This window comes from Marmota monax, unplaced genomic scaffold, assembly GCF_021218885.2.
Source record: "Marmota monax isolate L192 unplaced genomic scaffold, Marmota_monax_Labrador192_F-V1.1 WCK01_AAM20220418_F8-fsc00115, whole genome shotgun sequence".
Taxonomy (NCBI): Eukaryota; Metazoa; Chordata; class Mammalia; order Rodentia; family Sciuridae; genus Marmota; species Marmota monax.
The window spans coordinates 2927221-3215578 of NW_026694419.1; the positions used below are offsets into that span (position 1 = coordinate 2927221).

At 37.9% G+C, this 288358-nt stretch overlaps 2 protein-coding genes, 1 long non-coding RNA gene, 1 other non-coding gene and 1 pseudogene across 14 annotated transcripts; 3 read left to right on the forward strand and 2 right to left on the reverse strand.

The window, feature by feature from the left end:
- Positions 1-19869: 19869 nt before the first annotated feature.
- On the forward strand, positions 19870-127556 carry Tpd52 (tumor protein D52). 11 transcript variants are annotated; one of them, XM_058570711.1, is made up of 9 exons: positions 19870-20037; positions 21334-21363; positions 98292-98407; positions 109076-109224; positions 112472-112573; positions 113655-113681; positions 120408-120449; positions 121912-121972; positions 124263-127556. In XM_058570711.1, the coding sequence occupies exons 1-9, from the start codon at positions 20019-20021 to the stop codon at positions 124380-124382; spliced, it is 666 nt and encodes a 221-aa protein (XP_058426694.1). In that variant the 5' UTR covers positions 19870-20018; the 3' UTR covers positions 124383-127556. The 11 variants fall into 11 exon arrangements, with proteins under 11 accessions (XP_058426694.1, XP_058426696.1, XP_058426695.1 ...); XM_058570713.1 differs by lacking the exon at positions 21334-21363; XM_058570712.1 differs by lacking the exons at positions 19870-20037; positions 21334-21363 and adding an exon at positions 60796-60841.
- On the forward strand, positions 49686-49792 carry LOC124109585 (U6 spliceosomal RNA). The gene has a single exon (XR_006857027.1). It is a non-coding gene; the product is annotated as a U6 spliceosomal RNA (small nuclear RNA).
- On the reverse strand, positions 82602-84560 carry LOC124109558 (uncharacterized). The gene is made up of 2 exons (XR_006857016.2): positions 84408-84560; positions 82602-83092 (listed from the first exon to the last, which is right to left on the reverse strand). It is a non-coding gene; the product is annotated as an uncharacterized LOC124109558 (long non-coding RNA).
- A 2874-nt stretch (positions 127557-130430) lies between the features above and the next one.
- Mrps28 (mitochondrial ribosomal protein S28) lies at positions 130431-242891 on the forward strand. The gene is made up of 3 exons (XM_046468229.2): positions 130431-130675; positions 156504-156685; positions 242616-242891. Exons 1-3 carry the CDS (start codon positions 130466-130468, stop codon positions 242761-242763), a joined length of 540 nt encoding a protein of 179 aa, XP_046324185.1. The 5' UTR covers positions 130431-130465; the 3' UTR covers positions 242764-242891.
- On the reverse strand, positions 157266-191862 carry LOC124109577 (small ribosomal subunit protein eS8-like; annotated as a pseudogene).
- Positions 242892-288358: the final 45467 nt, after the last annotated feature.

A 288358-nucleotide genomic window follows, 5' to 3' on the forward strand; every position in this document is an offset into this window, starting at 1 on the left:
AGGTGGCTGAACCACAATTGACCTTAAATCTACCAGACTTCCCTTAGTCAGGCTTCCATGTAGGGAGTGTAAAAATCAGACCAGTATGGAGTTCCCATTTGGAAATAGATAGGAACAGCCTGCCCAGGAGTGATCATTGTGGGACTCTGGATTTTCTAAAAAGGTTTAGACAACCGATCCTCTGCCTCTTTATTCCTAATCATCACCCAAGTAGTGGCTGAAGGAAGGTGGTCTCTTTCTGGGAATAGCCACATTCATTGACCAGACTGATTTACTGATGTACACAGCCTATAAAAAAAATGAAAGAAGTAGACATTGTGCCCATGATCGACAATTCTAGATGACTGTGGATGGTAAGGGAGAGTGGACGATCCATCAAATACTCTCAGTCTGCTGTTGAGTGGCTTTTATAATAAGCAGTGCACCATTATCAGACTACAAATCATCTAGAAAGCCAAACACAGACTACTTGCAAGGGCCATAATAGTGTTCCTAGATCAGCAACATCATAAGTGAAAATAAAAATAAAAAGTCAACAGTAGTAAGGTACAACTGATAGTCCCAAGAGGGCATAAAATTTCTGAACCAGTTAGTCTGCCAAGGGAGGGAACATCAGACCCTGTACCATGTGGACTTTCCTAATGAATTCTAATGAGCTGAGGAAAGTTCCCTAACTGAGGTAAGACAATCATGAGGTTCCCTTTCTGCTAGGCCAGATTCAGGGTGTTGCCACAGTGAGTGCAGAGTAACAGAATATCATAAAAAGTTAATTGGCTGGGCAAATGTGTTCTATGTTTCTAGTCAGTAGAAATACCTGTTTTGCATGAAGAGATAGGAAATCAAGTAGGGAGCCTAGAACTAGTTCAACAGGAGCATTGACAAGTTTTGCAGTGGCAGCTATTGCCCTAAAATAAGCAGGATGGGCCTTTGCAATTAGATCATTGAAGAGGCTATCATCAACAAAGTTGTTTTGTTTGTTTTAGTACTAGGGATTAAACCCAGGAGAGCTTTACTATGGAACCACATCCCCATCCCTTTTTGAAACAGGGTCTCACTACATTGCTTAGAGCCACATTTAATTGCTGAGACTAACCTTGAACTTGCCATCCTCTTGCCTCAACCTCCTGAGTCGCTGGGGTTAGATGTGTGTGCCACTGTGCCCAGCAGCAGTGGGTTTTTGATGGTTCTCGTGAAACTGACTTAAAACCCCAAGGATTTGTCCAGATTGCTCATGCCAATCTTATATTGTCACCTTCTTTAATTCCTAAATGTTGGAAGGTATTTGGTACATTATTCTAAAATAATCTTTGTTGGCATATTTGAGTTAGGGTTCACTTGGGTTCCTATGGGAAGTGTCTCAGGTGTGGCTATTGGAGACTTTGCCCAGATTTGGGGCGGGGGGCATTTGATCCTTGGATTAACTATGGAAAGAAGTATCCAGATTGGAGTCTTTGCCCAGCTTTGGGAGCCATTTTTGGTCCTTGGATTAACTATGGAAAGAGGAATCCTCTAGATACTATTCTGGGTCAATCCAATCAGCCTTTGCTACGGTGGATTCAGCATCCGAGTTTCTGATTAACATGTGTATGATTTGATCTTGTTCAGAGAACCCTGGGCTCATATGCACCAAGGTCACATGCATAATAATTTTGAATTCATCTATGAATAATTGTTGTATTGCCCGGGCTTAGGTAAATCCTTAATTATAGCTCTTGATTCAGCTCAGATCCAAGGTTTAAATTTTACTATTCACAGCATAATGGTTCCAGGGCCAGATTGGTTGGTAGAGGGCATTGATATCCTAGGTCTCAGGAGAACTGTTGGAAAGGCAGGGGGTTTGGATGAAGAAAAAAGAAGCCTAGATGTAGAAATAGAGAGGTCAGAAGGATAAATGATAAGAGAGAGGGCTGGATGAAGAGAATCAGCTGGGAACAGGAGCAGGGAAATGAATCTAGTTTATTATTGACTGAGTTTATCAAATTGTTCATTAGCTTTGGGCAAATAGTTTTTTTTTTTTTAGTGAAGCAATTATTGAATTTAAATTTTGTCTGGAGGTCTCTGCATAAAAAAAAGAAGAAGGAGAAAGAAAGAAAAAGAAAAAGAAAAAATACTGCACATAGGACCTAAGATTCCTCTCACATGAACATATTGCTCATGTCAAATGTCTTCCCAGCGTAGTCATTGAGGGTCCAAGTCAGCCTTGGTGAGTAATGCCTCAGAAAGAAGTCACAAGAACTAGGACTGTAATCAAAGTACTAGTGAGAATTTTTGGGGGGCTGGGGATGTGGCTCAAGCGCGCTCGCCTGGCATGCGTGCAGCCCAGGTTCGATCCTCAGCACCACATACAAACAAAGATGTTGTGTCCACCGAAAACTAAAAAATAAATATTAAAAAAATTCTCTCTCTCTCTCTCTCTCTCTCTCTCTCTCTCTCTCTCTCTTTCTCTCAAGTATGTAAAGTATTTAAAACAACTAAATAACCTGTTAATAAAAATACAAAAGTTTGACTTCTTTAAAAAAAAAAAAAAGAAAGTACTAGTGAGAAATTTTTCCTGGAGGAGGAGAGGATTTAGACTAAGCTGAACCCATGAGAGCTGGCAATGATCGGTTGAAAGTGATACGCATTTTGTGTCTCAGATCCCAACCTGACAATTGGCCACCTCAGAATGTGATTATCACTAGTAAATAGAAGAGCAGAGAGAACATTCTCTCTGGGTCAAAACCAAGATCCCAGGACCATTCTTCCACCAAAACCAAAATCAAGACAGAAGAATGTAATCCAATTTTATTGGTGACCCACATCAAAGTTTGTTTGAATGAATGGCTACTGGTTTGGTGAGAATCATCTATTTAATAAGCATATGATACTGACTAAAAGAAAAAGCCAATAATAGATCCAAAATGATTTTACAAGAAAAGTGACAGAGATAGGAGGCAGGAGGATCACAAGTTCAAGGCCTGCCCTATCCACTTACCAAGACCCTGTCTCTTCCTTCAGTACTTTCTGGTTGGAACCACTGTTGACATTCCAGCTGACTTCTATCATTTATGAATTCTGAACAAGCAAAGGAAAAGAACTATTGTGGAAGAACTGCTGACAGATCATCAGTTCAGAAGATATAACCAAAGGAATGACCCAGAGATCATGGCTGGTGAGGTATGATGGTGCATGCCTATAATCCTAGTAATTTGGGAGGCTGAGACAGGAGGATTGAAAGTCCAAGGCTAGCCTCAACAACTTAGTGAGACTCTGTCTTAAAATTAAAACAACAACAACAAAAAAACTAAAGGGCCAAGGTACCTGGACTAAATCCCTGGTACCTCAAAACAAAAGCATGGCTAAAAAACCGCAATGCAGCAAGAAGAAATTTTGCAATTAAGATTCACCAAGAAAATCACAATGTTTTACCTCTTGCCTTCATTTATTTACTAAAGATGTTTTGAAAACTAATGCCATCACATAAATAAATTTAACTTTAAAAATAGGTTAATGAGGTCTGTGCCTATGTTCTACTTTTTCCCTATGGAAAACAGCACTTTCAGGCAGTATAACACAAATTAAAAGCACAAAAAAACAAAAAGGATGAAAAGATATAGCTTAATTCAACAAAGGATGCCAAACAAATGGAAACTAATAAATAACCTGGGTATCAAACAGAAGAAATAGTCATGGAAGCTGGGCGCAGGGGTGTACAACTGTAATCCCAATGACTTGGGAAGCTGAGGCAGGAGGATCACAAGTTCAAGGCCAGCCCTATCCACTTAGCAAGACCCTGTCTCAAAATAAAAATTGAAAAGGACTAGAGATGTAGCTAGTGGTGAAGCACCCTTGGGTTCAATCCCCAGTACTTTGGGTGGAGATGGGGGTGGGGGAAGAATCATGGAACTCAATGTAAAGAGGCAGAGTTTCGACTAGGTGCTGACTTACTATGACAAAGTGGATTTAAAAGCCACAGGTAGTGGGACCTGAGGGGTCTTGGAGGTGCTATACTAGGTAAAACACTGTAGTCTGCAGCAACAGGCAGTGCAGATCATGTATCATGGAAGTCCCAGAAAAATTGTGGAAATAAGCAAAGACCACCCAAGTGCAAACAAACAGAGGCTACACATTCAGAGATTGCCATGGCAAAGGAATGAGCCACTATCATTTGAGTTTGGCAAAGACTCAAAGGCAGGCAGGCAAGTGGGATTTACAGAGAGGAAAAAGAAGACTTCCCGGTATGTGTTGATTGGAGCTGTTGGCATGGGGAGGCTGGAGGCAGGCCAGCCAGCAGCAGGCATCTATAGGACTGGTTTGCAGAGCATACTTGGCTTTTTCTGGTTGGTTCTGGGTTGGGAGGGGCAGGCAAAGATAGGGATGTTGACAGTTAATGACCTGACCATGTTCTCACCATTCTGTGCCATTGCTGTAGAGGCTGTGATTTGCTTTTCTGGATTAGTGCTCACAGATTGTGGATAAGAATTCTATTGTTATATGTGTTCTGGCCATTGTCCATTTGTTTTTTTGTTTGTTTGGCACTGGAGATCAATAACTGAAGGATTCTACCTCTAAACTAATCCAGAGCCCCTTTTACTTTCTTTGTTTGTTTTAGCTGGGGAGAGCCTGGGGATTGAACCTAGGGGCACACTACCACTGAGCTACACTCCCAACCCCTTTAAATTTTTTTTTTTTAATTTTGAGACAAGGTCTCACTAAGTTATCAGGCTAGCCTTGAACTTAACAATCCTCCTGCCTTAGTTTCCCAAGTAGCTGAAGCAATGGTCCATTTGTATATTGAATCTTTTATTTTAATTTATTTTTTTAAGTCAATCTTACCCAAGTAGAAGTATAGACTCAATGGTTTTTTTAAAATATTTTTTAGTTGTTGATAGATCTTTATTTATTTATTTATTTATTTATTTATTTAATATGTGGTGCTGAGAATCGAACCCAGTGCCTCGCACATACCAGGCACGTGCACTACCACTGAGCCACAGTCACAGCCTCTGTATATTGAATCTTTCATCAGGAATCTGATACTTCTTAACTGTACTATATAGTCTGATGTCCCCTTCACCTAGTAGGAGAATGTCCCTCGCTTGGGCTGCCTGAAACATTAGCAACATCAGTTTAGAATGGTCTGGCTGTTGCTTACACCTCAACTGGGAATTCATTCTGCTGGCCTAATTCATTTCAGGGAGTAGAAGCCTGGATTCTGGTTGTCCCTTCATTAATAATGATAAGCCCTGGACACTTTTATTGATCCTCTTTGGTACTCAACTGCTATTGTAATAAAACAGGCTTAAAGATAAAGGTATTTCCCCAAAGACAAAAGATCAAACCAGATGTTCACTTGCAGTAATTTCTAGCCCCAAGTTACATGAGAGTTCTAGGATTTTTTTTTTTTTTTTTTTTAATTCTAGGCTAGTCCCTGGGATAGGCACCAGGCAGCTGGGATAAGTGGGAAATGCTCACTTGTGGTTGTTTGTTTTCCTAACTTGAGCTATGACAATGCACTAATTCATCCTTAAGCTGTTTTGCTACAGTGGTGTAGTAAGAAGAGCTCTGAATTTGAAAGGAGCTCTCTGGTGAGTTAGAGTTCTGATGTTTAAAAAGTATGTGATTTTCAGTAAGTTTTTAAACATCTCTGTGCCTTACTCTCTTCATTTGCAAGATGTCATGCTGCCACTTCGAGGTTGTAAAGAGAGTCAGTACGTATTCTCCTGTTGATCTTTGGCTTTGTTAAAATTATGGTATTGAATAAAATCAAGTGTGAATTGAAGAAAAATAATTCAATGTGTTTTTCTGGCAGAATTTAAAACCTTAAAGAAAATGCTGAGAACCACAGGAAGTATTTTATAGACAGTTTATCCATAGACTCATAGGTGAGGTTCTATATGCCCCTTGACTGACAGGGAGACCACTGTTTTTTTGGTGAAGGAAAAAGAGAAAATTTCTTTCTTGTGTCAGGAGTAGCTTTCTGGAAGACAATCTCATGTCTGCATCTAGTCGATTCTTTGGAAACCTCATTCTTATTTGGCATTTTCCCTGGGGAGAAAGCAAGAGAGAATATAAGAAAATAAGATAAAATTTATCATTTTCCTCAGGAGGCTGAGGCAGGAGGATCACAAGTTCCAGACCAGCCTCTGTAACATAGCAACACCCTGTCTCAAAACAAAAAATAAAAAGGACTGGGGTTGTAGTTCAATGATAAAGTCCCCCTGGGTTCAGTCCCCAGTACCAAACAAAACAAAACAAACATTTTAACAATTTTAAGTACACCATTCAGTACACATTCAGTACATTTATATCCTTTGCAATCTTCACTGCTGTCCATCTCCAGAACCTTTCTATCATTCCACTGGAACTCTTGTACTTTTTTTCTTTTCTCTTTCCCTCCCTCTCTCTCCTCCCTCCCTCCTTCTCTCCCCTCCCTCCCTCCCCCCTTCCTTCCTTCCTTCCTTCCTTCCTTCCTTCCTTCCTTCCTTCCTTCCTTTCTTGTGCTAAGTATTGAATCTAGGGCTTTACACATTCTAGGCAAACACTCTACCACTGAGCTACATCCCAAGCTCTTGTGGATTACTCTTGATGCAATCGTGGTTGTACATAATAGTGGTGTTCCTTTAGACTCCTTGATAAATATATATAGCATAGTTTCCTACATTTCGATTATCAGTACCTTTCTCTTCCTTCCACTTCTTCCTCTTCCTGATCCCTTTCCTCTACTCTTTTGGTCCTCCATATATTTATTTATTTTTAATGGTTTTATTGTAGTTATGCATAAAATTGGAATATGTTGTGGTATATTCATTCATGCACAATTTGGTCAACTTTATTCCCCAGTTCTTCCCCTTTGCCTCCCATTCTCCCTCCACCATATTCCCCTGGTTTTATTCTACTGCTCTTCTTTCTATTTTCACGGTATCTCCTTTCTCTCCCCACCCCTTTTTTTTCTCTCTCGAGCTTCCACCTATGAAAGAAAAATATTACCCTTGACTTTCTGAGTCTGGCTTATTTCACTTAGCATGATGTTCTGCTCATTTTCCATCTAATGCCATAATGTCATTCTTCTTTAAGGCTGAATAGAGCTCCATTGTGTATAATACCCTACATTTTCTTTATCTATCCATCTACTGATGGTCCCCTAGGCTGGGATTCCATAACTTGGCAACTGTGAATTGTGATTCTATAATCATTGGTAAGCATGTATCACTAGAGTGTGCTGATTTTGCTCTTTTGGATAAATACCAACCAGTGGGATAGTTGGGTCATATGGTGGTTCCATTTCTAGTCTTTTAAGCAGTCTTCATACTGCTTTCAAAAGTGGTTGTACTAACTTTCAATTCCAACAACAATATATAAGTGTACCTTTTCCCCTACCTCCTCATCAGCAGTTATTGATATTGGTATTCTTTTTATTTTTTTAAGAGAGAGAGAGAGAGAGATAATTTTTTAATATTTATTTTTTAGTTTTCGGTGGACACAACATCTTTATGTGGTCCTGAGGATCCAACCCAGCACACCGCGCATGCCAGGCGAGCACGTTACCACTTGAGCCACATCCCCAGCCCGATATTGGTATTCTTGATGATTGCCATTTTGACTGAAGTGAGATGAAATCTCAGTATAGTTCAGGTATGCATTTCCTTGATTACTAAGGATGTTGGATATTTTTTCATATATTTGTTGGCCATTTGTACTTCTTTTTAAAAAAGATTTTTTTTAGTTATACATGGACACAATATCTTTTTTTGTTTGTTTATTTTTATGTGGTGCTGAGGATCAAACCCAGTGCTTCATATGGGTGAGGTAAATGCTCTGCCACTGAGCCACAACCCCAACCCACCATTTGTATTTCTTTTGAGAAATACCTCTTACAAGATGAGAAGACTCCCCTTTGGATCATTCACCCATTTATTGATTGGGTTATTAGGTTTTTTTTTTTAGTTCTTTATATATTCTGGTTATTAATCCTCTGTCAGAAGAGTATCTGGCAAATATTTTCTCCATTGTGTAGGCTCTCTTCATGATCTTAATTGTTTCCTTTGTTGTGCAGAAGCTTTTTAATTTAGTGAAATCCCATTTATTGATTTTTTGGTTTCATTTCTTGAGCTTTAGGAATCGTATTAAGGAAGTTAGTGCCCTTGCCAATGTGTCAAGAGTGTCGATCCTATGTTTTCTTCTATCAGTGTCAGTGTTTCTGGTCTAGTTCCTAAGTCTTTGATCCACTTTGAGTTGATTTTTATGCAGAGTGAGAGACAGGAATCTAGTTTCATTCTTCTACCTGTTTATCCACTTTTTTCCAGCACCATTTGTTAGAAAAGCTACATTTTCTCCAACTTATGCTTTTGACACCTTTGTCAAGGATTAGATGACTATGTATCTATGTGGATTTGTCTCTGTGTCTTTTTGTCTATTCCATTGGTCTTTGTATCCATTTTTATGCCAATATCATGCTGTTATGTGACTATAGTCCTGTAGTATAATTTGAGAGTATATTGTGGTGACTCCAGCCTCATTCTTGATGCTCAGGAATGCTTTGGCTATTCTGGATCTTTTATTCTTCTACATAAATTTTAGGACTGTGTTTTTTTTTTTTTTTTTTCTAGTTCTGGAAAGAATGTCATTGGTATTTAATGAAATTTGCATTAAATCTGTAGATTGCTTTTGGTAACAGCCCATTTTGGTGATATTATCTCTACCTATCCATAAATAGGGGAGTCTTCTCATCTTGTAAGGTCTTCTTCCATTTCTTTCTTCAGTGTTTTATAATTTTCTTTGCAGAAGTCTTTCACCTCCTTAGATTTATTCTCAAGTATTTTTATTTTGAGACTATCATAAATGGAATCATGTTCATGGTTTATTTCTCAGCAGATTTATTATTAGGGTATAGGAGAGCTATTGATTTTCATATGTTGATCTTCATATCTTACAACTTTGCTGAATTTGTTTATTGATCCAGGAGTCTTTTGGAGGAAATTTTTTTTTGGGGGGAGGGTGTCTTCGAGGTATAGGATAATGTTGTGAGCAAACAGAAAATTTTACTTCATTTCCTATGTGTATCACTTTCATTTCCTTCTCCAGACTGATAGCTCTGGCTAATATTTTTAAGAACTATGTTGAATAGGATTGAATACCACCATTTCTTTATCCATTCATCCATGCATGGGTGATTCCATATCTTAGCTACTGTGAATGATGATGCAATAAACACAAGAGTACAGCTATCTCTTTGACATAGTAGTTCTTTTCCTTTAGATGTATACCCAATATTAGAATTGCTGAATCATATGGCACTTCTGGTTTTTTTTTTTTTTTTTTTTTTAAGGAATCTTCATACTGTTTTGCATCATGACTGTACTAATTTATATTAGAGCAACAGTGTAGGAGAGTCCCCTTTCTCTACATATCTGCCAGCATTTATTTATTTATTTTTGTCTTTTTGATAATAGCCAGTCTAATGGCGGCAAAATAATATCTTATCATGACTTGAATATGCATTTAGCAGTGCTGGGAATGGAAATCAGGGCCTAAGTGCTAGGCAAGCATTCTACCACCGAGTTACATCTTCAGCCCTGAGCAGATTTTTGTAAACTTCTTGGTCATTTGTCATTTGTATACTTTTCTTTAGAGAGGAACCTATTCAGATCATTTGCCTATTTTTCTGTTGTTTGAATTCTTCATATATTTAAATGTTTGGGATATTAATCTGAAAGATTAATAGTTTACAAATATTTTCTCTCATTCTGTAGATTACTTTTTAACTTAGTCGATTGTTTCCTTTGGTCTGTAGAATGCTTTCTTACTTTTAGTAACTAGCATATGTTGCTATTTCTTCTGGTTTTAGGCATATTCACCAGTTTGTCCACCAAGAATGATGAGGGAGGATTCAACCCTCCTGTTCATCCCTCACTATTCCCCACCTTAACTTTTCTGTTTGCTCCTTATTCTGTCCGTGCAGTACAAGGGAGCCATAAGAGAGGATCACTTTTCTTCGGCAAATTAATGGCAAGTCTCCATTGTCTTTTACTCTTGTTTAAAAGTTCAGTGCTCTTATTATTCCTTCTACTTTCATTATGACCTTTTCCCCTTCATCTCTAGAACTTGTAGTTACTTGTCTCCAGTGTTCTGAATTTCATAAATATGTGCCTTACTCTAGGATCTCAGGGAGCCCTTTCAATGTGGAAATCAAGTCTGAATTATTTCACTGATGATTTCCGTTTTTTTCTCTCCTCCATCTTACTCTCTTGAACGCTTTTGTGGAATGTTGGACCTCTGGGATCAGTCTTCTAATTTTCTTTTTTTTAGTCTACTCAGGGAAATTTACTTAATGAAGTAAGTTGAAATAACACAAATGTATCATCTTATAATTCTGAGGCTCAGAAATCTATCAAGAGTTGCACTGGAATAAACAAGTTGGCTGGAGGACTACACTTTTTCTGGAGACTTGGGAAAAATATGTTTCTTGCTTATTCATGCTGTTGGCAGAACTCAGTTTTATGTGATTGTAAGAATGAAACCCTGCTCTCTGGATAGCTGTCAGCAAAGGGCTCTTTTAGCTTCTGTATCTACCCACAGTTCTTAGCTCATGCCTCTTCCTCTATCTTTAAGCCAGTAACAATGGGTCAAGTTCTTCTCATGCCTTCTAATCTCTCTTGCTTCTTTGTCTGCTGCAGTATCTCCCAACCTCCGGCCACTAGATTCTCATATTTTAAGACCTCATGCAATTAGATTGGGCCCACCCAATAATCCAGGAGAGTTCCCCCATCTCAAGATCTCAAACCTTAGAGTCTATAAAGTCTTTTTTTTTTTTTTTTTTTGCCATAGGCTCTGAGGATTAGGACACAGTCTCTACCTACTGCAGGAGTTGTTTTTTTTAAAAATTTATTTATTTATTCTAATTTGATATGCAAGATATGCATTTCAATTCATAGTACACATATGGAACACAATTTTTCACTCCTCTGGTTGTACACAAAGTAGAGACACCATTCGTGTCTTCATGCATGCACCTAGGGTAATGATGTTCATCTCATTCCACTATCTTTCCTACCCCCATGTCCTCTCCTTTGCCCTCCCTCCCGTTTGCCCTATCCAAAGTTCCTCCATTCCTCGCATTATGGATCAGCATCCACTCATCAGAGAAAGCATTCGGCATTTGGTTTTTTGGGATTGGCTTACTTCACTTAGCACAATATTCTCCAACTCCATCCATTTACCTGCAAATGTCATGATTTTATTCTCTTTTTAATGCTGAGTAATATTCCATTGTGTATATATACCACAGCTTATTTATCCATTCATCTATTGAGGGGCATCTAGATTGGTTCCACAATTTAGCTATTGTGAGTTGTGCTGCTATAAACATTGATATGGCTGGGTCACTGGAGTATGCTGTTTTTAAGTCCTTTAGGTATAAACCGAGGAGTGGGATAGCTGGGTCAAATGGCGATTCCATTCCAAGTTTTCCAAGGAATCTCCATACTGCTTTCCAGATTGGATACTGTAGGAGTTTTAATGTCTATTATAATCTATTGAATTTTGAAGAACTTTTTGTTCTCTAAATGTTCCCTTTTTCATATAGCAAATTATTTTTGTTTCATGCTTGGAATATTTGCTTTTTAATTTTTTTCTTTTTAGTGCTAGGAGTTGAACCGTGGCCCTGTGCATGTGGAGTGTGCACTGTACCACTGGACTACATCCTCAGTCATAGGATGTCTTCACTTATCTCTCTGAATATATAATGAGAGCTTTTATTTCTTTTCTTTTTTTTTTTTTTTTAACAATCCTAATTGGCTTCATTTTTAATTTTAAAATCAGGTAACACTTCATTCCATAAAAGAGAATCAGTTTTCCTATGACCCAAGCACTCATCAAAAATAATTTGATGAGTTAACATCAGATTATTTATTTTGCTTACATAAAATAAGGACAAGGGAACTTCACTATTTCGCCAGTTGAGAATGGCTGTTTTCCCTCCAATCCAGATTTCTCTTGGAGGACCAGATGTGTCAGCTTGGTTTGATTGAATCTATGTTGTTTTTTCCCCCCCCCTGGAATATTGTCTCTGTTGAAAAACTGGCTTCACAAAGGAAGTGGCAGCAGGAAAATTTCAAAATCCAAAGCTTAAAAATAAGTTTTGGGCAGTGTGGTGTTATTTTCTGACTCTGGGAGGGATCATCCGGTGTCTGAGGCCTGGAGACAGAGGCAAAGTCCCCAGCCGCCCATCCAGGAGATGTCACTCTCAGTAGCGTCTGGTGTCCTGACCTTTGGTCGCCCAGGATGACAGTGGGTAAGGAGCAGCAGGTCACAGGGGCCCCCTGACCCTCTGGGAGACAGAGCTCTCCCTGGGCAGACCCTGGGGCTGAGGGTCAACAGTCAGGGGAGAATCATGTCAACAACTCCCCGCCTGTGGTCCCTGAGGTCCTGGGGCAGGGATGCAGGAGGCAGCTAGTGTCATAAGACGTCCCGTCCCCAGCAAGGCTGGGCGCCTGGTTAAATGAGGAGAAAGACAGTATCCCTCCTCAGGGCCTGGCCCCTGCTCCTGGTCTCACTTCCTCCCCAGCACCGCCTGGAAAGGGAGGAAGTGACACCCAGGGGAAGGCCAGGAAGTGAGGCCACCATCACATTCAAGTTCAGGGTGTGACAGCTCAGTCTACCCCCCAACAGGCCCCATACTCAGCTCCCCTTCATGGGCCACGTCCCTTCTGAGAGTCACGCCTTGCCCTTTATAGGCACAAGGACCCAGAAGTTCCAGGGACACGTCCATGTTTAGGCCTCCGGATCCGGAAGTTCCTCAGACATCCATGTTTAGGCCCCCGGATCCGGATCCAGAAGTTTCAAAGGTGCACGTCCATGTTTAGGCACCCAGATCCGGAAGTTCCTCAGGTGTCCATATTTAGGCCCATGGATCCGGAGGTTCCTCAGGTGCATGTCCATGTTTAAGCCCCCAGGTCCGGAAGTTCCTCAGCATCCATGTTTAGACCCTAGGATCTGGAAGTGCCTCAGGCGTCCATGTTTAGCCCCCCCCCCCCAATCCGGAAGTTCCTGAGGTGCACATCCATGTTTAAGCCCCTGGGTCCGGAAGTGCCTCAGGCGTCCATGTTTAGGCCCTCGATGCGGAAGTTCCTCAGGCGCATGTCCATGTTTAGGCCCCCGGATCCGGAAGTTGCTCAGACATCCATGTTTACACCCCCAGATCTGGATCCAGAAGTTTCAAAGGTGCACGTCCATGTTTAGGCGCCCAGATCCGGAAGTTCCTCGGGCACACATCCATGGTTAGGGCGTAGCATCCAGAAGTGCCTCAGGTGCACATCCAAGTTTAGGCTCTAGGATCCGGAAGTTCCTCAGGCGTCCATTTTAGGCCCCAGGATCTGGAATGCCTCAGGCATCCATGTTTAGGCCCCCAGATCTGGAAGTTCCTCAGGTGCACATCCATCTTTGGGCCCTCGGATCTGGAAGTGCATCAGGAGTCCATGTTTAGGCCCCAGGATCTTAATGAGAGCTTTTAAAGTCCATTTTCTCCTCTTTGTAAAATTTATTTCATGTAAGTTACCTTTTTATTGTGATAAGTTTGGTCTCTATTTTCCAACTGCTTGCCCTAGGCATTAAGCACCTGATTGGTTCTGCTGGGTACCTGGGAAAGACTTGTGGACCACGAGTTTGAAGATAAAGTGACCTGGCTTGTCCAATATGAATCTTTTTAGTTCTTTTCTCATGGGTTAGTCGAATCTATGAGAGATGGATCTTTCAACATCCTGCTTTCAGGGTGTGGTGCTGGCTGTTTGCATTCTGGGAAACAAGGAGAGGGAAGTTGGGGATCTCACCATTCATAATGTGCCTGCTAATGGATTTCTCATCTTCCAGTAGGAAATCCTTACCATCAAATGTACTTACTAACTGTCCTCTTATCAGGAGATTATTCAATTCCCTTCTTCAAAAAAATCATTTTGGTTTTCTTTGCAGAGGAGGGGAGGAACCCTGGGACTTAACTCCTTCTTAAGTGGACATTCAAACCATCCTCCTGTTTTGAGTCTTTCTTTCTGTAGCAAAGATACCTGATGCCAAGTCCCAAAGCTTTCTGGAAGTTCTGTGGTGTAAATTAGAATGGTCTTGGCTTTTTCCTCTGCCAGCTTAGCATTTTTTTTTTTTTTCAGTTCTGAAAGATCAATGATCACTGTGTATCCTCTCATATTCTCTTTGTCCTTGTAGGTTTGTCCCCTTACTGTGATTTTGTGGCTATGGGAGGAGGTAAAAATGAATCTATGTCATGAATACACTAAAAATCAACGAATTATATACTTCAGAAGGGTGAATTTTATAGTGTGTGAATTATATCCTAATAAAATAAATTGAAAAAAATTAATGGAATATGTGTAATATAGCATTTTAAACCCAAGATATAGCTTCAGGTTTTAGAAATGAGGATGGTGAATCAGAGAAGGCTATGTGAGAAGCCCAGGACTGGGATGGTTTAAGTGATGACGTGTGTGTGTGTGTGTGTGTGTGTGTCTGTTTGTGTGTTGCTGGTATGACTTTTAAGTGGTGATTCAGCTGAACCTGTTCTCATGTTGAGTTGTATCTGGTTTTGCAGTGTTGTGTTTTAGTGACACTAACACACACATGTATTCCTCAGCCTTCACCCTGGGTTCTTGCTATTTGAACCTACACCATTTCTTCAAGAGGATCACTGTTATGCTGGAAAACTACTCACACTTGCAGGATGAAATGATCTGTAAGACACTAAGTCCGAACGGACATCAGTTAAAAATTTTAGAATATAGGGCTGGGGTTGTAGCTCAGTGGTAGAGCTCTTGCCTTGCACACGTGAGACCCTAGGTTCCATCCCCAGCACCACATAAAAATAAACAAATAAAAATATTTATATTGTGTCCATCTACAACTAAATTTTTTTTTAAATTTAGAATATTATTAATTGTTTAGTTGTTGAATCGATATACAAGTAATTTATACCCTGGGTCATTTAAAGGATGGTTGAAAATATAAAAACGCTTGATAACAGTAATAGCAGAGACCACAGAGGAAAAGGGGTCACATCTCTCCCCGTGTTTCCCTCCCCACCCAGCTCTCATAACACAATTTGATAAATACACAGAATTCAAAGTGGCTCAAAAACATACAAGGAAGATTAAGTGGTCTATGGCTTTTCTTAACATAGCCAAAATCAATAATGTGAGATTGCTTCCTGTTAATGTTTAGGAATTTATGTGTCCAACTTGTATTAGTGTTAAGTACTCTTTCCTGCCAATACCCATTTCTACACATTTTTTTAGTTGTTTATCTCATATCCACAAGAAGATGGCTCTCCTGTTTTCTTGATCAATTAAATGTTAATTACCTGACATTAAACTGATTTTTCTCCAAAATTTGTTCTTAATATCTTGGATCTTCTGATCCTCACCCTCTCATTTACTTTCATGGCTTAAGCAGTTACAGTCTGCCCTTCTCCTGAATGATAACTTTCAAAATTGTGGTATCATCTGCCTTTGCTTGTTGGATGAATCAGTGAGTCCTACTGTCCTTAGATACACGGTTGTCAGATTTAGCAAATAAAAACATATGATGCCTAAGACTTTTGAATAAATAAGGAATAATTTTTTTTCAGTATAAGCAAGTTACAAATACTTTGGGGATAGATATATTTAATCTAAAAAATTACTTGTTATTTATCCGAAATTCAAATTGAATGACACATCCTTTATCTTAGGGGGCAACCCTAGATCTAGGCTCCTGGGAACCCATGTATGGGCCCCGAGCTTTAAAGACTGCCTACCAGTGCATCTCTTCAAGGAGGAGAGTCCTTGGCACCAAACAACATCTCCATTCATACCTGCACACTTTTTATAGATCACGCACCAGGTACCTGAAACTCTGAAATCTCCTTCCTACACTGACCCGCATAGGCTGTCAGAGCCTCCAAACTTTTCCCCAAGACAATCTTTTTGGAGGCCACTCTAGGCTGGCAGTATGGCCAAGAGGCAGCTGATGGAAGAGGGTGGATAGATATGGGATATGTTGTAAGGTGTCTGTATCCAGAGGAGGGGCCGGGCTCACACTGATGTAGGACAGGGAAAAATGGAAAACAGAAGAGAAAGTCAGGGCTCTATTTGTACTCTTGCCCCCAGTATGAGGGTGGGCCTGAAGAAAACATCCTAATATCCACACATTTTGTGTGATTTCTGCTGGTTACCATTTTGAGGGATGTGTGTAAGGAAGACAGAGTGTAGAAGTTTCTATTTATATAACCTCTATTTATTTATTTATTTATGCCAGAGATCAAACCCAGGGCTTTTCGTATGTTAAGTGCATGATCTAAGTGCATGATCACTGAACTTTGAATTACATTCCCAGCCTCTAAATTCTGTCTGTCCTCTTTAATACTTTTACTTGCTTCAATCCATCTGTTTTGGGAGAAGTCTACAGTTTCTTGTAGAAATTTCATCAATGAGTGAGCGTTTTGAAAATAAATAAATAAATAAATAAATAAATCCATGTCACCCACCAATAACAATAGTAACACAACAAAGTAAATTTTAGCATCTCTCTCTTGTTCTGAACCTTTTAAGTGTGGCACAGCTAACTGCACCCAGGTCCTTTGTTTAAGTGCTAACCATTCTCCAGAGATTCCTCAGAAGGCTATTAGCTCTGTTCATTTTAGAAGAAACAGAGTTGTAAGTGAAGGGTCTGGTTGTCAGGGGGGGAAATTAATTAGAAGACAAAAGAGAAAAGCAAGCTTTTGTGGAAATATTATGTGTTAGGTTGTTCATAGAACAAAAAGAACTTATTTAACCTTACAGCGAAAATTAAGGTACTATTTGCCTAAGGCTCAGGATTGCATCAACCCATCTTTGTGGGTATATGCCAGAAGGGGATTTAAAATATCCCCTCTTTATCAGGATTGCTTTCAGCTCCATGTAACAGGACTCCAACCAACTACAGTGGCTTAAAAGAGTGGAATATTTGTTTTTCTCCTGTAGGAACCAAATCTGTGATGCCATTAAATACCCATTTATTTATTTATTTTTGCCTTTCCACTCTGCCTGCCATCTTTACCTTGTGGCTTTCTTCTTCATATTTGCAAGATGGCAGCTGCTGGTCCTCCATGCAGGAAGGGCAAAGGGGAAAATAATATTGTGGAGTCTGTTTTCATTATAAATATTTACTTGAAGATTCATTTTTTTTAAAAAATATTTTTTTGTTGTAGATTGATATAATACCTTCATTTTATCTATTTTTTTTTTTTTAATGTGGCACTGAGGATTGAACCCAGTGCCTCACACGTGCTATGCAAATGCTCTACCACTGAACCACAACCCCAGCTCTTGCAGATTCCTACTGGCAAACTTTGCTTATATCTCATTGGTTATTAATGACTTAGAGAGCTACCTCTAGCAGTAAGGGAGTCTGAAGTGTTCAGTGTGTCAGCTGGGTACATTGCTTTCCCAAACAATATTTGGATTCTTTCAGGAAGGAAAATGAGAAAGCTGCCATGTGTGAACAAGTACATAAACTCTTCAAAATATAACATTTTTGCCTTTCAACATTCATATAAATCAAATCCATCACTACATAGTGAATTGAACAGTGTTTTAGCCAATACTCATTTTCAAGTGTCATTCATTTCTACACAAATTAGTTCATAGCCTGAGAGATTGTCTTTCCAGATGTTTATCTCTGTGAAATAGATGGAGCAGTAGCTAAATCAAGGATTCTTTTTTTGTGTGTGTGGTGCTGGGGATTGAACCCAGGGCTTTGCATGTGCTAAGTAAGTGTCCCCTCTCTGAGCTATGCCCCAGCTCCATCTAGTCAAAATTCTTTAACACATTATAGAATTTCCTTCCAATGCCAAAATTTATTTTAAAATATATTTATTTTAACAATATTTACGGATTTATTTATTTTAGTACCAGGAATTTTACCCAGGGGTGCTTAACCACTGAGCCATGTGCCCAGCCCTTTTATTTTTTATTTTGAGACAAGTTCTCGCTAAGTTGCTAAGGGACTCCCTAAGTTGCTGAGGCTGGTTTTGAACCTGAGATCCTCCTGCCTCAGCTTTCTGAGCTGTTGGAATTATAGGTCAGCAACACTGTGATCACAAAAATATATTTTTTAAAAGCATACCACTTCACCTCTTTGTTACAAACATTGGATTGGTAGCAGATACAATATACCTTGTTATACAATATACCTTACCCTGAAAGCTAAAATTACAACACTTATTGTGTGTGTGTGTGTGTGTGTGTGTGTGTGTGTTTCTGTCACTACAACCAAAATGTCTGAGATAATCAACTTATAGAGAAAAGGTTTATTTTGGTCCACAGTTTGTGGAGGTTCAGTCCATGATCAGTTGACTCTGTTGTTTGGGTCTGGCAAGGTACCACTATCATGGAGGGAGCTCACAACAACATCACTGTCAAGAAGAAAAAGAGAAGAAGGAGCTAAGGTCCTACTATCCCCTTCAGGGGCATGTCCACCCCCATCTAATGACCTCCTAATATGGCCCACTTTCTAAAGGTTCTAACATTTCCCGATAGCAGTACCATGGGACCAAGCGTTGAACACATGGTCTTTGGGAGACATTCAAGATCCAGATTATAACAAATGTGTGTAATTACAGGGATGCAAAGATGACCAAAATGAACCTTGTCCTCTGGAACTTGTAACGTAGTTGAATTGTGAAACAGATAAAACTGTGACAGGCTGGAGCCAGTGACAGCCATCAGGATTAAGTGCTAGAAGAGACAAGCAGGTGCAGTGAGAGGAGTCAATACCATACTGAGTTGGGGTAAACAGAATACACTTCAACAAAGAGAAGACTTTGAGGAGATTCTGACCAGAAGCAGCTACACTTTACATACAGTGCAATAGTCTATATAGAGAAAGCAAGGAGCCACTTTCTGTAACTAGGAGTAATTTAAAAATATACTAATAAAAGCTTAGTGTCTGTGGAGTACTATACAACGCTCAGAGCTGAAGGTCAAGAGCCCCAGAGTCTCCACTGGTAACACAAAGGCACGCCCCTGCACTCGCATCTCAGATGGCTAATGAAATTGAGGTACCATCTTAGCACCTATATAATCAAAATGCCTGGAAGAGGAGTAACCTGTGAAACACCTTGAAAACAGAGTGCCAATGCTGATAATTGAAAGTATTGTCATAGGAACTTCAAACAGACGTTTGATCAATGAACATGAAGCCTAAAAATGCATGTCTCAAAGATCTCTGCTGATATTTTCTGCCCAGTGGTTGATAATTTCATTTAATTCACTTGAGTGTTGTCTCCAGTCCTGCTACTCAAAACACTCACATTCTTATGACATGAAATTCTTCCTAATTGGTCACCTAAAAAATCCGTAGATTCTATGAAAAGAAAGGACCATTATTTTTCAAGAGATCCTTTGTAATGTTCGCCTCTGCTGTTTTTTGACCTAGTTAGTGAAGATATCACAGGGTATTGAGAATATGGAGACTAAAAGGGAAAAATGAGCCACTGGCATTTCCAAATACCCTTCCTGTGGTTTCTACTCTACAAGTGCATGAGAACAGGTGCTCCCAGAGGCGGAGAAAGGGCACCTGCAAAGCCCCGGAGGAAACTTTTGATTTTTATAAATAACTTGGTGGAGGCACACGAACGCCATCTCGGTTCCCAAGCCCTCTCCACGCGGCCTCCATGGTGAGCCTCTCCTCGCGGCCGTCCTCCTCCCTTCTCCCGGCTGATTTCCTGCCCGAGCCCCAGCCGCGACGCGCCCGCCTCGCCGGGCACCGCCCGCCCGCGCCGACGTGGCGGAGCGCACAGGTCGCGGGTCAGGTGGTCGGGTGACGCCCCGGGTAAGCGCTCCCGCCCCGGGCGGGCGGTGCCGCCGCGCCCGACGCCTCAGGGGGTGGGGACTTCGCAGGAGTCGCGGCGGAGGCGAGGAGGAGCTCCGGGCGCGGCGCGGCACGGCGCGGCTGGCAGGGGCGGAGGCGGACGGGCTGCGGGCGGCAGAGGCGTAGAGGACGCGAGGCGGCCGGCGGGAGACATGGACCGCAGCGAGCAAGGTGAGCGCGCGGCCGCGGCGGGCTCCGCGGCTCCCAGGGCGGGGGCGTTCGGCGGGCGCGGGTTCGGCGCCGGGCTGCGGGCGGCCGGGCAGGTGCTGAGCCTCTCCGGCCCGAGCCGCAAGTTGCTTCTCCCGGATCCAGATCCGGTATCCTGGGGTGGCTGAGCTGGAGGGAGCTGCCCTGGCGGGCGGAATCGGTACTTGGGTGTGTGTGTGTGTGTGTGTGTGTGTGTGTGTGTGTGTGTCTGTGTGTTGGGGAGAAATGGAGAGAGAGGGGAAGGACCTATAGGAAAGAGGGAGAGGGAGAGAAGATTCTGGGATGCAGAGGAGGTGCTGGCCAAGCACCCAACGCTTTGGGCGTACAGTACAGCTAGAGCTGGCAAGTGATGGGAACCAGGAACTGGGGGGCTGTGGGTCGGTTTTTTTTTTTTTTTTGTCCCTCAATAAGGACCTCAGAATGGGTACCTGACTTGTTGAGACTTTTTGCCTACTTGGAGTTTAGGTGCTTGGTTAAGATTTTTAGTGGTCTTTGATCCTGTGGCAATGGTTTTGGAAGTAAGGTATTTGACATACCAGGTGTTTCCAAATTGTGGAGTGGTGTCTGTGGGTTTAATTTGGGGGTGGGGTGGGGTGCGGGAGGGAGCTTTTTATATTGAGGGTTTTCTTTTTTCCATCAAGGTGAAATCCCACAGGACAGAACCCTTAATTTACTGTAGCTCTATTTTTTAAGATGGTAACTTAAGTGAAATTGCCTTCAAGAGAATCCTTGTATGATGTGTGGTAATATTAGGGCATAATTTTTAGATTTAAATATTGCTTCATCCTAGAGATCTCTCTGCTGATAATAAACCAGACTAACGTAGATATGCATGGCAGGCCTTTAAAAAGATACACAAATGCTAAGAAAAGATAACAAGGTAACATTTGGGAAGTAGGAATAGGAATCATTCCTGTTTTGAGCCCAGACACAACACTTAACCATTTTTGCTTATTTTCTTGCAGTATTTACCTTCATTATGAGTTTTTATGTAAATAAAACCATATTCCACATATACTGTTTTGTCTTTTACTTCTGATAGCTTGTAAGATAGAATCTGTGGGATCCTCTGACACTTGTTTTCCTCCCAACCCCTCAAATTAATTTCACACTTACCATGTGAGTGCTTATAAATCTTATGTACAATATGTTTTATACATACACATGTTATTCATTATATATGTATCTATATGATCTATATGCATGCATACATTATCTGCTAGATTTTCAGCTTTCTTTTTTGTTGTTGTTTTATGCTAGGGGTGGAACCCAGGGTCTCAGGAATGCTAGGTAAGTTGTATACCACTGAGCCACATTCTCAGCCTGTTTTTAGCTTCTTAAGGTCAGAACATTCCATCTTTGATCATGTGTGGTTGGTTGGGCAGCATGGTGACTTGTACATAGTAGACCCTCAAATGAGTGAAGAAATCTCAACATAGGTTTTATATGTATTGTTAGAAGACTTGGGGGCCACCGTGGAAACCAGCCTTACTCTGGATTTTAATGTGGGTGATGGCAGAGGTAAACATGTACATGGATATTTGTATACTCATTTGTTTTTAACATAAAATTGCTTTTAACATAAATGAAGTTTTTAGAGTAACTGAGCTTGGTACATGCCAAAGTAGTTTAAGCAGCTGTTTGATAAAGGTAACTGGACTGATTAGTTTTAATATGTTGTGTGTTCTGCTTTGCGTGGTAACAATTGCAGTACTATTGCCATATTCTAACTTTCTGTGATTTTATAGAATTTTTTTTTTAAGTTTCTAATTCTAAGAAAGTTTAATTAATCCTTTGGCTTAAGGTAAGTCTATAATATTCAGATGGTGTCTTTGGTTGGTTGAGATATTCATTAGTTAAGTTAGTCCTTGTTTTTAATTGTCCATCCTGGAGGGCTAGGGAAATCCACCTTTTTAAAGTGATGGACAATGTGGTAGGCTCTAATGATAAAGAGGAGTTCCCTGCTTTGGGAAGGTCTGTTGGCTTACTCCTATGCTTTGCCATGCTAGATTTATATGGCCTTTTCTTAAACTTTTGCTTCTGTCTGCCTGTCATTTCATCTGTATGTTCTCATGGCACACAGTCAGGGCTCAGCAGTGTGTTGACTGGCTAAAGTGTGAGGGAAAGGTATCCAAGAGCAGGTTCCAGTAACTGGAACCTCTGTCTCTCTCCAAATTGATCTCTTGTTTCCCACTGCCTCATGTCCCTTTTTCCCTATTTCTCAAGAAGCAGAACTCTGAGGTTGGGAAAAAAAGTTGCTGATAAGGCTGTGTTGGGCTTAGTGCATAAGCTTACTTCGAAGGCCTTTGAACTGGTAGTGCAGAGGGATCTGTCTTAAATGAATCTGTATCAAGATGTCTGGCTTAAAGTGAACAAGGTGGAATGTTTGAGTTTGATGTTCATTAGCAAACTGTGTTGACTGAGATAAGATTTATAAAACTTTGTGATTGTCTCTTGAATTGTGATGATTTTTTTTGCAAATTATTTCAAACCAAATCATAAATTTTTTTATGATTTCTTTATTTCTTATGTGCATGAAGTTTTCTTAAATTTGTCCCTTAAAAATCAAAACTCTCATTACAAAGTTAAATGCCCTCTTTTCTTACATGCATTCTTTATTGAAAATGTCCTGCTTAAACCTTATAAGATCTCAAAATTTGTCCGTTGCTGGGAATTTTATTAACAGCTGCAAAGTTTAAAAAAGGAACTCTTTTCGTTGTGTTTTCAGCCATATATTCTAATGTTGTGTTGTAGGAAGACCAGAATATTTTCTACTTTCTTCTATACCCAGTCCTTATATACAATACTCTGCTTACAGTGAGAGTTCAAAAAACATTCAGTGATTTGAAATACCTTAAACTGCATAATGTCTTTCAATAATTTCTAAGCATTAAGCTAACCACAATGCATTTAATGTGTAAGGCATTTCCCAGTGTGACTGGCTAACTAGAGCATACCTTATGTGGAAACGAAACAAAACTAACAACAACTCCTCCCCCCTCCCCAACTCCTGCCTCCTTTTATAGGCTGGATAAATATTTATATGCAAGTATTCTCTTATGTAAGTTTAGTTTAGCATTATTTTATTGAAGCAGAGATAGTCACCTAGCCACTAAGAATTTTAATAGTTAGAATTAAAGGGGAAAAAGCCAACTTTATTACTTTCAGAGGATAGGGGAAGATTTCTGAGGCCAAAAACCCACAGAGGGGAGGCTGCAAGATAATTGCCACTATCATTTCCTCATTGTAATTATGCCTTAGGTATAACACAAATGTGGCATGTCATTTATTTAAAAGCAAAGCATTTATAGAGAAGAAAGGACACCATTGTGAGGGTCTGCTCACAGTCTCTAGCTGTGATCTACCTAGGCTATTAATTTCTTTGGTCAACACTCTCGATTTCCATATGGTGCTAATGTCTTTGTTAGCCCTCCTTCACTTCCTGCATTTATTTTTATGCAACAGCTTGCCTAGTCTCTGGAGGAAAAGCTGAGTGGTGGGAGGGGTTGTGATCTCTTAGCAAGATCTCAAAACAGAATAATCTATGCCTGCAGTAAAAACAAATATTATACATGCACAGTTTAGAACACAAAAGAATACCTCAATCCCCCAAACTTAAAGCTACTGAGCCTTTTGTTGCAGGCTAAGCTTATTTTATTTTCCTGTTGGGGTTAATTATTGCTGCTTTAGTTGTTGACTGTTGTAAAATAGTAAATTGTAAATTGTCTCTCCTCTGAGACATTCCCAAATTTATTTAAACTGAGTGGTTACCAGCTGTGCTGAAACCATAATTTTAGCATGTCTTTTTATCTAAGACAAAAAGGTAAAAATGATAAAGATATTTAAATAAAAGTTCATAAAGAAAATGTTTGAATGTAAAATTACTTTGTTTTTTGTTATCAAGAATAGTTGTCCATTTTAGAAAAATCAATAGTATAGATTTAGAAAAAGAAAATGAAATCACTTGTAATCCTATTCTGGAAAATTATAGTTAACATATTGGTTTGTTTTCATCCGTATAGTTATTTAAAATAAATCACAAAGCAGTCTTATTGAATACTCTACATTTAAACTTTAAAAAAAATAAACTTGATGTATTTTAAAAATATACTTCAACATCATTTGTCTAGTATTCTCAAGTAATTAATGCACCTGATACAAAACTCAAAATGACTGAAAGGGTGTAAAATTTAAATCTCTTTGTCATTCTCATCTCCTTGGCTATTATTTCTCTTAGATAACAATGCTGTCATCTTTACTAGTTTCTCTGTTCATCCTGAGAGAGTCTATGTATGTTTGTATAGATGTACACATATACTTAAGCACGTATGTGTGGCTTATATAAACTAGCATATAAATTGTTAAGGACCCAACTTTCTTCATTAAATATAGTATTTGTTTTACTGATCGCTCAACACAATATTATTATATGGAACAGCTTTTTGTTGTGGTGGTTGTTATGCTGGGGACAGAATCCAGAGCCTTGTATATGTTAAGCAGGCACTCTACCAGTGAGCTATAGCCCAACTTACAACAGCTTTATTAAAAAAAATATTTTTAGTTGTAGATGGACACTATATTTATCTATCTATTTTTATGTGGTACTGAGGATCAAACCCAGTGAGTGCCTCGCATGCTCCAAGCAAGCGCTCTACCATTGAGCTACAGCCCTAGCCCCTAGAACAGCTTCATTTTTAATGGCCATTTGTACATGTCTGTTATATATATACTATTTTGTGTCTGCATTAGGCAATTTTTAACCCGTTTTGTTGTATCTTCCCAGACGTGAAACACCTATAAAAACTTATATTGAGCAACGAATGATGTCACTTATAGTAACTCTGAAATAATATTTACATATTTATTATGTTTGCAGAATTGAAAGCTTGGGATTCAGTAAGTTAGCTTGTTCCATGCTGATGGGTGTTTTAAGTGTGGCTTTATAGGGGAAGGGAAATTTCTTCTCTAGTTTCTCAGAGTTTTCTAATGGGCTAATGTATAAAGTCAAATCAACAGAAGAAAAATACACTCATCATATGATTCAAATGTATGATATTTCAAGATCATTGTACTGTCATGTGTAACTAATTAAAACAAATGAAATAAATTTAAAAAAAAGAAAAAATATACTCATTTATAAAAGTATGCAAATTTATTTAGTTTACCTGTACAGGGGGGCCACTCACAAGAAAATTGAAGACCCAAATAAGTGACTAAGTTCTAGGATTGGCAATTGTGAAAAAGTAACTAAGACAAAGATTAGTTTAACAAGATTTGTTGGTATAGATTTCTCTTTGTCTTCTATGTTTGCTGTAAGAATGTTTCTTTTTTCCTGTGTAGGAAGGACATTGTTCATATGCAAGTTTCATCTGATTGCAGGAAGATAAAGGATGTCAGAATGCCCTGCTATTATTCAGGGTCATTTAGCTCAAAATAATCATTAAGCCAAAATGGAATGTTTTGGTGATGGTGTGTGTTGAAAAGCTTTAGCAGATATATACCTATATATGTATATAGATCTATACGCATATATATGCATCATTTTGCAAAAATGCCAATATGTCTGTAGGAAGAATTCTTAGAAGAATGTGACTGTTCAGTTTTGATTGTGCCAAATTCTGCTCCATAAAAGTGGTGCCAATTATACTTCTACCAGCAGTGTGACCGTCTGCTTTCCTGTACCACGTGGCCAGGCTGTTCTCACACTTTTTCAGCTTTGCTTATCTCACAGAAGAAAAGTGGCTTCTCAGTGTGTGTCTCATCATATATCCTTAATATGAAGGCAGTTGTACTTCTGATATGTTTTAGATCTAGATTTCATTTTTTGTGAAGTTTCTGGTTGTAGTAACCTTTGCCAGCTTATCTATTATGTGTTTTTTCTCTTTGTTTTGTAATGTGTAGGTCTTTGATCATAATGTGAGTTTTTAATACACATTTTTCCTAGTTTGTCATTTCTTTTTTTTTGATTTTAGTGATTTTTTCCCCCCAACCAGAAATACTATTTGATGGCTTCATCTGTGGATTCTAACTTTTGAATCATTCCTAAAAAAGCCTTCCTCACTTTGAATTTATGTTTTTATGATTTTATTTTTTACATCTAAATCTTTCATCCATCTGGAGTTTATTTTGGCTGGGCGTGGTGGTGCAAGCTTGTAATCTCAGACTCTGGAAGCTGAGACAGAAGGATTCCAAGTTTGAGGCCAGCCTCAGCAATTTAGCAAAGGCCCTCAACAATTTGGTGAGTTCCTGTCTCAAAAAAAGACTGGGAAAGCAAATCTGGGTTAAATCCTTAGTACCCTCCACCCCAAAACAAAGTGACTGGAGTTTATTTTGATTGAAGTAAATTATGACTTTTAATACCTTACCCCTCTCCCCTCTTTTGGCTACCCATTTGCTTAACACAATTCATCACCCGATGGATTTTTCCTCTACTGATTTGAAATGCTACAGTTATCATATACTATTCTTTTTTGTTGTTATTGTTATGCTGGGGATTAAACCCAGGGCCTTGTGCTTGTGAGGTAAGCGCTGTACCAACTGAGCTATATCCCCAGCTGTAAATTCTTAGCTTATTTTTCCCCCTTGATATATATGTTCATTGCCAACAACTAAACTGTGTAAATTATTGTAGTTTCATAAAATGTAAAAATGCCTGGAAGGGGATCACTTCCTTGATTACTCCCCTAATTACTCTCTCTCCCTTTTTTTTGGTGATTAGATTTTTCATGCCAGATTTTATTTTCAAATGAATATTACAGTCGACTTATATAGGTGAAAATTCAACAGAAATGGTGTTAGCCTAGCTGTTTGTCTTCTGTCCCCTTTCTCTCTCTTTTTCAGAAATTGGTCTGTTTCTTTATTGAACACCCCAATAATATGTCCATCAGGTTCATATTATATGTTTTTTTAATCTTAATGTTTAGGGTACTATTAGATAATAAGACTTTGCCATAGCATTATAAATGTTTCCTAAACCTGTAATATTTTATGGTTTCACCCTTCCACCATTTGAATATTCATTTAAATGTTTCTCTGTTAGAGTATAGATTGTGTTCCATTTCAGCTACTACAAATAATGCTTTAAGAGAAATTATTTTAAGATGGAATTCCTGAGACATCAAGGAGGTGAAATGTTTCCAGCTTTAAATATGTGATATCTTAACAATTTTTAAGTTTAACATACAGTAGTGTTAACGATATGTACTTTATTTATCTCTGGAACTTTTTCCTATTGCAAAACTGAATCTAAACCCATTGAACAACAATTCCTTCTTTCCTTCTCCCCTGTCGTGGTAACTGTCATTCCTGAATTTACTGTTTGACAAACCTCATGAAGGAGGAATCACTTAGTATTTGTCTTTTTGAGATTGACTTATTGTGCTTAGTATAAAGTCCTCAAGCTTCATCCAGGTTGTAGCACGTGGCAGTTCTTCTTTCTTTTGGGAGATGAATAGTGTTGTATGCATACCCTGCATTTTCTTTATCATTCATCTCTCAGTGGACATTTATGTTGCTTCTATCTTTTGGCTGCTATGAGTAATGTTGCAGTAAACATGGACATGCACATCTCTTTGAAATACTGTTTTCACTTCTGTTAGAGATGTCTCTAGAAGTGAGATTGTTGGATGGTAGGGCTTTTCTACTTTTAGTTTTTAGAGGAACCTCAATATTTCCTCACATGTCTATACCAGTACATATTCCCACCAGCAGTGCCCAAGGATTATCCCAGTTTATCCACATCTTTGCCAACACTTCTTCTTTCCTTTTTACCTCTTCTTCCCTCTCCTTTTCCCTGTCCCTCTTTCCTCCCTCCCCTTCTGCCATCCTAATGGGTGCAAGGTAGTGTTTCATTTTGGTTTTGATTTGCATTTCTCAAATGGTAAGTAATGTGTGTTTTTGAATATATTTGTTGGCTTTTTGTGTATCTTCTTGGGGGAAATGTTCAAGCTCTTTGACTTTTTTTTTTTTCCAGTCAGTTTACTTATTATTGAGTTGTGGGAGTTCTTTATTCTAGATACTAATTTAAGAGTAAATGTTTTATAGATGACATTTTTGGATACATTGCTTGGCTCTTGAGTGACTTTTTAATACTTCCCTCTATCTTCTCTCTTTAGATACTTCTGTAACCAGTACTAAAAAGAGTGGTTTCAGAGAAGCTATTAATTTATATACTTTAGTATATAAACTGTATTTCATATTAACAGCTATATTCATATTGCAAAACTGAATCTAAACCCATTGAACAACAGTTATAATTCATAATAATTCATAAGCTTTAAATAACAATATTGTATATTGCTATAATTTTGTTATTATTGTAATCTCTGTTGTAAATTGCAAATTTTTATTTTCCAAAGGGTTTGGGATAGAGTCCTCTATCAATACTTTTTTTTAAAAAAAATTTATTTTTTAGTTGTAGTTGGACACAATACCTTTATTTTACTTATTTGTTTATATATGGTGCTGAGGATTGAACCCAGGGCTTCACAGGTACTAGGCATGTGCCAGACACCTCTATCAATACTTTTAATAACACATTTTCTATACTGTTCTATCAAAGTTAGTTACTTGCTTTTAATGTGTCCTGATCTTAGGACACATGGGTGGTCTCAATATATTTTAGAAGTAGTTTCTTTGAAACTAAATTTCTAAAAGAGTGGTGTCAGAGAAGCTATTAACTTCATACCTTAGCTTATAACATAGTATATTTCATGTATAGCATAGCACCTATGCTATATTCTTTTTTTTAAGAGAGAGAGAGAGAGAATTTTAATATTTATTTTTTAGTTTTCGGCGGACACAACATCTTTTGTTTGTGGTGCTGAGGATCGAACCCTGGGCCTCACGCATGCCAGACGAGCACGCTACCACTTGAGCCACATCCCCAGCCCACCTATGCTATATTTCTTAACTGCAAAACTGAATCTAAACCCATTGACTAATGGTGTGGAATATATAATTCATGAACAATTCCTTTATAATAATTCATAAGCTTTAAATAACTTTAAATATTGTACATTGCTATAATTATTCTTTTTTAATTAGTTATTCTTAGCTACTTGGGAGGCTGAGGCAAGAAGATTGAAAGTTTGCCATCCTGGGCAAGTTAGTGATATCCTGTCTAACAATATAAGAAAAAGGGCTGAGATATAGCTCTGAAGTAGGTAAATGCCGGTTTCAAAAAATGACATAATATAATTTTTGAATATAATCATACTGTACCTTGATAAAGTTTTGGACTATGAATTTATGAGGATTAAATTAGGGTTTATTGGAACTATTGTGGTATGGAAATGAAGCTTGTGGTTCAATCAGGAGGGCTGAAGGAATAAAGATAAATAGTTTACCCAACTTGTTGGAAAATGTACTTGGCTAGAAATAAAGTGTCGCTAGAATATTTTCTCAGCACTCAGTTCAAGGGTGTGTGTAGTAGGTACTCCATAAATATTTGTTATATCACACTCACATCAGCTGGAAGGACTTCTAGCATAAATAGAGTCAGATGGGAGTAGACAGAAAAGGCTAAGAATTAGTGAAAGAAAAAGGTTTGGCAGGGAGATAGGAGTATGTGTTCCAAATGTGCTTAAGGTTTTATATATAACTACTGAAAATCTGATCTGTAAATAGAGGAGAAATTGGAACTCTGCTTTGGAATTCTACATGTAAAAATGTGCATGTATACATAGAAGAGCTAATGTTGGCTAAATTTTTATTCTTCAAAGGGTGTGGGATATAGTGCTCTATCAATCTATCAATACTTTTAATAACACACTTTCTATGCTGTTCTGTCAAAGTTATTTACTTGCTTTTAATGTGTCCTGACGTTAGAAGACATGTGTAGTCATAATACATTTTAGAAGTAGTTTCTTTGAATGTCACTGAGAAGGGTGTGTTAACAGTAGTGAAAAATGCTTACTACTAGGAAAAGAGAACAAATACTCAATAAAGAAAAAATGCAGCCAGGTGTGGTGACACCTGCCTGTAATCCCAGCTAGATGAGGGGTTGAGGCAGGAAAATTGAAAGTTTGAGCCATTCTGGGCAAGTCATCGATATCCTGTCTCTAAATAGAAAAAGGGCTGGGATATGGCTCTAAGATAGGTAAACAAAACAAAGCAAAAAACAAACAAAAATGCAAAATTTGCCTGTCTGGGACATTTGCAAAGGAAAGACCCTCCTACAGAGGGTCTCTCTTATCCATGGAGATTAGATACATCCTAGGGCCCATAGAGGATGCCTGAAACTGTGGATCATACCCAATCCTGTATGTACTTTGTTTTATCCTGTGTGTGTGTGTGTGTGTGTGTGTGTATGTCCCTGAGAGTGTTTAATTTGCAAATTAGACATAGTAAGAGATTAACAATAATAACTAATAAAAATAGAATAATTAAAACATTGTACTATATTAGAAGTTATTTAAAGCTTATGAATTATTTACTTCTGGAATTTTCCATTGAATACTTTCATACTGTGTTGAAGCAGAGTAATTGAAACCACAGAAAATGAAACCTGAATAGGGAGATTCTCTGTATTACCGTCCTAGGTGATGGTGCCACGTGGTCTTTCAGAGCTCCTATTAACTTTCCTACCTCTTACCTCCTCAGTGGTGTAGGAGCTAGGACTGGCAGATGGGGAAGCAATCTGAATGACTACGGCTTCCCCAGACTTACTCTTCTGGATGTGGAGAGCTGTACAAAAACTTCATCCCAAACCTCTTGTCTATAACAAAATAATCTGGGTTCCAAGAAAAACTTAATTTAAGTTTGCTGCCCAGTTTGGAGGGATAGGAACGTGTCCTAACTCTTTAGAAGTGTTTTCCTGACAAGTAATTTAAGCAAAATTAAAATCTGGAGGGACACAGCTTCAGTCCTGTGTTTTATTTGCTAAAGTTTTCCAGCTGAGGTTTAGGGAGTGTTTTAGTAATACTACTATTACCAGTAGCTGCAATGTTTATTGAATATTTTCTGTATGTCAGTTTCTGTTCTAAATGCTGTTCTGGTTTAAGTTTTTAAAATCTTGACAACAAGCAGGGAGCAGGTGTTGATAGTGTCCCTGCTTTACAAAGGAAACAACCAGGCGTGAAGGGATGGAGTAATAATAACTTCAGGGACACAGAGCTTGGCACAGTTGGAGAGCTTGGCACAGAGCTTGCACTTTTGATCTGTGATGCCTTGATAAAGAGTACATGACGTCCTTACCTATTATACTGCCTCAAAGTTATACAGCCTCTTTTGTTTCCAAAGGTGGTGTTCAAGAGTAGCATAGCTATGGCAGAAGCTACTAATGGCAGCTCTAAGAAGCAGATGACCTGCATGTCTGTCTTTGTGCTTCAGAGCTAACTGTATATGTTCGGGCAGAGTGCAGAATGTGAAGCATCACCTGGGTTCAGAATTTGACTTCATCATTTTCTGTTTATGAGACATTGGATACGTTGCTAAACCTCTATTGAGATTGTCGGTACTTTAAATATTTGTGAAAATTAAGTAAAAAATCTGTTGAGTAGCACTGGTGCTCCATAGATACCAGTTCTGAAATTGAGTGGCACGTATTTCTGGGGAATGCTGACTCTGTGGTTCCAAATACAAATTATCAACATATTATTTATTTAGAGACAAATAGGATAGAATGACTGTCCCCAGACTCATTGGCCAGTCTGGAGGAAACAAACATGCAACTGGGCCGCTGTGGGGAAATGAATGTTGTGAGAGCCACACAACCCTGCCAAGGAGGAAGTGAGCAGTTTCTGCTGGGGTCATCAGAAAAGAACCCAAAGATGACCTTTGAACTTGGACTTGAAGGTTGCTATGGACTGAATGTTTGAATTCCTCCCTAAATTCACGTGCGGGAGTCTTAATCTCTAATGTGATATTTGGAGTGAAGTCTTTTGGGAGCGCGCAGGAGTGGGATTAGTGCCGTTTATAAGAAGAGAAAATCGAGAGGTGTACTGCGTCTACCCTGTGTGGATTCAGCAAGAAGCAGCCATCCGCAAACTGGAAAGAGCGCTTTCACCAGGAATTGAATCTGTGGTGCCTGGATCTTGGACTCTAGTCCAGAACTGTGAGAAGCCAGTGTCTTGTTGAAGTCCCTCAGCCTGTAGTATTTTGTTATAGTAGCCTAAGCTGACAAAAGATGAAGTAGGACTCTCCTAAGTGCAGAGATAAAGGGGCAAGGAAGGAAATTTACCATGAAGATTGAGCATGTGCAAAGGTGCAGAGGCATAAAACCACAAACAACACAAATGAAAAAGTAGGCGAGGAGACAAGGAGAGTGAGGTGCTTGATTCCTGAGACTTCTGGGATAGAATAGGTCAGATGGCAGAGGGTAGGGTAAGAAGGGAAGAAGAGAGAAAAGCTTTCAGATTGAATGAAGGAGAAACTGGAATAGTGAATACAGAAGGAAGAGCAGATACCAGGAGGGAGATAAGGAATTTGTTTTGGGGGTACATTATATTTGATGTCTGTCCCAAGTTCCAGAGCTGCATAACAAACCTATCCAACATTTATTGTGGCACAGACCTGTGATTGGAGAAGGGCCTCTGAGGACAGCTATTCTCATTCAGCCTCAGCTGTAAGGATTTGAAGACAGAGGCTGGGGTCTTCTAAAACCTCACATGAGGGATGATTGGTATCAGGAAGATTTGAATAACTGTGTTCCTTGGACAGCTGTCTCTATTAACCTGGTCTTGTGCAGCCCCCAGGTGCCCAGACTTACTGGATGTTAGCTCAATGCTTCCCAGGAGGGACCCTGAAGGAGGCAGGGACAAGCTATATGGCATTTGATGACCTGGCCTTGGAAGTCAGGAGGCCTCACTTCTGCATCATTTGAGTGGTTAGAAATGTGTCCCCAGCACCAACTTACGTTCAGAGGGGAATTAGACTTCACCTTTAGGTGGGAAGAGTCAGTGAATGTGTTCATGCTTTATGATCACCAGGTCTTTGTGAAATTTCCAAGTGGATAGGTTCAGGAGCAGAAAACATAGATCTCCACACTAACAAGTTGGGCAGGATTAGATCACAGTTGTGGAGATGGCCTGGGAGAAAAAGTAGAGCTGAAAGAAAAGAGAACCTCAATCGTGGGCCTTTCAGATGGGGGAGGGGAATGTGTGAATTAAGAAATAGAGTTAGACTTCCAAAGGCTGTGGAGTTGTAGGTCAAGGTGGGCAGGTATAATTATTCCAGGCTTATGAATAGTGAAACAGAGGCATCCAAAAAGGGAACTCTGCTCTTTGGATAAGTCAAGGGGTGTTTTGAAGGGAAATTTGGAGTAGGAGGTGATGACACTTTGTTTGTCTGCCTTTTTTTGGGGGGTGGGGTATTGGGGTTTGAACCCAGGGGCACTGTACCACTGAGCTACATCCCCAGCCCTTTTTACTTTTTCTTTTGAGACACTGTCTTGCTAAGTTGCCCAGGCTGGACTCCAAGGCTCCAAAGTTGCTGGGATTGTAGGCATGCACCACTTCACTCAGTGCTTGCCTATGTGGAGTGTTGTTATTTACTTTGGAAATGGAGAGGATAAGTCCTTTGACATTTGTGAGTTGTTTGTAAAATGAAAGAGAAACCGGAGGGCAAGGGAGGAAAAGTGAGTTTGCTATTTCTACATATACCAATGGTTTTAGTTAAGATGCTTTTAATGCGAAATGTATTTTATTTTATTTTTGGGGGTAGTGGAGATTGAACTTAGAGGCACTCTGAACCACATCCCCAGCCCTATTTTGTATTTTATGTAGAGACAGAGTTTTACTGAGTGCTTAGCACCTCACTTTATGCTGAGGTTGGCTTTGAACTCGAAATTCTCCTGTCTAGCCTCCTAAGCCACTGGGATTACAGGCATGCACCACCATGCCCAGCTGCAAAATGTACTTTAATAGTGATATTATCGGGTCTGACCTTCAGGGAGCTCAAGTCTGTAAGCAATAATTCACTTCAATGTGTAAGAGTGTTGCGGAGAATAAGCACTTATTAACTATTTCCTTGGTGAAAGTTTTATACTTTCCTTGGGTGGTCTGATCACCAGAGAAGCAATTTAGCCTAGAGGTGACGTTACAGCAAAATTGTACTGCTGTTATTTTAAAAAAATTTAACCAGCGGTTTCAAAGGGCAAACTGAAGTTGTGAGTACTTGCTTTCCTCATGGAGGGTCTTGGCGATGGGATTGATTTGTGTGGTGTCTGGATTTATCAAATAGTCTTGCTCATGTTTTTTTGAGAAATAATTTTCATTATTTTTCCCCTTCCCCTCAATTCCTCTTGTATATAATATAAGGGGGACAAACGAATGTCAGTAGAGGGGGCAGAGAGAGAAGAGGGGAGGGGAGGGGAGGGGGATAGTAGAGGATAGGAAAGGCAGCAGAATACAACAGACACTAGTATGGCAATATGTAAATCAATGGATGTGTAACTGATGTGATTCTGCAATCTGTATGTGGGGTAAAAATGGGAGCTCATAACCCACTTGAATCAAATTGTGAAATATGATATATCAAGAACTATGTAATGTTTTGAACAGCCAACAATAAAAAATTAAAAAAAAAAAAATAAACCAAACACACACACACACACACACAAAAAATTTTCATTCTGCAGTGCCAGTTCCCTAACTCGGGTGAAAGTCAGCTCTTTCCTTCAGGTCATCTTTGGAAGATAAACCTGTTTGCCCTGTCTGCCTTGCCTGGTGATTTTAAATGGATTGTTACTGATCATTGCTTCAGGGATTCAGTGAAAATTTGACTCATAGTAAAGATAACATGACAGATTTTTCTTGTTTAGGATCTTTAGAATTCCTTCCCAAACTTTCTTCCTTTTTATTGTTTTAAATTCCTCAAGAGGGGACTCCGATTGGGCTCTGGCCAGGGCTGTGGTCTCTGCAGAGCACATTCTCCTGGTGCAATTATTCCACTCATAATCAAAGCAGGTAAGTCTGTTGAGATAGCCAACTTCTCAAGGTGCTCCAGATAACTTTGCTCATTTTCTCCAACGTCTAGGGAAGTGCAAACCTCGTCAGTGTGTCCACTTTCTTGTTTTCCTCTCTGCAGGTACCTTTCTTTCAGGGCTTCTACCTCCCATTCTTACTTTCCTATCCTTTTTCTTCACCAATTCCCTTCTTTCTCTTTTTATCCTTTCCCATTTGGAGCCATTAAAATGGAACTCAAGTGTTTTAGGAATTTCATGAACTCATTCAATGTGCTTTATGTATCCTATTAATTTATTTTTGTGTGCAGGAATAAGAGAAAAATAACTTCTGAAAATGGATTTCACTTACTGTGTTCATTTATTATTCATTTCATTGCTTTTTCAAAGCTGATTTAGTGTGGGTGGGAGAAATGCTTCAAGGTTTAAAAGAAACATTTCAAATTGTTAATTGATGATTTAAGAAAATCATATTTTATTGGTTAGCTTAACTTTTTGGGTTTCTCTGGGCCAGCAGAGAAATAGAGGCCACAATAGCTTTCCCTTAATGTTATTGTCATTTTAACTTATTAGAAGATGAACAGGAAATTTTGAATTTTTCTTTCTCAAATAAAGGTTTTGAGGGAAAGTGGTGAGTCAGTTGTTGATTCTAATCTGGCTTCATCCTAGGACCTGGACTTCTGTGGTATTTATTGTCTTCGTCCCCATGGACACTGGCCAGTGCTCAGAGCTCCTGCTCCTGCGGTGCTAGAATTCAGGAGAGGATGCAGGTTGGGCCTGTGTCTTTCTGACTCTCCTGCCTCTCTTGACCAGAACACCGGCCTGCCCAGTCACTTTTTTGCTTTTGACAGTAACATACACTTTTTTAGGTGTGTTCATTTTCCTAAAGTTAGAATATGTTAAATCTCTTATCTTTGCACAGTGAACAAAGGAAAAATGTCATTGTGCTCTTCATAGTGTGGCAGTTCTACTCATCTCTTTTTTAAAGGTTGGAAAAGGTGAATGAGAGAATGCAGAGGGTGAGATGGTTGGTCTGGGCTGAAGAATTTGGAGTTTTTAGTTCTTTTCAACTAGTACTGTATGGAAAAGAAGCAATTCCGTTTGGTGGTGATACTAACTTGTATCATGCGCTTCCTAGGTCCTGGCTGCAGCCCTACATTTATGGGCGAGTGCCTTAATTGATCCTCACCTCAGCCCTGACAGCTGATGTACTTTTCCTTTTCCTGTTTACTGATGTGGGAGTTTAAAGCTCATGAGGATTAAGAAACTACCCCAAATCACTGAGTTTATCTGTAGTCTTACTACCTGTTTCTGATGTAGAAAGACCTTATTTTAAATGAATTTGTTATAGATATTAATTTGCCAAAATGTAGTTGATTTATTTAATAATACCAAATCTCAAATAAGGGATGGAATTTTGGCTGAGAATTATTGAGTTAATCATGGGTGGAATGTTATGGTACCTGGAGAGCAAAATCTTTGGTTTTGCTGTAGGCCATTTTGGAGAGAAAAGCCCCTATGATGCAGGAGAGGGGAGAAGGCAGTGGTAAGCTGTGGAAAGTGCTGAGGAAGTGTTCTGCTCACCCCTGCCCAGCCTGCCCAGGGGAGTTGTAACTGCCTTTGAAGAAGTAACTGTTCTATGGAGGCTGTACACCTCTATTGTTTCCAGCAGAAGCCTGGGCAGGCCACTGTGCAGCCCTGTGTTCTTGGAGACAGCTGTGGTCACCTTCAGTTTCCTTCAATTTCTGGGCTTTGTGAAGTCAAATCAGCTGTATTTAATGTATTCAGTATTTTTCTATGTTTTCAAGTAATTACCTTTTTTTTTTTCTTTTGAATCAGGGATTGAAACCAGGGATGCTTAACCATTGAGCCACATCCCTAACCCTTTTTTATTTTGAGACAGGATCTCACTAAGTTGCTTAGAGCCTTGCTAAGTTCCTGAGGCTGGCTTTGAACTCATGATCCTCCTATCTCAGCCTCCAGAGTTGCTGGGATTACAGTTGTGCTTCATCATACCTGACATAATTATCACTTTTTTTCTTTCCTAAGTTACACATAACTTTAGTGAAGAAATGTATAGGAGAGCATAGCAATGAGACATTTTAATAAAACTAGACTTTCATTAATTTATTTATGTTTATATGTAAATAAATTAATTATTAGAACCTAATACAGTCTTAAGCACTCTTCTACATTGACTTGTTTGTGTCTTAAGAGTCGATGTTTCTTTGAATATACACGTAAATTAAGGGGCAAATATGCTAATAGGAACATAAGCACTTCTAATAAGAGCGGAACTCAAGCAAGACCTCATTTTCTTTATTCACTAGCAGTGGTCGGCCCTCCCTGCACACACCCCGTCAAGCCACCCTTCAGGTTCTCAATCACAGGCCTTTACTTGAAGCACAGACTGCTTTTGTTGGCAGCCCTTCAAACTATCAGGTTTCCTTGGTTCAAAGGGAACCCAAGACCTGCTTGTGCCTGCCTTTTTTCGTGTAAGAGATCGTGTTTAGAGCTGGATTTGCCAGTCTCAGTTTGGATTTAAATGTAGTGGGTGTTTTTTGGTGGGGTGGGTGCAGAGAAGGAAAAATGTTTTCCCAGCATCATTTCATGCCCGTCTTGGCGCCCCAGGTGGGGTTTCCTTGTGTCAGCGTGGGCCTGTCAATTTCTTGTGGACGGGCCTGGCTCCTACATGCTTCTCAGCTTCCCCATCAGTTCTCTACCTCTGGATGGGGAAAAATGTCCAGGACTCAACTTGTTGCTGAAATGGGGGCCCGAGGGCAGGTAATGTCAATTCTGGCCTTCCTCCTTTCTTGAGTTGTTGCAGGCTATTCAGACAAGTCTGTTTCAGAATAAGTCTTCAAAGCCCAAGCCCCAAGAAGAAAGAAAGGTACAGGGCTCTTGTTACATGGAAAGCTGCTGATCAGGAAGTGCTGAGGCCTCTTCTGACAAATATTGACATAAAGGCAATTATATCTGATGTCTTGCTTTTAACTTGTTTCCTGACTCATGTAGGAATGGATGTATTCCAGAATGTTCATGTACTGTGTCTTATACCTGTCAAAAGACAGAATGACAACAAATTTAGTTACAGATCAAATTGAGTTTTATTTGAGATTCATTTAGAATGAGAACTCCCAGTGGGAATGATGGAACAGCGGGCTTTGTAAGGTGGGAACAAGAAAATGGAACAATAGGGAAAAAAAAAAAGATTGATTGACATCAGGTTACTTTTTTTTCCCCAAGGTTTAAAGCAGAGGGGACTTCCTTTGTTAAGCTGACTCGGGTAGACTGGAATCTTGTGTTTTCAGAAAAAAAGCTAGACTTTTTTGGGAATCTGCCTGTTCAAGTTTCAGTTTGATTCTGTGACACTTAGCAAAAGTTGACTCCATTTTTCTTTGATCTGCTTTCTTGGGCTTTAGTATAGCTGATTCTCAAACAAATGGCCTCTAATATTTTTTTTTTAACATGTCTTAAAAACGATTTATGCTGCTTTTCTCAAGTATTAAACATTTTCCCTTTAGAGGTAAAGTATATCTCACACAGTAGCAGATCCTTTTCCTTTTTGGATAATTGGTTATCCCTGTTTTATGAGACTATAACAACAACACTTTTTGTATTATCTTCTGGGGTAAAGACTAAGTTTCTTAAATGGATACAACTAAAAATCTGATCTTGTTAAAGGAATCAAAAGATAGACTGACTAGTGGGAGATGAGAAGAGTCGTATTTGCTTTCAGGTTAAAAAAGGAAATATTTTTTTTCTATACAATGGAAAATCATTGCTCCAAAAGTCGAACAGCACAAAGCTGTTTCTTTGTAGTTCTGCAGTCCCTTCTAGCATGGGGTCTCAGCAAATGTGAGGATGACAGAGGGGGCTGGGAGCTGCAGTGGATGTATAGTGCTAAAGACTCAAAAAAAAAAAAAAAAAAAAAAACAACAAAAAAACCCCCAGGACAACAAAAGACCTTATAAACATAGAGCTTTGCCAAAACAAGGTCTGCATTGTTCAGTCTTTTTCATCCTGTGGCTGCTAGCTGTCCTCCTTACTAGACTTGGCCACTTGTCATGTACTCTCTCCATGGAAGGTCCCAGTAAGACCAGCTCTTGAGGGTTTGAGTGAAATCTCTACTGGATGTGTTTTTGTGCCCTTTGTGATCTCCACTGTTGAGCCTCTCCTAAGGACCCTCATTCTGTTTCACTAGCTTTATCTCTCCCATTCTTGCATAGTTAGCCATTTCACTAATCCCCCCATCCCAGCACCTGTAGTATCTCAAGTTGCTTTTAATTTATAGAAGCAATGCACAAATACACTCTTCTTGTTTAAAAGTAAGTGAAAGAGAATACAGATAAAGCTCAGGGGTCTCAGTTGGTATAATTCTCTCTTAGTGATCTCTATGCCTGCTAGTGTAGACTAGGGGCTCTCAAACTGTAGGGGCATCCAAGGGCTTGTTAAAATATAAATACACATCCATCCACAGAATCCTAATTCAGTAGGTCTGAGATCAGGCCCAAGAATTAGCATTTTTAGCAAGTTCCTGGTAGTGCTGATGCTGTTGGTTCAGGGATCACATTTTTTTTCCCATAGTGTTTTATTGATGCAGTATAATTATTCATAATAGTGGGATTTATTATTAAATATTCACAGGCGCCACATTTAGTAACACTACATAGAACTGGTTTTTGTGTGTGTGCCTTTTTTTTTCTTGGTTTTGCAATGCAGGTGATCAAACTTAGTGACTCATGCATGCTAGACAAGAGCACAACTGCTGTGCTACACTTCACACCCTTGTGTGCCTTTATAAAAAGCAAATGCTAACACACTATTCTTGTTTTTATCAGCTTTGTGTCATAGAGACCTTTCTGTGCAAGTACACATTGGGCATTTCATTCTTTTTAACTGCTGTATAGTGTTCCACAGTATAAATATTCCTTAATTCAGCTTCTACTAATGGACATTTCCAGTATTTTTATTATTATGAAAAATGCTGCATTGCACCTCTTTGTATATTCCTCTTCTATGCAAGCATGCTTACCTAGGGTAATATGGAGCAGTGGAATTGCTCAGCATGCATACACATGTTTAATTTCATTTTGGGGCTAATAAATAATGGCCCCCTGACTTTTTGATTCTTATCACATTAATGCACAGTTCTAGGTAATTTGTTTTTTTCCTCTTACCAATTTGGGATTTCCTCAGAGTTGATAAAAAAATCATAAAATATGTGCTGGCTGGACCCTTTAAAAATTCAACGTGCATTGGGTTTTGAGCTGTTGACTAATTGAATTTTTTAAATAGAATTTCTAAAGCAGTGACATTCAGCGTCTGCCTACCAATACACCGAGGGATGAGAATTGCCCTCAGCAGCGACTCACTTGGATCCACTTCTAGGGGGTACTGATCTAAATATATTTTTTTTCGTGGGGTTGGTGCTTGGCCTTCCCAGGGGATCTCTCACCTGGTGTCAGACTCGACGTGTGTGTAACCAAGTGCAGCATTTTTGTGCCCTCCTCCTTCCAAACCAGTTCTTCCTCTTTTTCTTCTTGGACCTGAGCAGTAATGGGTGTTAAGTGAGTTGGGTGGTTTTGGAGAGGCCTGCTGTCATAGGTGAGTTCGAGCAGGTTGAGTGGGCGTTAATCCTGCTACTACCAATCCTTATTTTTTGGATTTCATGAAATGATGAAATCAGGGATAAAGAGAGCTCACACTGGATTTTCAACTCCTTCTTTTGCCAAGTCATTAAAACCAACCAACAAAAAGCCGCCTTCTTTTTATAAATATGAGATTTTTTTACCATCCCCCCCCCCAATCTGGAAGAACATTATCTCAGAATAAAAGGCATTACTTCTATGTTTAGTGTCAGGAAAATTGGTTTTTCATTTCTCCTTTTGCCTCATACAAGTGGAAATGTTGATGTGGTATAGAATTGTCCTGGTTTTTCAAGGAACTCAGTCATTTCTTGAATAGGTTTGATGGCTGGTTCAGGCTGGACTGGATGGTCATGTTGTGATTGTTCTCTGCCTTAGAGGCTGCTGGGCATTCGGTGGGCCTGGAGTCTGTGGTGTCCTGAAGGAAGCAGCATTCTTGTGATTCTTAGAGTTCCCATCCTTTGAGCACCTGCTGTGTTCCTGCACTGAACTAGGCCTGGAGAAGGAATGGTGTCCCTGCAGGACAGCAGCTCCTGAATACAGCTTCTTCAATAGTGTACAATCTGCTGTCCTGTGAAACCTTCTGTGCTGATAACTTGCCATGCCTGCTCAGATATCACTTGCCATCAGAATCGACATAGATCTGTCACTTCTGGACACTGCTGGGCTTGAAGATCTCTGCTGTATCTGAGAGTGTTTTGGGAGGCATTGCTACTCACTTAGCTGCAGGCAGGGTGGGGTCAGGCAATGGCAGCCCTTTATTGCTAGGAAGTCTTCATATCTGTTCCCAACTTCTGTGCTTCTGCTTTGGGATGTGAAAATAACCCTAATACGTGACAACAAAATTTGCACTAACGTTAACATCCAGGCTCCCTAGATATGGAATGGCCCTCCAGGAAGGCTTCTGCTGAGTCTAAGGTAGCTGTTAATTTTAAACCTCATGTGGTATGTGGAAACAAATTAAAAAATAACCCACAGAATAACTCTTTGCAATTATAATTCTTTCCAAACAATGAAGATATAAAGGGCTTATTAGGTTTTAAATAGATACTGTATGTTTTTAGTTTTTTTGTCATTGTTGTTCTTACATACTGGATGAGGTGCTAAGGGGATTGAGATGACCTGAAAACTTTGAAAAACATTTCAAAATGGACACAGAATGCCATGCAAGAAATGGAAAAGGAGTCGTGTTGGGCTGGGATGTTACTCAGTGGCAGAGTGCTTGCTGAGCAGAGGCCCTTGCTTTGATCCCAGCATAACTAACACATACATACACACACACACACACACACACACACACACGACATCACAAAATATAGAAGGGACAATCCAATACCTTCCCACCCCAAGTAATCAGTTTTGGACAGTCTCTTTCTGGGTTTCAGTGAATCTGAAGGAAGAGGTGTCCTTGAAGGACAGATGGTACGCTCTAAGCTGTGTGTGCCTCCCATGAACTTCTCCAAGAAGCCCCCTGTTCTGAAGCCTAATAATGTTTAATGTAAGAGGAGGCATCTGAAGGGCTTGCTGCAATTGCTATAGAGAGGCCGTGTTGGCCTCAGCTGTGAGACACAGGCAGGCCTTTTAGCAACCAGAGCAAGAGCAAAAGGTCATTTAATCTCCGCTCGAAGTGCCCTCTTGGTTCTGGTGAGCATTGAGCATTCTCCATGGTCTCCCATATTGTAATGTGTCTAACATTTTTAACTGTTCATGATTTTTTAAAGTACTGTTTTATTTGAATTAGAATTTTATTTGGACTAGTTCCAGTTGCAGAATCTTATTAGCCTTGTATGTTGGTAAAATTACAAATATAATTTCCTTGCCAATTGTTTGTAACATCGTACAATTCTTCACAGTAGGTTAAAAGAACAAAATATTATAATATTTATAATAATTATAAAATATTAAAAAATTCTTGCCTGACAAAGATTGCTTTCATTTGAAGAAGCATAAATGCTCTTGATTGATTGAGTATACCTAGAATTTTAAAAAACTTATTATAAAATTTGTCTTATTTTGTCACGTAATTTAAATTTTGGAATCTTTTACATGAATTTCATTTTATGGATTAACCAACAAATGGAGTGTGATTTTAGTGATTGTTTAAAAAGCTAATCTTTATATTTCATGAATATTATATGAGAATGTTTCATAAATAACATTTAAAAATATTTTTAGTTGTAGATGGACACAATGCCTTTATTTTATTTAGTTTTATGTGGTGCTGGGGATCGAACCCAGGGCCTCACACATGCTAGGCAAGTACTCTACCACTGAGCTGCAACCCCAGCCCCATAAATAACATTTTTGGGAAAACATTTTTGCTTCTTTTTGTCTGCTTTGGTGCCTAATATGGTGGAATGTATTAGGAACTTTTTTTTTTTTTTTTCTCCTTGTGCTGGGGATGGAACCTAGAGTCTCACACATGCCAGGCAGACACTGCACCACTGACTACATCTCCAGCCCAGAATGTTCTAGAATCTAATAACCATTTAACAAATGTGCTTCACGTTGAAAATGAAACTATCCAATTCTTAGTAGGTTCAGTGTTTCTACTTTCTTAGTCTTCTGAGTGAGGTTATATGATCCTTGGTAAGTTCTGGAAATATTAATTTTTGGTTGACTACTCAGTTAGTTGTCTATAAAGTAATGGATACTATGCTAAACTATGATACTTTTAGAAATAAAAGGAGAGAAGGAAAGGCATCCTTGGCTTCTGTACCTAAGTAAGGTATAGATAGGTGGGGGAGGCCAGGATGTGTTATTTAGAGTGGTACTCTGTATAATTATTAGTTCAGAATAAGCTTATGGGTGGCCTCCTGTTAAGTTTTAAAAAGTTCTGATTAATATATGTTTTAAGGGAGCCAAACTTTTAGTTGGGGCCACCCTTATGAATTCAAGGATGGTAGAGCCTCTTGGGATTTGTGGCAACAAAAGCAAATAGGAATGACTTTGGGTCTTCAGGTTGCTGCTTATACCTTCCTATTCTGGGCACAACTTCTCAAAGGCCCAGAGAGGGGAAGGGAGTGAATGATTTGACAAGCTTTGTTCTGGGTGTTTTGTTAACTTCTAGATGGGTGTCATTTTCTCTCTTCAATAGCTGTCTCAGTCATTTATAGGTGATCCAAGGGTCCAAGAAGTGGATACTTCTTCCTTGCTCATGATCCATAGTGGAGTCAAGATGGAAACCTGAGTTGATTGGATTCTTAATTGTGTGATCTATGGCCACTACTGTCAACCGTCAGCTGTGGGAAGATCTGGGTAGATGTCTTGGTGGGTGGTGTTCTGTTGCCTCCTGACCTACCTGCCTTAACCTCACTTCCCCTGTGAACATGTGCACCCATGGGTACGTGTGAACACATAACTGAACATGTGTACAGAGGCCTTAGCTCTTTCTGTATTTTGGGCACATCATCATCATCATCAAGATGATGTTTCTGTGAACTATTTCTCCTTCCCCACTGCTTCTGGTAGCAATATAAGAGAGGGGAGGGGTAAGAAAGGTAAGCAAAGATTGAGTTCTGGGTAGGATCTCTCTGAGTGTGCTTTTTTCTTTCCTCTTTCTTTGACCCTCCATGTTTTTTCTCATGTGGTCCCTGATTAGAGAAGGTCTCTCCATGGTTAATCAAGTCTTTTTATCATTGGGAAAAAGCCCAATCCTAGTGTAACATCCAGCAATGTCACTTCCCAGTTTTTTCTGTACGCAGGAGTGGGGTAGGTGTGAGTCCCTAACATGACCAGGCCAAACTGCTCTCGGTGAGAAGAGATAGGCTGCATCCATGTCTTAATGTAGGGTGGGATGCAGGGCCATGAGCCTTAAAGCAGAGTGACATCAATGTTAAAGACTGAGCCATGCAATTTGAGTGAAGAGAAAGGAGTAAATCCTGAGAGTGAGATTGCAAAGTATTGTCATAAATGATAAACCACTTTCCTTGGATCACAGTGTTGAGAATTTTGGCAGGTCATCCTAGGGAAGAACATTCCAGATAAAGGGGCTATGGAGCTTGTCTTAGTGTCTGTTGCTGCAAAACATACTATTCCCTTCCAAAACAGAACACAACCTAGAACATTGTTACCTCTCGCGGTCCCTGCAGCTCCGGAGCTTGGTGTGAGCTAGCTGAGTGGTTCTGGCTCAGTGTTTTCCTGGAGGATCCAGTAAAGCTGTTGGTTGGGGCTCCAACGATCCCAAGGCTCAGTGGGACTGGAGGATCTACCTCCAAGCTCACATGGGTAGGAGGTGTCAGTTCCTTGCTCCTGAGTCTCTCTGTAAGGCTGTGTAGGACAGGGCTTCTCTCAGGGTCAGTGATCTAAGAGAGAACCCAAGAACTGTTTTAGTCTGTTGGTTGCACAGATCAACCCTGGTACCATGTGCAAAAGGCCTACACAGTGTGTATATCTCAGTGATCTTGGGGCCATAGAGATGATGGTCCAGGTGTGCGATGTATGTGGGGAAAAGGCACACCTACTTTAGCTGGGACCTAGGGGCTCAGGAGTGATGTCTGGAAGGTAAAATTGATGTTGATGAGTGGTTGAGTTTTGTGGGGTGTGGAACATGTGGAATTGACCTTCAAGTAGCCTAGTCTAGTTGGGTGTTAGCATTTTTTGTTTAACTGTAATCCAAGTAGGAAATTAATACACATGCAGAGGTATGGGTTGTAAGGATGAGAGTTTGGAGGTCACTGGGAGCTGAGGGAGTAGAGCAGAGCCAGGTTTGTGTGGATGGGGTTTGGTCCAAGTGTGGCTCACCTTGGGTTTTTATGCCATGGACTGCTGTGATTGTGCACATGTACACACACACACACACACACACACACACTTGTCATTGAAAGAGCCTCTGTTTGTGTGTTTTCTTGCTAGGATGATGGAACTTGTAGAATGCTAGTGTAGAATCAAGTTAAGTGGTTACTCTAGTTGGTTTGGGAGTGTTGACCCCTCTAACTTTTCTGGTTTTAAGTGGTGCAGAAGTTGGAGCTGGTAGGAAATATGTAATTTTCTAGATTGCACTTCTACTAAACCTTTTAATTTATGTTGTATTGTTTAGAGTTTGTTACCACATGTGACCAATTCACTTAAAAATAGATGACATGAGGGAATTGTGTTTGTCCAGGTCATTGTTAATTTTAAGAGACATGTCCTGCACCCTGGGAGGTCTTAACCATTGTTACTTATGTGGATTACTTTTCAGTAGTTAGTTAATCTCTTTAGGTCATTAACAGCTTAGAGATTAATACACAAACCCACAAAATACTACTTTGTGCTTGAAAAAAGAGTTAATGTTCCTGGAAAAAGCAAGCTGCTTTTTCTAGCTAACAAGGTAAAGCCGGTGTTCCCAGTGGGTCAGGTTATAAGACTCGATGAGTCAGGAGTGATGTCATTCTGGGGGACAACTATAGAGTAGATTAGAATTTTGCCTCAATTTAATTAAAAGATTCTAACTTTAATCTACCTTCCCATCTGAGGGACACATATGTACTTTAGGTTCTGTTCCTGATTTTCCATGTAATCTGGGGAGAACTCCGGACTTTGACATTGGGGAGGGCTCTCATTCTTGCCACCAAACAAAGGGAAAGCATTTATACGGGACATTGGACCAGTGTCTGTGTGTCACAGGCTGGCCAGTGCCGAGAAAATCTCCAGGGCTTAGCATAAAACAAAGGCATGCTTTGTTGTGTTGAGAGCATAAATAGCTTGCTCTTATTTTCCTTTTTTTGAGTCAGATATGTGGTTGGAATTGCTTAACTGTAACACGGTGTCTGCTCAGTGAGCCGGTTTGTTCACTTTTCCTACACAGGCAGAAGAGCTGGTCTGGGGGTTCAGCCTGGGTGACTTTGGAGCCAGGTGTCACCCTTGAGTGACAGGCTCTCCACTTACAACTATCCTGTGTACCTACCAAGATGGTTGGAAGAATTGAAAAATAGCCACTGTTTTTTAAAATTTGATTTTGTGTTAAGACCATTTTCCATGAGACCTACACTCCTAATAAATTTTTAAATGTATAATATAGTATTGCTAGCTGTGGTATTTGAGTGCATTTTGTAAGTTGTCCAAGCACAGACACATTTATTGTTGCATATTATTTTTTTAGTTGTAGTTGGACATAATACCTTTATTTTATTTATTTATTTTTATGTAGTGATGAGGATCGAACCCAGCGCCTTGCACGTGCTGGGTGAGCATTCTACTGCTGAGCCACAACCCCAGCCCTGTTGCATATTATTTTAATAGTTATGCTGATTTTTTTCCCCCCAGGGGAAACCTTACCTCTGCTCTTTAAGTTGCATATGCTCAATAGTGGGTAATTATTAACTGTACCAATCTAGATCACATACAGTACAGTCTTTGGATAACATGAATAGTTTATAAGTTTAAATGTTCTTAAAGTTTGTACATATGAAACTCTGAAAAAAAATCTTTTTTTTTTTTTTTTTTTTTTGTCATAAGATCACTGTCCTGGACTGCTGATGGGTACAAGTTTCTCTTTGGGGTAATGAAATGTTCCTAAAATTAGATCCGGGTGACGGTTGCACAACTATGAATAAACCCTTTATAACCACTGAATCGTACTCTTTACGGAGGGTGAATTTTACAGCGTGTGGATTATGTCTCGGTAAAACTGCTGTTAAGAAACAAAACACGTCCCTAAATGTTACTACAAAAATCCCCTCATTTCTGGCCTCTCAGTGTCTAAGACACAGTAAGCTATTCAGCACATACAGGTATCTGAATGTTGAACAGTATTTTAGTCCATTTTCTGCTGCTGTAATGAAATATCTGAAACGAGGTAATTTCTAGTGAACACAGATTTCATTCAGCTCGTGTTCCTGGGAGCTGGGATGTCCATGGTGCAAGGACCTTTGTGCTGCCTCGTCCCATGGAGTAACGTGGAAGGGTGAGAGAGAAGCCAGAGAGTGCTGAACTTGCTCTTATGACAGATCCACACTTGCAGTGACAGATCACCCTCTTCTCTGATAATAAAATCCATTCATGATTGCAGATCTCTTGTGACCTAATGACCTCTGATGAGTCCTCACTTCCCAACACTGTTGCATTGGGGATTAAGTTTCTAACACATGAATTTTGAGAGACACATTCAAACCCTAGCAGATAATGCAGTTGAAGTAATCCAAATGGCACAAATAGGTCAGAGTGGGTGTAGGGGCTGTAAGAGTGGGAGTAAAACTCCCAGGGGAGAGGAAGGTCCCAAGGGTGGCAGGGATGTTGGCTCAGAAGGAAGACATGCCTCATCCAGATGGGAAGACTGTAGTTGAGTCTGGATGCAGGTTGGACACAAGTCCTGTGTTTGAAAGTTGGATAGTATTTTATGATTCCAGTCCTGGTTACTGGGGTCTTCTACATCAGGGTGGGCTTGAGGCTAGAGAAAGCTGCATTTTGTGGAAGTTGGGGAGGTGAGGATGGGGTGAGCCGTAAGTTCTTCATTTGCTATGTCTGGGTCCTGGCATTGCAAGGTGATAGATAGCCAAGGGATGAGGGGAGGTAAGAAGTGGAGCCACACCTGGGACTGGGCAGTTGTTGAAGGGCCGACTGTCTGCTTTGGGAGTTTGGGAGCTACTTTTGGGGTCAGTTTTAGTTTTTTCCTTTGTGTATTTTTATTTTTGATAACTCTCCATAAAGGAGTACCTTTTCAGTTCCCTTGGTGCTGATAGCCCTGTACTGGGGTGTAATGTAGCTAGTGCCTTTTCAGATTTCCAGTTGCAAAGCTTAAGAGTTTCATTTGAGCACCTGCAGAAGCAGATGACTAAGATTTAGGAAGCCACACTTCCCCTCCTCAGAGGGCATTCAAATTCTCTTCCTGTTGGGTTTTATGCAGTAAGCTTTCAGATGGAAGATTCTGTCACTTGGCATTTTATTGTCAAAGACAGATCTTTTAAATGTACTCTTTTACTGAGGAATGTTTAAATTCTGAAGCACCCTCTTTCAAAGGACCGAATCGATGAGCACCATAAGGAACTTGGGATTACTGTGTGAGTCCTACTTCTGAGGCTTCCACCCAACTTGTTTTTGTGTTTATGAAAAATAATACGTGCTCAAGGCAAATAAATTCAAGTAGTATAAAGTGGCGTGCAGTTAAAAGCCAAACTCTCTTTACCTGGACCCATTTCCTGCAGATAACAACTGTCATGATTGGCCTTTTGGGTGTCTCACCAGAAATGTCCAGGCATGTAATGTGGTCAGCCACCTGCTTGTCCCACACATTGTCTTGTACTTTGCTTGTAACTTCCTTGAATCTTGACCATTTTTCCTTATTTGGCATGTAAAGATTTTTAAAAAAAATAATCCTATTGAGGTATAATTTGCCATAAATAACTACCGTATAATTTACCTTAAAATTTGCTTTTTAATGAGGAATTCATTGATATTTAGTAAACTTAGCATTGTGCAGCTGTCACCATAGTCCTTTTAGAACCTTTCTGTTGCTCTGTGCCTGTTTACAGTCCTGCACGTTCCTACCCCCAGGCAACCCCTAATCTACTTTCTGTCTCTGCAGATTGATTTTACTCTTTTAAACAGAGGCTGCTGGTCCATTTTGTGGAAGTACAAAAATGCACGTAACTGGTCTCTTTCCAAGCAGATTTAGTTTTTTTGCTGATGTATTATTCTAAAGCTTTCCTACTTCCTCCTAAAAATGTTTTGACAAGATGGAAATTTTGCCTTTGAGCCACACTTTGTAAGATTGATAAAGGAATTTTAGCTGAAATTGTTTATGGGTTTTCCAGTCATTAACTGTAGGACTAGGAGAATTTTAGGGCCTGGATAATTATCTGCATTTGAATAGAAACTGCCTGAGGTTGTTCTTGATTAGGTAGAATTCCATGCATTTAATGTGTATTTTATGGATGTGGATGAAGTGGAACTAAATATTTGCACATGATTGAGGCTGAAGGGAATTTATTATTTGGGTTTTCACTTTCATCTCTAAGTAGGAGGATTTCAGGAGCTGTGGAATGTTCAGGCATATAATTAAGAATATATTTTTCTAACTGTGTATTGGGACCTATTACTGGGTGATGACTTTTGACCAATTGTTTTTTAAGAAACAAAGTAGAGTGCTCCCTTTGGCAGCACATATACTAAAATTGGAACTATACAGAGAAGATTAGCATGGCCCCTGCGCAAGGATGACACGCAGATTCTAGAAGCATTCCATATTTTTTTAAAGGAGAATAAAATCATGGCATTTGCAGGTAAATGGATGGAGTTGGAGAATATAATACTGAGTAAAGTAAGCTAGTCTTCCAAAACCAAATGCCGAATGTTTTCTCATATATAAGGATGCTGCTTCATAATGGGGATGGGGGGGGGCATGGGAGGAATGGAGAAACTTTAGATAGGGCAAAGGGGAGGCAGGGGAAGGGAGGGGGCATGGGGGTAGGAAAGACAGTGGAATGAGATGGACATCATTACCCCTGAGTACATGTATGAAGACACGAATGGTGAATGGTGTGACTCTGCTTTGTGTACAATCAGAGACATGAAAAGCTGTGCTATATATGTGTAATGAGTTGAATCGCATTCTGTTGTCATGTATAACAAATTAGAATAAAAAAAGGAATAGAACAGTATAATAGTAAAATATTTTACATGTTGTGATGATGAGCCTTGTTCTCTGAAACTTGAGATTTAGTTGTGTGTGTGTTTGTGTGTGTGTGTTAGATAAATATCAGAATCAAGGGATCTAACAGGTTATATTCAGGATTCCTCCACATCTGAGCTTCTGGGTGTTGGTATGGTAGGGTGAGAAGACTAGGATCCAATGGCTAGTGTTTTGTTTTTTTTTTTTTGAGAGGGAAGGGTACTGGGGATTGAACTCAGAGGTGCTGTGCCACTGAGCTACATCCAGAGCCCTTTTAATTTTTTATTTTGAGGCAGGGTCCCACTGGGTTGCCCAGACTGGCCTCCAATTTGTGATCCTCCTTCCTCAACCTCCCAGATCACTAGAATTACAGATATTTGTCACCGTGCCTAGAAAGTGGTTACTTGATTGAGATAAAAATGTGTTGGGGTTAGCTAGGGAAGTCAGTTAGTTAATTGTGGGAACTGAGAGGTGAAAATGACACTTCCTGTGTAACCACTTTTCTTTACCAAAATAATGAATCATTTCAAATGTTCTTGACAGGAGGCTTTGAGTGATTTCTGTTTATCAACTAATCGCTTCTGGAATTTTTGAAAACATTATATACAGCTAGATTAGGAAAGATTTTAGAAAAATTAAATTCATTGGATCTTGTGGTTGAAAGTAATGTGAATGGCCCATCCTGTGCAGGTTTCTATCTGAGGAATGCATCCTTCTAACATATCTGTTTGATATTTCTACATACCGTATTTGTATATATCAGTCAAAAGAGAAGTCATTAATTCCAGGGATCCCAGTTCTTTAGTTTCTTCATGTTGAAGATTAGGCTTCATATGTCTCAGTTTTCTGGATTGGGTAACTGTATTACTTATCACTGTTTAATAGATTATCTCAAAATTTAGTGGCTTAGGCATCAAATATTATCTCAGGAATAAGTTGGGAATCTTGGATTGAATTATCTGGATGGTCTGGCTGAGGGTTTCTTATAAGACTGCAATCAAGTTGACAGGGCTGCATTCAATGGAAGGTTGCATGGGCAAGAGGATCCTCTTTTAAGATGGCTCACTTACATAGCTGTTGGCAGGAGACCTGTGTTCCTCACTGTGTAGCTTTCTGCATGGAGTTGCTTGAGTGTTTGCATGACACACTCTCACATCAAGAGTGAGGAAGAAGGGCTGTGGATATAGCTCAGTTGGTAGAGTGCTTGCCTGGCATGCATAAGGCCCTGGGTTCAATCTCTAGCACCACACACACACACACACACACAAAAAGAAGAGGTAAGAATAGAATGTCTTTTATGATTTTACTTTGAAATATGTATAATATACTAAGTGTATTATATATAATCACGTATATAATCACTTCTGTATTTTATTGGTCACACAGACCAACCCTGATACAGTGTGGGAGGGTGTACCCAAGAGTGTGAGTACCAGCAGGTGGGATCGCTGGGGCCATCATGGAGACTGGTCACCATAGCAGCTGACTAGATGATGGCTATGGTAATGTTTCAGGGGATGTTGGTGGGATCTTGTGGTCTTCCTGAGCACAGTTCAACTTAACTGTCGATGATGAGTTGAGTTTGGCTGTGCTGAGTTTAATATACAGTTGTGTGTTGCTTAATAGGGGTATGTTTTGCAAAAGATGTCTTTAGGTGATTTTTGTTGGCCTAATACCATGGAGTGTGCTTGCACAAATATAGATGGCATAGCCTATGGCATACCTTGACTAAATGGTGTGGCATGTTGCTCCTAGGCTGCATCGTACAAGAGAAACTTAAATGCTTAAAAATTATTCTTCCTTGGTGTGTATTGACTGTTCTCTTCCTCTTTACCCGGCTTCCTCAAGATGTACCAGCAGTTCTTTTCCTTTTTAATGTTAGTGATACCAGCAGTTTCTGGACTCCAGATTGAAGAATGGAGACAGGGTCTGCAGCAATCCATTAGAATAGAGGTGGTGGTGTGATCTAGGCCTGTGGTAGGAGGAATGGAAAGAAACAAAGCCGAAGGATTTGGTTGTGCACTAGCTGAATTAGTGGATGGGACCAGGAAGTAAAAAGTATAAATAGGGTGACTGCAGAGAGTGCTCTGTGTGTGTGTGTGTGTGTGTGTGTGTGTGTGTGTGTCTGGGACTTGAATCCAAGGGCATTCATCACTGTGCTACATCCCCAGTCCATTTTATTTATTTATTTTGGAGACAGGGTAATTCTAAATTGCTGAGAGTCTTGCTAAATTGCTGAGGCTGACCTCAAACTTGCGGATCTTCCTGCCTCAGCCTCCCTAGTTGCTGGGATTAGAGGCACGTGCCACCATGTGATTATGTTATTAAGAAACCAGAAAGAACAGAAAGGAAAAGAGAAAAGAATATCTGGTTTTGGAGGGAGAGAAGTAAAATTCAGTTTAGATTTTAAATTGAAGGGAATGGGTGTTATCTACCAGATGGTTTTACTGGAGATTATGACCCCAGATGGCTATAATGTTCCTTGATGTTACTCTTTGAACCTCTTGCAAATCAGAGGGTATAAAGTTCTTATAGGTAACATCTTGAGTTGGTCCAGAAAAAGGGATTTGTGGTTTATGGAAGAAAGGTAGAGAATAATTTTTCCCCCCAGTACTGGAGGTTAAACACAGGGAATCTTTACCACTGAGTTACATCCCCATCCCTTTTTATTTTACTTTGAGACAGGGTCTTGCTAATTTGCTTTGGTGAACTTGTACTCCTTCTGCCTCAACTTCCTGGGTAGCTGGGATTATAGGCATGAACTACTATGTCTAGTAGAAAAAACATTTTTTAAGCACTAAGAATTGTTACTTTTGAGTGTCATACTTATTCTTCATAGCAATTATAAAAAGTATGTTGGTTACCCTAGTTTTAAAAATATAGGAAAAATGGGACTGCAGTTACCAGCGGACCTGTTCAAGGTCACAGAGCTAGTAGATGTGGGAGCTAAGATTTGCATTCTGCACTCAGTTTTTATCAGTAAATCAATCTTCTTTTTATATCAGCATCAAAGGATGTTATGGCTAGTTGAGTTGCTAGAATCAGAACATTACAAAGGATACGCTCAGAAATGGCATGTGGACCCCAGGAACAAATCTCCTGTCATCTTTTGCCCTTCATTTCTTTAGCCACTAGAGGATGTCTTCATGTGGTACTCTTATGTCCCAAAGGGCACTGTTCCCTCCTGCTATTGAGGCTGGAGACTGTATTTCCTTTTGTTAATCAGTAAGAGGTAGCATCGAAAAGCAAATGGAGGTCTGGCTTCAAATCCTATCCTTAAAAGCCTCTGGCACCGTTCACTCCTCTTCCCTCTTGGTCCTCTCCAGCCTCACCCTGATATACTGTAAAACCAGAAGGGACAGTTCTGTGTGGCTCCCATCATTGATTGTATTATGTCAGTGTGGAAGAGGGAGGGTTGGTTGGCAGATAGATTTTCCCACAGGATCCTAAATCCTCTCTCGCAAATAATATCAATCACAATTTCCAATAAGTAATTCTGGAACATTTACCATATATGGAAAGATTTGTGGACACAGAAAGAGTTAATCCTTTATAGTAACTGAATTAGATTTAAAAAAATTTTTTTTTAGTTGTAGATGGACACAGTACCTTTATTTTATTTATTTAGTTTTATGTGGTGCTGAGGATCGAACCCAGGGCCTCACATGTGTTGGTGAGCACTCTACCACTGCCATAACCCAAGCCCCTGAGATTTTTATTGTCCCACTTTTTTTTTTTTTTAAGTTGTCAATGGACCTTTATTTTACTTATTTATATGTGGTGCTGAGATTCAAACCCAGGGCCTCACTTATGCCAGGCAAGCGCTCTACTGCTGAGCCACACAATTCTAGCCCTATTGTCCCACTTTTATTGAAGAAGTTGGTTTCACCAATTTATACATATAGTAAGTAGTAGATATTTAGCAGCATTTGCATCCCTGGGGTTTAAGATTTTGATGTTCTGTGCTAGGATGCTGAGTTGTCTCTTCACATGAAACCTCTTCCAAACAAAAGCCATTTCATCCATAGCTAGTCTTAAGCCATTTGGTTTTGATGGCTGCTACGTGGAGGAGCCATAAGGGGATATATGGCTGAGACAGCCAGTGGTTCTCCTCTCTTAAGAAGGAATCTTCTTGTAGGTATTGCTGTAGGGTTCTGAGTTCTAAGGAAGACTAAACGTGGCCACATCTCAACAATGTTGGGTGAGGGCGGAGGAAGTGAACTGCTTAATAGTGGCCCAGGGACTCTATGAAAGCTACCTGATAAATGTACCACTATACCTGGGAAGTTGTGCTGAAGTCTTGCCTAAGAGGAGTGAAGGGCTTAGGAGACATACTGATCTTTTGAAGACACCAGGATATTAGATGAGATTAGCATTTAAAAGGGAGTCTCAATTATTCAGTGTACCAATTAATACTTGAGGGTGTTCATGTGCCAGATATTTTGCCATGAAGAAATGTGTTTACTGTGATTAATAAAGCAGGTTTATCAGTATAATAATTTATTAGTTCCAGAGGAATATACCTGACAAGCAAATGGAGTCATTGGTGAGTTTGCTTCCCTTCTGTAGGTGGCCAGTTTTTACTGGCCTCCTCATCTTAACACCAGGCTTTGTTCTTGACCCTTCTCTCAATTTTCTGTCCACACTGGTCTTGTAGGTGATCTTACTTAGTACCAGGGCTTTGAATACCATCGAGACACTGACTCTCCAAGCCAAAACTTCACCCCCTCCCAACCCCCCTGTTCCCAGGATTCACTGTTGTGGGTGGGAAGAAAAAATAATTCCCAGGATTTGGGAGAAGACTGGTTAAACTACTTTCCCCCTCCATTACCCTCTTTTTAAAAATGTTATTTTAAGTATGGTTAAAATTGTTCCTCTTCATTAACAGAAGCATGAAATCAGATATTTTATTTCCCAGCCCTTAGGCAATACTTAGTGTGTTGATGACTCTTACTGGGTAGAAAATGTCAGGATTTATCTTTTTTGTGGGTTGGATTAAGGGTGAGCTCTAATGTTGAGGGCAGGTGAGGTTGGTTTCTATAAACAGTTCATCCTGGAGCTGTGCATCTTAATGTTTAAGTCATTCCAAACAATGTTTCTTCAAGCTATAAATGTGAAAAAAATTTGGCTAGTGTATTGCTGGTGATTTCTGGTCTCCATCTTGTCCATCTCAATTTAAGAAGTAGCTAAAGCTCCCTACTGTGGGCAAGAGAAGTGTCCTGGATGGAGGGCAGTGTGTATCATGTCCTGAAGGTTTCATAGCTCTTTGTAATACTGCTCAGTGACCAGGATGGTGTAGTGTAGTAGGTGGACTGCAATGGGGTTGGTAACAGAGGCCTAAGAGTCTTGTGTGCCTCATTAAAGAAGTAAATTTGGTCCTAAGGGCCATGGAAGGTCTTTGTTTATAACCAGGTACTACAAAGTGAGTTAGAAGTTGGTTTTGTTTTTAATAGAACTGGGGATTAAACCCAGGGATGCTTTGCTACTGAGCTACATTCCCTTTGAAAAATTTGAGACAATCTCAGTAAGTTGACCAGGCTGATCTCAAAGTTATGATTCTCCTGCCTCAGCCTCCCTAGTAGCTGGGCTTACAGACATGTGCCACTGCGCTCGGAGAGCCAGTTTTTTAAACATAGTGGTGCACGCCTATAATCCTACCATCTTGGGAGGATTGCAAGTTCAAAGCCAGCCTCAGCAAAAGCAAAGCCCTAAGCAACTCAGTGACACCCTATCTCTAAATAAAATACAAAATAGGGCTGGGAATGTGGCTCAGTGGTTTAGTGCCCCTGGATTCAATCCTCAGTACCCCGCCCCCCCAAAAAAAGATTTTCCAGCCTATGATATCAATGTCCTATGCTTTTATAGGTTGAGTATCCTTTGTTTGAAATGCTTGGGTTGCTGCCCTCCCCTTCTCTTCCTCTTGTTAACGTACGTGAAATCAGCTGTGCAAACTGTGGCACATAGGTGGTGGTTCTTTAGTGGTAAATAAAAAACAATAACGAAACGTGCAGATAGAATACAAGAGCAGAGAAAACCTACGAGCACTTGGGTGTGACGCAGCTGACAGATCTTGGCGTTGGTGTTTGTGTCACGTAAGACTGGTTGTTATTTTTACAATAATAACAACTATTTAAAATTTGTTATTTTAAAAAAGTCTTTGTGTTTGGAACCAGGCAGATATAATAGTGGGGAACAACCATGAATATCTTCATTATTCATAAACTCGTATGCCTAATATATATAGATGAGAAGGAGGAAATGTCAGAATGGACTCCTGCTTATACATTAAGTTCTTGAAAATAAGTGAGGATTATACTACAACATTGACCTTCAAGTTACAAGTCAAACACACTTTCCAAAGGCCCTCGGTGCCTCTCTAGTATTATCTAATGTGTCGCTTTCTTTCTTCTGTTCAGTTCTCCAAAGAGGTCTGCTCTGTCTTCCCTTCCTTACTTTCAGCTCTGGTCATTAGACTTCTCCCTTCCGTGACTTTCCTGACTGCTGTTGTCCGCATCCCGTCTCCTCCTGCTTGCCACTGGTTCGGCCTTCCTTATCTTACTGGACATTTCTGTTGCGTAGGGGTGCTGTTGCCCCATTCTTCTTCTTGAACCTCTATTCCCAAATCTTTCTGGTTGAACTTGTACAGTGTTGCTCGTACTTCTTGGATCAGTTCTTCAAGATGACATTCTCTGTCCGTCCTTTAAAGTTCATGGTTCTCTGTCTCCCTGGGTGCATTCTGTCAGAGCTTAGGCCTTTCTCACAGTTTTAGCTTCAGTTTTATGCTCATGATTTAGAAACATGTTCTTTGGCTGTTCCTCAGCATCCCAGTCTTATTTCCAACTGCTCATGTAGTATATCTACTTGGATATTCCTTGAACTTGATCAAATGAAATTCAGTTTTCTTTAAACCTTCTTAACCTTTTGCATTCTTTTTTGTTTGGTGACACCACTTTCTAACCAGTCTTTTGAGAGTCATTCTTTTCTCTTTTTTTTTTTTTTTTTTTTTAGCTTCTGTGTGCAGTAGTTTAGTGTGTAAATTTTATCTTTTGAGTCTTTCTCAGCATTCACTTTACTCCTATCATAAGCCACCAAGGATCCCCCCACCAAAACCGCACCCATCATGGAAACGCGAGAGCTCTCCTAGCTGGTCTCTGTCTCTGGGTTTGGTCTCACCTGATCCTCCAGTCACCAGAGGCACTCACCTAAGTGGCTGATCCCAGTGTGTCACCTCTCTGGCTTCTGGTCTCCAACATATAGGTACTTTCCTTGCTCCCATCTCCACTGCCCTTTGTCCGGAGCCTCCTGGTACCCTGTGTTTGCCTTCCCTCTGCTCCTGTGCCCCACTGCTCTGGCCCAGGCTTGCATTTTCTGCCCTTGGGTAAAGCTCAGCACTCTCAGCCTGGCAGGGAAGGTTCTCCAGACCTTACTTTCTAACGTAGATAATTTATTCCTGTTCTTAGAATGGACCTGTCTTTGTGTGTTGTTGTCTATTCAGCCCAAATGCTGCTTCTTATTCAAATGCTGTGCACTCCAACCTGGCTTAATCATATTTTTTTCTGTTTTGTTTTGAGATGCAGTGTATTGCAACAGATTTGAAAGCCCTCCTCAGGGTGTAAGACTTGATACCTGGTTCTCATGAGAGGACTCCCCTGTGATTTTAGCTAAATTAAATGAATGGTTTGATCTACAGTGTTCTCATGGATAAAATGGCAGTGATGGTATAACAACATTGCCTCAGAATTTTTTTTTGAAGCTATGAGTATATTGAAAACAAAAGAGGACTCTATAAGGTAGAAATAATAAACTGATAAACATAATCCTATAGTACTTATTATGTAACTAATAATAATGGAAAAGGAAACTTTCACCTATGTCTTATTACTCATAGCTCTAGGACCTCTGCCATAAAGAAAAAGGACAAATTCAGGGCTGGGGTTGTAGCTCAGTGGTGAAGAGCTTGCCTGGCATGTGTGAGGCACTGGGTTCCATTCTCAGCACCACATAAAAATAAATAAAGGTATTAAAAAAGAAAAGAAAAAGAAAAAGGACACAGTCAGACTGGATCCCTGGTGGTACCTCAGGCTGAGAGTATGAAGGGAGACAAAGGTGGCCGGCAGTGCAGGCTAGGGTCATAAAGGCTGGGTTAGGTCTGGGATTGGATTGTTTTGGAGTTAATTACAGGTATTCGAATAAGAATGTAATCTCAGTTAGAATTTCTTGTAGCAAATGTACAGAGTTTAGGGGGAGATAATTATAAGATATTTCTCGAGTGCCTTTTGAGGTTTCATAGGATTAGCTTGTATGGTCTATTTGTATGCTTGACTACTTCCACACAATGTACTTGTTAGTTTTGCACTGTGGCATTTGTGAGGATTAATGGCTGCATTAAGAATAAACCCAAGACTCTAAGAGATCATTGTGAAAACATTGTCAAAATCCCCAGTCTCTGTGGCCATAATCTTTTGATGGAATTGAGTAATGTGGCTTCTTATCCTTTGCGGAGGAGGGTCTTGTCCTGTCATGTTCATTGGGGACTCCTGTCATTCTTGCCTTTTCTGGACTTGTGAAAGGGTGGCAGTTTTGCCGCATTCATCTTAATCCTTAGTTTTACATTGATTATTTGTTCCTGTGAAAAATGATAGAAATGTTGACTCCAGTTGTCTTGGCAAGATATATTTGCAAATTTGTATGGGTAAAGGAAGAGAAAACCAATATAAACAAATTTTGAATTTTTATTTTACTATCAACATTATATTTAAAGATGTGTGGCAGTTGAAGAAAGCCTGCTTCATTCTGAACTATTTTTCTTAGATTTTAGATTTTTCTAGCTAAAATGATTATAATAAATATTTGTTTATATTACTCACTAGAGAGGATCAAACACTTTACATACTAAAGCTGCATTTCACTTCTGTACATATATTGCATTTTAGTACCATCAGTAACTTCCCGAATCAAACTGTAATTCAGTCCACACATGATTTTTTATTAACTGGTCCCCTCCCACCATCTGTTTTAGAAATGTATTCCAAGGCCCCCAGTGGATGCCTAAGAGTATACATGGTGTCAAACCCTGTATGTGTTGTTTTTTTTCTGTACATACAGTCCTATGATATAAATGATTTATAAGTGAGACACAAAAATGGGGAAAAAGGCATACTCATACATTGCTGGTGGGACTGCAAATTGGTGCAGCCAATATGGAAAGCAGTATCCAGATTCCTTGGAAATCTCGGAATGGAACCACCATTTGACACAGCTGTCCCTCTCCTCAGTCTATACCCAAAAGACTTAAAAACAGCATACTACAGGGACACAGCCACCTCAATTTTTATAGCAGCACAAGTCACAATAGCTAAACTGTGGAGCCAACCTAGATGCCCTTCAGTGGATAAATGAATAAAAAAAAAGTGTCATATATACACAATGGAATTTTACTCAGCAATGGAAGAGAACAAAATTATGGCATTTGCAGGTAAATGGATGGCGTTGGAGAAGATAATGCTAAGTGAAGTTAGCCAATCTCCAAAACGCAAATGCCCAATGTTTTCTCTGATATAAGGAGGCTGACTCATAGTGGGGCAGGGAGGGGGAGCATGGGAGAAATAGATGAATTCTAGATAGGGCAGAGGAGTGGGAGGGAAAGGGAGGGGGCAAGGGATTAGCAAGGATGGTGGAATGTGATAGACATCATTATCCAGCATACATGTATGAAGACACGAATTGGTGTCAACATACTTTATGTACAACCAGAGATATGAAAAATTGTGCTGTTTATGTGTAATAAGAATTGTAATGCATTCCGCTGTCATTTATTTAAAAAAATAAAAAAATAAGTAAAAAAATAATGTGGCATTTATACACAATGGAGTATTACTCTGCATTAAAAAATGACAAAATCATAGAATTTGCAGGGAAATGGATGGCATTAGAGCAGATTATGCTAAGTGAAGCTAGCCAATCCCTAAAAAACAAATGCCAAATGTCTTCTTTGATATAAGGAGAGTAACTAAGAACAGAGTAGGGACGAAGAGCAGGAGAAGAAGATTAACATTAAACAGGGATGAGAGGTGGGAGGGAAAGGGAGAGAGAAGGGAAATTGCATGGTAATGGAAGGAGACCCTCAGGGTTATACAAAAGTACATACAAGAGGAAGTGAGGGGAAAGGGAAAAATAATACAAGGGGGAGAAATGAATGACAGTAGAGGGGGCAGAGAGAGAAGAGGGGAGGGGAGGGGAGGGGGGATAGTAGAGGATAGGAAAGGCAGCAGAACACAACAGACACTAGTATGGCAATATGTAAATCAATGGATGTGTAACTGATGTAATTCTGCAATCTGTATAAGGGGTAAAAATGGGAGTTCATAACCCACTTGAATCAAAGTGTGAAATATGACATATCAAGAAATTTGTAATGTTTTGAACAACCAACAATAAAAAAAAAATAAGTGAGACACAATTAAGTTTAACAACAACTAATAATAAAACAGAACAAATATTATAATATACTATAATAAAAATTATTAAAAAAAATATTAAAAACTTAAAAACTAATTTAATTCTAATTTTGTTTTTTTAGGATGTTTTCGAATTATTATTCTATGTATGCTGCAAAATATATAAACTCAGGTCTGTTTTAAACATTTTCTATCACTCGTCTTTTAACATTTTTTTATAATAGATTAAATTATATGTAGTCAAATTCGTTAGTCTTCTAGTAACTTTTGAATTTTTTAAATCTTAAATCATCTATACTCAAATCATAAATGTAATATCTGATAGGTTTTCTAGAATTTTTCTTGTATAGATTTTCTAATGTTTATGTGTAAGTTTTTTTATTCCATCATGAATTTCTGACTTAGGCTGGAAAATGACTTCTTTTCTTCACTCATATAATATTTTCATATATTAGTTATATTTTCATATATTAAATTACTTTGTAGTCATGGAATTATTTCTGAATTTCAGTTTGTTTCTATATTTTGTTTATTTTGATGCTAGCATTGTATCTTTAAATGCCATATAAACTAAAGCCCGTATTCCTTCAATTAAAAAAAAGTTTATATTTTCTCTTACATATTGTTACATATCTGAAACAAATTTTATGTGACCAGCAAGGTATTAAATAAAAATTGAAACCCTCTTTCTTGAACCTCTCCCTTGTTCCCTTCTTTCCTTTCCTGGGATTGAACTCAGGTCCTCATGCATGCTAAGTACATGCTCTACCACTGAGCCCCATGACCTGCCTTCTATCGTTTCTTTTGTTGTATGTGCTTTTGGTGTCACATCTAAGAAAACATTGCATAATCCAGGCCATGTAATTTATGTCTGTGTTTTCTTAGAATTTTATAGTTTAAGCCCTTACATGTAGGTCTTTGGTTCTAAGTGTGTGCTTTGAGGAATGGATCCAATTTTGCACTTTTGTGTGTGGATAGCCATTTTCCCCAACCATTTTATGAAAAGTCTGTTTTCTTTTTTTAAAAAAATATTTTATTGTTGTCAATGGGCCTTTATTTTATTTATTTATATGTGGTGCTGAGAATTGAACCTAGGGCAAGTGCTATTCCACTAAGCCACAACCCCAGCCCATGAAAAATCTATTTTCATCATTGGATCATCTTGGCATCTTGTAAAAAGTCAATTGACCTTAAATGTGAATTTTGCCTCTGTACTCTTAATTCTTTTCCAAGGATCTGTATGTCTTATCACTAGACCCATGTCCTGTTCTCTTGATTATATATAGTAATGTGGCAAGTTTTGAAATTAGAAAGCATAAGTCTTCTAATATACTATTTCTCAAGATTATTCCAGCTATTTTGGCTATTCAATTTCCACATGAATTTTAGGATGAACTCTTAAATTGCTGAAAGGAAATCAGCTGGGATTTTGATAGGTATTACATTGAATCTGTCAAGTGATTTGGAACGCCATCTTAACAATATCATGAGATTGATGCGCCACCTACTGCGCTAACAAGGCACCTCCATCCTAACATATTAAGTCTTCAGATCCATGGGTATGGGGCATCATCCCACCCATTTAAGCTGTCTGATTTCTTTCAAAAATATTTTATAGTTTTCAGAGTATCAATTCTGCTTTTCTTTTGTTAAAGAAAATTTGCTGTTGCAAATAGAATTTATCTTAATTTCATTTTCATATTATTCATTACAATTGACCAGATACTTGACAACTTTTGTATATTGGTCTTACTTCCTGTAAGCTTGCTAAACTTGTTATGTAGTTCTAATAGTTTTTAATGGATTCTTCAGTTGTTCTATATATGAGATAATGTTATCTGTAAGTAGAGATTATCTTCTTCATTTACAAAACAGATGCCTTTCATTCACAATAGGTTTGATACTGAAGGTGAAAGTGTTGTGGTATAATCAAGGCACTCTAGAAAGAGAGGGATACATGAATAAAGGCACTGCGGTAGGAAAACAGAAAGTTGAGGAAATGCCATCACCCTCGATTTCTGGGTCTCATTTAGTGGAATTAAAGTTAAAGGTCAGTTAGGACCCAGTTTTGGAGTGTGAGGAATCCCTGAGAGGATGTCTGAATTTTATTTATAAGTATTGGAAAGCTACTAAAAGTTTTGAGCTGGACACTGACAAGTAAGTAATCCAACAGATAGATTTCTGTGTGTCAGGTACTGTTGTAGGCACTTTGAGGTATGTCTGTTTTTTTTTTTTTTTTTTTGTGGTGCTAGGGATTGAACCCAGGGCCTGTGCATTCAAGGCAAGCACTCTATCAACTGAGCTATATCCCCAGCCCAACTTTGGGTATGTCAATGAGGAAAAAAGGAAAAAAAAAAGGAAGAAAAAAATTCCTGCTGTTAGAACTGGAGACAGACAATAATGAAGATACGTAATAAGTACATCACATAATATATTAGGTATATATTCCATTATAAAACTAAATAGAGTGGGGCAGTGAGGTTGGTTGCACATGTAGGGGCTTTAAGGTAAAGAACATAGTTGTGTGATTTGAAACAGGTGGTCAAGGTAGAGTTCAGAATAAAGGTGGCAGATGATAGAACCTAGTAGTTCATCAGGGAGGACAGTCTAGAAAGCCAGGGGTGGTGTTGCGTGAGGGGGCAGGTAGGTGCAGGCAGGCATGTGCTGGAGTATTGTATGACCTAATGTGATGCTTTAGTTTTGCAAGTGGAATTCCTTTTCCACTTGGTTGTGTATTTTTATACCTTAGCAAAGTCTAGCACTTAATTACCCTGATAAGCTCTACTTTGTTTTTTAGACTTAAGAGAAATACGATTCTTAAACTGTAGGTATTGTTTACTACAGATAGGGTTCAAGTGTTTCTCGAAGGGTACTCATGGACTATCAGTATCAGAATCACTTGGGAGCCCAGTTACAGATCCAGATATCTGGGCCCTGTCTTGGGGGCAGAGCCGGATGGTAATTAACACAGGCTCCAGAGAGTCAGCCTGCGTTCAAATCCTGGATCGCCCCTTACTTGGTGGTCTTGGGCCAGATATGTAACCTTTTGGCACCTCTCTAATGATACTATCTCGTCCATAAAATTGTTGTGAGATTAAAATGCTATGAAGTGCTCAGAGCGCTGCCAACAGACAATGCCTTGTCATTACTAAGTGTTTGATACTGTTGTTTTGTTTTTATTGATGCATGATCTCTGAAGATGAGACAAGTAATTTTCAGACTCAGCAGTGAACCGGGTGGTTCATTTGGCCATGTGCAATGGGGTATGCATTATTGCTACTTCTAGAACTACAGTAGTATGGTGTCTTTGTTTTAATATGAACCAACTAGTTTTTAAATTTCCCAGATACAGTGGTTTATTTAGCAACTGATGCCATTGTTGTGGTGTGTATGACTGCTAAGCATGTTGTGCTCATTTCCGACAACCCCATGAAATAGGGAGATATTGGCTTAATTTTATAGGTGAAAAACCTAGGTTCATGGACGAAGTGACATGGCCAGTGAGCTATGGAATGCCATGGATATTTTATTTTTCCTGACTCCAGAGCATCCACTCCTTCCTTGATACTGTCTTCTACTTATTATCCTTTGAATCTTGTAAATGTGTACTTTATAGTCAGATGTGTTTGTTCAAATTTTTCCCATACTGATAAAACCCTCATTGGTCATGCTTTATTAGTGGTGAGTCACATCATCCTATAGGATTGAGAACTTAAGAAAAAATATATATATTTTTTGGTCTTTACAAGTGTGGTGAAATAGCACTGAAAAAACCAAAGTATTTTTTTCCATTCTCACGGTCACTCAGTCTACCACAAAATGCTTTTGTGACCAAATGTGTGTGAGCTTTTCCCACCCACAGATTTTCCAAGTAGCTCTGCAGTGGACACAGGCCTGGTGTCCTCTGATTGAGTTCATTCTGACACTGTGTACCTGGAGGTTGAATGATTACACAGGCTGAGAGCTCAGTCCTCTAAGACACTCTCCAGCTTCAGATGCCAGTCCCAAGTCTGGGCCACTGGGGCTTCTGACTGACCAGCTCTGAATTGTAGTTCTCATAAATCTCCTTTTTGGCTTTTAGTAATTTGCTTGAGTAACTAAAAAACAAAACAAACAAAAAACCTCAGAAATACTTTACAGATAATTTCCCATTTATGACAGAGTTTTCTCATGCATAGCCAGAGGGAAGGGATGCGTAAGGTGAAGTCCATAGGGAGGGGCACAAAACTCCATTTCCTTTCCATCTGTGCCATGGTCCAGGAACCTCCCCCTGTTCACTTGTCTGGAAGCTCCCAGAACTTGGATCTTTTGGGTTTTTATGGAAGTTCCATTGTGTAGGCATGAGTGATTGAATCATTGGTCATTGTTTTATCAACCCTCAACCTGTAGCTCTTCTCTCCTTCCTGGAGATCAGGAATAAGACTGACAACCCGCAAGTCACATGGTTGGTTTGCCTGACTACCTGATCCCTTCCTAGCTAGCTAGGGTCCCCCAGCCACCAGCAAAAGATAGCCCTCTGGAGATTCCAAGTAGTGTAGAAACTGTATGTCAGAAAAAGGGATGAAGACCAAATATATATTAATATCATAGTAAAATATTTTTGAAAGCTGTTCTATTTGCGAGTTTCCAGTACCAAAACTCACTACAAGGTGTTTTTCTGCCCCACCCCCAGTACTGACACACCCAGGTGGTAGACAGCCTTCAGGATGCTATCCAGCATTCACTCCTGGATATAGTCCCCTGATATGCACTAGACTAGGTTTAGTCTGTGCGTGACCAGTAGGATATGGCAGAAATGTTGGCAAGTGACTTCTGAGATGCGGTTATAAAAGACTGCGGCTTTCATCTTGGCCTCTTTTTCTAGTCACTCTCCGGGGGAAGCTAAGTGCCAGGTTGTGAACACCTCTATGAAAGGCCAATGTGGGGAGAGAGAAAACCTCCAGCCAGTAGCTACCTGAGTGAGCTTGGCAGTGGCTCCCCCAGCTGGACTCAAGCTTGCCTGCAACCTCATGAGATCCCCAAGGGAGAACCACCCAGCTGAGCTATTCCCTGATACCTCGCCTTCAAATTTGTTAAGCAGCCTTGGTTCTAGCAATCCTCCAATTCCTGTTGCAAAATTACAAATTACACCCTTCTCCCAGCATTCTAGAGTTGCTCAGTGCTTGCCTCTCTCCTCTTCTTTTTCTCATAACATTTCATGTAGTTGCCTAATTTACTTCTTTATTATGCTTGTTAGCCTAGACCATCTGTGTTCTACCTGTTTTTCCCCTGAATATGTTGTTGACTGCGTTGCTGTTGCTAAAACTTGAAAAGTGAATGTATCAGCGAAGCCCTCAGTGGGTGGCAGTACTCTGAGCAGCTTAGTGATGAAGTGTTTGTGTATGTGCCAACCTGAGTGGGCCACGGGTTACCCAGACTTTGGGTCAAACAGCCTGGATTTGTCTCTGAGGATGTTTTTGGATAAGATGAGTGTTTCAGTTGATAGAGAAGTAAAGCAGACCTCCATCTCCATGTGGGTGGGTTCCCGCAATCCACTGGAGGCCTGAGGAGAATAAAAAGGCTGCGTTAGAGGGGGACCTGTGGGACCTTTCTTCACCTGTCTTTAGCTGGGACTGTGGTCTTTTCCTGCTTTCAGACTTTGACTGGAAATTAACATCCTCACCTCTCCTGGGCTGCTGGCTGGCCAACTACAGATCTGGGGATTTCTTAGCCTCCAGAGTGGCAAGATAGATATATCTCCTGCAGTGAAGTCTGACTAATATGGATGACTTAAGACACATGAGCTGAACATAGTCATTCTGAGATGCTGCATGCTGGGCATGCCTTCCCCTAGCAGCCCCCAGTGAACCTTGTTTCCGGTAGAGTTTTCAGTGATGCAGCTTCTAATTTCTGCTGCAGAAATGCTCTTGGTTTTTAGGGAGACGTCTTTCTTGCTTCTCATGCAGAGTAAAATCTGGAAGGGGAAGTCATTGTGAGTCATGTTTCGGTTTTTGTTTAAAAGTTAGAAATGGTGATAGAGAAAAATCATTAGGGCTGGGATCTGCGTATTTAAAGCAATGATCTTCCTATAAAGGTAAATATTACTATGGTTTCTGTTTCACAGCTTGTTTCTGTGTCATTTTGCCTCATCCTGTAGTTAGTGCCTTTTTTTTTAATTTTTATTTTTATTTTTAATTTTTAATTTTTATTTTTATTTTTAATTTTTTATTTTTATTTTTTTTTTATTGTGGGTTGTTCAAAACATTACAAATTTCTTGACATATCATATTCCACACTTTGATTCAAGTGGGTTATGAACTCCCACCTTCACCCCGTACACAGATTGCAGAATCACATCAGTTACACATCCATTGATTTACATATTGCCATAGTTAGTGCCTTTTGATTTCCAGTTCTTAAAATGTGGAGGTCAGTTTTCTCTAGAGGATTACTTTTCTAAACCAAATCTTCTTATGGAGAATATGAATTTAGAATTGCTCTCTGTTTTGATCAACATGTGGGTTACGTGTTCAGCACACGCTTAGGGGAGCTGCTGGGGCCTTGTCTGCCTTCCTAGAAATCCATAGAAAGGAGCCAGGGCTGCCAGTGTTCAGTGTGTCATTGGTACTGAAGGTTATGTCATCTTGGTAGGCTGTTTCCACTGAATTTTTGCCAAAAAGGAAACTTAAGGATCAAGTATAGGCTTTCAACTTGGTATCCTTTTTCTATATTAACCCATTATGTCCATTGTCTTGTAATAGGTCATCCATAAAAAAAACCTATACAGAAATTTAAAGGATAGCTACACAGTTGCTCAATATGTTTTTATAGGATGATGGGACATAATGGTTAAATAGATAACTGTTCCTGATTAGTTAGTTTTAGAAAGATGTTAGATTACCAGTAAGTTTTGTGAAACACCTTCACCTGAGGTGGAAGGTTCTTTGAAAATGATACTGTTCTCTTGTAGTTTGCAGCATCTTTAACCTTTTTTTTTTTTTTTAAGAGAGGAGTTTATCTAGAGATGCTCAGGTGATTGTCTACTTCCCATTAATAATGGAACTTGCTAATAAAACTATCATTTCTTTATTATGAGCTTAGAACTTTCTTTCTGTGGTGAAGCCTTGACAATAAAAAGCCTGAGTAGTGTTGTTTCACTATTTTGGGTGCTTTCTCTTAGGCAGAGTAGGTGAAATGTGCTTATTTTTAAAATTAATAGGTTTTAATTGTTTTCGAGCAGTTTGAGGTACAAATAATTGAGCAGATAGTACAAAAATTTTCCTTACCCCTTAGTTTACCCTGTTAACATCTTATATTTGTCAGGCATGGTGACACACACCTGTAACCCCAGCTACTCGGGAGGCTGAGGCAGGAGTTTGATGAGTTTGAGGCCAGCCTCAGTAATTTAGAGAAACCCTGTTTTCTTAGCATGTGGGAGGCCCTGGGTTCAATCCCCAGTACTGCAAAAAACAAAACAAATACATTTGTATGGCACATATGTTGCAGTTGATTAATGTGATACATTATTAACTAAAGTGTGTGGTTTACATTAGGATTCACTCATTGTGTTGGACATTGAAAGGGTTTTGATAAATGTACATGACACAAACCCACCATTATAGTATCCTACAAAGTATGTATATTTCATTGCCCTAAAATCCCCTGTGTTCTACTTACCTCTCCTTTCTTCCTCTCACACCCGGGTAGTTCCTGGCAGCCACTGATCTTTTTCCTGTCTCTATGATTTTGCTCTCCAGAATGTCTTACCTTAGAGTCATGTGTATCTTTTTTCTGTCTCCATGGTTTTGTCTTTCCAAAATGTCAGATGTTGGAGTCATGCATATGTGGTCTTTTCACGTAGCTTCTTTCACTCATTCCCAGTGTCTGTCCTCTTGCTGATGCCTGTCCTTTCTACCTGTGGCAACCGACCTGGTCCTGCCTCTGCTAGGGGTTTTTCTTTACAGGAAACATTTTCTGAACAAATCTGGACCCAGATTTTGATTGTGTGATTTTAAGTACCGTTCCAGAAAGGGTACTTAAAATATTAACCACAAATATTCCTTAATCATAGTAATGGGCTCCTACCCTTTCCATTGTTCCATGTTGAACTTCTTATTTTGGTTTTTCTGGTATTAATTAATTTTAAAATGTAAATGTCTTTATGTGATTTTGGGATGTTTTTTATTGTGATAGAATGTGTATAACAAAATTTGCCATTTTAACCTTTTTATTTATTTATTTTAATATATATTTTATATATATATATATATATATATAAAAGTTGTAGATTGATACAATATCTTTATTTATTTATTTATTTTTTTTATATGGTGCTGAGTATCAAACCCAGTGCCTCACATGTGCTAGGCAGGGGCTCCACCACTGAGCTACAACCCCAGCCCTTAACCATTTTTAAATGTACAATTGAGAGCATTTATTATATTCACAGCATTTGGAAACTATCATCACTATCTGGTTCCAAAACTTTTTCATCTGGGGATATGATCATTTTAAAAGAGAAATTTTTAAAAATCCATTTGAAGCTCTGTTTGGCTGAATAATCAGCTTATGCTAAATTCTGCCACAGTTAACACTCCCCAACTCTCAGTGGCTGTGGACAGTAATCTTTGTGTCTTCCTTATGTAGGTATCATTTTTCTTTGGCCACAACTTAGTCACATTGCCACATCTAACTGTAGGAGCCTGGGAATTGTACTAGCTACGTGCATAGGAATAAGAGGAAATTGGTTTGGTGATTATTTAGCATTCTTAGTCATATTAAGTAAGATGATTAAACCATACTCATAATTATCTTGATCTTTCAGGGATGACATGGCAGTAACTGCATGGTTTCCTAGTTCTGGAGACTTTTTAGGAGAGCATTTTTCCACTTCATGCTCCCTTGTCATCCATACTTCAGTGATTGTATCCTTTCAACACTGGGAATGCTTCCTGGAATAAATAAAGTGATGTGTTGTTTTGATAAATACCCATTTGATAATAACTTTATATAAAACAGAAAAGGCCATAAAGAGCCTTTACAGTAATAAGTACTGTTATTATAGTCAGATAATTTTAAAATTTCAGGACTCTCCTCCAGCCATTGGGGTACTCTTGAATTTACTTGTAGCATTGGTGTTCTATTGTTGTCTTTAAGAAGGAAAGGATTCGGAACAAACTATGTTACGTGCATTTATGAATCTGTCAAAATTAACCCTACCATTGTGTGTAACTATAATGTATTAATAAAAACATTAAAAGAAGAAGGAAAAGCTATGAAATTTGGAATTGGAGACAGCATCTCCCAGAGTACCAGGATCAGAGACAGATGCTATAAATTTTGACATGAGACTCTTATTTCTTAATAAAATTCAGCAATAGGCAATATTTGTGCTGTGTATTTTTTAATGGTTGACCCACTGGATACAGCTAATTAGCTTAATACAAGATTAAAAGTGAGTTCAGCTGCCTGGCTATATGACTTGCTGGTATTTTGAGCATGTTTGGTATGCCTCAGCTTGCTGATGATTGAAGTTCATGGCCAACATTAATTTTGAGTAAGTGCCTACTGTTCTCAAGAAACTCCCACTCCCTTAGTAAAGTATTTCATCTGAATCTCCAGTTGCTGGGAATAGCTGTGTAAGCATTGTGGAAGTTTTTCCAAATTAAAATTAGGTTTGCCAATGCATTAATTCCTTTTAGGGTTCCGACAGTTGTGTTTATTATGCACCCCTATAGAGCGCTCTTTAAACTCAGTCAGCAAATTGGAATCATTCAGCTTGGACGAATCCTCTTTATCTTCCAGTAATCTCACCATAGAGACCATGGTGCTCTCAAATGCATTGTTAATACTCTTAGACAGAATGGCCAGCTTTCCTTCCCATATTACTGTTCCAATCTGTTTATTGTTATTATAATTCTAGATTTGAGGTAATTATCCATAGAAACACCTATCATGACAGGACATATCAGTTTGTCCTGAACTTGCTTCCTTTGTGAACTGTTGGGACAACAGGAAAACAAAAACAAACATCAAAAAGAAAAAAAAAAAAAACCTTCTTTGGCTATAAAGTCTTTTATCAAAAATATATATTTGAAAATGATGAGATTATGTAGAGTGACAGTCATGTGTCAAATAACATTTTTTTTTTTTAGTGGGGAAGGTTTATTGGGAATGAACCTAGGGGTGTTTCACCACTGAGCTACATCCCCAGCCTTTTCTGTTTTTAATTTTGAGACAGGGTCTTGCTAAGTTGCTGGGGGTCTTGCTAAATTGCTGAAGATGGCTTTGAACTTGTGATCATCCTGCCTCCACCTCCTTAGTTGCTGAGACTATAGGCGTGTTCGATGCCTGGCAACAATAATATTTCAATTAACTATTGCAACGCTTTGTCTCTGGGATGTTCTTGAAGGACTCATATATTGAAGGCTTGTTCACCATCCTTGGCACCATTAGGAGGTGGTAGAACCTTTAAGAGGTAGGGTCTACTGGAAGCAAGTCAGAAGTGGGGGGCATGCCCTTGAAGAGGATTAGGGACTCCTGCCCCTTTCTGTCTGCTTCCTGTCCCCCAGGAGGTGAGTGGCTGTGCTCCACCACATACTTGCGCTGCCATGTTCTGCCTTGCTACACTTGGACCCAAAGGGACCAGGGACTGAAACCTCTGAATCTGATCCAAAATAAATCTTTCCTCCTCTTGAATATCTCAGGTAATTTGTCACAGTTACGGAAATCTGACTAGCATAAGAATGAGCCACATGTAAGACAGTGATCCCATAATATCATATCATCTAATGAAGTCATAATATTCTTAGTTCTTGTTAGTGCACTCAGTGATGTTCTCACAGTGACCAAATTATGTAATTACATGTTTCCCACGGTGTGTCTTCTGGTTATGTGACACATGACTATAGAGTTTGCTCAAGCTGTCATCCTCAGGAAACTTAGCAGCTGCTAACTAAAGCTGGGACAGCATCCAGAATCACCTCGAGCTTGTCTCCAAAGCAGAATCTCAGGTTCCTCTCCAGCCCTTCTCAATCAATCTATAGTTCAACAAGGTCCCCATGTGGTTCATGTGTGTGGCACAGTTGTAGAAGTAGTGGTTGGAGAAATTTTACCTGAGCCTATAATGTAGGAAACCACTGATTAGTTTGAAGAGTGATCATAAAGTTTTTAAAATATGAAATTATGTATTTATTGCCAGCAAAGTTACATTTCCAACTGAGTTTTTATCAATCGCAGACATGTACACACACAATAACCAGACAAAATAATATTTTTCCCAACTAAGGGTTCATACTGGAAAGAAAATAGGCATATGTCCAAAAGATAATCAGAAAACCACAGAAATCTTTCCTCTTTCAATATGGAAAATCTTCTAAGGGAGACTCTTTCTGGGCAAGGTTTAGTAATCAAAACTGCTTGTAACCTTAAGGTTTTCAATATCATTTTATTCATGAAATCAGACTTTTATTTGAAGTTTTCAAAATTTCCATGTTAATTAAAAATCAACATTTGTAGAAAACACGAAGTTTCAAGTGGCTGCAACTCTACTGTGCTAAATTTATTATTCTTTAATGTGCTAAAATGATACATAATTCATCCTTCACAACTTAAAATTCAGTGTAAAACCAAATATTGATTTTGTCCAGTGGAGAAATAGAAATGCTTACAAAGTATGCAATAATTGTTAGAATATATAAATTGAAATTTTATTTCAATCTTATATTTAAATATGCTTAATTTTCAAGCTTCTTTTTCACACTGAAGTTCATTTTGTATAAACGAGATGTCTAAAACTGTCAATAAACAAGCTACACCAAGAACACATTAGTAAAGATATAATGGAAAACAAAGTAACAGCAGACACAGTTGATAATATCCATTTACTGTGCTACTATGTTACCAAGTTTTTCTGTGTTCATATGTCTTGTTCATACTAGTAAATATGTTATTTCAAAATATTTCATGTCATACATTAGTCTTAGTTTAGGAGGGGAGGACTCTTTAAAAATATTTATAAAGAAAAAAATACCTTTTAAGAGAGAAAATGTGTAATGGAAAGGACATAAACTCAGGGTTCATTATTTTTTTGACCTAGTAAGAATATAAATGTCAGTGGTTATTTAAGAATACACAAAACCTAAACTGAATGTAATTCCTCAATTTATTCAGCCTAGCAACTAAAAAAATAATAATCTTGTCATTCCCAGCACGGATCCAATCCATGATTCAAAGTCGTGTCCTTGGACCAGCCCATTTTCTTACAAGATTTATTTTTTAAAAGAAAAGAACTTGTTTGGCAATATTTATTAACCTAACTCAAAGATAAACAAATGATTTTCTCATTTAATTCAGGATGGAAGAAAACAGATTAATGTAGATCAACACTGTAATGAAGGATATCTAAGCTCAAAATCAAAAACATTTTGGCTTCAAACAAATCAGTGCTTTCCCCTCACTCTACATTGAGAAATTTCAGATACAAATTGGAGAAACCAGTATGTGAAATTTTAGGAGAATCTTGCTAAAAGTGATTATAAAAATGCTTTTAGAAATTTAAGATGTAAAATGCATTTGACCATAAATTAAAGTACAAAACAACCTCACCCCACCTCCCCCAATTTACAAGGTTATACCTTAAAAACTGATTTTATATTTGTCAGTATTTAGGCTGTATTTCCCATCATCCGGTGGCCACCTTGTGGCATTTCAAAGAAGTTCTGCTAGCATTTTTGAAGCCCAGTGCTTTTTTCCCCTTTGAAATACTATAACAGGGCATCAAGTTTCATAATACTTACTTCAAAGGCTCCCCTCCCCCTCCCCAAAAGTCCATTTCCTAGTGGAGTTAAGGTAATCTTTATATATATGCATGTGTATATATATATATATGTATGTGTGTGTATATATACACACACACACATATATAATGTATGCATATCTCTCTCTCGCTCTCTCTCTCTCTATATATACACACACACACACACACACACACACATACACTTTTATTTTAATGTGATGCTTAGGATTGAACCTAGTGCCTCACACATGCTAGGCGAGCACTCTACCTCTGAGCCACAACCTCAGCCCCAAGGTAATCTTTTTTAATAGGAAGCAGTGGGATTTGTGAGTGACTAACTCAGCCTCTTTATAAAAATGAAAAAGCTTTTTTCTTTTCCTTGATATATTGTAATTAAAAATCTACATATATGGCAAATATCAAGCTATGTTTCTATTTTGTGCTATGATACTGAAGCCTTTTTAGTCTGTGAATAGTAGTGGCAAAAACATGCTCTGAGACGACTGAATCAACTTGGTAAGATCTTGTGCACTTTGGAATTCAGTGTGACTTTCTGTGACAGAGAATACTGGCACTCCTGAGAATTCTCAACTGGTGCTGATCTGCCCAGTTAAAGGCTTAACTAGAAAATGTGTCTGGTGGTAGGTTGAGGGAGGGAATGAAATCTCATTAAGTGTCACTTTTAATTTAAAACAAAAGCAAAAAATCTTAAGTGGGGGAGAAAGCCTTTGGCCTGACAACTGACAGGAACTCAATTACTTGTATTTTGTGAAGGCAGAACATTCCTGAAATGTTAGGGTTCCTGCCAAGTGAGGATTTCTTTGTAAGTCAAAGGGTCAGATAAATGGAGTTGAACTTTTTAAAGAACTCATTTATCACCAAAGAAGTATTTGCGTTTAGGTATAAATAATTTGAATATGTCTTCTAGTTTATGTATTTTTATTCAGGATAGGGGTCTTCAAAGAGGACATGTTTTTTTTTTTTTTGTTGTTGTTGTTTATTTGTAGTACTGGGGATTGAATCCAGGGTGTCAAGGATGCTAAGGAAACTCTCTGCCACTGAGCCACACGTCCAGACCAGAGAGATTTTAAAATTTCAACTTTTAAATAATACTGGGCACTGTAGACTTTTCTCCCCTTGGGGTGGAAAATAAAGGGGGAAAGTAATGGTGTTTCCATAGGGAATATTTCCTCAATTTCTAATGCAAAGTTTTAAACTTGAAGGCTGACATATATTTTTACTTTTTAAAAAATCTATTTAATTTTTTTTTTTTTTTTTTTTTTTGCCAGGTGTGATGGTGCTCGCCTGAATTCCTAGTGGCTCAGGAGGCCGAGGCAGGAGGATCATGAGCTCAAAGCTAGCCTCAGCAACAGCAAGGCACTAAGCAACTAAGTGAGACACTGTCTCTAAATAAAGTATAAAATAGGGCTGGGGATGTGGCTCAGTGGTTGAGTGCCCCTGAGTTCAATCCCCAGTCCCCTCCCCCAATTTTTTTTTTTTTTTTTTTGGCTCTAGAAATTGAACATATAGGTGCTATCGCCAAACTACCACCACAGTTTTTTTTTTTTTTTTAATTTATTTTTAAAATTTTGACACAGGGTCTTACTGAGTTGCTAAGGATCTTGTTAAATTGCCAAGGCTGGCCTCAAACTCCCAATTCTCCTGTCTCAGCCTCCCCACTCACTGTCATTGCAGGAGTGCTAGGCTTTCCCAACATATATTTTTATTTTTTATTTATTTATTTATTTTTTAAATATTTATTGTTTAGTTATTGGCAGACACAACTTCTTCGTTTGTATGTGGTGCTGAGGATCGAACCCGGGCTGCACGCATGCCAGTCGAGCGCTCTACCGCTTGAGCCACATCCCCAGCCCCCAACATATATTTTTAAAAGAAAGCCAAAATGATTTAATCTAGTTGTACTAAATTTAGGAGTTGAAGTCACCTCCAAACCTTCCTGGACATCTGACGTCACTCTGCACCTGCCTTTGTATTGCCTCTTTTGTCTCTTCCAATATACACAAATTTTATTTTTTTAAAACTTATTTTCACTTGATTTTTCCCTTCTCTACCCTTCGCTAGCCTCCACATTCCCTTATCTTTTACCATGGCTTGTAACTAAAACTTACGTGCAAGGTCACTTGGACCCCAAGTCCAGTGGTTTCATTCAGAGTCTCTTTGGTGTTTGAGCTCATCCATCCTTTTCCTTTTATTCCTGTGATATTGGTAGCTCAAGGTTTTCTTCCATGTGTTTTGCTTCTTGATAGCACAGGAGCCAGACTGTAGGACCTCAAGTCCCAGCTTCACCTCTTCCTGTGTGCCTGAGGCAAATCACTTTACTTTTGTGGGCCTCAGTTTTCTCATCTGCAAAATGAGTGTGGTGAAAAAGCCTGCCCCAAAGGACCCGTGAGAAGTGCACTGAAGAATGCCTGGTTCCCAGTAGTGGTTCCTTAGGGGTGAGTCATGGTTATCGTCATCATTAAAGGGCATTTTCTGCCTTTGGCCCATTCCTGGCCTTGCTTCCTGCTTGCAGGTGTTCACTGTTCCCCCTGCCTCAGAAAAGGTGTCACCAGCAAAGGATGTGACGGTGAGACTGCTTTTACTGCAGATGGAAGATCAGGTGTTTGTTCAGTGGAAGGGGGAGTAATCCTTTCAGCTCTCAGAAGTGGCTGGAAGCCAGGATGCGCCTGTGCATCTCAGTGGTAACCTAAGCCCAGTCCTGTCAGGCCAGTGACCCCATTACTGCCTCTTCCTTTTTATTCGCTCCCTAAAGACTGCTAAATCTGATGCAGAGGAATTCTTGCCATTCAGTTTTTAATTTCATATTTATAGAAAGATGGCAAAAAATAAGAATAATACAAAGAACACATGCATTCTCTTTTCAGATCCCCCTACTGTTAACATTTTACCCCACCTGTTTTATCATTCTCTGTGTCTGAAGTCGCATATTCCGGGGCCATTTGCCACTCACTACTTCTTGTATTTCCTACAAAGGGGAATATTCTCTTATAACCTTAGTGCAGTGGTCAACCTTAGTAAATTTAAAATTTGTGTAGCTTTTGACTGATTTGCAGTTGTATTCCAGTTTTCACGGCTGACCCAGTAATGGCCTATTTTATACAGTTTCTTTTTTTTTTTTCCCTTGAATATACAACCAAATCTAGGACCACGTGTTGACTCTTTAGTTGTTGTGTCTTTATAACTTCCTTTAGTATGAATCATTTTCATAGTCTTTGTTTTTAATGAAGTCAGTAATTTCCAAGAATGCAACCTCCTCCTCCTTTTTTAATATTTATTTTTAGTTATAGGTGGACACAATATCTTTGTTTTATTTTTATGTGGTGCTGAGGATTGAACCCAGTGCCTTATGCATGTGAGGTGAGCACTCTCCTTCTGAGCCACAATCCCAGCCCCAACCCCTCCCCTTTAAAAAAAACCAGAACCTTCTCATGTTGGATTTGTCTGATGTTTTCTCATTAATAGGTTCAGGGTCTGCTTTCCTAGTCAGAACACCATAGACATTTTCAGAATATCACACTTAAGGACACACATCCATCTGCCTTTCATTGGGTGATGGCAATTTTGGTCATCATTTAAGGTGCTGTCCATTTCTTCTCTATATCACTAGTATATTTTCCCTTCTGACAGCTGATTAATCTCCTGGGGAGGGACACTTTAAAACCACATAATATCCTGCTTACAGCTTACTGAAATTTCTCCCTAGATTTGGCTTCCATTCATTATTCTTGCCTGATTCTTTGCAGTGATGGCCAGGATGGCATTCTTCTGAAATCAAGAGTCGTCCTTCTCCCTCTTTACTTATGTTTATATTTATTATTTGCATGGATTCTTGGATTCCTCTTTTCCCAGTGATTTATAACCCATTGCTGCCCCTATTATTTTGGTCCAGTTGCCCCGTATTTGGTGAGTGGAGCTCCTTGAAGCTGGCTGCTGTGTCGGGGCTCATGCACCTTACCCAAATCCCTGTGACCTGCCTCTGTTGTTGGGCAGCTAAATTGTCTCTCTTTGACATGCCCTTCAGGGGGCCCCCCACTTAAGTTTAGTATATTGTATAGTTTTATTTAAAAATTATATGTATGTGTGTGTATATATAAATATAATACATGCATATATATGTAAAATTATATATCCTTTTTTGGGGTCCTGGGTATTGAACCCAAGGATTCACACATACCCTCTCTCCATACACACACACACACACACACACACACACACTCCCCAGAATCTTATCAGTTTATTTATTTATTTTCGGCTGATGGACAGAATGCCTTCATTTTGTTTGTTTATTTTTATGTGGTGCGAAGGATCTAACTCAGTGCCTCACACACGCTAGGCAAGTACTCTGCCACTGAGCTACAGCCCAAGCTCCACAATTTTATTTTTTATGTTTTATCTTGCTCAGTTGCTGAGGGTGACCTTGAACTCCTGAGTGCTGGAATTATAGGTGTGTCTCCTGGTGCCCTGCTTTCCTATAGTTTTAAATCAGACTAGCCCTTAAATGTCTTTCAGATTTGGAGAGGATGTATGCTGATGTATTTGAGTGATGTTTTAATAGGCAAAGAGAAATTTAATTTTCTCTACGGTTATTGTACCTTCTTCCATTTCCATTTGCAATATGAGTCTTCTAATGGGTTTATGCCCTGTTGTATGCACTTTCCTGGCTGTACTGAGTTGACCTCTGAACTGCTCGTGAGTGCCCTCTGCTGGTCGTACAGTGCATGAGCACATTTTGGGGGAGTTGAATGCTGTATTTCTGCCCATTTTCCTTCTTTTGATCAGTTGTTTTCAGTTTTTACACAGCTGTGGATCATACAATACAACCTTCTTTTGAACATGCTTTGTTACTTGAAATTATATCAAGAATGTTTCCATGTAAAAATAGATATATTTTTAGATCATCATGTTAATATTTGCACATTTTCTATTATATGAGTGTTTTTTAAACATTCAAATAATCAAACTTTAATAGGCATTTGTAGTGCCTATTTTTAAAATTTCAAGTAGCATGTAAAATGAACATCTCTTGTACATTATATCATTTTTATGTGACTAATTAGAGTTTGATAAGTGGTTAGGAATTTGTTAAAAATGTAGAGAAAGGAGAATTTAGCCTGAAAAAAAAATTGTCTAGGGAAGGTTTAGAGTATGTTCAAGAAACAGAAAAATCAAATTTGGCAGAAACATGGCTGGGTAATAGTTGGGAAATGTGGTTGGAAAGTAGGAATTTTGAGACTTTTTATATTGGATTAATAAAATCAAACAAGAAAAGCAGAACAGAAACTTATCTGTTAAGTAGCTGGGAAGCCCAGGCAGTTGGATGCAGGAGCTCAGGTGCTTATATCCCTTACCTGTCTCTGTTGTGTTCTTTCTCCATCTCAACACTGGTTTTCTTGCCTATTGGCGAGGGGAAGGAAGGAGCCCCAGATCTCTCCAAACCAGCTTCTAACAGCTCAGGTTATAGAGAAAGCCACTTTCCCCCCATTACTCATAGAGGAATTACAGGGAAGGGCACTGACTGGAGCTGTTTGGACATCTTCCCTTAGGCCAGTCTCTGTGAACAAGGGGACCAAGGTCTGCATGGACCAGATCTGAAGCATAGGATCTCACCTAAGGCCAGTGAATAGGTGAGAACTATGGTCATTTTCCTTCTCAGAACCCATGCAGTAGGTGAGGTGAAATTCCTCAAGGGAAAGAGAGTGTTAAAAAGACAGGACAGGGCTGGGGTTGTGGCTCAGTGGTAGAGTGATCACCTAGCATGCATGAGGCACTGGGTTCAATCCTTAGCACCATATAAAAATAAAATAAAGATATTGTGTCCACCTAAAAAATAAAACAAACAAAAAAACTAGACAGTGGATATCCACCATACTGTTGTGGCCTGGTCCCTGTGGGAACACTCCAAGCAGATCTGACTAGGGTGTGGTCAGAGACAGTGGAAGAAAGAGAGGTAGAAGCTTGTGGTGTAGTTGGATAAACAGCCAGCCCTTGGTGGTGACTCATAGAATGGGAGTTCTTGGGAACAATGCACCATGAGGGAGACTGGTGAATTCAGTCTTAGGCACATCGATTTTCGACAGTCCTGTAAAAATGTCCACAGGACCACCTGTTACCTGACTCTTCCTTGGGCCAACTAGCCCATATGGGAAATAAAAAGAGCTACTGTGCATAAAAAAGGAATGACTTCATGACATTTACCAGAAAATGGATGGATCTGGAGACTATTAGGCTAAGTGAAATAAGCCAGTCCCCCCAAACCAAAGGTCAAATGTTCTCTCTGATAATGTGAATGCTAACACACAACAAGGGGGTGGGGGTGGGGGAGAGGGGAATAGAAATTAAGTAGACTAGACAAAGGTGAACGAAGGGAAGGGAATGGGGACAGGAATAGGAAAGATAGTGGAATGAACTCTTCTTTATATATATATATATATATATATATACACACACACACACACACACACACATACACAACACCACAGTGAATCTCCACATCATGTACAACTACAAGAGTGGGATCCTAATTAGAATAAGAGGTACTTCATGTTTGTATAAATATGTCAAAATATACTGTCATGTATAATTAAAAAGAAAAATTAAAATAAATAAATAAAAAGAGCTGCTGTGGACCAAAGACTTCTCTTTTTCTTGTCTGTATTGAACTATGATCCTCTTTTTAGATAAGCACCCTCTCCTTATTTTGAGGTGCTGGGGATTGAACCCAGCGTCTCACAAGTGCTAGGCAAGCATTCTGCCACCGAGCTGCATCTCAGCTCCTCATATTTACTTTTTATATTGTCACACAGTATACTAAGTGTAAATACTTGTCTCTCAAGATTTTTAGTGGTCTGTCCCCAGACCACATTTCTGCCTTTTATTTTTTTCAACTCCTCTTCCACTTTGCTTGTGAATCTTAAACCAGCTGAGCTTCTGGCATTCCATTAACTCATCTGTGATTTTTCCACATCTGGTCATCTGTCTTCACTTTTCTCAAGGCTAGAATGTGTGAATTAGGTTCTGATGGGAGATATGGAGAACAAGAACCTGTTCTAAGAACCAGGCTGTTCACACATCAGTCCTAAGCTTGTACCTAAGCAGATAGAGCAAAACTTTTAGACAATTACTTAAAAAATCTCAAATCCTCATGTTTATTATAAGTAAGACATATAATGTCTTCATAAGGCATTATTGATTTTTCCCCCCTCCATGTTAATTGCAAGCCATATCTTCAGGGTAGGTGCAGCCATACAGCATGGGCCCTGAGGGGAGGCTGTGGAGGCACCGACTAGCTGGTCAACAGGCACTTGCTGCTGCTGGGAGAGCCTTCACACTGGGAAGGCTTCTGAGAAGAGGTGGCATTTCTGCCTGACCTTTGAAGGGTGCATGACTTTGGCTAACACTTCAGGTAGAGGGTGTAGCTTATACTCAACAGAAGGTCAAGGATATGAGTTTGAGGAGGTGAGAGGGTGGAGGTGACTGTGGCATGCATTCTATCTATGTCTGTATTACCTTCTAAGACCTGTGGCTTTAGAAAGAAGAAGGTAACAGAGAATTATTATTTTTTTTTTCCTACCAGTATTCAGTGACCAAATGCAGAATGTATGGAGAAGGCCAAAGACCCCATAAACCACTTCTAGCCCAGGGACAGAACTCTGATGTGTGTCCTATCGTGGTTCGAGTTACCATGGAGTTCAGGAAAATGACAATTCATTCTTTCAAGTAATAATTAAAATACGAAATCATTCTACTTCTAAATGTAAAATGAACAACATTTGTAGTTGACCCAATTTTGGTACCTTTTAGTAGAAAACAGACTAATTTTTTTTGTTATTAAAAAATGAAACTTTTAAAAACTTAAATAAGATAAAGACTTGCTATAAATGGAGTAAAACACGAGAGTAACAACAACAACAAAAATATTAAAAATCTGCCATAAGTTGAGATGAATATAAACTACCTTGGTGCATGTATACTTTAATACACTAGATACACTGATTTTTTTTTTTTCAATGCTTAAAATACTTTGAAGCTGGGCATGGTGGCACACACCTGTAATCCCAGAGGCTCAGGAGGCTGGGGCAGGAGGATCATGAGTTCAAAGCCATTTAGCAAGGCCCTAAGCAACTCAGTGAGACCCTGTCTCTCAATGAAATACAAAAAAGGGCTGGGAATGTGGCTAAGCCTGGTTAAATGCCCCTGAGTTCAAGCCCAGGTCCCCACCCCCACCCCTGCCCCTGCCCCTATGGGGGGAGTGGCAAGGGATTGAGTTTCTTATTTTGCAAAAAAAGTTTTAGAGGAGGAGAAGTTTATTTGGGGCTCATGGTTTAAGAGGTCTCACTTCATAGGTGGCTGGCTCCATTGTTCTGAGCCCAGGGTGGTGGCAGAAGAATGTGTTGGAGAAATTCAGGTCAGGAAGTGGCTACCAAGAAGCAAAGAGGGCTGGGGTTGTGACTCAGTGGAGCTCTTGCCCTAGCACGTGTGAGGCACTGGGTTTGATCCTCAGCACCACATAAAAATGAATAAAAAATAAAGGTACATCAAGAACTAAAAAAAAGCAGAGAGACTTGCTCACCTTGGACAAAATATAAATCCCAAGGGCACACCCCCAGCGACCCATCTCCTCTAGACACCCCCACCGGCCTACAGTTACCACCCAGTTAATCCCAATCAGTGGACTAATGCATTATTTAGGTTAAGGCTCTCATAATCCAATCATTTCACTTCTGAAGTTTCTTGCATTGTCTCACATGAGCTTTTGGGGTGACATCTCATATCTAAACCTTTACACAGTAACAGACCATTGCCTATCAAGGGTAAGGGAGTGAGTTGCCTTTATTTTTATCTGCTTAGTATTAGAATCAGCAGGAGCTGTAAATGCTGAGCTTGAGCAGAGATCATGCAAAGGTGAGCATACAAAGATTCTGCTAGGAGCCTTGTGGTAAGGAATTTGGTGACTTGGAAGTTTTGTTTTACAAGCTAATTGTGTCCCAGTTGCTGTAGGGGGGCTGTGCAAAGGGAAAGGGGTTTAATGTAGAACCTGCAGTCATGGCCTTAGTCATAGTGTTACCGATGTTGACTGGTGTCAGTCCTTGCTTCCCCAATGTTGAAGTAGAACACCAGAGAAGCACGCCGAGGCAAATTTAGAGTGGAAAATAGAAGTTTATTAAAGGACAGTAGAAAAGACTTCTCCAGGAGGAAGAAGGGGACCCAAGAGATGGAATCCATTGAAGGGCGAATGTGTTCCTCTTTTTATAGTTTTCGGTGATGGAATGTAGGTGGGAAGGCCCGAAGGGTTGGGACACAGGTGGGCCAAAGAAGTAATCTGGGCACTTCCGAGTTAGCATCTTCTAGTTTGCTGTTCATTAACATTTCTTTGGGATGGGCTATCTTTAAATCTGTTGGGGGCTGTTTCCTGGACTTCATTAACATTCCGAGAGTTGCTCAACTTTCCCGGGAATTCATTCTCATGGCCTCCATTTTAGATTTCACTCGATATTAGACCCGATTTACCTAACTACACTGACTACCTAATTTTAAATCTGGCTTCAATATGGTCAAGAAGACACGGGAACTGCACCTTCAAAGCTGTTCATCTCTTTTAAGTGCAAGTAAGGGAAACACTTCATCCTTCTGAAAAAGAAAGGAAAGAGAGAGAAAGAAAGGATGGATTGAAACTTTTATGACAGTAATGCTACTCTACTTTAGATCAAGTAATGATGAAAATACAGCTTTATTTTTGTACCGGGTTATGCTTAGAAAGCAGGTTGCTAAGTCAGGAAGCTTGGCTTCCAGAGTTCATTGGTAATCCAGGGTGAAAAAAAAAAATAAGTATCACCCAGATGGCAGTTGCAGGAGATTATTGATTGATAATCCTTTCTTGTCCTAGAAGATTAAGTCCGCCTGGTGTAGCTGTGGTCAGCTGACTGGTTTTTAAAAGAATAAATTGTAATAAATTGTAATTCTGCCAGAACCTGGCGTTGGCTTGAACTGTTTGCACATCAAGCGCTGCAGAGAGCCTGGCCCTCCTTTGTTTACTGAAGCAAGCTCCATTCCCCTGCCCAGGTTGTTCTTTGTTGACTGAAATTAACAACAGGTGGTGAATAGAGCCCCTCCTAAGGGTGCTTTCTTGCCAGGAGGGAAGGGTTCCCAGAAGGAATTGCTGCATCTGGGCCCGGAAGCCAGGGCGGGGCCTCTAAACCGGGGTGATTTCCTTGGTGAGGGTGCATGGTGCAGAGGGAATATGGTCAGAGGGACATGCATCTGAAGAGTAACCTCAGGTGGTGATCAAGCCATGCCTCCTGCCTTTGTTTGGAATGGATTGTCGAGACATGGATTTATATGAGGACTACCAGTCCCCGTTTGATTTTGACACGGGAGTGAACAAAAACTACCTCTACTTGTCTCCCAGTGGGAATTCATCTCCACCTGGATCACCTACTCAGATATTCGGTAACTCTTAATTTTGTGAGGCTAAGGTTGCTGTGACAAAAGCTAGACATAATTTGAGGTTAACCTGGCTTTACGATTTTTAGTGTAAAGATGTACCAGGGTGTTGCTCTGTTGTACCTAGTTAGCAAAGCTGTTCGAGATTCAAGGCCAGGAGAGAGGGGGCTCGTTAAATATTTAGAATGTAGTTAGGTTTTAAATTAATAGAACAATTTTTGTGATCATTAGAAGTCTTCTGATCACTTTGAGCATGTTGAGCTGCTAAGTAGGAGAAAAGAAGGAATAGGAAGGACTTGGTTTCCAGTTGCCGAAGGAATTTATGGAGACACCCCCCCCCCCTGTTTTTTGTCTTTGGTAAAATGAGGTGTGAGCTCCTAAAGTACTGACTAAATTCAGGGGCCCACACTAGGTGGCCTGGAGTTTGTAGTGGAAGATTGAGAGCAGTGTACAGAAGTTCCTAGGCAAGAGATTTCTTTTAAAAAGAAAAAAATTTCTGTACCTTTGGTAGCAGTTAATCCCTCCGATGTGCTAGTATGTATTTTTCCAAAGTTTGAAGCCCCATCAGGTAGGATCACAGGACAGCACCAAGCCCACGGCAGCTTAGCCATTGCCTTTGTCCAGGCATTTTATAGCCATCGCTGGAAAATGGGAAAGAGACCTCCTCTTAACTTGTCAGGGAGGTAACCAGGTTTTCCCAGAAAAAGGTTAATTATTTCCTTGTTAGTGAAGAACAGGTCACATTTTGTTCTTTTTTTTTTTTTTAGTTGTAGATGGACACAATACCTTTATTTTGTTTTATTTTTATGTGGTGCTGGGTATTGAACCCAGTGCCTCACACATGCTAGGCAAGCACTCTACCACTGAGCCACAACCCTAGCCCACATTTTGTTCTTTTTAAGCATGAAACGTGGAAAACAAATGATAAAGGATAGTATGAAGCCTAGTTATGAGCATCTGAGGTTTGTCTATTTGCTGACCACAGAGTGAGCTAAAGCAACATGCCTTTAACTGGATTGTATTTGGTAGCCACCTTTGGGAGTGCAGTTTGGATTTCTAGGAAGGGAAAAAATACTGAAAGTAACAGAGAAAGGTCAGCTGGTTTCTAGAAGCTGGGGGCTGGTGAACAGCCGCTCATGTCTATTGGAGGAGGTGGATTTTCAGGACGTTTTCTGACCTTTTCTTATCTGTGTGGCCCACCTTGGACCTCTGTCATACAGGGGCTCAGTCTTCCTCCTTGCCCAGCCTCAATTAAAAGATGGCATCATCCATTCTAACTTCTAAATCTTATCAGAGCTGCACAAGCAGCTGGAAAGTTAGATCTCCGTAATACAACCTCAATGATAAGGGCTATATGCACCCTGGAGAAGCCAGGGCTGCAGCTGCTGCATTTCAGAGGTGTGAGATTCCTGGGAAACCTTGGGCTGCTTGTTTCTTGTCATTCTCTTTGCCACTTCCAGTTGTGGCTGCCTTTGAATGTTTTCTGTCAAAACAAAGGCAGTTGTAGGGTTGGGTATGCCTTTAGGAAAGTTTTGAAAAATTATGTTCACGGTTCCTAACAGCAGTCTGAAAGAGCTTGGCTCATGGGATTAAAAAAATTATGAAACAAATGAACAACAAGAACTAAAAACTCCTATAACTGCTAGTGCTCAGATTTAATAGTTTGCATTAATTAATAGAAAGAAGAGGGAGTGAGCAAGAAAATGAGCAGAAAGTATTTAAAGAGATCATCTGGTAAGAACACAGTGATTCTAAAATAGACAAATAAAACTGGAACCCGGGACAATGATTACCAGTCTCTGTACCTGGGAACTGTTCTGGCACAAGAGCTCAGTAAACTTGTCTGAACATCAAGTGTGCTGTGTAGACAGAATGAATAACTTGTCCTCTGTGTATGCTATTTGTATTTCTATGTAGAAGTTCTTAGCATTTATGCTGATGACTCTACTTGAAAGTTCATGTGGCTTTTAGCCACTATTTTCTTAATCAGACAAGAAGTGCATATAAAAAGAGAACTGATATAAAAAAGCATCCTACTCAGAAAGGTTGCAAACACTTATCTGAAAGAACATATTCTTTGATATTTATCCATAATGCCATTTTTGAGCAAATGAGAAAGTAATGAGATTCAATCTACCGGCAGGATGTTCCTAAGAAGCACCCACAGTGAAGAGTAGGAGGTGAACCAGTGACCAGAAAGAAAAGAGACCTTCTATCAGGACTTCTGACCTCCTTTGTAACCAGTGACCCACATTCAGAAATACCTTATCCTTCTTGATCCTCCTAGATACAAATATCTATCAGTAACTAAGCAAATTTTGTGAAACAGCTTATTCTTACTATGTGTGATGCACTCATATCTATTTTATGATATTCTGTTCCATTTCTTCTTTTCAAAATGCTTATCAAAGATTCAGTGACCAAAAAAATGCTTATCAGGTACTACTGCTAAATGAATTTCACCACCTATACTTTGAAAACTCTGATTTATATAGTAAGTTCCAGAATCTAGAGTGGAAGCTCCAGGAGCAGTTGTTTTGTCTTTTTGTGGTTGTTCACAGCTATTTCCCCAAACATCTGGAATGGAACTTGACATTTGTGGCTTGTGGAATGAATGAATGAGTGAAGGAAACTGGTAAGGACTACTTCACACTTAGTTCACTTTGCACATGTGAGCACTGAGTCTAGGAGATACCGGTAGTATCTTCAGGTAACTAAATCGAGTGAGCCTAAGCTGGACTTGCCCTGTTCTTAGCTCTCAAGCCAGGGTTTGTGTTTGGACGACAGCATCTCAGCCTCTTGGTGATGGATGTTATGGAACAGGTTAGTCATTCAAGGCACAGCTTCTCCTTAGGTCCGGAGTTTTACTCTGGGGTGTTTTTTTTTTTTTTTTAATTTTTTATTGTTGGCTGTTCAAAACCTTACATAGTTCTTGATATATCATATTTCACAATTTGATTCAAGTGAGTTATGAGCTCCCATTTTTACCCCATATACAGATTGCAGAATCACATCAGTTACACATCCATTGATTTACATATTGCCATACTAGTGTCTGTTGTATTCTGCTGCCTTTCCTATCCTCTACTATCCCCCCTCCCCTCCCCTCCCCTCTTCTCTCTCTGCCCCCTCTACTGACATTCGTTTGTCCCCCTTATATTATTTTTCCCTTTCCCCTCACTTCCTCTTGTATGTACTTTTGTATAACCCTGAGGGTCTCCTTCCATTTCCATGCATTTTCCCTTCTCTCTCCCTTTCCCTCCCACCTCTCATCCCTGTTTAATGTTAATCTTCTTCGCATGCTCTTCATGCTCTTCGACCCTACTCTGTTCTTAGTTACTCTCCTTATATCAAAGAAGACATTTGGCATTTGTTTTTTAGGGATTGGCTAGCTTCACTTAGCATAATCTGGGGTGTTTTGCTGGTTCTTTAGGTGCATTCCATTCCACCTTTGGGTAACCCTCAGCACCAGTGGTCCCATGGCTGGTGTTGCGCTTTTCTCTTCCCCAACTCTGAACTCTTACTGAACCCCTGGTGAGGGTAATTCCCAGATGTTATTTATGTAGAATCTCTCTTCATCTTGAGAGTTTTCTAGGAAAAGTCAGGAAGACAGACCTGACTTTTCATACCTTTGGCTATGATTGGTGACTTCAGAAATTATGAACAATTTATAAAAACAAAATCTCACCGTTAAATGCTGCCATATTTTAAACTCAGAATAAGAGTGAAAAGTGAAACTGAGATGCTGGGGCTTATACTTCTCTTCATTTCATTTTGCCCTTTTTGATTTCTACTTTGTCATTCCCATTTCTTCTTAGGGAAGTAAGTGGTTGTTGCATCTTACGAGCTTTTCGTCATTGGAAAGGTGTTAAATAACCTGCACATTTTACAAAATAAAAACCAGAGTAGAGCTGAAGAAATGAAGAACTCTTTATCCCTAGAGTGAAAATTTAAGGATGGAAGAGACTTCCTCTCTGGGCACCCCCACGTTTCCCTGTAGCTGACTTCTCCTCTGCAGAGCGTCCCAGCTACTGGTTTTACACTTGGTTTGGAAGAGGTGCGTGGACTGATGAGGGGAGGAGATGGCTTTGAAGTAATTGAAGGTTTTTTCCCCCCATTTTTAAAAAGTTGAAACAGATTTAAGGGTCAGGTTAGAAATATCTGGAAGGAGCAAATAAAACATTAGAAAATGTGTTGCGCCTTGTCGAGCTCTCCTTCCTTCTCTACTCTTGCTGTGAAGTTTTGGGAGGTGATTCTTTCTTGGGTGGGAAATTGACAGCAGTCCAGAGCCCTGCTTTCCCAGGATACTCGCCACTATCTGGCTCCCAAGCCCTCCTATCCCTTTTTGTCCTAGTACTCGCCTTTCCCTTCCTCTCCTTGGAAATGACCTTGATATCCCTCAGTTAAGCTCTTAAGGTTCCCGGATCTGCCCCAGATGGAGCAGATTGAGTTTTCTCAGCTTTGCTGTTCCCTGCTTTACAGTGACTCGGTTTCCTCCCTCAGGTTTTTCCTCTCCTCACCATGGACAAATAATGGGGAAATGACAGCCTTGAGAATCCCAAGTTCCTAGGGCCCTTGCTTCTGCATCACCACCTTTGGAAGGTGATCAGCTGCATGGATCTTCAGATGTCCCTTGCCCTAATTCAGTGGTCCTTGCCTGGGGCACTTTTGCCCCCTGGAGAGCATTTGGTTGTCACACCTGGTATAGATGTGGGGCTGGTACTGGTGTCTAGTGTGTGGAGGTCCTGATGCGACCCAGGGTAGGGTTTCCAGCACAGAGCGAATTCTGACTCAAAACCCGGTGCACATCCGAGAAGCCCATCTTCACTGAAGAGAACACCTTGGTGTGGGGACCCTCATGTTTTCCCCCACCTCTCCTGGGGTTTCATTACATCCATAAACAAAGAGCAAGGTGCAGAAAGCAGGAGCCCCAAACACAGACCTGTGGGGTTTAGCAGCTTTAACTTGTGACATTTGGGGTATTGCTACTAAAGATACTTCAAACTCTATAGTATCTCTTTCTCTGTTTCTTGGTCTAAAAAGGTGTGTATTTCCTGTTTGTGATAAAATAAAACAATCCTAGAGACTAAATTTCTTATTCAGTCTCTTATCTTAAAGCCACTGTTGCCTCTTTGAAGACTGTGTAAGACATGGGGTATGCAATTTTCTTTTTTTGGCGGTGCTGGGGATTGAACCCAGGGCCTTGTGCCTGTGAGGCAAGCATTCTACCAGTGGAGCTATATCCCCAGCCCCTACAATTTTATTTTCTAAAGACATGTTGAACACTTAATTATACATCAACAAATTCTTTTTTGAGTAGATGGGTTAACACTCTGACCAGATGTCAGATACCTTAGGCTGTTTTTTTTTTTTTTTTTTGGCATCTTCTTTCCTCCTAGTTGAACCTTCTTGGGAGCAGCTGATATAGCCCTCCTTCTGTAATGTCACTTGTGCCCCACCTGTGTAACCATGGTGCCTTTGTCTTGTACACACTTCTCTGTAACACGAAGGGAGGCGGCCTGTCCAAATAGTAAGTCTTTGGATAGATGAAATATGAGATAGAGGTTTTATTGCTTTAGCAAAGTGACAGTTTATGTCTGTTTTAAATAGGAAAGCCTTTGTTGGTAAAAAGCAGTTAAGAGAGAATGCAATGCATAAATAAAAGTCTCAAAATATATGATAGATAGTGAAGCCAGGCTGGGTTCTTATATTTCCCTCTGACTGAACTGTGTATCTTCTTTTAATTCATTTTTTTGGAGAGTGTTTCTGAACATCTCCTGTGTGCTGGGCACTGTGCGTCAGAGATGGTACTGGGGCTACAGGTATGGAACTGGAACACAGAAGCCAAGCATTGCTCTGTTTGGTCCAGGTTCTAGTACAGTAGATACTACTCAGAGGTTACTGTACCCAGAACCAGGGCTGGCTTCTCAGCTCAGATCCCAGGGTCCAGGGAAAATCCTCCAGGAGCAAGAACACTTAAAACATGGAAATGAGTGAGAGTCAGAAAAAGGGATTTTTCAGGTAGAGAAGTAATATGTGCAACGACACAAAGCATGTTGAGTAAAAGAGGTGGTTGTACAGCATTGTGAATGTAATTAATGTCACCGAATTGGACACTTAAAATGGTTAAAATGTTACATCTTATGTTATATGTTTTATCATAATAAAAAATGGACCCCAAACAAGTATGGGAGGTAGGTTTATGCATACTAATATATTCTTTAAAAGAACCCCAAATTGCATCTCCCTGGATGAACTTTGGATTGGAAAATGTGGTGGGAGAGGGCAATAGCAGGAAAGTTCCAAGAGCAATGAGCTCAATTTACTTGAAGGTAGGAAGCCAAGGAATGATTTAGGTCAAGGAGCATTTAGGTCAGATGCCTACTGTAGAGTGAAGCTCACTCTGGAGGCTGGGTGATAAATGTGTTTCAGGGAATGGAGACCAGTAAGGCACGTGGGGGCAAAATCTAAGCAGAGGAAATGGTGAGAACCTTAAGTGAGTCAGGAATAATGGGGTTGGAGGTGATGAGTGAAATAGATACTTGAACATTGAGATGAAGTGACACCTCAGAGAATAGGCAGAAAAAACCCAGGGAGGTTGGGTGGACTGGAATTTCAGGGGAACAGGGATTTCAGACTGGAACTCATTGTCAGATACCTTGGAGATGCCAAATGAGACCATGATTGAGAACTGTCCTTAGTGGAAGGGATATGGAATGGGCAGGTGCGAGGTGAGGGGACTGAAGAGTGATGGGAGTTTGGGGGAGAGAGGCCTGGGATGAGCGATGGTGCATGGGATAGTGGGAGAAACAAGTCCTGTGTGTCCACTTTTCACGGGTAAGGACTGTGGGCCTCTTGAGGATGAACATGTGGTCAGAGGTCACCCAGCTACTGACTGACCGAGTCAGTTTTTATATTCTTTTCCATCTGTGTTTCCTAGTGCTCCTCTAACACAGTGCCACAAACTGGGAGGCTTAACACAAGAGAAATTGATTGTCACATGGTTCTGGAGGATCGAAGTCCAAAATCAGTGTGTCTGCAGGGCCATGCTCCCTCTAAGGGATCCTTCCTTGCCTCTTCTAGCTTTTGGTGGCTGCCAGCCACCTGTCTCTGCCTCCGCTGTCACAGGTTGTTCTCCCCAAGTCTGTGAAATGTCTTCTCATGGATCTGATAAGGATACCAACTGTTGGATTGTTGTCCACCCAAGTCCAGAATGACCTCACCTTAACCTGATGATGTCTGCAAAGACCAGCTTCCAAAATGACTTTTTCACGTTCACAGGTTCCAGGAGTTAGGAAGCAGAGTGTATCTTTGAAGGGGACACATTGCAATCCATGGCACCATCTAATTTCAAAGGTTATGCTTGTCTTTTTCTATTCTTTTAAAAAAAAACCTCTCTCCCCAGTTTCATCATCTTTATACAAGGAAGGGTTTAAGTTAAATGACCTCCAGTTCTATTCAGATCTAACCTTTTATGAAAATGGCTAAAAAAAGTTTTAATCATTGTACAAAGTCTTGAAGGGAAGCAATTGGGATGAAAGTCAGAGATGAACTGAAAGCCGTTCAGGTGTGTGTCCCACACATGGGGGACTGGGGCTGTACCCACACGCCAAGCAGAGGTGCATGGTGCGCACTAGGCTCCCCGCTCCTGGTGTGAGTGCAGGGCCCTGGAATGTATAGAAAAGACTGTGCTGTTTTCGTCGGTTGAGATTTGCAGAGGTATGTGGCGAATAGGTGGTTATGCATAGGAAGAGAGACACCTGTTTTGAATCTTGAATCCAATAAGTCAGTTCAAATAAAGTCTTTATTAACATTTGTTCTGTTCTAGGCAGAAACTGAGGGTTTTTTTTTTGGGGGGGAGGAGGTACTGGGGATTGAATTGAAGGGTGCTTAACCACTGAGTTACATTCCCATCCTTTTTTTTATGTTTTATTTAGAGATGGCCTTGCTGAGTTGCTTAGGGCCTTGCTAAGTTGCTGAGGCTGGCTTTGAACTCACCGTCCTCCTGCTTCAGCCTCCCAAGCTGTTGGGATTATAGGCGTGCGCCTCTCCGCACCTGGCTGTAGGCCCTGTGAGTTCTAAGATGAAAGGATAAGGGAGTGATGTCAGGACTTTATAGTCTAGAACTGGATTGTCTTCCATTCTCTGAACTCTTTTCATTCTCCTCTCAGGCTGGCCTGCTTTCCTCCTGCCCATCACATTTGTTCCCAGGGGTTCCCACCAAGCCAAAAGCTTAAAGACCCTGTCTTCCTCAGATGACCCCCAAGTGCTCACAAGTTTTGCATTTGATCAAATCTAAGACCTCAGGATCTCATGATGTTCTGTTATTTTGTGTTTTATTTAAAGGCAAAAGATGTTGGCAATTTAAACCAAGAATCAATACTTTCTTGCCACTTAAAAATTGTAATTTCACATGTAGTGAAAAGTCTTTTTTAGATTTATTTAGATACGTACCCTGACACTGGCATAATTTTTTTGAAGTAAGAAAGTTGAGGTTTTCCTAGACTGCCTTTACATTTGTTGTCTCACTTGCCTGAATTGCTTTTTATCTGGGAATCCTCTATGCCTGTGCTGTTTATTTTCTTCACACATTGTTTGTGTTAGTAGTCCTTCTTAAGTGAGAGGTCTATAAGTAGATCTGGGGATTTCTAAGCCACTCACACCAATTTTCAGGTGATAGAGAGCAGACTCACAGGCCTGGTTGGCCGAACAGTCGTACAGTGCCTCTCAAGCTCAGAGATGTAAAACATAGAAAGATATCTTAAGACTGGTGCCCTACGTCTTATCCTTCATCCTTGCTCCCCAGAGTGTGGGGCTCTCACCTGTACATCCAGTAGTCATCTGTGTGTGAGCTTAAGGCTCTTCTCAGTGCAGGCCACCAGCCACCCTGTTGCTAGAGGGACTTTCTAGAGGATACACCGGTCACTTCTCCCACTTAAACACTTCAAAGGACACATGGGTGGAGTTGAAGATGGGCCACAAATGATGACTTGATGGGACACGGGGTCACCGATTTCAGGCTCTTGGTACTTTCAGACCAGTTGTTTCAGTCAGCTTTTTTGCCGCTGTGACTAAAAGACCCAACTAGGACAACTGTAGAGGAGGAAGAGTTTATTTGAGGGCTCATAGTTTCAGAGGTCTTAGTTCATGGACAGCTAGCTCCATTTCTCGGGGCTCAAGGTGAGGACATCATGGCAGAAGAGGGTGGCAAAGGGAAGCAGCTCACATGGTTATGAGGAAGGAGAGAGAGAGGTCTCCACTTACCAGATACAAATATGTACCTCAAAGCTACGCCCTTAATGGCCACCTCCTCCAGCACACTCTACCACTTCAGGTACCACTCAATTAATCCCTAGTAGGGAGATTAATTCACTGACTGGGTGAAAGACTCTCATAATCCAATCATTTCCCCTCTAAACCCTCTCTCATGGTCTCACCCATGAGCTTTTGGGGGACACCTCACATCCAAACCATAACACCAGTGATGTAATGTGGAGTCTCTGTGGAGAAAGAATTGGCCCTGTTTCCTTTATGCAGGCTTTAAAATTCAATAGCTTTTTGAGCATCAGATTTTGTTTTCCAGATTAGGAGTGCTCAACCTGTATCTGAATCCCTTTAGATTCTTCCTGAATTGGGGAGTACACATAGACAAAAAGGTATATGTCTAAGAAAAAAATGTGAAAGGCAAGAGTTTAAGTGTCAGGAGGACCCTCAGTTTTTATCTTGCTTCTGTGAATCTGGGTAAATTATATACCCTCAGGGGATCTCAGGTTTCTGGTAGAAATAAATAGTAGTCCTCTCATCAGGTGATGAATGGTTGTAAGGTTTTTCTGTTTTAATGAGACTACATGTTAGAGAAAAAATATTCAGTGATACTTGTTTTAAAGCACAGTGTGAAAGACTTTATCCAAGACCATCAAGGTAGATGTAGGGACCACTGCACTGGGGGGTCTTATACTGGGGGAGGGAGACTGGCTCCACTCTGAATTCAGCCTGGGCAAATGGGAATTTATAGTCATTTATTATTATATATATTATTATTATAACGTGGGGGTCTGTGGATGGAAAAAATCACTAAGAGGTTAGGGGTAAAGCAGGTTCTGGCTAAACCAACCCAACAGGATTCTTGCTGAAGGCTGCGGGTGGTGGAGGATGAGGCACCTAATCAGATGTCAAGGTAAATCAGATATCAAGGATGTGGATTCTGGCTAAACTGACTTAGCAGGGTTCTTTTGCTAAAACTAGATTTTACAAGAAAGTGCACAGATGAGCCTAGGAAGAGTTCAAAGGTCTGACTGAAGTTTGGTCAAGCAAAGAATCTTTGCCCATGTAAAAATGTCCCCTCAGAGTAGCTGGTGTATTAAACTTCAATAAATATTATACTAACGTTAATTACCCCCTTCATCTTTTTTTTGGGGGGGGAAGGAGGGGGTACTGCGGATTTAACCCAGGGCTTCTTGAATACTAGGCAAGCACTCTTACCACTAAGCTACATCCCCAGTCCCCTCCCTGCCCCATCATTTAAAAACAGCTTTCCATCAGATTCTGAGAAGAAACATTAAAATTAATAAGTAAGTTTATTTTTGGATTATTTATAGTTTTAAGCAATACTTTAAAATATCCTCATTTCTCACCTCTCATGTTGAATGTGAAATTGGCTTGTAAGCTAGATTCTTCTTCCATCTTAGATATTGAGGTATTACTGAGCACATAGGAAGCAAGCTAATATTGAGAAAATACATGAGGCAAATTTGAAAACCATAGAGTTGGAAGTGATGAAGACTGGTTTTGATCTAGTTGCCAGAGTCTTTTATGTTTTTAGTTTTATTATTATTGCTTCCAGATATCTTCCAAGCCTGGCTGCCAGCTTCCTACTTGTGTCTTATGTGTTTTCACATCAGTGAATTGAAACATCTGTTTTCAAATCAGACTGTGTTCAAAACCCTAACTCCACCACTCATTCAGGTGTGTGAGCTTGGGAAAGTTACTTCTCCCCTGTGAACTTTTGTTTCCTCATCTGTAAATGGTGGTAGTTTTCCCCACCTTACAGAAACGTTGCAGGTAAATGAATGTTTTTGGACTCTTTAGCTCAGATTTGGATATAAATAGGATGCACGTGTGTTGGTATGTATGGTTATGGTTAGTAACACTCCTGAGGCACATTTTGCTGGTTATTTTGGTTATTTGGGATCTACCATTCTGGTTTTTTTTTTTTTTTTAATGTTCTTTATTTTCATTTTCTTTTTCCAGCTGATTATCTAAAAACAAACCTTCAAAAATATTGATGATTTGCTGCCACCTACAGGCTCCTGTGGGAAAAGCAGAACACATCATTTCTCATCTCTTTTTTCCTCCTGGTACTGGGAACTGAACGCAGGGATACTCTACCATTGTGCTACATCCCAGACCTTTTTATTTTTGAGACAGGGTCTTCCTAAGTTTCCCAGGCTGGCCTCTAACTTGCAGTCCTTCTACCTCAGTCTCCCAAATAGTCAGGATTTCAAGTGTCTGCCACCACACCTGGCCATTACCAGCTTCTTAGATGCCAAATATGTTTCCATGTTATCTAGGTGGTCCTGAACCAAATATGAATAATACCACTTCTTTGTTTTCCTTGGTAGCCTAATGGAATATTTAAATAATACATAGGTAAATATGGGTATTCCTTATTTGAAATTCTTGGGGCCAGAGTATTTCAGATTTTGGAGTTTTTAGGATTTTGGGTTGCATAGACTTCACCAATTGTGCATCCCTAATTTGAAAATCTAAAATCATGCATGCTTTAAAATTCAGTAGCTTTTTGAGCATCAAGTTTTGTTTTCCAGATTAGAAGTGCTCAACCTATATCTGAATCCCTTTACAGTCTTCCTGAATTGGGCAGTACATATAAAACATCATTAGCAGCTAGATAATATATTTACCCCTTGAAGTTGATTTGAAAAGTATTGTTTATTCAAAAGCATGGGAGAGTTTTTTTCTGTTTTAAGACATGGCTTAGCACCTGAATTTTTTCTTATTTTGTTTTGGGCTCCTGTTGTAGTTGAGAACTTGGGAGCTCTGAGTAGAGCATTAAAATAATGTTTAGTGTTTGTTTTGGCTGCACATATACTAAAAAAAAATAATAAAAGTATTGTTTATAGGCAGTTCTGTTAGTTCTTTCTGTACTGCCATATCTGATGGCTCCTTGTGTGTTTGCCTCCTATCCTCAATCTCATACTCCCTTTGTCACACAGTCTGACGTGGAGGGTGAATTTCCAAGTGCACACAGATCTCGGAAGTGGTTTCTGACAGTACAGGGCACAGTGCCTCTTCACAGTTTGGTTTGGCTGGCATTGTTGTAAGAGGTGTCAATGCCAGGAAGCAGGAGATGGCATCTGGTAAAGGCCTGGGTGCTGACCTAAGGGGCTAGGCTAAAACAATAAGAAACTGCTGGAAGATTTCAAGTGGAGAGTAACATGATCTGACTTCTATAATGGAAATGTTAGTTAAGTAGTCCATTCAGGATATTTTAGAGGAAATGTACAGAAGCCATTATTCATTGAGCTCTTCTACTGGCTGATCATACATTTGAAGTACCGTGTGTGCATTTGAGAGCTTATTCATATTCTATTTGTCAGTCCAATTTGTGGTTTTGGAATTGTTTTATTTGTATTAACAATTCTGTAAACACCTTCCAGGTAGGCACTATTTGGGTACTTCACCTTGGTGACTCTTATTACTAAACAGTTATTATACAACAGAGACTATCAGGTCCCTCTGTAATGTGTATGCAATGTTCATACACATTGTCACATTGGCTCCTTTACTTTTCTCATGTTTGCCGTGATGAAGGCAGCTTTTTCAACATTATAGCTCTTTTTCCTCTCTGCCTGACTGCCTGCCTGCCTGTTAAGTCCTTCATCTGCTGCCTGGCATCTTGCTTTGGGCAGGTGCCACATGATGATAGGACTGAACAATCCCTTCTCAGACATGGGAGTGGAAGGTGGTAGGGGAAAAATGCAGCGGCTATGACACTCACTGGCAGAAAAGGGAGAATAGAAACAGAGGGAAGCTTCCTCTGGTCCTCCATGCAAAAAAAAAAAAAAATTGCTGCTACAGAAAACCATGAAATCTCAAATCTGCAACATGGGAACGGGTGGGTGGACCATAGTCTGGGTAAGCAGGAGGCCCGTGAGTGCTTGCTTCAGGTGGAGATGTTTAAGTGGGTGCCCAAAACTCAGCAATCAGATATGTTAATACAGTGTTTTTAAAACATCAAACTTAATGCAAACAAAATCTCTGATGGACAGAATATTAAAATTTTAAAGTCATGGTCAGTAACAGTGCTGTCCATGTAGAGCCATTTGGGAGCCCGAGGCAAGAGGAGAAAATCAGCAGTACGGATCCTATTTAAATTTGGGTATTTTGTTTGTCATGGATTTTTTTGAATTAATTTTGATTTTAAAACTGCATTACAATATTATTTGTATTGAGTTTTTTGGTGCTCACTTCCATTTTGCACTTAAGGTTTAGGATCTTGCTGGCCTCATCTTCGCCTTTGGATGAGAATTGAGCAAGAAGACAGGGGAGAGCAGAGGGGCAGCTGCCTTCCTGGCCATGATCCAGATACAGAGCTCATCTAGTGGGCTCTGTTCCAGGGGAATGGGTGCAACTGATTTGGCTTTAAATAATGTGAAAAGTCTGTGTTTTTGTGTGTGTGTGCGTGTATTTGTATGTATGCTTTTTAAAGAGTATCTGGATCCCTTGTACTGAGGATTGAACTCAAGAGTACTCTAACCCTGAGCTATAAGGAACGAAATGGAAGGAATAGAATTTCTTCAGGGCTTTAAGTTCATCCCATGGTTGATTCTTCACTGTTTTTCTTTTCTTTGGGTGGTTCTGGGGATGGAACCCAGGACCTCACACATCCTAGGCAAGTGCTCTACCACTGAGCTACCTCCCCATCCCTGAGGTTTCTGAATGTTGGGTTTGATCATCACAGGAAGCTAACGATGTGTACAGTCTTCTTCCAGGGGCTAAAATCTTTCATATCGTTTATGCTGATTTGCTAATGTAGCATCTTATCCTGTGCAGATCCCATTCTCAGCCTCTCTTCTGCTCTGTCCAAGCTGTATGGTGACTGAGAATGTGAGCAGAAGCTAGCAGAAGCTTGTATTTTCTAAATTCATATTCTGGCAGAGTCTAAGTTGTTGGTTTTAGTGGTTAGCCCAGACTTTACTCTTGTCTTTTACTGGGAGAGCCAGGTCATTTGAAGGTACAGAGAGGTGATGTGTGGATCTAACCTAATTGACTTTATTCTGGCCGGTTTAGCGGAGCAACCCAAAGGAGAATTCTACTGACCTTTCATAATTGCCAGACTTTTCTCTTTCTTTTTTTTATCCCCAAGGTCTGCTGAGGACACCCACAGTACCCGAGGAAGGAGAAGATGTTGCAGCCACGCTCAGTGCCACAGAGACCCTCTCAGAAGAGGAGCAAGAAGAGCTGAGAAGAGAACTTGCAAAGGTGAAGGAGAACCATTCCTTTTATAAGCTGGTGTTTTGCACTTAATATGCAATTTCCTTGTTTCTCTAAAGCATGTGGGACTGGTTTACAGTTAGTTTCAGGGAAGAGAAAGCACCTTGTGTTTATTGCTTAAATTAGGTCTTGCTTCAGGAGAGGAGATTGAAGGGGATGATTCCAGTTTGTTTTTATATAATAAAACGTATAGGTCAAGTGGGTCTGAGATGTAGTGTGTGGAGGAGGAAATGGGTGGGAACAATACCAGCAAGTCTCCTAAGGGACATTGCTGAGACTGATACTTGTGTTCTTCAGCCACACCAGTGACTGCCCTGTCCTTGCCTGTGTTGTGGGTACTGGCACCTCTGAACCTTCTGCTCTCCAACTCCATTCCTCCCTCCCTCCTTTCCTTCCTTCAGCTTTCTGCCTGACTTCAAAATTCCAACTTCCTTCTTTCCTAACTTCCTTTCTTCTATAAAACTCACATAACATAAAATTAACTGTTTTTCTGGGCATTGTGGTGCACCTGTAAAAATCCATAGTGACTTGGGAGGCTGAGGCAGGAGGATTGCAAGTTTGAAGTCAGACTGGTCAACTTAGCAAAACCCTGATTCAAAATAAAACAATAAGAAGGACTGGAGATGTGATTTAGTGGTAGAGCATCTCTGGGTTCCATTCATTTTTTCTACTGGAAAAAAAAGAACTGTTTTAAAAGTGTACAATTCAGTAGCGTTTAGTGCATTCACACTGTTGTGCACTATTACTTCTTTCAAGTTCCAAACATTTTCTCTTGCTCCCAAGGAGTCGTTCATACTCATTAAGCAGTTACTCTTTCAGCCCCTGGAAATAGCTGATCTGCTTGTGCCTGTATGGATTTAACTGCTTTTTGGATATTTCATGTAAATGGAATCATGCAATATGTGACATCTGGTTTCTTCTGCTTAACATAATGTTTTCAAGGTTTATTCATGTTGTAGTATGTGTCAGTACTTCATTTTTATGGCTGAATAATATTCCATTGCATGTACCTAGCATATTTTGTTTTTTCATTCATTTATCGATGGACATTTGGGTAGTTTCTATCTTTTGATTATTGTGAATAGTGAGCTTTTAACATTTATGTACAGATATTTGTTATGCCTGGAAGTGGAATTGCTTTGTCATGTGGTGATTCCACCTTTAACATTTTTGGAGAACCACCAAACTTCCACAGCAGTGACACCATTTTATATTATCACCAAGCCATTTGTTCACTTCCTTGGTAACATGTTAGTCTCTGTTTCCTTCATTAATAGCCATCCTAGTGGATGTGAAGTGGTATTTCATTGTGGTTTTGATTTGAATTTCTTTAATGACTAGTGATATCTATTCATGTGCTCATTGGCCATTTATCTCTGTTGGAGAAATGTCTATTTAAGTCCTTTGCCCATTTAAATAATTGGGTTGGTTGTCTGTTGTGGATATGTAAGTGTGTGTGTGTGTGTGTGTGTGTGTGTGAGAGAGAGAGAGAGAGAGAGAGAGAGAGAGAGTGTGTGTGTGTGTGTGTGTGTGTATGTATTCTGGATGCTAGACCCTTATCAAATACACAGTGGTCAAATGTTTTCTTCCGTCTTGTAGGTTGTCTTTTTACTTTCTTGATAGTATCTCTTGATATGTAAAAGTTAATTTTTGATGAATTCCAGTTTTTTTCCTCTCTAGTTGCTTGTGGTTTTGGTGTTATATATAAAAATTCATTTCCAAATCTCAGATCATAAAGATTTGCCCCTGTGTTTTCTTTTAATATTTTTATGGTGTTAGCTTTTACATTTAAAGCCCTTTGTTTATTTTGAGTTAATCTCTGTGGTTTGTGGTCAGGTTCCAAGTTCATTTTTTTGCATGTGGATGTTTAGTTTTCTCAGACTATTCTTTTCCAGTAAATGCTGTTGGCATCTTTGTCAAAAATCAGTTAACCATATATGAATTTATTTCTGAGCTGTCAATTCTGTTACATTCCTCTAGATGTTTCTTCTTAGAATAATTTTATGCTCTTTTGATTACTATAGCTTTGTAGTAAGTTTTGAAATCTCAAAGTATGAATCCTTGACCTTTTCTTCTTTTAAAAAATGTAATTCAGGTCCCTTGGAATTACAAATGGACTTCAGAATCTGCTGCTCTTCTTCTTCTTCTTCTTCTTTTTTGGTACCAGGGATTGAACCCAGAGGTGCTTAATCACTGAGCCATATCCCCAGCTTTTTTTATTTTATTTTTTTGAGACAGAGTCTCACTAAGTTGCTTAATGGCCTTGCTAAATTGTTGAGGGTGGCTTTGAACCCAGGATCCTCCTTCATCAAGAGTCACTGGAATTACAGGTACTCACCACTGCTCCCAGTAGAAGCTGCTTTTCCACCACAAAAAAATACCATTGGAATTTTGATAGGGCTGGCATTGAATCTTTAGATTGAGTTGGTGAATATTGCTATCTTTTTTGTAGGGGGGTAGGTTGCTTAGTAAGTTGCTTAGTGCCTTGCTGTTGCTGAGGCTGGCTTTGAACTCGTGATCTTCCTGTTTCAGCCTCCCTAGCCACTGGGATTATAGGCATGTGCCACCATACCCGGCGTATATTGCTACCTTAACAATATTAAGTCTTTAGTCCATCAACATAGAATGTCTTACCATTTATCTTTAATTTCATTTAGCAGTGTTTTTTAGTTTTCTGTGTACAACTTACACTTCCTTAGTTATGTTTATTCCTTTTAAATTTTTTTATGTATTTGATCCTTTTACTGTTAACATTTTATTGTTTTATTCTTTTAAAATTTTATTCTTTTGTGTGCAGTCATAAATATAATTTTTTTGGAGACGGTTCTGGGGATCAACCCCTAGAACTTTATGTATGTGAGGCAAGCATTCTACTGCTGAGTTCTATCCTCGGTCCTAGAATTATTTTTTAAGTTTCCTTTTTAGGTTGTTCATTGCCATTGTATAGAAATACAATCAAATTTTAATGTTGATCTGATATCCTGACACTTTGCTGAATTTGTTTGTGAGCATTAATAGATTTTTTTTTTGGTGGGTTCTTTAGGATTTTCTGTATATAAAATCATGTCATCTGTGAATAAAGGTAGTTTTTCTCTTTTTAGTTTACGCAACTTTTATTTATTTTTCTTGCATAATTGCTCTGTCTAAAATGTCAAGTAGAGTGTTGATCTTGATCTTGGGATAATCTTAGTATTTCAACATCTAGTATAATACTAGCCATCAGTTTTTCGTAAGTATACTTTTCCATGTTGAGGAAGTTTCCTCTTTCCATCCTTGTGTTCCTAAGAGTTTGTTTTGGTGTTTTTTATTTGGTCATAGAAGAGTTTTGGGTTTTCTCATGTTTTTTGGTTTTTTTTGTACCTAATGAGATAATCATGATTTTGTTTTTCCCTTCATTCTATTAATGTGGTATATTACAATGATTGATTTTTTTTCATATGTTGAATCATCCTTGTGTTCCTAAGAGAAGTTCCATTTGGTCATGTTGTGTAGTCTTTTTAATGTGTGGCTAGTTTTGGTTTGGTAGTATTTTGTTGAACATTCTCTTGCATCCATATTTATAAGAGATGTTGGTTGTAGTTTTCTTTTCCTGGGATATTTTTGTCTGGTGTTGATATCAGGGTAATGCTGGCCCCTTATTCTGAGTTAGGAAGTATTTCTAGATCCCCCGACCCCTTAATTGGTGTTGATTTTTTAAATATTTAGTAGAAGTTTTTGATTACTGATCCAATCTCTTGTTTTTTAATTATTTTTTAGTTGTTGTTGGACCCTTATTATTTATTTATATGCAGTGCTGAGACTCGAACACAGTGCCTCACACATGCTAGGCAAGTGTGCTACCACTGAGCCACAACCCCATCCCTGATTCAATCTGTTTTTTTGTTATAGGTCTGATCAGTTATTCTATTTCTTTTGGCATTGGTTTTGATTATTTCTCTATTTTGAAGAATTTGTCCATTTAATCTAGGTTATCTACTTTGCATATAATTGTTCATAGTATTCTTTTATAATATTTGTTTCTGCAGGATTAATAATGGCCCCACTTTCATTCTGACTTAGATTTTTTGTATCTTCTCTTTCTTCTTCTGTCTAGCTAATTTTTTTCAATCATGCTGATCTTTTTAAAGAATCAGCTTCAACTTTATTCATCATTGTTTTCTATTTTACATTTTTTTTAGTCTTTATTATTCTCTTCCTCCTGTTAGCTTTGCATTTAGCTTACTGTTTTTTTCTCTTTAAGTCGTGAATTTATGGTATTGATTTGACATCTTTATTCTTTTTTTTAATATAGGTATTGATAAGTGTATATCTCCCATGGACACTTTTTTCATTACAATCCATCTGCTTTAGTATCTTGTGGTTTTGTTTTCATTCATCTCAAAATATTTTGTAATTCCCTTTGTATTTCTTCTTCAACTTACTGGTGGTTGAACAGTGTGTTACTTTTCATAATTGTGAATTTTCCAATTTTCCTTTGGTTTTTGATTTCTAATTTCATTTCATTATTTAGAGAAGGCGCTCATACAGCTTAAATGTTATCAAGACTTATGCTGTTGCCTGGAGAATGTTCCCTTTTGTAACTGAGAAGAATGTGGATTCTATGGTTTTGTGGGGGAGAGTTCTATGTATGTCAATTAGGTCTAGTTGGTTTATATTATCTTTCAAAGCCCAGTTTCCTTCTTTGTCTGGCTGTTTGTACTATCCATTTCTTTCCAGAATGTTTTATGAATAAGGCTGGGATAGAATGGGTAAGGGAGATTGACGTAGGCCTTATGAGGAGGGTGAGGATTATTATGAGTATTATTATGTGACTAATGTTACTTTAAAAAAGACAAAAAGGATTACCTAAGTTGTTATTTTCTTTCCAGTTTTTCTACAAGTTATGTTTACTATAGAAACATTAAAAAATGAAGAAGATTGTAATGAACGACAGTGTCAAGTTTTTAGATTAAGTTTCTTGACTTTCTTGGTATATATTGCTGTAACCTGTTTTAGAAATCTCTTCTAAGAAAACATTAGAATATACATCTGTAGCTTTTCCCCACTTATTTAAATTTCAAAACATTTTTTCATACCAATAAATAATCTTTCACAATCTTATTTTTGATTTCTGTAAGCTCATTTTTAGTTGATGGGCATATTGTCATTTATAAACATTCTGGGTTTTTTTTGCTATTATGAATAATTGATAAAAATACTTTCACATAGATCTTTATACACTTCTTTAATTATTTCTTTAAGAGAAAGTCCTTGAAGTAGAATTATTTATATTCCCATGTACACCAACATAGCCAAAATACTCTTCCTAATGTTTCTCATGGTGTATGAACAATCATTTTTTCCAGATCCTTTCCAGCTCTCAGTATTATATCAAAATAAAAATAATTAATGGCACCTAATGTCTACAGCTCAACTGAGCTCTCAGTGTATTATTTTTATTAATTTTAATAGCAGATGTTATCATGATGAATGGGAGAGGAAATACAGGTCTAGGTCTTGAAATAGATTATAAAACTTTGTTTAGTAAATGAAGTTATCGGGTCTATGATTTGTAAATATCTTCCCCACTCTATGGATTACCTAAGGTTTTTTTTTTTTTTCCCCTGGGATTGAACCCAGCACTTTATATATGCCGGACAAGCACTGTACCACTGAGCTATACTTGATTGCACACTTTGAAACAAAGAAGTTTTTAATTTTGATAAAGTCAACTTTATTTATTTTTCCCATGTGGTTTCTTGTGCTTTAGTATCATATGACAGAAGCCTAATCCAAGGTTGTGAAGATCAAGGTGGCCATACACAATGAAGGGTAGCCGCCTTTAGGCCTATATTCAGAGTTCAGCCTTTATGAACTCTGATGCCTGGGCACATCCTGTTTTGTTTGTATAGGATTCATGCTTTTTTTAGAAGTTTATCCAAACCTTCCCCAAAGTCTGTGAGACATGACAGAATACAATGACTGTTACCTCTTGGTTGTGTCATAATAATAATTAGATACAACAAAAATCATTTACACTTCTAAGTAAGGATAATTTTCAATTTGGAAAAAAACTGGTTGAAATAGTTGCAGAAACTTCGATAGATATATTTTTTTAAAACCCTTTTATTTTTCTGTATTCTTTTTTTTTGGGAGGGGCGACCCAGGGATTGAACTCAGGAGCACACAACCACTGAGCCACATCCCCAGCTCTATTTTGTATTTTATTTAAAGGCAGGGTCTCACTGATTTGCTTAGCACCAAACGAAGTTGCTGGGGCTGGCTTTGAACTTGTGATCCTCCTGTCTCAGCCTCCTGAGCTGTTGGGATTACAGGCATGGGCCACTGTGCCCAGATCTTTATTTATTTTAATCTATCTATCTATCTATCTATCTATCTATCTATCTATCTATCTATCAATTCCCATCAGTTATACACGACAGTAGGAAGCTCTTTGATTCATTGTACTCAAATGGAGCAAGTTTTCACTTCTTTGGGTTGTGCATGAAGTAGAGTCACATCATTTGTGCAATCATACATGTACCTAGAGCAGTAATGCCCATCATTCCACCGTCTTTCCTACCCCTTTGTCTCCTCCCGACCTCCCCTATGCACCATCCAAACTTCTTCCACTTATCCCATGTGCCCCTACCCCCATATGGATTAGCATCTACTTATCAGAGAAAATATTTGGTCTCTGATTTTTTTGAGATTGGCTTATTTCACTTAGCATAATATTCTCCAACTCTATTCTTACTTTGAGCTATAACTTAAATACTATCAAATTCAACCTTTTAAAGTGTACAATTTGGGGTTTGCCTATGTTCATTCACTAGGTTGTACAGCCATCACTGCCAATACCAGAACATTTTCATCATCTCACAAAGAAACCTGTTCCCCTTAACAGTCAGTCCCAATTCTCCCTCCCCAGCCCCTGGTGATTATCTCTTTCCCCATAGATTTGCCTATTCTGAATGTTGCATGTAAATGAAATCATGTAACACATGGTCATTTATGATTGCTTCTTTTACTTTGTATAATGTTTTCAAAGTTCACTCATGTGACACATACCAGGACTTTTAATGGCTGAACAGTATTCCATTACATGGTCACAGTTTGTCTTTCCATTCATCAGTTGATGGACATTTAGTTGTTTTCACTTGGGACTGTTAAGAGTAATACTGCTGTGAACACTTGTATATGGGTTTTTCTGGGGATATATGTTTTCAGTTCTCTTAGTTAAATACCTAGGAGTAGAACTGCCAGGACATATGGTAGCTTTTTTTTTTTTTTTTTTTAATTTTTGAGGAACCATCCAACTGCTTTGCTGCCAAACTGCATCGTTTTATCTTCCACCAACAGTAACTAAGGTTGCAGTTTCTCTTTGTCCTTGCCAACACTGGTTTATGCCTGTCTTTTTGGTTATAGCAGTCCTACTGGATGTAAAGTGTTATTTCTGTTGATGTTGATCATCTTTTCTTCTTGCAAGAAATGTCTACTTAAGTCTCTTTCCCACTTAAATCTGGTTATTTGTCTTTATTATTCAGCTGTAAGTTTCTTTATATATTTTGGATACTAGACCAGACATATTGTAATATATAACATTTAACTCCCAGGCACTTAATTTGCCCATTCTGTCAGTTTTTCTTTTCTTTTTTGGTACAGGGGTTGAGCCCAGAGGTGTTCTACCACTGACCTACATCCCCAGCCCTTTTTGTATTTTTAATTTGAGACAGGATCTTTTTTTTCCCTCTACATATTTTATTGGTGCATTGTAGTTGTACATATTGATGGGATTTATTGTTACATATTTGTACATGTACACAATATAACCATGTAATTTTTAAAAAGTTTTTTAGTTGTAGCTGGACACAATACCTTTGTTTTATTTATTTATTTTTATGTGGTGCTGAGGATTGAACCCAGTGCCTCACGTGTGCTAGGCAAGTGCCCTACCGCTGAGCCACAACCCAGCCCAACAATATACTTTTTTTTAAATATTTATTTTTTAGTTTTAGGTGGAAACAATATCTTTATTTTATTTTTATGTGGTGCTGAGGATTGAACCCAGTGCCTCATGCATGCTAGGTGAGCATTCTACTACTGAGCCATAACCCCAGCCCCTCAACAATATACTTTTTGAGACAGGATCTTGCCAAGTTGTTGAGGCTGGCCTTAAACTTGTAGTCTTCCTACTTTAAACTCCCTAGTCACTGGGATTACAGACCTACAAGTCAGATTACACCTGACTTGTCAGTTGTCATTTTAATTTCATGATAATGTATTTTGGAGTACAGCAGTTTTTAATTTTGATGATGTCTAATTTAATTTTTTCCTTGTTGCTTGTGCTTTATGAGTGATATCTAAGAAACCATTGCCTAAATCAAGGTTTTAAAGATTTGCCTCGGTGTTTTATTTTGAGAGTTATATGGCTTAGTTTTTATATTTAGGTTTCTGATCCATTTTGAGTTAATTTTTGTATATGAACTGAGTTAAGTGCTCAATTTTATTCTTTTATCCAAGAAATTGGAAATTGAGTTGTCCAAGTCATATTTATTGGGGATAAAAAACAAACCAAAACAAAAAACAAAAAACAAAAACAAACAAACCTATTTTTTTCCCCACTAGTTATCTTGGCCACTTTTATTGAAAACTAGTTTGCTTAATTTTATTCCACTGGTCAACAGGCCTGCTCTTCCTCTCCTTCCCTTCCCTCTTTTTCAGTACTAGGTGTTGAACCCATAGCCTCTCACAAGCTAGGCAGGCAGTGTCTGACTGGGCTATATCCCTAGTCCTCACATGTCTGTTCTTAATGCCAAGTACCACAGTCTCCATTAATAGAACCTTGTAATGCCTTTTTCACTTGTTATTTTTGATTTGCACTAGAGATTCTTAATGATGTTCTCTAATGCTTTTAAAGTCATTGTGTGTGTGTGGAATTAAGGAATGGTAGCAATGTTGGGCTGTATTTTACCACATGCTAACCAACAAAAGCAGGGAATGCACTGGGTTGTGCATTGTTAGGAAGGTTCACAGTGGTATTTTTTTTTTTTCTAAGTTTCATTAGGGGAAATTGGTACCTCAGAAAAGTGAGGGGTAGGAAGCTTACCATATAGGTCTATGTGAAGTACCCGGGGATTTGGAGTTTGGGGGAAAGAGAGGTATTGGAAAGGTAAGAGTGCACGATGAGGCCCCTGGGTTTAATTGCAAAGATTTGTAAGTACTTTCAGAGCTTAAACTAAGTCACTCATTCTGAAATCATGGAGAAGTGGAGTCTGGAAACCTAGGTTGAATTTGTGGTTCCTGTGTTACTTGTTGGATGACTTTGGGCAAATCATTCAATTTACTCAATTTTGAACCATATTTACTCCCCTTCTGCTACATTTTTACATTCTACTTCATCAGCATTAATCTTAAAATATATCTTTCAAAACTGGTACAATACTTGAGCTATCTCCTACAGGCATAGAAGATCGTCTGTTCTTGACATACCTTCCAATTAAGCCATTTAAGAGCCGAGTGGTTAGAGTATTCTATTTTTGGTGTCCACATCATGTTTGATATATGCTTCTCTCCATTGTTGAGTACTATGTTTTTTAATTTCATGTTCTCTTAAGATTTAATTAGCAGCGCAAACAGTTGACTTAGTTATGTATGTTGTTGTTAAAGGTTGTATTGTCTTTGAGGTCATAGAAGTGTGCTGGTGAGGGCTGAGAGTATGGTTTTGCAGCAAGCTAAGGGAAGCATTTCTGTAAAGGTCTAGAATAGTAAGAAGCATACCTTAGGGACCTAATTTTTCAATTTTCTAGGACAAAAAAACAAATTCTCTCCCATATGGTGTGTTTCCCTGTGTGAGCCTACCCTTTTTCTGATTTCTTGGTTTAGTCTTTTCTCCTACTCTTTCTTTTCTTTGTAGCACCTGCTTACAGTTTTAGCTTCTGCAGCTTCTTCCTCCAAGTCTTTTCAGCTTCTCCTTTCATTGTTATCTCAATTTCTCAAACTGAGCTTCTGGATGATAGAATGATTAGTTAAGTACCTCTTTCCCACCAGTCATATCACTGGTTCACGGCCCCTCGATGGGTGAATGGTCTTGGGTCCCTGACCCACAAAGGATCTCCACAGGCCCCGGTGGGAGGCAGTGCGGTTTATTATGGCAGTTTCTTTGGCAGTCACGAAAAATGATACACCCAGTATGAACTCATGAAATACACAAGAAGGTTGAATTCTGGTGTGGGTTGGTGGTACATGTTTTAGTGGGGAATGAGAGTTATTTTGATTTTGTACACAAATAGAAGATTTTGTGGGCATTCAAATAGTGTAGAATTATTTTATCTGGCAGGTTGCAGAATAGGTATGGAGTGAATTGAGCATTATCTGTTGGAAAGAGTTTTCAGCTCTCAACCACCATGCGATAACTAAGTAAAGAACTACAGGGAGAGAGGAGAAAGCAGATACAGCTCAATAGGAATTTGAACAATTACCTGCAGAGAGAAAAGAACAGCTCTGTAGAGAGAACCTGCATGTAGCCTGTTTGTATAACAACATGATGTTTTAAAAAGACAGGTAAATGAATCAATTTTTAAATCACTCTGGAATTTTGAGTAGAGTTTTGCTCTAATAATTTTGACTTACTGAATAACTTTTGCCATATTCCTCCCCCAAATCTCTTCCTCATAGGTAGAAGAAGAAATCCAGACTCTGTCTCAGGTGTTAGCAGCAAAAGAGAAGCATCTAGCAGAGATCAAGCGGAAACTTGGAATCAATTCACTACAGGAACTAAAACAGAACATTGCCAAAGGGTGGCAAGATGTGACGGCAACGTCTGCGTATGTTCCCTCAATACATTTTTCTAGACAACATGAAGGACATTTCTGTACCTTTCCTTTGAGGAAGGGAAGAGAAAGGGGATGAGGACACTTGGATAGCTTTTATTTAAATCACACAGAGTACTTTCTTTCCATTTCTCTATTATAACTTTGGTTTTCTAACTGTTTTAGGGAATAGAAATAAAACCAGCCTCATATGCAAGTTGAAAAAAACAAAATTCAAATTCAAGAAAGCTATACAATAGTCCTCCTTTACCATAGTTGTTTCCTGAGGTTTCAGTTTCTTATAGTCAACTATACTCTGAGAATATTAAATGAAAAAATTTTAGAAATAAATAATTAATAAGTTTTAAATTGCATGCCCTTCTGAGTAGCATGATAAAATCTCTAGCAAAGGAAACAATTAGATGTAAGAGATAACTTACTGAATAGGAGAAAATCTTTGCTAGCTACTCTTCTGATAGGATTAATATCTAGAATATATAAAGCATAGAAAAAACTTTAATAAGCAAAATAACCTCACTAATAAAAGGGCAAATGAATTAAACAGACACTTCTCCAAAAAAGAATACAAATGGCCAATAAATATATGAAAAAATGTTCATCATTAGCAATAAGGGAAAGGCACATCAAAACTATACTGAGTTTTCATCTCACATCAGTCAGATGACAGTCATCAAGAATACAAATAATAATAAATGCTGGGGAGGATGTGGAGAAAAAGGAACACTTTTACACTGTTGGTGAGATTATAAATTAGTACAACTGCTATGGAAATCAGTGTGGAGATTCTTCAAAAGACTAGGCATGGAACCACCATATGGTCCAGTTATATCACTTCTTGGTATTTGTCCTAAAGAATTAAAAGTCTTCACACTACAATGATATATGCATACTCATGTTTATAGCAGCACAATTCACATAGCCAAACTATGGAACCAGCCAAGGTGTCCATCAATGAATGAATAAAGAAGAGTTTTATTTAGTCATAAAAAAGAAATTATGTTATTTGCAGGAAAATGGGTATAGCTAGAGACTATTATGTTAAGCAAAATAAGTCAAACTCAGAAAGTTAAGGGTCATATGTTTTCTATCATGTGGAAGCTAGATAGGAAAAAGAGGGGGAGGATCTCATGAAAATCAAAGGGAAGATCAGTAGAAGAAAGGAACTGAGGGAGTTGGGGAAGGAAGAGGGAAGTGCTGGGGAGTGATATTGGCCAAATTATACTGTTATATTGTGTGTTGTATGCATATATGAATATGTAACAGCAAATACCATCATCATGTACAACTATAATGCACCAATTAAAAACATGAGAGGAAAAATATTTTCCCTCCATTAGGAACTTCCAGAAATCATTAAAAAAACAAACAAACAAAAAAACCCCAAAAAACTCATGCTATCCTGCTTGGAACACAAATCATCCCCTTTGTCCAGTGTATTCATGTTGAATATGCTACCAAGTCACTTAGAAGCCACATTAGAGAAAACAGTATATACAGAGCTTGTGAGATCTGTGGTTTTATGCATACACTGATGGTCTTGGAATATGTATTGCCATCAGTTTAGGGAGGGGACTACTGTATATTGACTTTCCAAATATATATATATATATATATATATATATATATATATATATAGTGTCGTTTAGTCCTCAGAATAAGTCACTAGAGTATTGGTAAGACAACCCTAGATAAGGAAATAGGCCCAGATAAGTGAAGTTTTGAGGTCACACACTTCTCAAAATGTTGGGTCAGGACTCAAATTCAAGTCTGGACAACTATACAGCCAGTCCTTTTTATTTTTTAATCTGCTTGTATGTATCATAAGATTCTCGGGTCAGTCTCTTCTATGTGCTCATAGCAGAGACCAGTTCTTTGAGATGTGTCTTTGATCACACAAGTTCTGATATAGCATTATCATAGTGCAGTTTTCTTTCTTGTCACAAGGAGGAGCAAACTTCTAGCAAGGGATTTAAACTGTTGTCTTATCTTTTGTATCTCTGCAACTGCTGACCAGGTGAGCTTAGGAGTTGTTTACAGCTTAGCCATCATCAGTGAGGCCAGCTGCTTTTGACCTGATGGTACTTGCCCACTCTTGGTCCATTTCCATTCATATTAATTGGCAGTGGGAAAACACAAGGGAAACTAGTCTTTGACTGCATTATCATGAACAATATTTGTTCCTGGTATTTGATCATGATGGGGTAACAAAAAATGCCTGAGGGGCTGGGCTTGTAGCTTAGTGGTAGAGCTCTTTTTTCACATTCGTGAGGCCCTGGGTTCGATTCTCAGCACCACATAAAAATAAATAAAAATAAAGATATTGTATCCATCTACAACTAAAAAAAATATTAAAAAAAAATGCCTGAGCTTTCATTTCCACAGTGGGGATCTTAACCTTTGTGGTAGGTACCCTACTCTTTTTGTTGTTTGTTTCTCTAATCTTAGGTGGCTGGGAAGAGAAGGGGTGGTAACTTAACACCTTTCTGGTACAATATCACCCTAGAGTCATTTTAAGTATTGCATCTTTTACATACTCTGTTGAGGGTTCAACAAGTCCTTACTTGGTAGCTGTACAGATGGGAAAAATTAAAAAAAAAGTATGCTCATAAAATTGTTTAGATAATAAAATATACAAGGGCTCTACTGAACCTGACCTACTTTTGCTTTTGAGCCTGGTTTTATTTGCTTTTAACTACGTGAGATAATGGTGTAAAAGGCATTTGAACAATTTGATTTCATTTTTGCTTTGTTTGACTTATGTGGAAAAGGAAGGAAGAAAAGGCGTAATTTTGTTCAGACTCTGGCTCATTTTCATTTTGCTACTATTTGAAACACTTCCCTTGGATTCTGTGGGCCTTCTGTAATAAGCCTCTGCCTTTCTGTCTGGATGAGGGTGCTGCAGGAAACTGCCTGAAATGATGGCTCAGACTGTGATGTAATTGTTGCTGCCCTGGAATTAGGAAGGATTTTAGAAGTTCTTAAAGATATTTTATTTTGAGGGGCTGGAGTTGTGACTCAGTTGTAGAGTGGTTGCCTAGCACATGTGAAGCACTAGACTCGATCCTCAGCATCACATAAAAATAAATAAAGGCATTGTGTTCATATTACAACTAAAAAAATAAAAAAGATACTATTAAAAAAAAGATATTTGAGAGTCCTTCAGTAGATGGTGACCACTGCCTTGAAATAATGTTAGAAAAGATTAACTGACTTTTTTTTTTTTTTTAATAATTGGACATAGATATAAGAAGACGTCTGAAACCCTGTCTCAGGCTGGACAGAAGGCTTCTGCTGCATTGTCATCTGTTGGCTCAGTCATCACCAGAAAGCTGGAAGATGTAAAGTATGTCTGCATTTTTCCTTGCTCACTAAGTAGCTCAGGCAGATTGAAATGTTCTTGTGATTGCTTTTGTTTCCCAACTTTGGCTCAAGATGATGCTGAATTCTCTCCTCTGATGGAGTGAGGGAGGGTGCTCTGTCCAGCCAGGACCTAAAATGTTTGCATAACATTCTGACTTCAAAATGATCACCTTATGAATCTGTTAAAAGTTGTTGAGAAATTCTGGTTGCAAACTTTTGTGTTTTTTAGTCCTCCTTCATTTTACAGGGTGGTAAGTATGTCCCTGGTGGTTGCAAATTTGTGATTGTGGGTAGAGCCTGGTGCCTTTCTGGGGATGAGTACAAGAACATTGACATGCACGCTTGGATTGAGACCCAGCTTTACGTTCTGAATGTGCCCATGGTGTGATTGCAACAGGCTGATTTGCGCAATGATGTGTACTAACTCGTAAGCTATACCTACATTCATGCTTAGGCCCAAATCTTGATTTTTGAGCTGTTGCTTTTTATTTTGCATTTGTATTTGAGATTAGTTTGCAGATATTTTTCTTGTCATTTTGATAAAACCACTTCATAGTGCTTTTGTGCCTCCCTCTACCCATGTGGATTAGAGTAGTGCTGAAGATGACAAACATGGTTTATATCAGCTGTGCTTTCTGTTGGCATGCAAAATTTGTGATTAAAAAAAAAAAAAAAGCTCAGATTGCATGACTTTGTGTATCTTGTTTGTGGAGAAAGTAGATTTTACAACCAGAATTTTGTTAGTTGAATAGGTTTGGTCAGTTAAGGTATTATATACTTTGTATCAAAATAACTAAGTTCCTGGCTCATTGTATTTGGAGTATCGTAAATCTAAGCTTAATGTAATAAGCATAGTTTTCTTGACCCCTTTTACACATATGTGTGTGTTTTATATATATACATACGTTTATTAGATGCTCTCCTTTTTACGCTGATTGAATGGTGTTGTAGCATTTTAGGGCCCAGGTAAAACATCATATGACTTTTTTAAAGTAGGTTATTTAATTGTTCTAGATTTATCAGTACTTCCTTTCTTTTTTAATGCTTACTCTGGCTTCTTACAGATTGCAAGCTTTTTCACATTCCTTTAGGTAAGGAGAGTTTGAACCATCACTGCAGTCTAGCAATCATGTAAGACAAGTGTGCTAAGATGAGATGATTAAGCCACGTTGAATGGTCATGTTTGTCCACTACATAATTTTCTTGCATTTGCAATATCTTTTTCCTCTAGTGCATTTCTAATTTTAAAGGGAGGGTTTCGTATACCATGAGTAATGGATAAATTAAAAGAAGAATTTGACACTGTGGTTCAAGGGATATGGAAATGGTTTTGAAGTTTCTTTTTTAATTTTTTTTTTTTTAAAGAAGCAGTCTTACCATGGCATGCAGAATTCCTCCCTTTTAATGTCTGACTTTGTTTGTTTGTTTTTGATGCTTTTGGTTCTTTGGTGCTTTTGTAAGGATGTTGGAATTCTCCGTCACCTGGGTTCCATTATGTAATTATAATAGACTGCATATGTACTGCCTCGTGTTAAGTCCTCTGTCTTATATGAGCAACTCTACTTTTTTTGTGTGTTTGTTAAAATAAACATAAGAATTTTTTTACCATTACTTCACACTTTTTAATACTTGTATTACTAGCTTACAGTTTTTGCCATTTTATTACCCCAGTTATATTCTTTATGCACCAAAACAATTTCATGATTTGCAAAGGAAAAAGTGTATTAGTCTAAAACAGAAAGTGCATTTAAAAGACATTAGCTCAGGTCATGCCTTATAGGAGTACTTGTGATATTGAGCAAACCTTTCTTCTCTCCCAGGCAGACTCTGATAATCAGTCAGGTGTGGGAAGTAAACAAAAGTGGAGGGAGATCTTTAGAGTGTCAGCAGGAAGGATAATATAGTAGTTTCCATTTCTGTTCCTGTTACAGCAAATTGTCTTCTCAAGCATCACTATTGTGATCTAGCTATAATATGCCTTCTTAAGTAAGCAAATGGATACTTAATAGCTCAGAGTTTGATGACACGCAGTCCTAGAAGTGAATCAGTCATAGGGATGTACAGACTCTAAATGTTGAACTCTTTAAAGCAAAAAATTATGTGTTAAAAAAATCAAGTCACTAGCTAGGTGCAGTGGCACACGCCTGTAATCTCATTGACCCAGGAGGCTGAGGCAGGAGGATTGCATGTTTGAGCCTTACTTCAGCAATTTAGTGAGACTCTAAGCAACTTAGTCTCAAAATAAAAAAATAGAAAGGGTGGGGGGGGCGTAGCTCAGTGGTAAAGCATCCCTGGATTCAACCCTCAATACAAAAAAAAAAAAAAAAAAAAAAATTAAAAATCAAGTCACCAGTAATAGGAGGTGATTTTATATCTTTGGAGTTCAGTAAAAAAATGGCCTAGGGGCTGGGGCTGTAGCTCAGTTGGGAGAGTGCTTGCCTTGCATGCACAAGGCCCTGGGTTCAATCCCTAGCACCATATTTTAAAAAATGGCCTAAATATTGTAGGCCACTGAGTAAGCATTCAGTTATATAATTCATTCTGCTAACTTGAGGGTGCCTGCTGTGGGCAGATCCTAAGGTTATAACTATAAAACAGACAAGGCAGTTATTAAAATAGAGTTTAAAATTTTTGAGTCAAGTGGGGTAAGGAGAAGGGGACTTGGGATGTATTTAAGAATGGAAGACTCTGTAAGTATTTGATTAAAGAATGTTAGATGTGATATAGATGTAAACTATAAGAACATGCAAGGGCTCTAGAGAAATGATATGTTTCATCTGTACTTATCACTATTATTTTTCTACATCTTTAGAAATATCAAGTAGATGGATATAGGTATCTAGTCTTGTTTTTAATGACTATACTGTGTATCAATATGTGGATGTTAAGTAAATCTTTTGATTAATACTTGGAATGAGAGACATAAGATACTGACAAATCTTTGTAATTAATTCTTAACAGACCAAAGGTTGGGTAACCCGCCGCCACATTTTGGTGGTACTGGGAGTTGAATTCAGGGGCACTTTACTGCTAAACCACACCCCAAGTCCTTTTAATTTTTTGAGACAGGGTCTTGCTAAATTCCCAGGCTGGCCTTGGAATCCTCCTATAATCCCAAGTAGGTGGGATTACAGATGTGCACCAGTCACTTATTCTGATGGAGTGTGTTTAGATGTATGAAGAAAAACTACATCTTTAAGATCATGTGGGTCACAGAGGCAAATACTAGCCACGGGAACTGTTCAAGGAGAGGGAGCTAGACTGTAAAATTGAGTGCTCCAATTTCAGCAGCAAGGCCCCTTACCACCAGGGATAGATGCAGGAGGCTCCTTTGGGCAACTGCTTGGTTAATCCAGTTGACTATTCCAAATCTGTATTTCTGGAAAATTTAGGCCAGTGATTTCACTCTTAAATGTAATTACAAATACAGAAGGAGAAATGTACCTAGTTTTGCCAACTTGAAGGTATTAAATTAAAACTGTAGTTGACTCGTACAGAGTCATCTAATTATCTCTTAAAGTTTAGATATTTGTCGTACTTTGATTAGGGGAAAAGAGGAGAGGAGAAAGAGAGAGAGGGAAAATGAGGGAGATGGAGAGGAAAGAGAAGGAGGTAGAGGGAGATGGAGGGGGTAGGGGAAGTGAGTAAGAGAGAAGGAATGATGATATGAATATCTGTTTATGCTTTGAGAATGAGGGCCCAGCAGGGCTGCTAAGGGTCAGGTAGGACAAGATAATGAGAACTGTCCTGGGGAACTTCTGGGGACAGCCAGCTTTCCCCCAGGTGCTCTATGCATTTCCACTACTCTCCTCTTTGCTTACTCTTTATACATACATGTAAGTATTGGCTCATGCTTTTACAATTTCAAGATAAATTTTAAAAGAACAGTTCATCAGTGCTACTGTTAAACATAATTTCATTGTTACAAATAGTATAACTGTATTTATTTAGTAGCATGTTGCTTATTTTTGATACATTTAAGAGGAAGTGCTAAGTCATTTTACCCTCATTTTCAAAGGGAATTGCTTCTTTTAAAATGTTTCTTCATGTATACGATTAGATATTTTTTGTTTTGTTAAAATCATTCAAGATAAGTCGCTTTTGCTGAAAATTTCTACCCCTTAGTGAAAAAGAAATGTCTCTTTTTAGAAAGAGAATACCCTTTGATTAGACTTTGAAACACTATAATAACTTTTATACCTTTCATACCTCTACTTCCCAATTTTAGTTAACAAAATTGTTTATTCCTCGATTCTTTCATTTAGAAGTATTTATTGAGTGCTGTGTATTGAGTACTGTTCTGGACTGTAGGGTCAAAGCTAATGAATGAAATAACTATGAAATTTGAAAACTTTGAGAGAGAACATTTAGCACGAAGTAGATGCTGATTTGTGTTTCAACTCAAATCATCCATTATAATAATGGTTAAAGAGTTTATGCCATGAAAAGCTATGGATTGAGCTTCTGAAGTAATTGTGGGATTGCTTTCATACTGCAGTTGGGAGGAAACTGCCCCATGGGGAGATTGATTTCCGCAGGGTTGGCAAGCAAGTGTGAGTGACTGATGGTCCGGATTTGATCCCAGGACACCCTAGATCTGAAACTGGCACTCTCTCCTGTGCTTCCCCAGAGGAGTGATAGTTTGAGATGGTTTCTCTAGGCATTGCTTAGAAGTAACTCTTCCATTGTCTACATGAAGACATTGTTGGGGGCAAAATGGCATAATCATGTGCAGACGGCTCTTACAAGCCTGCCTGGCTGAAAGCCGCACATCCTCTTCCTTGTCTTTCTCCACTTACTGTATCCTTCCCCCACCCCACCATCTGCCCCTCCACCGCTAGTTATTAAGATGAAAAGAAATCAGAAAAAAATTTAAAATCAGTTTAGCTATTTTTAAAAAATTACCTTTTGGGGGCTGGGGATATAGCTCAGCTGGTAGAGTGCTTGCCTTGCATGTACAAGGCCTGGGTTCAATCCCCAGCACCACCAAAAAAAAAAAAAAAGAAATAACCTTTTCACAGTAGGAGTAAATTTGAGATTAGGAAGTATTTAGTGAGAATCAGGATGCCCTGTGACTTTTTTTCTTCTTCTCAGTGTGTTTTGAGAAACACAGCTTTATATTTCTACTTTGATAATATATTTGATGTTTACAAATGAAGGTGGGAAAGTTTGCTATAGATGCTAACTGATCCTTACAGCCTATGAGATGATTCTGGTCTAGCAGCACCCTGGTATTTTGCTTTTGAAGGTTTCCACATTATATTTAACCTTGGATGAAATTTTAAGTTGAAGCAGTTGAAGCTTTTGTTAACTTTCCAAAGAGAAGCCCAAATGAGAGCTGCTGTCCCCTGGATTACAGACTATCTACCAAAAAAAAAAAAAGAATTTCATCTAAATTTGGATTGTAGAGAAGACCAGATAATTGGATGGAATTTAAGCTGGTGTGTGCTCCTTGTTCTTCCTACTGAAATGGCTATCTCAAAGGCAGAGAATCCTCAACTATAACCCTATCTCTATTAATTGATTTATTTTGTTTAATGGGTACATCTAAAAATCCTTTTACTGTGAAATACAATGCACACAGAGAATTGCTCAAATTGCTCAAATCAAATTCAGTTCAGTGATTTTCACAAATAAACCTTAATCAAATTGCTTCCTTTCTCTTTCTTACATATTACCACTGAAGAACATTTAGTTGGTTTGTGCTGGTTAATGGGACTGAGAACCCAGCTGTCTGCTGATAAGATCAGTGACTACAATTAGCTGTGAATTTTTAAAATTTGTACTTACCTTATTCACTTATTTCCTCAGTCCATTGATACTGTAGAATTCAGTGTATGTCCTGTGGACTGTTTATCTGGGTTTGGCCATCCCTTGCCTTCTGTCACCAGAATTTGATAGTTTCTGCCATAATGCGTGTTCTAGTGAAGATCTGGTTGCATGGAACAGAAAACTATCTAAGTTAGTTCATCTTAAATGGAGACTGGGTTGCACAGATTTAAAAAAAAAAAAAAAAATTGTGATCCACAGAGAGGAAAGGAAGCAAGTCCAGGCCCCAATCAAGGCAGTCCTGCTTTATTGGAAATGGGTTAGAAATTAGGATAACTTCTAGAAACTGAGGAAACCAGTTCCTCCTCAACCCTGCCCTGTTCCCCACATGGTCTTCTCTCCTTGTTACCTCTAACTGCTTAGGCTTGATTCCTTCTTTGGGAACAGGCTTCCTGTGCTTGCAGCTTTCCCCTTGTCTCAAAGAAGTCTTTGTCAGTATTTAAGTCGATGTGACTTTTTGGCTGAAGTAACTGCCACTAACTGAACCAGAAGCTAACTATAGCATACTAGTCTGAATCTTTTAACCCCCTGCCCTATTCAGTCCATACAGTCTGTAGCTCACAGGAGGTTAGGTGTGGGCTCTGCTCCCTGGCCCAGTTATCATATGACTTATGGTGGAAGGTGGTTTGTGGCAGTGTGGCTGTTCTAGGCAGTTTCTTTAGAAGGATGAGGTGAGGGGCAGGTGATGACTGGAGTTCTGGTGTGGAGAATTTAGAAGGATGCTTATCATCAATCTCTGTCCTCCAAATATGGAACCAATAAACTTCAGATCAAGTAGGAAAAGGACTAGTAAATGCCTTCCAGAGTAGATTATAGTCCTTTAAGTAACATATCAACCACCATTGTAGGATGGAGAGAATACTCAGTTACATGGATCTTTTCCTGTGTTACATAAGATATCAAGTACAGAGATGTCCAGATATTTTATTGATTATCTTGATTACACAAACTTTCAGAATATTTTGATGTATTTTAAAATAGTAACTCTATATTACACATGAATACAATACTAGATTTGAGGAGCTGCATTTAAAACATATTATCATTGTTAACAACTGAGTCTCGGAGAAAACCAAATCATAAACACACAAAATACTTAAATATAATTGAGTCTTGCTACCTTGAATGGTTCACTTTATCCAAAGGAAAGTTTATTTATGTAAAAAAAAGCTTTTCCAGTGGTCAAAATTATGTATATGGTAACAGTAAGAGCAGATTGCAATGATTTTAAAATCCTAGGAATAAAGGTACTTTCAACATATGAAGTGTTCTCTGGGAAATGACTAAAAATAGATACCCTTGAACCTGTACAGTTACTCAGAAGCCTTCCTTGAGTAGAAGTTGGACCTAGTAAGACAGAGAACCAAATTTTATTTGGCCTTTTAGAAGCATTCAATTTAATTGGGTTGAGTATAGGATCTCTTATTACAAAATGGGTACTGTTATTACTGAGGAGTGATATGTAATTTTAAAATCACTTAAAGTTGTCAGGTAATTTATTTTGAAACCTACCTGTTCTAGCCTGGGAACAAATACCTGAGAGAAAGGGGGCTGCAGGGCCTTTTACTGGCCTCGCTTGTGTATTTGTGTGTGTGCTTCATTTTTGAGGGGAGGTGGTAAACATTGAATTAAGAGTCCCTGAGACCCAAGTTCATTCTTAATTCTGCCATGACCTTGGGTAAACCATTTTACTTCTGAGCCTCTGTAAGGTTATGCACCTTGCAGATCCAGGTGAGAGTACAGTTTCAAAGTCTGATAAAAATGCAAGGTTGTATTATTAGTTGTAATAATGATTGGGATTAATTGGTTTATGAGTAAAAATAAATTATGTTGGAATAACTTTGATCCCCTCCACCTCAAAAAGCAGATACTTCTTCATGGTGCCAAAAGAATAAAGCTATAAAGCTTAAGTTTTGTTGGCTTTTTATATGTTGAATCACCCCTATATACTAACTTCATTTCTATCTCTTTTTAATGCTGCCTCTTAGTATACGCTCCATTCAACATTCAATTAGCATGCCTGCTATGAGGTAAAGTATATTTTTACAAAGTGTAGTTGGTATTATGCTTTCTGGTGCTTTGTTTAAATGTTTAACCTGAACTCTTCTGAGGCGGGGATCTAGAATTCTACTCTTAACAAGCTACGTGTTTAACACTGTATCAGTCTTCAATTACTCTTACAGTGTTGGCATGGGTACAAGAGATCCATTAAATGTTTGAGTTAAAAAGGAGTTTCTGTTTTATTTTATAAAGCCTTTATGTTGTTTATAAGTGGATGCTACTCTCTAAAGAACCTTCTGTTCAAGGGTATGGCTGGCCCACCTCCTTTGTGAGCATTAGCCTTCGTTACACTCCCCTTTTCTCCCATTCAACCCATCTTTGCTTCCCTCGTCCCAGTGTGATGTTGGGAGACAACTGTGATTAATTCTACTGTCTGTTTTCATCAGTGAGCACTCGAAGTAGTACATGTTGTTCTCTTTTCCGAACCCTCTAGAGAAGCAGAGGATTTTAAAAATGTCTGCTTGGTGTGCATTGGAATCTCCCAGAGGGCTTGTTAACCCTGCTTGCTGGGCCCACTCCTAGAGTTTCTGCTTCTGTAGAGCTGGGGTGGGACTATGGGTTTGCATTACCCACAAGTTCTGCGAAGTTGTGGACCCAGCTGTTGTGGGGGCCACACTATGAGAACCATTGGCTTACCTTAGTCTGTTAACACCACTGTGAGAAGGAGGAAGCTCCTGGTTTCCTTCTCTGCCTTTTCATCTTGATAGGAGGATATTCAAGGTCTAGTATATAGGATAAAAATTGTGGAAACCCATGGGTGAGATAAAAGTGCTGCAGTCCTTAATTAGTGTGGGTCAGTGTGACTGTGCCTACAAAGCTTCCCTGGGGCTCAGAGGCTGTCAGGTGAGGCAACTTGTTAAGTATCAAAGTCAAGTTTCTGTGCTCCTCCCCTCCTCTTGGTCCCTCCTTTCCCTGTCTGTGGTGCTGCTCCCTGGAAATTAGGATCCTTGTTGTTGAACCCCACAGGATCTGCTTTTCCTGAATGGGTGGTATTGGACTCCTGCCAGGTAGGAAGTGAATATAATCAGGAATTCTAGAGTCTAGTATCTTTACCAAAATTAAACTAATCTAATGGTGGCATTTTCTTGAATTGTGACACGTTGATTGGGGAAGTGACAGACTTGATGTTTTACCTGGTTTGTTCCCACTTCTCTCACATGTACTGTATTTTTTCTGTATCACTTTGTCTAAATGTGATTAGACTCAAAATCATGGACTCAAAATCAGACTTGTAAAAATATTAGCTCAGGAATTGGTAATCTTACATAAAAATATTTGTGCATATACCTGCACACATGTACATATAAATATAAAATCTGTTATTTTGCTCACTGAGAATAATGGTGAAGAGGAATATGGTCAGCTAATAATACTCAAAACTGTCGAGTTTTTTCAGTGTTTATAATTTAACTATTTTTTTTCCCTCCCTAGAAACTCTCCAACTTTCAAATCATTTGAAGAAAAGGTTGAAAACTTGAAGGCAAGTACAAAGGTGAACAGGGTCTTTGTGACAAATTGCATGTGCCTTAACTTTCTTTGGTGTAGGTAAATCATTTGCATCTGTATATATATATATATATATATATATATATATATATATATATATTTTTTTTTTTTTTTTTTTTTTTGGTTGTAGATGGACACAATACCTTTATTTTATTTTACTTATTTATTTTTATGCGGTGTGGAGCATCGATCCCAGTGCCTCACATGTGCTAGGCAAGTGCTGTAGCACTGAGCTACAAACCCAGCCCTTTTAAAATTATTTTTATTTTTCATACTGGGGATTTAACCCAGGGGTACTCTACCTCTGAACTACATCCTAGCCCTTTTTATTTTATTTTTGAGACAGGGTCTCACCAAGTCACTGAGGGTTTTGCTAAGTTGCTGAGGCTGGCCTTGAAATTGTGATTCTCTTCCTCAGCCACCCAAGTCACTGAGATTACAGGTGTGCACTACCATGCCTGGCTTTTTTTTTTTTTTTTAATTAAAAAAAAAAAACCCCTTTAAGAACCATACTCTTTATGCTATTAATGGATATTTCAAGAGTTATGTAACTCTTTTAACCAATATATTTTGAGGGTATGTTATAGCATAGTAGCATGCTAAATGCTGAAAGGATATGTACAGTTTAAAAAGCAATAGCACTTTAAAAATTTGTGCTGCTTTTTGCTTTATTCATTTTAAATAAAATATACTATAAATTTATTGTAGTTAACAATATAGAAGGCACAAAAATTTTTAAAAACTTGGTGTTACTACCCAGAGACAGTAATACACACACACACACACACACACACACACACACACACACACACTGCTGTTATACCTTAAAATGGATGTTGTTTTTTAGTCCTTCATTATTGGGCATTCTATTTTTATTTTATTATAGTGAGGCCATGATGATTATCATTTACTGTTCACTGTTTTGCATTATCTCAAAGATTATATTAAAAAGAAAATCATCAGTTCTTAGAATCACAAGTGACCTTAAATGTCATATAATTCATATGCACTGACTTGCTCTAGTTTGTATTATGGCTATGTGTTCATTGCTTCCTAACTTAATTCTGATAATTATAGTGGCATCTTTGAAGGGTTAAAACCAATATCTTAATGAGCATAAAAGCTATTATTTAGTCTTTCAGAACTTTAACAATGTCACTCATTCTTAAATCATCTTTTAAAAATTATAGAGCCAGGGTATATTTATTGAAAGAAAATCAAATGCTGCATAGTGATCTGGATTTTTTTTTCCCCCTCGCACATACCAACATTAGCACACACCTTTTCTGTTTGTATGCACATACCATGAATGTTTTCCAGAGGCACAGTATACACATAGCCTTACAGCTTATTTATTCAAAACCCACCAGCATGGTGCTCTGTGAACTCATAATGATAGGGTCCTGTTCTTTCTGTTCACTGAACTTCTCAGTGGCCTAGAATAATGCTTTGCACATTGCTCAGTATGCATTTGATGAATAAAAAATACATCATCTTCTAAATCTGTACAAGAGACCTGCTTAGTTTTTGAAATAGCTAGGAAGCACAGATACATCAATGTGGAAAAGCGAGAACTGACATGTTATGTATAAAGGTTTTGAAAAGCATAAAACACTGTATAAATGTATATGTAGTCAAACATATTTATTGACAATTTCAGTTTAGATAGGCTAGAGTAGTGTTTCACAAACAGAATATACACATGAATCACCAGGATCCTATAAAAATGTAATTTCAGTTTTGTGGTTGGAATTAGGGTGGGGAAGAGTATGTGTCTGAAATTTTGCATTTCTGACAAGCTCCCAGATGATGTTGAGTCTGCAGGGCCTTGAAGCACACGTTAAGTAGTAAAGGGCTGACATGCCTACACTGTATAGAAAAAATACATATATTATCTTTTATTTATTTTGCTCAGTATTTCTTCAGTAAGTGGAGGTGAATGAAGAACTGAATGTAATACAAAATGTTTATCAAGTAACAAGAGTTCAGTAGATACTTTATATATATATTTTCAGTAGATATTTTAGAATAGGCTTTACAAAGTTCTTTAAACAAAATTTCCTTTGAAGAATAGTTAGTTGATGGGGCTGGGGCAAGGGTAGAATTTACCACCCTGAATGTTACAACAGTACTAAATTCCATATATATATATATATATATATATCACTGAGCTACCAGGTTCTTATTTGTTTTTGAAAGTAAAATTAGAGTTCCTTTATGCAGAGTTAGCTAATTTTGTTTCATTTTGTCTTTTCTTTTTTGAACTTTTTTTTAAGTCTAAAGTAGGGGGAACCAAGCCTGCTGGTGGTGATTTTGGAGAAGTCTTGAATTCGACTGCAAATGCTAGTGTCACCGCCACAGAGCCGCCTACAGAACAGACGCAGGAGAGCCTGTGAGATTCCTACCTTTGTTCTGCTACCCACTGCCAGATGCTGCAAGCAAGATCCAAGCACATCTTGTCAACATTCATTGCCATGAATTTCTACCAGATGTGCTTTTATTTAGCTTTATGTATTTCTTTGACCAAATAGTTTGTGGGTTAAACAAAATGAAAATACCTTCACCTCTACTTCTGGGAAACACCCTTTAATGTGTATTGAAGGTCCATTATTTAGGAAATACTATTATATAAAGTCACATATAGTACCTGGGGATGCTCACTAGGATGATCTGAGAAGCTGCAGGTGATCATAGTTGCTTTCTTACTTTATAAAATTGCTCTGCATCTGGGATGCCAGTTTGCTCTTTTGTCTTTTATAAGAGTATTTTCCTTTTTGAATCGCTGCATATTTGATTCCTGACTAAAATTGTTCTTTTAAATTTTATGAATCCTGGTTATTAAAAATTTTAGTATCATTTTCTTTACCTTAAGGGATGAACTACGAACTACAAAAAAATCCCATTTTTGAATAAACACTCCTTAATATAAGGTACCTATCTTGGGTATCTGAAGATACCAGACTAAAATAAACAGTTCTACATCCATTTTGTTATAACTTCATATGTACAGTAATTCAAACTGCTGGGTGACTTGAGAGTAGGACCCCCATCCCCATATCCTTGTTAATTGGCATTCGTGACAGTAAGCATTTCAGCCTATTAGTTATTTCACCACTATGTCAACTTTTTTTCAGATTCAAGTTTAAAGTTCAGAGTAAACTGACATCATTCTGAGTCAAACATACTGTATTTCAGTAGGCCGAAATATGAGTGCACCCATCAGTGTTCAAGTGTTCTAGACCTAGTTGTAAACATGCTAAAATCAACCACATCAGGGAACACATTGCTGTCTCCACTTAATCCATTTAGCATCCTTTAAGTACACAAAGTTATATTACTGTTAAAACTTGAACATATTTTGGTGATAATTCTTGAGGATGTAATACATTAATAAAAATCAATTAATTATTCTCTACTTGTTTTCAGTGTGTAAGAAATTATAAAATGATACTGTAGACATTCCCCTGCTGTGAGAGCTGTGTTGGGGCTAATGAATCAAAGCCTCTGGACAGATCTGCATAGAGGCTGAGGTTCTAATTCTACTCTGACTCACCACCACTTTTTTCTTATGCTGTAAATGTAATGGCTTACATTGTCATATCTATTATTTATCAAGTTGTGATTGTTTTATTGTTTATGCCAAATGTTAATTGCCAAGCTTGGAGTGACCTCAAACTTTTTTTTTTAAAAGCATGACTAGATGTCTTTATGATAAATTCTTCTAAACACCAAATTTGAAAAACCCCAAGTGGTTTTATAAAATAATGTGCTGCCATTCTTGATTGCTAGAGCTTTTGTTAGCACTCTGATACAGTTGAAACTATGCTCTATTACATGTGAAAAACTTAATAAGTTCTGTATATCAGTAGTATAGATCTCAATATCTATTATGAGACTAGTGTTCTGGAAATAGTTTATTGTATAAAAAAATCAACTGGTACCTCTTCTTTAAAAAAGGCAATTAAAAAAATAATCCACTTTAAACCACTGCTTAATGGTATCAGATTAACATTCTCTAATTTCCTTCTAAAGGCTTTAAGACAAAAGTTGAAGCATTGGCCCAGAAGAGAGCTCTGTAGAAATTTGTCACTTTATAGAAATATTATGGTTGTTCCTCATAGCTGTTAAGTTATTTTTTCCAACAACTAGTCTTTAAAAAATTTGTTGTTTTTCAATCATCTTCAGTTCATCACATTGTTTCTTGGGTGTCCTGCCTTGTTCATGTCTTTTCAACACTGCCAAATAGAGTAAGATGGCAATTTCTTTAGTTGAGAGAAATATTCTCATATCTTTTTACTGTGTGTATGCAAAAAAAATTATAGAAATTGGAATGGGAAATGGAATGGGTATATGAAGGTGAGTACTGGAGATGGTCATGAAAGAACTGGAGAATCATTTTTTGTTTTTATCTTGTTTGCCCCCCAGCCAATCATTTTGTAGACATCTTTCCAGTCTACAAACCAACCAACCAACCCACCCTTGCTTCTTAAAAGTAAAGAATGAGGATGAATTAGGAAAATAAAACTGGATTTAGACATACTATGCAAAATGTTCTTTGTGGTAGATTCAATATTATGAGACAGATATTTAAGAAATTTGTAAAAGTGATTAATAGGAAAACCCAGAAAGAGGTCCTGGCTACTCTGTTGTGTGTTATATGTGACACTACAAGAAAACAGCAGGAAAGTGAAATCTCAGATATTTAAGGATTCAAGAAGTGTAACAGAAGAAAATATCACTGACAACAACTCTGTCTTACAAATAGGAATGTCTTTAAATTATAGAGTGTGGGAATATTGCATGATTTGTATGCTTGTAAGACCAAAGTAATCGATGAAGAGGGAACAAATTAATTGGATTATCATCTTAGCAACTTAATTACTGCAATACAAAAAAAAAAAAAGAAAAAAAAAACACCAAACAATTTGGACTGTTCTTTATCTGTTAAGATACACACGCTGTCTATTTTTTGTATAATATTTGAAAACAATAAAAATTCTATGATTTGGGTATGGGTTCTTTTGTATGTATTACCTGTCTGTGGAGGAAAGGGGTAAGTCCATTAGGCAAACTTAACTCCAAACCTGTTCTATCCTGGATATGTAAGAACCATGACAGCTGTATTGAATCATTGTTATCAAGCAAAAATGAGAAAGCTACATGCTGGCTACCAAAAGGCATTTATGAAGTGACTATTTGCTGCACATGTTCCAGAGAAAATGCTGCATAAGGCAGTTTGTCAAAATCATGTTTCTTTATAGTTAAAACCAGATGAAAACTCTGATTTTTGCACGTAGTGAAAACATTTGGCCATTGATTAATCATTTTTAGTGATGGTCCCATAATTATATATCAGTTATAGAGACCATGGGTGGGTCACAGTTAATAGAAAACATTGCTTTTGAATAAACCAGCAAACTTCAAAACTTCCATATTCTGATGTTGAAACCAAAATGAATCTAAAGGCTTTTTCAAACTCTTAGTATGTGAGCTCTTAGAGAGCAGGGTCTGCATGTGCCTGTCACCTGCCAGGATTTCATACTTCAATAAATGCTGTTTGGTGACTCAAATTCTTGAAAACTCATAATTTTTTTTGGTACTGGGGATTGAACTGAGGGACATTCTACCACTAAGGTAGATACATACATCCCAGCACTTTCTATTTTCTGAGACGAGGTCTTCCCAAGTTGCCCAGGCTGGCCTCAAATTTGTACTGCTCCTTTAGCCTCCTAAGTATCTGGGATAACAGCATGCACCACCCTGCCCAACTCATATAATTTTGATGTTACTGAGGCTAGTCAGTGTTATTAATTTGATGGTTCTTCTACTACACAGTAAAAGCGAAACACAGTTTTTGGGTTTTGAATTATATTTTTAAGTGGCTATCTTCAACATTCTCTAAAGGTTTTCTTGCTTTCCAGGATTAATTCCATTATTTTCCAATTTAACTAACAGTATTTTTCCAATTCCTTAAATGCTATTTGCCTGTCTTCAGTCATCTACAGGATCCGTCTTCTTAATGAGCTTATCTATTTCTTTACCTGAAATGACTGTCTTTGGACAGTCTGTACGTCTAGACCAGTCCCCTATTCCAGGCACTTATATGTGGTTAAAAGGCACAAATCTTTAATCACCTCCTAGTCACCTTCACCTAGCCATCAATAAGCTATTTTTTGAGCTTTCATTAAGTGCCTAGGCATTTTACACATTTCCTTTAATTCTTAGGGGTGTGGTTTCAGTTTTATAGATGAGACTATAGCCAGTACTTGTGAGGCCAGGATTTGAATTATTTTCTGTTCACTTACCTTGCCATCTGCCATTACTAGTATTTTTGTAATGTGTGTTTTAACTTGCAAAAAGGAGGACTATTTTTAATGAAGCAAGAGGGAAGGTGCAGTTAGGGCAGGATCAGAGTCCTTAAGATGTGAAAACACTGCCCCTCTGTAGCGTCTGTTTCTATTTGTGGCTTGCATAGGCAAAAAAGCCTGCAAATCCTCATTTGATGCTTCTGATTCTCTATCAGAGGCAGATAGTTTTACTTATTAAAAAATATTGTGGAAGTAATCTTCAATCTTCAAGTAAAAGTATGAAGAAGATGTAGCCTACTTATGTGGACTCACAGCCCATCGACATGTAACTTAAAAAAAAAAAAAAAAACCCTACAGGAATTGTTCTGAAAATGACTTATCACACAGTCCTTGAGAAGCTTATCATTTGGCTGAACTAGGACATGATATACCTATTGAGTTTCAGTACTAGGGAGTACTCACCTGGAATAGAATTTATATTAAGTTCCTACTGAATTTATAAGGGTTTTCCCACAGTTGGCTAGTTGTAGTGAATCCTACAATTACTTCTAATGTTTTGTATATTGTCTATGCCATAGAAGGCATGAGAAAGGCATCCCTAGCAGGAGGCATTAGTAAAATAGGGTTTGTGGTCCTAAAAATTACTTCCCTCAGTAATTTTTTCAAATGACATGGAAAAGTGTGTGCCACCTGTCTCCAAAATAGCTTGATTGCAGGTTAACATTAAAACTACTGGGTAAAAGATGGCTGAACTACTTCATTAATTAAAAAGTGAAGTATGGTGTTTGAAGAAGGTGGGCAAAAGCTCGGAATTAATATTGAGGTAAAAAAAGTGACAATACACAGGCACTATCTGAAATTCCCTAGTGTTAGGGAACAGACAGATGTAAATGGTGGGAACACAGAGATTAAGAGAGTAATTCCCCCCAAATGGGCCCACTGTGCTGCCTCCACATGCTTTCTTTTCCAGAAAGCAGTTTACCTGCAGCCCTGTCTAGCCATTCCTCAGCAAGCTGCCAGTTATCTGCAGGAGAACTACAGGTGGTTGTTAAGAGGACCCCAAGTTGCAGATACTGAAATACTAGGAGAAAAGAATAGTTCCTCCTAGCCATAAAATCTACAAGAATATATGGTTAAGAGTCCACCTAAAACTTAAAAATAAATAAATATTTTTTAAAAATCCAATTAGAACTGGCCAGCATGGGCCAAGGTGACCTAGAGTTGTCAAGACAGTAGGGATTTGAAAGGCTGATGTCATCTTGCTGTCAGCCAAAAGTCATGAGGTGGACCTGGGTGGGACATTTTGGAAACATCTCTGGGATCCCCAATAAAACTGAAGTGTAAGAATGGCACATTGTCCCTCTCCTGTCACTGAGGCAATTCTCTCCTTTGAGAGTGTCCACATTCCCTTTCCCTATCCTTTCTATAAACTCATTCCTGTTACTCTGAGCAACATGTCTGAAATCTTTCTGACTTGATCACAAGAATCAGGGTTTGAAGGGCAGGTTTTTGCATTGCCTGTTTCTTGCAAGGACCGAGCTCCTTAACACTAGAAGGTACAATAGCTATTAGGAGGTGACAGACGTCTCAGATTATTATATTCACGTGAGGACTGGCCCCAGAAGCGGCAAAGGACTAACTTGCATCCAGAATTTCACGAATGTGAATTGTTCGATGTGAACTGCGTCTTACTAAGTGCCCAGTACAAAGGACCCAACAGCAAATTCCTTCCTTCATGGAGAAAATTCGGAAAGCACCTAAAATTTTAAGTACAACACATGGTATATTGGAAAGTGCTCAAAGGCACAAAGAAAGCAGAGCACCGGCGTGCATATCCGGACTTCCAATTCTAAGTAGGGTAACAGGGAGATAACTTCCAATTCTAAGTAGGATAACAGGGAGAACTGAAGGAACCTGAAAGGTTGCATTACTGCACTCTGCCATGAACTAAGCGCACTTCCCACACGAAACGGCGATCTCCAGTCCCTGAAGATATAGTCCATGCATTTTAACTTAAACCTCCACTTCCTACACTTCTTCCTCAGCACAGCACAGCCCGCAAACAGGCAGACCTCCTGGCTCCGCGGCAGGTGGGCGGACCTCTCCTCGCTCCGCCCTTGACCCGCACGCTTGCGGAACGGAGGCCGTAGGTCAGAGGTTGTGAAGGCGTCATGGCGGCGCTGTGTGGGACCCGTGCCGTGGCTGCCGAGAGCCATTTTCTGCGAGTGTTTCTCTTCTTTAGGCCCTTTCGAAGCGCAGGCACTGAAAGTGGCTCCGAAAGTGGGAGCTCCGATTCCTCGAAGCCTCAGACGAGTCCAGGCGGCTTTGCCAGCGCGTTGGAGCGGCACTCAGAGCTGCAGCGGAAGGCGGAGCTCCGACGGGTGAGAGGCAGCCGCGGAGCCACGCCCACGACGCGGTTGGGTGGCTGGGGCCGGCGTAAAGGGTGGGGTCACGCCTGTGACATGTGGGCGGGGCCGGGCCGGCTAGTGGGCGGGGAGTCGGCGAGGGGAACCGGAACTGGGAGGGCTGGAGGTGGCTGGTGGCTTGGGGGACCTGGGGGACTTGGGAACCTGGGAGGCTGGAGGGCCGTTGTTGGGCCGTGTGTTGGCTCTATGGCTGGCCGCTAGCAGCCGAGCGCGTGGCTGGTGTTTTTCTTCATTGATTGTACTTTTATGTGACTGATTCTGTAAGCGCGGGTCTTGCTGGGGCTTGCTGGCTCTTGGGCAGCAGGGAGCGCTGCCAGTGAGGAGGTCTGGGGCGACTCCGGGGACTGGTAGAAGTGGACTCACACTGGGAGAGGCAAGGCTCTGCTTGGTCTCCTTCTATACAATAGCTCCAGTGTGGAGCTTCTTGGTAGCTGTTCTAAGTATTTGTTAGGGGAACGATGGAATTACTATTTTTCTGAACTTGGGCAAGTGATTTAACAGGTCAGTGCTTCACTTTCCTTTTCTGTAAGTGACATTTTTTGGGTTTCTTACCCCTTTGCCGTAGCCAATATTTTTGCAAAGTACGAAATAACTAAATATTAGTGAAATAAAGGAAATAGACAAGTACAGATGTTGTTTTTGTTTTGTTTTTTACTATTGCATTCAGCAGACATGAAATTGGATATATTAAAAAAAATTTCTCAATTTCTGTATTTATTTCCTTGGGTAATAGTATCAAATAGCTAATAGGCAGTTTCCTGGATTGTAGGATCATTTTAGTCGTTAGAGTCAAAATTTTCCTAAGATCCAAGGAATAAAAGAAGTCTGATGTATATTCTCTTTTCTGCTGTAACAAATTACCACAAATTTAGTGGCTTAAGACAAATTTGTTATTTTGAGGGTTGTGAGAAGTCTTCAGTCTCACTGGGTTACAACCAAGGTGTTGGCAGCATTTCCTGTTCCATAGGTTTTGGGAAGGAACTGTTTCCTTGCCTTTTCTAATTTATGGGGGCCACTGGCATTTATTGGCTCCTGGCCTCCTTTTGCTTCTTCAAAGCCAGCAACAATAGGTTGAGGCCCTCTCACAGGGGGTTCTGTTATGTCTCATTCATTTTTGTGCTCCTTTATGATTATATTGGATCTGCCAGATAATCCACAATATTTTTTTCTAAAATTAGTTGATTAGCAATCTTAATCCTACCTGCAATTTAATTCCCCTTTGCCACAGAAGGTGACATTCACAAATTCTAGGAATTTGGATGTGGACATCTTTAGGGGCACATTATTCTGTCTACCATACCTGAAATCATCAAAGGGATGAATTGGATTCATCCTTGGCATAAGGCATTGCTAACGAAGTGTGGTCAGGTAGGAAGCATAAATATAATTCAGTGTTATTCTGAATATTTGTGTAGGAAAAGAATTTCCCTGTTTCTCACCTTCACCCTTTCTCATTACCAGCCCCATAAGTACCCTATTTTAAGTTTCTTCAAAATCTCCAGAAAATAATTCTCAGATTGCTGAGTTAATTGTGGCAAGAATAAAAATTGTGGCATCACATTAGCAAGTGTTTGAAGCTAAAAATGTCTCCCATACTTTAGTGTTTCACATGATGAGCAGTAATAAATGTTTAATGAAGGAGAAATTCAGGGTATTTATGAGTGAGCAGGATTCCCTTTCCATTCCTCTCCAAGACAATTCTAATTGGACTGTTCAGTTTTTCCAGTAGGCAACTGGGGTATTTCCTGGGAGTCTCAGCACATCCGTTGGATTTGCCTCGTCCAGCTCAGACTAAACAGTCTCCATGGGCAGTTTTTCTTCACTAACACAGTTTTGAAAACATTATTCTATTAGATGGAGAGTAAGTGTGTTTAGTTCTGACATGTGGTTCACATTTTTCTGGTTTATAGTTCTTGGACATCTTGGTTTAATGGAAGGGTAATTTCCTGGGAAGGATGGTATCAGGAATCTGGGGTGTAGTCTTGTGTTTTATGAGTTCTTAGCTGTGTAGCATTTTGAGTGTTCCCTTTTATTCAGTAATTAATACCTCTGACTTCAGCTATGCTGAAGGTCATTACACACATAGCAACAGAGTTGTGCTCTACAAATAGGACATAAGGAGGTGGTCTTTATGTTTTTCTTGGGAACGTTGTAAACTGCCATTCCTGTTCCCTCAAACTTAACTATACATTTCTTGCTATGGTATTAAAGACTTACTGGCCTGGGGCAGAGGTTAAAAGTTGCCCAGTTTGAGGCTGCTGGGATTGTGATACTCATCCAGCCATCTTACTAGTTGAGTGACTTTGACAAATTAGTTGCACCCTTATATCTAAGTGAAAATAATACTCTAATTGGAGTTATTGGGAAGTTTATATGAAATAATACATTTAAAAGGTTCTCAGCACACAGTGTAGAGAAAGCTTTCACTTAATGCATTTTAGATATTATGTGGCCCCAGCCATTTCTCCATTGTCCTCCTGCATATTGGAGAGTATTTGCACCAGAGATGTTTCCAGAACCACATAGTTCTTTTAATGAAACCCCACTATTAAGTTGTGAATAATAAGCCTTGTCAAACCATCCATGTAAGTTCATCCATTGTAACACATATACTCTGGTGGGGATGTTGATAGTAGGGGAGGCTATGCAAGTTGGGGGTCAGAGAGCACATGGGATTTCTCTCTACTATTCAGTTTTGCTATAAACCTAAAACTGTTCCCAAAAAAAGAGTGCACGTAAGAGGCTATTTAAAAAATGTAGATGAGTCTATAATTTTAGATTGAGCTGTACAGAAACAATAAAGTTAAGTTTTTTACAGAAAAAAAATTAAAACTAACCAAGCAAACAAAATTACTCCAAATCAGCATGCACATGCCGTTCTGTTTAATCTCTAATTTAAGGATATTTGTAATCTCTAATATCTCAGGCAGCCAGCGCCTCACCAGGGTAATTTTTTCTGCGCAGAAGGAGATAAGCCACCCGAGAAATAAAGTCTGAAATAATTAGTGAGGAAATAAGAGGCAGTGTCAAAGAATAGATTTTAAAAGCAGGGCCTCTGATAGGATCTTCCAGTCCTGGTAGGAGCTGGAACAGAGCAATTAAAAAATGGCTCTGGTGGTTTATTTAAGGGGGTACATCAAAGGCAGGGGTAAAGTTTCAGGGGTGGAGTCTTGCTTCCTGATGTCATGTAGTCAGTAGGTTGATTGGCATCTTGGCAGGTCACACCCATCTCAGAGACGCTGTGTGGCTATAGCAGGTTACCCCATCTCTGGTGCTGTGTGGGATCTCTGGCAGAGCTTGGTGGGAGTTCACAGCAGGGTTGCCATTGTTAAGTTCCCCGAATACCAGACTTTCCCATTCAATGGGCTTCCATGCTGATTTGGTCCACACATAGTCCACAGATGATTCTTTTTTTTTTTTTTTAATTTTTTATTGTTGGCTGTTCAAAACATTACATAGTTCTTGATATATCATATTTCACACTTTGATTCAAGTGGGTTATGAACTCCCATTTTTACCCCATATACAGATTGCAGAATCACATCAGTTACACATCCATTGATTTACATATTGCCATACTAGTGTCTGTTGTGTTCTGCTACCTTTCCTATCCTCTACTATCCCCCCTCCCCTCCCCTCCCCTCCCCTCTTCTCTCTCTACCTCCTCTACTGTAATTCATTTCTCCCCCTTGTATTTTTTTTCCTTTTCCCCTCACTTCCTCTTGTATGTAATTTTGTATAACCCTGAGGGTCTCCTTCCATTTCCATGCAATTTCCCTTCTCTCTCCCTTTCCCTCCCACCTCTCGTCCCTGTTTAATGTTAATCTTCTTCTCATGCTCTTCGTCCCTACTCTGTTCTTAGTTACTCTCCTTATATCAAAGAAGACATTTGGCATTTGTTTTTTAGGGATTGGCTAGCTTCACTTAGCATAATCTGCTCTAATGCCATCCATTTCCCTGCAAATTCTATGATTTTGTCATTTTTTAATGCAGAGTAATACTCCATTGTGTATAAATGCCACATTTTTTTTTTATCAATTCGTCTATTGAAGGGCATCTAGGTTGGTTCCACAGTCTTGCTATTGTGAATTGTGCTGCTATGAACATCGATGTAGCAGTGTCCCTGTAGCATGCTCTTTTTAGGTCTTTAGGGAATAGACCGAGAAGGGGAATAGCTGGGTCAAATGGTGGTTCCATTCCCAGCTTTCCAAGAAATCTCCATACTGCTTTCCAAATTGGCTGCACCAATTTGCAGTCCCACCAGCAATGTACAAGTGTACCCTTTTCCCCACATCCTCGCCAGCACTTCTTGTTGTTTGACTTCATAATGGCTGCCAATCTTACTGGAGTGAGATGGTATCTTAGGGTGGTTTTGATTTGCATTTCTCTGACTGCTAGAGATGGTGAGCATTTTTTCATGTACTTGTTGATTGATTGTATGTCCTCTTCTGAGAAGTGTCTGTTCAGGTACTAACATCATCAAAATGGCGATATTACCAAAAGTTCTCTATAGGTTTAATGCAATGCCAATCAAAATCCCAATGGCATTTCTTGTAGAAATAGAGAAAGCAATCATGAAATTCATATGGAAAAATAAAAGACCCAGAGTAGCAATAACAGTGCTAAGCAGGAAGTGTGAATCAGGCGGTATAGCGATACCAGACTTCAAACTATACTACAGAGCAATAGTAACAAAAACAGCATGGTACTGGTACCAAAATAGGCGGGTGGACCAATGGTACAGAATAGAGGACACAGAAACCAATCCACAAAACTACAACTATCTTATATTTGATAAAGGGGCTAAAAGCATGCAATGGAGGAAGGATAGCATCTTCAACAAATGGTGCTGGGAAAACTGGAAATCCATATGCAACAAAATGAAACTGAATCCCTTTCTCTCGCCATGCACAAAAGTTAACTCGAAATGGATCAAGGAGCTTGATATCAAATCAGAGACACGGCGTCTGATAGAAGAAAAAGTTGGCTACGATCTACATACTGTGGGGTCGGGCTCCAAATTCCTCAATAGGACACCCATAGCACAAGAGTTAATAACTAGAATCAACAAATGGGACTTACTCAAACTAAAAAGTTTTTTCTCAGCAAAAGAAACAATAAGAGAGGTAAATAGGGAGCCTACATCCTGGGAGCAAATCTTTACTCCTCACACTTTAGATAGAGCCCTAATATCCAGAGTATACAAAGAACTCAAAAAAATTAGACAATAAGATAACAAATAACCCACAGATGATTCTTAACGCTCTAATATGTCAACTTAATATGTCAGAGTACTATATGCACACTTCAGAAAGAAGTTTATCTTGGCTTTTCTCCCCCCAGTGGAATGTAAGTTTTAGGAGGACAAAAAATCTTTCTCCTTCATTCTGATAAGTCCCTAGTACCTGGCACCATGCTTGACCCATGGTGGGCACTCTGTAAATATTTGCCAAATGGATAAATGAATGAATGGTACATGCATTGCATATGGAAACTTCAGTTCCACTTGACTTGAATTTGAATTGTGATATTTGTGCGACTGCTCTCAAGCAGTTTGCACAAGTTGAATAATACAGGCTTGAGCATATTAGTTAAATGTGCCTGACTAGAACAATAATTGAGTGAAAAAAATTGTAAGAATAATAAGAAAACTCAAAATACTACATTAGATTTAATTTTAATGTTTATTTGGAAGTTTTGGGTGTATTTCTATCTTATATTTATGATGAAGAATATGAGTAGTTGTTAGCTGTTGATAGGGATCCAACTTAACATTCCTTTTTGAAGTTTTTGTATCTATTTAATTGAAGACTATCCTGAAATTACAAGATGAATAATTACTTATTTTGTGATCAGGATTTTTGAAATAAATTAATTATTTAAAAAGTATAAAAGCAATATTTATTTACTTTAAAAAGACATTTTAATAGTGCTGAAAATTATTATGTGAAATATAAACAACTCTGTTTCCTTTTTCTAATTTTCTCAAGGCTGTAGAGTATGATTTTTAATGGATGCCTCTGGAGTTTTATATATGTATACATATTCTAAGTGTAATTATTAAATGGTTAATACTAAGTACTATTCTGGACTATTATTAATGTTTAAGAATGTAAACTCTGGGCTTTAAATCCTGGCTCTTCTACTATTTATTAGCTACTTTTCTTTGAGAAATGACTTAATATCTATGTATTTCCTTTTCCTTTTTTGTAAAAGGAAATCCTGTGTCACGGTATTATTATGAGATAATCTCTTTAGGGCTGTTCCCTAAACAAATCATTATTGTTTTACCTTATTATGTTTTATTGATTAAATAATTTATTATTTAAAGCACTGAATACAGGTGCCTAATACTTTAAAAAAATCAGTATTTTTAGTTGCTGCTGAAAATTGTTATTTTCACTGAAGTATAACTTTGAGTTATAAGTGTACTTTATGTGCCTCATTTAAAAAATTGTTGGTATTCCATAGTAGGTATCATTTATTAACTAGAAAAGGCCTTCATTAAAAGCATTAGATTGTTGCCCCTCCCCCAACAGTTAATATTACAGTGGATATTTGCTCTTTTGCATGCTTATGAAAGTGAATTTATAGGATGTGTTCTAGGAGAAAGTATATGCATATATGCACAGTTTGAACTTGAAAAATTAGTTGGTTTAATAAACTCCCACTGTAGTGCTTTGCAATGCTCATTTCCTCGCCCTCATTAACATATGCTGTTATAAGTAGATTTGCTTCTTCTTTTTTGTGGTATGGGGGATGGAACCCAGGGCCTCCTGCATGCTAGGCAAGGAATACTCTACCTCGGAGCCACATACCCCTAGGTGGATTTTCCTCTTATTGGACGACCAAAACAAAATACAGGAATTAGGAACTGGGTTTGTTATCCCTCATCTCTGATTCCCATCAAAATTGCTACACATTCACAGTTTTTACTTTATAATAAAGAAATGCTACCAAATTGAACTCATAAAATATACTAATAAAAACTAAGTTATATGTACATATTAGGGTTCTATGTAAGATATTATTGGTAAAATGGCTTCTGCTTATTTTTTTTCTTTTGAAGATAAAAGTTTGCTGTTCCCTAAACAGAACATTATTGCTTTACCTTTGCTCTTTTCCCTGAAATTAACTTCTCTGACTGCAGATTTCATTGTAAAAATCACAGGAGGTGGGGGGTTCCATCCAATAGAAGATCTGTTAGGGGAAGAACTAGTAGAGGAAGGAGATTGAGGGAGAGGGAGGAGGGATGGGATAAGGAAAGAACAGTGGAGGACTCTGACCTGACTCTCCTATGTATGTGTGATATACTACAGTGAATCTCACAGTCTCGTACATCCACAAGAATGCTAATTAAAGAAAAAACTGTAAGTAATTAGCAGAGAGATCAGTAGAGTAGAGTGAAGGGAACAAGGGGTGGAAGGAAGGGTGGGGAAGGGGAAGTACTGGGGACTGAATCAGAGCAAATTATATTCCATGCTTTTATAATTATGTCAAAGTGAATCCTAATGTTATATAAAACTCAAAAGAACTAATTAAAAACAAAGAAGGGGGGAAAATCATCTATTCTTTTGGGCCTCTGTAATCTCACCAACCAGGTGCCACTCCTCTTGAATGTCCTAAGGCATTGTTTTCTACTACCTTTATGTTACAACTGTAGTTTTAAGTTACATTAAAGTCATTTGTGAGCCTGTTTTAATCTGTTTTCTACTTGTAGTTACTAGGGATCGAGGTTATACCTTATTCACTCTTTTTTTTGTTTTGTTTTTTATTTTTTTAATTTTTAAAATTTTTTTTTATTGGTTATTCAAAACATTACAAAACTCTTGACATATCATATTTCATACATTGGATTCAAGTGGGTTATGAATTCCCATTTTTACCCCAAATACAGATTGCAGAATCACATCAATTACACATCCACATTTTTACATAATGCCATATTAGTAACTGTTGTATTCTGCTACCTTTCCACTCTTTTTTTTTTTTTTTTTGATATGTGTGTGGGGTACTTGGAATTGAACCTAGGGGCACTCAACCACTGAGCCACATCCCCAGCCCTATTTTTTATTTCATTTAGAGACAGGGCCTCACTGAGTTGGTTGACACCTCGCTTTTGCTGAGGCTGGCTTTGAACTCGTGCTCCTCCTGCTTCAGCCTCCTGAGGTGCTGGGATTACAGGTTTAGGCCACCACGCTGGGCCCTTATTCACTCCTTTTATCTCTTGCATAAAGCTTTACATATAAGCAAGAATTTAATACAATATAAATTGTAATAATATTTTAGTTTGATGGTTGAATAATTATAAATGAAAAATGACATTCAGATCACTTATTATGGGATTTTAAAATATGTATATATACTGAAGTTCAAGTAGTGAGCTTTGATTTAATTTTTAAAGTCCTTAAAGTGAAAACTAAAGTGTATGTAGACCTCAGAAATAAATAATTTTCAGTAACAGCCCAAAAAATTATCCTTGCAGAGATCTTTTCCTCACAGTCAGGTCTGAACCAAGGTCAGTGCATCATGATCCTTTTCCTAATAGTTCACTGAAGTTACTCTGTAAAGAGAGCTTGGGTTTAAAAGACCTGCAACAATGTTGTTTTGTGTGGAGGCTTGGAGTTCTGTAATTGTCCTGTGCTCTCTTATTCACTCTCTTTTCTTTTGGTTCATGAGCTTTAATACTGCTTTATGCATCTATTTCTTCAACTAGTTTTTGTTTTGTTTTGGCTTATTTGGGGGGTTGGACAAGCCCTCTTTATTTTTGTGACCAATAAGTTGCCCACTTATGTATAAAAAAACTGGTAAATATTTGCAAAAGTGGGCTGGGGTTATGGCTCAGCGGTAGAGCACTTGCCTATCATGTGTGAACCCCTGGGTACCATCCTCAGCACCACATATAAATAAATAAAATAAAGGTCTTGTGTTCACCCACATAATTTGCAAAAGCTTGTCTTTTTGTGTGTGTATTTTTGTTTTTTGGCCAGATACCTTTCTTCTCCCTGTTCCCTGCTTTTAAAAATCTTAAAAGCTTCATATCTCTTTTGTACTTAAATAATATAAATTTGCAGACTTGGGACCTGTGCTGTAGCATATATCCCATCTCATAGCCACAAGGTGGCAACAGTTGAACAGAGGTTTGTTTTTTCTGCTCTATGAACATTATCACTACTGGTCCTTTACAGTAGAGGGTGGCACATCACTTTCCAGCACGTTAAAAAAAGCAGTGAAACAACTTACTACTTTTTATTTATTTAGAATGCTGAAGTTACAGGAAAGCTTTTAGTTTTATTTTTAACACTATATTAAATGGATTTCTTGCAAATATTTTTAAATGCTATGTTTCACTAATATTTCTTATTGCTATTTTTTATTTCAAAAGACTGGAATATTCTGGGAGACAGAACATTTCAATCAGATGTTTAGTTCTTTTTAAAATACTGAAAAAATGAAAATATAGATTGTTTAAAGGATTTGTTTTAATATAAAGGAAAAATTATCTAAACTTTTATGTAACTTTTAAGTCCACTAAATTCATATGGTATAAAATTATCTAGTTTTGGTTAATCCTTTGTTTTCCTTTAGTTTTGTGTTGAGAACTTTAAAAATTGCACCAGTTTTTTAAAATTAAAATTACTATGTAAAGGAATGTTGGAAAATGTTTCTTATTTTAACTGTGATGCCAGCCTGTTTTTATATTGTAGAATTCTAAGAGAGTTATCTTTGAGTTAATGATAAAGAATCTTCTGAAATGTTTAGTTCCATTTTCAAAGAATGTTTAGAGAAATGTGTCCATTTAATTAAAAAAACAACAACAAAAGAGTGAAATGAAGTAAATAGAATTCTCGGGGAAAAGTTGGTTTTTATCAGTACCTATATTGTGCTTATGAGCAGTAGTATCCATTTCCTAAAAAGGAAGATGCTTATTTTCTGTATGAATTGTATTTTGTAGGTGGTCATATGATCTGATTTTTCAGGTCAGCATTAGCTTTTGCTATTTGTAGATCTTTCCTAATTTCTTATTTTTGCCCAGAAATGTTGCTACCTTCTTTTAATGTGTTTCGGTTTTATTTTGCTTTTAAATTTTTTTTCTTTTGAACATATTAATTATTGTGGCATGAGTATAGCCCCTAAGTTTGTTTTTATTTATTGGCATTAAGGAAATACAAGAAGTTTTTAAGTTATACAGAATGCAACTTTTGTGAAGAATCTGATTTGTATGGTTCAGGGAGTAAAATTAAATAGTTTGGATTTAGTTTGGATTTTGCTCTCCTTTTTAAAGCTTCAGGGACTCTGTGGTTGGCAACTGCTGGACAGTGAGTCAGTCTTGGCACAGGAGTTGGCAGTTCAAGTTGCCTGGTTTCTGACCAGCTTGATATGGTTGGGTTCTCTCAAAAAAAAAAAAAAAAAAAGGTGGGGGGGACACTGGGAGCTGGATGCTACTGGGCAGAGAATATGTATCCCAAAGACATGAAAACATGTTTATATAACAACCTATGCAAATATGGCATTATCTATAGTACTAAAACTGGAAACAGTTCATATGCCCTTTGGTGAATGGTTAAATTACAGTACATTCTTATCATGGAATAGTACTTATCAATAAAAAGTAACAAGCAATTGATACATGTAACAATTGGAATGACTCTAAAGGGAATTAGGCTACATGAATAAAAAGCCAGTCTCAAAGGGTTATATATTGAGTAATTCCACTTATATGACATTCTTGGAATGACAGATTTATAGAGATGGAAAACAGATTAGAATGGAATAGGTATGTAGATGGGAGTTTGAGAGGTATAAAAGGACACACAGGGAAGGGATCTTATGTCAGTGGAACTGTTCTGTATCTTGACTGTGGTAATAAATAGGAACCAGTACATATGATAAAATCTCATAGAACCAGATACATGCATGTAAACAATTACAGGTCAAACGAGTGAAATCTGAACAAGACCTTTGGACTGTATCAGTGTTGATTTCATTTCCTAGTTGTGATAGTCTTGCAAGATGTTATCACTGAGGGTAAGTGGTAAGTGGGTCTCTGTATATTATTTATTACAACTGCATGCAAATTTACAAGGATTTCAAAAGAGAAAGTTTAATTAAATATAAAAGGATCATTTCATTAGGCTGTCAGGCCCAACACAGGTAAGACCAATGAATTTAATAAGCAATAAACCTATTACCCTATACTATTTCCTACAAAATGATTCTTTGGTGACAAGCACTGTCATATGGAATGCCTTGTCAATGAATAGAGCATTATATACATTCAGAAATGTATATAATGCTCTATTCATAGATGTGTTTTGGTAGAATCTTTTGGACAAGTAAGACAAGTCTATATTCAGAGTGCCTATTTCCAGTGATAATATGTTGTTATTTTTTTCTCTACATAAAATGATTGAATGTAATCAACTTGCCACCAGGGAATGATGCTATATTGGTATCTTAGCATTGGTCTCTGCTGTTGGCAGATTAGTAATTTAGTGGAGATTGTAACCGTATCAACATGGGTGAGTAAAAGTCAGTGTTCCTGAATTCATTCATAGTCTCCATCTCAACTATAGAAGGACCTACCACTTTGGTGACATTCTTACATGACTAGTAGTCTGAGGTATGTTGAGATACCCCTTTTATCCCTGAGACAGAAGCATATCCCTGTTGCCAGAGTCACTTTGTTCTTGAACCTATTTGGGAGGGGCAGGAGTAGCTGGGGAAGGAGGTTGACAGGCATTCAGGGGACTGGTTGTCTTGTCCACCTGAGAAATAAGATTCTTTGATGAAGAGGTCATTCACATGTAACTTACTATGGTCTGACTGTGGTTTGTCTCTCAAGGGTTCATGTACTGAATGCTTGGTTCTCAGTGTGGTGATGTGAGAGGTGGTAGGGTCTTTAAGAGGTGGAGTCTAGTGCTGGGAGATTAGCTCATTGGGAGTGCTGCCCTCAGAAGTAATTGGTATAATTCTTATGGAACCCCATTTAGTTCTCATGAGAGGTTGTTAGAAGAGAGCAAGTCTGACCCCTGAATTGCATTTTGGCTTCTTTTCTTGCCATGTGATCTCTCCTTATCAGATACACTCCGACCATGATACCATCTGGCATGATGAGACATAGTTATGGGGGCCCACATCAAAACAGTACCATGCTATTTGAACTTTCACACTCCACAACTGTGAGTTAAATAAACTTCCTTCTTTATAAAGTAACCAACTTTGAGTATTTTCTTAAAGCAATGAAACATAGACTCACACAGACTTATTTATGTTTTTACTCTGTGCCTATTCAGAGTACCTCCCATCCCAACCCCAATACTGGAGAATGAACCCAGTGGCACTCTACTACTGAGCTTCATCCTCAGCCCTTTTTATTTTTTATTGTAAGACAGGGTCTCTCTAAGTTGTCCAGACTGGCCTTGAACTTGGCGATCCTTCTGCCTTAGCCTTCCAAGTAACTGGGATTACAGGTGTGCACCACCACACCCAACTTCTGTGCCTATTCAGAGAGCTCAAAACCTTGTCATCTATTTTTTGGTCAGGTTTTTTAAAACACCTAGCCATCAGCAAAATCATTCACCATTTTCCATAATAAATACAAGCTATCTCTCTTTCTGGGCAAAATGATCATTTGCATGTATTGTTCAGGGAGCTGCTACTTTAACACTGTCCTTCAATGCCCCCTGGTTCTATATAATCAGCCACCTATAGAGGGCTGTCAAAGACTCCTTCTCCAGTTTCATTTGCCACAGATTCTCCCAAGCACCACTATAGCTCAAGAAGTAGAATAGCTGGCCTGAGAGCCTGGACCTGTTGCAGAGTCTTATCTCCTTCTGGGATCCTGTCAAAACTGGCAGCTTTTGGGATTCTTGGTAAAAGGATTAGAAAAATGTGTCTAAATAATAATGTATTTGTTGCTTACAAAGTTTAAAAAGAATTACTAAGCATTGTGCTCTTTTCTTTTTAGTAAGAAGGGGTGTCTTTACATGTTCTAGACCACTAACCCTTAGGAATTTCACCAAGGTGGGATTTATTGTCATCTGTCATTCATGTGTCTTACCATGTATTGCTGCTTAGAGGTTCCATCAACAAGTGTAGTGGACCAGCGTGTTGTCCAATGGAATGGAGTGGCAATCACAGTTCCTACAGATTAGACCATAACATAGAGCTAGAGAATTGATATAACCTTGAGATAACATGGGCTTTACTAGCAGTTTAGATAAAGAAAGCATTGTCAGGTCAATAATTGCATCCCAGAGGCTGAGGTATATTTAATTTGTTCCAGCCTTGAAACCACTTCTAGTGCCATGGCAGCTACAAGTGGATTTATCACCTGATTAAGTTTATGATAATGAATTGTCATTCTCTGAGACCCATCTGTTTGCTGCAAGGTCAAATAGGCAAGTTGAAGGGGAATGTTGTAGGAATCAGTATCTCCAAGTCCTTCATGGTGGCACAAATTGCTACAGTCCTTCCAGGATTACTTTAATTTGCTTTTTTGGTAAAGTGGAACAAGGGCAAGTTCTAGTATCTTGCACTTGTTCTTCTCTAGTTTAATAGCCATTATTCCATAAGTCATGGGACCAATGAGGGTTGCCTAGTACCTATTTGTTGCCTAGTACCTATTCCAGTTGTCTTCTGGACTGTAGAATAACCACAGCATGGGTACATGGGATGGACTTGAGCTATAATGCTATTGAGTATGTGAACTCTGTAAGCCCCTGTTCTGGTTCTCTAAGAAGCAGTCAGGGGGCTGGGATTGTGGCTCAGTGGTAGAGCACTTGCCTAGCATGTATGATTTATCATATATGATAAATGGAGTGGCAATCACAGTTCCTACAGATTAGACCATAACATAGAGCTAGAGAATTGTTGTAACCATATATAAATAAATGAGTAAAGTAAAGGTCCATCAATATCTAAAAAACTATTTAAAAAAAGAAGCAGAGTCAGTTCAGATAATCTCTGAAAAGTCTGATTTTTTCCCCTTCCTCTATGAACAGTCACCTAGGTAAATAGCCATAACACCCCTGGGAAAGAAGATTGGTAATAAAAGTTTTTGACTCTTGGTGAAAGGAGTATCTAGAGATCCTCCCAGGTAACATGCTAAGGGGCAGGTGAATAGGTCAGAAATAATAAATCCATTCCAACATTCCATTCCCTCTAAGCCTTTTAGATGCCTTCCTTTATCCTTAGAAAGTTCTGGTATTTCAGTTTTATTTAGTGTAGTCTAAATGGGTCCAGGTTTCATTCAATCAACTGGGTGAACTCTTAAAAGCTATTCCTACTCACCTGAGCTAACACCGTGTCTAGAACATCTGCTTAGCAAGCTTGTAATAATAAATTTTGATTTCAGGCAAGATTGTTTTTCCTCTCACCATGATACCAAACTCTCAGGCTCCATTTCCACACTTATCCCCAATTTCTGTTGATGTAAGTTGGCAAAATCATGCAATCATTTTGTGTACATTGTACGTCCACATGGACTATACTTTTTATCTTACCCATGATAGTTTGCTGAGAACTTGAGTTTGTTTAAAGGTCTGGGACAGTTTTGTCTGATAAAACATTTTTGTGATGATGGGAATATCCTATAACATGCTATCCATATGTAGTTTTTGTGTATTTAAAATGTGGCCAGTGCAATGGAGGAAATGAATTTTAAATTTTATTTATTTTAATTTGAAATTAGAGTGAAGTGTCCACATATGTCTAGTGGATACCATGTTGAACAATGCAGGTCTAGAAACAACAACAAGTCATAGAGATGGATGTTTAGGAGGATCAGTTGTCCTTTGTAAGTACCTTCAGGGTCGACCGTTGCAGGTTCTTCAGGTAAGGAGAGACTGAGTTCCTGAAATGGAGATGGAGGGACTTCTTTTATTGGCAGAGAACACTCAGTAGAATTTAGGGGTTTAAGCATATACCATCCCATTTCAGTTTTCAGAATCTACTGCTTTCCTAATTGATACTCTAATATTAGAGAATCTGAAAAGATGGGAATATGATTTGTATTGTCTTTCAGCTATCTGCAGAATTAGACTGTGAATTTGTTTTTTAGAAAACTCAATCATGACTAAATAAGATAAAGGTTTCTTTTTGGACTGTCATAGATACTTTGAAATTCCTTATGTTGACCTTTTATCTGGGAATTTTTAGCATCCAACAAACAACACTTTTATATTTCAGTATTTTGATCTAATTGATATGCGACAGAAAATGCTTGCTTACCACAAAGCCTTGATTTCTGTGGGTACTTGGTTATAGATGTCTCCAGGTGCTACACCACACACTGCTACATGTACCTGCTTTGCCACCATACACTGTGGGTTCCCCTTATCACTAGAAATGGAATCAGCTGATGCTTTTAAGCAGAATCAATTTGGACCACCGACCCTGAATAACCCAGAATTTTTTTCTGACAGCCCACATTAAGGTTCTTTTCCTCTGAAACAGTTTTGGTATCTCATCTCATATTCACAGCCTTGCTCTAGGGACTTAAATTTAGTGTCTATTTATGAGCCTGTTCCTGTCCTGGACATTTTTCCCAGATGTTATTTGTCTTGCCCCTGTATTTTTATGTGCAGGTTGAATAAGAGTTAGAAGAAGGCACCAGTAGCATTTTTATATCAGATCTCTCAAAACACTTTTTACAGTAGCCTCTTATATAACACATTTCCCAAAGAATTTTTTTGCCTAGTGTGGTTGTTGAACGTTGAAATGTGGGTGTTAGATGGTGCCATAGATGGGATAAAAATCGATTACTAGAAGGTTGTTTATAAAATACAATATAGGCCAATTGTATTTTTTGCCTTTTAGGAACTGAGTTTACATATTTATATAGCTTCTTCTTTTTGTTTTTAGTAGTAAACAAGACACATACCTGTTTTCATCTTGAAATATAGCAAAAAAGTTAAAATTTTAAGAATAAAATTTAAACTTAAATATAATGTTATTAAAGAAACTGTGTAGCACTGATTGAGTTATGTAAGACCTGAGAGCACATCTAGTTTTGGAAATGTTCTATTTCCTACAATAGTTAGAAGTAAGATTCCATATGTCTACCTGAGAGAGAGAGAACACCTAATTTCCTCTTGTAACTATGTTTCCCTATATCTAATAATTATTCTTCTGCTACTATAAAATCTCTTCATTCCAAAGTTTTTGAAATTTTTCAATCATGCTTCTTCATTAAGAGATTTTTGAGGACTTGTTCAGGTATTTACTTTAAAAATATATATTTTTGTGAACAGTCGCCACTTTAACCTTTCCTGTAACTATTTATTGCCTTCTTGATAAATCTTTATAACCTCACTTCTCTTCTGACTTTCCTTAATGTAGGATGTGAGGGGTCTCTAAGAGTAGAAAAGGTTCTTTCTTCTCAGTAACATTTTAAACTCCTGTTTTATTGGAAATGCTTTAAAAAGCCTCCTTAATAGAAATTTTCTCTTTCAATTTTTTCTTTAGCATTAGCTCACAGCTTTTTTCTTTTTCTGTATGTATTTACCATCTTAATTGACTTCAGCATCTCCATTGATGATTTTACCAGTACTTTGACTAGATAGGTTTTTATTATATTTAGATCCTACAACCTTATTGTAAACCTTATTAGTTCCAAGAGTTCTTTTGTTGTTGTGGTTGATTTCCTTTTGTCAAAAAAATTTCTATATCTACATCTGTGTGTGCGTGTGTGTGTATATATATGTGTGTATATATATGTATGTGTATGTAATATGTAAATAATATGTATACAATCGTGTCATTGGCAAAGGAAAGATTTCTTCTCAATATATATACCTTTCATTTGTGGGATTGGTTTTTATTTTTTGGTCTTATTGCATTAGCTAGAACTTCCAGTATGATGCTGAAAAGCCATGTGAGAGGGTATATCTTCCTTACTTCCTGAATTTAGTAGAAAAGCTTCAAGTTTCTCATCAAGTATGATGTTAGCTGTAGGGTTTTGGAGATATTCTTTATCACTTTGAAAAGTTCCTATAACTAGTTTACTGAGAATCTTTAATCATGAATGAATATTGAATTTAGTTGTACTTTTTTTTGCAGTTATTGGCAATTATTGATATGATCATATGATTTTTCTTCTTTAGCCTGTTGATGTGATGGATTACATTAATTGATTTTTGAACTTGTCATAAAACTCACTTTGTATGGTGTTTAATTCTTTTAAGTGTTGTTTGATTTGTTAATATTTTGTTGAAAATCTTTAATTCATATTTATTATGAAACACATTGGTCTGTAATTTTCATTGAAATGTCCTTACATAGTTTTTGTGTTAGGATAATGCTGACCTCATAGGATGAATTAGGAGGTGCTCTCTCTGTTTCTGTCTTCTGAGGGAAATTGTATGTTATTCTAAATGTTTGGTAGATTTCATCAGTGAATTCATTTGGACCTGGTGCTCTCTGTTTTGGAAGGATGTTAATTATTTATTGAACTTCTTTAATAGAAATAGGCCTATTCAGATTGCCTGTTTCTTGTATGAGTTTTGGTGGATTGCGTCTTTCAAGGAATTTGAGTATTTCATTTAGGTTATCAAATTTGTAGGCATAGAGTTCTTTATTAGTATTTTAATGTCCATGAACTCTGTAGTAATATCGCTCTTTTCATATCTTACACGTGGTTTTTCTTGGCATGGTTTTGGTACTATCTACAGTTTTAGGCATCCAGTGAGGGTCTTGGAACATAGTTGTCATGGATGAAGGGGGCTATTATATTAGTAGTTTGTGTCTTCTCTCTCTTTATCTTGGTTAACCTGACTGGAAGCTTATCAAATTTATTGATCTTTTTAAAGAACCAGTTTTTGGCTTTGTTGATTATCTGTACTGATTTCCTGTTTTTAGTTTCATTGCTTTTTGCCTCAATTTACATTTTTTCTTGTTTGCTTTGGGTACAGTTAGCTTTTCCTTTTCTGTTTTGTTAAGGTGAAAGTTTAGGTGATCGATTTCAGAGCTTTCTTCTTTTCTAATATATGCATTCATTACCATAAAATTCTCTCTAAACACTGCTTTCACTGTATCCCACAAATTTTGATAAGTTCCATTTTCATTTAGTTGAAAGTATTTTTTAATTTCTCTTGAAATTTCTTCTTTCTCTCAGATGTTAAGAAGTATAAGTATGTAGTATATTTTCCAAGTATTTTGAGACTTTGAGACTTTTGAGCTAAATTTCTGTTATTATTTCTAGTTTAATTCCATTGTTATCTGAGAGCAGACATTGTATGATTTTTAAACTCCAAAATTTAATGTGTGTTTTATGATCTAGAATATGACCTAATTTGGTGACTGTTCCAAGTGAGCTTGAGAAGAATATGTATTCTGTTGTTGTAGGATTAAACAGTCTATAAATGTCCATTATATCCAATTGATTGATGGTGGTGTTGAATTCAACCGTATCCTTATTGATTTTTATGCCTGCTGGCTCTATCCATTTCTAGTGGGGGAGCGGTGTTAAGTCTCCATTTGTAATAGTGAATTTGTTCATTTTTCCTTGGGGTTCTATTGGTTTTTGCCTCATATGTTTTGGCTTTCTTTCTTAAGTGCACCCATATTAATGATTCTTATGTATTCTTGGAGAATTGATCCCTTTATTATTAATGAGTTTCTTATCATGAACAAACTGTTTTCTAGTCTATTAAGAATAAGAAAAATAAAAGTTTTTATTTTATTTGCACTATTCCTTCTCTAATGCTCTTTTTTTTGTTTGTTTATGTAGATCCAAGTTTCTGACCTTTATGTAATTTTTCTTCTCTCAAAATAATTTCTTTTAATATTTCTTACAAAGGCTACTGGCAAAATATTCCATCAGTGTTTGAGAAAATCTTAGGTATTTCATTTCCCTCTGTTTTTGTATGAATGGTTACTGAGAAGTTATAAGTAGTTCTTACCTTTATCCCTTTATTGGTAAGGTGGGTTTTTTTGTTTTTGTTTTTATTTTTGCCTCTGGTTTCTTTCAAGATTTTTTTTTTCTTAATCTTTGACTTTCTCTAGTTTGAAAATTATATGGTCCAGTGTTTTTGACATTTATCCTGCTTTGTGTCCTCTGAGCTTCCTGGAACTGTGGTTGGTGTTTGATACTAATTTAGGGAAATTCCTGGTCATTATTATTTCAAATACTTCCATGCCTTCTCTCTCCCCCCCCCTCCCCCTCTCTCTCCCTCTCTCTCTCTCTCTCTCTCTCCTTCTGGAATTCTCATTATGTTTATCTTATACCTTTTGTAGTTGTCCCAGAGTTCTTGGATATTCTGTCCACCACCCCATCTTTTTTCTCTTTATTTTTTAAAGACTTGGCTATTTCTATTGAGATATTTTTAAGGACAGAGATTCTTTCCTCAGGTGTCCTGAGTAACAAAAGCCTATCAGAGGCATTCTTCATTTCTGTTATAGTGTTTTTGATCTCTGGCATGTCGATTTTGGTACTTTCCAAGCCATTTCAATCTTTTTGAGCTTGCATGCTGTTTTTGTTACAGCAACTCTGAACATTAGAGCCCTTAGCATCTTTAGCATAGTTGTTTTAGATTTCTGGTTTAAAAATTCCAACATTGCTTTCATATCTGAGTCTGTCTCTTACTGCATGTTTTTGCTTTTGTTTTTGGTGTTTTTTTTTTTTTGCTTTTTGATATGTCTTATAATTTTTCTTAATGGCTGCACATGATATATTGGGTAAAAGGAATCACTTTATATAAACATTAGTTATATGAGGATAAGAGGAAATGTTCTACAGCCGTATGAATAGGTCTCAATCTTTTAATAAGCCTGTGCCTTTGGGCTGTCAACTTCACTTGTGCTTTTTGGGCTCACCCCTGCCTCCATGGGACAGGTGCTTAAAGCCTGCTGGAGCTGGGTATTTCCCTTCCTCCAGGTTAGGCTCTGATAAAACCCCAGCAAGTCAGATTCTGGTTAGTTTCTCCTGAGGATATACCTTGTTGATCAGAACAGAAGCTCTGGTGTATTTCAGAATTATTTTTGTTCTATCCTCTCCCCTTGCCTGAAGCACAAAGGGATTTTTCTTATATCTTTAATGTGAGAACCAAGTTAAACTCTTGGAAATTAAACTCACAAAAGTGTGGGAGCACCCAGTGACTGAGTCCCTCTGGAGTTTTTATCTCCCAGACTTGTCCACTCTGAGCCTCCACCAATTCATCAGTTTAGTTCACATTTTCCTACATTGGCATTGGTTCCTACAGAGATTTGGGGCTTTGACCAACAGTTCAGTTCTCTATATTTTGCTATTTGAGGAGTAACAGTTTGCCCTGTGACTCCCACCTTTTCCATGTATTTAAAGGCATTGTTATTTTCTTCAGTTTGTTCATCTTTTTACCTGTTAGGAAGAAGTGACAACTTCTAGTTTCTTACATTCAGCACCAGAAACCAGAAGTCACCACACAGTTTTTTAGTATCATATTTTAAGACCTTTATTTCCACTTTCCTTCACTTGTAGATATGTGGTAATTTGCATATTATTATCACTTAGAACTATCTTATGTTCAAGTTCTCAAACGTCTGAGCTCTTTCTTGGATCACAGTTTTATCATTATCATGTTCACTAGTCCCTTAATCTCACCTTTCACCACCAGTCTATCAACTTTTATCTGGTCCTATCTTACTTCATACTGACTAGAGTCACTTGACAGCCATTCGGATGTCCTGGAATCTCACTCCTTAATCTTTTTTGCCTTGCCTGCCACCCTAGAACTCCCTAATGTAACTTAAATTGTTCTGCTGTTTGCTGCTGGTTCTCTTAGTCCAGGAATTTTAACCTTGATATTAGTGACAGCTGGAGCAGATAATTCTTTGTTGTGGGAAGCTGTTGTGTGCACTGTTGGATTTTTAGTGGCACCCTGGCCTCTCTGCAGTAGCATCTCCAGTCATAACAATCAAACATATTTCCAAACATCGCCAGATGTCTCCCGTGGGGCAAAAATTATCCCCTTTGAAAAATATTAGGTTAATCAATGAAATTTTATGGTGGCTAATTCTAGAAAGATTTGGCTAATTTTTTAAAAAGCTAAATTTGGGGGACTGCTTCCTTTAGACATCATTCAAGTGGCTTACATGTGGCCATGCATCTATTTCATCCTCACAACAACACTGAACTCTGGGTACTATAATTATTAATCACAGTGTATAAGGCGATACCTTGTGGAGCAGCACAGAGGCACAGTGCATTGCTTCATCCACAGGGCTGCTCAGTGGTAGAGCCCAGATGTGAAGCATGTGTCTGGATTTCAGAGCCTGCCTTCAGGAGCCTCCAGTGCTAGTCCTCACTAACAACTGCACAGCTGTCGTTTTAATTCTTTATTGTTTTTTAATGTTATCTATTATTGCATAATAGAATATCCCAAACTTAGTTCTCCTTTGGACAATTTGTTCAAAAAAGTTTTTAGAGAAGAGGGAAGATATTTATTTTTGCTAGGGCAATAAATGCCTGCTTACCAGGTACTGTGCACTTGAGATATTTTGTGCTTAACAGAGATTGGCTGTACTATCTCTGTTTTTAATGTAATTATTTCTCTTGTTTTCATCTGGTCTTCTCATCGTAGCCTTCTATTATTCCTGGTGTCACTAACCCAACATCTTCATGAAATTCTTCAGGATAGATGATAGATTGACTTTTTTTTAATTTTTTTTTTTTTTTTTTTTTTTTTTAGTGCTCAAACCGAGGGCCACATGCTAGGCAAGTGCTGTGCCACATCCCCTTAAGATTTTTTTTTTTTTAAATCTATTTATTGACTACTTTAGTCTAATAGGATTTGAGTTTCCTAGAATTTCTGTTATTCTGCCATACTATATCCTTCATTTTAAGTTTTTATATGATGTCTCTGTCTACTTTCTGTATCTTGTGACAATTTTGTTGAATAACAGGTATGGTCTTTGTATTCATTAGTTGGATTGGGCAGTGTTTCATGTTTCTTTTAGTGCTAATAATCTCTGATTACAACCTGTATAGTTTGTGCCTTCATATGCATGATAGTTATAATATGTATGTACACTTAACGTAATAAAGTAATGCATATTCTTTTGTAGTCTAGATTTTCTGTAATCAATAATATAAAGAAGAAAATAGTTCTATACATAAATTATTACAGTTAGCATATGGCATATTTCCTTAGAGGGATTATCTATATAATATCACTAAACATACATAAATATTTGTAGAAATATGTACACTGGTGGGTTTTTGTTTGTTTGTTTGTTTGTTTTTTGCAATGCTGAGGATTGAACCCAGGGTTTAGTGAATGCTAGGCAAGGACTCTTTCACTGAGCTACATTCCCAACCCTATCGTGTTTTCTTAAACTATCTACCAGATAGTCTGTGTTCCCTAAAATCTCATATAGGTTTATGTAAAAACCCTAATATGTAACAAGTAAACTTACTCTCTTACTCTGCTGCACCCCACCCCATTTCTTAATACTCCTCAATTGGATATCAAGTCCTTGTTTTACTATTTGGAAAATATCTCTATTTCCATTCTTTTGTTTTCCTGTGGCCACAGCTGGGTTCAATAAAGGCCCTTTATCATCTCTATCCAGGCTACTTGAAGGATCGAGAAGCTTCTCAACCATTGACCCTCTTTCCAATTTTTCTTTTCCTCCCTCAAATTCACCTTTCATGCTGTTGCCAAAGTTTTTTATTTTTGGTTCTGGGGATTGAACCCACGGGGCTCTACCACTGAGCCAGGTCCCCAGCCCTTTTTTATATTCTGTTTAGAAATAGCATCTCACTAAGTTGCTGAGGGTCTTGGTAAGTCACTAGACTGGCCTTGAACTTGTGAGACTCCTGCCTCAGACTCCTGACCTGCTGGGATTACAGGTTTGCACCACTGCTACCGGCCAAGGCTTTCTTTTTAAAACAAAGGATAAGTGCTGTCACCCCATTGGTGACAAACCTCTTTTGACTCCCCATTTCTTATAGGATTTTTAACTCAGCCTGGAATAAAAAAGACTCTTTACAATTGAAGTATGAGTAGCGATTACTTTCAGCAACTATTTGGATCCTATGCTCTGTAGTAATACTGGTTTAACTCTATGTTTCCCTAACATTGCACATATTTACAAACAAGGCCCAGAATACAGACAAGAGCCAGAAGAGAGGCAAGTGCTCACCACTCAATGTATGTTTGATGAATGAATGATTAAAAGTGGTACTGTTTCTTTTATCTGTAATCCCTGTACCTTTCCCCTTCCTATCTAAACATTCCTGTTCAACTTCAAAGTGAGAAAATTATAGCAGAATAACAGGAAATCTGAGCTCTATACCAATTTTTAAAGGAAACAATCAACTCTGGTTACCTGCTTTACTTCTGAGACAACTTTTTTGGTAACATTTTCCATAACCTGGATGTAGGTTATGATACAGACCCAACATTAGATTAGGTATACCTACCACTTTGGAGTTTGCATCCACAGGAGAGGAGCTAACAATGTTGGTTTAGACACCTAATAAATAGGACTTCCTGTTGTCAACATGTATTGTGGGAGTTGCTACATTTATTATTTTTAGAAGTCACCTGACAAGTAAATGTGTATAGCTGGGCTTGTACCCTAGGAATTCAAAGATGGTTCCACATTATGATTTTTGAAGGAGAGCTTTGTCTGATTGTTAGATAGAGTTTCCAAAAATCAGTGAGCAATAATGAATGTACAGTTTAAAAACAAATTTAGTTGTTAACTAACAAGTATTATGCTTGTAGTAAAATCATTTCACTCACTGGAAATGCTTTTGCCTTCATTGTAAAATGTGATGAAGTAAAAGCAAAAGTAATTGAACAGAAAGCAATAACAAGTTATTTCCAAGTTATTTTATTTTTTGTGGTTTTGGGGATTGAACCTAGGGCCTCATATGCTAGGCAAGTACTCTACTCCCTAACCTTCCCCTTGAATTTAAAGTTGTCTTAAAAAATCATTATTCCTAGTTTTATAAAGTTTATGATGAAATGGGTATTTCACAATGGACTTACTAAAGATCTCAGAATCTTCTTAAATAGTCAAGAATACTTAATTTATTAATGTCTTCTACATTTTCCAGTTTATTATAATATGAGTTTTCAAAAATAGTCCTTGATGATACTCTGTATTTCAATGTTTGGTGATATCTCCTTTTTCTTCTCTAATTTTGTTGAGTTGGGTATTCTCTCTTTTTATTTTGTTTTGGCTAGGAGTTTATTGTTTATCTTTTTGAAAAACCAACTAGATGTTTTGGCTTTCTTTTTCCTGAGGCAGAGGCCATAAACTCATGGTCCATGAGCCAAATTCAATACCTGAGTGTGTTTTGCCTGATTTGTAAAGTGGAAAATTTTTAGTTTCCAATGTATAAGTATTTTAAGATTGGAAATTTTATATTAATGTATGGATTTGGGGTTTCTTGGATAATTAAAACGTGGCAATAACTGGACTTGAATTGTAGCCACAGCTGCAATTGAATAGTGGCTGCACCTTTTAGGCTGGGTACATATTCTTCTGCATATCTAGCTCCTATGTGGCCTGGCATTTGAGTTTGTAATCCTTGAAGTAATACATGCACTAAAATTAAGTCATATTTATAGTTGTGTAGTTTAAAAAGTAAATATGCAATGGTACTTAGTAATTTTCCTTGAGTAACAAATGTAAAAAGTCACTCCAAATACAGGATGTAGGTAGCCGGATCAAATTGTTAATGTTCTTCTGTGATAAACTCTCACAAATAGAAACGTAGTACTTCCCTTAGTTTGTGCCAAAGCATGCACACATCATTCTTTGTGAAAATTAAAGATGAGTAGAAGGTACATCTCTGTGTTCATGGGTTCCTACAAAAGCATGTGTTTGGAAAAAAAATTATAAGAGAAAAAAAAAAAGGAGTAATCAAGTTACATTATATGTTCAGCCATCCCTCAAGTGAGTTGTGTCTGCAAAAAACACTCCTAGAAAGTGAGCAGCACAAAATAGTTGAAAAAGCTATTTTTCTTGTGGGATTTTACTGTTGGAAAAAGAAAGAAATTAAACTCAAGTCATTTAAATTAGTACAAGAACTCATGTTCAGACTGATAATTGTGATAAAGGGTCCTTAGGTGTTTTTATCTGAATATATATTTGAATTTGTACTAAATACATAGTCCTTCTCACCAAACCTGAATCGGATGTCAGTACTAGGAATAGTCAGTGGTCTCTTTGGATGCCCTCCTCACCTTCAGATTCTGACACACCCCAGGCCCCTATTCTAGGATACTTGATATGCAGACTCCCCTCTGTTGTTTACCTGCCTGGGCTTTTGAGACTCACACTGGCTCACCTCATCCCTCCATCACCTGCCAAGTGCAGGTGTCTACTTTTCACTGGTTCATCTTCAGGAAGGAAAAGGAAGAAGAGCAAGTTGAAAAGTTGAAGAGCATAACTAGCTTCCCCTCCCCCCCCAGTGGACACAACATCTTTATTTTATTTTATTTTTATTAGTTACACATGACAGTACAATGATCTTGACAATTCATACATTTGAATCAAATGAGGTATAATTTCTCATTTTTCTGATTGTACAGGTTGCAGAATCACATTGGTCATACAGTCACCTTTATACATACAGCAATAATAATGTCTATTTTATTCTGCTGCAGGGCAGCAGAATAACTAGCTTTTAAAAGCAAAATTTCACTTATATTCATCTATTATTGCTACAAAATGTAAATGTAGAACAAGCTGGCTTTTAAAAATCTCCCTGTAAGACTTCATTATACTTGCCATATTGTGTCTCATGTTGAATCTTATGTATATAAATATCTCTTTTCATATTTAGGAGTCTCAGAAAAATGTGGAATCCTTCGCATCCATGCTGAGACACTCTCCTCTGACACAGATGGGGCCTGCCAAGGATAAATTGGTCATTGGACGGATCTTTCATGTTGTGGAGAATGATCTTTACATAGATTTTGGTGGCAAGTTTCATTGTGTATGTAAAAGACCAGAAGTGGATGGAGAGTAAGTAGAATCATTTTCAAGTGCTTTAAGAATGTTCATAAAAGTAGAAGTACCTCAAAATTATTGTTTGATGTAGGTGATTTAAAAAGACAGACAGTATATTTATTTCTCTTGGTAATGCTATTAGAAGAAAAGTCAGAAGTGCTTAAGATATATTTGTTAGTCATATTCAGTCATATTCATATCTTATCAAAGCAATGATAACATTTGGGAAGAAGGTATGAATGTTCATCCCGGTAACAAACCATTTCATACCATAAAATTAAAACAAACTTTGTAGTAGTATATGCTCATGAGGCCCTTTTTCCTGTAAACTTTTTTTTTGCTTCTATTATTCCATAATCTCTTTCCACTTCTAAGGGAAACCTCCCCCTGTTGCTTCTTCACTGATGCTCCTTTCTCTTACCCTACCAAATTCTGATGCTTTATCATTTTTTTAAATTATTCTCCATTTCTTTTTCCAGATTATTATTTTTCCTATTATAATTATATTAGTAGAATTAGTTGTATTTGTAGTCTGTACTGATGAAGATATTTCTAAATATAAATATACAATGGGGAAAGCACTAAGATGGGAGATCTAGGAGTAGCATGTCAAGGTTAAAGGAAATGTTGAACTAAGATTCTAAAAGGGAAAACAACAGTAAACAAGATAGAAATGACTACTTCTCAACAATTTTTAATGTGAAAACTTTTTAGATTTTCATATTTCTGGTATCAGAATGCATCTTACAGTTGATGGTATATCAATTTCATTGATAATGTTTTTTTCTCCTGAATAGTATGTAAAATAATGGTGAATCTAGTAATCAGTAACATGTTAGAATAAATTACAGTAATGAAGAAGGTTATAAGTTTAAGAATGAAATATATTGTAGAAATGAATAAGAAGAGAACCTACTCTGAACGTAACTGAGAATTATGGAATGAATTGTTTCTTCCTGAGAATTTTAGGCATCTAAAGATGTAGATGATAATGGAGCTCACCCAGTGAAGGGTCATAAGCTCATTCTACATTAGTATGAAAAGGACCCAACAAAATTAACAGAATACACATTTCCTCAGATCATTCACAAGTGAGTAAATGTTTAACAATCAGAATTTTTTAAGGGTGGAATAGAATAATAACCACCTGTATTACATGAGCTAAGACAGAAGGGAGGAGGACTCATTTACCTTTCTAGCTTTGATTTTCCTCAGATAGAACTCCAGCTTCTTGCCTTCTAGCACATAACCATCTGCTCGGCTACACTGTGCTGATCTTAATGCAATGCAGGCAAGAAGCTTGCCCTGACTGCTCTCCCAGAAGAGTGTTGATTTTAGCATTTTTCTTCCTTTCATCGTATTTCTTTTGAATTTTCTTTGATCAGTCTTTGTTTAAAATTTCTTCCTCCTCAGAAGTCAGCTTGGCCCCCTTCTTGCAGCCCAGAGGCAGTGTGTAGTGGGACTTGTACCACTGTTAATATGGTGTGCTCTCAATGAGCATGCTGCAGTTCTTCACCAGGGTCTTGGTGTGGACCAGCTCATTACTGGATGCATTGTAGACAACATCAATGATCCTTGTTTTGCTAGTACAACACTCCAGCCTCAAAGCCCATACTTCTTGTTGCCTCCTTGCACTCGGACAGTGTGTACACAGTGGGGTCCAGTCATAGTGTTGGCAGCAGGGTGTCCCAACTCATACTTCTCTTTCTTGTGATAGAGCCTTCTCTTGCCCCCAGTCTTGCAGCACTTGTGCCAGTTGTCCCAGCAGATGCCTATTGCTTGGTGCCCGTTGGAAAGAGGCAATACCAACAATCAGATTTTGAGTTTAAAAAAAAAGACCCAATTTGTTAATTTCTGTGGTATAAATTTTTATCATGGCCAGTTTCAAGTTACTGATGTGATATCACTGAATGCAGGGCTGGGAAGATGTGTGTATAGTGTGCTCTCACAGGCTAATATGAGCCAGCTCCAGGACACCTTTTTCTCTGCTAATCAGATACCAGCTAGTTCTTAGTGAGGTAGGTGGGTAAACCAGCTTATACCTGGGAAAGAAAATGACCTTCTTACACTTCCTGGCATGGGAGGTAATGGTTCGAGCATGGTTTGAATTAGTATGTCCAATAACATACAAGCTCATTCAGAAGTACCAAGACCTAAAGAAATTTATAAGCAGGATATATTCAGTACTATATTATGTATCATGTAGAGTTATTGGAGTAAATTAGTTATTATATGTAAAAAATTAAAATGTGACTGACATGTGGTAAAAAGATACTACAATTGTTGTTATTTTTCTTGTATTATTGAAATCCTGATGACCTAATGATGATATTGGTCAAGAGTTTCCACTGAGGAAGGGTTGGGGGGAGGCAAGTGTGAAGATAATGTGGTCTTAAAATTATCACTCAAGAGAAGCTTCCTAAAGCTGTTGGGTATTGTCAGCAGAAGCTGTAACCAATTATTTTTCATTAATAAAATGATATCAGATGAAATACTATTTTATTTTATGCCAAAAATTCCTCTAGTCTCTAGTTATAACTGATAACATTTTTCACTATGCTACCATGGATGAATTAAAATTCATGGATTCATGGATTCATGAATTCATGGATGAATTCAGTTGCAGTAGCTATCTTATTCTTACAAGTTCACGTAATATGTGGCCAGAGAATCAGGTATTAATTTTATAAAAAGATGGGGGTTTTTTGTTCATTTGTTTGCAGTACTAGGGATTGAATCCAGGGCCTCATGCACGCCAGACAAGTGATCTACCACTGAGCCATATCCCCAACCCCAAAAGACATCTCTGAGATATTTCTCAGCAGAGAGTCAACTGTTTGGATAATTTCATCATAATATCCAAATACCAGCAATATACATATTTCTTTATATTAAAAGATGGAACTTTTTCTACCATTGAGCCACACCCCTAGCCCTATTTTGTATTTTATGTAGAGACATGGTCTCACTGAGTTGCTTAGTGCCTCATTTTTGCTCAGGCTAGCTTTGAATACGAAATCCTCCTGCCTCAGGCTCCTGAGACACCGTATTACAGATGTGTTTCTCTGCACCCAGCTGTCATATTCTTATTTTTTTTTTTGCAGTACCAGGGATTGAACCCATGATCTTGTGGATGCTAGACAAGTACTCTACCACTGAGCTATATCCTCAGCCTTATGTCATATTCTTGAACGTAATATTTCAGAATGCCTTAGGAATCTAGAATTAGGATTTGATTTTTATGTCTTATTTGCTAAATCACAACATTTTAAATATCAGTATTTATTATCAGATCTTTCTCTATTTAGTGCTATAGTATGATTTAAATTTACTTTATGGATAGTATAACTTTAAGTGGTTAAATACGGGAGCCTTGCAACATTTATTAAATCTTAAATTTTTATTGAAAACCATATACATACCATATATGCACATATGGAAGTTACTATATGTTTAAAATCCCCTTTTTAGGGGCTGGAGTTGTGGCTCAGCAGTAGGGCGCTTGTCTCCTATGTGTGAGGCACTGCATTAGATTCCCAGCACCACATATAAATAAACAAATAAAAAATAAAGGTCCATCAACAACTAAAAAATATATTTTAAAAAAAAGAAATCCTCTTTTTAAAATCTGTTTCCCCTCCCCCCAATGAAGCGATCTGTTTAATAAAACTCTTTTGTGGGAATGACTCATGGTAATTTTTTTTCCCTTTTTTGTGGGGGGCGGGCAGGCTGGTGTTGTGGGTTGTGCTCAGGAACAGTCTACCACTCAACTACATCCCCAGGCTTTTTTTCTCTTTCTTATTCTTTTTTTTTTGGAAGACAGGGTCTCTCCAAGTAGTTGAGGCTGGTCTCAAACTTGGATTCCTCCTGCCTCAGCTTCCCGAATCTCTAGGATTAAAGGTGTATGTTACCTGCTGGTCATAATCCTAGTAATTTTGCAAATAAGTTCTCTAGTCTTTGGAGCAGTGACTGTATTATAGTCTTTTGATGTTGTAGAAGAGTTAAATTTCTGCATTTCTGTATTCTATAGTTCTCTCTCAGCTCCTGATTCCATGAAACCACGTGTCCAGTATCCAGTCACCATCCAGAAATACCCACTTAAATTTCCAGAGTACCTGCAAAATCAATACATTCATGAATGAGGATCTTGAAAAGGGAGGAGTCAGAGTGATCTAGAAATAAATTTGTTCATTTGTATGCTCATTCATTCCTTCATTCACTCATTCAAATGTGATTAAAACATATCAATTTGCCAGGCACAATTTTAAGGGTTGGTAAACAAAACAGACTAATTTCCTACCTTCAAGAAATGAATATTCTAATGGGAGAAGGAGGAACAGATAGGAAACAAGTATATAAATCAATTTAAAATATTGGTAATTATAAATATGAAAATGGGGAAAATATGGTGGTAAGGTGCTAATGAATAGAAAATAACAATAGTCAGAAAAGGTCTTTGACCTCCACTTCTGTTGCTATAAGTGTGAAATGCCATCAAAGTACCTTAAAGGGGGGAGGGTGAGAGCGAGAAATGACAAACAGGAGTTAAAGCTTAAGCTCTATTCCTCTCTATCCTGTGGATCAGAAATGTTGTTTCTGATAGTATGTGCAAAGGGATAGTTTCCTTCAGCCAATATTTAATTTGAACCTACACACGTTGCATTTGGGGGAAGGACTTCCTTAGCAAGTTCCTTGTTATTCAGTTTTTACTTATCATGAAATGAAGGTTTATTCTTTTCACAGAGTGTTTACTAAATCTCTTGATTTATATATGTAGAAATATTTAGGTTCTGTTTAAAAACCCTTGTCTAGGTTTCTTGAAGATCTCTGTCACTTACACTTAGAAAATATTGTCAGGCCAGCATATAGTTTTATTTACTTTTTATTTCTACTTGTGTCTAAAACAAAAGTTGTGAGTAGGAACCTACTTTATTCAAATGTTTGCTTATTGTCTCTGTCATTGGTGGGAAAGATGATAGCACTGAAAGGGGAAATAAGGAGATTTGGCTTGACTGTTTCTGTGCTCCCATTTTTTACCCCTACAAGATTAGATTATGTGACTAGATAGACCAGCTTGTTGGGCTGGACATCTCTTGGCATTCTCCCTCCATAATGTCTAATGGCTCAGATTCTGGGAGGCTTCATCCCAGTGATAACAGACCTTCTTATTGTGATACATTTAAAATCACTATAAATGAGATTTAGAAATTTCTATAACTTATTTATCATTTATCAGACTGACCACTTTTTAATTATCCCTTTAGAGAATCATTTTTTCACTTCATTCAGACTTTTGTGTATTGAATATATTCTACTTAGGATAATTTAAAGTAATCAAGTGTAGTTAAAATAACTAAGATTCAATAAAATATCCAGTTTAGTCAGATGTTTTAATTTTTTCATTATTTAAATAAATAAATTTGATGGCATTTCAGATTAGTAGTTGATAAGGATGGGAAACATTTTGGTTACCTGAATAATCTAATTGGCTAAGTAATAGTCTTTTAATAAGCTCTATATTTTTTGTTTTAATATTTGATATTTAAATATTTAAGCTGTATAATTTTTGTTGTAATACTAGTTTTTTTTTTAAAAGAGAGAGAGAGAATTTTTTTTTTAATATTTATTTTTTAGTTATCGGCAGACACAACATCTTTGTTGGTATGTGGTGCTGAGGATCCAACCCGGGCCGCACTCATGCCAGATGAGCGCACTACTGCTTGAGCCACATCCCCAGCCCTGTAATACTAGTTTTGAGGAACTGTTTTCAGCCTTTTCCCCAAACAGCCCTAGAATTTGCAGAAAGATTTCAAAGATTGTACAGAGGTTGGGAAGTAGAGAGAGAATTAGGTTAACTACTTTCAGAGCAGCTTTACATTTATGTGTTTTATTTGGCGGGACATTTCTGTTTAAAGTATGTGGGTAATAGTGGTTTTTTTTCTACTGCAAAAAAATTTAAAGTTTGAAAAGTACTTTTAAAGGAAAAAAATGATTCTAGAACAATATTACATTTTAAATAACATTCAGAATCTAAGCTATAGTATTTAAGTTTGAACAATAGTGATCTAGAATTGCAAAATAGAAATATTATAAGTAATTTCAGAGATTTGGGGGCATGAGTGGGCCCTCATACTTATTAGTTCTGACCTCAAAAGTTTTACCAATTATGTTTTTCTTCCAAATCGAAAACTAAATTTAATGTTTTGGAAAGACTACATTAAGTAGAGGTGTTTTGTTTTGTTAAGCAATTGCTATTGAAGGAAGAAAAGAAAACTATAAATATTGAAAAAAATCAGGGCTGGGGGATTTGGTAGAGTGCTTGCCCAGCATGCCCTGGGTTTGGTCCCTAGCGCCTGTGCGCGCGTGCGCACGCACACACACACACACACACACACACACACACGACTAAAAAGAATATTATGAACATGTGGAAGGTATTGCTTTCCAGATGTCTTTGTGCTCTTGTTCTGCTTTCATGTGAGTGGCCCTGGCAGGCCCAGGTCTTATAGTGTGGGCCTTATTATGTAAGGAATTAGGTGCTGACCTCCAGTGTGTGTGGACCCCAATTCAGAGAAAAGGTATTGGCCTCATTTCAGAATATCCATGCTGATTTGCTGTAAGTTAATGTCTTTATAGTATATGTGTGCCCTTTTCTGTGAATCTTTACTTTGACCTACTTCCATGAACCAATCTAAGTCAGAGGGCTTCTACTGTGATTTAAACAAAGCACTTTTCTTATCATGTGACCTGCCTTCCCTTTAGATAGTTTTTCTTCTGTCATATTAATATAACACACAATTTTACAAAATTTGTCTTAGTGTGAATTAAGATTGCTCTCTTTCCATATTCCATTCTATTTCATTTCATAATCATACCAGTTAGTTTTTTGAAAACCTACATTGGCATTTTATATGTATTGTTTCATTTATAACTTACAAGAAACATAGTAAGTGGACCACATTATTTTCATTCTCCAAATGAAGAAAATGAGTCTCTGAACATAAGTAATGTGTTGCAGTCACACAACTAGAAATTAACAAAGCAGAGATCCAAACCTACTGCTGTATAGATCTGAAGCCCATCGATGTTCTTTTCACCTTACTGTGCTGTTTTCCAAGTCGTCTAACATATATTCATTCAAGTGTCTTAAAAACCTCCTAAAATAGTCTCACTTATGAAGCAGTTTCAGACCAGGGACCCTGAGGTTAAAGTGATAGTGAGATAGGGAGTCCCATGCAGGGCTGTTAAGGAATGATGAGTAGTCCATTTTGAGACTCTGGGTTATGGTGTTCACGGCTGCTGTGTTCTGAATGTTTGTGTCCCCCCAGGATTCATATATTGAAATATAATCATCAGTGTGATGTTTTTAAGAGATGGGCTAATGGGACGCGGTTAGATCATGAGTGATCTGCCTTCATGAATAGGATTGGTGTCCTTAGGAAAGCTGCCTTGGTCCTTCTGCCATGTGAGGACACAGTGAGAAGGTGCCACCTGTGACCAGGACCACCCTTCATCAGACATTGAATCTCCTGGCACCTTGTTCTTGGACTTTATAGCTCCTAGAACTCTGATAGATAAATTTATGTTGTTTATAATTTCTGATATTTAGTTATAGCAGCCTGAACTAACTAAGACAGTGGAATAATATATTTAGATAGTGTTATGGCCAATAAGATGATGACTAATAGGCATGGTTTTGTTTTGAAATGGATCTATCTTATAATTATAGTGAGACCTGTTGTCATAGTAACATGGTTAATGTTTGACATTGATTAGTCACTTTAAGTCAGAATTGCCTCATATTATTTGGGAAGGATATATTTCATAAAGGTTTATTCTGCAAATAATAGAAAGTTGGCCATTTCATGCTTGATTTTTAATTCCTTATTGGAGCTTTTTAAAATGTATCATCTTGGGCTGAGATTGTGGCTCAGTGGTAGAGCGCTTGCCTAGTATGTGTGAGGTACTAGGTTTGATTCTTAGCACTGCATATAAGTAAACTAAATACAGGTTCATTGAAACTAAAAAATATTTTATAAAATAAAATAAAATATATCATCTACTTTCTTAGAACTTTGTTATACCTAAAGTAATTTAGCCTTTTTGGTTGGTTGATGAGCCAGGATCATAATTATAAATACCAATTTTTGTATTATATCATCAAATACTATATAGAATTATTACTTAATAACATATAACCTCCCAGTTCTGTAGTTTTGTTTCAACTTTCCTTTTCTGCTACTATGCCCATTTCTGCCTGTTAAAACTTTCTCAGACCTCTTAATTTTCTTGTTTCTGGATGCTGATAAATTGGTCACCATGTTTATTGTGCTTAAAATAAGAGAAGTTAGTATGTGAGTGAGGACCTAACAGCCACTTCTATAAGTGAAATGCATTCACTTTAGTGCATGGGCTTCAACATGTATTTTGACAGCTCCTAAACTCCTGTTTAATTCTCATTGGGTTCTGGGTATACTTGATATCTCATCAGATAACTAACTTACTGATAAGTATAAGTGTCACTGGTTCAGAGTTTTGCCTGTGTTGACTGCCTGTTCACTGATGCCCTTCCTAGGGATTGTCACATATCAGCACAGTGTTTGTTGAACTAGTCAAGGTGCTAAGTGTTTTGGACACGAACATTTATCATGGTTGAAGCTTTTGCACCTCCAATAGGAACAATAGGGAAAATAAGATGGGATTATTGAGTCCCAAATTCTATTTGAGGTGGTGCCATTTCTTATAGTGAATTTATAAGTAATGAGCAATTTTGGAGCAGGGGTAGGGGTGGGGTGGGGTGGGGAGTATGAGTGGGTGGGGTGGGAGAGTGGTACTGAGGATTGAACCTTAGGGGTGCGTAACTGCTGAGCCACATCCTTAGCCCTTTTTAAAAATATTTTATTTAGTGACAGGGTTGCTAAGTGCTGAGGCTGGCTTTGAACTCACAATCCTCCTGCTTTCAGCCCCCCAAGTTGCTGGGATTACAGGAGTGCACCACCTTGCCTGGCAGTAATGAGCAATTTTGTTAAGCCCAAAGAATCACTTTATAGCACTGATTAGTTTGATTGCTTTGGAAAATGCCTTTAAAACCTTTTATGAGTCTTAAGAAATTACTTTTATTAATTTTATTTTTAAATCAGGCATGGAACAGTTTTTCATTGAACTAGCAAGTTTTTAATGTGCAGCTCTGATAAGCTGCCTCTGTATTTAGTGCTTATGATGTGTGGATTAAAAACAATCTCTGCTTTCTGGGAATTGATTAAATCTGGGCATAGAGACTAACTGATTCTATAGGAATGGAGAAGAGGGAAATCAATAGTTCAAAAGCTTGTGTCAGAGAAGCTTTCTCAGTGAAACTAATAGTTGAACTGAGTTGTAAAAGATACAGAGGAGCCACTAAGTGCAGGCAGTGAGTGTTTCCAGGTGAGGGAGCAGCAATTGGTAAACACTACCAGTAAGCAGAGTCTGTCTTTCCCGGGAAGCTAGGCAGGTAATTGGCTTAAGTTAAGGAGTGGTAGAAGAGTGGGGAGGCAGATAGAGCCAGATTTTCAGGAATTTGTATGCCATCCTGAGAAAGTGGGGCTGTATTCTGAAGTTGGGGAATAGCCATTAAAATAGCAACAAGTAACAGATTATATCTGCATTTCGGTGAGATCATTCTAGCAGAGGTATGGAGTCTATGTTGAAGAATGATGCAGAGTTAGTTCAGTAAGGAAGCTATTGGAACAAAATGATGTGGATGTGAATTAAGTCTGCTCATGGGGAAAGGAGACAGCAATTTGGGATATGGAAGTGATAGGTCTTGTTGACTGAATAGTAATGGATTATGAGATGGGTAAACATTTTGAATAGTTTATTTCAGATGTAAGTGACTAGTTAGGTAGTGAGTTAGGTTATATTGGGGAGGTGGAGAAGGGGTATGTATTATTGATATTTTTACCCACTTGCCTAGATTTACATGATTTCCATTTGTGGTCATAATAGTTCTGTTTAGTTATTGGACAAGGAACATTTCTCTTTTTACTGAAATTATAGAATCCCTGTGGCTAATCCATACGTCTTATATTTTATCAAGAGCCAAAAATCTTTTCATTTTATGGTTATATTTTAGGTTTGATTCTTCAAGAGTTGTTGACATTTTCTGTGAAATCCTCATGTCCAGTTATAAGTAAAGTCCACTTATTTATTATTGTGGAAATGAAGGTTGTGTCTTTTAAAGCATTATCTCTACATGGGCATCTGTATCACAGTATTCATGATTGACACCTCTGAAAATCGAAGAGTTTCAAAACAAGCATGATTGGCAGCTCTAAGGTAACTAGCACGTGCACTGAATATTATTTGTGCTTTTGTTTGACACTAAGGTGGAATAAACAAGCTAATTTCCCAGTCTTTGTTTCTATTTCAGGTTCTATGATATGTAGGGTCAAATAGAAAGTGGAATATATATTGAATGTTTCAAAAACTAAAGTTTGCAAGGTGTATTGGAGGAAAAAGAAAATAATTTGAATAAGGTGGATCTTTTTATTCCAGAGGACATGGAACACAATTATAAAGTATGCATAGCTTTGAATAGATTGGTGATTTAAACCCATCCTATGAGCTTTTCTTTAACAGAACTCTGATTTTTTTAAGGAAAAGAAAGCATGTTATATTTAACTTATAATAAGAAACCTTAAGAATATGTTCAAATATGAATTATATATTAAAAATATATAAATTATATATTAAAATAATCATATTAAAATATGATTTTAGGAATGTTCTGGGTTCATGAAACACATGTGATTCAGACCAAATAGCATTAGAGTTTTTTTTTTTTCTTGTTTTCATATATGTCATGCAAAGTTCTGTTGGATTTTGTTCTGATGGTTTGGTTGTTCTGATTCTATTTTGATTGGCATACAAAATTGACTTACTTCATGTAGCAGTCACATGTATGGTTCTATCAGTCCAAAGACTGACTAAATTTATGTGTCTAGTAGTTTGCCTTATATGCCTTCTCAGGACTGTAAAGGTCAAAAGTGAATCAGGAAACTACTTCAGTAACTGCTTATTAGGAATGCAAACAATTAAGTGTTCCTACAAAAGCTTTGAAGTTAGTATCTTAATGGGACAGAGAGAAAAAGTCAAGTCTGTACTCCTACAATTGGTTCAGGCTCCTATTGGCTTAGGAGTGGATTTTTGAACAATTAGAAGTTATCTTAATAGAAGGTTTGAGTTCTATTTTAGTTTGTAGAATTTTGTATTAATTTAGGTTGCCACTTGATAACATCTATTGACTCTTAGGAACCCATAATTTCAGCATATACTTTGTAATTTGTGATTAATATACAAATCATAACTAACATTTGTTGAGCACTTTCTCCATGTTGGGTGCTTTGTTCAAAGATTTGCATACATTGATTTCTTTAACCTTTTAACACTCTTATGTAGACACTGTTGGGATCCTCACTAAGGGAGGAAAAACACTGAAGAACTAAGGCTTACAGAGATTTTAAGTAATTTACCCAGAAATGGCAGTAAGTAAGCATCCGAGGCAGTATAGCATACGTCCATTTTTGTTAACCACTACTTTATACTATTTAAAAACACTTCCACAGTGCATGTGTGTATAATTTGCTGATTTTTCTCAGCAAATTATTGAGTACCTTAATTACAATGTGCTGAATGCAGTTTAAAAAACTGTTAAGACATCTTTAGGAGAAAAGATATATATAGCACTGTAATATAGAGGAACATATGAACAAGTGTGTCAGTGAACGATGTGGCTAAACAGAAGTGTTCAAAGGAAATGCTAGAGAAAATGTTGAGATGATTTCATAAATAAAGTATCTCTCCAAAACATAGAACTTTAATTAGATTCTGAAAGATGGGGGAGGTTACGGGAGATGAATGATGAAGGAAAATCTCAGGGGAAATGGTGTGAGCAATGGCATAGAATTGAGAATGGACTCAGTGTGACTGAATTAGTTTTTTATGTCTATATAACAAAGTATTTCAAAACTTAGTATCTTAAATCAGTAAGCATTTATTGACTCACACAATTGCTATGGTCCAGGAATTGCTGGATGGTTCTGACTCAAGGTCTTTCATAAAGTTCTGTCAAGGGCATCAATCATCTGAAGGTTTAACTGGGGCTGGAGAATTTTCTTTCAAGTTAGCTCAATCATATGCCTGGCAAGTTAGTGCTATGTGTTAGTTTTCTGTGTCTGTGATATATATATATATATATATATATATATATATATATATATATATATGGTAAAATCAGCTTCTAAGAAGGAAAGGTTTATTTTGAGTCATGGTTTCAGAGGCTCAGTTCATAATTAGTTGCCTCTGTTGCTTTTGGGCCTGTGGTGAGCCATAACATCACGGTGATGAGTGTGTGATAGAGCAAAGATGCTCCCCTCATGTTAGCTGAGAAGAAAGAAAGAAACAGGAAGAGGCCAGGGGCCAGTATCCCCTTCAGGGGCTCACCCCAATGAAATTACTTCCTTCCACTAGGCCCCACTACTGAAGACTCCAACACCTCCCAATAGTGTAATAGGCTGGGGACTAAGCCTTTAACATATGGCCTCTGAGGGACATTTAAGATCGAAACTATAGCATGCTGGTTGTTGTCAGGAAGCCTTAGTTCCTTCTCATATTGACATCTCCATTGGGTTGAATGAGTGTCCTCATGAATGATCTAAGGAGCAAGCAAGGAGAAAATATAATACTTTTCATGATGGTGTCTTTTTACATTATCACTTGTGCCATATTCTGTTAGAAATGAATCCACACTCAAGGGGAAGGGAATCAGTCTGTGCCTTTTAGAAGGAGACATGTACCAAAATCCATGTACATATTCTATCTTTGTATCAATAAAACTTTTTAAATCTAAGAATATAATAACTATAAAACAAATATATGATAGAGCAAGATTTTAAAAAATGGAAACAACTTCCCTTTTTGCTCCATTTTCAATGTTAAGTATTTTTATCACTAATATTACTGTTATTAGACATTACTTTAGCTTAGATTACCTATATGCTTACAAGAGACTTTTATTGTTTTCTTCCCTACTGTGATTTCAAAATCTAAAACTTCGTCTTTTTACTTATTCATACACTGAATAAACTGCTGGTAACTTTGGGCTAGTTCAGAAAACATTTATGAAGTTTGTCAGACCCAGTGCTAGCTTGGGCTGTACTGCTTCTCTTTCTTTCTCTCAGTTGCAATCCATTGGAGGCAAAAGCTCTTTTTCAGGCTACTGGAAATCAGTTCTCTTAAGTAGTTATTTCCTTGTCATGCAAGAGAGCCTTGCTAACTTTAGTCAGTCTTCAAAACCACATTTTTGGTTTGGTTAATTGAATTAGCACCTAGCCACTTAGACTAGAAAGTTGAGAGACATAATAGACTCCTTTCTCTTCATTTTAGCCCTCCTCCCAGATCTGATCAACCCATAGCTTCTGTCCACCTTCCCTCTTAAGAATCACTGAAATCTGCCCTCTTTTCTGTCTCTGCCACTGGGGCTTTGCTCTAGCCTTTGATATCTTGTACTTCATACCTGGATTTGTCCTAGTGACTTCCTGCTAATCATTCTCTTTCATCCTCTAATCTATTTTTCCATGTACATATTTTAAAACCACTGCAGTGGTCAAGATCTCTTGGCATGGCTGACATTTTAGGGACTGGGAAACAGTTTGCTTTGCTGGATAGGCTAGGATTCTTATAAAATACTCTGAATTTCAGACTGAAAAGTTATGATGGGAGAAGCAGAAGCATGGTGTTTGAGGATGGCCATTTTTGGATGCTGATATTAGTATAGTCATGTGTGGAGTAGAGTGGACCCAGCAAGACCAGTTCCGAGAATCTAGTAGTGATCCAAGCAGGAGTGGAGTGGGGCTGGATTGGAGTGAGAAGGATAGGAACAGAAAGCTGGGGGAGGCTGTTCAAACTAAGACTGATAGGATTCAAACTGAGACTGATAGGACCTCCTGGAGGTCACAGCTGGGAGGGAGGTTGGGTTGAGGAACCATTCACAGGGCAGGAAGCTGAGCTTTGTTCTAGACGCATTTGGATTATTCTGTTAGCATTTGGTACATGGGATTGGAAATAAGAAATTAGGCTGTATAAAAGCCACAGACCTGGAATTAGCTCTACATCTGTATATCTTCTGCCTTTTTCAGGAAAAAATCCAAAATACAGAGGCTTTGACACTTATAGACACCTGTCTAGGTTTGTGTTCATGCTGCATTAAGTGAGAGTGACTGCCTTGAAGAAGTCTGGTAATGTTCAGGTTCAAGTTTAAATCATATGAAATTGCTGTTTTTGTAAGTTAAAAATAGTCGAATGTCTGAAATTTCATATGATTCTCTGGGTTTCCTATTAATTATCTTAAATTTTCTCAGTGTTGTCTTTTATAGGGAATTTGATAAAAGAAATAACTTGTTTCCCCTGGAAGCTATTGGTCTGTTCTTTCCTGTCCCAAGTATTGCCCATGTTTTTAAAATCTCTATTCAGTCCTTGGTCCAGCCTGCCAGACTGCCCTCCCCATTCTGCTCAGTAAAGCTCGTCGGTGGCCTCCAGTCATCGGCTCAAGCCCTCCTTCGTATTCAACACTGTCGGTTATTCTTTTATTTGACATTGTCACAGCCCTTTATTTTCTTGGTTATCTTCCTACCTTTCTGTTCTTGATCTGTATTCCTATAGGAAATACTTTATAAAATTTTAAAAGATAGAAATGGCCAGAAGGAGAGGCAGTAGTGCTTTAGCTTGGGTCCTGAATGCCTCGCAAAGGCCTGGGTGCTGAAGGCTTGTTGCCAAGGGTGGTACCTTGGAGAGTTGGTTGGAACCTTTGGGAAGAGTAGCCCAGGGGAAGGAAGCTGGGGCAACAGGGTGATGTCCTTGAAGGGGTTATTGGGAGGCCAGTCTATTCCTTACTCTCTTAGGTTGCCAGCCACCATGAGGTGAGCAGTTTCTTTCACCACATGCTCCCATCATGATGAAAGTCTTGCCAAAGACCCAAACAACAGGGCCATGAAACGTCTGTAGCTGTGAGCCAGAGTAAACCGTTCCTCTTTATTATTTATTTATTTATTTTATAATAGAATGCATTTTGACATATTGTACACAAATGGAGCACAACTTCTTCTGGCTGCATGTGGTGCTGAGTCATTCCAGTGGTGTAATCATACACATATAGAGGGTAATAATGTCTGTCTCATTATATCGTCCTTCCCAGCCCACAGCCCCACCTCTCCCCCCACTCCCGTCTGCACAGTCCAGTGTTCCTTCATTCTTCCCTCTCTCCCCACCCAACTATGTATGCATTTGCCTATCAGAGAAAACATTTGGCTTTTGTAAACTTTTCCTCTTTTTAAGTTTATTTATCTTAGGTATTTGTTACAGTAGAGGTAAGCTGACTAACAGAAGTAGTTTGAGGCATGTTCCAGGAAGATAAGCAAGGCAAGTATCACAAAGAAAATGAGAGCAGAGGGCAAGAGGCCTTGTTTTTTTTGTTTTTTTTTTTTTAATTTTTTGACATAAACTATTTTTTTAATTGATTTTATTTTTTTAAATACACAACAGCGGAATGCATTATAATTCTTATTACACATGTAGAGCACAGTTTTTCATGTTTGTATATAAAGTATGTTCACGCCAATTCATGTCTTTATATGTGTACTTTGGGTTTTTTTGCATTACAATTCTTATTACACATATATACCACAGTTTTTCGTATCTCTGTTTGTATATAAAGTATGTTGACACCCAATTCGTATCTTCATACACTTACTTTGGATAATGATGTTCATCACATTCCACATACTTGCTAATCCTCTGCCCCCTCCTTTTCCCTCCCACCCCTCTTCCCTATCTAGAATTCATAAGAGGCCTTGTTTCTAATCCTGCATTTATCATGTTGTACAGGAAAAGTTCTTTACCTGGGAATCTAAACCCTAGGCCAATTTAACCAACAGGATTTTTCCTAAAAGGGGCTGAGGTGTAGCTCAGTGGTAAAGCATGTAAATACATGAGGACCTGGGTTCAATCCCCACTACTACCAATGTAATGATAATAATTGTTCTGAAAGGATTGTTCTAGTGTTTTCCCATTTTAAAAACTACATAATTCTAATAATTGAAAACATTTTATGTGCCTATAAATGAAACTTATGAACGTCTCCATGTCTGTATATCTATTTTTTTTTTTTCATTTAGTGAGTAAGAAATCATTCAGGTTCAACATAGCCCAGTACTTGAAAATGTGCTTTGTTCTCAGCTTTTTCTAAATTTTAAGAGAATATTTTTTCCATAAATATACTTTTTCCATAAATATAAAAGAAATTTAGGTTTCTTTTAAAGTTTTAATTTTGGAGAACTGTAATTTTGGAGCTAAAATAGAATACTTTGTGTTCCTTTTTAAAATGCAAATTAGATATTAAGTAGGTATAATTAGATCCTTAATTAGTACTGATTGAGCATATTATAATGTTCATGTGGATTTTGCTCTACTGCCTCTGTCATATTTGAATTTATTAAGCAAATGAATGTTTCCTTGATATATTTTCCTTGAAAGCATTTTCTTTTATATACTGCATTCTTATGAAAATCACAGTATCAACTATTTGCTGTGATAAATAATGAACAAAGATATAGCTTCTTCAGTGTGGAATATATGATTTGAAATTATTAGGCTTCCAAAATATATTGCTGTAAATGTACATATTTTGAGACTTAACATTTTTACTTGAGCTAACCTGGTCTCAAAATTTCTGTTTTACTCAACATTCGTTTTGTAAGCCTTTACATGACATTTCTTTTCTTATTTACTAAAAAGATAATATTTCAGACTATTTGGAAAATTAACAGCTAAACATAACTCTTTAAATCTCAAAATCTGCTTCAGAAACTAAATATCATTTTCTAGTTGCTCTTGCAAATATTTTAGCCTACCCAATTCCTGAATGTAATTATTTAGAAACTTAAATTCTGAATTTATCTTTGTGTTTTGAATACTGTACCTCAAGCATGACTTTTTAAAAAGTTCTTTGTCTCCTTACTTTACTGAAGGAAACATCTGAAGCTTGAAGAAAAATGTTCTAAAAGCAAAGCTTAGCATATGCTGGTTTGTGAGATAAGTTTTATATTTGTTAGTAGTGGTAGTTGATAATGGTGTTGATGACTAATAACAGCAACAGCAACTTCCTAATTTATAGCACTCTGAAGGAATTCTCCCTCTAGAGGGATCTTTAGTCACTTTAAGACAACCAACATATGCTAAATCTTTGGGGAAAAATAATCTTTAAATATCTGGCATAGTACCATACAGAGTGTAAATTCACAGTGTTTATTACTCACTTTTTTTTTTTTTTTTTAAGTGCTGAGGATTGAACCCAGGACTGGCACATGCTAAGTGTGCACTCTACCAGTGATGATACCTCCAGCCAAATTGCTTACTTTCTGGATAGACAGGATTCACAAATCATTTTGCTAATAGTAGAATATTTTAATTATTGGTTGAGATATACTGTTTTTAATGTTCCTTTGATGTTAAAAAGGAACAAAATTACTTTTGATGAAGAGGCTTGAATATTCCTGTTTCAGGGAAGAAATGAAAACATTCTTAATTTTAAGAAGGAAAGTAAAATTAATATTGAATTCAATGGGAATTTACTATTTTCCAAAATTGAAAGGAAATTTCCTGCCAATTCTTGTCTTCATTGTTGTTCATATTGACATAATCATTATAGCCACTAATGTCAATTCTTATTGTGTTTAGTCACTTTTCTAAGCATTGGTCCCAGAATAAAGATTTCCACATTTGAATCCTGGCTCTACTCCTTATTAACTGTGTGATCCTGAGCAAGTTGCTTAACTCTTGGAGTCTCAACTTTCTTTTCTTTAAGGATGAATAAAATGATAGTGCTTTCCCCTGGTGATTGGTGTGAGGATTAAATAAGGCTATCACCATTGAAACAGCTGGCATGATTAAGCTTTTTCTGTGTGTCACATTTTTTTTTTCCTTCGTTCATGTATCTTAGTATCATTGCACCTACTTAATAGATGAGGGAAGTGAGCCTTAGCGAATTTAGGTGACTTTCCAGATCATTTAGACTTGTGGCATTTGCAAATAGCAGAAATCTTGACGGATTGTGGCTTAAACATTAAGAGACTTATTTTTCTTGTGTAACAATCCTGGATGTTGGCAGCTTCTGGGGTTGCCTCAACAACTTGACTCCCTCAGTGCTTTATGCTCTGGCATCAGCATTAGACTTCATGCTTCTTGGGTCACAGGTACCTTAAGGTTGCTGGTACTATAGGTGGGCAGCCTAGAGGGAGAAAGAATGAAGAACTCAGGGTCAGCTTGTTTGTCTCTGTTGTCAAGGAAACAAAAACTTTATTAGAAACCTTTCCAAATTTCTCTGGTTAGATCTGTATAACATGCCCCCCTCTCTAGGTGCAGGGGAAAGCTCTAAAATATAGCATTTAACTTTTTGTAATTAAAATTTTTTTTCATTGACGTTTTCACTGTGGAGTGTCACGGGGGATAAGAGGGTTGGGAATAATTTTTGTGTTACCTAACCAGTGGGTCTACACTTTCCCTGAGCCCCTCTGACTTAAATAGCCAAGATGGGATTCTAATCCAGGTGTATCTCCCGCCTCTAACTCTCCAGTCCTGCCTCTCAAAGAATAAAGACACTCACATTATAGACATTTTGAAAGGACATTATTTGACATCTACACAAGTGCAGTTCTTCTTGGATTTCTATGTTTTTCAGAATAAAAATTATTTACCTTTAGGGGCTGTGGGAATTTGGGAGATACAGGTTTTATTCCTCCCTATCTCCAAAGAGTAGAATAAAACAAAACAAAATTTAGTGTCTGAATACTTTTTGATGTGTTTGTTTCTGGAAATTTATGATTTGGGGTGTGGGGTGGTGCCAGGAATTGAACTCAGGAGAACTCACCACTGAGCCACATCCCCAGCCCATTTATTTTATTTAGAGACAGGATCTTGCTGAGTTACTGAGGCTAGCTTTGAACTTGCTATCCTCCTGCCTCAACCTCCCGAGTTACTGGGATTACAGGTGTGTGCCACTGTGCCTGGCTCTGATAACATTTTTAAACTTTCTGTAGTGCAAAAAATCACAATATGTGAAGTACTGACTATGTTTTCACCTCTTTCTGCTCTAATTATTGTGTTTTAACTCAGGTTAAATGAGTTTGTTCTGTGTTTACTTCCTAAAGAGTGGTTATCCACTCATTTTATTTTCTGGAAAAATAAAAATACCACAATACTTGGAAAGTGGACACTGTATTTGTTTTTTTTTTTTTTTTTTTTTAATTTTTTATTGTTGGCTGTTCAAAACATTACATAGTTCTTGATATATCATATTTCACAATTTGATTCAAGTGGGTTATGAGCTCCCATTTTTACCCCATATACAGATTGCAGAATCACATCAGTTACACATCCATTGATTTACATATTGCCATACTAGTGTCTGTTGTATTCTGCTGCCTTTCCTATCCTCTACTATCCCCCCTCCCCTCCCCTCCCCTCCCCTCCCCTCCCCTCTTCTCTCTCTGCTCCCTCTACTGACATTCGTTTGTCCCCCTTATATTATTTTTCCTCTTCCCCTCACTTCCTCTTGTATGTACTTTTGTATAACTCTGAGGGTCTCCTTCCATTTCCATGCATTTTCCCTTCTCTCTCCCTTTCCCTCCCACCTCTCATCCCTGTTTAATGTTAATCTTCTTCTCATGCTCTTCGACCCTACTCTGTTCTTAGTTACTCTCCTTATATCAAAGAAGACATTTGGCATTTGTTTTTTAGGGATTGGCTAGCTTCACTTAGCATAATCTGCTCTAATGCCATCCATTTCCCTGTAAATTCTATGATTTTGTCATTTTTTAATGCAGAGTAATACTCCATTGTGTATAAATGCCACATTTTTTTTATCCATTCATCCATTGAAGGGCATCTAGGTTGGTTCCACAGTCTAGCTATTGTGAATTGTGCTGCTATGAACATCGATGTAGCAGTGTCCCTGTAGCATGCTCTTTTTAGGTCTTTAGGGAATAGACCGAGAAGGGGAATAGCTGGGTCAAATGGTGGCTCCATTCCCAGCTTTCCAAGAAATCTCCATACTGCTTTCCAAATTGGCTGCACCAATTTGCAGTCCCACCAGCAATGTACAAGTGTACCCTTTTCCCCACATCCTCGCCAGCACTTGTTGTTGTTTGACTTCATAATGGCTGCCAATCTAACTGGAGTGAGATGGTATCTTAGGGTGGTTTTGATTTGCATTTCTCCGACTGCTAGAGATGGTGAGCATTTTTTCATGTACTTGTTGATTGATTGTATGTCCTCCTCTGAGAAGTGTCTGTTCAGGTCCTTGGCCCATTTGTTGATTGGGTTGTTTGTTCTCTTATTGTCTAATTTTTTGAGTTCTTTGTATACTCTGGATATTAGGGCTCTATCTGAAGTGTGAGGAGTAAAGATTTGTTCCCAGGATGTAGGCTCTCTATGTACCTCTCTTATTGTATCTTTTGCTGAGAAAAAACTTTTTAGTTTGAGTAAGTCCCATTTGTTGATTCTAGTTATTAACTTTTGTGCTATGGGTGTCCTATTGAGGAATTTGGAGCCCGACCCCACCGAATGTAGATCGTAGCCAACTTTTTCTTCTATCAGACGGCATGTCTCTGATTTGATATCAAGCTCCTTGATCCATTTTGAATTAACTTTTGTGCATGGCGAGAGAAAGGGATTCAGTTTCATTTTGTTGCATATGGATTTCCAGTTTTCCCAGCACCATTTGTTGAAGATGCTATCCTTCCTCCATTGCATGGTTTTAGCCCCTTTATCAAATATAAGGTAGTTGTAGTTTTGTGGATTGGTTTCTGTGTCCTCTATTCTGTACCATTGGTCCACCCGCCTGTTTTGGTACCAATACCATGCTGTTTTTGTTACTACTGCTCTGTAGTATAGTTTGAAGTCTGGTATCGCTATACCGCCTGATTCACACTTCCTGCTTAGCATTGTTTTTGCTATTCTGGGTCTTTTGTTTTTCCATATGAATTTCATGATTGCTTTCTCTATTTCTACAAGAAATGCCGTTGGGATTTTGATTGGCATTGCATTAAACCTATAGAGAACTTTTGGTAATATCGCCATTTTGATGATGTTAGTTCTGCCTATCCATGAACAGGGTATATTTTTCCATCTTCTAAGATCTTCTTCTATTTCTCTCTTTAGGGTTCTGTAGTTTTCATTGTATAAGTCTTTCACCTCTTTTGTTAGGTTGATTCCCAAGTATTTTATTTTTTTTGAAGATATTGTGAATGGAGTGGTTGTCCTCATTTCCATTTCAGAGGATTTGTCGCTGATATACAGGAATGCCTTTGATTTATGCGTGTTGATTTTATATCCTGCCACTTTGCTGAATTCATTTATTAGCTCTAATAGTTTCTTTGTAGAGTCTTTTGGGTCTGCTAGGTATAGAATCATGTCATCTGCAAATAGTGATAATTTAAGTTCTTCTTTTCCTATTTTGATGCCTTTAATTTCTTTCGTCTGTCTAATTGCTCTGGCCAGTGTTTCGAGAACTATGTTGAACAGAAGTGGTGAGAGAGGGCATCCCTGTCTTGTTCCAGATTTTAGAGGGAATGCCTTCAATTTTTCTCCATTCAGAATGATGCTAGCCTGAGGCTTAGCATAGATTGCTTTTACAATATTGAGGTATGTTCTTGTTATCCCTAGTTTTTCTAGAGTTTTGAACATAAAGGGATGCTGTACTTTGTCAAATGCTTTTTCCGCATCTATCGAGATGATCATATGATTCTTATTTTTAAGTCTATTGATGTGGTGAATAACATTTATTGATTTCCGTATATTGAACCAGCCTTGCATCCCAGGGATGAATCCTACTTGATCATGGTGCACAATTTTTTTGATAAGTTTTTGTATCCGAGTGGCCAGAATTTTATTGAGGATTTTTGCATCTAGGTTCATTAGAGATATTGGTCTGTAGTTTTCTTTCTTTGAAGTGTCTTTGTCTGGTTTAGGTATCAGGGTGATGTTGGCCTCGTAGAATGAATTTGGAAGTTCTCCCTCTTTTTCTATTTCCCGAAGTAGCTTGAAAAGTATTGGTATTAGTTCCTCTTTAAAGGTTTTGTAAAACTCTGCTGTATACCCATCCGGTCCTGGGCTTTTCTTAGTTGGTAGTCTTTTGATGGTTTCTTCTATTTCCTCAATTGATATTGGTCTGGTTAGGTTGTCTATATCCTCCTGACTCAATCTGGGCAGATCATATGACTTAAGAAATTTATCTATGCCTTCACTATCTTCTAATTTATTGGAGTATAAGGATTCAAAATAATTTTTGATTATCTTCTGTATTTCTGAAGTGTCTGTTGTGATATTGCCTCTTTCATCCCGTATGTTAGTAATTTGAGTTCTCTCTCTTCTTCTCTTCGCTAGCATGGCTAAGGGTCTGTCGATTTTGTTTATTTTTTCAAAGAACCAACTTTTAGTTTTGTCAATTTTTTCAATTGTTTCTTTTGTTTCGATTTCATTAATTTCAGCTCTGATTTTAATTATTTCTTGCCTTCTACTTCTTTTGCTGTTGTTTTGCTCTTCTTTTTCTAGGATTTTGAGATGAAGTATGAGATCATTTATTTGTTGGTTTTTTCTTTTTTTAAGGAATGAACTCCAAGCAATGAATTTTCCTCTTAGAACTGCTTTCAATGTGTCCCATAGATTCCGATATGTTGTGTCTGTGTTTTCATTAATCTCTAAGAATTTTTTAATTTCTTCCTTGATGTCTTCTATAACCCATTGATCATTCAGTAACCTATTGTTCATTCTCCAAGTGATGTATTCTTTTCCCTTCCTTCTTTTATCGTTGATTTTCAGTTCCATTCCATTATGATCAGATAGGATGCATGGTATTATCTCTACTCCTTTATATTGTCTAAGAGTTTCCCTGTGACATAATATATGATCTATTTTTGAGAAGGATCCATGTGCTGCTGAGAAAAAAGTGTAACTGCTTGATGTTGGGTGGTATATTCTATATATGTCAGTTAAGTCTAGGTTATTAATTGTGTTATTGAGTTCTATAGTTTCCTTATTCAACTTTTGTTTGGAAGATCTGTCCAGTGGTGATAGAGGTGTGTTGAAGTCTCCCATGATTATTGTATGGTGGTCTATTAGACTCTTGAACTTGAGAAGAGTTTGTTTGATGAACATAGCTGCACCATTGTTTGGGGCATATATATTTATGATTGTTATGTCTTGTTGGTGTATGGTTCCCTTGAGCAGTATGTAGTGTCCCTCTTTATCCCTTTTGATTAACTTTGGCTTGAAATCTATTTTATTTGATATGAGTATGGATACTCCTGCTTGTTTCCGAAGTCCATATGAGTGATATGATTTTTCCCAACCTTTCACCTTCAGCCTATGTATGTCTTTTCCTATCAAATGCGTCTCCTGTAGGCAGCATATTGTTGGGTCTTGTTTTGTGATCCATTCTACTAGCCTGTGTCTCTTGATTGGTGAGTTTAAGCCATTAACATTTAGGGTTATTATTGAGATATGGGTTGTTCTTCCAGCCATATTTGTTTATTTATGTTACTAAACATGGTTTGTTTTCCTCTTTGATTATTTTCCCCCCTTTAGTGTCCTACCTCCCACTGTTGGTTTTCATTGTTATTTTCCATTTCCTCTTCCTGTAATGTTTTGCCAAGGATGTTTTGAAGAGATGGTTTTCTAGCTGCAAATTCTTTTAACTTTTGTTTATCGTGGAAGGTTTTAATTTCATCTTCCATCCTGAAGCTTAATTTCGCTGGAAACACAATTCTTGGTTGGAACCCATTTTCTTTCAGTGTTTGAAATATGTTATTCCAGGATCTTCTAGCTTTCAGAGTCTGTGTTGAAAGATCAGCTGTTATCCTGATTGGCTTACCCCTAAATGTGATCTGCTTCCTTTCTCTTGTAGCTTTTAAAATTCTCTCCTTATTCTGTATGTTGGGCATCTTCATTATAATGTGTCTAGGTGTGGGTCTCTTATGATTTTGCACATTCGGTGTCCTGTAGGCTTCTAGGATTTGGGTTTCTGTCTCATTCTTCAAGTCTGGGAAGTTTTCTCGTATTATTTCATTGAATAGATTGCTCATTCCTTTGGTTTGAAACTCTGTCCCTTCCTGTATCCCAATGACTCTTAAATTTGGTCTCTTGATGTTATCCCATATTTCTTGGATGTTCTGCTCATGGTTTCTTAACAGTCTTGCTGAGCTGTCTATGTTCTTTTCAAGTTGAAATACTTTATCTTCATTGTCTGATGTTCTGTCTTCTAAGTGTTCTGTTCTGCTGGTAGTATTCTCAATTGAGTTTTTAAGTTGGCTTATTGCTTCCTGCATTTCTAGGATTTCTGTTTGTTTGTTTTTTATAACCTGTATTTCCCTGTATAGTTGATCTTTTGCTTCTTGGATTTGTTTATGTAATTCATTGTTGAAGTGATCTTTCATTGTCTGATTTTGCTGTCTGATGTCTTCCTTGAGACTCCAGATCATCTGAAGCATGTATATCCTGAATTCTTTATCTGACATTCCATCTGCTGCAGCTATTACCTCTTCTAACGTTGAGTTGACCTGCAATGCTTGTGGTCCTTTCTTTCCTTGTCTCTTCATACTGTTCGCGTTCCTTTCTACTTGGTGAAACTGTTGTGCTATTGAATTTTCCCCCTATATATTTATATTGGTCTTGTATGGTTGCAAAGTCTCCCTCGCAGGCGCGGGCGGCGGCTCTGTCCCTCTGCGGGCCGCTAGGCTTGTTCTGTCGGTGGTCACAGTTCTGTCTACTTTGCAGGCGCAGGCAGCGGCACTGCCCCTCTGCAGGCCTCTGGGGCTGTACTGCCAGTGGGTCGCAGGTCCGCCTACCTTGCAGGCGCGGGGGGGGGGGGCGGCTCTACCCTTCCTCAGGCCACTGGGCCTGTTCTGTCTCTCGGTTGCAGGTCTGGCCTGTTCTGATGGTGGTCACAGTTCCGTCTACCTTGCAGGCGCGGGGGGGAGGGGGCGGCTCTGCCTCTCAGCAGGCCGCTGCTCCTCTTCTGCCGGTGGGTCGCAGGCCCGCCTACCTTGCAGGAGTGATTGGAAGCTCTGCCACTCCGCGGGCCACTGGGCCTTTTCTGTCAGTGGTCACAGTTCCGCCTACCTGACAGGCGCGGGGGGTGGGGGGCGGCTCTGCCCCTCAGCAGGCCGCTGGGCCTGTTCTGTGGGTGGTCACAGTTCCCTCTACCTTGCCGGCGCAGGGGGAGGGGGCGGCTCTGCCTCTCAGCAGGCCGTTGCTCCTCTTCTGCCGGTGGGTCGCAGGCCCGCCTACCTTGCAGGAGTGATTGGAAGCTCTGTCCCGCCGCGGGCCACTGGGCCTTTTCTGTCGGTGGTCACAGTTCCACCTACCTGGCAGGCGCGGGGGGTGGGGGGCGGCACTGCCCCTCAGCAGGCCGCTGGTCCTGCTCTGTGCGTGGTCACAGTTCCCTCTACCTTGCCGGTGCAGAGGGAGGGGGCGGCTCTCTGTATTTGTTTATTATTTGTTTTGTTTTTTCAGAGAAGAGGTGGGATAGAGTCATAATTCAAATTCTGTATTTGGGCCTTAAATATAGTCATAGTTCACTCTTTTTTGGGCTTTTTTATATTTGAAGTAAATGATGTTGAATTTTGTAAAGGAAAAGGGTAATGTTCTGAGTTAGGCAACATTTCCACAGTTTTTTAGCAAGGAGACTCAGACCAGAGAAATGTTTAAATTTATGCAAAAGTCCATAAACTGTATTTTCAGCAGAGTTGGATTGCAACTTGACTCAATTCAGATTGCCCTGTGAGAATGACATCCCAAGCAGTCTCTAGTTAGGACAGATTTTTATCTTTATAGTTCTTTAAAAAACTTAAAAATGAATTCTACTGTCATTTATAACTAAGAAGAACCAGTAAAAAAAATCTAAAAATAATTACATGTTTATCAGGGGGGAAAAGCCTATTACTAAGTATCACATTTTTAAAAAGATTGAGCAACTTTTGTCACAATCATCTTTTATGGAAGAATTTTTAAAAGACAGTATGGTCTGAGTTTGCCTTAGCCCACACATTTCCATTTGTTTTACCAAATAACTACCCGAGATGATATTAAATACTGTTTAACCAAGTTGAGCTAAATTCAGTTGTACCATTGTCAGTTATAAGCTGTCAATGACTAATAATGGACTGTTTCTGTCTTGACCTTGCTAGTTTGAATTCCAAAGTACTATATGTCTTTTTAACTATTACATTGCACTTGGTCTGTCTACGTTTCTGGGTGTATAGCTGTATTTTCAATTTTTAAATTGGATAATTAAAAGTTCATTTTTTAATTGGATAATTAACCAAGCAAAATATTTCTAGCTTAATTTTTATAATAAAAAGGAAATTAGGAAGAATTATTTATGTATTTGTTATAAATACCAAATGTTGTGCTCTTGTACATTAAAATTTATAGTTTACTGAAAATGCATAAATTTTAATTTATAGAAATATTCTTTTTTCCATAAACTCTTTTAAAATACTTTCATATATCCTTTTGTTCACTATAAAGTTTGTGAGCAGTCCAAGCCTAATTAATTCTTTTGACCTCTTTCTTTTAGGTTAAAACTTTGAATCATTTTTTAATTCTATGTAATAATTACTGTAGTGTCAAAGCTAATATTCTCCAGTGATCAAACCATATTAGTAAAGTTGTACTTACATTATTTGTTATTAATTTATTATTTTTTGTTTTGACTTGAAAAAATAATGCATTTTCATAAAAAAGCTATGGGAAACTTCCTAAGTATTTAAATGTTAATACTTCATTATTCCACAATCATTTTAGTGCATTTCCTGCCAGACTTTTCAGCCACAGGTTTGGTTTTGTTTGTATATCATTTTAATCAGACTGTCTATAATTTTTTAAACTTGAGCTTCTCATTTAATTTATATTATAGCACTTTTTCACTGTGAAGCATGCATTATATATCATTAGATACATCTTAATTTCTTCTGGCATTCCTCTTTGTTAGATGTTTTTTCTACTTTTTCACTTTTACAATAGATGCAGCCACAAATATCGTTGTACATACCATCTATAGGATATTTCCTGAGTGGAATAACTAGGCTTAAAGGTTATTAGTATTTTTTCATTCTTGTGTAAACAGATCAAAATTTTATGTACTTAGTATTGGTTTTTAAAAAAAAAAATGCCCATTTTTTTTACCTTGTTTATCTTGGCATTATAGGTATCTCTATAATCTATATACATCAGCTCTTGATGTTGTTAAGATTGTTTACCTTTTTGTTTTAAAAATACCATCATCTTTTACAGAAGTAATTCAAATTGATTGCAAAGTACAAATTCAGGTATATTGAAGAAGAAAACAAAGATTACCTAGTGAAAATATTTTTACATGTGTTTAAAAAAAAGTTTCTGAACAAAAATTCCTATTTTTGAATTGTTTTATGACTCGACTTCCCATTGGGGCTATATAACTATGTCATGAATAATATTGTTAAAGACTATATAGCATTTCATTACTATGACTTATTTAGTCAAAAATTGATATATAGATATTGTTTCTAGTTTTCACTACTTTTATAAATAATACTTCTATGACAGTTTTGTGCATAAAACTTGCTTTTAGTATCTGATTATTTCCTTGGAATAAAGTCTTTGTAATAGCAGAACTAGAAAGACTATATAGTCAGCCTATAGTCAGAAAAATAAAGTGTATCTATACTGAAAATATTTACAAACTTTTTTTTGGTCATTATTCCCTAAAAAATATGACTATTTAAATAGCATTTATATTGTATTAGGTATTATAATTTATCTAGAGATGATTTAAGTATGCAGGAAGATGGTCTTGGGACATAAATACTATGCCATTTTAATATGGAAATTGACCATGTGCAGAGTTTGGTATCTGCAGGATCTTTACTTTCTCTTTGTGTTCCTAGTCATATTTCCTCCTAGCCACTTGTCTACTTGATGCTGTTCTCCAAATTCTGGACTTTCTCCTCCACAGAAACACTCATGGGAGTTAGTGATGCTTGGCCAGATTCTCCTTTAATCTCCCTTTACACTTAACTAGTCATAGACACAGACTTTTCCCAGCCTTCCAGTATAGGTTGCATAACTAGTAAATAGAATCAGGGCCCTGGCCATCCAGAATGTGCAGTTTTCTACATAGTTGATAAAGTTGTTGGTCTTCAGATTACTTATCATAATCCATTTGGACAATAGCTCTTTATTATCTTTACTGAATGGTCATATATGCTAGTTCCTATGTTCTGTTCTAAATCTGTATGCTATATTTGCTTTACCCTGTTGAATATATGTCAGTTTTCTATCTTAAAAATAATTTCCCCTTCTAATGAATGAAGTTATGTAGATGTCACTTAGTGAAAATTCGTTTTGTCCTTTTTAACTCATTTCTTAAGATTTCCCCCAAATTTTAAGTGTTTGACATTTATCTCTAGTCCATGTATAATATTTTGATATGATGTAAATAATAAAGGGAATATTTATTATAGCCCTTTTAAAAATAGTAATTTGAAGCTATCTTTCTGTTCTGAACACTGAATCTGAGTTTCATGTAATGGTAGATAAAATATATTTATCAACACTTGAGTTTTTTTCTTCACTTACCTATAAGCAGAAATTAAGGAGTCTGTGTTCATGATGTCATTGTTATGATTTAAAAGCTAGAACTTTTTGATGGGTGGAAATATAAAATGGTGCAAACTACTCTAGATAACTTTTTTGCAGTTCCTTATGTGGTTACAGTAACCATATGATCCAGTAGTTCCACTTATATGTGTACATACCTGAGAAAAATGATATACACGTCCACTCAAAACCTACACACAAATGTCTGTAGCAGCATTTTTTGCAATAGCCAAAAGATGAAAACAATCTAAATGTCCATTAACTGATAAATGATAAAGAAAATATGGCATTTCCACACTCTGTTATTATTCATCTATAGAAATAATGAAGTTACTGAGCCGTGGGCACAATGTGGCTGAATCTCAAAAATTTTATTCTTTGTGTTGGCGGGAGTGGCATACTAGGGATTTAACCCAGGGGTGCTGTACCACTGAGTTACATCTCTAGCCCTTTTAAATTATTTTTGAGACAGGGTCTTGCTAAATTGCTAAGGCTGGCCTCAAACTTGTGATCCTCCTGTCTCAGCATCCTGAGTAGCTGAGATTACAAGTGTGCATCACTGTGCCTGGCTTGAAAATTTAATGAAAGAAGGGAGTCACAAAGGACTACATATTGTATGATTCCATTTATGTGAATTGTCCAGAATAGGCAAATAGGTAGAGAAAGTAGATTAGTGGTAGCCTAGGGATGGGAAGAAGGGGTGACAAAGAGGCACTGAAGGGAGTAAGGGCTAAAGAATAATGTTTCTTTTGGGAGTGATGTAAATGTTCAAAATTGTGGTGATGGATGCACAACTGTTTTTAGTGAATATACTAAAAGACATTAAATTGTTTAAGTTGATAATTGTATCCCATGAGAAATTATATTTCAATTAAAAATACCTTTCTGTGCAAAGAAGGCAGTGTAATAAGAGAGCCAGGAGACTCAATTTCTTTTCATTCTGTTTTGTGAACTTGAACAAGTCACAGGCCCAGTTTGGTTCTCAGTTTCTGCTGTATTTTGGTGCTTAGGAGCCTTTCCCCACTCCAAAATCTATGATTTTAATTTTGGGAGCAATGATCTGATTATAGCTGTCCACAAATAATGCACACAGACACACTGATTGCTCTGATTCAGTGGTTTGCCCAATTGCAGGTCAGCTGGTTCCGTGGTACCACTTCTGCTGCCTTCTTCTCCCTTATCATGGCTTTTAAGGAAAATCCATTGTTTGTTTATATTAAAGTCACTGCTTTCCCAATGTTACTGTACAGTGCAGTCCACATCATTTCTTAGCCCAGACAATACATGTGGTGCCACCCAGTCTCCTGTCAAATAGCTTTAGTTATTCTTTTATAAAACATGCTTAAAAGTAGCCCTTGTCATTGCAATGTTAGAGTATCTCAGCAAATAACCACAGATGTTATTTATAGCAATGTATGTTTTGGATTTATAACATTTTATCTGTTAGAGACATAGTATATTATTTGCTTGGTTACTTTATAATTGTGATAGTTTCATGCCACCCACTGTAGGTTGTTCTACAGTGGTTATTCTAACCACAAATTAAGGAGTTATTTTTCTGTGGTTCCGTTATACACAAGGATTATATTGCAAGAGTTGCTGGAGCCCAAGTTCTGTAAACAGTTGTTTTGGAAGAAGTCTTTGTCTGACAGACTGACTAGATTGCTGGTACTCAAAACATTCTAGGATGGAATTTAGATGAGCAAAGCGTATCTTGCCAATTATGTTCAACTCGTTGAATATTGTGCTAAGAAATGTCGGATAAGGAATTTCCCAAGTGCCTTTTGAGTTAGTATATGGCAGCCAGCAGCCTTTTCAGTAGGATAGAATTGCTAGGGAATTTCCTACACCTAGAGTAGTGAGCATTTATACTTTCTAGGCCCATTTTAGATCACAGTTAAAGCATATTGTCTAGGAAAATTTGCACACGTATGTACATATAACATTTTGCATGCAGTCATGGGGGCCAGTAAGCGCATTTCATTTATACCCACTGGCCTTTAGATGTCCATGATCATAGATTAAAAATCCATGATCTGGAGGTCTGATGATATGGAAGCAAAATAGGTGTTATCTTCTAGTTTCACTAATGTTACTGAATTGCAGGTGAAGCCACAGCTTCTTGTGGCAGTGAATAAGGTTAGCAAAGTGTTGCTGAACTTGTTGGACAGAGGTTTCCCGTGTGATAAGCCCAGTAGGAATGATATAACACTTATTGCTTCTTGTTCACGGTTCTCTTCAAACAAGTACAGAGTAGTAGATGCTTTTATTTAAAGAATGAATGAATGGGTTCAGGGAGAAATGTGTTCTGAAAAAGAGCTAACTCTTGTTTCAGATTTCACTATGTCTTCTTTAATCCCTTTCTTAATAGCTGGTATTTCAGAATCAAAATAAGAAAAATAGGTGGGAATGCATTCAACAGTGATGTGACATTATAGAAAATGCTCACTGACCTCTGAGCAGAAGCTTAATTTTCCTATTTTCTTCTTACCTTGTATAACCATATTTGTTCTTCTTTTGTTGCAGATGACTAAGTTTTTCTTTACTGTCTTTTTTTTTTTTTTTTCCATTTCAGATATTACTTTAGTAACTAGAGAAAGGGCAGAATTCATTAAAAGTTTTGAATTGTTTCTAGTTATTTTAAAAGCCTACAAGAGTTCTTGAGATTTATTTTTGGCTTAAATTTTGTTTTTTTAAGTAAAGAAAATCTTGTTCTGTTAGAGTTCTTTCTAGATTTCTTCTGTTTTCCTTTTCTTTTTTGGCACTGGAGACCTAACTCAAACCCTTTTGAGTGGTAGGCAATCACTCTACCACTGAGCTACCTCCCAGACCCCAGTTTTGTCTTTATATTTATTTATTTGGGGGCAGAGGTACTGGGGATTAAACCCAGTGGTTTTTTTTTTTCCACTCAACTATATCCCCAGTCTTTTTTTTCAATTTTGAGACAGGGCCTTGCTAAGTGTCTGAGGCTGGTCTTCAACTTGAGATGCTTCTGTCTCAGCCTCCTCAGTAGCTGGGATTACAAGTGTACACCACCACGCCCAGCTCAATATTTCCTTTCTTCTTTGAAATTATTCAAATAGGTATCTAAATTTTCCAAATTATTTCTGCCTCTCTAGTGGATGACTTAGTAAGATAATAAAAGTTCTTCTTCTATTAATTATGACTTTTTTCTTAAATAGGTTTAGTACATCACTGATTTAGTCAGCGTTTTTGCTGCTGTGACTAAAAGATCTGAGCAGAACAATTTTAAAGGAAGAAGAGTTTATTTGAGGGCTCACAGTTTCAGAGGGTCTTAGTCCATAGAAGGCTGGTTCCATTCCTTGGGACTCCAGACAAGGATGAACATTATGGCGGGAGAGTGTGGCTGAGGGAAGCAGCTCACATCATGATCAGAAAGCAGAAAGGGAGGTCTTCACTTGCCAGATACAAATATATGCCCAAAGCCACACCCCAGTTCCCATCTCCTCCAGCCACACCCTACCACTTCAGTTACCACTCAGTTAATCCCTATCAGGGGATTAATTCATTGATTGGGTTAAGACTCTTACAACCCAATCATTTTTCCTCTGAATCTTCTTGCATTGTCTCACACTAAGTTTTGAGGGACACCTCACATCCAAACCATAACAGTCCCCCTTGGTTTTTTGATTTTGTTTTTTAGTACAAGGCCTCACAAATGTTAGACTACTATTGAGGTCTAGCCAGCCCCAGCCTCTCAGTCATCTTTTGCAAAGGAAAATAAGTTATTCAGTATGTTATCTTTTTTTTTTCTTTCTTTTTTTAGTATCACGAGGGCTGGGGTTATGGCTCAGTGGTAGAGTGTTTGCCTAGAACATGTGAGGCACTGGGTTGGATTCTCAATACCGCATATAAGTAAATGAATAAAGGTCCATCAACATCTGAAAAAAACAGGAATTTTTTTAATTGAATGGCTTAATAGAATAGAATTCAGGTTCATAATTCTAAGGAACAGGAATAACTTTTAAACAAGAAGCTAATATTTAAGGATAATTGGCTAAGGCCCATACTTTTACTTATTTAAATCTGCCCACATCATGCTTTATGTTCAGTAACTCATTAATCCTTAGATTTATATTGAATACACACTATTATTAGTCCCATTTTACAATTTGAAGGCAACCAAGGGCAAAGAGAAGTTAAGTAACTTGTCCAATGTCACATGTTACTCATTAATGATAATTTGCAGAGCCTTTGCTATTAACCACCATGTTGAAATGCCCTTAAACTCTAATCTAGAGTGCATGGATGGAACAATATTTATTAGCAACTCAATTCATAATAGCTAAGCTATGGAACCAACCCAGCTACCCTTCAACAGATGAATAGATAAAGAAAATGTATATATACACAATGGTATATTACTCAGCCATAAGAAAGAATGACTTTTGCTGGAAAAATAGATGGATCTGGAGACTATCACACTATCAAGTGAAATAAGCCAACCCTAAAAAAACAAGGCCAAATGTTCTCTCTCCTATGTGGATGCTAACACATAATGAGAGAGGGAGGGGAGAATAAAGGTTCAGGGGATTAGACAAAGAAGAATGAAGGGAAGCTGGAGAATGAGAAGAAGAAAGACAGTAGAATGAATCAGACATAACTTTAATGTGCTCGTTATATGGATACACCACAGTAAATCTCAACATCATGTGCACTCACAAGAATGGGATCTTAATTAGAATAAGCTATCTCCATGTATGTACAATATGTCAGAAAGCACCCTACTGTCATGCATATCTAAAAAGAACAAATTTTAAAAAGAATGAATAGATGTTAGAGGTCGTCAAGGAAGGTATCATAGGAGGGTGACAATTGAACTCATTCTTCAGGAATGAGCACAAGTTTCCTAAGTAGAGAACAGAGAGGAAGGCAAATGTGTAGATGCCAGGAAGTTTGAGAGTGTGTTTAAGGAAGGTTGAAAAGGGGAGATTTCAGGTCGTAGAAAGAAAAAAATTGGAAACAGATTGTGAATTGACTTGGGTTTCGTTCAGGGAGTCTGGGCTTTCTTCATAGAGCTGGATTTACAACATAGATCCTTAGATGGATGCTGAGCCCTTTACCTCAGAATCCAGTAGGGAGTTTGTTAAAAAGGCGAATTCCTAACCACCACCCTAGGCGATTCAAATTCAGAAAGTGTAGGGCGGGGGCCAGGAGTCTGGGTGGTTCTGATGTATAGGCATGCTTAGGACCTCTGCTCTAGGCTGTCTGGAACTAAAAGACTTACAAGTAGGCAGAAAACATGGATGGGATTTTGTTTTTAAAGTGGGACTTATAGAAATTGAAACTAGTACACAATATATTGGAGAGTGATCAATTAAGAAGCTATTGTAAACATTTAACAAAGAGGTAATATGATCTTGGATTAAGATGTGGCCTTGTTGATGGAGTGGACTGATTCAAAAGGTATTTCAGAGTAGGAATTGGTAGGTAGGTAGGAAGAGGATAGGGAAGTGATAAAGGATTGTGTTAGGATTTACAGACTAAATAAATAGTATATAATGGTGTTTTACCTGAGAGAGAGAAGAGGAAAATGATTTTGCCATTCTAACTTTTACTTATTTAAATTTATACATTCAAGATTGTATAAAATACTATGTTTCCTTGATAATTGCCATTCTGACTGGGGTCAGATGAAATCTTAGAGTAGTTTTGATTTGCATTTCTCGAATTGCTAAAGATGTTGAGCATTTTTTCATATATTTGTTAATCAATTGTATTTCCTCTTCTGTGAGGTATCTGTTCAGTTCCTTACCCCATTTATTCATTGGGTTATTTGTTTTTTTTTTTTTTTTTTGGTGATAATTTTTTTTTTTTAGCTCTTTATATATCCTGGAGATTAACACTGTATCTGAGGTGCTGCCATGTACAACTAATTAGAACAAATTAAACTTTTTAATAAAAAAAACTATGTTTCCAATCATCTGAGAGTAAGAAATAATAGCTTCTATTCAAACATGACCTGTCAGTTTCTTGAGGCAGCACTGGCCACATGTTTCTCTGTTGTACAAGTCTGCTCCTTGAGAAAATCCTTACTCCACCCTAGAAAACAACCTGTCCTTTACTAAAGCCACAAGTAATGCCCTCCACCTTGATTGTCCAACTGGGCACAGGATGGTGCAAGGATTACATCAGAAAGTACAGTGCTTGCTGGGCACGGTGGCACATGCCTGCAATTCCAGCTACTCAGAAGGCTGAGGTGGAAGGGTGGCAAGTTCAAGGCCAACCAGGGCAACTTAGCAAGACCCAAAATAAAATAAAAAGGACTGGAAATGTAGCACCTCTGGGTTCAACCCCCCATTGCCACAATTAAAAAAAAAAAAAAAAAAGCAAGCTAGGCTCACTCATACGTTATATACTGATGCTTACCACCTATACCATTTGCTGCTCACAACAGTACCTTTAGTTGTCTCTTGCCAGCCAGGCACTGGTCTGTAGGCAGCCATGTCGAACCAATATGGCCTTTTCCACCTGGCCACAGGTGATTATTACACCAGATTAGATACCTGAAGCAAGCTGGAACCAATCCAAATTCAATCTGTTGGAATTGAACATTGAGGTTTTACTTGTAAATTCGAGGGCTCTGAGTAACATGTATCATATGCCATGCAGATTGGGGAACAGAGAGAGCTGATCTAAAAAAAAGAGAGAAGAATCACACAGATAGGCAGTGAGAAGAAAGAGAGAGAGAAAAAAATGGGGAGAGACCAGTGCCTGTATCCCTCCCTCATGGCTTCTCAGCCAGAAATCAGTATCCACAAACAAGTATTCCCACCCTCATTCCTTTTCTTACCTTTTGTAAAAGACACACTATTAGGCATACCAGGACTATCTTTTATTTATTTATTTTGGGCATTGGGGATTGAACTCAGGGGCACTCAACCACTGAGCCACATCCCCAGCCCTATTTTATATTTTATTTAGAGACAGGGTCTCTCTGAGTTGCTTGGCACCTTACTTTTTGCTGAGGCTGGCTTTGAACTCAGGATTCTCCTGCCTCAGCCTCCCTAGCTGCTGGGATTACAGGTATGCGTCACTGTGCCCAGCTTTATTTTTATTTTATTATTTTCTGGTGCTGGGGATTGAACCCAGGGGTGCTCTACCCCTGGACTACATCCCTAGTCCTTTCTATTTTTCATTCTCACTAGGTTGCTTATAGCTTCACTAAGTTGCTGAGGCTGTCATCAAACCTGGGATCTGCCCCTCAGTCTCTCAGACTGCTGGGATTATATGCATGTGCCACCACTTTTGGAACGTGTTTGACCTTTGGACAACATAGTTAGAGTTAATGATTTGAAATGTAAGTCAGGCCTTTATATTTTCAGTCTAGTTTAGGCATTTGGATTGAACTAGCATTTTGGAGTGGGAAATACTGTGGTATATATTCTAACATAAAATTTAAAATTCAAGTGCATATCCAATGTATCTCTAAACATTTATTTCAAGTTTCTTGTTTTTATTTTTCTTCTCCTACCTCTTTTCAAATGGTTCTTGTGTTTTGTAGGCATGTTATCAGTATGGAGAAAAAGAAATCTACTCAGAAATCAAGATTGCTTTTAAGCACACACATGTAATTTCTCCACATTTCTTTTTAAAAAGGATATACACACTAATTTTTTTTAAAACAACATATGCACACTGAAGTCAAAGAATCACAAATATATGCCTTCAGGGATGGAAAATTTGAAGATGCCAAACTAACTTTAACAAATTGTCATTTGGAATAGCCCAGCCCAAGGAGATCTCTAATAAGCATAAAATGAGATGGATAGGAATTTATTATAATGAAAAAATATTGGTCATATTTTTAACCATAATGGTGAACTGTGATCAGTGTTCTAAGAATAACAAAAGGACTAAAAGCCAAACTGTAAATTGTTAAATAAATTAATTCACAAGAATTAAAGTGCTTTTTTAGTATTCTATATAATATTGTGCTGTTATATAGTACATTTGAGCAACTTTGCTAATTTTTCACATACTTTTTCATGCTATTTTTAAAATTTCTAAACAATTGAGAGTTTTTATGATTGAGTTCTAGTGTAATGTATTCGAATCAGAAAAATACTCCTTTTTGAATTTCTCAAAAGTTTCTTTTTTGTCGGTTTTGAGTCAATTGGTATAAATATTTTGTTTATAAAAAAACTATTACGGTGTGTTTATCTTTTCTGCTAGTAATTATTTAAATTTTTGCGATTGTATATTTTGAGGCTATTTTACTACTACTTATAGAAGTTTAGAATTTTTATATTCTAAAGAACATAATGAAAAAAAAGGAGAAAGTTTAAGTAACTTTCTCCTTTTATTTCATTATGTTCTTTGAGATTAGCTCTTTTTTCTTTTTCTACTTATTATCAATTCTAAGCTATTGGATCAGTGATAAAATTAAATAGTTTTGGTACTTTAATCACACTATGTTTCTTTCTTTTTTGCTGAAGTTTTGGTCAGCTTAATTGTTCTCACATAACTACTAGATGTGGAAGTTTGTTGTTTTTATTTTAAAATTTACTTACAACCCAGATCATTCATGAATGTGTGTATATGTTTACAAGTTCATACTTTGAAGAATAAATTGAATCACAGCTATATGAATGAACTTTTAAAAATAAGTACAGCATTTTACTTAAACTTCTGACATTGTTCTAGCTTAGAATTGATGTTCTTTTAAGAGAAATACTGTGGGAGGTTTAAACATAGGCATTCTGAAAGTAATTGAAACTGGACTTTTTTTTCTTTTTGTAATCACTTATATGCTTAAAGCATCTATCCTTGAGGCAGTCATTTTTCGTTAATTAACTTCTTTGCATTCTTAGAATCATTGCAGATATAATTAACATGTAAGATAAAATTCATAAGCATGAAACTAATTATGGTTGTATAGTGATGAGGATTTATGAAAGCAATTATATAAGGCATTTTACTTTTTGACTCCTAAGACTAGATGTGGTCAACAACTGACTGCTTATTCTTCAAAAAAGAAGAAAGAATATACCGTAAGCATATTTTAATTCGTAGCATATTACCATTTATGAGGCTACTCTGAATTTGTTTTTGATTCTATGCCAGACCTTCTGAAACAGTGTCTTCTTTCCTTGGCTAAGCATAAGGACAGTAGTACTTAGCAAGTTGTTATAGATACCTTCACAGGAATATCAGTGAGACAGCATGGTGTAATATTTATGACAAGATCTAAAGCCACATTTCCTGGGTTTGCTTATCAAACAGTGTGATCTTCAGCAAATTACCTGATGCTCTGTCCCTCATTCCTTCATTATAAAAATATTAGTACTTTAGATAAATCATTTAGAAAAATCTTTGGCCCCTAAAATTCCAATTAGTTAATTAATGGTTACTATTGTTTTTTTCCTCCTAAGAATAACTTAGGCTATACATTAATTTAGATTTGAGGAAAATATCAAATCATATACATTTTTAAAAGTTTTACTATAGATATCTTAGTGTGATTATATATGGCTATGTGACATCGTAGCATCCATAAAGCTTGAATTACTGAGGACCATTGAAAACGGCCTCTGGGTACATGGGACATCCTCATGGACTCAAGATTCAGTAAGTTCAGTCTTCTGGAAATATTTTCCTGTAGAGTCATGAATGTGTTAGTGTGCTCACTGCAGGAGGGTGGTCGTGGTGTGATGTCAGTATTAGTTGGTAGTGACTGTAGTGGCAGTATAGGCTCAAACTTATGGTAACATTTATTGAACGCTTAGCTTACATGGTTGCAGGTGCTCTTCTAGGTACTTCACATGGATTAACTGATTTTATCTTCACTGTAACCAAGGAAATAGGTATTATTATTATTATCTCAATAATTATTTTTTGAAGTAGAAAAGAGGTCATTAGATACTGGGAAGGATAGGTGGAGGGTAGGATAGAGAGAAGATGGATAATGGGTACAAAATATAGTTGGGGGGAAGTAGTTCTGCTATTGTGTAGCACAGTAGGATAACCATAATCTACAGCAATTAATTAGAAATGAATTATATATTATGTAATTATATTAATTATAATGTAATTACAATTAATTATATTATGAAATAACTAGGGAAGAGTTTGAAGTTTCCCAGCATATAGAAATAATAATATTTGAGAAGGAAATGCTAATTATCATGATTTGATCAGATTTAATCATTACACATTGTATATGTGTATTGAGTCATAATACTGTACCCTACAAATAAATATAAGTATTATGTAGGTTAAAAAGTAAAAATAAGCAAAATAATGGTTTTTCTGAGTGAAGAAATGGATGAACATCCCATTTTACGATGAGGAAGTGAAGTTGTAGAGGGATTATATAAAGTCACAAAGCTGTTAATTGGTAGAACTAGGTTTAAATATAAACTGATTCTAAAACTTAAATGCAGATGCAATTCTACCAGCATAGTTTTGGCTTAGGGAAATGACATTTCATTCAGCACTTGAGCTTGTGCCTTGCTATAGCTAGGTTTTCTTGGCCAGTGTCAAGCAAACCATTCTAAGCCAACAGAAGCTGTGTGTCCATAGTCTGCACTGAATTGTCGTAGAATTCTGTTTTATTCCTTGCTTGGGCTTTTTATCATTTTAACTTGTTACCTTAGGAGGTAGGCTTGAAGACAAAAGTGTATGTGCTTGGTACAATATATTAATAAAAAAAAAAAAAATTAGATGCCACTGCTATCCCTTACTGATGATTCAAACCCCCTACCTGGATCTTACTCCCTAGACTGCTTTCTGGCCCTATCCCAGCAGACTCTGAGTCATGGCCTACTTTACTTTAGTTCCCTACTTTGAGCCAACCCTGGTTTCTCTTTGCAGCTAACACAAGTCTCTGAAAAAGATTATGTAAGTGGTCATAGGAGACATACGACAGAAAATAAAAAATGAGCAGGAATAATAATTCAGTCAGTAACTACATTGATGTTAAACTAATGATAACTTTTCTGTTTTGCCTTACTTGTATTTTAACTCAAAAAAATACTTGAGGCATATCAGCTAGGGCAGGAAGAGTTTCCTCTAGTGACTTTCCAGTTCTCACTTGACCTGTCATGTGCATATGGATGCAACTGCTGGCCAGGGGAAGAGTGGGGAGCATTCTTCCGCCTTCACTTCCTAGGCTCTTTAGCCCCCATTGAGCTGTGAACAGTGGCTGAGGACAAAAGCTGTATACACTGTACAAACAGAGCAGCAAAGCAGCAGTACACTGAGTCATTCTTCGCTCTGTGTGAGAACTGAGGGGGACTCTATTCATTTCCTTTGTGCTGGTGTCTGTCAACAGCGCTGTTTGAGGCAAGGCCTATTGTGCCGGCCAGTGTTTCTTATTGACCTAAGTCTGTGCCTGCTATGTTCCCAGGGTCGAAGTTGCGAGTGAGAGAATGTTTGGAAAGGGGTAATCATAGGCTAAATGCATTTTGCTGCATTGTCATCTGACCTATTAAATCTAAACTGTGGTCTACGTTAATGCAAACAGGTAATTATATAGTCACAGCTGCAGCTATTGACATCTGGTTACCACCCCCATGGGAAAAAAAATATGTGTTTTTTGTCCTCTGTCTAGGTTCTCATATGGTGGACTTTAATGATTTTTAACTGAAAATAGATAGCAGATTAGGAAGAACGAAAGATCAACAGGGTGGATACTATTAAATAACCTCTGCCACAGATGTTGCATGTTTTTCTTTGATAATAGTGCTTTTCCATGACTCCAGTGTGAATAATCTTGACTTAATTTTAAAGTAGATTAAGGTGAAGACCATTTTTATGTTTCTATCATGTATAATTGCAGCATCATTCTAAATCACTTTGAAGGGCCTGCCTCTCGTAACTTAATTTTGCCGGCTTGCCTTGGGGTTTTTTATCCACTGTATTCTCGTGGTCGCTGTGCTCTCCCAGTGCAGGGTGCTCCTCTGCGCTCCCTGATCTTAGCAAGTACATTACGGTGACTTGAGGCCATGGCTATCAATTGTGTTAATAAGGTCTATCCTTTCTAGTTGCTTTAAGGACTCTAAGGAGCACAAGTTATGAATAAATAACTCTTAATGTGTCATATCTTCCATGTCCTATGGAGAAGAACTTTTATAAAGCAGAAGAAAAAATGTTTAGAAATCTACTCCAGTCTACCATGAAAATCCATTTACTATTTGAATACTCTATTTTATCTCTACAATTCATTATGTAGCAAGATTTATTAAAATCCTAATAAATGATAGACTTTGTGCTACGTATTGGGGTACGTAGAGATGAAGATCCAGTGTTTTTTTTCTAATTCAGTCCATCAACTAGTGGCATTTTGAAGTATAACAGGAAAGACCTTATGAGTTCAAGGTTGTTCTACTTTCTGCAGGTGAATATTAGAATGCAGTCTCCTCTCTAAGTGGATGTTTACAAGTCCTATTGGGTCTTGATGAGAAAGCACTCAGGATGCCCATGGGCATGGATTACCTTGCCTTTTGAACCTGTAAGCAGGGCTCCCCTGGGTTTTGCACTTCTTAGAGTACGCAAAGACTGATTGTGCTGCTCTCTTAAGAGCTTGTGGCGGTCAAAGGAGGGCAATTCAGCATCACTTCTTGCATTCTAGGTACTGGAGATACAAAGACAAATATTTTAAAACTCTTACTGTCATAGGACTCAGGTTAAATGCCTTTTTAAAATCTTTATTGCAAGCATGATTTTGAAAAACAAACTATGGCACCACAGTTGAATTTAATATAATAAATAATACAATAAAAATTAAATATCAAATATGTTTTATCTTTGAAAACATTGGCCAGTAATGAAGACTGTTCCTTCCACTTTGAAAAATAATATTTCATGTTAATATTTCTAAGTTCACACTAATATTTCTAAGTTGGCATCTTGTATGTGGAGTACTAGGTGGAATCAAAGTGATATTCATGTAAATGGTATTCTGGTCACTGTTTTAATTCTCAAAAATGAGAACTACAAATTCTTACAGTGAAACCTTTTTCTGTCCTTTTCTCTCTTTGTATTTTTTTTAACAAATAGTACTTTATTTTTCTATGCTGCTGTTTCATATATGGAATTATTTTGACAGATACCAAGTATAATCACTTCAAAAGGCTTTTCATATTTGTAAGAAATAACAAACCATATGCCATCTAGCCAAAGCCCTGATTTGGAAAGAACATGGCTCTTGGCCAGCAATTAATTAAGCCACCCTTTTGTTTTGGCCATATTGTGTTGTTGTATAGGTGTGAAATCATCTGTCATCACTGGATAGGAATATTCCTATGCATCCATGGCAATTTTAGGGAAAGCAGTCGACTTTGGTACTGTTTTTCTACAAAGAAATAGGAGTGGTAAGTCCAAGTACACGAAGCATGAGAAGCCTGGAAAAAAGCTTTTGGGATAAAAAGGGCATAAGAATTGGGTATTGGGTAGCTGAAAAGTGATTCCTATCATTTTGGACTCTTGAAAATCATACTAATGTTCGCAGGAAGTTAGAAGCTGAACATCTGTAGCAGGTGTCTATTGCTAGAGAATATAGAACAAGAAAAGATTACTTAATTATGTGCTATGTATAGTGGGATGCCCTGTTGTCAAAAAGAGAAAATAATTAGCCTGACTAATCGATTTCCTGCATTTCTCCTATATTCCAGTTGAGATAGTCTTAAATTATCTTCAAACAGAGATCTGTCCTGATATCAGATTAGATGGGCTCAATTAGGTTAGTCAGTGTTCCTCTCATCGAGTGACTTCACTGCTTCTCATTAGAGTAGAATTAACTTCTTATTCAGGATATAGTAGTTAAACAGAGTTCTGGGCCCTGGGTCTAAAGATTGCAATCAGGGAAGGCTGGTCTCAACATAGAGCTTCCTTTCACCCATTTTGACCATTGTCACTGCTTCCCCTCATTCATCCTCATTGCTGTTGATCTTAGCAAGGGACCCAGAGACACTATTGCCTTGCTTACAAATAAGGTTTTATGTTTGATCTTTTCATTTTGTAAAAGATAAAGCACCTAAATCTTAAAAGGGTGCTTTCTTTTTTTAATGAACAGCATTGGCTTTGGGAATTTCAAAAGCTCTATAATGTTTTGTGCGTATGGTAAAAAGGACTCACAACAGAGATTGTGATCCAAATACTTGTTTTCTCTTTCTCTTAGTGGAGAATTATTTCCCTAAGATAAAGCATGATTAAACTAGAATTCTTTGGTGTTTTTTCGCCAAATCCTAACTAATAAATCTAAATTCATACATATATTTTGGAGGGTTTCCTGAACACTAGCCTTGGCTAGTGTTGAGCTTCTCTTTCCTTCAGTGAGTGCTGGCTAGCCTGTGGTGCCTGCATTTACCCACCCATACTCACCCTCTCCTACATTGGTCTGGTACCTATCTTTATTTTGGGGAGAAGTGAAAGTATGTTAAAGTGCTTTACAAATAACTGTAGGTGGGTACAGAGAGGGTTAACCATCTGGCATTCTTAGTGGCTTAATTAGGCTCTGGCATAGAGCCAGCATCCCTAGAAAATGGGTCTGCCAGAGACATCCACAGAAACTGGTGGGTTTCAGTGTCTTGGAAAGGTCTGGAACCTTCAGCATAGTCTGTGCTTTTGCCTACCTGTCTTGTGAAAGAGGGAGGCTGTTCAGATGGGGGACAAAGCAGCCAGTCATATTTCCATCCAGCACCATGATTGTGTTTTTCTTTGTGAAAAGGAGGCAGGAGTCCCTGTCAAGGTTCTAAACCTCTGTAGTGATTCACTGCCTTGTGCTTTGCACCATTCAAGGAGCAGCCATCACAGACCCACTGGGGAACCAGTGGTTCCTCTGAGACTGCACCCAAAAGAAAGAGCCTTCCTTGTAAAACAGAATGTTGTCAGGATTTGAGTTTGGGGATTGAACCCTGAGAGATCTGGCAGTGCAGAGAATTTTCACTCAAGGTTTAGCCTCTATACTATTTCAAGAAAGGAAAGTAATTTTCACTGTTGCTTTATTGATAGAATGCCTAGTAGCTCAAAAGATTATGAGTCCTTTGAAATAAAATATTGCTATAAATGTATTATGTTATAAAACATGCTGGTTTTGCAAGTGTAACATTTGAAAGATCAAGGATTATAATCCAATATTTTCTACTTGTCTTGTGTGTGTGTGTGTGTGTGTGTGTGTGTGGTGGGGAGTGCTGGAAATTGAACCCAGGGCCTTCTGCATGTGAGGGAAGCATTCTACCAGCTGAGCTATATCCCCAGCCCTCTACTTGTTTTATTAGCTTAAAATAAATATATTTGCTATTTGGATTGTTTACAACTTGGGTTTCTAGGACTAAAACGTGAAAAGTAGTCTTTGTTTAATTCTAAAACCCTATATTGTAATGTGCTTGAATTTCTGTATACTGAAAAGTTTTTCTGTGTAAAAATTATTTCAGATAGGGGAAACTATTTTGCATTAGAAACCTCTTTCTGGGTTTTTGTTTTATTTTTTTGAAACAACAACTTTATTTTATTTATTTATTTGTATGTGATGCTGAGGCTCAAACCCAGTGCCTTACACATGCTAGGCAAGAACTCCACCACTGAGCCACAACTCCAGCCCCTGGACCCTTTTATTTAAAGGTGTGCTATTTAATCTTTCAGAATGAACTCCAGCTTTTAAAAACTACATGTAAATAAAAATATAACAAAACTTTATAGTTCATAGAAAAACTTCATTGCACTCTTTTTATTTAGAAAAGCTAATTTTTCCTATAACTGTTATAAATAGGTGGAATGTGTCTTGAGAATAACAATTTGAAATTTTTTTCATATTTTATAACCTTTGTATATAACAAATATCTCCGGTTCTCAGTCTGTCACCTATTCTTTGAAGCATTACTTAAGGTAGCACTATTTCCCTACCACAAGAAATGAATAACAGTATTTTGGAAATGATTTATTGCTACAATGAAAGGCAGATTATAGTAGACTGTCATTAATTCTAATTCCTGTATACTCTAATGCTTTAAAACTCATATATGAAAAAGGGAAGAATTTCATTTCAAAATCCATTGTGTAGCTCCAACTGTATACATATGATGTATATTGTTATTCTTTATATCATTTATTTATTTTGGCCCTTATTCATAGATAATCTTATTTCTTTAACTTATATCATTTCCAAAGCCAGAGTAAAACCCTGTATCTGTGTTTAAGGCAGTGTTGGCACAGACCCACAACAAACCCTTATTTCCTTCAGTTGCATAATTTGTTTTATTCAAATAACTTGAGCAAATCCAAACTAGTTTTGATATACTTGGGGGCTAACCTTGGAACATTTTTTATAAGGTCTAAGAAAAACCCTGACTTTTTTTGTGAACAGAATCCAGTGTTCATGGTGTTCTACACATATCACAGTCAAAAATTACTGATATACCAAATAAAATTTGTTGGAAATAAAAAATTATTTAAAAATAGCCCTGAGTTCCTTTGAATCTTAGTGTCATCTCCTTCAATCAAGGATCCCTTTTCATATTATGCTGTTTGGGGGAGAATTTTAGAAGTCATGATAATGTGTTTTTTCTTACCTTTGAAAACTTTGTAAAAGATAAAGAAGTTGTATAATACAACATGAATGAACTCTGAAAACATTTTGTCAAGTGAAAGAAGACAGTCACAAAGACCACGTATCATATAATTCACTTTATATGAAATGTCCAGAGTAGACAGCTTCATAGAGACAGAAAGTAGATTAGTCATTGCCAAGGGCCACGTGAGGGGAGATAGGGGATGTCTGCTAATGGGTCCAGGCTTTTGGGAGGCGATGAAAATGTTCTAAAATTGAGGTAAAGACTGCATAACCCTAGAATGTACTAAAAATCACTAAATTGTCCCCTTTAAATGGATAAATTTTATGATATGTGAATTATATCTCAACAAAACTACTAATGAAGTTTTAGTAGTGGGAAATATTTTAGATTTTAAAAAATTGATAATATTTTATGCTTATAGTTAACCCCTCCCATAATACTCCACTTTAGAGTAGTAAATATAAGTTATATGTGGACTAAATCATTAGCATCATTTTAATAGCTTATAATAGTATCCACACTATTACATGTTAATCTGTGCAGTCCTAAAACATGACTGTTTAACAAGATATTTTTTTATCCTCTTGGGCGACATTATCACTAGAGAGAAAAATGCATGTCTTCAGCAAATATTTGTTGATGACTAATCTGTACTAGGTTCTGTCCCATTGTTACTCATACAGAGATGACCAGATTATGGTTCCTGCCCTCTGGAATCTCACCATTAGTATGCAGACAGGCAAAAACAAAAGCCTGCCAGGAAATGTGACCATATGATACATGTTGTCAAAGGCCTGACCATTCTTTATAAGGAGACCCACCAGACTTTGGGGGATGGGGAAAGAAAATGCTGTGGCCTACCTCAAGAACTTTAGGAAGATTCTTCAACAACAGTACTTCTGATCTGTTTGAGTAGAAAGAGAATGTGCCAGGGAAAAAAAGGACCTTCTAGGCAGAAAGAATGAAATGAATAGCTCATACCAGGACACAGGAGCAAGGGGAAGACAGACAAAACCAGCACAGGCTGTTTAGGAACCTCAAGTGGCGCAGGTCACATCTGAGCCCAGGATTTGTGTCTGAGGCTGGATGGGAGCTGCAGCAGGAGGCAGCAGTGGAGAGCTAGGCCAGAAGGGTGCCAGGAAGGGCCCTGTAGGCTTTACTGAATCCATTAAGTACTCTGAAAGAACTGCTCATTTATTATTTAATCCCACTCATTTATAATCACCCAGTATAGGGACAGAAGAGGAATTAGGAAACAGTCTAGCCTTTTGTTGTTTTTAAAAGGAAAGTAAGGTCCAGAGAAGCCTAGAACATGAGTCCCATCCCAGCAGCGTGGGTCCTGTATTACTCGTCTTTGGAAAGTCAGAGGCTGCAGGGCCTAAGTAGCACTCAATAAATGTTAGCTATTCTTAATTTTCAGAGATATTTCCAATACTGTCCAGAGATAGCTAAGAAGTACCAAAAATTGTCCTGCTGAGCCCAGAATGCCAGCTCTACACATAAAACAAAGGTTTCCACCAAAGCCTTTGTTTTGAAATTAATTTATAGCTCTTCATATTAAGAAAAAAATTTTAGAAGTCCTTAGAAGCTTAAATAGATTTTTATCTCTTGGTGGAATCCATTCATTTGTAATTGTGAAATTTTTTTTTATCTCTACTAATGTTTCACTTAAAATCTTTTAAGTTTTATATCTCATTAATATGGCCATGCCAGCTTCATTTTAGTTAGGGTTCATCTGATATATCTTTACCCATGTTTTTATTTTACTTTCAACTTTTCTAGGCCTTTTGTTTATGTGAAGTATGACTCTTGCAAGCAGCATCCACTTGGGCTTTGTTTATCTGGGTGTTGGGGTGCTCCTTAGTCCCTTATCATACCTGGAATCAGGATCCAACCCTGATAGATGCCCAGCACAGATTGGAGGATGTAGGGGTTCTGCTTAGAAGAAGAAAAGTTGGTTTTGCCATCTGTACTAGTTTGCTCTGCAGGGAAACAGAACCAATAAGAATTATCTTGCTATAGATGATTTATTTTAAGGAATTGGCTCACCCAATTGTTGGGGCTGACGAGTCTGAAATATGTAGGGCAGGCTTGCAGACTGAAAACTCCAGCAGGCGTTGATACTGCAGTTTTGAGGCAGAATTTCTTCTTCTGTGGGAAACCTTATATTTTGCTTTTAAGGCCTTCAACTGATTAGATGAGGCCCACTCAGATTATTTAGGGTAATTGTGGATGCTAACACTATCTACAAAATAATTTCACAGCAACATTTAGATTACTGTTTGACTAAATGACTGAGTACAATAGCCTAGCCATGTTGACACATAAAACTAACCATCCCATTACTTTTAGCATCAAGTAATGTAGAGGCAGCAGCAAAATCACAGAGAGGTGTTTTTAATGGCAGTACTGCCTTTGAGATAGTGGAAATGCCTCCTCTTGGGGAGAGAGCAGCAAAACCTGGGACAGAGACCCACAGAGCAACCATTCCCAAGTCAGGCATTGTAGGGGTTTGTGTAGTTTTGCAGGAAGAACTCATGACACACTCATTCCTTTATTCACCATGAATTTCCAATTTTCCCCAAATATACAGGGGAAGAACCAGGGAGAAGTAATTCGACTATTGCCACTGGGGGTATTATCCCCTGTAGTGCTATTGTACAAATGGCCATCCCAAAATTAAAAGAAAAGTATAAATATGCTTTATTGTGTTTCTCTAAGTCATGGTCTTTTTTCTTTTCTTTTCTTATTATTTTAATTATACAGACTTATGGGGTATAGTGTGATCATTTCATATATATATATACAATGTGTAATGAATGATCTTTTATTTCTGTATCTCTTACTCTCACACTATATATGATTTACTTTTTTTCTTAACTTTCTTTTATATTTCATTAATTTCATTCTTTAACTACTCTAAAAGAAACTTTAAGTCACTTTTGTTTTGGTTTATATAAATGAGGTCAACAACTGTTCATTTTTAATTTCCTGGGGAAAAGGCAATTTTATGACTATGACTGTGGCTCTTTATGCCTATAGGTATGGATTTAGCTCCAAATCCTGAGGAGAGCACCCCTCCACCCACTGCCTTTGACATCCGTGTACTAATGGAACTGAAAATTTGCTGTCCTCTCTAGCAGTGATGAGAACTCTACGTGCCCTTGGATCATGAAATATGCAGTCAGAGTGGCATTGTATTTTTTAAAGGAGAGAAAACGGCTGCAGCCTGCTGAGCTCCAGCAGCTGCTGCTTGATGTCTTCTACTGTGAGAGCACCTTTCTGACAGGTTCTCAGGCTCAACTCTGAGGTCAGCACAGGATTAGGACAGGAACCCACTTTGCACTGACAGCTGCTCTGTTAGTCAGTGCGCTGACTTCAGCCCCATGGCTTCTAAAGAATGTTTAATTAATTTTGTCACTACCAAAAGTTATCTCTAAAAAAGAAAAAAAAAACTATAATCATGTGCTTTAACTGTTTTTTTTTGTTGTTGTTGTTTTTTACAAGAGATTATGATTTTTCCCAAAATCAGATGAAATTTTTGTCTCCAACCTGCTCCTGGATGCTTTTACTTAACACAAATGTATCAATCAAATTGTGAATGTTACTGTTCATTTTTTAAAATTATTATCTCTAGGAATGGATTTTTTGCTTTGTAGAATGAGGCAAATCAAGATAGGTCCATTTGGCTTATTGAACTGCTGGTTCCCTGTAATAGAGCAACTACCCAAGGGCAATAAGGATCTTTACTGAGTATGAAAGACAATTCCCTGTGATTAGGACCCAGAGGTGAGGAGGGAGGAAAGGTTCTGCTAGTGAGAACAAGGATGCATCTGCAGGCATGTTCTGTGATGGTTATTTTGCCATGTGGAGATGAAGTCAGCCCATTTGAGGGACAAAGATCTCGATGCCAGAATACTCTCATAGCAAGGACATTCCACCTTACATGAGAATTATTTAATGTCATTGTCTTGTAAAATAAGAGTATGTACCCTTTCTACCCCCAGTGTGAATGTGTTTGTTCTCACTCTTCATTTATATGGGGTATATGCAATGATGATGTGATTTCAGAAGGTTAGGGATGGAAGAGAGAGAAAGTAGATTTACTAGAAACTTGGTTTTCTTTCTAATATCCCCTGTTGATCCATCAAGATGAGATAATGCATCTCAGGTTATATGAATAAATTTGTTTTCATCTATCTATGATCAAGGAAATCACTGAAAACATTCTAACAGAATTTAAAGAGAGATGTTTTTGAATGATTTGATTTAAAATATGGACAATATAATACATAAAATCCAGAAGAATTGGGGACATCTCAAAGGAATGTACATTGTTTTCCAAAGTTTATAGAATAGGTCATATAATATCTATATTAGTCCTATCAAAAGCTACCATTAACAGAGAACTCCATTTTATCTTAAACAATAAGGAAATTGATCATGTCACATAACAAGAATCCAAAGCTAGGACAGTTGTAATTGTGTTATGATAAAAGCCCCGGATCCTTCTTTTTATAATTTTCTCATCTAGGCTGGCCTTTTCTCATAGATTTTGTACTCAGGGTTGATCATTTTGTGGTTTGCAAGATGGTGATAAAAATACTGGGCATCACAGCCAGAACTGACAATTACAGATGCAGAAAAGGGGGCATCTCTTTTCTGTGTCTTTTTTTAACAGTAAGAAAACTTTCCCAGAAGTTACTCTGCAAGTACAAAGTAATCGTTGATGAGGGTGAGAGCACCATTATTGATTCATACTTATCAGGATCTGCCAGTGCTGGCCGCATAATTTGTAGGGCCCAGTGCAAAATGAAAATTCAGTCCCTTTATCAGGAATGGGAAATGAATTTTCCCTTCTATGGGCCTGACATTAAACCCCTAGTGGTGGACAAAACCCCAGGGATCTCTGCCTGTCTGCCAGAGTGCATAGAGGTATCTGGATCTTGGATGGATGAGAGGCTCCCGTTGGTTTTCCCCCAGAACATGCCACAGCATTATCAACCTGGGGCTGGAAGGGCCACCTCCTTGCCTTGCAGTTGGGATTCCACAGAATGGGTATCCAGCCCTAAAACTGATGGCCAAGAACCTGTCCTGAGGAAACCAATACGTGTGAGCCCTGGGTGCATGCTTTGGTGTCCCACTGTGCTTCATTTATAACCACAGGTACAAAGAATTTCAAGTTAGTGACAACAAAGCCTTAAACCTCAAACATGCCCTTCTATGCATGAGGCCTGAGTGGCTATACTGGTGGGTTGCACTCCCATTCTCTTCCTGGGATTGGGACCATAGCCAGCCTCCATGAAAAATATCAGAGTGGCTGCCTGAAAAAAATGGAGCTTTGTCATGAAGGAAGAAATAGGGATGGAGAGAGGAATAGACATTAGGCTGGAAATCTGTGATGTCTGCTATCAACATCACTGGCAGAGAAAATACAGTCCCAAAGTAAATGTGAGTCCCAAAGTAAAAGTCACAGGGCATGTGCTCTGACTTCACATTGGCAACTCCAGCATGAATGGCAGCAGAGCTTTAGCCATTTGACATTGGTTATCACTCACCCTGAACAAGCCTGAGAAATAAGCTAATCTGACATAAAGTACAGCCCCTAAACTCAAAATTTACTTCAGATGGCAAAGTAACATTTCTTCATTAAGGTAACTATATTGGTAAAGATGTTTTTTATATTTTCGTTTCATCATTTTTATTTCCAGACATATCCAAGATATTGGATACTCATCATTTTTATTTCCAGACATATCCAAGATATTGGATACGTGTGTGTCTGTATTGGTTTTCATGGAGATCTTACACATATTTTATGTTTATTCCAAGGTGTTTCATCTTTTTGTCATTGTCATTGCCAGTGGTGTTTTTCCTTCTATGTCTTTTTTTTTTATATTTATTTTTTTTTTTTAGCTGTAGTTGGACACATTACCTTTATTTTATTGATTTATTTTTATGTGGTGCTGAGGATCAAATCCAGGGCCTCCCATGTGCTAGACAAGCACTCTACCACTGAGCCACAACCCAGTCCTCCTTCTGTGTTTTTATACTACTTGATTTATCAGTTTGTTCGCATATATGAAGGCACTGGATTTTTGTGTATTAACTTTGTATCCATCACTTTACTAAATTTATGGGTTGTAATATTTACTACTATTATTAGTAAATATAAATATCTAATATTTACTACTATTTATTATTTGGGATTTTCCAAAGGAAAAAATTATCATCTGTAAACTATGAAAAATATAACGTTCTATTTTTACGCTTATTTCTTATGTTTTCTAACTATATTGGTTAAAGTGATACTTCTTGTTATTACAGTGTAAAACCACCAGATTATTTATTGATTTTTCTTTTTTGTTTAATAAACAACAAAAAAAGGTGGGCACACTTACCTGTATCAAATTTTATTTTTAAAAACTGATTCACAAAAACATAAAGTCGTACCTATTAATGAGGTACCATATAATGTTTGATACATATATACATTGTTTAATAAACAAAAAAGAAAAACTTAGGGACAATTCTGAAAATTTAAATCAAAATGATGTGTTTACAAAAAACAAAAACTGTTTTAATTAGAAAAAATAATAATTTTGTGGAACTATAATTAATGACTTAGTGATAAGTATTTTTTTTTTTCTTTACTCTAAGGGTGTCTGTAGAAAATTCAGAAAGTACACAAGAGCAAAAAGAGGAAAATTTGGACTGGGGATGTGGCTCAAGCGGTAGCGTGCTCGCCTGGCATGCGTAGGGCACTGGGCTCAATCCTCAGCACACATAAAAATAAAATAAAGATGTTGTGTCCACCGAAAACTAAAAAATAAATATTAAAAAATTCTCTCTCTCTCTTCTCTCTCTCTCTCTTTAAAAAAAAAAAAAAAGAGGAAAATTAATCCCACCAGAGATGATCATTGGAAATATACATACTGAATTCTAGAGGGTTTTTTTCCAAGTAGGAAATCTTGAACAGATAAGTTTTGTTTTAGTTAATAGTGGATAATGTTTTCAATAGCTAGTTCTAATTTTGGCAAATTGATTCTTGTTCTGTAATATTTTGAACCTTACAGTGAACATTAAATTAGATGTCAGTTAAACTGATTGGGTTAGGAGGATTATTTATACTTTCATTATTACAAACAAGGAAAGAGCATATACCACAACATCTATTTCTTCTTTACTTGAAGCACATATATTAAAATGACAATTCAAAAATGCCTCAGTGTCGTTTATCCAAACTCAACTATCAGTGATGGGATTGTCTAAGTATCAGTGGAGTTCTCCCTTACCACCTACTATTGTTCTGTTACTTGAGTGCTCAGCTGTGGTGACATATTTATTAAAGCAATTAATTCAAATACTGGTAGATTTTTTAGTTATAGGTCTTATGCCTCAGAGATTTGTAGGTATGTATTTTAAAACAATTTACTTTTTTAGAGCTCACTCTTAAAAAGATCTATCACTCCATTTAAAAAGTAATTCAACAGCATGTTTTCATTGCTTCAGTGTTTATTATAATGAAATTTGTTTTTGAAATTTTAATTTGGGAAAAAGTAATTTTGATTAAATGGTTTAACTTCTTTGAGATTGCTTAGCCCCTCTGTAAAATGGGCTTGATAAATCTTGCTTTTCAAAGGTGCTACCAATATTTCTTGAGTTTCTGCAGTATGCCAGCCACTCCACTATGTGCTGTAAGTAGGTTTAACTGAGAAATAAGGGACTGTAATAATGGTTAGATCTTGCTAGGCAAACATTCATGTAGGCAAACATTCAAGCAGGTAGGTGTGTGACTTTTTTCTGTTGATGATTTCAGATAGATAATTTTCAGAAGGATGAAATGAGCCCAAAAGAGAGGTGACAGATTATTGCCATAGGGTGTGACATTCTGATGATTTGACTTTGGAGGTAGCATTGGGAATATAAAAGAAGGAATGGGTTCTTGATATATTTACAAAATAGTAAGTAATGGACTTCATGTTTTAAGTAAAATATTGGGGTCCAGGAGGTTTTTTTAGATTGTCATCTTAGGAACCGTGGATAAACAATTTGGTCTTGAAATTGTGTTAGACCTTTTGTATTGGTCTCTAATGCAAATTAGATTTAGTGTTTTTAAGAATATTTCTCAGAGTGTCTTTCATTCATACTGTGAACTAGATTCTTACAGTATGTGCTTTACATGTTTTTTTGTGAGGATTAAGAGTTAATATTTAGACTATTGACTTATGGCAGAATTTGGCATGTATTAAAGGTTCAGCAAATGTCATTTCTCTTCAAAGTTGTACAGGATTACGTGTACAGACTTGCTTATTACTCTTTTATTCTTTCACACCTTTTTAGACTGTAGGTTTCCTTCCTGTTTAAAATTTTGAGGTCATTCATTAACAATTAATGAGATTTTACATTTATCCACATAAACATGATATAAAGATAAAGAGGATTGAAGCTGTGCTTGGGCATTGATTTGAATCCTCATAGTTGCAGCAGAGGAGAGCATGCCATAGAGAAAGTGTAAACTGCAGGATAGGTAAAAAAACTTCAAAAACTCAATAACGATAACAGCAACAAAAATCACAATAGCTATGTTTGAGATTGGACAATAGATCTAAATAGATATTTCTTAAAAGAAAAAAATCAGATGGCTAACAGGTACACAAAAAACATACTCAGCATTACTAATCACCAGGGAAATGCAGATCAAAACCACAATGAGATTTTATCTCACCTCAGTAAGAATAGCTAATACCAAAAAGACTAAATATAACAGGAGCTGGTGAGGATGTGTAGAAAGGGAACACTGTATACGTTGGTAGGAATGTAAATTAGTGCCACCATTATAGAAAAAAGTATGGAGGTTCCTCAAAAAATTAAAAACAGAACTGTCTTATGATCCAGCAATTCTACTAGTGGGTACATATATCCAAACAAAATAAAATTGGTATTTCAAGGAGACCTCTGTTCTTTTTATTTTTTTTTATTTTTTTTTTGAGACCTCTGTTCTTTATAGCACTGTTCATAATAATCATTGCACAGTTTCAGAATATAAATATATTCTCTCTGTGTGTGTATGTGTCTTAATAAAACATCTGTGAATGGCCTTCTATGTGAGTAGATTGCCAGGACTTTTCAAAATTACTGACTTTATTGGAATTTACTAGGTTTCATATGTTTTGATGTAAAATTGTGTTCCTATGCAGATCATTCTAACCAGAAATTATTAAAAATGTTTCTTACTAGTAATAATCAAGAACTTGAAATTTTGTACTTGACAAGATTGTGCTTTACATAGGAATATTCTTAAGTCTTTTTATATAATGTGCAGCTTAGTATTCCACTCTGACCAAAGCCAATGTGTTCATGCCCTACTGTTAGGCTCCTTTTGGTAGATAATGATAGCCTTCAAAGAAATTTGAAATAAGTAAGGACTAGCTACTTCCCACAACCTCATCATTAGAGTCTAAGGAAAGCATATCTCAGACCATATTCTGTTGCACATGTAGAGATTTATTAGCTAAACATTAACAGGCAGGCATAGGCAGTTCTTGGAGCCTGAGGAAACCCCATCTCATAGCCCTCCGAGACACTGCCAACACCTTGTTGAAAAGGGCTCAAAATGGGAGGTCTGCTGGTTTCATTGCTTCATAGCCCCCAACAGGGAAATGGAGTCCTCCACATTTCACAGCTGGATATCAGAATATTCCACTTAGAGGAAGACATGCTGCAAGGGAAAAGAATCAGTGGATTCTCAGGCCCTATTCATGAAAAGATGGACCAAGTCTTTAAAATACTTTTTAGCCAACCCATATTTCTTAAATGCTATTTGTTTCACAATTGGGACCCCATTTTAAATATTCACCATGGTAGTTATATCTCACTTTTTTTTTTTAACCAATGCCACCTCTGATATTCAGTATGGTGATTAGCAAAGGGTTAGTTATCTATTAAAATACAGATAGTAGTACTTCTATAATATGGATTTTTATTAAGAGTTCCACTGAATATTCCCTGGATCTGTATATTTGTTATCTTTGCTCACAGGGCATTATATCAGCGTACGCTTTTAAGTATTTCAGAGTACTAAATTGTAATAGACCTCATGGTCATTAAATATAGTGAATATTTTTTATTAAAGTAAAAACATTTTTAAAAGAGAAATATGTCATTGCTGCTTATAAACTATTTATATTTTTAATCCATATTGAATATACACAGGGAGGGGCATTTTATTCAAACAGAAGCACTTTTTTGCAAATGTTAGTTCCCATAAAGTTGTTGTCCACTTCACATTCAGTTGTATCCTGGTATCATCATCCAGGATATAACAATGCTAATGTTAGAAAATCAATTTCCACTAATAACTGTTGAATTTTGGACACAAATATTCAGGATTTTTTGCTTAAATTAAAATTGCTTAAATTTTTTAAGATAAAAAAATCAGGAATATCTAATCTACTGGTGAGTGTTTACTTCTGTGCATAGACTACTAAAGAATTTAAGTTAAAAGTATCAAAATCAGTGTCATATCTCATGACGAAAATAATGTGGAAGTATAGTGTGTTATTGGTAGAAATTATTCGAATTCATTCTTCATCTCTTGAAGCTCTTGTCACATAACACACTCTGCAACAGTATGACAGACAAGCAGCTGCCTTCACAGGCCCTGCCAGCACTAAAGATTTTTCTAGGCTTTTAGCATTCTTCTTTCATCTGTAGGACAGGCAGGGCAGCTGTCTTTATGTGTTGCTGTAGGATTGGCAAGGTTTGCTAAGGCAGCTGTGGACTGACTTCACAGCTGGGGGAATAGCACTTGGTATTAACAAAACCTCACTAGACAGTGGGGAGATCTTTAATCTTAGATCTGGGCCACTTGGAGTGAAACAGCACTATTGATTCCTCCTAAAAATATAGATAATTACTGGAAGGATATTGAAAGAGTTTTAATTGAGCTTGTTGCTAGCCTTTTTTCTTCTTGGTCTTTTTTAAAAAGAATATTTTAGCATTTCCCCTTCTGAGTGATTTAGGACAAGGATATACAAACTGTGGGTTATTTGTTTTACTCAAAAGTAAACCACATTTTCAAAATTTCTTTTATCTATTGACAACATATGAGATTTTTTTCCCCTTGTATTATCCATAGTTATAATAGCCTGTTAGACAATTTTAAAATATTTAATTTAGGGAACAAGCATATTTTAAAGCAATCTCAAGACCTATTTAATTAATTTGACATGATATAAGTGCCCAAATACTGGTCTAGTGTTACCAGATACCAATTTTGATAAAGTCTGGGGAAACACTAGTATTCTTGAGACTTGTTGGGTAAATTCTCATTGACCCTGTAACAATTCTTGACTCCAGACATGAAAGAAACTAATATTAGAGAACCAGATAGATACAAACATTGCAGAGTTTATATTGTTTTTTATTTAGCCATAAATTTGGGGGTAATTCTAAGATTTTAGGACCCATCTTCAGAATCCCAGAGATGTCCCTTCACTTTGAGGAACTGACTAGTTCCTGAAACTAAGTTATATTGAGGTAGCTATGAAGCACTGTTCAGGCTAATGATGCTTTGTGATTCTTTTGAAGTTGTGGCCTTATTTTTACTCACAAATGCTGTGCTTTCAAATGCCGTGCCCCCTTGAATACAGCCTGAACCATCAGCGGAGAGTCAGTGCAGTCTGTTACCACCTATTAATCCCTTTTCCTCTTGAACCTAACTACTGACCCTGAACCTCCTTGAGCAAATCACAAATGTTCATTTTTTCACCCTGCAATCTTAAATTCATTGTGCTCAGATGTCTTGTTCCTTGGTATGAAACTTTGCACATCACTAGCAAGCCTGAGGTGAGTCTCATATCTTCAGGTGCTGTGTCTGACTTATTTTTTTTAACCTCCTGAGCAAATTTTCTTGACATGTGACCACATTCAAATAATTAAATGCACATACTCTGCTTTACCTTTTTCCACAGCAGATGGCCCCTATAATTAGCATGAACACGGAGATGAAAAACATGTTTCATCTTCATCCCTTTATTCCTGATTTACAATATTCAAGTCCCAAATTCTTATGATGGATAATACATTGGAAGATGTACAGACCTACCTTGTTTTTAGATCTGAAAAACCATTCACTTTCTCTTTCATTGCAGCTGATTTATCTTTGGCAGTGAGCTTAACTTTTCAACATTTAAAATCCAAACTTCTCAAATTCATTTCTATCTCATTAGTTCATGCTAGCTAACTTGACTAACTGAATAGTAGTAATAGTAGTAGTAGTAGTAGTAGTAGTAGTAGTAGTAGTAGTAGAACCTACAATCTTGGAAGAATTGTATTTCATTCTAAGCAACATGTTGATTTAGGAGGACTAGGGGCAGGAGATTGGAAAAGGTGACTTTTCAGAGATTCCCCCTGACCCCCGCAAGAATATATTTGTTTTACACTGTATTTAGTTTGCTTTGTTCTGCAGATATCTTTCTTATCAATAATTGTGTAAGTGGAGTAAGTAAGTGAACTAAAACTCTCTGGTTTTAAGATTATATAAACACCAAATGCTGTGTACAGAGAATGATAAAAGATATGGGAAATAATTGTTGCCTCTTTGTGCAATTTGAAACATTTTCTTTCATTTTTGATCTGCAAAAGTAGAGGGAGACTGACCAGTGAATGGATCAAGATGTTAAACCACATTTAGAATCTAGGAAGGACTGAAAAATTTGATGATTTTCATTTATTTTTTCCAAATGATTAAATTTATAAAGTAACCAACAATTATATGTCTCGCTTTTTCTTTCTTTTTAAAAAAAAATTTTTAAGTTGTAGATGGACACAATACCTTTATTTTATTTACTTATTTTTATGTGGTGCTGAGACTCGAACCCAGCACCTCACGCCTGCTATGCAAGGGCTCTACCACTGAGCCACAATCCCAGCTCTCACTTTTTCTTAAAAACAAATCTTTCCTGGTGTTGGGACTAAAGTTCCACTAATCTTTTTTAAATATAAATTTTATTTTTAAGCATAGGCTGATATCACTGACTTGTCTATTGGTGGGGAAAAGGGATTATGTATATTTTTAAAAAAACCAACAAAAAACGATGACCTCCTTTCAGGTGTTTCAATAAAGGATTCCAAAAAATAATGAAATAAAAATCAATGTTATGTGCTTCATTGCTTTTTCATGTGTGAGAAAACTCTTTAAACAATTCTCTCTACCCCAGAGGTACTATAGATTGCTTGTACTGTCAATACTTTTCTGCATTTCTTTTATCCAGTACAATACACCTCCTTGTCCCCTTTTTTTTTTTTGAGAGCAGTGGTAGAATTTCACCCACCATTTAAAATGTAGATGATGCATTGTTTGGAAAAGTTGGCTTTGAAAAAAGCAGTTTAAATCTAAGTGAATTATCACCTAGGTTGTGTGTGTACCTAGACCAGCAACTGGATACTGTGGGAAAACTGTGAGCCACCTTTGGAGGTGGTGAAAAAAGAAAGGTACTGCTGTATAGTTTCTTTTGCTATGCAATAAAGGCAGAACTTCTTAATCACTTGTCTGTTGTTCTTTCCACATTTGGAATATAGACTCCACCCTGTAAGACTGATGTTAAAAGCAGTCTTAGAAAAACTTCCAAAAAAAAAATCATTTCTTCTCATCAGCTGTCACTATATTTTTATTTCCTAGAAGAGTCAAGGAGTTCATTTCTAGCAAATGTATTGTAAGAATGTTCCATGAATTTTAAGCAAACGACCAGATGATACGTGCAATGATGCCTTGTCTCTCTCAAATTAAGCTCCCAAAATGACAACTTTTCAGAATGGAGCAGAGAACCTAAATATCACGTGGACTTCTAAAAACAGTGGCCATAAAACCTCTGTATTAACTTACCAGAGGTTTTTGCTTAATATGCAAATCATTGATCTTGCCCCAAATGTAAAAAATCTGGTGGTAAAGCCCAAAATGGATCATTCAACACATCCTCCAACTACTTCAGATGCTCACTAAAAATGAACAATGTTGTGCACCCCTGTAATCCCAGCAGCTCAGGAGGCTGAGATAGGAGGATCGGGAGTTCAAAGCCATCCTCAGCAACAGAAAGATGCTAAGCAACTCAGTGAGACCCTGTCTCTAAATAAAATACAAAATAGGGCTAGGCATGTGGCACAGTAGTTAAAGGCCGATGAGATCAATCCCGGGTACCAAAAAACAACAAGAACAACAACAACAAAATAAAACAGTGTTGCTTTTGGCATTCAGAAAGAGCCTTTTCAACCCTTATACATATACTTCTTAATAAGATTATTTGATCTTCCAGTTGAGAGATTAGAAGTGATTCACATCTAAAAACCATAGAGGAAATTGAGGCAGGTACCAGCACAGCAGGAAGAATAATTTTATGAACAGAAATCAGAACACTAAAAGTTATACTCCTTAAAAGAAACTTCTATATTAGAATATTTAATAAAAGATCTTTTTAAAATTTTATATTATTTTAATTGATACATAATAATTGAGCATATTTATGGGGTACATTGTAATGTTTCAGCGTGTTATACATTTTATAATGATAAAATCAGGCTAATTAGTATAGCTATCTCGTCAAACATTTATCATTTTTTTTGTGGCAAGAACATTTAAAATCTTCTGTTATTTTGAAATATACAATATATTATTATTGACTAGAATTGCCCTACCTTGCAATGGAACAGCAGATTTTACTCTTCCTACCTAACAATAACAATATAGCAATAACATTTGTACCCATTTTCCAGTGTCTCCCCTGTCTTCTTCACCCCCTCACTTCAGTTTCTGGTAACTGCCATTATGTTCTCAACTTGTACAAGATCAACTTTTTTAGACTCATTATATATGAGTGAGATTGTGTGCTGTTTGACTTTCTGTTGTCTGGCTTATTTCACTTTATGTCCTCCAGGCTTATCTGTGTTGCTGCAAGTGATAGGATTTCATCCTTTACTAGCTAAATAGTAATCTATTGTATATATGGTCACATTTTCTCTATCCCTTTGTCTGTTAACGGACCCTTAGGTTGATTCCATATCTTAGCTATTGTGAACACTATGACTACAGCACTCTGCAATAAATATGAGAGTGCATATATCTTTGACAAACTGATTTTATTTGCTTTGAATATATACTGTGTTAATTAGCTTTTTGTTGTTGTGATCCAAATACCTGACATAAACAGTTATAAGAGAAAAGGTTTATTTTGATTCACAGTTTCAAAAGTTTCAATCCATAGGCAGCTGACTCCAAGGCAGAAGCATCGTGGTGGAAGGGTGTGGCAGAGGAAAACAGCTCAGCTTATGGTATTGGAGAAGCAGAGAGAAAAAGAGGGAGAAGGGGCCAGACACCAGAAATATGCTTCTGGGGCACTCCCCCAGAGACTTCCTTCATCCAACTAGGTCCTACCTTCTACAATTGCCACCACATTCCAATAGTACATTCAGATTTTTAATTCATCAAATCTATCCATTTGATGGCCTAATCTTTTGATGAGGTTAGAGCACTCATGATTCAATCATTTCCTAAGACACATCTCTGGACATTGTTGCTTTAGGGACCAAGCCCTCAATATATACATGTTTGGGGGACAACTTAGAAACCATAACTACCTAGTAGTGGGATGGTTGAATCAGATTTTCTTAGTGATAAGGCAGATTTGTTCTTTATTACAACATGACTTTTGTAATAAATTTTGAAATATGGTTAGGTTTCTAATAACCTTAAAAAGGCAAGGAAGTATGTTATAGGCAACTCTTTCAGCTTTAAAGTCATAATACTAGAAAAAATAACAGTGGACTGATGGGTGACTTAGAAAATGTTTGATTGCCTGACTGCATGCATTGTAATGAGACTTAGGAATCAATATGCTCCCCAGCAGGCACTGTCTTTCTCAAAGCACTGTTGTCCTGCTTTCAAATGTGAAAAAATATGATGTGACCACTAGAGATGTTCTTTTTAATGTGAACAAAATCGTTTTGAAAGGAAGAAAGAAAACTCTGGGTTACCGAACCCAATCAGAATTTGGGGAGAATGTCCTCTCTGATTTTTCAATAAATGTCTCTGAAACCATGATTAACTGAGGCACATGGATAGAGACTATAAGTTGAAGTAGTAGTCACCATGGACCCCTAGCCACCTTTGTCCTCCTTCCACAGCCAGCCCAGCATATCCAAAGAATTACCATTCATAGATCTGTGTTAAGTTTTTGGTTTTACTTATTTAATAAATGTTTATAAATACATAAAGGTGAGTTTTGTTTCTTTTTCTTTTTTCTCTTTCTTTCTTTCTTTCTTTTTTTTTTTTTTTTTTTTTGGTACTGGGGATTGAATTTCCTGGCAATGGACCACTGAACCACATCCCTAGCCCTATTTTGTATTTTATTTACAGACAGGTCTCACTGAGTTAGTTGCTTAGTGCCTCACTTTTGCTAAGACTTACTTTGAACTCGGGATCCTCCTGCCTCAGCTGCTGGGTTTACAGGTGTGCACCACCGTGCCCGCCTTTTTTCTTTTTTTTTCCTGAATCAAATCAGGATCTCCTGATCAGAAAACTCATATCATTGAATCTATGATCCAATTAATCTAGAAATCAATTAGGTTATATTTTAACATTCTAATGTACCCCTTTAACAGATTTGCAACAAAATTGTTTAGTTATCTACAAAATTCTTTTATGTCAAGCATTTGATTTGGGTTTCACTTCTCTAAGAAAATGCACTTTGCCAGTGTCTGAGAGTAGGGAAACCACTGGCAACAGTAAGGTATTCTTTTAGTCTGGTAACAGTCACTACTAGAACTTCTACCATAATGAATTCCTTAATTTTAGTATTCAGTTGACTCATGACTCAATAACATAGTAGAAAGAGCACAGACTGCATTCAAGAGAGAGCAGGGTTTGGACCTCAGCTCTAACATTTCCTAGCCGTGTCACTTTGGGAAAGATTTTTTCACTTGGAAAATGGTAACATGAATGTGTACCTCTAAAGTTGTGTGTGAATAAATGAAATGACATTCAAAGTGCAAGACACAACATGTGACAAATAGTATTAATCATAGGAGCATGTGCCCCACCATGCCTTGGTGGCACGGCATTCAGACTTGAGGAGATAGGCGAGCTCCCTACACTTCATGTGTGAGTAATTGCTTCAGAAGGAATCTGCACATCCTTTCAAAGGGCCTTATTTCTTGACAGGTCTTCACATATTAAGATTATTCTTCTGCCTCTTATTTATGAGCATAATGTGGTTGTATACTAATGAACACACAGACAAGCCAGATGAATTAACTTCTAGTAAAGTACTTCTTTAAAAATATAACAAGAACACTTGTGTACAGTGAGAAATCCAGAACCCAAACCAGGGCACATTTTCTTATAGGTTATTTGAACATATCAGTGTGGCAGTGTAAGGTACCAGGAAAGTAAAAAATTTAATAGTCCTGCATTGTCTTTGATTTAAATAATAAAAACTTCATGATTTCCCATCTATTCCTTATCTATCAATAACCACACACAAAAAAACACAGTTATAATACTGTGTACCAAAAATTGGAGATTATGTTTTACATGATCTTTCTGGCTATGAAAAAAATCAGTCTCAATCAGTTGTAACTCATATCTTCAGTAAATTTTTAAGCTATAACTTTGCAATTGTCTACTACTACTTAAAGCAAGAAACCTGAGATTTTTTTTTTGTCCCTGGTCCCTTAAATTGTTGTACTGACCTATATCTTATAACTTTCAAATTAAATTTTACGTGATTTACAACAAAACAATTTTTGAAAACTTAGGAAAATGCTAATGTATCTTTCAGAAGAAAAAAGATACTTTTTATTTCTTTAATGATAACATGTTAAAATTTACCATCTATTCTGAGGCAATATTACAAGGAAGTTCCCCCCCACACACTATAAAACTAAGAACATGTTTATTATAAAATAGATAAATATAATATCACTATCAAACCACCATGAGATAATATTACTGTCATTCTTTTTGTCCTAAGCAAGCACACATTTTTTTAAAAAGGTGGGTTGTCATTACATATCATTTTATAATCTGCTATTATCATTTATGAACTATTTAATGAACATATTCATCTCCTCTTTGATTTTCTCTACTGCAGACCACCTGTGGGTCTCAACCCTTACACGGATAGTTGTCAACTGATGCTTTGTTGAAAGAACTGCTACACTACAGCCAGTTATGCATGTTCTCTTAAAAGTCTTATATTTTTGGTAGTATAGTATTCTTTGCAAAGATGTATCATAACTTATTTAGCCAACACATTATAGATGAATATTTAGGTGGTTTCTAAATTGCTTTTATTTTAAATAAAGCACAGTAAACATCCTTACACCCTTCTCATTTCACTTGTGTAGGACAATTCTAGAAGTCGAATTGCCAGACAAATTGGTATAAATATTTGTATTGCCAAATTGTTCTCTTTTAAAAAGGTAATACTAGTTTAAAATCTCAATTAGTCCATTCTTTTGTAAACATGAGTACGCTTTTTCTAAAATATTAACCATATCAATAGCAAAAGTATCTAGATTTAATTTTCACTTATTTAATCATTAATGAGCTTAAGAATTCTTTTCTAGGGGGTAGATCAAGGTTTAAGGCTTGGAATATGTGATTCTTCTATGGTGAATCCCTAGTTACATCTTTGTCCATTTGTCTCTTGTGCCTCAATTTCTTTTGCTTCCTCAAGCCCAATTATTAATTTGAGGTGAAATAAGCATAACAGAATGGTCTGTCTTGGTATAAAATACCAAAAGATGTTTTATTCTTATGAAGGACTAGCTTACACTGTCAGTATTCTACAGGGAACATATAGTTTGCAAGTTTCTTACTCTCAAGAGTATATTACCACTTTTTTTTAGTGTTTTATTTGGATTTATTGCTCTTCAGAATGAAGTTCTAGAATATTCTCAGAATTGGGTATCTTATTTTTATTAATATTCCTTTAGAGATCCTCATCTTCAAAGTGAACACTCTTCCACTGTTCTCAAGTCTAAGTTCATATGAAACCAGAAAATAAACTTTCCTGTGTTTTCTGGGTATAGATAAAGTAATAGTGGATGGCAGATGTAGTTGTTTGACTGTCATGTTAAACAAACAAACAAACAAAAGGGAAGAGGAAGGGAAAGAAAGACCATTTCCTCACCAAGCAATCACACAGTTTATTGTCTAGGAAATAAAGAAAGAAGAAATAGAAGAAAGAAAGGAAAAGAAAGAGAGAGGAGGGGGAAAAAAAGAGCCAGTTTTGTGCACTGTCGAGCGCACAGATGTTCCTCTTGGCAGCCACACAGTGCTGGTCAGGACTGGGGTTTTTGCAGACGTAGGATGTGAGGCTTCTTTGTTGGAGACAAAGTGTTGCCTGTGGTGGGAATTGCTGCAGTGATGGGAAAGTATCGTAATGTATTGTTGGATTACTGTGATTTTCAATAGAGACAGTACATTAAAGTAGCTTTGTGGGCAATGGATTGTTTCAGCCAAGCCTGGCTAATAACACACTCATCTTGGCAAACTCTATTTAAAAGGTAGAGCTGGCATAGTTTTGTGGTCATGGAGCCTGTCCCATACTTGAGCCTCAGAATTACTTTTGTAAGCGCTAGTTTTTAACAACCAATTTATTTAATGTAATTCAACAAAAGAGTTTGTGACTGTAAAGCTAGAACTGTAACCACTTTTCAAACAGAACCACTTCTTTTTTTGATAATTACTAGTGTTTTGGGGGAGTTATAATAGAAATATCTTTTTAATTGAGTTATTTCTTCTTAATCCACTTCTTAATTCTTTTAAGATAAGGTTTTGTTACAAAATAAAGGTGTATGATTTATATTTTCTCAATTTCTTTACATATATGTGGACTGTTTTTTGTTTAAATACATATACTGTGTTGTGAAATGTTTAAACTATATATATGTGTAAATTGAATTACTAGAAAACAAAGGCAAATATTTCTTAATTGGCCTGTCAGTATTATTGGTCCTGGTCTTTCATATTATTTACTTGAAGTAAAATAATTAGCTGTGCTGTACTAGATGCTAACTTATGTTTTAGCTATATTTTAAGAACAACGTGTAAATGTTAAGGACTGATAATTGAATGTTTTTTAGTTGCCTCCCCCCTCCCCTGTTATGTTACATATAGTATTGAATGAATTTTTATGGCCTTTTAATTGCTTACATAAAATTCAAACAGGAAGGAAAAGGAGACTATAAAAAGTAGTAGAGACTGGAAACTTAAGATCACCCCTAATTAGATAGGGTTGGTGGATTAGAGATTGAACTAATATCTTCATCAAGGTTTCGGTCTTGTAAGAATCATAGGTAACTAGTCCACACTGTTTTTTGACTGAAGAAAAATGAGACCCAGAAAAATTAACCTTTAATAACCTCGTTATTCAGGAGTTAGAACCAGATTATAAGGCTTCTGATTTTCTCATCTAAGTACTCTTTTATATCCTTTAATTTCATCAAATCAAAGCAACATACATTGATTGAGCTCCTTCTCTTTTGAAGAATTCACCACATATTTACCACAGAGAAGCCTACATTCTAGTGAGTAAACATGGAATGTACTCATTAAAAGTTGTTGATAACAAAAGATTAAATAATAGTTCAAGACAATAATAGGAGCCGTATCTCAGAGCAGTACTTCTTTAATGGCTAAATGAACTGTGCAAACAATAATTATTCTTGAAACTCAGTAAGAGGATAAATATATTCAGGCTGGGGTAATCAGAGGAAGACTTTTCATAGCAGTTGGACTGTAAGGTAGGTCTGGCTCTTCTTGTCTGCTTCACTGGTTAGTTCCTACTCATTCTATAAAACTGAATATTAATTTCAGTTCATCTTCCTAAAGTTCCCTGAAATTTCTTTCCTAATAAAATTCTTTACATTTATATCTATCTTTGGTATAATATGCCTTATTTTATTATAGTTGTCTATCCAATTCTAAGTTTCTTAAGATCACAGACTTCATGTTCTGAGTTTTTGTTTAGCACATAGTTAGTGACTAATGGGTGTTTCATATAAGTTGAACATTTGCTTGAACTCCCACAAATAAGAATTCATATGAAAAAAAACCCTGTTATGGACTAAGTTCTACCTTCGTCTCCCCTAACCATTCCTATGTTGAATTCCTAACCACTAATATGACTGTACTTGTAAAACCTATATGTAGTAAGGGTTAAGTGAGTTCATAAGGTGGGGCCCTAATCCAATGGAATTGGTATCCTTATAAAAGGAGGTGGAGACATGAAAGAGTCCCCACCATAAGTGTTCCCGTTCTGTTCACATGTTCTCAGTGATGGGGTTCTATGGTCAGCAGACAGGCTCTCTCGGGCCTAGAAACACACTTGCTCAAGAGGTCCAGCTGCTGTTACATATCTAATAGATTAGAAGTCTTTAGCTGATTGGTACTCATCAAAAGTTAAACTTGCTCAGGGAAACAGCCTGAGTAACATAGTGAGACCCTGTCTCAAAAAGAAAGGAAGAGAAAGAGAGATAGCAAAAAAAAAACAACAAAAAAAGGAAAGAAAGAAAAACGGGAGAAAGAAAGGTTAAGCTCAAATTCATTGAATACAAAATCTTTGAACACTTCTTGGTCAACCTCTGTCTCTTCCCTGCAAGAGACAGCCCTCCTACCAAGTCTTTTCAGCCCCAGTAAGCCTTCCTGCCAGGCCTACTCTGATTATGACAGAAAATAGGTAGTTCTGTACCTGAATTATCTCCTTGTTAAATCAAAGCTATCCTGACAGGACTTTCTTGAAAATTTACTAAGTCTTTTATATGCATTCTTTCATACAGTCTTCAAGCAATCCCATTTTATAGTACCCACAGAGAAGATAAATATCTTGCCCAAGGTTACATAACAATCTGCAGTCCTGGAGTCATTCACAGAAAAGGAGTGTGTCCATGCTAATTTTAGTTATTTCTGGCCAGTAGACCAATAAACTGGCTTTCTTTACCTATTAACATAACATAATATACACTCCCTAGACAAAATTCTGTTGTTTCTGCATTCATTTTTTCAACAGGTTAAAAAGTTCTAGGATTTGAAAATCTTTTCCCTTTCTATAACACTGATTTAGGAAGTCCATTTACATGGGCAAGAAAAGCTAGATGGGGAAACTTCTAAAATAGAATTTGATAGAGAAGGTGAATGCTGGTCAAACTTAAGAGTTTCTTATTAAGGACTATTAATTCTTTCTTCATAGTGAAGAAGAAGTTTTCAGAATGGAAGGACAGCAGAATAAAATAGACATTATTATTGCTGTGGGTATATATATGACTGCATGACCAATGTAATTCTGCAACCTGTACACTCAGAAAAATGAGAAATTATATCCCATCTGATTCAAATGTATGATATGTCAAGATCATTGTACTGTCATTGTAACTAATTAAAACAAATTAAAAAATTTTAAAAAAAGAAGTTTTCAGCCACTATCTTACTCTATTGCTTTACTTTAAAAGCATTAGGATTTATTCAGAGACACTTCTTAGTCAAAATACACCTAATATTCTTTCTTTGGAATTTTATTGTTATTTGAATGTTGTTATTTGAATATTTAAATAAAAGATTTAAAATAATATTATCTAATTCTAAGAAAATTGCCTTCATCTCCTACTTCAATAAAAACAGAAACAAAAGCAAATAAAGAGCTTCTGTTTACAATTTAAAATCATAAATAGATGCTTTGATTTTTTTTTTAAATTCACAGATGAAGTATGTAATTTTTTTGCAGAATTTTATATTTCAGAGGCACTTGACTCTTGACAATATTTTATTATTAGCATTTAGAAGAGAGTCACCCTGCGGAAATCCTTATTTCTTTCCTTGGATAAGAAGCAAAAATATGGTCAACTTGCTGAGTCTAGTACTGTGGCTACTGTGTGGTTGCACCTGTTTTCACAGGAGTGACCCAGAGCCCAGGGTAACATACTACGCTGAGTCACACTTTGTCAACACTTAGTCTGCTCCTCAGGATGTAGAATAAATACTTCAGTGATGAGTTTGGAAGCCAAGTTGAGGAGCAATATGAAGGGCTCAGACCCCAGTTTGCAGAAGCAAGTTGTAGATGTTTTGCATAGCATTTGAAAGTATATATTTACTATAGTCTTCTACAAACATTGACCACATGCCTACTTTGGATAGCATAGTACAGTGTGACAGAGTGAAATTTGAAAATACTACACTAGCATGAATTTATTAAAAGAGAGTAACATATATAACAGAAAAAGTTTTCTACATTTGACCTCTTTAGGGCTCTTTATCATTTATATACCAAAGGACAGAAATTTGGGGATTGCCTACCTGCAAAAGTGATTAAGATAACAGGTAAAACATTTGTGTTGCCAGGTCAATTAAGTGAAACACAGCTTAGTTGGCCAGGAATCATGCCAAGTATTATCTTTAGTTTCAGATTAGAACTTGATGAATAATTCACTTTTTTATAATGGTACTGCATTGGGAATAAATCCAGGCACCTTTGAATGTGGTGTGAGTCATTCTGAGATGACCATGCTTCATGGTGTAAAGAGGTAGTGAAGCAGAGACTGAAAGGTAATCAGACCCACCTTCTAACTGTTTGGCAGCCCCATGCTCAACCTTTTTTAAACCTTCACAGGAGTGACTTTTGTGCTTGCTGGTGTGAGAAACCCAATAGGCTTTCTGAGTAGTAGAATTATGATTATAGAAAGACAGCTAATTTGACTAGCAAAGTCAGGAATCCTCTCGGTATTCTCTTTGGATACTGAGGTTCAATCCAAGTCTGGTGTTTGTGGGCTTTGTATTACTTAATATATTTATATCAAAGAGTTAGTCAGGGAGATTCTCTCTATTTTAAGTCTATGAGAACCATCAGTAGCATGCACTGACAGATGTTAAAGAATGTCTGTGGAAAGAATGTCAAAAACCTCTCCAAAGGAAAGTCTTTAAACCACGTCCTTAATGCAGAAATGCAAAACCAGATTTAATTGCCCCTTTCCTACTCAGCTCAAACATGCAGGCTCTTTATGGTAGCATATGGTCTGAGAAAGTGCACAGCGGAAGAGAGCAGTCCTGGGGAAGGCTCAGATTGAATCCATTTAGGCTGGAGTTCACAAAGATCAGTCAGAAGAAGCACTTGAAGTTGAAAGAAAGAAGCACACCAAGCAGTGGAACGCGGGCTGTTTTGTTGTGAATGGCTCATTGGAGTATTTGCTTTCAGGACAGTGATACTCTTTGGTTTTAATAGGAAATATAAGATTTCTGAAAAACTAACATCTGGAGTTCTTTTTATCCTAGTTTTTTAAAAATGATGTAAAAAAGTAGACATTGCATGAAGTTGTGTGGATATTTTTTGGATGATTTAATTCATTATTCACCAGCACTAAACATAGCCATTTTTCTAATGGAGAATCAACATGACTTACATTTTATTTCACAGGATGAACATTATAAGAGTATATGAGGGTTGGGGTTGTAGCTCAGGGGTGGGGCACTTGCCTAGCACATGTGAGGCACTGGGTTTGATCTGTAGCACCACATAAAAATAAATAAAATAAAGGTATTGTGTCCATCTACAACTAAAAGAAAGTTTATGAAGTGGCAAATTTTTACCATTCATAAAGGAATTAAATTTTCTGTTCTTGCAAGAAATTATAGGTAATTGAGAAACTTAAGAGAGAGAGAGGGAAGGAAAAAAAAAACAAAAAACACCAAGCTGTGAATCCTTTTACACCCTTATTCCTTTGGGTATCACTGGGTCACTAGCCTTACTTCTATCTGCCATAGTTTTTCTGTCTGTAACATAGAAGAAGCTACTTGTATGGAAAATGTAATTTTAGCCCTTAAATATCTAAGATGGTTTATTTGTGCGTGTCTGGTACATCACACAGATTTGAGGAAGAATACAAAAAGTAACAAAAGGGGAAAATTATAGGGATCAATAATGGTCTGCATAGAGAGTCAGTCTTTGATATTGCTGGATCTAAGTAGTAGCTGTCATTTATCATGACAAATTATTCCATGTTGCTATTTTTCCTATAAAACTAATCTTCCCACCATAATATGTATTTACATATTGTTGAATAAATGTATTATTTTTATTGTCAACTTGAAATTTTCTACAACTGCACTGTCACATGACTTTAAATTTGGATTTTAATTAATTAAAATTAAATAGAATATAAAAATTTAATTCCTAATTCCTAACTCACATTAGCCATATTAAGTGCTCAGTCATCATATTATATGGAATGTTTGCATCATCACACAAAGTTACTTTAGGGCAGTGATATTTTTATATTGATCCTTTATGTTTTTATAAATGCATTTCATTGAACGGGAAGAACATAGGTCATGTTTTGGGATGGCAGGTATAGAGGAGACTCATCTACCAATGGAAAGAAGCCCAAGGCAATTCTGGAAAAAAAGTTTCATTTAACACAGGTGACAAACCCAGAAAAGAAAAAGTGACATTGCTTATGGTGATATAGTGAACAACTCTGGCTAACATTATGAACAAAGACAGTCTCCATCAATTTATTTAATAATCACATTCTTAGAAACTAATTAATGCATATATGTATGTATTAATTTATTTTCAGAAAGTCTGGGATTGCTTCCCATTTCCTGGAAATTTAGTGTGTACACAAACTATATTTTTAAAAACCTCTTTATCTTTAGTAGGTATAAGTTCTAGATTTAGATTGTTATATAGCTTACTCTATCAATTTACAATGAATTTTAGAAAACCTGTGCTTTGTGGTTTAAATATTTAGAACTGTGGACTCACCTAGCCTCTCAATAAGTCATCTTAATCCTGTTCCTTTTGTGAAAATTTTATTGATTTTGTTCTATGTTTTTTACTTTAAAATAGGATGCTACTATAGACCTAATTCTTCTTTTAACACCTGTCCTCATTCATTCCTAATAAGGGCAGACTTATTTAAGTATCCAGGGATAATGGAAGGAAAATTTCTTTTTTACATATATTCTGGACTGTTGTTTTGTTTTTATTCTAAAATAAAGCTGTGGCAGAAGTTGGCTTTTCCACATTGGCTCCACAGTTTAGCTATTGTGAATTGTGCTGCTATAAACATTGATGTGGCTGTGTCCCTATAGTATGCTGTTTTTAAGTCCTTTGGGTAAAATCTGAGGAGAGGGATAAGTAGATCAAATGGTGGTTCCATTCCCAGATTTCCAAGGAATCTCCATACTGCTTTCCATATTGGCTGCACCAATTTGCAGTCCCACGAGCAGTGTATGAGTGTACCTTTTTCCCCACATCCTCGCCAACACTTATTGTTGTTTGTCTTCATAATAGCTGCCATTCTGACTGGAGTGAGATGATATCTTAGAGTAGTTTTGATTTCTCTAATTGCTAAAGATGATGAGCATTTTTTTCATATATTTCAGTGGATGAATGGATAAAAAAATGTGGCATATATACACAATGGAATTTTACTCAGCAATAAAAGAGAATAAAATCATGGCATTTACAGGTAAATGGATGGCGTTGGAGAAGATAATGCTAAGTGAAGTTAGCCAATCCCAAAACAACAAATGCCTAATGTTTCCTCTGATATAAGGAGGCTGATTCCATAGTGGGGTAGGGAGGGAGAGCATGGGAGGAATAGATGAATTCTAGATAGGGAAGAAGGATGGGAGGGAAAGGGAAGGGGCAGCGGGTTAGCAAGGATGGTGGAATGTGATGGACATCATTATCCAAAATACATGTATGAAGACACAAACTGGGTGTCAACCTACTTTATATACAAACAGAGATTTGAAAATTGTGGTATATATGTGTAATAAGAATTGTAATGCATTCCGCTATCATTTTTTTAAATCAATAAAAAATACAACTTTAAATATAAAGCTGAAAACATATTTCTCATTAAAAAAAAGGAAGTTGGCTTTTCCACTTTTTAGCATAGAGTGTTGGCCCAATGAGCTTTTTCAGCAAAGTCCTCCATTTCCTTAAGAAACACATGCAGAATCATATTTCTCTTACTTAGGACCTAAAGTCTAGAGTAGGACTTATTGATCATCAAGACTTTATACTATTTAGTCACTCTAATCAAGACTTGGTACACTTTTCTGTTTTCCTAGGCTTTATCTCTCAATCTTTCAGATCATCTTTCAGATTATCTTCCAGGTAATCTGTGAACCTCTGAAACTGGAGCAAAATTATGTTTGTGGGATTCATGCATGTTTTAGAAGAGAAAAGCCATTGAGATAATCAAGGGAACAAAGAGAAACTGATTAAATAAAAGAATAACAAACCCCCATTAGAAAGAAGACAGGAAATAGGTTTGAATCTATGAAATCATGAAGAGAACAGTTCATTAGATTAGAAGTTAAGTGTAGTACTGAGACAGTGAATTTTAAAAGAAGCTGGGAAAAAATGTTTCTTGGAAGATCAGATAATGAACCTATAGGAATTATTATCCTACCCTTCTAAGAAATGGCGTTGTTCATAAGAAGCTTACATAGCTCCAGCACTTTCAGGGGTTAAAGCAAAAGTGATAGAAGGTAGAAGACTGCCCTTCTGTTTTCCTCGAGCCTCTGTTGAAAAGAACTCAAGGATGGATGACCCTTTTGTGACTGATAGTACATGCTACTTTCTTGTTTCTTGTTCTGTTGTGGCTAATGCTGGGAAATGGGGGCTGTTGAATGTGTAGTTCTCTGAAGTGTGCTCATTCTTGTTCAGTACAATTTTGCTTCATATCCTCCAAAGAAAGTCAAAATTTGTTTCAAAACAAAGTTTCGTTTTTGTAGATCATTTATGTTATAATGTATTTTAAGAGAGCAGTGTTCATACCATTAAAATAATTTGGATTTGAATCAAAACCCAACCCTAATTTTCTGTGTATATCCTTTATTGATATAGTCATAACTTAGAATTATTACAGCTGGGAGGGTTCTTGTACACTTTCACCCCCACAGTAGAATATTAAGTGTCACTGAGTTTGTTTTGATGATGCTGATGATTTCATTGAGGAAGAGAGCCAATATTTAAGTGGCTCTTATAAGGACTTGACATATAATTGCTCATTTTTATGCTCACAACAACCTTAGGAGATAGGCACAATTATTATTCTTATTTTACAAACGAGGAAACTGAAACAGAGATAAAGTACCTAAGTCAGAGTTGCATATTTAGAAGTGGTAGAGCTGAGTGCCATTCCTAGTCAGCTGATTCCAGGACACACTCTGAATGACTACATTGCTTCTTCTAGATTTTTGTTCTTAGGCCAGATCATTGAATAAAGCAACCATTTAAAGACTACACAAACAATCCAGGGAAAGTTTACTGGCATATTCACTTTAAATCTTGTTATGGGACAATGGGAAGCCAAATAAGAAGACTAAGTAATGTAAGTGATTATCAGAAACCACAACAGTGAAGGTTCACCTAAAATTACATTGACAGAAATGGAGTTCTCAGAAATACATTATTAGTTGAGTACTTTCTTTCTCTTTAATAAGTTTTCCAAAGTTAAAGCAAAAATGAACTCCTCATCCATTGTATGGCCACTATTCCTGTTGAGTTAAGGGTATGGTAACCTTTCCGTGTCCTGGATTTCCCAGAATGGACTGTGTGCAGCAGAGGCCACCCCCATTGCAGCCTGACAGTGGGCTTTGTTGAAGGGACTCCTCACGTTTGCATTTCTCCATTTTATAGTGCCATTGCCTGGCCTCCCTCCACCCCCACCAAATAATTAGACCTATAAGACTCTTTTTTTAAAAAAATTTTTAAAAATATTTATTTTTCAGTTGAAGTTGGACACAACACCTTTATTTTATTTATTTTATGTGGTGCTGAGGATCAAACCCAGGTCCTCGCGCGTACTAGGTGAGCACTGTACCGCTAAGCCACAACCTCAGCTCCTGTAAGACTCTTTTACCACTTACAGAAGGCACCTTGTCCTGCTAAAAGTTGGTAATGATGGCCACAACACTTTGTCAATGGTCCTTATTTTACCAACCCTTTGTACTTACATAGGATGACCTGTCCTCCTATCCTCCTGTCTTATTTATATACAATAAAGGTAATTCTGGGTCAGGTTTTCACAAGTGGTTATCTGAGAGGATTGCCAGAATCACCTTGGGCACTTTTGGAAAAGATGTATTCTCAGGTTCCATCCCAGATTTGCCAGATCCCACTCAAGAGTTGTTTCTGTCCATTAGCATTTTTAACCAGCACTCCAGAAGCTTCTGGTATACTGGAAAATGTGAAAAACACTGTTCAGCAGACAACATTTAGAGAAATCCTTTCATCAGGACACTGTAAAGAACACACAGGCATGATTATATCCTGGACCTTAAGGAGGCTACAGTCTAATAGGGAAGGTAACACTTGCATAGAATATGTACAAAGTTAAAAAAAAAAGTTTCCTAAGTGTAGAAACAGCTACTTTCAGAGAGCAGAAGTTGGAGAATCTTTTAGAGAAGGCTTTTTTTTTTTTTAGTTGTAGTTGGACACAATACCTTTATTTTGTTTATTTTTATGTGGTGTTGAGGATTGAACCCAGAATCATGTTCATGTCATCAGCAAACCAGAGATACTTTTAGCTCTTTTTTTTTCCTGTTCGTATTCCTTATTCTTTCTTTTGCCTAATTGCTCTGGCTAGAGATTCAAGGACTGTGTTGAATAAAAGTGGTGAAAGTGGGAATCCCTGTCTTGTTCTTGTTTTTAGAGGGAATGCCTTCCATTTTTCTCTGTTTAGAATGAGTTGGCTTCATCTATTGAGATAATCATGTGATTCTTGTCTTTAAGTCTATCGATATGATGAGTTACATTTATTGATTTCTGTTATGTTGAACCAACCTTGCATTCCTAGAATGAACCCCACTAGGTTGTGGTACACTTCTTTTTAATGTATTTTTGTATGTGATTTGCCTGGTTTTTTTGTTTGTTTGTTTGTTTGTTTTTAAAGAGAGAGAGACAGAGAGAGAGAGAATTTTTAAATATTTACTTTTAGTTTTCAGTGGACACAACATTTTTATTTGTATGTGGTGCTGAGGATTGAACCCAGCGCCGTGCGCGTGCCAGGCGAGCACGCTACCACTTGAGCCATATCCCCAGCCCGATTTGCCTGTTTTTTATTGAGAATTTTCCATCTATATTCATCAGGGATATTGGTCTGAAGTTTTCTTTCTTTGATGTGTCTTTGGTTTTGGCATCAGGTGATACTAGCTTTATATAATGAGTTTGGAATTGTTCTTTCCTTTTCTGTTTTGTGCAGTAATTTGAGGAAATTTGGTATTAGTTCTTCTTTACAGGTCTGGTAGATTTGGCTGATAATCCATCTAGTCCTGGGCTTTTCTTTGTTGGTAGGCTTTTAATGGCTTCTTCAATCTCATTATTTGAAATTGATCTGTTTAAATCTTCTATATCACTCTGGTTCAATCTGAGTAGGTTATATATCTCTTGAAATTTATTGCTGTCTTCAAGATTTTCTAGTTTTTGGAGTATAGATTTTCAAAATAGCCTCTGATTATCCTCTCTATCTCAATAGGATCTGTGGTTTTATTTCCATTTCATCACAGATTTTTTTTTATTTCTATTTTTTTTATTGGTTGTTCAAAACATTACAAAGCTCTTGACATATCGTATTTCATACATTTGATTCAAGTGGGTTATGAACTCCCATTTTTACCCCGTATACAGATTGCAGAATCACATCGGTTACACATCCATGTTTTTACATATTTTTGCCATACTAGTGACTATTGTATTCTGCTATCTTTCCTATCCTCTACTATCCCCCCTCCCCTCCCCTCCCATCTTCTCTCTCTACCCCATCTACTGTAATTCATTTCTCTCCCTTGATTTTTTTTCCTTTCCCCTCACATCCTCTTATATGTAATTTTGTATAAGAATGAGGGTCTCCTTCCATTTCCATGCAATTTCCCTTCTCTCTCCCTTTCCCTCCCACCTCTCGTCCCTGTAAATGTTAATCTTTTTCTCATGCTCTTCCTCCCTGCTCTGTTTTTAGTTGCTTTCCTTATATCAAAGAAGACATTTGGCATTTTAGGGATTGGCTAGCTTCACTTAGCATAATCTGCTCTAATGCCATCCATTTCCCTGCAAATTCCATGATTTTGTCATTTTTTAGTGCTGAGTAATACTCCATTGTGTATAAATGCCACATTTTTTTAATCCATTCATCTATTGAAGGGCATCTAAGTTGGTTCCACAGTCTAGCTATTGTGAATTGTGCTGCTATGAACATCAATGTAGCAGTATCCCTATAGTACGCTTTTTTAAGGTCTTCAGGGAATAGTCCGAGAAGGGCAATAGCTGGGTCAAATGGTGGTTTCATTCCCAGCTTTCCCAGGAATCTCCTTACTGCTTTCCAAATTGGCCGCACCAATTTGTAGTCCCACCAGCAATGTACAAGTGTACCCTTTCCCCCACATCCTCGCCAGCACTTGTTGTTTGACTTCATAATGGCTGCCAATCTTACTGGAGTGAGATGGTATCTTAGGGTGGTTTTGATTTGCATTTCTCTGACTGCTAGAGATGGTGAGCATTTTTTCATGTACTTGTTGATTGATTGTATGTCCTCCTCTGAGAAGTGTCTGTTCAGGTCCTTGGCCCATTTGTTGATTGGGTTATTTGTTTTCTTATTGCTTAATTTTTTGAGTTCTCTGTATACTCTGGATATTAGGGCTCTATCTGAAGTGTGAGGAGTAAAGATTTGTTCCCAGGATGTAGGTTCCCTATTTACCTCTCTTATTGTTTCTCTTGCTGAGAAAAAACTTTTTAGTTTGAGTAAGTCCCATTTGTTGATTCTTGTTATTAACTCTTGTGCTATGGGTGTCCTATTAAGGAATTTGGAGCCCTACCCCACAATATGTAGATCGGAGCCAACTTTTTCTTCTATCAGACGGCGTGTCTCTGATTTGATATCAAGCTCCTTGATCCATTTTGAGTTAACTTTTGTGCATGGTGAGAGAAAGGGATTCAGTTTCATTTTGTTGCATATAGCTTTCCAGTTTTCTCAGAACCATTTGTTGAAGATGCTATCCTTCCTCCATTGCATGCTTTTAGCCCCTTTATCGAATATAAGATAGTTGTAATTTTGTGGATTGGTTTCTGTGTCCTCTATTCTGTACCATTGGTCCACCCGCCTGTTTTGGTACCAGTACCATGCTGTTTTTGTTACTATTGCTCTGTAGTACAGTTTGAAATCTGGTATCGCTATACCTCCTGATTCACACTTCCTGCTTAGAATTGCTTTTGCTATTCTGGGTCTTTTATTTTTCCATGTGAATTTCATGATTGCTTTATCTATTTCTACAAGAAATGCCATTGGGATTTTGATTGGCATTGCATTGAACCTATAGAGAACTTTTGGTAATATCGCCATTTTGATGATGTTAGTTCTGCCTATTCAAGAACAGGGTATATTTTTCCATCTTCTAAGATCTTCTTCTATTTCTCTCTTTAGGGTTCTGTAGTTTTCATTGTATAAATCTTTCACCTCTATTGTTAGGTTGATTCCCAAATATTTTATTTTTTTTGAGGATATTATGAATGGGGTGGTTTTCCTCATTTCCAGTTCAGAAGATTTGTCGCTGATATACAGGAATGCCTTTGATTTATGCATGTTGATTTTATATCCTGCTACTTTGCTGAATTCATTTATTAGCTCTAGTAGTTTCTTTGTAGACCCTTTTGTGTCTTCTAGGTATAGGATCATATCATCCGCAAATTGTGATAATTTAAGTTCTTCTTTTCCTATCTTAATGCCTTTAATTTCTTTTGTCTGTCTAATTGCTCTGGCCAGTATTTCGAGAACTATAGTGAATAGACGTGGTGAGAGAGGGTATCCCTGTCTTGTTCCAGATTTTAGAGGGAATGCCGTCAGTTTTTGTCCATTTAGAATGATGCTAGCCCAAGGCTTAGCATATATAGCTTTTACAATGTTGAGGTAAGTTCCTGTTATCCCTAGTTTTTCTAGTGTTTTGAACATAAAGGGATGCTGTACTTTGTTGAGTGCTTTTTCTGCGTCTATCGAGATGATCATATGGTTCTTATCTTTAAGGCTATTGATGTAGTGAATAACGTTTATTGATTTCCATATATTGAACCAGCCTTGCATCCCAGGGATGAATCCTACTTCATCATGGTGCACGATCTTTTTGATATGTTTTTGTATCCGATTTGCCAGAATTTTATTGAGGATTTTTGCATCTAAATTCATTAGGGATATTGGTCTGTAGTGTTTCTTTCTTTGAGGTGTCTTTATCTGGTTTGGGAATCAGGGTGATATTGGCCTCATAGAATGAATTTGGAAGTTCTTCCTCTTTTTCTATGTCCTGAAATAGATTGTAGACTATTGGTATTAGTTCTTCTTTAAAGTTCTTGTAAAACTCTGCTGTATATCCATCCGGTCCTGGGATTTTTTTGGTTGGTAGTCTTTTGATGGCTTCTTCTATTTCCTCACTTGATTTTGGTCTGTTTAGGTTGTTTATATCCTCCTGACTCAATCTGGGTAGTTCATATGTCTTAAGGAATTTATCGATGCCTTCACTATCTTCCATTTTATTAGAGTATAGGGTTTCAAAATAATTTCTAATTATCTTCTGTATTTCTGAATTGTCTGTTGTGATGTTGCCTTTTTCATCCCGTAAGCTAGTAATTTGGGTTCTCTCTCTTCTTCTCTTTGTTAGCGTGGCTAGTGGTCTATCAATCTTATTTATTTTTTCAAAGAACCAACTTTCAGTTTTGTCAATTTTTTCGATTGTTTCTTTTGTTTCGATTTCATTGATTTCAGCTCTAATTTTAATTATTTCTTGCCTTCTACTGTATTTTCTGCTGATTTGTTCTTCTTTTTCTAAGGCTTCGAGGTGTAGTGTGAGGTCATTTATTTGTTGGCTTTTCCTTCTTTTAAGGAATGAACTCCATGAAAAGAATTTTCCTCTTAGTACTGCTTTCATTGTGTCCCAGAGATTTCGATATGTTGTGTCTGAGTTTTCATTTACCTTTAAGAATTTTTTAATTTCCTCTTTGATGTCTTCTGTAACCCTTTGTTCATTCAGTAGCATATTGTTTAATCTCCATGTGATGTAGGATTTTTCCTTTCTCATTTTATTATTGATTTCCAATTTCATTCCATTATGATCAGATAAAATGCATGGTAGTATCTCTACTCCTTTGTAATTGCTAAGATTTGCCCTGTGACATAATATATGGTCTATTTTTGAGAAGGATCCATGTGCTGCTGAGAAGAAAGTGTATCCGCTTGATGTTGGGTGGTATATTCTGTATATATCAATTAAGTCTAAATTATTAATTGTATTATTGAGCTCTATGGTTTCTTTATTCAACTTTTGTTAGGAAGATCTGTATAGTGGTGAGAGAGGTGTGTTAAAATCTCCCATGATTATTGTGTCGTGGTCTATTTGACTGTTGAACTTGAGAAGAGTTTGTTTGATGAACGTAGCTGCACCATTGCTTGGGACATATGTATTAATGATCGTCAAGTCTTGTTGGTGTATGGGTCCCTTGAGCAGTATGTAATGTCCTTATTTATCCCTTTTGATTAACTTTGGCTTGAAGTCTATTTTATTTGATACAAGTATGGACACCCCTGCTTGCTTCCGGGGTCCGTATGAGTGGTATGATTTTTCCCAACCTTTCACCTTCAGTCTGTGTATGTCTTTTCCTATCAGATGAGTCTCCTGTAGGCAGCATATTGTTGGATCTTTTTTTTTTTAATCCATTCTACTAGCCTATGTCTTTTATTGGTGTATTTAAGCCATTAACATTTAGGGTTACTATTGAGATATGGTTTGTATTTCCAGCCATATTTGATTATTTATGTTACTTAACATGATTTGTTTTCCTCTATGCTTAGTTTTTCCTTTACTGTACTACCTCCCGCTGTTGGTTTTCATTGTTATTTTTCATTTCCTCTTCCTGTAATGTTTTGCCAAGGATGTTTTGAAGAGCTGGTTTTCTAGCTGCAAATTCTTTTAACTTTTGTTTATCGTGGAAGATTTTTATTTGATCTTCAATCCTGAAGCTTTATTTCGCTGGATACATGATTCTTGGTTGGAACCCTTTTTCTTTCAGCGTTTGAAATATTTTGTTCCAGGATCTTCTAGCTTTCAGAGTCTGTGTTGAAAGATCAGCAGTTATCCTGATTGGTTTACCCATAAATGTAATCTGCTTCCTCTCTCTGTGGCTTTTAAGATTCTCTCCTTATTCTGTATGTTGGGCATCTTCATTATTATGTGTCTTGGTGTGGATCTCTTATGATTTTGTACATTCGGTGTCCTGTAGGCTTCTAGTATTTGGATTTCTTTTTCATTCTTTAAGTCTGGGAAGTTTTCTAGTATTATTTCATTGAATAGATTGCTCATTCCCTTGGTTTGGACATCTATACCCTCTTGTATCCCAATAACTCTTAGGTTTGGTTTCTTTATGTTATCCCATAATTCTTGGATGTTCTGCTCATGATTTCTTAACATTCTCGCTGAGCTGTCTATGTTCTTTTCAAGTTGAAAAACTTTGTCTTCATTTTCTGAAGTTCTATCTTCTAAGTATTCTACTCTGCTGGTAATACTCTCATTTGAGTTTTTAATTTGGTTTATTGTTTCCTGCATTTCCAGGATTTCTGTTTGTTTGTTTTTTTATATCTTCTATCTCCCTATAGAGTTGATCTTTTGCTTCTTGGATTTGTTTACGTAATTCATTGTCAAAGTGATTTTTCATTGTCTGAATTTGCTGTATAATGTCTTCCTTGAGACTCCAGATCATCTGAAGCATGTATATCCTGAACTCTTTGTCTGACATTCCATCAGCTGCAGATATTACCTCATCTAATGTTGAATTGACCTGTATTGTTTGTGGTCCTTTCTTTCCTTGTCTTTTCATACTGCTCATGATTCTTTCTAGCTTTGTGAAACTGTTGTGTTAATGTTTGTCCCCTTATATATTTGTATTGTTCTTGTATAGCTCCAAAATCCCTCTCTTGCGGAGAAAGACAATGTTAACAGTTCCCAATATCAACAGTACATTATCTAAGCACAAGTTTTCATTATTAATACATTTATAGTTAGATTCTAAGTCTATAGATATTGGTTTTAATTATTACTTAAGAATATATTCATTAGTTTCATAAAAGGCATACCATATCTGGTGGCATATAGAAAACTTAATTTCAGACGAAGGATGTTATACTTAGAGGGAAAGGAGTGAGGGTATGAGGTTAAACTAACTTAGCACCTTTGGAGAACTCTAACCAATAGACTGGTAATTTATGGAAGAATGTATAGACTCAACCTCCTATCTGTATTTAGATAGTTACCCTATGTATAGATAACAAAAGTTAGGAGATTGAAAGTGGGATAGAGAGAATACGAATGAAAAAAAAGAAAAAAAAATAACAAGGAAGAAAAGATAAATAAGAGAAGGAAAAGGAAAGTAAGATAGAAATAAAGAAAAAAATGGGGGGAAGGTGGGGTATATGCAATTCCTCTATATTATATTACTTTGGTAATTCGGTTGTTCATGCACAGTTCTTGGTTTCACATTTGTTGAAGTTGTGGAAGAGAGAGAAGAAAAGAGAGAGAAAGAGGAAAAAAAAAAGTCTCTCAGAACACTGTTTTCCTTGCTTCCAGTAGGTGGCGTTTTCTATTCCTAGCTTGAGCCTCTGTATTCAGGGTGGTGGGTATAGCCAGTGTGAAAGGAAATGAGCTTCCACCTGTATCTTCCCTACTCTAGTCTCTGAGGTGGAAACCAGGTGCCTGTACAGTTGTTGTTTTGCATTGATAGCTACAACCCCCAAAAGCTTGTGGGAAATATTTTGAGTTATCGCAGCTAAGGGTGGGGGAGTTGGAAACCGGGTACCTGGATCATCCGCAGAACCTTGCTGGTAGCCACACCCCCTTTGATGGGTTTTAAGGGTTGATGGGCTTCCTCCAGACTAGCACATGGGGCGGGGCCGGGCTTTCTCCTCCAGTCTGGCTTGGCACGCGCCGGGTCATCACAGATTTTAATAATTTGCATTTTTCTCCTTTCTTTTGGTTAGCTTGGCTAAGGGTTCATCAATTTTGTTTATTTTTTCAATGAACCAACTTTTTGATCCATTGATTTTTTTAAATTATTTATTATTTTTTAAAATTATCAGTTTCAATGTTTTCAGCTCTGATTTCAATTATTTCCTTTCTTCTGCTGATTTTGATGTCTCAAAATGGCCATACTACCCAAAGCACTTTATAGATTCAGTGCAATTCCCATCAAAATTCTAATGACATCCTTCATGGAAATAGAAAATGCAATCATGAAATTCATTTGGAAAAATAAGAAACCCAGAATAGCCAAAACAATCCTTAGAAAAGCAAAGCAGGAAACATCACAATACCAAACAAAAATTATACTGTAGAGCTACAGTAACAAAAACAGCCTGGTATTGGCACCAAAACAGGCAAGAAGGCCAATGGACCAGATTATAAGATACAGAGACAAACCCACAAAAGTATAGTTACTTCATACTAGACAAAGGCACCAAAAACATGTATTGGAGGAAAAATAGCCTCTTTAACAAACGGTGCTAGGAAAACTGGAAATCCACGTGTAGTAGAATGAAATTTAACCGTCATCTCACCCTGCATAAAAGTTAGTTCAAAGTAGATCAGGGACCTAGGTATTAGACTAGAAACCCTGCACATACTACAAGAAAATTTAGGCCCAACACTCCAACTTATCAACTCAGGAACTGACTTCCTTAACAAGACTCCTAAAATGCAAGAAGTAAAGTCAATAATCAATAAATGGATTGGCATCAACTAAAAAAAAAAAAAAAAAAAAAAAAGCTTCTTCACAGTAAAGAAAACAAAAGCATGAAGAAAGAGCCTACATAATGGGAGAAAATCTTTGCCACCTGCACCTCTGTTACAGCATTAATTTCCAGGATATATAAAGAACTCAAAAAACTTAACACACACACACACACCCACACACACACACGGATAACCCAATCAATAAATGAGAAACTGAATAGACACTTCGGAAGAAGAAATATGAATGGTCAACAAATATATGAAAAAATGTTCAACATATCTAGCAATTAGAGAAATGAAAATTAAAACTACACTGAGATTCCATCTTACTCAAGTTACAATGGTAATTATCAAGAGTACAAGCAACAATTAATGTTGGTGAGGATGTGGGGGAAAAGGTACACTCATACGTTGCTGGTGGGACTGCAAATTGGTGCAACCACTCTGGAAAGCAGTTTGGAAATTCCTCAAAAAACTTGGAATGGAATCACTGCTTGACCCAGTTATCCCACTCCTCAGCATATACCCAAAGAACTTAAAATCAGCATATTACAGTGACATAGCCACATTAATGTTTATAGCAGCCCAATTCACAATTGCTGAGCTGTGGAACCAAACTAGGTGCCCTTCAACAGATGAATGGATAAAGAAAATGTGGCATATAAACACAATGGAGCCATAAAGAAGAATTTGACTTTTGGACATTTGCCAACAAATGGATTGATCTAGAGATGATCATGCTAAGTGAAATCAGCCAGTCCCAAACAGACAAAGGTTCAATATTTTCTCTGACATGTGGAAGCTAATCCACAATAAGGGGGATGGAGGTGAGGGGAAGAGTAGAAGTTCAGTAGATTAGACAATAGGGAATGAAGAGAAGGGAGGAGGGATAGAAAACGAAAGACAGTAGAATGAATCTGACATAATTTTCCCATGTACAATATGAAAACCACACATTGTATCCCATCATCATGTACATCCATAAGAATGGGATCCTATCTAGAATAAGATATATTTTATGCTTGTATAATTATATCAAAATGGATTCTGCTTCCGTGTATAACCAAAAAGAACCACTTAAATAGATATGTCTTACCTGATCACATGTCTAAAAAAAAGAAAATCTGTGCTTAAGAATGAACAGAATTTGATAACTAATTGGATGTTGCAGAGAAGAGAGAAGGGAGGGGTCAACATAAATGAAAGCTGATTGGATGAATCACTGAGTCATGCTATGAGGACAAATAGGAGAATCCATTAGAACACAGGTTACAACTCCAAGTAATGTGGACAAGTAGGGCTCTGCTTTACCTGGACTGCAAATTAACCTTATATTTCTGGTGGTTAGCTCATGGAATATGTTCTATAATTGCTGCTTTCTAAGAATATAAAGCCATAACTCAATTAATAGTCTGGATATATGTTTAAGTTTTTTAAACAGAGACACAAAAAACATGATATATGTTGACAAATACACACTTGAACATATATTTAAATATATTGGAGGAATAGGATATATGACTGACTTCATTATTTTCCAGATTTTACCAAAGGAAATTTGCTTTTAAAATCAGAAAGAAAAATAACTTTTCTTTAAAAACTGAATGGACTAAATATTTACCATTTTTCAATTCCTTCAGAATACCTAATCAAACGTGTAGAGACTATTCATTATATGGTCTGCCAAAATGACTTTCCAGAGTGACGTTTTCGAAAACTTTAAAATTTTCCATTTATGTAAAATTATTTTAATTTCAATATTAACTTAGAGTATTTGAAATATATGTTTAGACATTTAAAGATTTGTAGCTTTCAGCCAGTAGCAATATTTTCACTCCCTGGCATTTCTATGATGTTGATATTAAGCTTTTAAAATCCTTGATTATTGAAGAAAGGCAAGTAAATATCAGTTCTCATTTGGTGTCATAAAATACTTGAATACTCAAGAATTATTGGCCAAATTTAGTCATAATTTATGTTATGTTGATATTACATTTTTCCCTTGTTTATTTATTTACTAATTTTTAAATGGGCACATAAAAATTATATATGTTATTGTGTACAACATGATGTATACATGGCATACATATGTATACATGGTGGAATGGCTAAAATGAGCTAATTAACATGTAACCTTATATCATATTTTAAATCTCTTGTCTATTTTCAAGTATGCATAACATTGTTATTAATTATAGTCACCATAATGTATAATAATAGATCTCTTCAATTTATTTCTCTAGTTTAAATGAAATTTCTGTCTTTGACTAGTATCTCCCCAAACCTCCATACTCACTAACATCTGGTAACCACCCTTGTATTTGTTCCTTCTATAAGTTAACTATTTTAGATTCAACATACAAGTGAGATTATAGTGTTTGTCTTTTTTTGACTGGCTTTTTTCACTTAACATGATGTCCTCCAGGTTCATCCAGCTAGCCTTACATTTTAATAACAGTCCAGTCAATACCAAGTTCTAAGTTTGTACTTGGGCTTTTTCCCATTTTGCTTTTTTAAAATAAGAAATTTCCTTTACTTTGAAAGATTTTAATTTTAGGAAGAAAAATGTATCTGAAAACTTTTTTCCTCTATTATTCTCTTTCACTTTAAAAATGAATGACATATTAAAATAAATGCTAGTTCTAAAAACTGACTTGCTGAATTTCAGATTGGAATACATTTAAGATGAAAATCCTGATACAACCAAATTAATTTTATGTCAAATATAGTTATTTCTCAGATACTTGTGTTAACTTTGATTTGAATAAGCACAAACTAAAATTAGAATTTGGATTTCATTTTAAACCAGTTGTTCACATTATGATATGCAGAATTAATGGAATTTTTCCTTACCATTCAGGAAATACCAGACAGGAACCAAGGTACGGCTGCGCCTCCTAGATCTGGAGCTCACATCTCGGTTCCTGGGAGCAACCACAGACACAACAATACTGGAGGCTGATGCCATTCTCTTAGGACTTCAGGAAAGCAGAAAATCAAAAGAGTAACATCATGAAAAGTAAATGAACTTTGCCTAGTGGGTTCATGCCCTCTTTGTTGAACCTATATACTTATCAAGAATGTAATTAGAAAATTATGAAAAAATGATTAAAGATATCATAAATGAAAACTGTAATTATGGTATAGTGCTTATTCATTAGAATTTTCTTTAGCTTGGTCCCCCTACATTTTAACCCACATTTTCCTTTGTTTCATGTGTTGGACAGTGATACACACTAAAAAGCAAAATAAAGCCAGGAATAGGTTACAGAGTGCCCAAGGACAGGTTGAAATTTAGGTATGGCATCAATGTGAGGTCATTGTTGAATATCTGAGGGAAAAGAGAAAGCTAGCCATGGGAGTGTCTGGGAAAGAATATTCCAACCGAGGCAATGACTATTGCAAAGGCCCTAAGTCCGGCCTGTGTCTATCCATAGAGAAAGGCAGGGAGGTACTTCTCAGCCAGAGTAGCTGAGTGTGTAAGAGGAGTAGGAGACAAATGCAGAGAGGCAAGGGAGGCCACGTTGGTCCATGGGCTGGTGTTTATTTCCTCTGATTGAGATGGAGGATTATTGGAGGGTCCTGAGCAGATAAGGGATATATAATCTGATGGAAATTTTAGCAGGATCCCTGCAGTAGATTGCCTAAGTAAACAGAAGATGAACAAGAGCTTCTGTAGCAAAATCTGGAAGGAGACTATCATGTCATCCAGGTTAGAGACGATGGCAGTTTGGACCAGAATGGTGGCAGTGGGGGTCGTGAGAAGTGGTTGGTCTGGATGTATTTTGAAGGTAGAGCCAGTGGGATTTCATTACTACTGGATATGGAGTATGGGAGAAGAGAGGAGTAAAGACAAAGTTTTTGGCCTGTGTAACTGAAGAGTTCAATTGCCTTTAACTGAACTGGGGAAGAACAGCTTTGGGAGAACTATCCAGAGCCTAGTTTTGGCCAATGTAAATTTGAGATGCTTATAAGACATTCAGATGGAGATGTTCTGATGGGAATTTGTACATGGGCCTTGAGTTCGTGGGAAAGGTCTACATGGAATAGAAACTTGCAAGTCAGACATTTTATCACACATTAGAGCATGTAGGTAAAAAATTGAGGCAAGATTCAAATGGGCGGTTTTGTTTCTCATGGCATCAACTGGAGTCATTCTGGGTCCTAGCTGGCCCACCTACTAGGGTACAAGACAACTTCACACATGCCTAGCATTTTGGCAGGGGTGACTGGAAAGTTGGGTTTAGGTAGGGCTATTAGTCAGGAAAGGACCTGTGGCCTCTCTAGATGGTACTTTGGGGGCTTGCCCCAGAGTGAGCATTCCAAGAGAGCCAGGACAAAACTATATGGCCTTTTCTGACCTAGTCTAGGAAGTCATATTGCTTCACATTCTCTCAGCTAATTGTTAAAAAAAAGAAAAGGAAAGAAATGCCAGCCCATAGTTAAGGGGAGGGGAATCACCCTCCATCTCTTACTGCAAATGTGAATGTAGAAGACTAAATGAGATGGGAGATATTATGGTCATCTTTAGAAAACAGTCTGCCACACCACTCTTCCCAAAGGTCACACCCAATATGCACACCTTCAAAATCTCAAATGAAAATTTCAAACCTCCCCTCACTATCCTTCCTGCTTTTGTGTACCCATTCAAATACTTTTTCAACAATCCGTGGAACTTCAGTCTATTAGCTCCCAGTGTTGTCCTTCATCATCTCCAAGTTCTCACTGCCCTGCTTTCCCCAATTTAGAGTCATGCATCATCCTGTCACCTCACCCACCTCATTTCTTACCTAGCAAAACTCCAGCCCCACTCAAAACTATTCACCTACTTCCTGCCTGTACCTGACCAACTCAACATTATGGGAGAAAACTTCACCATCATGTCAATTGCTGTCACTTTAAATTGGGAATTCCAAATTAAGATCTCAGATTAACATATATATTTATTGTCACTCCTTCTAAAACCCCATAAAATGACAATAAAGAGATGGTTGGAGAGATGGATCATGGATAGATGGATGAATGGATAAATAAATAAATGAATATCTACCCCCCCACACAAAAAAAGTATAAAAAAAAACAGGAAAATGACAATAGCAACAAAATATTGCAATCTGGAAAGTAGATGGATGAATAGAAATTGCCTTAGCAGAAGAGATACAGACAGATTGTGAGTTGGCAGTGGGGAAAGCTGAGAATCAACCTGATTTACTACAGAATCCTCAGAATGTTCGGGAGCTGACCATGCTGGGCACTTCTGGATCTGGAGTGAAATATGTGTGGGGGAGGTCAAAATAAACATGACTGGGTAAAAGCTGAGAAGCAAGACCCTAGATTCCTTCTCCTACCCAACTTCAGTGGTCCAGTTACCCCCTCTATCCAATGTGGCTGATTCCCTCCTACCCTAATGTAAGTGTGGCAATTCAGTATTTGGACTCTGGCTGTCTGCCTTTCTCTGTGGAGAGAGTGGGGAGGTGGATGCACATGTTCACTAAACCAGATATTTCACTGTGCTCTGAGAACTGGAAGCCAAAGAGAGTATCAATTAATAAATCATCTTAATTGTGGAGGAATGGTTGTCAGGAAAGAAGAATCTATGTCCTCTGATGTTTCAGATCCTGTAGCATGATGCTATATTTCTGTTTTCAAACACCACCGAATAATTCTTTTCCATCTCTTATGACACTAATCTGTAGGCCAGCTTTTAATCTAAACTCATTCCCAGGCACACTGGGTTAAATATTGTGCCCCCCTCCCCAAATTTATGTTCACCTGGAACCTAGAATATAATCTTATTTGGAATAAGGACTTTGCTGATGTAAGTCAAGTTAACATGAGGTGATGCTGGATTGAGGTGGGTTCTAAATGCAATCTGACCGTTGTCCTTACACAATGAGGGAAATTTGCACACAGACACACAGGGAGAGTGCTGTGAAATAACTCTGCTATACATGAAATTCCATCTCTTTAGATTATAGTTATTCTCCCACAAATCAAGGGGTGCCAAGGATTGCAGACAACCACCTGAAGCTAGGAAAGGGGCATGGAACAGAATTTCCCAAGACCCTGAGAAGGAACCATTGTGCTGACACCTTGGTCTCATACTTCGGGCCTCTTGAACTGTGAGAGAATGAATTTTGTTATTTCAAGCCATCCAATTGTGGGAATCTTGTCAGGGCAACCCTAGGAAACCAATATACCAGGCGTATGTGGAGGTATGGTATCTGGACAGGAATTGATTTCCCAGTGTCTGTTCTAGAGCTTTGGCTCCATGATTCCCATTTGTACCTCTATTTATTTCCAGTTTCCTGTCTTTCATTCTTTGGTGGCCACTTCCTTATTGTGGTACAGCATGTCCTCCATTTGCAGCCTTGATGAGAACATCTATCAAGACCTCCAGCTGTATTCAGCCTAGAGAAAACAGTTCCTCAAACCCCCCAGTTATCTATTTTAAGTCAACCAGGCTAAGATATCCTGGAGAAACAGCTCTCAGGGAACAATATTTATCCTTTAGTATTTTTAAAGTAAGGCAAGTATTTGAGTCAAGTCAGTTTTTTGTTTTTTTGTTTTGTTTTGTTTTTGTTTTTTTGGTTTTTTTGGAAACAGAGTCTTGCTAAGTTGCTGAGGCTGGCCTTGAACTTTCAGCCCCCCTGTCTCAGTCTCCCTAGTGGCTGGGATTACAGGCATCCTGGTACTTTTTTTGTTATAAGTCAATTCATCATGCTAAACAAAACCTATCTCATAAAGTTTTTGTGTCAGCTCAGGCCCTCCAGGAGGCAGACACTAGACAGAAAAGGACATGCACTTCTGGGGGAAATGCCTGTGAAGGATAAAAGACAAAGGAGCAGGAGTAGGTGGGGGAGGCTCAAACTGTGATGTCAACCTGACACCTGTGAAAGAAGGAGGATTGGGGAGGAAGAATCCAGACTGCAGTGAAATTCTCAGGCATTCCAAAGACTGCCAATTAGAAGAGTCCTGTATTAGGGATGGCTGGCCCTCCAGTGCTGCTCCCACCAAGCTTTGTCATGGAAATGCCCAGGGAGCATCACAGATAGACTCCGAAGGTATGGCCACCGGAAGTAAAGCTCTCTGCAGACTGCACAACCATACCCCCCTCAAGGGAGATCTCAGCAGTGCATTCCTAAGGCTACTTCAATTTCTACACATGCAAGTGCTGACACATAAAGGCTGGTACTGTTCTGACTTGTCTCCTGGTTTTCTGAACAAGAATATAAACTTGAAAAAGGTGATTTTTCAGTCATAACAGATTTGCCATGTCTGTAGAAGTCTAATTTTATTTGAAGTATAGATGTATCATAAGAGCGTCTCAGCCCTTCTCAAATTTATTCTTATTTGGCCTACAATTTACTGACCAAATATAGCCAACTCCTAATTACCTATGATGATAGATACGGTATTGTGGATTATTCTTAATTATTTGTATTTAGCTTTATAGTATATATTTTTTTCTATGAGGCAAACTTTTTTAAATTATAAAATAGACAAGCATATTTTATCATTTAAAAGCCATTTTAAATGTATAATTTTTTCATCATCCCAAACTGATGCTCTGTATTCATTAAATAATAACTCCCCATTTGTCCCCATCCCCAGCCCATAGTAACCACTGTTCTACTTTCCCTCTCTATGAATTTGACTATGCTGGGTATTTCATTAAGTGGAATTATATAATATTTGCCCTTTTATGTCTGAATTTATTCCACTTAGCATAATATTTTCAAGGTTTATCCATGTGGTAGCATGTATCAAAACTTCATTCCTTTTTAAGGCCTTTTAAGTACATTGTGTGTCTGTATTCTCTGCATGGTGTTCTAGGGCAAAATGTACTTTCCACTCTTTAACTTTGGACTTGCTCTGGTCAATAGGATTTTAGTGCCAGTAATGTGCACAAGCCTAAAACATGCTTTTGAGCCTGGCTTTGCTCTCTGGCACAGATCCTCAGACCACAGCCAAGATCACTGGTCTTATAGCCTGAAGCAGCAGTACCCTAAATCTAGAAAGTGCCATAAATGTATATCAGTGTAAACTGCTGATATATTTTATGGCTGTTTGTTAAGCAGCAAGAGCTGACTGATACAGAAATTAATTTCCAGAAGTGGCATTTGTTTTGGAATTGGGTGGTGTGAAAAATAGTGATCTATGTTATGTAGTAGCAAAATGTTTGATAAAATTGTCACCTCAGTTATCTTGAAAGACAAAATGTACCTAATTAGTAGATTTGGCAAGAGGTCTTGAGGCAGAATGTCAAAGGTATAAGCTGCATTTAATGAGGTACTATAAGAAACAGATGAACTCGGGAAAGATTCTGGAAGCTGTGCGCATTAAAACAGCTCAAGCAAAAGTGAAATTCAGGGTGTTATCAGTAAGTAATGAACTTCCAGTAAAGATCAAATCAGAACATGGCTCTAACGTCTGTTAAGTCTTCCAGAAGGAGCAAGGTGTGTCTGTCTAGTAAATTACTTCAATGGACAAAAGATCTTTTAGAAATCTTACAGGCAAAGACCTACAGAAACCTGAATGTGTCTAGTAGAGGGAATTAGGTTTAGAGAGATAAAGGCTTATCTCAAAGAAAATTGTGAATGTGCCTTTTGGCATATGAAGTTGATTGGAATTAAGTAAATAGAAAACCTACAATATTTGTGAGGGACATATATTGACAAAAAAATGTTTCCAGTCTAGACTAAAAGAGAATGAGATTGTTCCAGATATAAAAAGACCTTATGGGCCTCAGCTTTCTACAGGCAAGGAGGGGTCTGGGAAAAAAAAAAATTGTTCAATTTCTAAGAAGACCATATTCTCCAATGTTCTTTTCACAAGAGAAAAAAGAGTTTGATGGAATGGGAAGGCCTCTGAAAAGACAGCCAAGAACAATGGAAAAGACAGGTTTGAGATCTATCCCTATGAAGCAGAATGGGCATTTAATCAAGATGGATACAGGGACAAAGTATCCCTGTATACCAGTATCAAGTATCCCAAGTGGTTAATGACAGGAATCCCCACAGCATTTACCTAATGAAATCTCAGAATTGCTGGGAGTCAGTGATTGTTATGTGACCCCTATTCTTCACCTTTTCAAAAGGGACTGTTTCCTGCAACTATCCTGTCCCTGTTTTATTGTACATTAGATGTGCATAATCTACTGTTAATTATCTGTTGCTAAATGTGTTAGTCAGATTTCTGTCACTGTGACAAAATAAATGAGAAAAGCAATTGAAAAAAAGGAAAGATTTGTTTTGCCTTGTGGTTTCAGTCCCTAATCTTTTGGCCCCACAGCTGTGATGAGACAAAACATCAAGGCAGGGATGGTGTGGCAGAGCAAAACTGCTCACCTCATGGAGGCCCAGAGCAGGGGGAGGGCAGGGACAAGATAAGCACATCAAGGACCCGCCCCAGCAACCTTCTTCCAACTAGGCCCCACTCTTAATTATTTCCACAACCTTCCAGTGATGTCACCAAGTACAGACCAAGCCTGTAACACATGAGCTTTGGGAGATATTCGAGATCCAGACTATAACCGTAATTAAAAATCATCCCCAAAATATATTCATTTAAAACAACACATATTTATTATCTTATTGTTCTGATTCAGGGTATTTCACAAAGCTTCATCCAAGTCCTGACCAGAGTGTCATCTGAGTCTTCACTGGGAAAGGATCCATTCCCAAACTCACCTTCAAGGTTGGAAGCATTTAGTTCCTTGAGGACTATTGGACTGAGGGCTTCAATTCTTTGTCAGCTAATGGCTGAAAGTCACCTTCAGTTCCTTACCATGTGAGCCTCTTCAGCATGGCTCTTACTTCATCACAACCAGAGAGAAAGGTGGAAATCACTATCTAATGTAACCTAATCATAGATCTTGAGGATATGCTACCACAGTCTATTGATGAGAAGCAAGTTACTCACGGGAAGAGGACAACATAAAGCCAAATTTTCAGGAGGTAAGGACCATTGTGGGGCATGTTAGAAGCTGCCTACCAACAGTATGTAGGAAGCAGATAATTTTCTGTTCAATTCATATGTCTCTGGACCAGAGGCAGGATCTGGACCTGATATAAATGAGAAAATCCTGTAGTTAAAATGGGTGCCATGAGTTGAACATGGCTTTGGGAAGAGGGCTCCCAGAATGAGGGTGAATATTACCTGTGAGAGTCAATTATTTTATAATGAATAGTTGTGACCATGAATGATTATTCATCCCCATTCTTCCTTCCCCCAGAGTAGTGCCCTTGCTTATGGTAGTTAGGGTGAGATACCCTAGCCATTGTGGGACTCTTCATTTCTCTGTTGATATAAGCCAGAGTTATAAATAGTTTGGGAAAAAATGTAGTTGAATCTATGAATGGTAAATTCAGATTTGAGTATCAGAGGAAACCAGGGAGTTTGAATACATCCCAAAACTTCTGAAGCCAACATTAATGGAGTACTGTGAAACTTTGAAACCACAGGCTGGTTAGACCATTGGGTTGACCCGGTATTGCATTTCTTATATTCATATCATTTGGTTTTTAAAAATAAATACACATTTTAGTATAAATTCCTAAGGGACACATGTAGCTTATTTGAAAACTGTAACTTTCTTTTCCATGTATCTTTTAAACTAATTACAAGGAACTTAGTGATGCTCTGACCTGAAGGAGTTTGAAAAAATAAAACTTTATGGGAAAATAGTGTCTTATTTTAAGTTCTCAAACCTGTATTCTATATGTGGGAGATAGAAAATGAGATTCTGAACTTAGAATGTTAGTCTCCAGGTAAGAAATTGTATGGACTCTGAAATCACCCTGTGAATGGATGAAATTTTTAGAAACCAGAAAGTGGCTCAGATTACTACCATTTGCTTCACAAAATTGCCTGCCTGAAAAAAACAATCCAACTGTTTTACCATAGTCTATAAGTCTCAAATCATTATGGTTTGGGAAAAATGCACAAGAGACTATGATAGCAATAATTAGTTCAAATGAATGAATAAAAGAAAACAAGATGTTGTGTTTTTTTCCAGGCAACATTTAAATGTAGAATCTTTCATTTGGGATGCAGTAAATACCACAGAAGCCAGTAGATAAAGATAATGTCCCAACTCCCAAAACCATACCCAAAGAAGTGGGAATTCCACTCAGGCAGGCAGCTGAGGCAAGGACTGTGGAAAAATGGGTGAGCTCTATTGGTTGGAAATAATGGTACGGCTGAGTTACGTTGCTGCATGACTGTCTTTTAAATATATTTAGTGATGCCCAATATTCTAGTAAATTTCCAAAACAAAACCACAAAAATGGATGGCAATTTAAGGTAGTCCCATGCCTATAATTTTGTTTAAAAAATTTCTGCTGAGTTAGTCATTTCAATATTTGTTAACACCTCTTTTCCCACTCACCCTCTGGTGCAGATGTTACCAAAATTTGAAGTGACTTAATGGACCAGAAAATGTCCTGGAACATCTAGCAAGTGGATACAATCATTGGTCTCCACGTGATCTAACTTAAACATTACCTTATAGGTATGGATCTAGAACTAGAAAACCCAGAAAAGTCACTATTTCACAAGAAGCTAAAGGGAAAGTGACTATGAAGTTGGATCCTCTGATAAACCAGAAAGTAAAGTCTTAACTCATGTGAGATGAATCAACTTTACCATGGTTATTTTCTAGATAATTCTTTATGACTGCCTGGGGAAGTTAGGAAGTTATTGGTCAAGGATACAAACAATGTGAGCTGGATGGCCACTTTAGAAGTGTATGTAGTGTGCAAGAAGATTATAAAGTTCCATGGTTATTAAAGAGAAAGAAACACAGCTCATCTGCAGCTAAGAACTGATTAGATAAGACTTGCTCATCCACATAGAATTCCAGATAAGTCTTGCTCATCCATATAGAATTCTAGGGTGTGTTTTGACTTTCTTCTCTCCTACTCCAATAAGGACAGACCAGTTTCCATTCTCACCAGGGTGCATCCTCAGACAACACCATCAGCATATCCAGACACCTCTAAGTCAGGGCCCAGGAAAGTGAGGCCCAGAGAAAGGTGTTATCTCTCCCATTTAAGGAAGGGCTTGTCTCTCAAATGCATTTCCTATTCCAGGACCATCTTCCTTCATTTGAAAGATGTAGGGACCCACCAAAGTGTGCCTTTCCCTAGGGTCAGAACATTACATGCCTGTTGTAATGTTCTCATCTATTGAAAAAAAGGCAGGTAGAATCATGGGGTCATTTTCCCCTATTCTCTCCACCCCATGCCTCATCTACAGGGTCCTGCCTCTGTCAACCTTCCACTGCAAAATCTCTGTGCAGCCAAGTTAACACATATTCTTCTTGCTATTTCTACCACTGTCGGCTTCCTTCCTGTCATCATTTCTCCATCTATACAAAAGTTACACAAAATTCTCTCCCCCGTAGAGGTTAGATTTTAGTGTTTTAAAATAATTGTGGGATATCTGAAAAATTAATTACTTTTTTTGACTGGCCATTTCTACTGGCATGTTATCATAGTTGGTAGTTATTAGAGGAAACTTTTAGAAAAACATTTGATTGATCAAGCCCCTGAATTAATTAGAGAATACAGTGTCTAGGGAATATGTAAAATGTGTACCCAACCAAATCTTGCCTATAAAACTCTAAAATGCATTATTCAGACTCCTGGCCCCAAAACATTTCCTGCTTTTTAAAATAGAGAATACTAAACAGGATTTAAGGTTTTCCTTGATGACTCAGGGCCACCATTATGGAAAACAATGACATAATGATGTGATTTCCCAGGGATTCTTAAGGTGGGTAGAGCTCCTAGCTCCTAGTGAATGGTCCAGAACATTGTGGCCTTTGAAGTTTTTCACTTGTTACCTCCATTCTCCCATGTTATCAGCTGATCCTTTATGATTACGTCATATAGCTGTGTCTTCTAGTCATCTCCAAGCATGTCTAAGGGAACTCTTTTTGCCTGTGTAGTAGGGTTTTCAATAACTACCCTTCAGTTCTTCCATTTGCTTTAAACATTTTTTTCCATCTCTTGTCTCTGCTGTCAGCCATCACTTTTATTGGTATCATCGTGCTTTTCTGTTTCTGATTTATAAGCCTGTTTTATAATAGTCTGGAAGAGGGACCAAGGGCGATTTTGTAGAATTATAGAGCTATGCATGAATTTGAATTTGGGGATATTTGTTTTCTGTTTCAAAGCCTTTAAGTCTCTTATTCTTTATTCTTATGCTTCCCCAGAAGCATACTTTGTGTTTTAAATGTTATAAGTTGTTAATTTAATTTCAGTTTAGTTTTAGACTGCTTATAGAAAACCTTGTGATAGAAGGGTTTTAGAAAAGGAGATAAAACAAGAAAATAACTTGAATATTTTCAAAATCAGCTTTAAGAGTGTCCTGATACAATCTTCTAGACCTTGAGTATCTTAAGTATGAAAAACATGAAATAAATGAATGGATAATTGAATTTATAGATTACTTCTCAAGCTAATTAGTGCTTTGTAGACCATCTCCTAGGGAGTTACTATAAACTCCCTTAATAAACTATAGGCATCTCAAAGATGGGGACTGGGTTTAGTCATTTTCTTGTCTTCTTTTGTGCAAGAACGAGGTGAAAAACATAAAAAATGCTCATCAGTATTTGTTGAGTGTAATTTAGTTGATTTAGTGGCTATTGTTCTACAAGATTCTCTGTTGACAGAGAAAGATAAAATGGTCTGCAAACTCTGATCCTCAAGGTAAGAAGTGGACATTTTTAGCAATTAGATTGGTGCAGATAATCTCCTGAATGACCTTCATTGCACTCCTCTCTTACACAGTCCCCTCCACCTCAGAGCCCTTGTCTCTGCCACCACCCTATGCTTTCTGAGCAAATGATGATTCACTACATTTTGTTTTAGAGGCTTTGAACAGAAATTAAACATTAGGCTGCGTGAACAGATTTTGTGTGTTAGAGTGTTCATTTGAGTGTGGCTCATAGCTCCTTGTAATGTTTTAGCAAAAAGCTGTTTGCTGGGCTTGTGTCTCCATGTCTAGCATTTTTCTGGCCTGCAGGGCAGGAACAGAGGAAGTGATCATGTGTGTGACTATAAAAGATGCCTCATGATTTTATGTTAACTGTGCTCTCTTACAAATGCTAGAGTGCTCACTGTATTCATTGCAACCAGAGAGGAATTCCTTGAGTCTAGGGAATGTGGGGAGTGTGTGGAGGCTGCAGAGGGGAGGGCACAGAATCCATTCTCTTTATGAGCATTCTGGTCTTTTCATGAATTGCATGCAGATCTTATAAACTTTCAATGCCCGTCTCTTTCCTGCCTCTGAGCACTTTTCCTTCCATCACTCATATTGTTTACCCAAGTGTTGACAGGCAGCTTTTTCCTTAAGGCTGCTGGAAAGATGGTTATATTGAAACTAAGCATTTGGCTCCCTGTTTAATCCCACAAAAAGTGCACAAGGATTGCCTCTTAATCAAATTTGCCCTCACAAAGCGATAATCTCTGCTCCTTGGTTTGAGAGCCACTCCTATGCCCCCACTGTCAGAGTCAATGATGGCTTGTTAAACTTTTCCCTATGTATACACACAAAACAAGGTCACTCGAGAGTGAATACCACACTGTCTGCACAATAAAACTTATTGGTTCCATCTGTTTCGTCCAGCCCCAACCTCACAGATAAAACTGGGACATGCAGGTAAAATAGTTCTACTTTTAACTTCAGAATGAAAAGGCAGGCCTGAAGGCAGGAAAGAAGTCCAGCCAGACTCGGCTTCTGACATAGAGTGGCCTTCTTATGGATCCTTTCATGGGAAAAAATCAAGGGTTGTATTCTTTATTTGCCTGTTAGCACTTTGGAACAGACATGGAGAATTGCTCTGTGCTGTGTCCAGTCCAAGTTGTGAAAACACCAGTAAAAAACAAACAAACAAAAAACAATTTTATTCTTTGTCTATTTTATTTTGTTTTTATTATTGCATTATAATTCTACATATTAGTGGAGTTCTTTGTGACATATATACATGAAACATAATTTGCTCCATTTCATTTCCCAGTATTTGCCCTTGCTTTCCCTCTTCCCTCTCCTGACCCCCGACCCCCTTCCTCTACTCTACTGGTCTTCCTTCTATTTATTTATTTATTTTTAGTTGGTACATTGTAATTATACATAAAAGTGGATTCATTGTGATACATCCATACATGCACATAGTTCCTCCCCTTTTCTTCTCTTCCCTCCACCTCGATCACCTTCCTCTACTGTTCTTCCTTCTATTTTCATGAGAATTCCCCTACTTTTTTTTATTCATATTTTCCCCCCCTCTCTCTCTAGCTTTCACATATGAGAGAAAAATATTGGACTTTCTGAGTCTGGTTTGGTTCACTTAGCATCTTGTTCTCCAGTTCCATCCGTTTACCAGCCAATGATATTATTTCAGTCTTCTTTATGACTGAGTAAAACCCGATATTGTATGTGTGTTTTCTTTATCCATTCCTTTGTTGAAGGGCACTGAGGCTGGCTCCATATAACTTGGTTCTTGTGAATAAACACTGGAATGCTATAAACATTGGAATGTATGTATTGCTTTAGTATGCAAATTAATACAACCAGGATAGAAATCAGTATGGAGATTCCTCAAAAGAGAGGAACAGAACTACCATTTAACCCAGCTGTTCCCCTTCTTGGAGTTATCCAAAAGAAGGGAACTCATCATACTAAGCAACATTTAAAAATAATCATGCAACTTTATTAGCATTGATGTTAACTATATGTGGGATCCTATCATTTTTCTGACCTCAAGTTCAGCATTTGAGTGTGACTTCCCAGAAAGTAGATAGAGAAGGTCACAGAACACCCTGTGTTTTGGATTTGAAAGTGACTTTAACTAAAAGGTCACAACTTCTTAATAAGTATTCTGGCCCCATTAGATTTAAAAAAAAAATATGTCAGTGGAATAGTATTCCAAAATATTTTTGTCCCTGGTGGAGGCAGTATCTCCCCTCTGCATGTAATCCTACTACTTTCATTATAGTGATGAAGTATAAAAGTATATAATTTTTTACCATAGGTTTACTAATTCTATATTTTTTATATTTTCTGATCAGTTCTTCATTATGGATTACCTGTGTGATAAATAACTTATCGATAACCTTTTAAAAATTCTTGGCTAAAAGGCACTGAGAAGAATTATCAGGGTTTTTTAAATGTTATTTTTCTCACAATTATTTTAGAGTATTTAAGGTTACATTAAAATCCAGGGGGAAAAAATTCTCCTGTTAAAGCAGATATCTATCAAATAAGTAAAGGACTGATAAGATGATATTTATCCTCATATAGTATACCTTTAAATTATTTTTTACTTGATAATTTATAACATGATTTAGGATTTATATCCTAAATATAATGATATTCTACTGGGATATTCTATTTCAGTAGAAAAAGAAGCAGCTTATAAAATTACTACATAGAATTAAATCACTGCTGAATCAGAGATTCATTTATTCTCTAGAAATCCTTCTACCTGTCTGCTTTTTTTTTTTTTTTTTTTTCCTATTTAAGTCATCTGGATAGATAAGCACTCAAGTGATCTGGATCCTGGCCTCCAGGCCACCTACTGTCACTAAGACTGCTCAGCTCCACAGTCCACAGTGTGCAGCCTGTGCCCGGAAATGCGGCTTCCAGCAGACCTTCCCTCCCCTCCTCTCTTGTCCCACTTCCTGCCTTTATGTCTTTTGAGACCCAGACAGTGTGGATTGAGGAGACTTCAAGATAAACAGGAATCATTTGGGGGCTTTTCCATTGTAGTAGGTGCTTAGAGCAAAGAAGTACAAAAGCAGCAAACAGTAAAATATTTCTCAACAAGCATTATATTTTCAAGTTTTTTGTTTTGTTTTGTTTTTATGAATTGTGAGATTTCTTTCCAGTTTTTTATTGTCTTTTCATTTGGGTTTGGGTATGTTTTAATATTACAAATGCTTATTTTGAATTCTTTCCTTTGGTTTTTTTTTTATAGAACCCAGAAAAGGAATGGCACCTTTCAAAAGCCAAATAACTTCATGTTATACTCCAAAACCAACCTCACATGGGAGCAAAGTATCCCCACAGTTCAATGCTCTCCAGATGCCTGCTTGTCACCAGTGTAAATAGAGATTTCCCAGTTTTTCTTATCTCGTCAAAATGTAGGCCTAAATATATATAAAAGCACTCAGAGGTTCTCACCTTATCTATGGATGATCAATATTTTTTCCTATTTAAGGTAACTAAGAGGGATTAGAAACTGGCCTCCCTCTCCTAAACACTATTGGTTGACTGGAAGGTTGGAAGTTTGGCCCAGACCACTTTGTGGAAATTGTCATCCTTGGTCATATTTCTGCCCCCCAGGGGTTTATGGTGAAGGGGAGAAGTAGCAAATAGAAAAGCTTGAACATTTCAGTTAGCAGAATTTAGCATGGACGTCATCTTTGACAGTCCCTAAATTCTATAAATCCTTGGACCAAGCTCAGGCCACTTGGACTTTGCCAGTGGTTCCTTGAGAGATAGTGTGTCTAAAACATTCTGCTTTCTATTCTTCTCTTCAGGGACTAGGACACGGGCACAAGCACATTCCCTGATCTTGTGGAGCTTAGAATTCAGAGGGAAAGAAAATATTATGCACCAATTCTCAGGAAATACATAAGTGTCAGTTTGTTAAGTTTCTGAAAAAAAGATATGTTTTCATGAGAGTGTAAATAGGCATCTTAGTCAATTTTCTGTGACTATAACAGAATATTTAAGACTGGATAATTCTTAGAGAAAAGAGGTTTATGTAGCTCATGGTTCTGGAAGCAAGAAACTTCAAAATTGGGAAGCCACATCTAGCAAGGGCCTGGTGTTGCATTTTGAATGTCAGATGGTATCACACACCGGGACAGTGTTTAAAAGTGACAAGTGAACACAAGTGGAAGGGACAATACAGGGGTGATCCTGCTCTATAATAACCCACTCTGGTAGCAAACAGTTCAGTCCCGTGAGAGCAAGACCTTGCTGATTCCTGAGAGGGCATTAATCTGTTCATAGTCTTCATTCCAGGATCAACATGAGACTATTTTTTCAGAAGATCAATAATGATAGCTTTTATAAATTTAAAACCACTTCTTTGAAGATAATTTTTAAAATATTACATTTAACAATCAATGCAACAAAATTTTCACTTCATTAGGGTTGATCTAAAAATATCCTAGAGAGCTGTGTCCATTAAGCATTCAATCCAACTGCTCATCACAGAAAACCCAACAGCAGTAAGAGCCTACGCTGGGGGGTTTCTTTTTTGCACAAGTTTAGAACCAACCAATGGCTGGTTGTGTGGTAGCTCCAGAGCTCTTTGATTCTCTCAGCTGTTTTCTCATGGCTGCAAGGTGGCTGTGTTGACTCTAATGCTAGTCGCCTCTTGTCTTTCCAAACAGGGACAGTAAGAGCCATGCGTGTATCCGGAGAGCAGAACCTAGAACTCACCTGCAGATGTCCTGTAAACTATCAGTCAGAACAGTGTCACATGGCCACTCCAAGTTGCCAGAGAAGATGGGGAAGGGGAGTCTGTTAATAAGGAAATGGAGGAGGATGGATTATAGATAGGTAATTAATTGTCGTTAAGACCAAAGATTATTTAGCCTACTTTGTGAGTGGAAATACGTTTTTTTTCTACAACTACCCAAAGGACTTAGTTACTTGTATTTCAAAGAATCATGACTTTGGGGCTTATGTTTATCAACCTCTGTGACCCTCACAGTCTGTTGCAATGTTAAACAGACTTAAACCAAAATGAATCTTGTCCTTATGATAACACAGATTTGTTTCCTTTCAGATTGTGTCTTGTCCTGTTCCATAAAATTGGAGCATCTGCTCTGTTACATTCTCCTGTTAAAAGGCACACAGTCATGTGTTGGCTTCTGTAGTCTATGCGCTGTAGCTCGGGGGTGAAAGAAAACCAAGAAGTAAACTGTCTAAATGATTTAATCAATCCAAGACGCAGGCCATTTTCAGATCATCTACTGTACTTGTAATTGTAAAATTCTAGATCAGCTTTGCTTGTAGTATTTTCTGAAACCTTTGAACATCCTCCCAGATTCAACTCAAAGAACCAAGGAAATGATTGGGTATGAGTGGAAGAAGGCATTAAGGAAGCACACAGGAACAAGCCTTGGGAACACCGCGGCTTACCTCCCCATGTCCTCATGTCTGATTTCAGTCATGTTGGTATATACAGTTCTGTGTGTGGGTTCTGGTACATTTTGTGCTGACAGTGCCCCCTAAGCACATATTCACATATGGTAGCCAGTCTACAGGATGACCCCAATTGGCCCCAATTGTCTCCACTCTCTGGTGAACTCATTCTTTATTTTTTAATTTATATATGACAATAGAATGCATTACAATTCTTATTACATATATAGAGCACAATTTTTCATATCTCTGGTTGTATACATAGTATATTCACATCAATTCGTGTCTTCATACCTGTTCTTTGGATAATAATGATCATCACATTCCACCATTATTAATTACCCCATGCCCCCTCCCTTCCCCTCCCACCCCTCTGCCCTATCTAGAGTTCCTCTATTCCTCCCATACTCCCACTCCCTATCCCACTATGAATTAGCCTTCTTATATCAAAGAAGTCATTCAGCATTTGGTTTTTGGGGATTGGCTAACTTCACTTAGCATCATCTTCTCTAACTCCATCCATTTACCTGCAAATGCCATGATTTTATTCTCTTTTATTGCTGAGTAATATTCCATTGTGTATATACATCACATTTTTTTAATCCATTCATCTATTGAAGGGCATCTAGGTTGGTACCACAGTTTAGCTATTGTGAATTGTGCTGCTATAAACATTGATGTGGCTGTGTCCCTGTAGTATGCTGTTTTTAAGTCCTTTGAGTATAGACCGAGGAGAGGGACAGCTGGGTGGTGTACTCATTCTTATGTAATCCCTTCCTCCAGTGTATCAGGGTTGATCTGTGTGACCAATAGCATAAATACTATTGGATAGTGATAAAAAACTTTGTGGCATCAGTCTTGCTCATCTCCCCTCACCCCCTCCACACGCTGGATCATTCTTTCTGGGAGAAGTTAACATCTAGAAGTGTAGCAAGGATACTTTAGAAACCCTATAGAATGACCCATGTGATGGTAAATAAGGGCCACTGCCAATAGCCTGGGAGGAACCAATGTTTTCTGCCATCAGCCATATGCAAGGACTATCTTGGAAGCCAAGGTCTGCACCTTGGCTAGGTCCATCCTGAGCCAGTTTTGCAGCTGCTCCTACATTCTTTTTTTTTTTTAATTTATTTATTCTAATTTGTTATCCATGACAGCAGAATGCAGCTCAGTTCATAGTACACATATAGAGCACAATTTTTCATGTCTAGAGTTACACCATTTGTGTCTTCATACATGTTCTTGAGGTAACGATGTCCATCTCATTCCACGTCTTTCCTACCCCCCACCCCCTCCCTTCCCCTCCTCCCCTTTGTCCTATCTATCTAAAATTCCTCCATTCCTCCCATACTCCCACCCCCACCCCCACCCCCATTATGGATCAGCCTCATTTGACTCATAGCAACTCTGTGTGTTTGTCAACATTTTGTCATTGTGACAAAATACCTGAGAAAAATAACTTAAAGAGGAAAGATTTATTTTGACTCACAATTTCAGAAGTTTCATTCCATTGTTATTGTTTCTGGGTCTGCTGTGAGGTGGTACTTACTCCCTGGAAACCAAGAAGGAAAGGGAGAGAAGGAGCCACGGACAAGTTACAGTTCCCAAGGGCACACCCCTAAGAACCCTCTCCCTTCAACTAGGTTCCATCTCCTATGGTTTCCACTACCTCCCAAATAGTCCAGTCAGCCATGAATCCATCTTTGGTTTAATCCATTGATGAGGCCCTCATGATCCAACCACTTCCCAAAGCCCCACCTCTGAAGATTGCTGCACTGGGGACAAGCCTTCGGTCTTTGGAGAACATTTTTGATCCAAACCATTCAATATCAAATAATAAAATATTTATGGTTTTAAGCCATAAAATTTTGGGTGATTTATTCTATAACAAAGAAAACTAATAACATCACGTGTTTTTGTTTTCTACCCTGAAGCACTACAGATTCTGAAAAGGGTTGTATTGTTCCAGGCATTTGCATGGATCAGGAAGTTAATGCTACTGAGGATGGAGCTGATAACCTCCTGGAGCCGCTCCCTCTGTCTCAGTAGGGCAGTTCCAAAAGACATTAAGTGAGCTTCTCAGGTGGCCCCAGCAGAATCAATCCCCTATCCCCACAGTAGTATTTTCCCCTTTTGAGTAAAAGAGTAAGATACTCTTTTTCCTCCTCTCCAGAGTCACTTCCCAAATAATCTACCATGCACACACATCCTGGTATCAGCTCTTCCTTCAGGGAATCCAAGCTAACACAATAATAGTGTGAATAAATACCACATGCTTGCAGGGGGTGTGTGAGAGTAGTGCGTGGGCCTATACGGAAGAGACAAAACAGGGTAACCCTGCTTTATAACAACCTGCTCTTGGAGTAACAGTCTAGTCCTTTGAGAATGCAAGAACTCAATTGCTCCTGAGTCAGGGCATGAATCTCTACCCAAACACCTCCCACCCAACTCTGCCTCATTGAAAAACTTTCAACATGAGCTTTGATGGGGACAAATCATAGCACTGAATTGCTTGGTTCACCTGGAAAAGTCAGCCAAAGCCTCTGCAAGGAGCTGTCAGGTAAATTGGGGGTAGACACTTCTCATTCTAAATGAGAATGTAAACATTTGACTTCCTGGTTGAGAGCAACAGGCTTAGCCTAGCTTAAGTGGAATGTACAAATAAGTTTATTTTATTGGAGAATTTCTTGAATAGCCTAATGTTAAATCTTTTTCCCCCTTTCTTTTAAAAGAAAATGTGAGTGTTTTCCAGTGTTGGCTTTGCAAATTTCCTAATTAGACATCCACATATCAAGGGCTCTTCTAAGCCCTTTCTCTTGGCATTATTAAAGAATAAAATAGCTACCGAGGAAAAATAAAAGGTAAACTATATATTGCATTCTTCGTTCTTCAAAAAAGAAAGTTTATTCTCAAACAAGCCTGACAGCTAACTAAGTTCAGGTGCTTTGGTGTCCACAAAGGGAGTGTCCCCACCTGCTAGATTGCACTGGAGTCGGCTAGAATAGAGGGCTCCTTGGAAAGGCATTTTCCTAAGGATGAAGAACTCAAACTTCTTTAACTAAGTAGGGTTATCATTCTTGTGTCTCTGCCCCAAGCCTAGATAATAGTTATGTGTGATGTATGTTTTTGTTTTAAATATTTTTTAAGTTGTAGATGGACACAATACCTTTGTTTTACTTATTTATTTTTATGTGGAGCTGAGGGTGAAACCCAGTGCCTCACACATGCTAGGCAAGCGCTTCACCACTAGCTACAACCCCAGCCCCATGTGTCTGTTTTTGATGAAAGCAATTGTTATCATGCACTCGGTTTGCTTTGTCTTATATAAAAGAGTTTTCTTGCATTAATCTAATTTTATTAGCTACCAGAAAGAAATCTGAAGGGGTACTTTAAAGTAAGTTGACATAAAAAAAATTAAGGGAAGTATAATTCATGGGTTCCTTTGGCTACGACACCATTCTATGAACCCTGAGAGGTGGTCCACAAGGGAGGGCAGGAAGCTTCAGTCCAAGTCCATTTCCAACAGACTCAAACCCAGGCTTATACAGCATCCCTTTACTTTTAGTAGCCCCCAATCCACCTTATATGTTCAGAACTACAGTGAAGATAGAAGTTATTCAGATAGAGAGAAAATTTTACCCTAAATCTGATTTTTGACACTAGGATTACAGAATGAGAAAAAAATCTCAGCTCACAGGAATTGAAAACAAATGAAGGGCTACAGGCCATTCATTCAACATGTAGAGTGGCTACTAGGTGACCAGTGCTGTGCTGGATTTGTAATGATGATGAAGTCTCAGACCCTGTCCTTAAGGAGTTCAGCCCAGGGAGAAATATGACTATAAAAAATAAAATAAATGATATTCCAAGTTTGTGTCACTTTTGAAATTTTTCCAGGGGGAAATCTGCACACAAGGACCCTTGATAAAGATAGAGATGGATGCAACCATGACAGTGACCATAATTCCTATTCCAGCCCCTTCTTGATTTCTAAAATAACTTTACAAGATAATGCAGTTGAAAGCTTCTCTGAATAGTGCCTGACAAGTGTTTATTCTCCACCAAGCCAAGGGCACAGAATGGCTCCAGGTCCCCAATTCTGAGTCAGTCCTTTTCCCTCATGACTCAAAAGCCTACTTTCCTAGGACTTGCCCTCATCTCCTGAGGCTTCCCCTCCTTGGCTAGCAGGTGGCCACTTGTTGTGCCTTTTTTCTGTGTACCCCAAATGACTCTTAGTTAGCTTTTGCACTACTGTAACCAAGAGACCTGACAGGAACAATTTTAGAGGAGGAAAGTGTATTTGGGACTCACAGTTTGAGAAATCTCAGTCCATAGATGGCTGACTCCATTGCTCTGGGCCTGAGGTGAGGCAAAACATTAAGATAAGGGTGTGACTAAGGAAAGCAGCTCAGAACATGACAATCAAGAAAAAAAATATTATATATATATATATATATATATATATATATATATATATATATACACCAAAGACATGCCTCAATGACCCATTTCCTCCAGCCATACCCTTTCTGCCCACAGGTACCACCAAGTTAATCCCTATCAGTGGATTAATGCACTGATTAAGTTAAGACCTTTTTTGCATTATCTCTCACATTGTCTCACACATGAGCTTTTAGGGAACACCTCATATCTAAGCCATAACACTTTGTATGTCCAAATTTCCTCTTCCTATAAGGATACCAGTCAATTTGAATTAGGCCTCCTGTTACCATAATCACCTTTTTGCAGGAACAATCTCCAAAGCAGTCCCATTCTGAGGCACTGGGATTAGGACTAATTTGGAGGGAACCCAGTTCAGCCCATGACAGAAGAAGTCATCACTGAGTAAGTTTATAACTTCCCAAGTGTTCTTTTCTGAAGAACAGCATCATTTTTAAATACTGGTGTGCTTATTAAAAAGTAATTGTTTTCATCAGTGGGTAAATGGATAAACAAAATGTGGTAAATATATACAATGGAATATGATTCAGCCTTTTAAAGAATTGAAATTCTAATGCATGCTGCATGTCAGTCATCTCTCCGTTGTTTTACTAAAATACCCAACACAATCAATTTATAAGGAGGACTTATTTTGGATTATTGCTTCAGAGGTTTCAGTCCATCGGCAATTGGCCTTGTTACATTTGGGCCTGTGGTGAGGCAGTATATCATGGCAGACAGTGCAAGGTGCTTACCTTATAGCAGTCAGGAAGCAAAAGAGAGACAGAAGAGGGGCGAAGTACCAACATCCCTTCACCAATACAGACCCAATAATAACATCCCTCTGTTAGGGTCCCTCTCCTAAAAGTTCCACCCTCCTCCCAATAGCATTACAGGCTAGCAACCAATCTTTCAACACATGGCCTTTGGAGCACATAGAAGATCCAAACCATAACATTCTATGACAAGGAAAAATGTCCAAGACATCATGCCCAATGAAACAAGCCACTTCCCAAAATGACAAATATCATATGATTCCACTTGTATAAGATACCTAGCAGAGTCAAATGCATTCAGAAAGAAAGTTAGAACAATGGTTAGAACAGGGCCTGCAGGGAGGAGAGAGTTGTTTAATGGGTAGAGTTTCTGTATGGGAAGATGCAGACATTCTGGTGCTGTATAGTGGTGATGATGGGAACTGCATTTCATGCCACTGAACCATACACTTAAAATGGGTAAAATAGTAAATTTTATGATATTGTATATGTTTAACCAAAATTTTTAAATTCAAGATAATTACTCTGTAGTTGTCGAGAAATAAAAGCCTAAGTCTTAACGGATATACCTAGGGATATAGAGAGCCCAGGAACCCAGGAAAGTTGGATAGTTACAATTTCCAATGCAGTGTCTTAATTATTTGACAACAGTAATATCTCTATAATAACCTGCAATAGCAAGTCAGGAGTCCCTATTTCTACCTAAATAGTGCTGTTATGGTCCACAGGAGCCTTCCTACCAAGAGTATGCCATATCCTGTGGTGAGAGTATGAGGTAGCTGCCCATTCCCAGGATTGAGTCTTAATTAAACCATACAGCAAATTGGGTCCAATTCTAGATTCCCTTCCTGTGCTTTCTTCTCCATTTGCTGAAATCTTATATTCCCATTCCACTGACTACCAAGTGTTTTTAGTACTTTACTTTTGAAGCTCAAATTTTCTTGCCATCAATTCCCCATCCCAACCTGAGACTCTCTGTACAGAAATCCAGAAACACATAACCAGAATTATTCCTATTTTTATCTCTTGCTCCATCTTATCAAAGCTTGCAGTGATCAAAATAGAAGTTTTCTGAGAAGTTGTGGACCATGAAAACTGTCTATTATATAACATATGGTGATTTGTAAGAGAATAAACTGAGAAAATGTGTTGATTTGATCCACCATTTAAAAAAAGAACAAAATTTGTACTAAGATGTGAATGGCTAAAAGGATTTACTGGCAGGAGGAGGCAAAGGTCAGTAGCTTTCTTCTTGTGCTTGGCCCTCTGGAGCCAGTGCATCAATTTTCTTTTGCAAGACTGAGGTCAGAGAGGAGTTTTATTAGAGCTTGGCAGTTCTCAGTTCCTAGCTCTTAACCACAATCAACCAACCCTACGCAAATGCCACTAGAGAGTACAGTGCTTCTGTTGGCCTTATGCTTGTCCAAGATAAGGCTTTTCAATGGTATTATTATTCTTTCATATATGGAGAAACATAGTCAGACTCTTGATTTGTCTTCCCTAGACTTGTTTTTGAAATAAATGAAAAAACTGTACCAAATGGCATTCCACTGAGATAATAGCTTAAACCAAAGTTGCGCTAGTAAATAAATGATTCTAACCTTGTGAAAATATTTGTTTAAGTTTCTTCCACTTACAAGGGGCTCTTTCTCAAATTAAATTTTCTATAAAGTGATTCTTCTTTAACTTTCCTGAAAGAAGTCTAGTTTTTGAAAGTGTCAGAAGACATTGCAAATACAACAACTCCATCTCAAAGATGTTCTCCTGGCACCCGACCCTGAAGACAGCACCAGGCTTCACTTTATGGTCTATGCAAAATAATGAATGTCAAGTCATATATTCAAAAACATAAAGCTATCCTTAGGCAGTAATAAGGGCATCACTTGGTTCTCTCCCTTTTACTACCACCTCATTTTCATTAATATTAATTTACTATCTATATCTAATTGTTTGTTGCTATCAAAACTACTGCACGTTTGAATTGTGGGGCCATATTGCATTTTTAACCTTTCCCACATCAGAAGTTTCACCCAGAATCTGAGTCTGATGAGTGAGGAATGACAGTTGGGTCTGGTCCTTGTGAGCATTTGAGTTTCTCTGATGTTGAAATCTCGAGCCTGGGAGGAAACTCCTCAGAGGTAAAATTAATGCAGGGCCCTTCTGTGAGAAAGAAAATGTCTCTTCTACACACCAGATTTCTCAAACAAAAAGGAAAAATGCCTTCTTGCTGCCCTACTGCTTTTCTGTCTTCTGCTGCACAATATTGATCGGACTCTAGCCCAGGAGTGAGGAACTCTTAAGAGCATTGGAGCCAGATGGGCCAGCCACTTACAATGGTGTGGTTGGGCAGTTTCTGAACCTTCCTAAGCCTGTTTAATCATCCATAAAATAGGCTGTTGTGAGGAGTAAATAAGATAATTATAAAGCATAAAGCAAGTGGCATTACTCCTGCTTGTTATTAGCAGTACAGAGGGTCTGCAGAGACTCTCCATGTGGGTGTCAGCAAAGAATTACCTGGGCCTGCAGCCTGCAGATCCCTGGGGTCATCACCTAGGTTGAGAAATCCAGCTTTCCCACAGCAACTAGCAGCGACTCCCTTAGCTAGGAAGAAGGAGTGGTACTGAGAGGAACAAGAACCTTTCTCCAGAACACACACACACACACACACACACACACACTCTTCCCCCCTCCCCCTCCCCCTCCCCCCCCTCTCTCTGAAGAATAAGGGACATGGTAAAGGAACCCATATATTTCGGTGGCAATTCCAAGAATCAGTGGGGGAAGTAGTTGGCAATTTACTAATCCCTGAACTAGGAGAAGCCATCTAAGGCCACCAAAGGCTTGCACAGATCACTGTGCTTCTGTTCAGGTAGCTTCAGATGAAATGCCTTCAGGGAAAGGAGTTCCTATCTAACTGCATCGGGTGAAATTCCCCTTTGATGCACACACTTAATAAAAGGCTGACTCATAATGATCAAGGTAAATGTAGTTATCTCTTGGATCTATCTAGAAAACCATTTCACGTTCTCCTCCATAATTTCATCTTGATCAGTGTGAGTTTCAAGCTAGTTGCATCAGGGCAGGAAGCGGAGGGGGCCTCTGGTGCGGGTCGCCAGGGTGGCACAAGGGATGCCCGGGACAGGGAGGGGATGGAGACCGCGCAGGCCCGGGGCTGTGAAAGAGCAGCGGCTGCCGGCCGCCCCGCGCCGGGTCTCGGCGGCCCCCGCCGCCCCACACACGCGGGATCACAGGGGAGCTGACGTTTCATTTACCGACTGAGCGACTCTGAAAAAGGCCCCTGTGCCCAATTACCGCGGCGCGCCGTCTGCTCGGCGGCGGGCGCGGGCGCCCTGCGCTCGGCTGGGCCGGGGAGGCTTTCAAGGGAGCCGCTGGGAGCGGGATTCTTGTGTGAAAAACAACCGCCACAATGCCCGAGTCGTCACCTCGTCACCCCTGACGACATGGGAATGCCGCGGCCGCCGGGGCAGCCCTCGGAGGGCTCGCCCCCGCTCCGCCCGCGGGCCCCAGGCCGCTGCGAAAGGACGCTTGTCTTCCCGGGACCCCAAGTTCAAGCGCCCATCATTTCTCAGGACCTTTTCCTGCCTTTATGCGCTCTCCTCTCTCTTTTTCTTTCTCTTCTTGTAGGGATGTGCCAGAGGCATTTGAGAATACAAAAAAAAAAAAAAAAAAAAAAAAAAAAAAAAAATCACAAATGAGTCTTGGTTTTCTCTTTGGCGGCCCCTGGACGTGCCACTAAGCGGTCCCCAGGCGAGGTGGCGGTTTCCTCCCACACCCCCCTCAGCGACCTCACAAGAGCCCCAGCTGGCTTCCTGGCCACCGTTTGGCTTCCTGGCAGGCTGGGCTCAGACCGCCTACTCTGCCGTGGGGTCAGAGTGAGCCCTCCCCAGTTGGGGACAATATCTAAATCTCCAGCTTCATTGGTACTTAACGTTTTGGTATCGACTAGGAATACCTGCTTTCCGCCAGTCCCTACACGTAGGTAGGCAGGAGGCACCTACCTAATCGGCAGATCGGTTAACCTGTTTGCCAGACACCTGACAGGAAAGTGGCGTGGTTGAGTGAAAGGGACAATGGCCTGTGCGTCAGGAGCCTTGGGTTATGTTTCCACCTCTACCGGAGACTTAACCACCTCTGCTTGGCCCAGCCTCACTTTCTCCATTGAGAGAGCCTGGATAAAGGCTCTTTGAGAAAGCTCCATTGAGGATTAGTGAGATAGCATCTGTGTGGAGCTCTGCGGTCTTGAAGGAAAACGCTGTGTAAATACAACGTGCTGAAATCACCCTTCTTCTTGCTATTAATCTTGCCTTCCCTTCCTTGTCTGTTTTGGTGACATTATATAACCCTGTGTGTGCATGCGTGTGCCTGTGGGTATGCGTGTGCGTTTGGGGAGATGGGATGGGATTTGAGTTCAGAATAAAAGCCAAGCCCTTAAAAACTATGAAAGCCAGGAAAATTCCAGTCTAGAAAACCCCTCAAGCTTGACAGGTGAAAGCAATGTGTCCATTTCAACTCAACTTCTCCGGATCTCACTCCCCCACCCGTGCTGCATTAAAACCCATTATATCTCAGCGTACCATATGCAGGAAACTATAAAAACATAAATTAAGCAAAAAAAATTGGATTCTAACTTTCAGAAGACACCACTGAATGACCAGGGCAGCAAAATGAGATTTAAAGTTGTTCTTTTTTGCTTACTTAACCATATCCATTTTTTTTTCTTTTAGAAATTGTAAGCAACTTGAATAAGAGAAATAATTGCAGAAAGTGAAGTTAACAGTTCCCAGGACACTGCCTTGTTCCTTGTGGACAACAGGGGTTTATTAGTGATCTGTCCAGTGCAGAGAGAGTAGTATGGGCTGAGTACAGGGAGACCCTCTGATCCAGGCAGCTACACATGGCTGGAATCAGATTCAGGGCTTGCAACAGTTTCCACCTTCTCCCGCTGCTGTCACCTGGTGTCCTCACCCACCCAACTGCCTGAAGTTCCCATAGCAGAGTGGTCAGGGGCAAGGTAGAAACTTCTGGACTGATATGCTGTTATATTCCTCTTCAGGGGCCTTTTAAAACTGCTTGCATTTTTTAAAGATAGCCTAATAAATATATTAATCATAGACTCTGCTCTTCTTCTAATAATTTTTTTTTAAATAAACCTTTGTAGTTAGGCATAGTGAGGCACACCTGTAATCCCAGCAACTCAGGAGGCTGAGGCAGGAGAATCACAAGTGCAAAGCCAGCCTGGGCAATTTAGTGAGACCCTGTCTCAAAACAAAAAATAAAAGGGTATAGGACCAGAGGCCGTGGCACACACCTGTAATCCCAGGGACTTGGGAGGTTGAAACAAGAGGATTGCACGTTAAAGACCAACTTCAGCAATTTTGAAGGCCCTAAGGACTTAGCAAGACCCTGTCTCAAAACAAAACATTAAAAAAAAAAAAGAAAAGAAAAGAAAAGAAAGGGGGAGGGGCTGGGGATACAGCTCAGTGCTTAAGTGCTGTGGATTCAATCCCTGGTACCAAAACAAAAGGTAAGTATGGGGAGGTAGCTCAGTGATAGAGTGCTTGTACAAGGACCCTGGGTTCAATCCCAGTACCATGAAACAAATCAGAAAAAATAAAAAAAAGAAGAAGAAAAAAGAAATCCACAAAACATTGTGTTCTAAGGACTTAGACTGCCAATTTGTAGGCAATATTTTGCTTTTCTAAAAATCAAGCCAATTTAATGCCTTTTATATATCAAGTGGAATTATAGACATTTTGAAAGGTCCACATGTTTGTAGTAACTCATTTTCAAAAAGTCTAAACTGACTGGATGCAGTGGTGCACACCTGTAATCCCAGCAACTGGGGAGATTAAAGCAGGAGGATCTCAAGTTCAAGGCTGCCTCATCAATTTAGTGAGACATTATCTCAAAGTAAATATCTAAATAAAAGTGTTGGGAATGTAGCTCAGTGGTAGGGTACCTCTGGGTTCCATCCTAAGTACCACCAATGAATAGATGGATGGATAGATAGATAGATAGATAGATAAAATAAAAACAGTCATAGGGAGACTTTGCATTAGCAGACTGTCTCTTCATCATGAAAGGTCTGGAGGTCATCAATATATTGCAGTATAAATGATAACTATAAATTTGTTAAAACAAGGTAAAATTATGCTTATTGCATTCCATTTAGAGTGGCAGGGAAATAGTAATTTTTTTTATAAAGTTCCCATTTAAAATGGGAATTTTTAGCACTTAGGGGGATAGGCTTTAGTTGGCTGTGAAATATTTAAGTAAAATTCCTCATTCCTCAAGAATGTTAGCTAAATGAAACATTTTAATGAGGAAAAACTAGTAGTTTTACATATTATTCTAATGGATGATTTCCAGTTAAACCTCAGACTACGAGGGGTGATTGGTTTAGTGCTCATTACAGGAAAGATTATTATCCATGAAATAATTTAGCTCACATCCTCTTTTCCTCTGATTTACATCCCTGAAGAGTCAAGGCCTAGTTTTTTTAAGTTTGTGAAGTTCCCATCCATAGAAGTTGGCTAAGGGCCATGAGTTCTAGGCATGTCAGACTTGGGTTACCACATTGTCTGTGTATGTCTTTAAGAATTGGGAGGCAGTTTGATAAAATTACCAAAAATACCTGGGAAACACAAATTAAGAACTAGCCACAAGGATTCCATGGAAAGTTATGCTGGAGTTACACAAAGCACACCAGACCACGATTGCAGGTCCAACAAATGTGAAAACGGATATCTGGGTTTCTCTAGAGAACACAAAAATAGGAAACAAGACTAGAAGAATTTGCTTATTCCTGAGCCATACAACGAGGAAAAGAACTTATGTGAATGGCAATAGCTGTAGAAATGAAACTAAATTCTGAAATTAAGATTTTATTTGGCATAGCTCAGTTGCAAGGATAACTGATGGAAGTTTCCAAAGTCCATCCTAATATTTGAATTTGCAGAAACCTGGAAAACTTTTCATCTGAGATAAATAAATTTTTAAAAAGTCCATACCTCCATACCTTGCCCCAGGTATAATAATCACAAGTTACATTAATAGAGTTGGTAATGCCAAGACTTTCCTTGCTTTAATAATGGGTAGCACGCCTGTCATTCCAGCTGCTTGGGAGGCTGACAGGAGGATTTTTAGTTTGAAGCCAGCCTCAGCAATTTAATGAGGCCCTAAGTAACTTAGTGAGATCCTGTCTCAAAATAAAAAGGGCTGGAGATGTGGCTCAGTGGCAAATTACCCCTGGGTTAAATCCCCAGTACCAAAAAGCAAACAAACACACAAAAAAAGAATGGATAATGCAAATCACAATATGCAATATGTGATCCATTTACAAAGAATTTTGTGTTTCCTCTCTCTTTTGTGATGCCAATTTCAAAATATACTCAGAATATCTTATTCTCCCAGTAACTACCTTTAAGGCTCTTTCTCTGCACTGCTAACTGGGGGTATCACATTTGTGAAACACCCACCCTCTTCTAGATGCTGACCTAAGTTAAAACAGTAATCCAATTATCTTCTTTTTCTAGATGAGGAAGTTAAAAGCTTGGAGAGATAAGCTAACTTGCCCTAGGATTCATAAGTGGTAAAAAAGATGGAGTTAGCCTTCAAATCCAGGTCCATATTTTTCTAAAGTGAGTACTCATTCCACACACTATCCCAGAGGAAGGAAATTGCATTAAGATGGCTGACTCCAAGGTCTAGATGTGTACAGAAGTCTCTAGGCATCTACACATTTATGTAATATATTTTAAGATTTTGAATATAAACAGTGTTAGAAATTTAGAATTTTTTCTTTTTAAATGAAATGTCCAAACATCTCAAAGTTTCTATCTCTGCCAATCTAGAAATTGAGTTGAGTGTCTGCATCTCACTTATTATTGTTAAGTTGCCTCAAATGCAGTCAGAACTGCCTGATGAACTTAAGTGCAAGTTAAGAACATGATTGTGTTCTTTTTGCAACTCAGAGAAGGATTCGTCCTATTATTGAACAAAGAGCTGGTATTGTGTTCTGATACAGAAAAGGGATTTAAAGTCTTTTGTAGTTGTGTACTTTCTATCCTTTGTTTGGTGAGTTGAGAAATTCTGAGAGGTACAATAAGGTAATAACATAAAGTTTAGGTTTGTGAAAAAGGAAATTATGAAGCACTTAACCCTGGTATCACATTTCCCTTTTTAAAAAAGAAATCTACATTCCCCATCATTTCATTTCGGATAGCAGTGTTTGTTCTTCAAATGACCTAACATTTTAACTATTTATACTTCAAAAATAATAAGGACTACCATTCACTTCCCAACTTTTTTTCCAGCCAGTGTGTGGTGGGGTTAGATTAGGGGGTGCAGTTAGAAAATTTCCGACTCGGCTGTGGCTCTCAGCAGAAAATTGCCTAAAATTTTTATTTAATATAATTTAATATAAATATAATAATATAAAATTTTGTAGTATGAAACTTCAAGAGTGAGGCATGAACACATACACACAAAATAAATCTGAAAACTCCTCATTTGAAATAAGAGAACTTCTGGTTCGACTTGCCTCTGGGCTACAGGTTTCCATGTACTTTACAAAGAATCCAGCCAAGGGTTGATGCATTGTTCTGTTTATATCTTTCTAAGTAAGAGTGAACAGTGTCTTAATTGCCAGGATAAGATAAATTGCATATTTTGATGTTCAAATCTGCATCTTGTATTTGATTATTCCAGAACTACTTTACTCTAGGAAATACGAGTGAGGGAATCAAGTAATGGCCCCTCTTTATTCCTCCTATTTTTCCTTCCAAAAGTAAAAGAAAGAAGATAGAATAAGAATATAGGGTCTTATGATCCCTATAGATAATTTTGTAGCCAGTCCTGACGTGACTTTCTAGAAGAATGTAGACAAGGAACTGCCAAGTACAAACATTGCTGGCTTTAGAGCAGAAGGGTCCCACTATGCCTGCCTGTTGAAGCGTGTGAATGTTAGGGAGTTGAAGTACGTAATTTAGAAGTAGATTCTAGACATGCATGCATGTTCTCACTGCTTGATTCCCCTGCTTCTTAAAGTCAGAGTCCCCAAGACACAGTCCTTGCATTTATTATCTTCTCTCATCTATACTCACTGGTATGGTCTCATGACTTTAATCCCAACTTTAAATTTCTTTTTTTTTATTTTTAATTTTTATTGTGGGTTGTTCAAAACATTACAAATTTCTTGACATATCATATTCCACACTTTGATTCAAGTGGGTTATGAACTCCCACCTTCACCCCATACACAGAATGCAGAATCACATCAGTTACACATCCATTGATTTACATATTGCCATACTAGTGCCTGTTGTGCTCCGCTGCCTTTCCCATCCTCCACCCTCCCCCCTCCCCACCTCTCCCCTCCCCTCCCCTCCTCTCTCTCTACAAGTGGTAGCGTGCTCATCTGGCATGCGTGCGGCCCGGGTTCGATCCTCAGCACCACATTCCAACTTTAAATTTCTAGACAGAATCTTTCCAGAACTAGACTGAATCTTTCCAATATATATATATTTCCAAAATGCTACACAATCTGGAATTTTTTTGAACACCAATGGGACTCCACAAATGGAAAATTTCATACCCGATCTCATGTGACAGGTTGCAGTCAAAATGCAGGTGCACTGAAAATATTGTACAAAATTACCTTCAACTTGTGTGTATAATATACATAAGAAACAAATAAGGTTTGTGTTTAGACTTGGATCCCATTCCCAAGATATCTCATTAGTTTTATGCAAATATTCCAAAATCCCAAAATTCCAAAATCAGAGACACTTCCAGTCTCAAACATTTCAGATGAGGGATATTCAATCTATATGACCATCATCTATTCCATTGGGATGTCCAGTCAGCAATGAAGAACTTAACATCACTGAGCATGGTGGCACATACCTGTGAACCCAGCGACTCAGGAGGCCAAGGTAGGAGGATGGCAAGTTCAAAGCCAGCCTCAGCAAATTAGTGAGGCCCTAAGCAATTCACTGAGACCCTGTTTCAAAATAAAATACAAAAGGGCTTAAGAATGTGGCTCAGTGGTTAAGTGTCCCTGAGTTCCATCCCTGATTAAAGAAAGAAAGAAAGAAACAAACAAACAAACAAAACTAACTTATTAACTTCTTCTGATGCCCTTTACCTCCAACTTCTCACAGCCTTCTGCCCGACTCCTTTTGGCCAGTTATTTAAGCTAAAGAGCATGGAATCAGCATTGATCCCTCCCTTTCAATCTTGCAAAAAATCCTTTTGGCTCACCTTCAAAACAGAACCAGCATCTAGCTCTCTCTCCCCACCAGCACTTCATGGAAGTTTTGTAATTGCTCTCAACGATCTTTCTCAAAATTATCCAGTTTACTCAAAAAGACCTCTTAGATTAAATTTGTTAAGGGATGAGATTCTTCTAGAAAAACTGATTATGACAAATTTTTGCCAGAGTCTGGCACTGAAACACTCTGTGGAAACCCCTGTCATCAGCCATTCAACAGACACTTGCTAGGTGTTTATTAGGTGCTTTGGGGCATATAGAAAAGAAAATAGAGCTTGCCCTTCAAGGAGCTTATTTTTAGTAGGATTATTAATATCTATAACGCTACATGAGGGAGATAAGTACCAAAGAAATCATATCAACACATAGCTCTTAGGGTAGTGTGAATTGAGAAAATACTTTCAATAGCAGTGGTCAAGGAAAACTTTATGTAAGAGCAGACATTTGAGATGGGCCTTGAAGCATGGTTAGGATTTGACAGGTGGAGATAGATATTGGGATGTAGGCAAGCTATTAGCCAAATATGTGAGAGCTTACCTTCTTTAGATGAGCTTTCTTTGGTTGAGAAGAAAGAGAGTAATTTTGTTTTGTTTCAGCCATTTTTACTTTACCCAAAAGTTTAAAAGGGGTTATCTTTGCTGAAGAGAAATCTCTTCAGTAAGAGGAATAGGGTTACTCTGCAGTAACATTAAGTATAAAATAATATTTGGGCACTCAGAAACTCAGCTTAACAGATACAGATGCCATGCCCAATTTGTTCAAGACTCTATAGAGAGGAGAGCTAGGAGAGGTAGGAGGAGAATGAGATTGTCCCCAAAACCACAAGATCGGACTGTTTGAATTTAGCAAAGGAGACCCTTCTTAGAGTGGTCAGTGTGCTGGACAGATGGGAAGCCATTAAAGTGCAAGTGAATGGTGTGGGCGGACAGGCAAGGAGGGCAGATGGATGTTCCAGGAACTGTGTTGGTACAGGGGGCGGGGGGAGTTTAAGGCAAAGTGCTTGCTGAAGGAGTTAGCTTGGATCATTGGAAGCATTTTTCTGAAAGGATTTATCTATACAATATTTTATATAATGTTATAATTTTGATTTCTCACACTATCACTTTCTCTTATTGTGAAATATGAGCAAGAGAGGGGAAAAGAGACAAAGGGAGGAATGGAAAATGTAGTAACTGCTCTTATTTCCCACTTTCCTCTATAGTTAGTACAATTTGAGCTGCTGCTTGGGCCGGCAGCAGGTTGGAGCCATGATAAAATCCATCAGAAGCTTCTGGATAAGAATTTTTCATCCTTGGATTCATCATCAGAGCATTTTAAGATTGGTAAGTTTTCCAAAGTCAAATCACCAACTCACCAGGGCGGATTCCTGGTCTCTGGCCTTAGCCCACTATTTCCCCTGCACTGTTCCACAAAACCTCAAAGTCTCACTTATTTTTCAAAGGCATGCTAATGCTGCATTCTACTTCACAAAATGTACATTTTTGTTGTGATATGGAAATTCTGTGTGTATTACTTTATACAGAAAAACGATGTTCATGAAGGTTTCACCTAAGTTCAACATATTCTGCAAATGGAGTTGTCCCTCCTGAGAGATTCAGGATCTTAGGCTCTCTATAAAAATAAGGAATTCTTCTCTCTTTGTTGTGCCTTTCATTTTCATTAAGGAGAGGGCAAACTACTCTTGAGTACTTACTTGTCTAATGAACAAGTACTTACTGAGCACCTACTGTATGACAGGTACTGGTAAACAAGACAGTTCAGGGGCTTGCTTTTGTCAAGAAAGAATGAACTAGAGACAGAAATTCCTGCCTTCTCACCTCACCTCCATGAAACTCTACACCATGAAAATACTAGGGAATCCTCTGTCTAGGCAACCCTCTGTCTGAGCAAGAGAGGGGAAAAGAGACAAAGGGAGGAATGGAAAATGCAGTTACTGCTCTTATTTCCCTCTTTTAGTTGGAAAGTAAGAGATCCTTCCTAAAGGGATATCCCCAAAGCAACATATTAGTCCTGATGTAATTTTGACTCTGCCAAGACAATGAAGGCTGAGTTGAACTTTGAGATGGGATATTCATTTCTGTTATATTCTATTTTTAGGAAAAACAAATGATACAATTGAGGCCCAATAACTTCTTTGAGGTCATGTGGCTAATTAGTGTCAAAATGGGACTAGGGTTCTCTGGTCATCAGACTCTTCACCAAATCTTCCCTTGGCATCGTAAGGTCCAGTGTTGGCTTGCAGCACTCGGAGGACTAGGCACTGACTTCCAGCAGGCTCGGAGCAGGGGTGAGGACCTGCTGAATTCCAGGTGGAGCTGGTGAGGCGTCAACTGTGGTTCTGATTTCTTCAAGCAGCAGGAAGACTTCCTCCTGAGGACCAGGATCTAAGCTCCTGTTTCTTTCAAATTTTGAATCCCTGCCTTGTCTTAAAGAAAAGAGAACAGAAGTCTGCTGTGTACCTGTTCCATGCCATATTCGATGTCAAACCCATATCCTTATTTTCATAGAGAACCTTAGAGTAAACAGCTACAGTAGGTAAAGTGGGATTAAGGGAAGCCAGGTAGACCTTGAAGGCTGGCACTTTTAATGGCCAGAAGAGCAGAAGGGAAAAACCAATTGCCGGTGCTGTATTGGCAGCTGAATGCTTTATCTATAGACTAAATGCTTATCTTTTCATCTAAGCATGGAAAATAAGTGTCTCAGAGTGCAGAGCACAGCCTGTGCCCAGATTGCTCAAAGACCAGTTATTGTTGAAGATTATGTAAAAAGAAAAAAAAAAGGCTTGTTGGGAGCTTAAAAAAAAAAGTTAAAATCATAGAGTCCCATTTGTTTCTATTGTCAGAGGGAGATATTGGCCAGGGAAGAAGGAAGGAAAGACTAAAACCCTGTCGGATAGCACACAAGTGCTCATGCGTGAATCAAAGCTGCTTGATCTTCTAATGACCACAGGCCAAGCAACTGAGAGTTTTTGTTCCAAGGAGAGCTGTTCCGCACTGTGGCATGGGGGCTGGAGTGGCACACTGCTATGAGACTTCCTTATCCCCTGCTGGTGGCTGGAGAAGGAAGCCCTTCCTCTGTGGTTCTGCCTCAGGCAATGGTCCTGTCCGTTGGCGACTGCTTCTCTCTGTCGTCCCACATTCCTGCCTGTTGTCTGGGCCCATCAGTGGTCCCTCCTAAACCTCTCCCAAATCCATCTGCTTCTCTCCATTCCCACTGCCACACCCTGGGCCAAGCCACATTCGTCTCTCTTTCTGAACTCTTCAATCCTCTCTAACTTCCAGAATTCAGTCTTAATGTGCCTGCCCCATCCATTCTCCATAGCAAGCAGGATGTCTTTCCAAAGGGTAAATCCAATCTGTTTCAAACCATCAATGGCTTTTTCCTTGCTCTTTAGGGCAAAACCAAACTCCCTAACCAGCTTACCTTGTGCTCCCTGAGTCCTCTCTCCCTGCTTGTCCATCTTCACTGATTTCTCACTTGCCCACTGCTTTAGGGCCTTCATCACATTGTCTCTGCCTGGAAGTCTCCTGATGCCAGCTGACCTAGAAGAATCCTTAATATCCTTTAATTCCTTAGAAAGCACTCTAAGTCTGCTATGTGCTCTCTTAATATTCAGACTTTTTTCTCTAAGTCTGCTATGTGCTCTCTTAATATTCAGACTTTTTTCTTTGTAGCATTTACAAAGCTTATAATTAAATATATGGTAGTTGCTTACAATCTCTCTCTGTTCTAAAGGACAATATATACCCAGAACAAGGGTGCATCTTGTCTATCTACAGCATCAAGGGCAAGCCTCAGCCTGCAGCAGGCCTCAGACCACCGAATGAATGGGAAGACATCCTCCATTGGGCCACTATTAGTTTATGCACAACTTCCTTATTTATTCTTTTTTGCAGTGCTGGGGATCAGTGCCTCACATGTGCCAGGCAAGCACTCTTCCACTAAGCCATAACCCTAGACCATAGTCTATGTCCTTCTTGAGGTCAGAAGACCCCTTTTATCCCAGGTCTAGTATTGGACCTAGTATCACAGAGGGACCAGCTACATTTTCCTCGCTTGACTTTGAGTCATCTACTTATAGATTTGGAGGGACAACTTCTAAAAGCTTGTTCCAGAGAGTTACTTATCTGACTTAAGGACATCTGACTTAAGACATAGACACTCATTGTAACTTTTTCTTACTTAATTACTGGCTTAGCTGGAACGTATAGATTTTAGTTCTTAATTTTGCCTGTTTTTTCTGGTTTAGATCTTTCTTTGAATTTATATCAGCTCATAAAGACTGAGGGGAAATTCTGAATGAGGAAAACTAAAAGGGGGCATTGAAAGAATTTTACAAAATCGCATGATTTAATTTTATTTATTTATTTATTTATTTATTTTTGAGATGGGGTCTTGCTCTACTGCCCAGGCTGACCTTGAACTCCTGGGTACAAGCAATCCTTCAGTCTGAACCTCCTGAGTATCTAGGAGTACAGGCCTGGGCTACCACACTCCCAGTCTCCTCCAGTCCACTTTCCCTCCCAGGCCCTCAGGGACTTCTGACTTTGATTGTCCCAGCAGAAGCTGCTTTATTAAGAAGGTATATCAAGATGAAGCTCTAATTCCCCTATTTTCACTTAGTTGTATTTCCACTAATACTCCCTTCTTTCCCCTCTTCATTTCTTCATTGTCTCTTTCATCTTATAACTCAAAATGAGCAACATTTTATTCTTTTCCAAAATTTTACCTTTCCTACACTCTTTTTATTGTGTGTGTGTGTGTGTGTGTGTGTGTGTGTGTGTACTTGGGATTGATCCCAGGGCCACTTCACCTTGAACTGTATCCCCAGTCCTTTTTTTTTTTTTGTAGTTGGACACAATGTCTTTATTTTATTTATTTATATGTAGTTCTGAGGATTGAACCCAGGGCCTCACACACCTGCTAGGCCAGCACTTTACCTCTGAGCCACAACCCTAGCCCCACCAGCCAAGTCCTTTTTATTTTTTTTATTTTGAGACAGGATCTTGCTGAGCTCCTGAGGTTGGCCTCAAACTTGTGACCCTCCTGCCTCAGCTTCCTGAGTCGCTGGAATTACGGGTGTGCTCCACCGTACCCTACACTCTTAATCCCAGTTTTTCCTGTTTTCTTCAAGGCTTTGATCTCTTTGTCAAGACTTCTCTGTCTCTCTCCCGGCTCCTCTTCATGGCCCATGCTAGTGCTCAGTTCTCAAAAATCCCCAAACAAACCCTTCCTTTTATTTTGATTCCTTTTCCTGCTCCTGTTTATCTTTCTATTTCTATTTTCTTTTGTTTATCAACTGGCTCAGAAGAGTTGTTCATAATTATCACTGCCACTTTTCTTATGCCTTCTCACTCTGATACTCATTGCAGTATTTTTTTTCTGAGTTTTATACTTACTACTAATAAATACATAGAAGGTCCATAGTCACCTTCATCCAGATAGCTAAACCCAATGGGCCCGTGATGTGCACATAATGTGTGTTGGACACCATAAGTGAAGGATTGTGACAGGAATACACGGAGGCAGAGACATCATGCCTGCCCACCTGGAGCCCACAGACAGAAGAGCTGATAAGTGAGTACAGCACAAGAAATAACTGCTTTATGGAAGGACACACAAAGTGTGATGAAATAACTAGAGGAGATGATAAGCTCTTCCCCAGGAAGTCAGTCCTTCAGTTGAGTGTTGCAGGAACAAGAGGAGATTCATGAGGCTAAAACTTCTGGATACTGTAAGAGAGAGTGCAGGTTCCCTTAAGGAGGAGAGCAGGAGACTTCCAGGGGTGCGGAGAAGGGAGATGCTAGGGCACTCTGAACAAGGCGGTGCTTGATCTGGACCCAGAACCATGGATTGGATGTGGACATCTTGGAAGTGATTTGGCTAAAAGCTCTAAGGATTCCATCTGTAGAAGACTGTAGTATGGAAGGCAAGCAGGAATTCTACCTCCTAATGGGAAGGCGGCAACAGCTCGTGTACACTGAGTGGGGTATCCAGGGGATTGTCAATTAGGCTGATTTCTACCTTTAATCACATGTATTAAGCATGTTCACTGAATGGGGAGGGGGGTTCAAGATTACAAGAGAACTCGAAGTGTGAGTTCTGCTCTTGCCAACTCTCTCCATCTGCTCCATGTTCTCTAACACCACCTAAGAGGGGGGGAAACAATGCAAATCTGCAGAATCCTTTTTCCCCTCTTTAGTTTCTATGTATTTAACTCATAAAATGAGCCATTTTGTATGGCCTTTCCCTGCTCTGTTTCCTAGCTCTCCCTCCCCTTTTGGATGTGTTGGCAGAGAGAAAGGAACAATATTCCATTTGTGAGTGAAAAGAGGACACAGATAGAATGGTTTGGAAATGAAACAAAGCCCCAAAATAAAGTCAGTGCTCTTGGTTTCTCCCTCCTCCTTGGGTTTTGAACTGTTGGGACACTTGCCTTCCTCTATTGTCCACGGAGCCAAGAATGGTTTCTGCTGAATGTTTTTTAAGTTTCCCCCAATGTCACTATCAATTAGAACATCACAAATTAAAAGGCACAATTGCTTTAGGATACAAATAGTAAAAGCTCATGTAAAAGTAAAACAGAGAAGGAAAAATTAATTTGGGCTTTTGCTTTCTGATCCCAGAATCGAGTGTGGGTGCTGGGGTGGATTGCTGTTTTTTATTAGTTCATATTGTGAGGACTCTAGGATCAGAAATGAAAACATTACCAAGTGTTGAGTGAGGCCTAATCCCTATAGGGTGTTCAAGGGGACAAGGGCCCACCTTGAGCTGGCAGCCACAGATAAACAAGCAAAAACAATAAACAGTGAAGGTGAACAAGGCCAGAGGAGGAAGATTTTAATAATCCAGGACTCTTTTGCCAGAGGAGAATGATCCCCTTCACAGCTACCTGTCAACTCCTCGGCCACTGGAGCAGTAGGGAAAGAAGGCCCAAGTAGTCCTTTGTTCCCTAAAGCCTTGCCCCGTGCACGCAGCTTTCTGGCTTTGCAGGAAACATTTTGTTGTGTGTGGTATGCAACATGCTATTTGAATGAATTAGACTCTACAAATACTTACAAGTCTAATTTAATCCCTCTAATAATCTACATGGGACAATACCTTTTGTCCTCAATTCTGGTACAGACTCTGTGAAGGCAGAGACCGAGTTGCCAGGTTGTGTGTGTGTGTATGTCTGAGATATAATTAAGATAGATTCACATAGTCAGATCTTCCAGTGCCTGTGCTGATGTATTTTAACAATTACATACACTTGTGTGAACACCATCCCAAACTAGATCTAGAATATTTTCATTCTTCCAGAACGTTCCCTCATGCCCCTTTGTAGCCTTTCCCCATGTCCCCATCCCCAACATGTTATTCACTGCTTTCTGAATTCTGTCACCCTAGATTAGTTTTGCCTGTCCTTGGATTCCTTGTAAAGGAATCAGATGGCATGGAGCCGAGCCATTTGTACTTACCTCCTTTCCCTTCCCATGATGCACATTGTTACATGTATCAGTTCTTTCCTGAGGAGTATTTCTTCATATGGGTATATTGCGATTTATCCATTCTCATTTTGATTCTCTGTGGATAGACATTTGGGTTGACTGATATTTGCCTATTATAAACAAGGCTCTTTGGGGGAATCACATGTTTTCATTTATCTTGGGTAAAAGACCTAAAAGCAAAATTTCTAGTCCATAGGACAGATGTAAGTTTACCATGAGAAGAAACTTGCAAACCATTCTCCTAAGTGTTTTTAATATTCTGCATCTCTGATGGCAATCTATGAGAGTTTCATGTATTTTGCACCCTCCACAGCAGAGTTGCCATGGGTTTTTTTGTTTCAACCATTCTAGTAGATGTGAAATGGGATCTCATCGTGGTTTTTAATTTTCATTTCCCTAGTAACTATTGATGTAATTCACTTTTAAGTATCATTCAGTCATATTATTTTATGCAGGGTCTATGCAAGTCTTTGGTCTATTTTAAAGTAATATTTGCTGTTTTATTAATAATTTATAGTTAACTGATGTTCTAGATATAATCCTTTTTATTTAGTTTTTAGTTGTAGATGGAAACAATACTTTTATTTTTATTTCTTTATTTTTATGCGGTGCTGAGGATAGATCCCAGTGCTTCATACGTGCTAGATGAGTGCTCTACCATTGAGCCACAACCCCAGCCCCTAGATTTAATTTTTTTTTAAATCAGGTTATGGATGCAATTGCTTTTCCCATTCTGTGATTTGTCTGTTCATTTTCTTAATGGTGACTTCTAATGAGAAGAAAAAATTAAATTTCAGTGTAGTATGATTTATAATTTTTTTGATTAGTGTTTTCTGCATCTAACCTAAAAAACATTTGCCTACATCAAGGTTACAAAGATATTCTACACAAAAAGAAAAGTTTCTTATAGGTGCTATAAGGTTCCTGGTTTCAGATTGAGGTCTATAATCTCAAATTAACTTTGTATATGGAATGAATAGTGTCACATTCCTGCCCACCCAGGGATGCCATTTGCCGTATTCCTGCATTCCTTGTGACTAAAACACTCAGGGTCACTCCAGGGGAGCTGGGCTGCATGAAATAACCACACAAGAGACAGAAAGACCTTTTTCTTTGGGGGTGCTGTGATGGCTCCTCTGACCTTAAGGGTCCACAGAAAGAGATAGTGTGAGCCTGCACTGACCCCTTTTATTGAGGAGAAGCCATTCAAATGAGGCAAGGGGTCAGGTTTCAGGGGGTTGAGTCTAGCTTTATGATGTCTGCTGTCAGCAGGTTGACTGACATCTAGGAAGGCCACACCCAAGGATAGAGTAAGATAAGGGGACACACAAAGGATGTTTCCATGGGGCATTCTATCCCAAACAGGGCAAGGGGTAATATCACAAAGGAACAGGTGAGCATAGCTTGATCCCTGGGGATATAGGAAGGCACGCCTATGCATGAAGACACATTTGGTTGCATTTTTACTACTCTCAAGATCAGGGAGTAGTACTTAAAAGCAGCCAGATCACGGGAAGTGACCGTGACCGACAGTGCCTCAACTGATCAGGAGAGAAAACCACTGGTCACATGACACGACAGCCTCCCACAAAATAGGGATCAAAGTATTTTTTCTCCCTTTTGACTTTTAGTTGATCCCATGTTTATTCAAAAAACTTTCCTTTCCTCATTGGGTTGACTTGGAACAACCTTGTTTTGGAAATCAATTGCTTATATATGGGAGGATCTATTTCTCAACTATTCCATTTTATTGATCTATTTACCTATTCCTAAATTACTACTTGTGTGTTTATTTTAAAATTCAGAACTACAACCCCTTTACCCAGCTGCCCCACAAACTCAAGCATATGGTCATTGGCAATATTGTATACTTATTTAGGTATCAATACTTGTCAAGCCTTTAGTATACTTTTTAGATTATGCTAGCAGTATTAATTTAATGGCTATTATGTGCCAGTCTTACTCTTTGCTCCTCCTATACATTGTTCATATAATTCTTTTAAGCCTTTACATAGATGTTATCTCCATTTTATTGGTGAAGAAACTGCACAAAGTAGTAAATAACTTACCTAAGATCACTTGGTTTGTTGGCGTTAGAGTTGAGATTCCAAACTAGCTCTGATGGTCCAAGAGTTATTGCCACTATCTTCTAAAAGGGGTGCAATGAGGCAAGGTAACCTACTTTTCAACAAAATGTCCTCCTTAAAGACAACTGGGGAGATATATTGTTTTAAGGCTAAAACTTAACCCTATATTTACTTTTCCAGCTAGTGCTTGTGCTGATAGCTTTGCCTCTTCAGATGAATTCACAACACACGATCTTTCTAAAATGTAAATGTATGTTGGTAGAAATCTGCAAATTTGTGGGTAAAAACGTATTCAAATTAAAAATGAATTGTTTAGTATATAGATGGAATAAACAGATCATTGAGTAAGACTGATGACTGTAGGAGCTGTCCACATTCCTCACTGATCCTGCTGGTGATAGAGTTGGGATGGTTTCTGTGATTCTTTACTCAGCCTGTTGCAAGTGCTTTCTGCTACCCCACACTCCCAACCCATGGCTCAGTGTGTCCAAAAAGACTCACCAATGCTCTGAGCTCCCCTCTTGCTTTCTTGGGCTCGTAAATGACTCTGGTGAGGTGAGGTAGGATCTCCATTGTCTGTACTTGGAGACACTGACTCAAATTTCAATAAAAAAGAAAAAAAAAAGAATGCTAAAGACATTCTCAAGAGGTGCCTTCTATTGTTTCTGAAAGTATTACAGGTTCAGTATCTTTTATCTAAAATGTTTAGGACCAGAAGTGTTTCAGATTTCAGATTTTGAATATTTGCATATATATGATGAGATATCTTGGGGATGGGGCCCTAATATAAATACAAAATTAATTGATGTTTCAAGTATACCTTCCATACATAACACAAAGGTAATTTTGCATATAATTTATACCCTTGCATTTTAACTGACCTGTCACATGAGGTCAGGTGCAGAGTGTTCTATTGTGGTACCAGCTCAGCACTCAAAAAATTTTGAATTTTGTACCCTTTCAAATTTCAGATTTTCAAATTAGGGATGCTTAACCTGTGTAATCAAGAGTTTGCCTTCTTGAGTTCTTTCTAAGTTGTTGGGTTGCCTGGAGAAAAAGCCTGTTCACCTTCGCCTGAGTTAGTGGTTGAGAAAAAAATGCTACTCTTGGGGATGGCTCACACCTCTTAATCAGTTCCAGCAGCCAAGGAGCACAGGAGTCAAGTGCACAAGGGAGAAAAAACAACCCTGTCAAACAAGTTTGGCTTTTAAAACAAGCCTGAATCCTAAGCTTCCCTTCACTTTGAAAATATTTCTGGATTATCATTTAAATGCCACCTTAGACTGTGGAAAATCTTCTGAGTTAGCAGATGTAGAAAAAAACCCCAACAGATTCTGGTTAAGAATTTCATCAGCAGCAATCATAAGAGTTGAGTTTTCATTCATTAATCTGTCCATTCATTCATTTATTCATCCATTCATCATTCAGCAGCACTTACTAAATAGCCCTCTGCTAGATGCTGCTTGGTAAATATGTATAATTTCTATATTGTCCAAGTTATTTATTTCCCAGTCTTAGGAAAAAAAATAACAGTAGAAATAAGATTATTACCTTGAATAAAATTCAGTTGTAAGAAGGAGGAGAGACAGAGAGATCAAGATATTTTAACTGTATACACACACACATTCATATCTTATGGTTCAGTTTCAACAGTATGTTACCTTGGAATAATAGGCTTTTGATGATATTCTTATTTTATAATTCACATTTTTTTTTCATTAAGCAGATTGATACAGTACATTTTGGTTAGATTTGAGTACATTGCAATAATTTACTTTCAGTGATAGGGTGAATATTTACGGGTACTGCAAGGTGAGTATTTGCATATGCTTCATTTTTTAGTTTAACAATATTCCAATTTCACAAGCCAGTCACTTATGTATATAATGTAAGAATGCCTGTTAAACATAAGTGACCTTTGGGGGTGGGGGTGGGGCGGAAGCAGTATTCTTTTTTTTGCAAAGTTTCTCCTTAGTCTCACCAAATAGCAGCATATTGAATCTGTTGGTCAGCATTACTGGTTTGTGGAAGTGGATTTACCCTCTCATATCTGCTCACAGTCATTTTCCAAAATACTTTAGGTTTCTAGTTAAAGTACTGTTGCCACACCAGGACCCAGAATTATGGCAGATATCTGAGGCCAGGACCAGCAATTGCCAAGGCAAGGTTGGGAAAACAACTAACAGAGAGAGCCTGACCCAGGAGCTGGCAGAGTCTGGGAGTGCTTAAAAACTAGCAGTTAAATATGGAGCCTGGGGAACAGTCAAGAGTCAGGGAACATGCATGTTAGAGGTGCCCCTGGACATAGAAGTGGTGATGAAAATGGTCAGGAGGTACTGGCTGCAAGGAACCCTGAGACTGGAGCTGATTTTTTCCTCTGCCAGAAAGCCCTTCCCATGCCAGGTGTACTGCACTGGGCAACCTGTGGGGAGATAGCTAGTGAGTTCAGCTCTAGAGAGGGGACAGAGGGGACATGTGTGGACCTGCCCAGGTCACAGTCCCCGCACAAGTCCTCTCATCCCTGACTCTGCGTTCCTTATTCCTTCCACTAAGGCCACTGCTTCTGATCTGGAAAGCTTTTCTGGGAGAACGGTGGCTCCTGATCTTCTTCTCTAAGGAGATTAGTTTCTTACAAGGCAGGAAGTTGAATAGCTTTGGGCTTTAATCTCCTGGTTATTCTGAGGCTGTTTGATGTTAGCTCTTCCTTCAGACTAGGGCTTTGAAAAGGGCTTATTCTTTTTCTATGACAGAAAAAATGGCCAGGACACAGCCATGTTTTAAGTTCCAGGGGCCCTCACATCTGTTTGCTTCATGCATTCTGTGTACAAATAATACGTGATATTTAGAGAACATTGCTTTCATTTTCTCTCTCTCTCTCTCTCTCTTTAATGCATTTTGTTTCTTACTCCTCTCCTCTTAGTTATTTTTATGCCATTAGGTTATAACTGAGGTTGCTACTTCAGATGTGCTTACTCAGCCTGGGGGAGAATACAGGATTAAGAACACAGGCCAAGCCTGACAGCCCTGTTAATTGTTTACTTATTTATTACTTAACACACACTATCAGGCTTGTTTCTAGGCCTCCTGGCTGCTGGAGTGATATAGCCTCCACCTCTGCCATAAAACCTGAAAGTTGTAGCCTAACTTGGGCAAATCCAGCCTGAATTTTAGAATCTTAAAAAAGAAGTACAAATTTATTGCTTTGAAGAGCATCCAATTCAAGTAATAAAATATTATTCAGGATGAGTTTTTTAGGGATCTACTTTACGAAAAAGAGAACAAACTTCATAGTTACCATGTCAACTGTACTTAAATGGCATATCAAAGAGCTTCCCCACATTGAAAACTTTATGCTTTTACTTGTACAAACTCCATCATCAGTTTGATACCATTCATTTGCTTAGTAGATGCTTTTTTTCATCTATAAAAATGCAAGTCATTTCTATTTCTATCTGCCTTATAAAAATTTTGATTTAATTGCACATGGATCATTAGTTCCTATGTGGAATATGGTCAGCAGTATGTGGGTTGTGCCCATCTTCAGGGTTTCTTTTTCTAATAGGTGATGATTTTTATTTTATTTTATTTGCATCAGGGATTGAACATAAGGGCACTTACACTGAGTCATATCCCTAACCCTTTTTATTTTTATTTTTTTATTTTGAGACACAGTCTCACTAAGTTGCTTAGCGCCTTACTAAGTTGCTGAGGCTGGCTTTGAACTTACAATCCTCCTGCCTCAGTCTCCCAAACCACTGGGATTACAGATGTGCACCACCACACCTGACTCTTATGATCTTTTTGTGGACATTCAGACTCTTCTGAGTCATCAATTGAATCTTTGTTTTGTCCAAGAAAGAGAAACCTAGTTCTAGGATTTTCACCTAACTGAGCAGAAATAGTAGAATGTTTTGCTCATAAGCTTCTGAGCTTGAATATAGTATCATTGTTTTCCAAGAGATGATGGTTTTCTAGTTTTAGGCTGGTCCCTTTTGCGTATGTTTAAGCTTGATCAACTTATTGCATTCCCTTTAGTTTTCAGTTCTCCAATCATGTGGGTCTTAAAAGAAGTTCAGCCTGTGACTCCAGGGCTCAAGTCTGAATGAGACAATGTTTTAGAAGTAGAAGGAAGAGAAAGCAGATCGGACAAGGATTCAAAAACGGGTGAGGTAGGTACAGATTTGGGCAACATGCCTGCCTAGTGTGTTCTAGACAACACTGCAAGTCTGATCACAAAAGCCTCCAATTAAGCCTCAAAGCACAATCAATTTCCCTCTTATCGAGAGAGAAAATATTCTATCTTTCTAAGTAGGCAGCATATGGGAGCTGCTGGGAAGGCCTTCCAG

What these genes read in the sequence shown, in the direction of transcription:
- Mrps28 (XM_046468229.2), top strand. Translation starts at nt 130,466, where the DNA reads ATGGCGGCGCTGTGTGGGACCCGTGCCGTGGCTGCCGAGAGCCATTTT. An exon ending in GGAAGGCGGAGCTCCGACGG is followed by an intron (nt 130,676 to 156,503) that starts GTGAGAGGCAGC and finishes TTTCATATTTAG; the next exon opens with GAGTCTCAGAAAAATGTGGA. An exon ending in AGACCAGAAGTGGATGGAGA is followed by an intron (nt 156,686 to 242,615) that starts GTAAGTAGAATC and finishes CTTACCATTCAG; the next exon opens with GAAATACCAGACAGGAACCA.
- Tpd52 (XM_058570709.1), top strand. Translation starts at nt 83,776, where the DNA reads ATGGATTGTCGAGACATGGATTTATATGAGGACTACCAGTCCCCGTTT. An exon ending in ATCACCTACTCAGATATTCG is followed by an intron (nt 83,912 to 98,291) that starts GTAACTCTTAAT and finishes TTTATCCCCAAG; the next exon opens with GTCTGCTGAGGACACCCACA. An exon ending in ATTAGCATGCCTGCTATGAG is followed by an intron (nt 120,450 to 121,911) that starts GTAAAGTATATT and finishes TTCCCTCCCTAG; the next exon opens with AAACTCTCCAACTTTCAAAT.